Source organism: Struthio camelus, chromosome 3, assembly GCF_040807025.1.
Source record: "Struthio camelus isolate bStrCam1 chromosome 3, bStrCam1.hap1, whole genome shotgun sequence".
Classification (NCBI taxonomy): Eukaryota; Metazoa; Chordata; class Aves; order Struthioniformes; family Struthionidae; genus Struthio; species Struthio camelus.
The window spans coordinates 85443901-85689402 of record NC_090944.1 but is presented as its reverse complement, the minus strand read 5'-3'; the positions used below and the strand labels follow the sequence as shown (position 1 = coordinate 85689402).

The window sequence follows — 245502 nt, the reverse complement described above, 5'->3', positions numbered from 1 at the left end:
CCCCAGACCTCTAGCTCTGTTGTCAGTGTGGAGATAAGGGGTCTTCAGTTTTTTAAAACTTGGGCACTGACATTGTTTGCTACCTTTCATGAAGCCAGCCTCTGCAACGTTGCCTCTGTTTCCGTGCTCATGTCTCTGGAAATACTCCTGGCAGGACAGGGGTAATTAAGGGAAACAGCACTCAGGCATAAAACAAGAGGCAAAACAACCTGATGGCATAAGCAGATGCATGGGTCTATGTTTTCCACTAGCAATGCACATTCTCAAAAATATATACTTAAAATGTTTTTTTTCCTGGAAATATTAAAATTTAACTATGCATTCTGTATTTGCAAACAAGATGATTTTTCACAATGCTATAAAGCAAAAAGAAAAAACATACCTTTTTAATATATAGGTTTGCTTTTGTTAATTGAATTCTCTTTACCTCAAGTCTTCTTCATCTTTCAGATTAAAACAATTAGAAACTTGTTCTTGGTACTGCAATCTGGGCTCCATTTAGTGTATGTTAAATGGATTAAGTACAGGATGTATGCTGAAATATTCAATAATCATTATCTCTGTAATAATTCAACTCTACAGCAACAAAGAAAATCTCTAATATTTAATTCCAGCTGGCAGTGAAATCTGAATACCGAGCAGATTAAGAGGGAAATATGTAATAGCTTGGCTCCCTAAGAACAAAGCCTATCTCAAAGCTTAGCATAAATAATAATTTGGGTGCCATGACTTTGACTAAAGTATCATTTATAAGTCTGCCGTTATCTAGTCTCAAATTGCAATCCAAATAATTTCATTTTAAAACTTAAAGAACAATTCAGTAAATTGAACTTCAGAAAAAACATTATGCCACTATTGGGAACAAAACGTCACGTTTTGAAAGGACACTAGTCAGCAGGGTTTCCTTTTGCATATAAGCAGTAAGGTACCATTAATAGTGCAAAGCAGTATAGTAGCAATGCCTCTTGCTTACATATCTCTTATGCAAACTGAAGTAAAATTTGCATTTGCAGAAGGGAACCTGAGGCACTTACAGGTGAGGGGGCCATATTCCAAGAGCTGCCTCTGCTCTGAAAGATCAGGAGGATTTGGCCCTTTGTGCCAAACTTTCTCACGTTTTGAGGCAACAACAGCAACAACTGGTATTTTCTTCTTGTTTACTGTGCTGCTCAAACCACTTGGCAAATAATCATTGGATGCAGGAAGCTCAATAGCAACACTTGTAGAAAGATGGGAAGGATAAAAGCTACTGTCAGCTATGAAGACTGATTAGCCCCATGCTGACTTAATTTATCATCTGATTCAACATTCGGCTACTATGGTGATGGCAGATCTAGAAAAACCCTACATAGACTCGGAGAGCTGCAGTTTAGCTCTTGAACAACTAGATTTTGTTCCCAGGCGGCAAAATTCTCAGGCTGCCTTCAGTTCTTCCTCATGCAACAGCAAAGCCTAGAAAAACAGCACTGGACCAAGGCTGCCAGAAGAAAGAAACCCCATGTCTAATGGTCCTGATATTCCTTTGGAAACTTTGCCTAGATGCATTTCACAACACAGTATTGACAGCGATTCAGCATAAACAAATGTAGCGACTACCTCACGTTTTATCTGATTTGACTACAGTTTGTAAGGAAATATTTCCATCACTGTTTAGCAAATTTAGAAAAACATACCTATATCTCTTTTTATAACACATTTGTCTGCTTACTCCTATTGTGTTTATTTGTGTATGTGTTTGTCCACGTGCTTCCCTTGTATCATCTACTGACTTCCAACTGTGGATCATCTTCACCTGGATTAGTTGATGCTCTAGCAGTGCGGGACTCAGGGGTCTAGGAAATACTATGGTACACACACTGAATAGACCCTTCTCATTTTCTGAGCAAGTAAGTGCACCCAGAAAAATTTACATTGCCTTTTCTTCCCGCATCCCTTTACCGCAGAGCCCCTTTGGATTCTATTTGCAAACGCCCATTTCTCAGCTATGGGGCCAAGCAGGCGGTTGGCAGGAGGGCTGGGACAGGCTGGTGGGGACTTCTCTTTCTTGGCCTCCCCCTCCACCTTGTAGCATGAAGAGCACAGGAGTCCTTGCCACACTTTCTGTTGGACAATATGCCGTTTAATTTTCCTTCATTATTATTAATAGTGCTTTTTCTTTAGTTTTCAGTTTTTCCTACCATAGTAAACGGAGAAATGGTTCTATGCCAGCAGATAAAATATGCAACAATATATATTATTTTTTGGCTTTATCCCTAGAAAGCTTGAGGAATCCACATAATCCTTGCAGGCAGGCAGAAGATATTTCAACTACAGAACACATTCATGCCCACCCTCTCCATCTCATTTTAGTGCAAACTAAATGCCATGCCAGATTTGTTTCAAAAAGGTTTAGTTTACGCACAACTGAAGCAATACATTGTATACTTATTCTTACTTGGTACATGATTATATTGTCTGCATCATAAACAGTGATCTCTACAGACTGCCAACATTTGCTGTTTACAAAGCCAAAAAAATGACTGGATGAGGACCTCAAGTAATGATGAAAAGAGCATTAAAATGAAAAGCAGCAATCAATAAAATGAAGTAGTATTCAGACACTTCTTATGTTGGGGCTAATATCAAGCTTTTCTTGGAATGGATGCTAAACACTCCTGAACAGGCTCAGCCAACAGCGTATGTTTATGCCTAGAAGTTAAACCTGGAAAACACTGTACTGCTCTTCTCCAAGCTAAAGAGATCATACTATGGTAAAAGAGTTTTGAATTCTTTTTTAACAAATGGCTGAACTTTGTATGTTTCAAAGTTGATAGAGATAACAAAAACAGAAAAAAACAAACCACCCCCATTAGCTACCCTGACAGTTCTTGTGTGTGAAGAGCTGCAACAAATGACAGATTTGTTTTTTTAAAAAATCTGCTTCTCAAAAGCCAAAATGACTGTTTTCTACATTAAAATTAGTCAATTAATGAATCTTAGATCAATTCTGATCTGAGTTTGTAAGTTTTAGCAGTGATCTAACTGAATCTAAGACTATGTCAAAATGTTAATGTCAGGCTTTGGTTAGCAAATACTAAGGAACGTGTACCTGAGTCATAATCACTCAGGTCCTCACTTTATTTCATAGGTACAGAGATCATAGCTATTCCTAATGACTCATTGTGGAGGATTTTACAGATAAAGTAAATACAGGCTTTAAAACAGAGCTAGCAATAAGCTTTTCCATGGTAAAATGTCTTCTCATGTACTACTAATTTCTTCTTACGTGTCATTTACAGTGCACATAGTTAGAGACAACGTGTGACATTTCAGTGTCAGCTCTGATTTTTGTGTAAACTTTGGGATAGAGTTGAATAAATAAAAATATAAAGTCAAGTCTATACAGCAGAAAGTCTACTTTTCTTGCTGGTCCAGTACAGCTACGTGATACCATATACAAGCTTGGTAGACCAGTCTGGTACACAAAATAAGCCATAGAGCAGGAACCTATCTAAGTATTTATTTATGCCATTATATTGCATTGTTTTTAAAGACCTTTGCCAGTCTAGAAAACTCAAAACGCCCTTCCCTCTTCAGGGAGGACCCATTTCAATAAATCTCTACCATGAGTGTAGGCTGGGCCAGTCCAGCTCCTCAGGCATAAACTATACCATCATCTGGGCGAGCCAGGATACAGATTGTGGCTGCTCCTATATTTGGAATTTTATGTTTGTAAGAGCTCAGCTCCCACTCAGGAACCCCAAAAAGGGCCAGGTTGTCAAAGTCCACCATCAGGTACAATTTGGAAAAAAAAAATCTTCCTTTCGTGTTTAAGCAAAGGAAGCACACATACAAAGAAGAGAACATTTGAAACTTTTTCTCTGATTATGGATGCTGTGCAGTTTGGACAATTCTGATCCCGAGGAACTTTAAACCAATTATTGTGCTCTTGGCAGAAAAAAAAAAAAAAGCCCATGAGCCCTTTGTAATGAGTGCATTTCAGAGTCTCCTTTTTGTTAGTCTTCCAGCAAACACTAACATATATTTCATGCTATTTTACTATTTGTGATCATGTATACATATGTGTTAGGTTGCAAAAGGTCTGCTAAAATCTTATATTCGTGATGTATACTTATTATTATACATTACTGCTTGGTCCAAAGAAAAATGGAAGTTTCTTATTGCCTTATAGAACATAGCCATATTGTTGCAAACAGTAATCCTTCACAGATTAGACGATCCTATGAGGTTCCTTTATATATGCCCCCGTAGCATTGTATTCCACGGGCCTTACTTGGCCTACCCCCAAAGAAAATCCAAACTTTAATGTCTATTCAATCAATTATTAACTGCTGGCAGAAAGCAAGAAAGAGATCTAGAAGCTTTTCCTATTAATGCAGTCATTGTCTCAGATCCAACAACTTCCGTTGCTAGACAATGTCATTATCAACAAGTTCTCCCTATCGGGAGGTTTTCCTGATACTTAAAAGCCACCTATTATTTTCCCTTTCATGATATCAAGCTCTTAGGAGTAGAAAGGTCTTGCTAGGTTGTTGAGCGCAGCCTACTATCACAGACACCCTGTTATGTGAGCCTTTCCATCAACTTACAGAGCACTCTCATACGCAATTTTTTTTCTAGCCCCATTAACTGTCATTGCAAGGCCACTCTGGAACCTAGTTCCAGATGCTAATGATGAGAAACCTTTTAGTTCCAGTATATTAATAGCCAGTTCATAACCATTTATTTTTTGTAATTATGGTTTGTAAGCTTAATTTTTTTTTTCCTCTGTGTGTTTGGTACTCCCTTCCCTCCCTGATTGGCCGAAGTAGACAGCCATTATATTTCCACTCCATTTGTTTTACTAGGCTAAACAAGCCAGGTTCAAAATCCGGGCTTGCTATTTCTCTAATCATGCTAGAATCAGTTATTCCATTTTTATCTCTTTCAACAATGAGTGACCAGAGTTTTGCCTACTACTGCATGTCTGGTCTCACTATTGCCTTCTAAGGCATTGATGCCTCCTTGGGAAACACTTGGAAAGTCTTCCAGTCCATGCCAGGATCACAGCACATTTTCCAGAGACACATCACACCAGCAATTCATAATTGTCCTGTGAGGAGCTGCAACACCCAGAGCTTTCCTCATGTTATTTCCAAATGCTGTGCTTCCAATTTATCACAAGTTTCTATAATTTCTTTCTGACTATTTATTTTCTTCATCATCTGTATTTATGCAGTGTTTATAAGTATAATATAAAAATATAAATATAATAACACAATATAAATCTAATGTGTTATATTTTTATGCATATAGTATTTATACAGGCTACCACTGTCTACCTTGGCATACAAGCAAGTTACCGCAGAGTGAACAAGTGTATGAACATGCTTTGGTAATCCTCCTTGTGCATGCATGCATTCTGTTGTAAATGATTCTTCCACATGCTACAGGAGCTTTTTTTTACTACTGTACAGTATTGTAAAACCACTATGTTCAGTGAACCTGGAAGCTTGTAGAGTTTGAATAACTCTGGTCTGGTAACTTATTTAATTGTTTGCCAACCGTGTTTCAGTTCCTTATCATCAGGCTTCACCCATACCGCCGCTGGGAGAGCTCATGTAGACACAGATGAGCTTGCCTTAAACTAGCTGACTCAGGATACATATAAACAGTGTAGCCAGAGCAGAATAAATTAGTGTGGGTCACCCAGCATATCTACACCTCCAGACCAGACTGCGGGAAGGGAGGTTTACAACATGCAGAGCCTCATGGATCTGTAGGTCCACTGCTCACTGTCCTCAGCTACCTCTGATACATCTGCACAGACTGCACCATTAACACTCTGGGCAGGACTTCAGACCTCAGAAAACCTTGTATGATTGCTTCTGTTCCCAGTGGCCAAAATTTTCAGTCCTTGGCCTCTAAAATTGGATCCTTTCAGCCCAGAGTCTGTGCATATAGTTGGTTCTGTTCAAAACAGTACCTTAAGAAGCTCTCTAAAGTCTCAAATCTTCCCTCTTAGCTATCAAAATGAGGTAATCAGTAAAGGAGAAGTGACACAGTCACACAGAACTTGCAACAAGACGCTAACGCTCACCTTGTCTTGCCTAAGGAAGGAATCATTTCTTCTGCTTTAGGGCATCATCTGGAAAGCTGAACTGGGCAAAGAGGTTTCACCAAGGACCACAGCACACAGAGCAGAGCACCAGAAATTGGCCTTTAAAGAAAAAGCAAGAAGGTTCAAAGGATAAAGAATCCTGTTGAATCAAAACGCCTGTGTGTGAACATCTGCAGAAACTGCTTGTCAGGCTTTGAGGGCCCCCCTAACCCTCCTCGTCCCTGCCCCCTACCCAGGCCTCTCCTCTGCCTGTCCCCGGCCCCATCTCAGCCCAGCCTGGGGCCATCAGACACTGCCTCACAGTGCCACAGCAGTGCTGGCTCCAGCCCCACCACAGCTCTGCCCCTTCTGGGACAGGGGACCTGCCAGCCCATGCGACGCCAGACAGTGCTTCTGGCTAATCTACTCATAGCTGGCGGACACAACTGTTCCCTTCACACGCAGTTCCTGGCCTGAAGATCTTACATGAAAGGTAAGGTCGCCACAGCACAATTTTCAGTTGTGTCAGTCTGGCATAAAAGAATGAGGCATGGCTCAGTTTAATCTTCTGGCAACTAATTTTCCCTGTATATACTGAAGAGAGAAAAATAACGTTTGAAAGTGGTTTATGAGATTCCCCAGATTGGAGAAAGCTTATAGATTTTCATGATTTATGATATATGGGAGTTGCATGAAGTTTAGGACAGTTTCTGCTGCGTCACAGTCCCCAAACTGGAGCTGAGCACTCCTCCAGCCGTGTTATCCAGGTGCACCCTACACCACTGGCATACCTACAGTATCTGCTCAGCTCGCAGTGTTAGTAAGAAGACTCTGAATGTTTGAACTGTTGGAAGCCCTTGGAGTAAGAAGTCTTGTTATTTCCATCCACTTTGCTAGATTTATTCTGTAAAGCAATTTTGGGAATCATGTTCTAGCCACAGTGAGGCTGCTCAAACCTATGCAGTTCCTGCAAGAAAGAAGTCTCCTTTTCGTCAAAGCAAATTTGCTGCAGAAGGCCTCCTTCCAGTCACAACACACAGGGGAAGAGCTGGGGGCAGTAGCTGACTGACACAAATGATGTGTTCAGGCTCCTAATACACATCAGCAATGGGGCTATAAATAGCCATAATTTCACGAGCACCAGGACTAATGAAGGCTGGTTTTCAATGGATTTGTGCCTTGCGTTCAACTGCTTTATTAACTGTAGTGTGCAAAGCTGCAGCAGGGTTTCACCCTTCATCAGACAACACGAACCCAATAGGAAGAAGAAACTTCAGGTGTGTCCCAAAACAGACAGCACAGACAACGCCTAAAAGAGAAATCCTGGCTGAGGCATAAACTCTCTGATGCCTAACCATGTACCATTTCCAGTGAAAAGGTACCTGCCCCCCCCCCCCCCAAACTGCTGTCCTTCATAATGGCGCTCTCTCTCTCCCTCACACACCTCATTCTCTTGTCTCCTGCTTTGGCCTCCCTGAGTGCTCTGATGCCTAGTAAGAGTTCAACCATTACGTTTTTTTCTCAATAGCAGTATTAACAGCCTATCTGTACCTGACTGGCAGCCTAGTTTTATAAAACTTTTATAAAATTAATATCTTTGAGACCTTTTCACTTTGGCTAAATTTGGTTGAAATTGGCTAACATCAAAAAACTTCTTTGGGAAGACTGACTGACAACTGCACAGACAGACAGACAGACAGATTCAGACAGCAAGGAAGCTAGGCTAAAACCCAGATAGCTACATTAAATTCTCACCAAGGTCCATCTCCGTTAGACCATAGGAGAAAGAGTTATTGGGGAACATGGTGTAAAGTCAGAGAGACGGCTAACCGGCTTCCCGTCTTATTAAATGATGGCTACACAAACCATTAAGCATTTCCCAGTTCAGTCTTAATTTCTACCTTAAACTAAGATCAGAATTTCCCTATTAAGTGAAGAGAGAATGAATTGCCTAAATTCTTAGGTAGCTAGCTGTGAGACATGGATTAACTTCTTCCTCTCTAAGTGCCAACCAGCCAGACTTGAGAGGAGCAGCACAGAAAGCCTCGAGAACAGGTTTGTTGGATTCCAGCCCAAAAGCCTGCCCTCTGTTATGTTTTCCAGTGTTGTCTCTACCGACTTGTTGGGAGAATGAGGCTGGCATTAATTAAAATACATTAGCAGTGAAAATTACAGGAAAGATCTGATTCATTTTCAAAAAGTGTCCATCTGTCTCTCTGTTGACTACAGATGAAGCTTGGGGCAACCACACTTCTAACTCAGGTACCTCGATTAAATCCCTAACATTGCTGGGATGACCCCAGTTGCAGACAGCTTGTTTTCGGCTACTATTTATAAAGATCACTAGGATGCAGGCATCACAACTCTTGGTGTGCTAGTGAGAACATTCAAGTCACCGCTGACTACAGACAAAATTGTTTCTGTTGCAGTAGTCTAATCATATATGGATTATGGAGTCAGCCTTCTCACTTTATACAGCTCAAAGCATGCAAGACTCGGAAGAGATGAGGGGAGGAAAGACATAAAGGTGACCTCAGTTTTTGGTTTGCTATATGTCAGACTGGTCCCAATTTATCTCCTAGGAGGAAATAGCAGGAGTTTTCCAGAGGGGATTATAACAGCTGTTTATCAGTAAGTGCCAGTGTTTGAAATAATACCAGCTAATCACATCCTTATATTTTCCCATTTAGTTTATCATCTCATGGGGATTTTTTTTAAGTATTTTTTGCTTGGTTTTTTTGAATTCATATAATGTGATGACTGGTAGAATATAAGCTATGTTGGCAGATAATAACTTTAAAAAACAGTAAATGGGACACATTTTTAAAAAGCTATTTACACTCTTTATTGCAGTATCTAAGAAACCTAAAGATAAAATAGGATTTTGTCTTCTCTGTCATGTACGCAGTTTTGAATACTTATCTCAGAAATAGTTTTGTCTTATACTACCTAATAGAGACTAAATAAATTGGGCTCTACAGATGCTGAGTAGAGCATTAAGAAGGTATACTACATAGCAGATATAATTTTTTCTTCTGTATATGCTTTTTTGAACATATAATACTCTATAGCTGGGACATAGTTTTCATTTCTTTCTGTAGGAAGGATTTAAAAAGTCTCTCATTTTTTTCATACGATAAAAATAAAACACTTCACTGTGACAGAAAAAGAAAGAATATTTAATATAAGTTTCAAATACACACATAACATTTTAGCAAACTGCTCAGTGGAAAGCCCAGCAGCAAATGTCAGCACCACTGCGTAAGTGGCCTTAGGGCATCCTACCTGCTGAAAGCAAAGGCTTGTCAGACACCATTTCTCCAAAATCTAATTTAATGTTTCTAGAGACCCTGAGACTTCCATACTCTGAAAGTGAGCATAATAATACTAAACCTTCCCATGTAGCTAGAGGTCCTGTGCAGTTCATTCATGCCCTATCTCAGTAAGAAAGGGAAAAATAAGCTTTTATGTACGACCTTCTCCTTTTCTGTTTCTTAGTTAATAGACATTGTGAATCTTGCACTGCAAACATTGTAAACAGCGGTACCATATGCCTGCTGAATTCTCACAATAAAAGAGCAGCCCTTTGGTCAGGATTAATTCAAAAACAGGTAGCTTTAACATTAACAAGGGAACTTGTTACACACATAAGTATGTCAGCCCGTACAGGAAGTCAGGAACACTGGAAAATACATTAAGTCCTGCCTCTGACTAGTTGTCTGGCCTTGAGCAAAATCCATTAACAAGTATTTGCAGAATTCTTTGGTATTTTTCTCCTGTGACAAATATTTATCCTGTAATAAACCGTTGAGGAGTAACAATTGTTCCAAATAGTATTTAATATTTCTCATTTAATAGCAAAAAAAAAAAAGTATGTGTGGTTTTGTTTGGATTTTAACTCCGTATTATCTTGAACAAACAAATAAAACAAGCATTTTGTAATTTGACCAAGAATTGAGTCTTGGACAGTGAGTAGAGGTAGGAAATTTCTGTTGGAAAGGTGAAAGTTTAGATTCTAGAGTTCTATGTGATTGGAAGGGATGGGCTATAAAGGAAATGTATTAGGCATGCCTTTTACTTTTGCTGTTACTGTCTCTTTCTGTAACTGCTGTTAACAGCAGTATTAGCTACCATATCTAAATGACAACATTTTGACCCTCTACACACAAATGTCCAGTATGCACAGAGGAAATTATTAACATGGATGATGAGACAATTTCATCCTCTTTCCTCTCTTCTGGTTCAGGCTACCTCTGCATACTTCAGTCTCTGCTAGTCAGGAGTTCATTGAATTGTGATTGAAAGGGGCTGCATATGAAGATTTATTTAACTAGAAAATGTACACAAGCTAATGGGAAAACTGCATCTGCAGAACAAAACTGGGATTTAATGGCACATCCCTCTCTTTAGTTGACAATCCAGATTCCGTTTCTCTGAACTTCATTAATATCAAGTTCATTTTTCTGATGAGAACCTGACTCAGCCCTGATGATGAGAATGTCACATTCCCACATACCTTTCTGGTCCAAGGGGGGCATTTAGAAGACGCACAAGTATGTCAGCTGTAAAAGCCCTGAATTTTCTTCTGCAGGGCAGCACTAGGAATCATGAAGGAAGATACTCACCACTCAGAGTAAAGATGGCAGAATGAGACTCATGCCTCTGCCCTCACTTCACAGAGAAGCTGCGAAAGCAGACTTGGATACTGTTACAGTAAGTCCCATAAAAACACCCTGAAGGGTTTAAATGACATGGAATAAATCATAGCTTGTGTTGTTGCCACACATTGAACAATGAAGGAAAAAAAACCTGAAATATTTTGAATAGCTTCTCAGTAAAGGAACCTTGCTTGTTCTGTGTTCTTGCTTGTTTATTGTGGAAAAAGTACTGGATAACCACATAAATTGAAACCTAAGTGACACAGGAGTACTAATAGAGCAGGCACTAAATTTGCACAGGCTGCTTTCACTCCAGCATTTCCATCTCCAAGTGCTTGACTTTGTAACATACCTTTTGCTGTTTATGTATGTGTGTAGCACATAAATCTAAACCGAAACGCTGCATCAAAGCACTTACCAGCTCTGGGAAGTTTGAAATATGCTGTATCCACACTTTGCCAGTCAGACTCATTTCAAGCTCTGTTGCACGTGTATGCACTCTGCTTTCTCCATAGGGGAGCTAACAGTGAGAAAAGGAAGTGAGTCACTTTATCTTCCGTACTTTTCTGCATAGATCTGATTTCAGTGACAACCTTGGCAAATGTCCTCTGATGAATCTTGCTGAAGTGGCTTAGGACACGACCACACCTGTCTGTATGCCCTGCCCTTCTTCTGTTACTTACTTTATTCCAGCAAAGAGTTAGCATTGAACAGTTTGCCCTCGGTGATTTTGTTGAACACATGATGTGCCTTGGAGCAGTTAAGAGACAGGCACACGTTATCTTCCGCTGCCTCTTCTGTGGCATCACTAACCCCAAAGAGACCAATAAGATCTGAAAGTGCCCCTGCAAGATTTGCCAGAGTTTGTCTGCTGAAAAGCCTCTAAGATATGTTGGTAAAGTACGGTTAAAGGGTCACATTCTCCTCCAGTGAAAACCAGATCATCCTGTCATAGAAGTTCACGGAGCCATGCTAGGTTGACGCCAATTATTACCAAGATTTTTCATAGTTCCGAGTTCATGCAACGGCAAACAGTTAGCCAGCAAATTAGCAAGGTCTCCAATCTACACTGACCAGATGTATGTGAGGCCAGGGTATGCCTTCCCCTCCGCAGAGCCGCATGTCCATCCCAACCCCACCGGCCCCCACATTTCCCCTGGAACACAGCTGCCTCAATCTTCCCCAGAGTGATTTATAGTCACTCAGGTAGCGGGCTGAATGCAACATTAAGGAATTCTACTCTTGCCTAATTAAGACGATGCAATCAACTGGTCCACAAATACTTAAGGATCTTCTTAATTACTCTATTTTTATCAGCTCAAGTGCCAGACACAGTAGCGTGAGGTGCTCATTAGTGCTGATATTTGAAGTCAGAGAAGTTTTATCCCACTGTATTTTCCCTTATGAGCTTTTGCTGTCTGCTAACCCACTCCCTCGGCCATTACTGTGCTGGCTCCCATTTGCTGCTAAGATTCAATACAAAATACATTTGCTCTAAATTACTTTAAAAAGTACTGATGGCCATGCTTCCAAAAATACACTGTTAATAACCAGCTCCTAAGCAGAATTCTAGGATATGAGAAACTAAAAGAAAAAGAAGAGCAAGCTAGAATTGCTTTAAATAAAAAAAAAAAGGGGGGGGGGAATAAGGTTTCCAAGAGCTACTTTTTGTGGGAAGATGCATATTATGTATAAGTTTGCATTCATTTCTTAATTCAGAACTGGCTTTTTTGATTCCCAAACTCATTTATAATAAAATACAGCTAATGTAAAATCAAACAACTTGTTTGTTGTCCAAGCCTGTCATTGCCTCCATTTAGCTGTGGAGTATTATGAGTAATATTTTAGCAGAAGACTGAAGAAGACTGTTTATGCCCTTAAGATATCACAAACTGGGTGACTGGTATTTCTTCTCCCCAGCTCCAAATGTAAGCTCTACTGCAGTACCAGAGAAACAGTCTGAGAGCAAGTTACTCCTGGGGACACTCAGATTCCCACAAACTCCTATTTCTTTAGGAGAAGGACCAGAACTTCTCCGGAACCTGTGGCAAAATCCACAAAATCCTGTAAGGGCAGTTGGACCCCGCAAGCTATGACATACAGCAACTCATGCATAAGCCCAGGTACCTACCTCTTCTGGCTGTTGAATAGTGCAAACTTGTTGCCTCACTTGTTGTTGTGATGGAGACTTCTGTAAATGCAGGACATTGCTATTTACAGCTCCATATGTCTGGAAGAGTGAATGTTTAACACTTAGCTATAAGGCCTCTATAAGGACCCTACACTAAACTGAGCAATCAAACTGGCAAATCTTGTCTTCTTAGGAGCTTTACTAATTTCAGGTGGCATTCGGGAAGGTTCCCTTGACACAGCTCAGTGCAGGAGGGAGGATCTATTTAGGACTGCAATAGTGTGATCAGTGCCAACGCATAGGATTTGTTTTCAGAGTTCACTTCTGGCCAAAGTATGGTAATTGCACTAAGAGAGAAAAGGCATTTTTGTACCTTTCCCTCCAGCAAAAGCTTTTTTAATTGGTTGTCATGATGGTATCACATCGGCTGATGCAGGTCTTGTAACAGCGATAGCGTGAGACGGAGATTTTCAGCCATGGGATTTTGGAATGCTGTTATCTGTGTTGGAAAAAACACTGCTTTTTTGTTTGTTTGTGGTTGCTCTTCTTAAGAAAAAGGGCCAGGAAAACAGGAGAACAGGACAGAAGAGATATTTCCAGTCCATAAAAAAACCTCAGACTACTAGGTTACGGATGTCTCAAATGCTATAACTCATTGTGGGCGGCAAGAGAAAGCAATGCTTTTGGGAGTCAGCTGCAGCCATCTGTCTCCAAGGAGCAGCTGGTGATGAGATACTGATACTAATGAAATGGGACTGCTTAGTGCTGTCGATTTACTGCAGTTAGTGTAGCTACTTCTGATTCACGCAGAATGTGGCTACTGTGCCTTGGAGGCGGCAGGCTTTGCTGATAGCTATGATAATACTTAGCACACCAGAGATTCAAAAAAGGTGTTAAAAATAGTAGATTCAGAGTGCTTATGTGGAGTGTTTTGTGATTGAAATGCCAGATAACTGACTGACAGATCCGGGAGCTCTGAGTTTCCTGGACTAGTGGTAAATCTTAATCATCGGGGAGTTGGCGAGTAGGAAATGACATTAGCTATGCTATTCAGATTGAGGAAAAATAGGAAACAGTGAATTTTTCAGGATTAATAACATATTGCTAGCATGGAAGTCACCATATATGAATAAGATTGTCTCAAATCCCTCTGAGAAGGGGTGTGCTGAACCTCTTACTATGCCAACAATTTGAGTCTGAGCTTGCATTTTCTGGTACTGGTAAGGACATATACATATCCTCAACAGCACATATGTCCACAAGAAGCCTTTTGTTAATTTAATGACTTGAGCTCAGGGGCACCTGAACGCTTGTGATAAATGATACAGTTCGTGAGATCACATTGAGGATTCCCTGAACAGTGAGAAGTATCCGCTACCAGAAGTCCACGTCCTTTGGTTTCCCAGTCGGTTTTCAATACATCATGCAAAAAACTCTGATGTGTTGCATTCTGCTTTGGTACTTCTGTAATCCCTACCGTAATTTCTGTAAAACCACATGTTGATGTTTTTAATGAGGTTATTATGTCTTCTAATTCAAACTTATGCTTAATCAAAGTAATTCTGATGCTGGGTTATAGAGTCAGTTTTTTTCTCAGAAAACAGTCCGTTTTGTGTACTGCAAATAACAGTTAGCATGAGGGATTATCTAAATTTGTGGTTGTGACACTCATCTGACTCACGGTCCTGGGTATTCAAGTCCCCTTGAGAAGTTGGCAGTCCCCTGATGAGGCCTAGCCTAGTGACTCTTCTAAGGTAGTGCCTTAGTAGTGGTTTTATTCAAGAGAAAGACCAGGTTTAGACAGCCACCTCTGGGATGTTCACCCCTCCAGGGTGGAGTGGTAGAACTGGCTCTGGCTGAGCCATTTGGGCAGCTGAGTCCTCCCTGCCCCAGTGCATTTTTCTTGTCACTTAGCTTAAACAGTATCCCACTGGACAGGTATTTGGAGCAGGGCCTTTGCCTCAGGACTGAGGAATCTGTTAAACGGTAGCAAGGAACCCAGCAATCTCAGGCAATGCAGTGCCCAAGGAATTTGAAGATTCAGACCTTGGTTTCAGCAGAGTCTGTCAATGGTTTGTAAGAGGTTGCTAATTACTGTCAATTGCAGTGATATTTCCAAAGGAAGTGAATTGCAACTGCAAATTCCCAATTGCAGTTTTGCACAGACCACAAAGGAGTCATTTGACTAAAACAGCCTTTGATTCATAACTGTCCTGTGCTGGATTAGGCCTGCTCCCTGGCTCCCTACGTTGCTGCGATCCTCTTAGCTACCCCCTAGGCCCTGGGCGATTCACAGGATCAAAGAATACAAGGGAAGAATATACACGAGGGTGCTCGTGCCATGAGGCAAAGGTGGAACGGCTGATTTCCACTGTACGTGGCGCTGTGGAGAGTCGGGGCTCTGATAGGCAGCCGCTTAAGGTTGTCCTTAAACTGAAACAGTGCCAGAGGCTGCTTTGGTTTGTGCTGGAGGCCAGGCTTAGCTCAGAGGCAGACAAGAATCCAGACAGTGCATCGGGGCAGCTGTAGGGAGAAGCAATCTGTGATACAAATGGCCTAATCTTTTGTCTTACAATTGCCAGGGAGAGGCTCTGTCAGTGTACTGTGCCCAGCAGTGTCTGGGAAAGGGGCAAGGTGTGATACCACCACTTCATCTGCACATACCCAAAGACCTCTCTGCACGATGTGCCATTCTTGCATCTCTGGCAAATCCTCTGAGCCTTTGCCCCACTCACAGACCACAGGCTAGCAGGACACAGTACAGAATTGGAACCAAACCTGTATAAAATATTAGGGTTAATGATTCAAAGGTAAATAATCAGTAGACGCCAGCAAGGAGCCCAGGAAATCTATTACACTGAGGTGATTTCACTTCAGAGAGCATACCATCACTCTCTCTTTCAGCAATGTTTTCTTTTCATTATGGCCTGTCTTAAGAGCTCTGTGGCATTTTAAATAGTCTAAGCAGTATGAGGCCTGGGTGTCTACGAACTACTCCGCATTTTTCTCACAGTTGTCTCGTCTGCTTTTCATTTCCTATATCTTTTTCTTTTTGAGTGACTATTGTTGAGGGATTGTCAGATGTCTTAATGAGGTTTCCAGTTAAAGCATTCAAACTTTTTAAATTTCCATGCTCACTTAAGAGTTTCATATTCAAAACTGTTTTTCTTTTCTCTGTAACTTAGTATTTTTCTTTATGTAGCTTCCTTATCCAAGAGTCAGTTTAGGAGCTGTGTCCCCATCCACTGAAATCAATGAAATGCCACTGAAAGCAAGATCAGACCAAATCATAAAAAAAAAAAAAAAAGAAGGACCATGGGGTCAAGGCAGGAGACCTGCTGTGACACTGGAAATACGCATGTTTCCATGACGATAACTTAAGAGGGGAAGAAAGCCTAGCTCGGGGAAAATACAGGTAAATTGTGTCCCGTAGGACACAGATTTGCTGTATTTAGCAGGATAAGGCAGTCTAAATGTGTAGAGTACTGTATTTTTTCAAAGGAATCACAGGTATGTGGCAGCCTTAAGCAAAATCAGCATAATCTTTTCCATTTTTTTCTCTCATTGAACATACACTTAAATTTCTTTTGTACCACCTCCCCTAGTCTCTGTTTCCTCTCTTCTGTCTTGCCTGATTTCTCTCGCCCTTTTCTGTAAACTCTGGGCTTCTAATTCTATTTGTCTATGTATTGCCCTTTGCCATTTCTTATGCAATCTCTGTTTCTGCCATTTGGTATCAAAGATTTTGTCCTCGCTTTTTTCATTCCTTAATAGACATTGCGTAATAGACATTTACAAGAACAGTAAGCATCTAGCTTTTACCCAATTAGCTTTTAGCTAATGTCTTTTTATTAAAAAGTCTCTTTCTTCAACTGCTGAGTCATTTTAAGAAAGATACCGACCACATAGAACGTCCGTTATCTCCATTTTTGAGACGCCAGCTTTGCTCGCGCTGAATATTGTGCTCTATAAGGTGTCTCGCTGAGTGTAACCCTCAAGTTTTCAAGAATCATGCGTGTGGAGTCTTTATGAACAATTACTGGGCTCTATTAAAGTATATAGAATAAAATTAGACACAAAGCTTTACATGCATCAGCTCTCACAGAAATAAAAAAACAAAACAAAACAGAAGAACATCTGTCCACGTAAAGTCTGCTGTAGAGGAGATATTTTCTGCCACCTATCCAGGGTTTATCCCACAGTTTACTTTGGGAAAAAGACAGCTAGCTCCTTGATGGTTCCTTCAGTTAAAGCAATCTTTATAAAAGTAGCATGTGAGAGAACATTGGATAGAGACTGCAACAGCTGATCAAGACAAGAGTTGTCTCCTGTCTTCCAGCACGGAAAACATGGTGCAGGGTTGGTGAGAGAGGCTGCAGTGCATAACATGTTCTTAAGCTGTCAACATGTAAGGATGAGAAACTTAGAAGTTTTTTCTTAAATGATCTTTCCACTTCCGTGTAACCGAACTACAAAGAGATAATGGCATGTTGACTTCACTCTAAGTTTGGTACAGGAACCAGAGTTGCCCCTTGTCAATACGAGGAAAAATGCTTTAAGTGTGGCTTAAAGCTGCTGTATTTTATGGGCTGGGTGAGCATGCAGCCATTCACAGGGTGAGGACACTGCTACAGAATTTATTACAAGCTAAATCAAACAGCACAGTTATTACGAGCATTGTCATTTTCTGTAGCTTTGTAAAAGCTCAGAACGGCAGGCTCACGTGGCTTGTCTCGGCACACCGTTGGAACAAAACGCAGCCTTGCCCTCATCATAATGAAATAATTATTCCCTCTTCTAGGTGAGATGCAGAAAGAACGGTTGTGTGGATTTGTTTCTGACTGTCAACGTCTGTGTAACTACATATGCAGATTAGGTGTTGCCCTTGAAGACCTGGAGAGCAGCCAGTCTGCCTCTCCCCTTGTAACCCTGATGCAAAGTTATGTAGAAGCAGCATTTGCTATTACAGGGTCTGCACTACTCCAGCTTCCAAGTCCTCCAGACAAATATATTGTTCTACACCGTTTCTTAGCTCTGCTTCTGAAAAAGTGGTGGTTTCCTGAATACACTACAACCAACGCACTCATCTTTGCAGCTCCAAAGTGATCTTCCCTCTAGGATTTTAGAGGAATTTCACCCCCCACACAACACCCATGATGCCCACGGTAACAGATGTCAATATCACTGTATATCCAGAGAGTTAGAAAAGCCCTCACATTTTTGTCATTCTCTGAACCATGTTTGATTGGAGCTGCAAGATTTCCTCTTACTACAGTTGTTTGCGTGGAGGGGATTCCACTGTCATTTTAAGTTATCATTGTAATGCAGAACTTTTCTTGTAGAGAGAAGATGAGGTTAATTTTAGCAAAACGTCAGGCTTGGCTGTGCTACACCTTGGCAGAGAAAATGGCAACCTCGCATCGCTTGCTTGCGCTTGCACCAAGCGCAGCATGTCGTTTAGCTGGCAGAATCACCATAATGAGTATGTTTTATTTCAGTTCTTATACTAACAGATTTGGGATTTTCAGCCTAAGTTTTAAGTCCAGGTTGCTTAACACTCTTGTGAGTTTTGTAGACTACCTCCGAAAAATTCTGCTCTGTCATTTGCACGTACAGATATCTCTAAAGCCAGTTACCTAAGCCAACAAGTTTTGGACCAAAGTCGTCCACTCAGAAGCCTTCACACTTTCAAATAAGAGGAAAAAATCTGTGATATTTTGTATTAGATACATGTCTAGAGAGAAATAAAGACTCCTCCTCTCCTACAGGTAGGTGCAAATTGGATACTTAAAATAGCCATGGAAATTCTATTTGCACTTGCACAAAGGAGTGTTTATTTTGTGGATGTCAATACATGTGCAAATATAGAGCCTAATTTTGCATAGGGAAATTTGGGAAACTTTTTGTATGTATGACACTTTATATTTATTAGAGGAATAGCATTCTTTAAAAATGATAAATGTTCCGTAATCAATTAGTACCCATGGACTTGTTGCTAAAAACAAAACATGTTGAAAAGAAGAAATACGTTAGAACAATCCTTTTTTCCACAATTATTCCAGTATTTTTCCATATATATTAGACTTCGTAAAGGGTTGAGCTGGACAATCAGGAGTTTACATTCCTGTAATTTGTCCCACACAGCTCTCTTGCTAATGCATACTCAACTATAAGAATGAATCTATTCTAAAATTAACCATGGCCTCAGGATTTAGTTTTAACAAGGTATTTCCTTTTGTGGGTTCTGTGCAACTTCTGTGCAGGAAAGCAAGGTCTTCCATAGGAAGATAGTGGACTCACTATATATCTGAAGTAGAGGAAAAGCTGGCATGTTTTACAGTTGGGGCTAATCCACACTAGAAAACTTTGCCCAATATAGCTAGCTGCAAGGGCTAGGAGCGTGTTTTTCCCCTGCTATTGGAATATTTAAACTAATACAGCCGCATCTCTGTTACGACTTTGATCATTACAACAATGCATTGTATCAACATCTTTCCTTTTTGGCTCAAATATTTAGATAAACTGTTAGCATATGCTACCTACGTACGTGTATTTTCATCTGATTTCCTAGAAGAAAAAGGTCATGCATAGAGCATGATTGCATCAGTCCTTACAATAATTTTTGAACTTGTTAGCTGAATGAAGCCCAAAAAAGAAGCAGAGGTCTCAGATCGAATTTCTTTCCCACAGACTTCATCAAGACAGATAGCCAAGTACAGGAAGGACTTCCTGTTATTGCCTCCACTGAGGGATAGCCTGCAGTGCAGCCTTTATTACACTGAAGTTAACATACACAGAAGGGCAACTTCATGAATGCCTTAAATGCAGAAAAGGTGTCGTTTAAAATCCACACCTTATTAGACCCCAGAGCGTATAGCCATAAGACATGCGGCAATAGGAAATCAGGCTTCTTGAGTCCTGCTGCTCACAGAATTAACCTCTTGATATCAGTATAGTAGCATCAGCACCATGGATCCTGCTTCTTTCGCTAGTTTGGCATAGCTAGAACAGCAGAACTTTCAAGAATAGATGAGCTTTTAGCTGCAATTAACTTTGCATGATGTAATTCATAAAGCACTTGTAAGTTCACGTGATGAGGAGGACTGGGGTCCAGCTGATAGAACCAGAATGTAGTTAATCACACTTCAGCCATGAGAGATACCTGGGTTCCTTGCTGATTTGGGCGCATGCTTTGCCCAGCAAGAGTCTGGCCTTTTTACAGGGAAACTCACTGGAAGTCAACTATTTCATACACAACGACAAACGGCCCTTGGATTGTGGGGAGGAGGCATTGCCTGCTGACTCTTGAGTCTTGCCCAGCGCAAATAAGGTATTTGCATACTCAAAAGCAACAACGAAAGAACCTCACTGAGGTTGGAAACTCAAGCGCTCCGAACAAGGAAATGCTAAAATTAAGACCTGAAGAAACTTAACCTGGCTGCCCTTGGTCATATGGCAGGCTTTTTAATTAAGCTTGCAAATTTTAACATACTCCATTCAGTGCTCTGGAGGGCACAGCTTAAGGAAAGGGACAGTTCATCTGATTCCTTTCTATTCTCCTTGTTCATAGCACCTTAAGACAATGTACACTGAGGACCTGGCAAACCTTGCTCTTAATACATAAGTATTGTTCTTGCTATGGGCTTTTCAGTTGCACTCATTCACCATCATATCTAACACCTTTGTAAAATTAATTAATTTACCTTTAAAAATCTAATTTAAATAAAAGGAGTGTATTATTCCCATTTTCTCAGGGAGACTTTTGAGAAACAGATGTACTGCAACCAAAACTAGTATTTATTTCCCACTGGAGATTTTTCTCTAGTGTAAAGCATCCACAAATCCTGTTATAATGAGCTGCAGCTGTCAGAACTTAACGCTTAAGAAAGCATCCAAAACTTGTATTTATTTCCCACTGGAGATTTTTCTCAGGTGTAAAGCATCCACAAGTTCTGTTATATTCAGCCACAGCTGTGAGAGCTTAACACCTAAGAAAGCAAGAAGCCAGATTCTTCTTATGGCTTTCCAGAAAATTAAAAACATGCAAAAAATAATCAGCTGTGGAGCACTGGGTTTCGGGCCAGATCAGAAAAGAGGTTCAGGCACTACCACAGTCAGCACTGGAGGGCCTGACTTTTGGAGTCTTCTCTCTCAGGATAAAACCTAGACCTTGAGGAAGATGCCTTGCAGTAAGATTCAAAAAAATCTGTATGCTCAGTAGAAAGCTGCCTAAAGTAGCTAATAGGGAATGTTTAAGACACAGCTGTGTTGCAAATCCAGCTTCCAGCTCCAGAATTAATTATCTCTCTTAGGGATTCATAAGGACTCATTCCTGAGTCCTGTTTTAAATGGTAGCCACAGGGCCAGACTTTTAAAGCATGACTAGAGAAATACCCTCTCCCTTCATGGACCTGCTCAGTGGTTAGACCATTGCCTAAGGATATTGGAGTTAGATTCAATTCCTTCGTGACTACAGGAAAAGAGAGTGCCAAATACTGACCCCTTGGTAGTTGTCTCAACTTTGTCTACAGGAATCAACACCTGACTGGTCTGGAGGATAGTTACAGACAGCAGCGAGCTGAGCAAGCAGCCAAACACTTACCCCACCAGCAGGGCCCCTATGCTCCCACTAGGTCTCAATCACCCTGACCAGCTACACCTGGGACCCCCACCCATGGGGGTGCATTTATACTCTGGCTTGGGCTTTCACCTCCTACCTGAGCTGTGTTATAGAGGTATGCGTGCTCAGCTCTGTCTCTGGCCTTGTTTCCTAGCTGGACCTTGGTCCTGTGTTGTAGGTAGCTTCTCTGTGCCTCCTAGATGGACTCATGTTGTAGCCTTGTCTCCAGCTCTGTTTCTGGCCCCCATCTGCTGCTGTTGCTGACTGGGCTCCCTGGGCAGGCTCTGGACCTCGTTCATTGCTTTGCCTTGTCTGGGACTGTCCGCGGACCCCGTTACCAGCACCCTGCTCTGTGTTCAGGAGCTGGGGGACAGCGCTCTGGCGAGGGCTGCGCTCACCCTCAGCACCTGGCTCGTCCTCCCTTGTGGGGAAGCCTTGCTCGGGCTGTTCCCTGGCTTCGCGTCCTTCCTGAGCGCTGTGCGCGCCTCGCGCTCCAGGCGGTGTGCTCCTGTGACTAGTCTAGAAAGCCTTGCTGATGTTCTCCTCCTATCCCAATCAATTGTCATTCATTTAATGCATAGCGCCATTCCTGTGGTTCACAGTGTTTTCTTAAGGCCTCTAAAAATCTACGTTAAGGGTAAACAGTGATGTTATGTAGTTGGTATGGGCCAGTAACGTAGCAGGGCTCCAGGCCAGCCAGCTCATCCCAGCTTTTCCCCCCTCTTCCCCCGGCCTGGTGTGACGGCACAGCCCACAGACCTGATAACGCTGGCCTGAGAATAAGTCATCCGAGGCATTATTGCCTTCCGACGCTTTGGGTATTTAATAGACTCGCTTCTTGCTATTTTCCATTCATGAAAGCTGCTTTTCAGTCCACAAAGCCTGACAGCAAATGTTTGGTTTTTCACAGATGGTGAATATTGTGTATCAGGATGCTCAGGGCTTGGAGGCCTGCCATCTGCCCGTTTTTCTCGTGGTGCCCAGGCTGCCGAGGTCGGTATCCCGCTCTCCAATGTCTCCTCTGAGCGGCAGACGCGCATAAGCACCCTTCACCCCCTGACATCGTGCAGTCTGTCCTCGAGGAGGGCTTGGCGCTCAGGCAGCCAAGTGCCTAGCCTGCCGCCTCCGCCTCCTCCTCCCCCTTCCCCTTCAGGCTTTAACACACCCCTGCCCCCCGTTGAGACGCTGCGCGCTCAGCCCAGCTGCCGGCAGCCCCGGGCCAACCCGCCTCCTCCGCCGAGCAGCGGGGCGGGGAGAAGCGGCGGCGCCGCCGGCGGGCGGGCGCGGAGCCCCGCGGCTCCTGCCGCCTCCTCTGCCGCGGGGCAGCGCAGCGCAGCGCGGGGAGTCGCCGCCGGGTTGGCCCCTTGCCGGCGCCCCGGGAGGAAGTGACATGGCGGCGGGCAGGGGCGCCCTTCTCCGCCAGGAGCCGCCCGGCGGGTGGAGCCTGGCGGCCCCGCCCGTGCCGGCCGCCTCCCGGCGCGTGCAAACTAGTGGCAGTTGGTGAGGCGCGGCGCGGCTCGGCGCGGCACACATGCTCCGGCCCGGCCTGGCGGGCGCCAGGTACGTGCTTCTCCTCTCACTTCCACACAACTTTACAGGCGTAGGGGTGGCGTTCCCGAGCCGGCTCGGCTCGCGGGTTAAAATCAATAGTAACAATAATAAAAATTAGGAAGCCGAAACAACGGACCCCCCGCCCGAAACGCGGCGCAGCAGCGAGCCGCGGAGGGAGGGGTGCGGCGCCTTTGCTGCCGGGCTGGGCGTCCCTCCCGCGGGCGACGCCCCGGCCCCGGCCCCGGCCCCGCCGCCGCGCCCGCCTGGCCCGAGCTGCGGGCGACGAGAACGTTCCTGCTCCGTGCGGGCCGCCTTTGTGCGGCCGGCGCGCTCCGGCTGCCCGCTGCCTCCCTCCCTCCCTCCCTCCCTCCCCCCCGGCCTCGCGTTTCCATGGAAACGGCAGAAGGAGCCGGGCCTTGCCCCACATGCGTGAGGGGCTGGGGCGCGCTGGGCGGCGGGGGTCGCCGGGGCCGGGCCGAGCATGCGGTCGCGGTGCCCCCCTCCCTTCCACTTTCATTTTGGTTTTCCTCCATCACAATAGAGGAGGCCGGTGGTGGTAGGGGGAGGGGGCGGTCGGGGTTGCCTTGGAAACAGACGTTTGTGATGGTCTGTTTGCAGTTTCTTTCTTCTCCTAATGTGCTTCCTATATCAAGAGGGCAGAACGTGCCCAAATAATTGATTCCCCTCACCCCACCCCCCGCAGGAAACGTATGAGCGTTCAGTCACAGGTAGCGTGTTTATTTTTCCATGGTACCTAGAAGTCCATGAGCTGAGACAACATGAGTGCTGACTAGGAGGAGGAGACAGGGAGGCTGCCTCCCTGGTGATCTGCTCACAAGTTGTAGGAGCTTTGCTCTTCTTTCTGTGTCGCTTTATAAAGACGTTTAAGCTGCATTAGATGATAGACGTAAATTAACTTACTGTGTTTTGACTGATATCGTTTAGTGCAGAGAAAACTCTAGGGTATCATTTAACTAAGAAATAATCCTTTATAGAATTTATTTCCACAAGTGAGCATTCACTTTTATGGCTAAAAAGACAACAAAAAGAAGAATCTGTTATTGGTTGGACAATGTCATGTAGGGACTTTTGGTCCTCATCTCTGTCATGCCTTTCTAAGACCTGTAAAGATTTCAGTAGCATGCACATACCTCTAAGAACGGTGTGCCTTATACAGGTGCTTGTATGGGAGAGAGTAGCAGCTGCGTGAAAACTTTCACCTCTTGCGACAGATTTCCAGGATGAGAGAAACTCAAAAAAAGTCCCACAAGCTTATCTTCAAAAACAGCAATGCAGGCAGCCCAGGAAGTTGTACGACACAGTCGTAACCTCAACTTGTATTGATTATCGCCTCAAACTGAGAGTGAGCTACAAAAGATTTAAAAGTTGGTGGAGAAGCTGTGTAGGGAAACTCTAGCAGAACGAGCCTGGCTCAAGTTTGTAGCATGCTAACTGTTCTTCACTAACTTCTGTGAATGATAAAGTTGCTTTCAATACACAGTGAGCCATTTAGAATACGCTACAACTATCTTTGTATAAAGACTGACCGTGTAGTGTAGGTTGCTAGATTAGTTGCTGTGCTGTAAACATTCACTCTCTTTTACTGCCCAGCAGCTTTCTCTAGCTACTTGTATTATCTGGTCTAATGATGTGTTTTTCATAATACTTTCTGCTTTACTTTAGGTGAAAATGCATTTTGAATCATTTTAGGAATTGGCATAAACATTACGCATAGCTGTGCTTTGTCCTGTTAATACTCTGCATAAGGCCTGAATAAGCCTTGTCGAAAGATGAAACTGTAACAATATTTCATGGAAGACAGAGGGCCGAGATTCAGGTGGAAGAATACATCACAAAGCCTGCGATGAACAGAGGTGTCCTAAGCAGCTGGTGGATAAAGGTTACTTATACACAAAGTTTGGCTGTATCATTGGTAAGCACTTACATAGTACATTCTAGTAAGTGCTTCACAAGAAGCTGCAGGGGTTATGTTTAAGACTGGAGAAACTGCACAGAGAGGTTAATGTTTGCCCTGGGTCACACAGCAGAAAACACTGTGCCCGGACAGCACAGTGACTAACTGCATTTCTTGACACTCAGTTTGGTAGGGAGGTTTTTTCTCTCCCAGTGAGTCCTGCTCTGTTCAGCCAAAAACCTGAGACACTAAAGCAGTGTTTCTCTCCTCTCTGGGGAGAGATGCACAACCATCGCTCCAGGGAAGCACATAGTTTACAGTTTAACATTCTCGGTGTGTTAAAAAGGAGAAGAGTTTCTCTGCAGGAGATGGGTTCTGTTGCAGGTGATGGCTGGAATCCCATAGCTGGGTTGTGCCCTGCTGAAAAGAGGTGGTTTATTGCTTTCTGTCATATAACTTGATTTTATTGCTGGAAGATGAGGTCTGAGAAGAATTCTCCTTGAAATCTTTTCAGCCTAGTGAGACTGTCAGTCATGTTTGTGTTGCACGTGTGTTCCTGTGTCCCATATATAACTTGTTACAGTAATTTGATTTTAAATTCTAAAAAGCCATCACTGCTTCATGTGAAAGAACGCCTCCCTAACTAATAGCAATATTATTCCTGCCATTAGTGTATCTCTTTTCCTGATGAGGGACCACAAGGCATTGTGTGATGCGTATGCCTTAGCCAGCAGCAGCTTCTGCAGCTGTGGGCCTTTCTCATTAGAAAGAACTTAATGAGTCAGGGCACCTCTCTCCTCAGGTGTTTGTTTGATTAGGCTTAGCTGTATGCAGTGGGCATAAGGAAACTGTAAGGAAATTGTACAAATGTGACTGGAGGGCAATACAGTGCATTCAGCACTGGTACTCAGCAGCTGGATGTGCTTTTTTTCCAAAGTGCTTAGAGGAGGGGTGGTTTTCCCCAGCGATTTGGTTTCAGGGGCCTGGGGAGGTTTATCCACTCATCTGTCACTTGGTGGTCTTAAGCTCATTTACATCATGCTGTGTGGTTTTGCCGTGATCATCTCTGACTAATGCTCTTGTGCTTCTCAGAAACTGCTGACTCATTTCATTTTCTTACTGCTTTTCCCCCTTCCTCCTACAATGCCTCAAAGTAGAGATGTGGTAGGGTCAAGGTAAGGTCAAGGAAAGAGGATATGAAAATTAATGAAGAGAACTGAGAGTCGTGGCCAGCATGAAGGTTCTGTAGAGACCCCTCTTTGGTAATGCAAGGAAAAGATAGTGGCTGAGGTGGATTTCCTGAAAAGAAACATAAACCATATATTAGAAACTGGGTAGAGCAGTTTAACAAACATAGTAAGACAGCAGTTGGGAGAGGTGGCGGGGTTATGGTCTGCTGTTCATTTTGAACTTGGTCTCTCTACTTCTACACCTCTGCTTTCACCTTCAGCCCCTCTGTCTGTTTTGTTAACTCTGCCGTGAAGAGCTTAACACTGAAATAATTTTCTACTACTTGCATAGTGGGCTGACTTCACTAGAGGTTCCTGCTGTAGCATAAATAACAGGAACAAAGGAAGGCAATTAACCGGTTCTAGGCTGGAAGAAAAAAATCTTTATAGTTGTCGGCTGTAGAGGTTACTGACAGAGGATTTACTTGCCATAAGGTTAGGATCTTCAGGCAGAGACAAGCAAACTGCTCTCCCGTGCATGCATGATTGCTTGTTAACATCTGACAAATTAGGTGACATGCTAAATTTGCTTTTAATCTGATCAAGAAAGTTAAATTTCCATCACACTTCTGCAGCAGCATCCAGATGAATGCAAAGGTCTGCCCATACAGATTCAGCTGGCAGGTTTTGCTGGCTTTTGCATCTGACAGAAAAAAAGGAAAGACTTAAAACCTGTTGTTAAAGAGTAGGAAAGAAAATATGAGGGGAACTCTATGAGCAGAAGTTGCACCTGATATTTATTCCATTTAAAAGGAGAACTACTGTTTGAGAGTCAACCTGTGGCGTGCTTCTCCCACTTTGTCCACATCAACCCTTCCTTCATACATCGTAATTTGCCCTTATTACTGTGTTTTTCAGGACTTTGGAAAACACCATTTTGCAGATGATGCTTTCCACTTCTAGATGGCCTGGATCATTCTGTGTGCAGTGGGCTACGTTTGCATTTGAAACATCTACAAAGTTTTCCCCCTTCAAGTCATGGGTGATTTGTCAAGGATTAACGAGGCATTAGCTAGCTTTAGTTTCTTTTGTGGTTCTGAGGATATGTTTATATAGCGATGAAACTTAGACTTACCAAACACTATTTTTTTCCCTCGATCTGGTATTAAGTGAGAATTACCAAAGAACAACGCAGTAACGTCCATGTGGCCAGTTCTGCAGACAGCGGGCAGCAGGGATATCACTGTCTTCCCACAACAAATGCCCCTTAAATGTATAGGGGATCAAAGTAATAGAAAAAAGACTTTTCTTTCCTGCTTCCCAACAGCGGTGGGAGCACAATAGGTCTATAATTAAGCAGAAAGATAGCTGGGAAGCTGCTCTCCTAAAACAGTGGGCCTTCCGTATGTGACTTTGTCTAGTCTTTGCAGGCCTAGACCTCTGAGAGCGTGCATATTATTGCATTTCCTCAGAGGTGGAAACAGAGGAAAGCTTCACCCTGGATATAAGCCTGGTAAGACTGTCCCAAAAGTTATTGAAGTCGATGGAAAAACGCTCAAAGCCAGACTCTTAAAAGGTGTTAGGCACCTAAAGATGGACAGCTGTTTTAGGAAATCCAGCTAGGTGTTCATGTAACTGATGCTTAATTTCTTTAGTGCAGAGTTTATAAAAAAAATCCTACGGGACTCTTAACAGCATGTTTAGGAACCATAATGTCTTTGTACACCTGCTTTTCAGTAAAGTAAATGCTGTTGGATCAAGCTGTCTCTGAATGATTTTGCTGGAAGATTCAGATGGCTTTGACCTAGCCCTGGCTTTAGATCCTGAGAATAAAAGTGCATTGATTAGTTTCTGTTTTTGAGGGATAATGTTTTCCAAACAGTGAGGGCCATTGAAGCTTGTTGAACGATTTCTTTGGGATTCAAAACTTCCCTTTATTGTTGGCCTGGACGAAACCAGTGCCAGTGATGAAGGCATTTATTCTCTGAAGTTCTCGAATCAGTTTGTTAGGATGGGGCGGGGGGAAATGTTCTGAATTCATGACATAGCATAAGTGTTTTAGAAACACTCGTGCTTTTGAGACAGAAGTGAGTGAAAACTGATGGGGAATATAATAACAGCTGATATGGACTAAGACAGTTGCCACTGTTTATTTGGATTCTTACCTGGCATCTGAATGTCTGATTGTTTTGTGTGTGGGTGCAGCTGAGCCTTTCACTGAAGCAAGGATCTTATTTTTTTGTGACTATGCCAGCCAAATCTCAGCTGTAAGGCATATGCTTTTCTATGTGTTGGATGTCACCTGTCTAAGGCAGAAGTTGGTTTTCTTTGAATAATACATCTGGAAGCTTCCCTGCTGCATTCGTCTTTCAGTTTGGTATTTATTCATTACATTTAAAAAAAATGCTTCTTTCAGTAGAAAATAACTTATTTCCTGTGTATTCCTGTCTTGGTGTGACATCTTGCATGTGCATTGTCACTTTAATTTATTTGTATGTAATTTGCACAGAGGATAAGTTCAGGTACTTCATAGTCGTCAAGGTCATATGCTGGAATACACTCAAATTTTATACTTGGAGGTTAAAAAAAAAAAAACCTCATTCAAATGATCTTTTTTTGTTCAACGTTCATCAGTATTCATAAAGCGTACTAATGAATTCTATTTCATATTAATTAAAAATATGAAAATGGCCTAGTGGAAGGAGGCCCTTCAAGCCTACTGTCTTAAAGGACTGAAAAAATTAACAATTCATTTGGACTTGTAATCAGATGAATGGCACACTTCATTTCAACACTGCTAGTAATGCCTTGTGCTTTGTGCTGGAAGCTTTCCGATCCCCTTACAGAAGAAATGATCCCCTCACAGAAGAGGTTGGTGCCATTCTCTCATTTCCCTGTGACTAGGAGGCGTGTAGGCAGCGGCCTGTCCCTTGCACCCAGTGCGTCCGTGGCAGAACCGTCAGCAGAGCTCAGGTCTGCTGAGGCCAAGAACGCTGTTGTGTCCAGCAGGCTGTACAGCTGCTCTGAGAAAGACACGATATTAAAAGTATCTCTACTGTTTTGGGGACAGTAGATGACTTCTTACAAACACATAATCTGATGGTGGGAGTCCTACTTTTAAACAAATGATACTAGTGCCATAATGTTTTCCTCTCGTCAGTGATTTATGCCCTATCTCTGCTGTTCTCTGGACCCTTTTTAAGACTGAGTTTGCCACCACAAATCCTACTTTGTTCATTAACTGTACGTTCTGGTCTTTCTTAAATGAACAAAGCTACAAAGGTTAGGAATTAGACTTTTATCAAAAGGCCCAAAGAAGCTGCCTAAAATTACTAGAACATAAATCTCAATTCCAGAAAAGTATGGTCATTTTATTGGAGAGTACTGGTGAACAAGACTTTAAGCAAAGAGCTCAAGGGGAGTAAAGCGTTCTCTTCCCAGTGCTGATGGCTTTATCTTCTGATTGTCTTCAGTGAAGCATCTCGCAATGGCTTTTAATTCCCTCCTAAACAGGAGTAATGAAAGAGATGTATGTTTGTGTGCGTGCGCACACACACAACTGTCATTTTGGTACTAAAGCCTTATATCGTAGTATAGACCCATCCAAATGATGGTCAATTGATCCAACTGATGAACGCTCGGTTTTTATTTCTTGAGGAGTGGGGAAAGGAAGGGAAAGTGGAGTTCATTAGATCTGCGCATACAAACTGGTTTGACCTACCTCATGCATTTATAGCTGCTACACCATGTGCCTGCCGCTTTGGATTGTGGGCTGGTGGATGTGCCCTTTCCCTCTCTGTTCTATGTACCTGGCCTCTCAGAAGCTGTTGCAAGGGAAACTTGAGCATTGGCGAGCAAGCAAATAAAGGAGGCTCAAAAGTAACATTTCGTGTTGAAAGCTGTAGCCTAGGGAATTGGCAGGTCTTGGGTCTGGAGTTGGCTCTGCCATTGGTTTACCATGTGACTGTCGCGAGTTACATAACAGCTTTTTTGGGAGTTCCCAGTGAGTAGGGTGGGCATAGCAAGGCAGATCTCGTGCGGCTTACTTTGCTAATGTCTTTTAAGTGGCTGGAGCTTTTCAGATGAAAGAGGATAGATAAATCCTGGAAGAATTAACAAAAATCTATAATGTTTTCTAATCCTATCCATAAAGGGTTTAATCTTGCATGTGAGTGGAGTAGCTCATGGTACTAGTTCTATTTAGTGGATGTGGAGCTCCCTGCCTGGATGAAACTCCTCACATGTGTTAGTGATGCAGAAAGCTGTCTGTTGTTGACCCGGAGTTAGAGCGCGCTAACTCTGTAGTTTAACTTTATAACTAATCTATTATGGGTGAGAATTTAAATATTAAATATTTGAAGTTTTAAACTAATCGTGTGGCCCATGTTTCCTTGGTGCTTCACACCTAAAGGAGATTGGGATGCAGGGAAAGTATTTTGCCCTTTGAGAGTATAGGCAGTTCCCGAGCCTTATGCTGACCCTTTGTTGTTGTGAATTTCATTTAAAGTTCTCTAAAACAAGGTGAGAGCAGTGAGTGTTTAGTAAGCAGGACCATGAGTCTTGACAGGAGAAGCCTCCTTTCCAAATCTCTCTGCTCATCCAGAGAACTTTTGGACTCAGAGCACAATTTAAAAACAAACCCCCCGCAAAAAAACAAAGAAACAAACCCCAAAGAACAGAATTGTGGGGTTTTTTGGGGTTATTTTGTTTGTTTTTTTTTTAATGTGCCAGCTCCTGTATGGTCCTTCATTTGCTCCTCAGCTTCTCCCTCTCCTCTCGCTTTTCCAGCTCTTCTACAAGAAACATTTTTATAAAAAGCACTGGAGAACTCAGTAGCTACTCCTATATTGGATCTACTTCTGAAATGTCTAATGCAAAGGTGTTCAACTGTAGTGATGTGAGCCGTTGATGCTAGGTAAATACCATGAAGCAGGAAGCAGCATCCTGCCTGCTGCCTCCTTAGTTTTTAATTTGTTAATTTCCTGTGCAGGTTAGCAATGTTGTGGATCTTACCAGTGAGATATTTCCCACAGGCCAGGCATTGAGGACCAATGGCATAAGTAAACAGACTCTGATCTCTGTACCTCAAATTTACAATTGCCTTAAACAGGTCTTTGAGTGACCTGTACGCAGCTTCATCTGTCATAAATACAATAACACATATATCATGTATTTGGGAAGTTTTAGTCAGTTGCAGATATGCAGATACTGTTATTTGACAAGCCACCTGTACCTTTGCAGCAAGCCAGATCACCCAATGAAGTACTTTGGTTTTAAAAAGCAGCAACAAAAAACCTATTGAGGGTTCTGTTTTTTATGTGGGCGGGTGCCAAATAATAGTAATACACTGGTTATCTTTGACTAAGCACTTCATGTTGCCTGTGGTGACTTAAGATGAAATATTAAATTGACTGTGAGTGCATGATATAGATACCTCTGCTTGTTTTGGACTGTGTTTGTTGTTGTTTACCCTGTTACTTCTGAGGAACTATTCAGATCAGCTGTATCTGTGTGACAATCTACCCCACATCCTGCTCAGATTCTCAGTCTATTTTTTTCATTTTCCTGTTCAGTCTTGCTCTGCCACTGAATCCCTAAACTTTGGCTTGTGTTTGTTACATTGCCCTTTTTGGCAGCACAAGTAACTTGTTAGTTTGATGGACCCAGAGAAAGCAAAAAAAGAAAGAGGCACACTGTGATTCCCTGAACGGGGACTGAACTCGGAATCCTTCAGGTCTTAAATATCTTAGTGCAGCTCTTTCTTCTGTTTTCCCCAAGCAAATTTCAGTTAGTTGTGCTTTGGAGAAGTATATTTATTTTAATATATTAAAAGGCAGAAACTTAGGCGGGAAATAGCTGAAGAGCAATGCTTGGCTTGCTGGAAAGAAATGACTTGCCTTCCACTGCCATCTTTGTGAATTTCATCTTCTGCACATGACATACCCTCTGTATTTCACCCAGCCACATCTTCTGAGGATCTCTGCAGGAGCTTAGAACAGAAGTGCTCAATTTGAAGGCGTTTATCCTGATCAAATAAGTGCTTCTGTCAGCATCAAGCTCTGCTGGCCCCGCAGTCCCCAAACTCTGCTCCTTCAGGAGTTCTGCGTTGTCTGTGTTTAAGCCTAGCTGCCTAAAGTTTCCTTCTTCAACTCCTTTCTTCCCCCTGCGTATTTCATACTTCTGGAAGAAGGAGCTAGATTGAACCAGTCCTCTCCAGAACTTAGGCAGCAGCTCTCAGTCTTTCCTCTCCTCCTCTGGACTGTGGACATTTGTCCCAGGCTGCCGTCGTTCCCCTTGCCTTGCTTAATGAGTGCTTTCCTTTCTGCATGGTAAAGAGGATGAACACTGAGAGCGTCAGGGCAAAGAGCAGCAACGCTGTACGTTTTACCCGCAGATAGTATGCGTGCTTGGACAGAAAACTGGTGTCCTGGCAGAAATGAAGAGCTTACATAGCTGTCTTATTCTAACATCGGGTCATAACAGGAAGAAAAGACAAAAGGGGGTGAGGAGGAGCATTATTTTACTCTAACCATTTCAAAAACTTTTCTTTGTTCTCTGTTATGCTAATTATCTCTGTGACCAATACAGCATAAATAAAAAATCCAATTTTATAGGAACTCTGTAAATTGGAAATCCTAAAACCTGCTGGTAGATCACATTTGTTCTTCTGTCTTTGCTGAAATAGCCAAACTGATTAATCGCTTCTTTGCGGTTCAGTGTGTTACAAAATACACAGTTCAGTAATGTCTGACTTCTCAGGATAACCCCAAAACATTGCTAAGTTCCCTTAACTTTGGGGAAAAGACTTAAGATATGCTCAAACGCTCCCATCTTTTGACTTTTGTGAGGACGTAATGCCTTCTCGTAATGCCTTCTCGCGTTTGGTACTTGCCTTTGGGTGGAAAGTGATTGAAACCCTAATTAAGCAGAAGGCGAAAGGACAACTAATTCCTCAGACTTTTTTTTTTTCGTGGCACCTACAGGTATGTTCTCCTTAAAGAGGAATATGTACATGCACACAGTCTAACTTGTGCTTTGACACCCACTAACAGGAAGAACAGAGCACAAGGGCTTCCTGTGAATTGCCTTGCATCTATATTCTATATATAGCGGTGTTGTTAAAATGAACTCCCTGATGCGAAATGTGATGCGGTTATCTTTGTTGTTCTGATGGCAACCAGAATTCTTTCAAAGGCAGTGCTGAAACTGCTGTAATCTAGCCTAAGCATGTTATCATTGTCTTGGTTGCCGTAACTCATCCATCCAAGAAAGCTGGTTTGAACAATAAAATACAAGAACGGGCATCATCATATGCTTGGCTATTCTTAACTTTCAGCAGCACATTTAAACATTAGCACTTTGTTAAACAGTAAGCATGAACAAAAACCTTTGCATAAACTTGGAACATACGCTTATGAAAATAACCTGTTATAATATTGTCTTACCTCTAGTTGCAAGTATGGACAATATTAGCCTAGCCCAGATGCTGCCAGACAACATGCTCATTTTGGCGTTCCAAGGACTCTGTTTACTACATAAAGTTTGGACAAGGTGGGCAATAGGTCTGTGTCTCATTCTTATTCTTTCTGTAAAAGTACAACCACTTCTGCTCTTTAGGAGATTCCTAGTTAAGGTCTCAAATCTTGTATGGACTTTGGAGTACTAAGTACTGCTTTAATTGGCAACAGCCTCTGCCGAAAGAGTTGCTTGCTCCTGCACAGCACTAGTGTAATGTTGCATTTTCTGTGTCCTGGTGGTCAGTCCTTCTAAGCAGAAGGAAACCTTTTGGAGTAGTTTTAAGTAGAAAAGATAGCGAATCTTACTGAAGAGTGAAACTTGGGGAAGAAAGAGGATGGAGTGAATAGTCAGGGAGCCTGTTTTTAAACCTGCTCCTGTGCCCTCTTAGTTAGGTGAAAGGGTGCTTGCTGAATTGTTCTCCGGACAGAAGGTTGAAGTTTGGGTCTTTTGTTTTATATCCTGAGGAAAACAGTTATCAAAGTCTGCTTTTGGTGCTCTGGCCATTTTCCCCTAATTCATTTTAAGGGGTGTTTGATAGAAGAGAGCTGCTTGGCTGCTCTCCGATCTTAATAGCTTCTGAGAAAATGCATTGATTGCTCCGTTTGTTTTCAAAAGGTTGCTGTAATTTTCAGTCATTATCTGTAAGGAAATCAGTGTAATTTATTAAGCTGGCATCATGGATTAAGAATTAAAGACCTGATCCTTTTATCACTTAAACCAATGTTATGTTGATATTACCCATGAGGAACTTTAGTAAGACAAACAGCAAGTGGGAAAAGTTCCTATGAGCTCTTAAAAAGCGCGCTTTTATACTGTTTTCATTAGCTTAGAAATGGTTCTTGAAAATAAATTTCTACTTTTCTATAGCCTGTGCCAAGAGTAAGCTGCCTTTTTTGGAGTTTGGAGAGTGAAAACGGTCCAATCACTATCATATTAAAATATATATATATTTTTAGAATGAGCTTATGCTTGAGAACCCACACGCCTAACTAACACACTGTATGCAGTGTTTTGATTGCAAATCTTGCAGGGAAAACAGCTTGCGTTTAATCAAAAGAGAAAGTTAATCTCTCTAGCCTCTATACTTTTCAGAGAAGCAAAATATAAGCAGTTGCCCTTGTTCCTATAAGCAATATTTCATTCCTTTTACGAGCAAATTAAGTCACTAATTAGATGCATTTCAGTAGTACTGCTTAATTAGATCTAATTTGCCTTTGAAACAGGTCATAGGAGCTTTACAGAACTGAAAATCTCATGATTGAGGTATGAAAAGAAGGAAGAAATTGCTTTCAAACATTCCACTGTGCCTTCATCAAATTGTGAATTCAGTAATAATTGCATTATACTTTATCAGGGTTATCTCATCAGTGCTTATTTTGGTCCTGTGAAGTTTCATTTTAGAGATCCAGTGTGTAATAAATGCTGCACATAAGTGTAATATTTTAATTTGTAACTGCTATTACAGTGGGAAAAAATGAATTGGTGGACTAACGTTCGGGTTAGTTCTTCCTCCTCACAAAATCTTTTGGTCAACTGCTTACTAAAGTAGATTTTTGTTAATCATATCCAGTAGTGAATTTTCAGATTTCCACTATAACTAGACTGCTTTCATTTTATTTCATGGGTGTTTTTTGATCCAGTCCCTTACTGATCTCTGGGAATTACAATAGATTAGAGTGATTCTGTGACACGGAATTAAACAAGCTGGCTGGCACAAGAAGCTTTTAATCAGTTTTAACCAAGGACAGTAGGATAAACCTAATCATTAGGCTTTCAGGCACAGTACAGTCTCTTCCATGCACTTACAAGCCTCTGATTGCTTCCAGTCTGTTGTCTGTCCCTTAAATAGGTGATCTGCTCCCTGCTACGTGATGAAGTAAAATAGTCTGAATTAGGGAAGTGAGTGAAATCCTGTATCTTTTACTATAAACTTATCTGAAAGCTTATTTTTGCTTTTTAAAGTGTGGGGTTCTGTCTTGAGAGCGTGAAACGGAGGGCTGTGGTGTGAGTCACTACAATGATTCCTACTAGACAACGTGTCTCGTTCTACTTAGCTTTCAGTGAAAACAAAGTCTTTGGGCAAAGCCCATGCCAATTGTCTGCCACCTTCAGAAATGTGTCTTTAATAGAATGATTGGTTAAAGCTGGAAAAGCTTTGTACAAGTATGACGACAGTAGTTACTACGAGGAACACAGGCCTGTTGTGTGATTCCTCACAGATTGGTGTCTGCTTTGGTACGAAATAGTACAGCAAGATAAAGAGAACAAAGTCTGTGACGCAAAAAGGGCACAATTTATCTGCTAATAATAGGCTTGGGATTGCCAGCAACATAGATTCTCTTTCTTAATATTTTTCATCTTCTTCCTTGTGGTTGAATACCTGGCTGAATAATTTCCAGTCACTATGCAGCAATTCTTGTATGTGCTCTTTGCTGTGGTAAGCACGGGCAGTAGAACAGATACGTGGGGACGCTGGCCTAGGCTCAGTGCCTCATATAACGAGGTCTCGTATCAAGTAGAGGAATAGACATAAAGATATTTTTAATCAGTTAATTCCTTGAGATGCTGACAGCTGCTGTTTTGTTACTACTTTATGATTGGAACTTCCAAAAATGCTATCTCAAGACTTTCTCTGTAGGCAAATTCTCCTACTGCTAGAGAAGAGAAATAGTTTAGGAATGGAATAGCGTAGCACCACCTCCTCTTTACCAAATTCAAAATGTTTTGGTGGTGTTTGCTGAGAGATCTTGCCTTAATGTTTTCTCCTAACAATTGGACTAGCGGTGGTGGGTATGGAGGGGAGTTCAGTATGGTATTTGATAGGCAGTGTCCTCTGGACTGTCGGCTGCTAAGATTGGATTGGTCCTTTCCAAAATTATGCAGACCTTTCTTAAGAAAAACTTGCACGAAAGTTCCTGAGAGGAGTTGTTCTGGAAGACTGCTGGGTCATGAGTTACTGCTGCTATCAGCGTTTCCTTTCTGGGCTTATGGGGTATAGCTGACAGAATTACATGGAGTGGTTGAACAAATTGTGTGCATTGTGCTTAGTCGAGCTTTTATTCTCAAGCCAAAATCAACTGGTGTTTGGATGTAACTAGGGAACGAGCCAATAAAGCTAGATTTGAAGGGCTGCTGCTACCTTTTGGTTTGGGAGCAGAGCTGGAGCAAATCGTAGAGGAAAGCACAAGCTCTGATGTAAAGCTCTAAAGCTTACGTTCACTTTATATAGAGAATGAAGTGAACATACACAAGACTGTGTTTTTACAACCGTTTGAGAATGAAATAACTTGATATTCTCTTATAATGTGGCAGAAAATGTCTGAACTTCTCTTGCTCTAGAGTCTTTCAGATTGCGTGCATATCCTCAAACTTTAAGCATGTTGAGGAATACTATTTAAACTCAATAGAGCTATTCAAATGCCTAAAAACAGTTACTTCTCCGTTTGCTAGAGTGGCTATGTGGCTACATCCTTAGTTAAAGAGCGTTTCTTAAGTGGAGGTGGCATACACTGAGGAAAAGTGACCCCACGAACATAGCTGAATGCGTGGGTTTTTTTCTTAGTTTAAAACCCTGATTGTGTTAAAGAACTTGCTTCAGGATTCTCTGAAGCCAGTGGGTCAAACCAGTATAGTGGATTTTTTTTTTTCATTATGAAGTGAAGGAAGAAAATTTTTTTCGTACCCCTGCTATTCCTGCGCAACTGTAGCTGATCTCGCTAGCTTGCTACTCTGTCCTAAAAAGGTTGAACAGAAATCTGACAATATCAATCACTAGGCAAATGTAACTTAAAAAAATAAATCAGCAAGCAGCATCTTGATCTTTTGTGTGTATAAATAAGCAAAACAAATCATTTGGTAAGGTATCTGTGAGTAAGTAAATTGGTCTTGATTAGAGTAAAAGTTGGAAATGGCTTCTTCAGGGTGTTGCCCAACACAGCTTTGTAAAGTTGTCCAGAATCTCTAACAAGAAGTGGTGTACGGTGGTATGGAAGGTGCTCTGTGGCCCCCAGTTTATGGGAGTTTTATGAGATTTTGAATGGGAGATATGGTTTAGATCTGAAATGTTTAGGTGGCATTGAGGAGAGCAGATTGGGCTGTAATAAGTGTTCCTAAATGGGTGTGATACTTGTCCCTAAAGTTTTGTGGATTCTTTGCATAAGGCTTCATTAATGCTTTCAGAAGAATACTTAGTGAACCTTTGTTAAAACTGTATGCCTGTAAGACTATGAACTTTACAGCTGCTCTCTTAGGATATCAGAGGCTACAGTGTATGTCTTAAGAAGTATGGGACGTTCAACTCAAAATATTAGTGGGTTGTTTTACTTGTATTTTATCAATAAAGACCTGATAGAGGACTGTTGTGGGCATTTTACTCCATTCCATGGATTACGTGTTTTGCTGAATTAGAATTGAAAAGTGAAAACTTGTTTTCAAAGCCAAATGTAAGTTAATTTGGAAATACGGTGTTCTCTTTCCGTGCTTACTCTTGCAAAATATTGGAATAAAACCTTTTCCTTGAAGAGTTAAGTTTCATTCAGCTATTTAAGTGGAAAGCAGCCAGTCTGTATTAACAATCTGTTTTAAAATAAATGCTTTTTGTAACAGCTGATACTGTTTGGTTTTGCAGGTTGTCTTCTGAATTTGGGGTCTGAAGGTACCCTCTTGCTTTCTCAGCAAATCATGGACATCGTTGGCTTTCTGAAGTCTCAGTTCATTTGCCACCTTCTGATCTGCTACATATTTATAGTGTCAGGACTGATCATTAACTTGATTCAACTCTTTACACTTATGCTTTGGCCAATCAACAAGCAACTGTTCAGGAGGATCAACTGCAGGCTGGCTTACTGCATTTCAAGCCGTAAGATTTCTTTTTTTTTTTTTTTTTTTCTTTTTAAGCTGTTTTCATATTTTATGTGGAAGGAGTTGTCAGAAAAGTTCTGAAACAGTTTTGAAATTTATATAAAGATCATTACTACTTCCTACGGCACTTGCATTTGTGTGAAGAGGTATATGTGTTGTTGAAATGTGCTGTTTTGCTGAAATTTTTTACTCTTTCATGCTGGGATACTTGCTTGACGTGGATGATGAAAGAAGACTGCATCTCTTTTGCCTGTCCATCATGTTACATTAAGCCAAATGAGAAATACTGACCAAAGAATTGCTAAACTTGTTGAGATGCAGTATCTGTAAGCTTATAGTGTTAACAAGTCACTTGGAATAATTGTGCTTATGTTTTTATCGTGCATGATTTTGGTTTTTTCTTGGTAAGTATGCCACATCCCAATACTAGTTGGGACTAGGAAATCACAGTAGTAAAAACAGAAAAAAACTGTGATTCAATATGCTACTTTCTCAAGCCAGTTGTAGACAAACTATTACTTCTTTGAGTAGGCATTTCAGACCTTAAACTGCATGTTTATGGAGTATATGCAGTATGAGCACATACATCTATAATATAGAATATATCATGTAGCCTGTAAACATTGCGGGAAGGAGCTTCAATTATTCTGATTTTTGTGGGGGAGAGGGAAGTGTAAGATCAGGATATTACCTGTAGAAAGACCAGATCTTTGTAACTCATGGGAGACGTGGCTATTCATTGATACTTGATGACAGAGATAATTCCAGCGGAATTAATGGGACCTAAATTCTTTCTTCTCAATTAGTAGAAGGTTAGTAGATTCTGAATCTGTCAACAGTAAATTGTCAAAGCATATGTGATTTTCTTGATAATATTAGTCTGCTTATATATTTATATTTGTTTCCAAACCGCTCTGAGTGCGGTTTCAGCACTGATTCATTCTAGCGCAACTTCCGACTTCCACATAATCGCTCTCAACTAACGGCGGAGCGGTATCTCCCCAGTAGCTTTGAAAAAAAGTAACAGTGTACCTGTGATTAGCAGATGGGTGTGTACTGTTAAATGTGTCAGTGTTCCAGACACACTTGGCCTTTCTGAAACTCAACATTTCTGAAAACAAACTTACTGCAAAGTACGTGCCTTTTGAGGCCCGTGAAGGTTACTAGCTAAAGATTATTGATATCTCTGTCAATGTCGAGAGAGTTACACATAGTTTTATGCTGAGGAAAATGGCCCTCCTAAGACAAGACAGTGTTTAAGGACTGTGTGGCAGAAATGCAGCAAAATGATTTCTATCAGGTTTTCTGTTTGCTAATAGGAACCTGAAAAGGGTAAAGCATTGTTTACATTGGTAATGAACTTTTTAAGGAGAAATTGAGAGAGAAATCTACCACACCTCCCAAAATTTAAGACTGTCAGGGATAATTTCTCTCTCATTAATGGCTCTGACTTGTAACTTTTCAAAGACTCTCGTTAACCATGCTTTGATTCAGAGTTCAAAGCGCGCTCAGTTTTTGTGGGACCAAATAAATTGGGGGTTGATGGTTTTAATATTTCTCTATTAAAGGGAAGAGGTTCCTGCTCAAAACTTTGATTTGTGCTGTTTGCGTATATGTCCCTGAAGTAATGAGTTTGCAAGTAGTATTCGTTTGTATGCATGAACAGTGACATAAATATGGCTAGGTCTTTACCTTTTGCCTGGTAGCACAGTATATGTATAAAGCCACTGTATGTGGGAAATGCTTAGCCCATATGGGAATTTTTTGTGAGGTCAGAGGAACACCTATGTATAGGTAAACTGTTATTTATTTATTTATTTATTTTAATGCAGTGCTCCCTGCCCCATTCTTGCTTTTGCTAGTTGGTGCAGAGACATCAACCACGTTAGAGTTTCTAAACATTTTAGGCTGCCCTGAAGCTAGTCTAGTCTATGCCCGGGGCTGGCCAATGCAGTCCCTAGCGTAAGAATGGGTGATACTGCATACTTGCACTTGGCTGGGTAGATAGCTGTTTATTCAGGGTTGTTGATCTAGTCTCTTCAGTGTTGACTCCACTGGAAAAGGTCATGCTGTGAGACTTTTGCCCAGTCACGCTCAGAACAAACTAGCTCTAGGTTAAAAACAGTTTTTTAGATTTACAGCAAAGATCTGCAAGCTAGTGTTTGATATGAGTCATCCTTATATGCTTGATATTTGTAAAGGGGAAAATGATGTTTAATCAAAAAAGGTATTTGGAAGAACTGCTGTAGACCAATTAGTCTACACTGATGTGTTTTTATAAAGTGTACATGTAGGACAGTGCCTCTTTAGGGCATCAGTGTTCTGACTAATAAATAACGTAAGCTGAATCTGTACGTAGGTCTGTTGAAAGTCACAGAAACTCTTCCTACAGCTTGAGACCATGAAGCTTAGCCTTGGAGAATATGAAGAGGTATGTGCTTTGAAATGGTCATAAGCATCATGTTGCTTTGAGCGGCTGTCACAGCATGAATCACTGGACCAGCCAAATAGTGAAATAAAGCAGGCATGGTTTGACTTAAGAGAGAATGAAAGCAGCAGCTGCCTTTAGATCTTGCAAGTTCAGTCAGTTTCATTTTGATGTCAAAGGTGGAGATCAGTGATTTCACAAAACTGGGGGAAAACGTTTTTTCTCTGACTCTATGCTGCTTTGGGAGAGCTTTTTAAATTTCAAATAGCAGTGGTGATTTCTTCTCCTCTCTTTTCTTCCCATCTCTTTTCTGACAGGAATGTAATATTCTCACTTGTCCTTGTGCAATGTCTGCAGTCACAGTGCCTATAGGAAGGCACTGTAATTAATGACTTGCCCTCGCTGCAGTAGTTTAGCTTGAGTTGGGTACGCCTGTCTGTCCATTTGATCAAGGCAGACCTGCTCAAGCAATGGTGTTCGTACCACAAAACAGCCACATGGAATAGCTGTGGTTTAGTAGTTGATGATGTGTAGCTGTGTGAGCTGCTACTCCTCCACTGTGAGTATGGTAAGTGCACCAGAGCTTTGCACCATACCTGCTGACAACGCAGCAGGTTAACGCTATAGACGTTGAACTTCTGCTCATCGACACAAGTTGGAGAAGAGGCAGAAACCTGATTCCCAGTGTGAATTTACAGTGGAAGGGATTGATGAGAGCAGCAGCTTGGCTGTAAGGGAAAATAACAGATGTAATTGCACACATCAAATTACCTTCAGCAGTTGATGACCAGAAGCTGTCGTCATTCTGCAAACCAGTTCTGAATTACGGGTTGGTCAGACAGGGTGAGTTTAGCTTCTGTACTGTACTGCTTCGTTACGTATTAGCGTTGGGGAGAACTTTATCTTGACAGTGTTCCCTGAGGAAGACATAAAAATGGCCAATTTTTTGTCCTGGCTTCTTATGAAATTTGGCTTGGAGAAATGCTCCCTAAATGCAGATCGGAGGCCTAGTTCAGCTTGAGTTTCCTGCTCCCAAGGGAGTGCGTTAACTGTTACAGTTTGGATTATTTCACAGCTCCAAGATACTTTTCATATTTTTCTGCAAATAAACTCTTCCTGTTTGGTATTATCCCATTTTACGAATATCTGCAGGGTTAATTAGGATTAGTTCTAGTCACCTTTACTCTGTATGTCTCAACCTTTGATGCAGATAGTGAGTCGCAGAGAGTAGACATTCAGTTTGAAAAGAACAATAGAGGGAAGCTTATTTGTTGTTTATCTGTGTTGTTCTTGAAAGAGATTAGTAAGGGTTATGTGCCCTCTGACAAACACAGCTTTTATGTTTTAAGTTTTCTTAATGTAAAGGCATTTTTTTTAATTTTCAGGCAATATTTTCTGAGTCAGAGTGCATATTTGCTGACTGGCTTCAACTCTCTGTTAATCTCCCTTTCTTAAAATGACAACCCTGATAAATTCTCCCTAATACTAAACTCCACAGGGTGCGGTTTTAATAAGGAAATTGCACTTTGCAAACCTCAATAACACATGCTAACAATAGCAAGCTTTAAAAATAAATTTGCTTGGAGGGTGGCATTAGAACATAGGTTGGACAAGCAATCAATCTAATTTTTATTTTTAAATAACAGCTTGGGGACACCTTATACTCAATCTTGTCTTTAGGAAGACTGAGACGCCAATGCTTATGCCCAGGAAGGAAGCACTTAGTGTGGAATACCTCAAGGTTCCTGTGGATGCACTCTGTACCTGAACTGGGAGAGGTGAAAATATGGCTTCCTTCTTGTGACCTGGGGACAGGAAAGCGCCACAATGGGCAGCTTTTCTGCACCAGCTTGTAAAGTTGGCCAAACATGTAGAGGGAGAAGGTTATCTTCTCGGGTCTGTTGCTGTTTGCATACAAAGCTTTGTAGCTTGCTGTGGCAGTGGGAAAGTGGTTTGTATTTCCTGAACCAGCTTGTGCTTGAATGCTGGGGAGGCTGGTGCAGTGCTACATCGGGAGTGAGCAGGTTATGCTGGGCACCTGCCGGTTCAGGACACAACTCTACCATGTGCTGAGATATGATAATAGGACATACACATACTAGGGAAATGACTTCTGTAATGGTGCTTCATGTTTTTATGTGGGAGGGCATTTGCCTATGAGTAGTGCAGTGGTTGATAACTTGTCCTCTGACACGTTAGGGGAAATTTAGCTTTTCCTTGTGCTGAGATCCACTCTGGGCTTCTAGGGTGGGTTACAGGCTGGCCTCCCGCTGACACTTGGCACAAGGTGAACTTGGTGCTGCATAAACGAAAGATCTGCCGACAGTGACACAGTTGTGTGGGCAGAAGCACAGGGGTTTTAAAAGCTATTGTTTTAGCTTCTGACCTGCCTTTATAAATAATTTATAGCAGTACTAATACCTATTCTTGTGTTATGAAAGGGGTGCTATTACACCTCTGGGTAAAGTTACACTATGTAAGTTGCAGTTTATAAATATGTCTGAGGGAAAGGGCCTTGTTTGCGTGGAAAGAGGTGTCACTGATGGCTTCTCATTGAATGCAGCAAAATCAAAATGAAAACTGATTCTTTTTATGACTTAGCTTTCTAGAAACAAAACCAGAGGAAATTGAGAACTGCTTCAGATTTGTCATCCTAGCTGGCTGTTATGAGACAGTAAAGGTAATTCCTTCCACATAACACTGTAGGCTTTGCAGTGGGGAGAACAGAGAGTCCAGATAAGGCTGTGTGGTAGCATCAGGGCCATGTTAATCCTCAGGATTCATTTGGATCGCTGCGTGCAGCCCGCTGCGTGCCTGGAGTTCAGAGGAGCCCTTGGCTTTGCTTGCTGTTTGTATTGAGGCAATGCTGTGGCAGAAAGAGGGCCCTTGCCAGGGCGAGCTTTCTTCTTTCTGCACCATCTCCCTCTGCCACCGTCTTACAGTGCAGAGGGAGCAGGCTCTTTGGTCTGCTCACCAGGCAGATACAAGCTCCTGCTTGTTCCGGGGAGATTAAAAAGAATTAACGAAATTAATGAAATTTACCAAGTTGGTGAATTAAGGAATAGGTGTGTATATATATATATAAACAAGCAAAACTTGGCCAACTAGTACCCTTGAAATGACAGCGTGCACGTCAAGATACCTAACTGTAAAGTCTACTGTTATTCAAAGTATACCGCAGTGTCTTTAGTATAATCCTATAGTGTTTTATCCATAATGCAAACTGAGTTATGCTTATGAACGTAAATGCAACAAAGAGCTTTCATGGGACCTTCTTAGCCTGACAGCAAGGCTACTGTGTATGGGATGACTTTCCCTCAAGTGCTGCTACTTGTGCAGGTGAACCTTTGCCGTCTTGTTTCCACACAACACATTTATCCTTATGAGGCTTAGGAAAAACTATGCAAAATTTGCAACAAATAACACGGTAAATTGGAGCCTGGATTTGATAGTCATGCAAAGAGAAAGTATTGATTTGAACCTTCCAAGTGATAGTCTGTTGTTTTAGCCTTCCTTGTTTTCCCTCAAGCCACCCTGTGGGGATGACTGTAGAGATAGTGTGCTGTGTACGTGCAGATGCTCATGTTAGTTTTTAATCTAGATAAATTCTGCTACTGAGGGAAGCACAGTAAGAGTAGCACAGAAGTCTGAATAGGCAGAGTGCTTGAGTACCTACCTAAGCAATAAGGTGTTTTTTGTAGCCTGATCTGAGCTCTGTGATACTGTGGCTATTTTGTCCTTGGCGTTTGGGCTATTTGGGTATTTCTGTATGAACTGTTTTCCTATCTTTTCTCTGTAATGTAGCCTTAGGTTTCCCCTCACGTTTCCTGCAAATCTAAAGTAGAGCTTTATATGTCAGATTTGGGGGTGGGGGAGGGGTATTTTCTGCTTGTAAATTTGGGATATCTGTGTTAATCTTTGAGCTATGTATAAGTGTAGATCATTAGCTTCCTCTAAAAGCTGTTTTTACTAGAATGATGAGTATCTCTGAAATGTTGGGGTTTCTTTTTCTTTCTGAAAATTACATTTTCCAGGCTATATTGTATGTGACAGACTCTTTCATATAAGATACACTTGGAGCAGAGAAGAGCCTGTATATGCCGTCAGATGGTAAGGTCTAATTTTCTAACTTGCTTTGTCTTCCCTTCCTATAAATAATCTAGTAGCATACTTAGCACTGCATCATAAAAATGATCTAGTGACAAATGAGCAAAGTGACAGGGAGTGATCTCACTTCTTATTGCTGGCAAGGACAATAGAATGTGAAAAAGTGTTATCTGATTTAGTGAGGCCATCAGAGTAGGGGCAGCAGGAGGTTTTCTTCTCATTAAAAATAATATGTGACAAGTTATGAACTCTGTAGCAGTGTATTATTAACTCCTACAATTAGATTGCCTTTTACATTAAAAAAAAATAATTCTATTAATGTGACGGAAAACCCCTCACATTAAGGAGCATGTATATATAAATTTTATAACCTTATGGATTTTATTTTTTGTGCTGACTAAAACATGCTAGTCAGCAGTCTTAAAAAGAATTCTCCAGATTGTACATTTTCTGAAAACATGTCTATTGGTAAATAAAATGTGTCAGTATTTGTTTTCAACATGATGCTGAGAGGTCTACAGATTAAATGCTTCAAGCTGTGAAGTACACTGGCTTCAAAATTGGAAGTTTTTTTTCCCAACATCTCACTTGTTTTTGTTCTTCCCTCTCTGTTTTATGCATCTACATCCTGGGTAACTTCATTCATTTTCATTTCCCCTTCACCCAGCTTCTTATTTTACCCTGTACAAGGTGGTAATCTCTCCACTGTGCTTTCAGAAAGTAGCAGAGTTATCAATACTTGAGTGTTGCCATTCATGGTAACCTATGTTCCCTTCCCTCCCTTGTGGTAGGATTAAAAAGAGGGAAACAGTTTGATCTAGCGGAGGGGAATCTCTCTTATTTAGGGAAGTAGGGAAGTCAGGTGTTTGTCAGTGGAAGGAGAGCAAATTCAAATGAGAGAACGGAAAGAAATTAAAGGATTGAGAAGTAATGATCTCAGAGCAGAAGATTAAGACGTAATGTGCCAACTTGCCTGTCAACCCTGTACTGCCTGCTATAATCAGAGCATTATGAGAAGACAGCGTAGTGAGTCACCTGTAGTTGAACATCTCTTTTTGAAAATGCAGTATTTTGTAGCATTTCTTGCACATTTGTAGCCCATATCAGTCTGATGTCAATTAAGTGTTTGCTGCTTTTCCTTGCTTCATTCTGAGGTCTGTGTCTTCTCAGAAAAAAAAAAATAAAGTATGTACACTGTAAAATTGAAAGGAATCTCTTGACTCTTCAAATAGCAGGCCGTATGATGCCATTCATAAAATTAGTCGGGATCAGTTTTAGGTGTAGTGAGGACATCATGCCGTTTTTGTTTGTGGAGGTGATTGGGAAATGTTTTCTTTTTACTGCTGAATGTACTCCTGTCTTAAAAGGGCAAGTGCCCTAGTATTCTACTGTCTGCTAAGGGGTTGTCTGAGTTGTAAACAATGGAAGAAGTTTCGGCCTCCTTTGAACACTCCTGGTATCTGTTCTCTGCCTGCCCTGTGAGCTGAAATTGGAGACCGTTCTGCTATCCTTTACATATAGTAAAAGGTGTATTGGGGAGATAGGGTCCTTGACAGCGTGTCTCGACTTACGGATTTGCCATGCCTTGAGAGAGGAGCGTCTGGTTACTGTCCAGTTACTTTGAGTCGCGCTTAACTGAGACCAGATTAAGCGGAAACGCAAATATAGACGTTGACTCCTGACATCCAGAGTAGTCAACACACACAAATCTGAGCGATAAAAGGACATACATAAAGGAATGGAAAGCAATACAATTTCACCTAAGAAAGATGTCTCACTTAGCTGACTTGGCTGCTGCCTAGTCAGGAGGAACAGCAAGGTCTTCAGTCCTTGTCCTTGCTTCACGTTTCACGTACCGTATGTTGGAGAGAAACTTCTCAGAAACCTCCATCAGAGAACTTGCCCACAAGAAAGTGTCCCTCCCCTATGGCTTTTATGAGTGGATACCTTTTAAGAGCGCTTCTTAGCCCACCTTGAGATTTAGACCTTTGCCCCTTGGTCCTGTGTGTGCATGAGCATGCTCATAGCACACAGTTTCCTCCTGGTAGGTCATATATGCTGTTACGGTTGATCTCCATTTTGAAGTCTTCCAAAGGATCCGGATAGATCTCTAGAAAGCCAAAATATTAATTTGCTTTGCTTTGGTATGTGGGTGTCTTGTTGTTGGAATAGGAATCATCTCCTGTTCTTAACTGACAAATAGACAATTCTTTGCTTATTTGAAAGAATAGGAATATTTCTTATTCTTTGAAATAAGAAATAAAATCTTCCTCTCTTGTTGTGATTTACTGGCATGCCTGCAGTGCCGGACCTTGTGTTCTCTATCATTCTGTATGTTAATAAGTGTGATATGAACACCTCAGTTATATAAATGTAGGTAACATGTTACTGGCTTTGATTAAGGCCAGACATAGTGGTAATTATCAGTAATTCCTCAACACCTTTCTTCTGCCTGCTCCCGGTTTGTACTTTTGGCAGCGATACTGGTTATCTGTACAGTTCCTCGTTGAGACTGAAGCTATTGCTTCTTTACCTTGATTTTAAAAGACTGAAGAAAAACTAATCACTGTCACAGGTTCTCCATTATCCTGCTGGCAGAGCAAGATAATGCATTTGTTCTCTTCATCCATTGCAACTTGAACTATGTCTTTCCTGACTCTGTAAGCTGAATTATATTCATCACCAAGAATGAGTAGTAAAACACTGCAAATGCCTCCCTCTTGTTACTGACAGTAACTTACTGTATCAGATAGTAACATTCTAGTCCCTTTCATTTTTATGCCACTTCCAGCCTTCTGTCATCCATTTATCACAGTGGTTCAGATATTGATAGAGGCTGTTAGTGGATCAACCTAGGCTGTACACTTACAGCAGGTGCTCACTGTTAACACAGCACTGTTCTGTTTATGAAGGTGTGGTTTGATGACATCTGTATGTGATCGTTAGGTGAGTTCCTAATTCAGCCTAGAAGGGGTGTGAGCTGTTTGTATCTGGCATTCTCACATCACAACCTTCCTAGCACCTCTTGTTAAGCTTTAGATCTGGCCAGCAAGCTTCCTAGATTCCTCAGCTGGGGTAAGTCTGGAGTGTTTGTGTGAAAGTTCTTCCACTTGACGTGCTATAACTCAGGAACGTGAGATCTAATGATCCAAGTCACAGCACAGAATACGAAGTCATTACTGTTTGTACAAGTTCGATGCTTATGTGGTTCTCCCGCTGTTTACTCATTAAGGCCTAATTCAGGAGACCAAATTCCTCTCTAAGTGACTTAGCATATCTGTAGAAACCCCCACCCTAGCACTAGGGCTGATGTAAAGAAGCCTCTTGATCCCATGTAACCCTCCCGCAAAGATGCAGAGACTAGGTCATTGATCACTATCTTCACCAGTTACAAGCAAATACAAACTAGCAGTAACCCAACCCTGTCTGCCTGGGGAAGAGCACTATCGCTATAGGCAGGGCTACTGGAAGAATTTCAAATTCCTCCTATGTTTGCTGAGGGAATACATCTTGGAGCTTAAGTTCCAGGTGAGGTGTAATGGGTCTTGTCTCTGCTCTGGGGTTTACTGTAGGTTGGCCATAGAATTGCATCTTGCTCCACTCTGCTCCCTTTTGGGCAGTGTATGGAAGAAGTGTACATGTACATCTAGGTGTTTCTGCCTCTCCCTCTCTCTAAAGCCTGAAAGCGACATTGCAGCAAGTGTTGCGGAGTGGGTTTTCTGAGCTCTTCCTAACAGCAAGGATTTCATCAGCTGGTCTGGTGAAAGTTTATGATGTCTGACCAACTTTTTGCAGAAGATCTCCTAGGAAGCAATGATTTCTTTCAGCTGTTATTTAAGGTCTTTCAGTGTGACCTCTGAGGATGGAAAAGTTAGTGTACATGTGTTGGACTCCTCTATGGCTAGGTGCTTGTTTCTTGTGACTTATTAGCAGCTTTGAGGTTAAGGCTTCATACCTGAGTATTGTGGTGTTTTCCTGCTTTGGAGATTGTTGCAAGGTAGCAAGGTCTTGCTAAATGTATGATGCTGGATTTCCTCTGCATCCATGTTGGAAGGGTTGGTGCTTAAGCATGCTTCTTTCAACCTAGTGGTTAGAATTAGGAATCTTTTAAGCGTAGATAAGAAACCAAATGGAAATGTGTGCCAAACAGTTCTTTAGGCTGCTTGTTTTTTGGGAGGTAGCTACTCTTTGGCCAGACCCCTTTATGTCATTGCTGAAATAACGATCAGAACAAAATAAGGAACCACAAAGGAGTAAAGTTATAAGAGATTACAGTGCGATTGTTGGTGGGCAGGTTGTTTTGCCTTCTGTTAGCCCACTTTAGTTAGTATTTTAAATTTATGTGCTTTTCCTATATACAGGTAAATTGCTTATTGTTAGTCAATAACTAATGTTTCCTTCATGTCATGATGTTAAAGAAGAGGGAGATGCATGTCAGCCTGGTTATTCTTTGTTTTACTTAGCTGTATGTCTAAACTGAATCTCCAGTATATTGCATCTGTGAGCATGGGTGGGTTTTTTTGTTTGTTTTCTTTAAGGTTAAAACATGAGTAAGCTTCTAATACATCAGGGTTTTTTCACTGCACATAAATTTCTCCTAACTGCTCATTGGTACTTAGGTGGCACTATAGTTAAAACCAAAAATCCAGAAATCAATATGCTCTGCTAATGAAAGATTCTGATGGATGAATGTATCTTGTTGTGTTAGGCGAAGAAATGTAGAGTAATTGTACAGACTTAATTTCTGGCAGTCACCCCTAAAGACGTTTCCCCCTTGGTTTTGAGGAAGGCAGGGGGGATCTGCAGCTGTGACATGGTCATGGCTTTTGACATGGTTCATATTAAAATAATTTTCCTGCTGTGGATAGTCTTTTAAACAAACTGGTGACATTCTCTGCCATTTTCTAGGCCTTTTTCTTTACAGTTTTAGGGTCTTCTCCAAGCACTTGCCATGTGCTCCAGTAGCTTGCTGAAGACTTTATACTCGAAAGCAACCTATAGAGAGAAATTAAATGATTTGAGTTTGAAGGGAATAACAGCTCCTTATCTGTAGGGTCTTTTTGACCTTCCATTTTGTAATTCTATTCTTTGTACAAAGGCAAAAGAGAAGGAAATTTTAACCTTTCTTTGTTCAGAAAAGTGCTTTCACTGGCTGGACCAGTTATATTTTCAGAGATTTGAATGCAGTTGATTTTCCTAGTTTAATTTGTATCGATGAGGTGTCCTGCCCTCCAAAATATACTAGTTATAGTTTTATTATTGTTTGAACATCTGTTGCTTTTTATGCTCATAGAGGAGAGTGATGATAATAATGTGATAAATAACTAAAAAGATATGTCAACTGTTCTATTTTCCAGATGCTCTCAGTTTGTCTACAGTTTAAACCTGAGATCACCTTGCACTTTCATTTTTGGTATGATGCTACATTTCCAGTATTCTTCCAAGCATTGAGTTCAGAAAATTTGTGGTTGGAATCAAGTTTCCTCTGGGGTTTTCCTCCTTGTGTCTGCATAGGCTCTGCCTAAGCACTAGTCTGCATTAATTCCTGCCTAAAATTCAAGATTTCCTGGATGGTAATTTAAATTTCCAAAAATACAGTCCTCAGTGGTATGGCAGTAGCTATTCACTTCACATAGGTGCATGTGGTTCCCAGAGGAGAGCTTGAAAGGTTGGAATGACAAATTAATGAGTCCTTGAGAGCTGGACTTTATTATGAAAAGAAGTCCTAGATTGCTAGCCTGTGGAGAACAGGCGACTGCTGATAAATAGCTCATTTGCTTATGCAAGTGCAGGTGAGCAGAAGGCCAAGCAATGTGCTAGGGGCTGTGTGGGTTACACTACTAAGTGACTTAGAGATGATGGGAAAACAGGAACTGACCTCTGCTTCTTGATGTACATGCCACTTGAAAAGTTTTTTGTAGTTGCTGGAAAGATAGAAATTGAGCCTCCATTAAGAGCAGTGGCTTGCTAGGTTCTGCCTCTACGTTATGTAGGATATTGCAGTCCTTTAAGATTGCTACGACACCCCATTTCAAAGGTTTTTCCTTTAAAGAGTGTGAGAAGGTTTAAAAAACTACTGAGCACTTTGGCCCAGGCTAGGTGGAATGATGATGCTCTCTCTGGCCTTCATGTGATGCGTAAGAGTCAGGATGTGGGAGTCTGTCCTTTATTTCCAGCTTGTATTTCAGTGACTTGTATTGCTGTAGGAAAATCCTTTAATCGTAGTCATATATCGAAATAGAAGAGACCAAAAAAGGGGTGGGAAGGCTATCTACTCTCCTATATGGGCAGTGCCTGTTACAGATGGGTACTTTCGTAGTATGACTTTCTTGATATAAGAAAAATGAATGTAAGTAGAAAAGACCTAAGGATTGAACTTTTTCATCTGAAAGGGCACTTTCACTGGGCTCTGGTATTACATTTGGAAAGTCTTTCCCTCTTCTCCCTTTGATTCCTTATTAGTCCTTCAACAAGAAGTTGCATGCTGGCTTTTGGGGACACTTCTGGAGGACGAAGGGCAAGAGGAAACGCGTGCTTGATTGTTATCTGTACTGACTGGTCTTGTTGCCACGTGAAACTATTGGTTTGTTGAAGTGCAGAAGGATTACTAAACTCCTTGGGGGAAAAAGAGTAAGAGGAGCTTTCAAATGTGAGACAAATATATCCTGTGCATGGCTGTTAAATAATTAATTTCCCCAAAGGGTTTGAAGAGCGCGTTTCAAAACAGTGACTGCTGCAGTTCTATATATATGTTAAACCTGTTGTACTTGCGAGGCTGGCTTTGTTCAACATACAGTGTAAGCTGGAGTGAAGAAGCTGCTCATCAGTAGGTTTTGTAGAGATGAAAGACAGAAGAAAACTGTGAAATGAAATTCTTGAAGAGCATGCAACTGTTTTTTCTTAAGGGAGGATTGCTTTTAACTTGCAGCATGGAAATAGTTTAAAGGGAACAGTGGTGAAAGACATGAACAGAGCTTGCTTTCATGTCCCTCCCTCCACTGCTGTAACCCAGGTTGTAGTTGAGAAGGCAGCACTAGTTGAAGCCTCTAGTTTTAAGAATGCATATGCAGGCTGAAATTTCTTCTTCTTCCCCTAAGAGAAGTGGGCTATTTTACGTTTTGTGAGCCATACATTACAAAAAGAGAATCAGTTTGGCCAAACTTGAATAATCAGTGTGCATTTTGAAAGGGAGGGTAGCATGGGAGTGGGGAGTGGGGGAAGCTGGGAAATGAGTTGGTACCTCAGCACCTACTCAGTGACTGGAGGGGTTCTCTGCGAGGCCTGGCTTGTGGCCAAGTCAGATCTGCTAATAGCTCAAGTGGCAGAGGCATGCTTGGATGTCCAAAGCTTTGGTACCATTCTTTACCACAGGTTGTGGTCTCAGTTCTTATGGTAACCCCTATGAGGATCTGAACTACTCTGTAGCCTTCAGGATACTTTGAAAGCTCAGGTGTTTAAAATCTTGTATTAAATCCGATTCTGATTTTTGTTCCCAAAGCAATTATAGCTTGGCTGTTTTACAGGAACACAGGCTTGGCCATATTGAAGTGGCCTTAGTTTATCTAGCTTGGTATGTTCCCTCCAAGAGAACATTATGACACTATCAAAAAGTGCAAAACATTTTCTGTCGTTAAAACAGATAAAGCATTTTTCTTTGTTCTCTAAGAAAATGAAATGGATCATGTTCAGGGACCTGAGGCACAGCTAGCACCAGAACCATAGTTCCGTAACGTCTACCTTCAAAGTTTCTGCCATGTTTCAATAAACTGACATATTTTTCACTTATTACACTAGCCAGTCCATGATTGATTTTATCAAGAGAGGGGAATCGAGTAGTAAGCATTCATGATATCAAAGCTGTTAATAGAGAGGGTTGATAAAAGCTTTCTACACCTATTTTGGGCTCTGTTGTTTTCCAGTTAGTGTTTTTCTCCAGAGGACTCTGACTTCTTGCCACTTTTAGTGGTAGTAGGTCATAAAATATCGAGCTGGATGCCTACCCTAGCATCCTGTAATGCAGCTTGATACGAAATTCACATCACTGCTGTAGTAAAATGTGGATTATAAGGCTGAGGTATTTTGTGGGCTTGTTAGGCACTTGGGTCAAAATGTGTGTGAGAGAGTTTGTTTGGCTGGCTTCCTCCTTGAAATGGGATTTTTCTTCAGCCCATTATTAGCTTTTTTTGAGAAAAGAGCAAGGGTCTGATCTTGTACATGTGTATGTGCAGGTTTTAATTTTGTGACTAAGCAAGCATTGAGGTTAAATTGCCACGAAGATCAAACCACAGATTAGGCTTTAGCTTTGTAATGGGCTTGAACAGGCTGACCCTTACTTTGTGTAAATCAATGTGGTGTAACAGTGAAGATAACTTTTATACCAGTTGAGGATCTGGCCAACTTAAGTAAATGTCGGTATATATTAAAAAAGGGGGAGGGGGGGGAGGACAATCTGTATGCCATCAGTCTTCAGGAACTAATGTTTAATTATGACTAATGCAGAAATCACACTTCAGCTTAAAGTTACATTCAGTTCTTACAGTTTATAGAACCAGCTGTGGGAGGGAGAGGTTTTTTTTTTATTGTTTTGTTTAACTACCTAATACATCATCCTGTCTCCTACCCTGTGATTTTTATCTAGCGGTTAGGCTGATAAACTACTGGGTGTGTTTTTGGGGAGGGGGGGTTATTTTCTATCATTTTAAAATGGTAGTTTGGTTTGTAGTTTGGTATTTCAAACTGCTGGTTCAGGAATTAATTAGAAAAAAGTATCCCTTTTAGCCTATTATTCGTTGGAAGCCATGGGCTACATCTGTGTAGAGCGTGCCTTTGAGCAGTTTTCTGTGAACTCTGCTTTCAGCAGCTTGTGCGTACTCTGTGCTCTTCAAAAGATCGCCATCTCGCATGCTTCCCTGGGGACTCTCTCTGTACCCTGCATGTCCTGCATTTGCTCTCTGGATCTAAAAGGTGAGTAGTGGTATTAAAGGCATGTTGGCTCTGTGGCCTGCACATGCTCTCCCCCTCCCCCCTCCCCCGCCCCCAAGGATGTTAGATGAAACCCTGCTTTCTGTCCATGTTCCTTGTTGAGTCGTGTGGGCTGTTTTTATAAATAGCCAGCTCTGGTTTGAAATTTTAAGTGAGCTTTAAAACACAGGGTTTTGAATCTTCTTTTAAATTCCTTTTTCCTTTGCTATTTGGCTATTTTTGCCTTAGATAAGTGCAGAGAAAGACTTCTTTTTCAAGTTTGTGGCCAGCCCCTTGATCTGGACCCCTCAGTAGGAGAAGGTCTACTCCCTCTTCTATGTTTTCTTCTGCAAGATGCTCTAACCCTTGCACAAAGTTCATAAGAGCAAAATCTTCCTTACTGAACTTAAAGATCTGCTCTTTTGGCCCAGCAGCAGTATGGACCTGTTGCTGCATTGTGTCAAGGAGTGTTCTGAAATGCTGCAGCATCTGGACTTGAAGAACTCTGGAGTGAGCTTTTCCTTGTGGAAACCTTCTTGGAACCTTCATCCTACAGAGCCAGACTGCTGTGGGTCCTCTGCATGCTGTCTGGCTGGCACGTTATCCTCTGCTCCTATGCTGTTTTTTTCACAAGCGCTTCTCAATCGTACCCTGGCAGTCATAAAGAAGAAACTGTAAGGAGTGTTGTTCCCAGCATCCTAAGTCATGAGTGATTTCCGTCCTTCAGATGAACTTGCTGATATTACTTCTTCCACTGATATCAGGCTACCTTGCAACTCCAATCAGTGAGGGATCTGAACTGATAAAAATTACATGCTTTTCAAGTAACAGGCCCATAATGATAGGGGGCTGAAGTACTTCTAGGTACCTCTTGTCCCCTTTTCCTTGGTTCTGGTGTGGTGCAAGCTGTTGCAGAGATACTGAGGCAGCAGTGTCAGTAACTCAGGAGGTTATTCTTCCCTAAGCCTCCAAATAAGGTTAGTAAATTCAGGTGCTAAATATGGTTTATTTGTGTCTGCTTTTGGCTTTCCAGCTCTATAGACAAGACCTCTAGAGAAGATTTAAATGGCCTGCATGGAAGACCTCGAAGTCCTCGGGCAGAGCTCCAGTTGGCAACTTAACAGCTCTGCAGTCTGCCCTTGACGTGTCTGAAACAGTAGCCAGGACTAGGGCCAGGACTAGAAACTGTGCCTCTCCTAGTTTCAAATGGCTGAGGTCCATGAGAGGTCCAGATTACTGTCAATAAGGGTTTCTCTTAAAGACGGTAACTCTTTGAAAGTCAAAGAGGAATGGCGGCATGAATGAGTTAAATCAGGGTGTTTCAATCAGTTGACTCAGTAGTGTGTCTGGCTTAGGGGGTGGGGGGAGAACTTTGTATCACCTTGTGGGTTGAAAAGCACTTCATTAAATGCCACAAGTCACAGTGAGGTCGTGGGTCCTTGCATGTTTTGTATTTTGAGGAGATTGAGGCAACAGAAGTGCTAATGATTGCTCAGAACAGGAATTCTCTGGCTATTTCAAGGAAATCATTGACTCTTGTCATAGGCAGCCTTCATTCTGGGATTTCTGAACGGTTTTGATCAGTTTTTCATGGGAGAAAAAGCAGCAAATTCATATATATCTATATCTGTATATGTGTGTGTATATATGCCCACACACACGCACACACATATGGATTTTTAATTCTGATAGCTGATATACTTTGTGTAACAGTATATTCCTTGCTTAAATCTTGAAGTACTTTTTGTTGCTTTTGTGGTTCTGTTGTACTCAGGCTCCTGTTCTAGAAATACTTATGATAAAGCTGAGGAGAGAAATTTTGAGAGGGTATGTGCATCTCATGTTGTGACACCCCCCTCTCCACCAAACACACACGTGCACATACTCCTCCCCTCCCACCCCAGTGTTAGCATGATGAGTCTGGACTGATTTTGCTACCTCTGTGACAAGTCAAATCATGCCTTTTAAAAGAAGCAATAGCTCTTCCTCCTCAGCCTTCTTGAAATGATATGTCTGACTGCTGCCCTTCATAATTTTTTGCAAAGCATTGAATGGAAAAATGTCTTGGTTAGCAGAGCAAGACAGTATACCTTTTGGTGCTGACAAAGCCTGCTTTTTGGAAACTGAATAGAAAGGGTATAGACTCTGAGCCTAATGATTATGTCGGGTTGGTGTGTGCTACTTCAGCTAAACCTGCATTTGCTCAGAAAGCTGTTCAGTGCAAAAGATGTGAAGAATACAGCACTGTTGCAGCAGTCATGCAAAAGCAAGTGGCTGGTTACCTTCTTGCATGCTGTTTCTGGAACCGTTACACTGAGCCGCTGAGACTACAGAGTGGGAAGCTGGTAATAGGGTTTTGCAGGCACCCGTTTAGTTTGGGCACTAAAAGGTTTGACAAGCTAGTGGAAAACATCTCTGGGAACAAGCTTGACCTGCTTCAGGCTGTCTGAGCGGGTCAGTGTGTGTTGGGTATGCATTCTTTCTCTACCTTTCTTACTGCACTTAAGTTATGAGGAACTATTAATGCAAGCACAATCAAATAAAATGGGATTTTAGAGGTACAGATGTCCTTACCTGTGGTGTAAGATTATTGTATACTTGGTTGGGTGCATGTCGTCTTAATAGACTGTAATATTTCTGATGTGTATTGCATTCTTTGGTAAGAAAGAGTCTAATTTTTGTATGTTTAAATATTTGGATAACTTCAGTTGGAGTGCTTACATAGTATATACGCAGTACAAATAGCACAGCTTTGAATACTTGATAGGTATTTTTGATCTATAGTACTTTCTTTTAATTCATGGAAGCCATTTGCTTGATTCAGTACTTCTGACCTTATTGTCCCTTTAAAGAACGCTTGGTGAAGGTCTCTGTTAAGGATGAAGAAACTAAAATAAGCCCCAGGACATAGTTCTTGTCTCTCAAGACCTCACGTGATGAGATGATGTAAGATTATAGGCAACGAGTCAGGGAATCTAGGGAATACAAGTGAAAAGTGAGTAATGGTTTTGTTCTGAAGTCAGTGTTCTCAAAGTGGTAGAGGTTCAGTGGCTATTCACCATTCACTGAAAGCTAAATTAACTGTGGTGGTATAATAAAGGTACTAAGTCAGCTTTTTGTTGCACGTCCTAAAATTCAAATAGAATATGCTGTGCATGAGAAAACTTAAGTAGACGCTACATCTGCCTTGACTTAACTCCTAAAAATAAATTGTAGCATTTTATTCCTGGTGATAGATGGCTAATTCTTACGTGTGCGCTAGTTGTTTCAAATAGTACAGGCAAATAATATTGGAAAAATGCAAAAACCTTAGCAGCCATTGCGGTTGGCTGCAGTTCTGAGGATATTTTTTCTTCTTTTATGTTTACAATGAAATATAAATCTTAATAACTAGAGGGTTTTTTTTTTTTTAAGAGCACAGACTTGCTTAGAATTTAAATTACCTGTTGCTCAGCTTCCTGATCAGATTCAGTTTTGTCATTGTTTGTACTAGCGATTGCTTTCTATGGCAACTGGTAGTCTTTTTTTATCATCAGTCTTTTTTCTGAGATTAATTCACATCCCTTCTCATCAGTAACTGAAAGTGCAGGTTAAACACGTGGAAGAGAAAGATCATCTGGAGCAATAAAAGTGATGGGATTTTCTCTCTTGATGTGCCATTTTCTTCTGAACTGCATTCTTTCCAAAGTCCAAATTTTTATTTCGTTTGAGAGTAAAAGAGGATTAACTTGCTCTATACAGAAGTTAAGATTTTGTAAGAATAAATACTAGAAGGAGACAAATTAATGTGAATTTAAGTTTTCCCTCTAAATGTGTACATTAAGCATAAAGGATTCACTCAAAAGATTCAAATAGCTTTTCTAATCTTTAAATGATCTATACTTTACGTTTCAGCAATGTAAATTAGGCAAAAACAGTCACATAAACGTGTGCTCTTGTTCTGAGTGAAAGCCTAAGTATGGACAGTACTGATAGCTCAGTATAAAGAAAACACTAATGGGTCATTATGCTCAAGTTGTCAATTGTGCTTGAATAAACACTACAAGTTAAGACCAAGACATTCATTAGCTTAGCTCATGTTTGGTCTTGTGTATGCTTGATTTTTAAGATTGTGGCCCCCTGGATGGTGGATTCTCTGCTGAGACCTCCTTTGGGCCAGGTTGCTGGCTGATGCTGGCCTGCAGTAAGGCAAGCCTTTGCGTGTTGCTTCCGCTTTGTCCCAGGAATGCTTGTTGCAGTCTGTGGTGGGACAGCCCTGCAGTGCCTTTCCCAAGCAGTGGTGGAAGAGAGGAGACGCTCATCTGTAAGACTAGCTGGAAACTCTTGCTTTTTTTCCTAAAGACAGAAAATAAAATTAAAAGGAAGTTCCTGTGTCTCTGAGACAAATTCACATAGTTTCTAACAGCTACATAACTTACTCTCTTTTTAAGAAGGATCTTGTTCAATTTATAAAGGTATTTTTTTTTTGCCCGCTAAAGCTATTTGAAGATGTTTTTTCTGAATATCAGACATCTGTATCTTCTGTCACTTTACATCCAGTTGTTCTTATGTCAGTTATATTTAGCATAAATTGTTCTCCTTCCCCATTGTAAACCTCCCCCAGCCTTAAGCTGTATTTGTGGGGCGCAGTCGGATCCTCTTTCAGGATGTGTTTTGGTAGGCTGTGTGAGCCAGGCTCTTCTAGTCACCCTGGTAGCCTGAGTCTGCACCTGTTTCTTTTCAGCCCTTCTTTCCTGAGTGTGGGTGTCTGGTCCTGATGTGCTGGCCCAGGGATTGGCTCGCTAGCACAGCATGCAGCTGAACTGATGCCATTCCCTTTCGTTCTGGGGGGGGGGAGAAATCTTAATACCATCTTTTTCCTTCTTAGAGCTGCATAGCTTTAGCAGACCAGAAGTTTTCAGTGACTAGTTAATATTCTCAGACATCTCACTCCTCTGTCACTTCCAAATTATGAGGTATTATTTTATTAGTTTTACCAGGCATCATCCAATAGTCCTGTAAAGATTAATCCCATTTCTGTTACCTTACCTCTCAAGATCGTCTCATTCTTAAAGTGTGTTCTGACTGTGTCATCCACAGAATTTCTTAACTTGCATTGAATGCTTTGGTCCTGAGGAAACTTTTCAAGGACATCTTCCTTTATCCAAACTGACCAAAAGATGTCAACAAATGTGCACTTTTGAGCGCAGTTTACCTTCTTTACAACTGTGTGCTAATCTTCAGATCCTCTGTGCTTTAATACCAATATCTGTTATTACCCCCGTATGAATGGCTTATTACAGCTTAGGTACATTAGATTTGATTAAAATGAGAAAGTTATCAGATAGTATCACAAAGACCTGTCTTTGAATTTATAGAGGTTTTTTTTTTCAATTCCAATTTTTGCAGACATCTCTTCCAAATAACTCCTTTTCTTTTAAGCCCCACATAGTGCTGAGTCCTGACTAGTGCTTCTGTAGTTACCCTAATCATTGATCTCTCCACCAGTCTTTAGTTGTTAGTAGTATGCTCTCTTCTCCAGTCTTTATTTTTAAAAACATGGTACTGGTCTCAGTCTGAAACCATTTCTGTTACAAGGCTTCATCTCCCCTCTGATCCAGTATGCTAGAATGGAGACCATCTGGGTTTCTGCCAGCTTGAATGCATCAGATTTTGAATAATGCAGTACACTTATTTTCATACTGCTTCCTTGTCAGCTATCTTCCCTGTGGTGGTGTTTTTTGTTGATGACAGTGGGGCAAAAGTGTTTGCTTTGTTTGTCGAGACACTTTTGGTTATCCAAAGATATTTCTCTCATGCTGGCTAGGAATGACTGAACGACAGCCTTAGTCATTAACTGCGTTTGTTCACCATTTAGCGTCAGAGAGCTCAGTCAGAGAGAATTCTTTGGAGGATATTTCTCTCTAATATGAAAGCAATCCCTTCCATAATCAAATCCAAGATGGAGTTCATCGACAGACTTCCAGATTTATCCCAGTAGAGCTGATTATCCATCCATTCCTCCTCCTCTCCCATTCATTTAAATCCAGACTGACCTGATTTAGCCATACTATCTTTCTTCATATGAAGAAATATTATGACTTCCATTATTCACAAAAAAAGAAACAAAAATGTCTGTTTTGTTTAAAACTTAAATTGCAGTTCTGATTGCTCTTCTACTATCTCTCTCCTAATTTATCTTCTGAACTAGTAGATAAGTTCTTTTTTGACCTGTGCTCCTTACGTGAATGTAGAAATATATCAGTTGTTTCTTTTGGACCTCTCTCTAAAATCCTGGTCAAAAATGGTAAAATTCTTTAACCAGCTGTGCTCATCTATTGGTTTCTCTTTTTGACAATACTTGTATTTTATTCCTCCTTGCTATCTATTTTTTTTAAATCTATGCTTGCATCTTCTTTTATTTACTTTTCTTTCCCTTGTTTGTATATGCTGTAAGCCCTGTGATCTCTTTTTTTTTTTTTTTGAAAGTTTGTGAAGTAATGCCAGATTCTCAAATTTTATTCAGAGCAAGTCTGTTTCTAGCCCTTTTGGCTTCAGCAAAAGCTTAAAATCAAACTGCAGAGATTCAAACACCAGGTGGCAAGTACTTGTCCACGCATTTGATATTTTAGAAAAGTTTGGAAGCAGGTTAGTAACCATTCTATGAGACTTATTATCTTTACTTTCTCCTTATTCTCTTCCTTATTCTTAGTATAGTTCACCCTACTCTCATTTAAGAGCTTCTCTTTTGGGGCTTAGATGTTAATATGCCTCTCTAACCAGCAAATAAGAACTTGAGTAATGTGTGTAGTACGGAGCCAAGTCATGACTGCTGCAACAACGCTATTAGTGGGATACAGAGGTTAGTCCTTGCATGCTCCCCCGGGTAAGACATGCAGGGCAATGGTAGGTTGGGGCATGCCAGGAACGACGATGTCCCTGGCCAGGTAGTAGTGCTTTGCTGAGTTCCATGTTGTATCTGTGTGTCAAGGCAGGAACGTGGGAAGTGTGGTTTGCTCTTTAGAAAGTGGATGCTCTGTATGCCTTGGCTAGACTTTCTGATGAGAGCTACCAAATGCTGTATTACTGATTGCTGCACAACATTTAACACCTTCTTTTGGGTTGTTTCTCATCTACTGATCATCATGTTTCTTCTCCCAGCACTCATATCTTATGCCTGCCGGTGCTCATATAGATCAGCCTATTGGACTTTTCTGGTCTGTGCACGTCGATACTGAATAACCTAATAAAAAAAATAACCTAATATTCAGTGAAGGCTTGCCGCAGCTACTGCTCTCAGTGATAAGATGCTTCATTCCAGTAAGCACAGAGGAAAACTATTTCTGATGCACCTTAGGTACCCTGCTCTTTCAGGAAAGCTGCTTCACAATGCAAATCTTGCATAGCAGCCAAGGCAGAGCTGTCCTCCTGAGCACACTTCTACTGCATCCCTTCTGCATGAGGTCCTTGCTGCCTCTTCAGAACATGTTACTGAATTGCACTCCGAAAAGCTGTCGTAAACATCAGGAAGGTGATGTGTAGAGTATAAATCCTTCACTTTGAAATTCAAGTTTACTTTAGAAATAGTTGCATGCACATAGTAGTTTAGGGAAAGAGGGTGATGTGCTGATCACTTAAGATACTCAGAGTTTTTGCCAGCCGGAAAAGTAGGTTAGTGCTGTTAAATTGGTGCTGATATCTTGGAACCTAGCCTGCTTTTCTTAGGTGCGTGCATACCTGTGTGAAGTGCTCTTTGTTAGATATTATCACAGAAGTGCTGTAACAGGCAATGCCTTGAAAAGGATCCTTTGTACCACTTTGCCACAGGACTGAGGGCCGCTGTACCTGAGCTGGAGTAGAAATGGAGTGGGATAGATCTTGAAGCTTGACGCTAATTAGAAAGTATCAGTTCTTTTGATAGCACTATACAAAGGGAAGTAGTTTCTTTGGGGAACGTATTAGAGACATACCAGGGTTTAGCGCGGCCCCAGATAAGAGTTATGATAAAGAACAGATTTAGCTGTTAGCAAACGGAACATGTTCGCAAAGAACTTGGTGGTCGAAGCTGGTCCTTGGGGATTTAACACGACTGAACTGTGAAATGCTGTTTCCTTACTTGGTGACAGTTAGCTTTTGTTGCAGAGGTGCTAAGGGAATGCTCAAAGAGATTGGAGGTGCTTGAATGTCCTGCCTTTGCACAGATAACAACTGTTTGTAGTATATTTGGCTTTTACTGTTTGGGAAGGTGATGTCTGTGGGACAGCAACTGAATGGTTGAAGACAGGTGGGATAGAGGTAAGAAAAATGTATAATACCAAGTGGTACAAGACTGGTAGCTACAAGTAATGTCTCTTATTAGACATTATACTGAGAAAACTGGAAATGATTTACATGCGGAAGCTGTTCTTCAAGTTTAAAATAGAAATTGCAATCTTCACATTAAATTCAGGTTGAGAACACTTGATCTTAGATTAATTTTGCTATTCATCCATTAGACTGTGGAGAGGGGCTTGGTATCTGGGGTACATAGGGATGAAGGACAGAGAAAGATGGAATTGTCTGTGGGGCGCTGTGGGGTTAGATGGAGGTAGTAGGCAACAGAAATCATAATATCATAATGATGGTCTTTCCAGCTATGCTCTGAATGTTTTTTAATATACTAGAGAGTAGGCTTTCTTGGAGGGGAAGCAGTGACCCTCTGTGCAACTCTGTACGGCACTGTGCGGCTTTAATTCCAACTGGAGCTTCTAGGTATTAGTCTCTGATACATTTAGAGATCAGATTGGGAGCTTTGCCTTTTTATGAAGCATTCAAGATGACTTTCCTAGTAGCTCTTATACAAGCAGCAGGCAAGTTCTTGTGGAGTCTGCATAGAAAACTAGTATAAAAACAGCAAGAAGGAGTTACCTAGGTTTTAGACTTCTTTTCAGATTTCAGTGACCATCAGCAGCAGATCTGTGGGTCAAGATCTATATATGGTGCCTGGCTTTCTGTTCAGACATCATGTTCACTTTTGTATCCCTCAGCACCTTTGCCATAGTTAATTCATATGTCCCTCTTGTGCATCCTCCAATGTGAAAAGCATGCATATGCACTCAGGACAGGTGGACGTTGTTTCCTCTCCTCGAGTAGCCTTCTCCTGTAAGAGCATCAGTAAGTTCTCCCCCAGTAATTTCTTGGGGATTACTTGCTAGCTGGAGTTGGTAGCTTTTTGGCTTTGTTTTGGGCTCTCACCTCCCTCCTGCTAGTAACTAATTGCCATGAAGAAACGAGAGTTGAGGTCTTTATAATAGAAGTAATGGTCATAATGTACCATTATTAACAACGGAAATGTTTATTCAAAGCAGCTAAGCGGAGACAGTGTTTCTTAAATGAAAGATGTGCAGGCTTAGAAATAACAAAACCTAAAAGTAGGCCAAGGATGCATGAATTAAGAATTATTTTTCAGCATGTGTGGAAATGAGACTATCAGTGTTCCTTTTGCATGATGTCTTGCAGTGGATGCTTTGTAAACATGTTTCTTCATGAAGCAGTTCCTCTGTGGTGCTGCTCCTGTGCACAGTAGAAGAAAGCCAGTGGTGTTTTGGGCGATAAGAAACCACATCCGCAAGAGACGGAATTGCCAGGTTTCATGCCTGTACAAAGCAAATGTTGGTTTCTTGGGAACCTGCCAAGTAGCATGTCACCTTTCACTGTTCCTTGGTACTAACTTCTTTTTTGATCAGCGCATACTATACTGACTTCAGTCCTTCGTGGCAAAAGCAACACGTTGGCTTTGTTGGAATACAAGATTGGTGAAGAGAACAACATTAAAAGACCTTCCTGCATGCAAATGCTGAAATAAAGGGTTCTCTCTGCCTGAATACATGAAGGGCATGGATGTGTTTATCTTTTCCTTTGAAAGCACAGCCAGTAATTTATTGTGGTGGATGAGGAATTAAGAGCCATCGTTCCTGCCTTTCCCATGTGTTGGTGATTTCTGGCTCTCAGAGCACAGCCATGCAAGTCACTGAAGTGTTATTCAAGGCAGTTGCTGACAGGATTGCTCATGGGGACTGGGGCAGAAATCTCCAAAAACAGATTTGTAGCCAGTAGAGAAAGGTGCTTGGTAGGGGTTTCTTTCTGGAGGGCTTTTGGGGTTTTTCTGTTTATTTTGTTTTGTTTTTTGTATGTGTGCACGTGATTCCCCAGCATCACCCTCCCCTCTTTTGACTGCAGAACAATTTTAAGGAGGAAAAAAAACAAGTCCAAAGGTGAAAGCACTTATATCCCTAGCTTGGGTAAATTACTGGGGGGGAGAGGGGGAGGGGTCGGGGAGGGAGAACAAGGCAGGAGAAGGGTGAATTTTGTTTTTGTCTTCTCGTTGAGCTAGTTGACTTGTGCATTTTCTTACCAGCTGAGAACCAGGATCTCCACTGAGGAGCGGATTCTCCATTACACCTCATCGCGAGTGTTGCTTGGGCAGACTAACGAAGGGAACGTGCATGTGGTTGGAAGGCTGGCCCCTTGCCTGTTTGGGCTCCTTCAACAACCTTCTCCCCATTTTGGGAAAAGGAGGAAGAGATTGTGTGGCTTCGCTGCTGCAGACCTTTTCTTGAAAAGAATTTAACTTTCTGTTCCCCTCACCAAAAATACATACTTCTTTATAACAAAGATAAATTATTTTAAAAAAATTCGTCTTGTAGACATGGAATAAAGTTCCAGCTCTGAGCTCCAGTTGTTTCATGTACCTCATCAGGACAAGCCTATAGCAGAATAACTCCTGTCTTCAGCTCTTCGTCATGCTTACATGTAGCGGCTGCGGAGATGAAGGGAGTAGAGATCAGAAATAAATGAGTAGTAAGAAGAGATGGGATAGTGAAGCCCTGGAAGAGACATGTTGGGAGGCTGCCGAGCCCTCTCTCTGTACTGGAAATGTTTTGAAAAACCTGTCAAGCAGCTTTGGAGTTGATATAGTAGGTACCGTCCAGGGTTTTAACCCTGTGGTCCCTGACCCCTGTGTGGTGCATAGAAGGCTTTTGAGTGGTCCACAGAAGATAATAGGCTTACTTTTCTTAGTTATCTGTAGATTTAATTTGCTATATGGAAAGTGTTTAGGAGGTGCCCCTAATAGCTGTAGTCTAAAAATCCAGAAAAGTAGAAAGTCACTATTTTAAGTCCATGGGCGGACATGGTCTAAAATAGCTGTCAGACTGTCTTTAGCCTTATTTTTCCTTATTTTTCTGGAAATGCTTTCCCCTGTCTTCTGTGCAGTATACTCATGACCCAGCCATTTATCTCACCCGGTCTTTGAAAACAGGAATGGTGGTCACACTTTTCCCACCTTGTCATGCTTTTTATTTTTAATGGAGAGTTTACTGTGCTTTTACCACATATTGCTGTAAGGATAAAGGAGTGCAGTTGTAAGTGCTCTTTCTTGGTGCTGCCCTGATACGTAGGTTAAAGTAAATGAACAATGTCATAAAGGGAAACAATTTTGTTGTTCCTTAAAACAGGTTATGTAATTACTTGAGATCTTTGAATTACTGCACTTTTGAGTCAATATAATCAGCTCTGCTTTTAGTTGCGTTTTAAAGTTAGCTTTTTGTTGTTAACCTAGCATGCCAGTGTTTCTGTGGCTTATCAAGAACAGTTAATTGATCTGAAGAAATTCATTAACAAACAGTTCATTAAATATACAAGAAAAGTGTTAGCTATTTTAATAACTCACCCTTGCAAAATTTACTTTGTGATGGAAGCTGACAAGTGTCAGCACTGTGTGTGTCCCTTCTCCCTCAAACATTTTTTGCGTAACTAGCTATGGTTGAAGTCAGCCATGGAGATGTTCTCTTTGTTTGTTCTGTTTAAGTGCCAGCATTGAGGCAGTTCAGATTGATGCACTGAATGCATCAATACAGGTACCATTATGTGTAACAAAGTGGGGTTTTTTTGGGTGTTGTTTTTGTTTTCCCTCATCCAGGAGGGCAGAGAAACTAGTAACACTCAGGTAGACAAAGAATCAGTATCAAGCATTTAAAGACCGTGGTCCTGTCAGCCTCTCTTAAAGCTGATCCTAACTCCCTGCAAGGACTCCCTTCTGAACAGGGACAAGATATTTCATATTCTTTTCTTTCCTTCCTTTGCATTAATTGTGCAGAGGTGTCAGAGGAGGACCTGGTTTGTAAGCTAGGAACCCCCATGACATGGATAAATGTGAATTTGCCGGTTCAGCTGTGATGCTCAAACCAGATGAGGGAAGGAGAGGGTAGGAGGAGGAAAGCAAGGGAATTTTGTGCAGGTTACTTGAATCAGCTAAGGCTGTTAGTGCTGTTGGGCTAGAAATGCGAAGTAACAATAACGTTTTGAGCTACGTAAAGTAAGTATTTAAAGATAATTTAATATTACTTGAATCCAAGCAAATTCTCAGCTGATCAAGGTTCTTTAAAGCTGGGAAAAGGCTTGAGTTAATGAAACATCAACTATATAATTTGTTCAGTTCTGTAACACCTACCTGCACAGTTCAGTCCATTTGAATGGTATGTTGGCTAATACAGTAAAATGAAAAAATCATATACCCCTGCACTACTGAACTATGGATTTAGTGTTATGTTTATCTCATCTTTTCCTAAAAGGTGTATTGCTTAAGCAAGATTGCAAGAGCTGAGGAAGGTAAATATTTCACGATTTAGCTCTGGACAAAGTAACATAGGTTGGTTCATCTTTATAGTTTTGTGTGAGGACTGGCTAAACTCAGTGAGGATGACTCAAACAGTGTATATTGTTATGCAGAATCAAAGGCTGGATTTTGAAGTCCAGTAGGATTTGAGTGAAAGGCTGATTAACTTCTGTTTATAGAACCAGAATTACAGAACTTCTGCAGAAGTACTGTACCCTTTCTATATGGTATACAGGTTTGGTTCTCTGTTATCCTCCTGCACGTTTTCTTTTAGGTTATCTAAACATACCATGAAATACATTGAGTCTACTGATTTATATTAGTGCATCTAGTTCAAGGAAACAAACTGGGAAATGTAAAAGGGCAGGTAAATAATGAAGACTTAAGAATGTAAAATCTGTCTTTACTCATATATATATACTGAAATACCGTGGAAAACAGTACTTAAGAGGGGAAACTGTCTGAAAGTAATTTGTGATCATATTGATTCAATTAGTAAAGCTGAAGATAAAATGTATTGACTCATCGTACTGCCTGACACGTTGTCCAGGTTCTGGAAAGCGGGTCAGCATTTTCCCCAAGTCAGTCATAGTGATGCTGTTGTGCTCACATTGCACAAACGATGGGAAGAAGATATGGAACAGTCCCAGGGCCTCCAAGCCAGTGGTTTTGCCTTGGGCCCTGTCTGGACGATGGCCTGGCCAAGGAATTGTTTTTCCTCTGAGCTGGTTCCATGCTGCATGCCAGTTTATGAACCAGAAAGATGCCGTGTCTCATAGATATTTATAAACGTATTCCCTTCGCTGCACCCCTGCAGTGTTTTGGTAACTTAACTGAGCAAGTATTTAGTAAATGTTTTCTTTCAGTAGGACTCAAAGTAAAAAGATGAAAGGTTTGAAATATCTAATTGTGTCTTTTGTAGGTACGATTTCTTAGATTGTATACTGTGCAGTTGCAAAGTCTTATCCCTTGATGATGGGAAGCCACATGTCATAGGGAATGCAATTAGAATGAGACTACGTCTGTCCTGTAGTTTGCTTTATTGAGGCTTTGATTTATCAGGAGTGGGGTTTTGGGGGAGGTGACAGAGAATGGAGCTAACAGTCCTATGAAAGAGAAAACTTATTGCAAATAAAGTCTTTTTGAAACTCCAAAGCCTCATTAGAAAAAAATAAAAGGAGGTGGGAAAGCCTTAAGCTAGAAAAATTGACTCAGCTCTGGTTAGGAGCGAGAGAGAGAGATTTCCCTCCTTCCCCACCACGAGATGATATCTAGTTTACAGTCTGACTGATATACGAAGAGAAGGGGTCATCCATGCGCTGGTCATCCATGGTGTGTAGGAGGCAAGTAGAGCGTGTAGGAATGACCTTGTGCTGTTAAGCTACCACAGCAAGTTTCTGGGTAATAAATTTCTGTGGCAGGCTGTGGGAGTAAGCTGGTAGCATGATGCTACTAATCATTGCTTGAGAACCAGAAAGAGAAGGGAGACTGGGAAGGTGGCGGGGGGGGGGAGAAAGAGTGGGAAGGTTAGGAAAGAAAAGTGTTAAAAATGTAAAGGCTGGAGGATAGTATTTATTGTATATTTAGTACAGGACCATTCAGTGCCTGCTTTGTGTTTGTGCAGCAGCTGCATGAGCATGTCAATGACAAATAAGCATGAGAGGTGAGGGAAAGGGACCTACTTCTGCAGTAGTTATTCAAAAAAAAAAAAAAATCCACTCATGTGAAGCCTGCAGAATCAAACTGCATATAGAAATATTTTTATGTGTTTATTTGGAATGTATTTGAGAATGAAAATATGTAATTGAAGAGCTCTGTGCATGTAGTATACCTGTATAGTGAGATTCCCGATGTATTATTCATTTATTCAAATCAAATTCCTTAGGGAAAGACAGGACAAAAGAGCACTCAAAATGAGTGGAGTGACCTTAATGAAGTTGCTTTTCCTAGGTGAAGGTGGCTTTTGCTTTTAAGAGGGACTTACAAATATCACCACTATATCTTTATTTTAAGCAGTAGGTTTAACAGCAGTAGAGGTTAAAAGGGAAAATCCTGTCTGGCAATCATTCTGTTTCTCAGTTGGATTCCTAGCTAAGCAAATATCGAACCAGAGAAGTCCATCGCAAACTTCCTTCCTTTTCTGTGATTGTGTTCTGGCCCAGGGTGTAATCATCGATTCTGTAAAGGTCTACAAGTTACAGGTTTTTTTAGATTTAATTCTCCCGTGTTTTAGGGAGTGAAGGGCTTTTATTTAAAATAATCTGATAGAAAGCTGCACACTCACAAAGATGTAGATTTGCTGATGTTTTTCACAAGGCACTTCTTAGTAGATGAAGTGTGTAAGCTTAGCCATGGGTTTGTTTTCTCAGTTGTGTGTCTCCACAGCTTCCTCCAAAATGTGAATGTTTTTGGCTTTTGTGAGGAAATCAGTTTCCAACCAGTGACACTCATTGTTTTATTAACATATTGTAGGTTAGTTCTTACTCTGTGTCTCTACATGTTGTTTCAATGCGTATAATAACATGCGCTGGTTAATAACCTCTACTGTGGCAGAAGGAGTGCATATCTGCTCTAGTTAGGAATAAGCAGGGAGACATTGGAAGTCAGTCATTTAGCCACAGCTCTGTACCTTGAACATGGTTTCATCATGTTAAGGTAATGTTGTTCGAATAGAGATTGGCTACTAGACTGAATGTAATGTTGTTAGATAAAGCTTGTTCAGGTCATTAATGCCTGTTCTCCAGGGTACAGCATAATGTCATCCAAAAGCTTCAGGCAATTAACTTAGCTAATGATGACTGAAAATGTAGAAGATTTGTTCCTGACTGTTGTCAGTTTTTCATGAGTTGGGGCCAGTAGGGGACCTAGTTGAAAGGATTTCAAAAGTATTTCAGAAGCTGGCCTGGTTTTGATCTTCCCTGAGGTGAATGAGGATGTGCGCGATGCTCTGGGTCTTGCTTGAAGCCAGGGAGCATCTCCGATGTCTCATCCTTTCAGCAGAAACTCTCATGTGGCAGATGTGCACCCTGCAAAGAGGTTTTTTCACTTAGCAAAAACCAGCTGCTTGCATTAGACCTTTGCTTTGGTGCAGAAATTATGAGATAGGACGTGCTTGCTTTCTACCAGAGCTGTAACTCCTTTTCTCCTTTTCCATCTTGACAGACAGCTCTCCTTAGCCACGTGTTTGCCCCAGCTCCTGCCAGGACACTGATTCCTCCAGGAGAGCCTCTTCTTTTAGATATCCCGCCTCCCTGGAGATGGCTCTCCAAGGTTGTTGGTTTACTGACTAGCCTCAACTTCCCGTGCCCAAAACCAGGGAAACTTGGTCAAGTAAAGACTTAATTCACAGCTCCTGTGATCAGGCTTCTAGCTGCAACGAAAACAAATAAAAAGCCTAATTCTTGTCTGTATTTGATAATGGTGTAAGCAAATAGGAAGGTAAAAGCTGTATGATAGTTGCTAGGGGGCTACTGAGAACCATCCCACTTGTAAATAGAGCTCTGTTTTGAACAGCTCTCATCTGTCCTACCAACCCACATATGCATTTCTTAGAATTCGTGTTTGGGAACAAATCTGAATGTTGATCCGGAGTATTGTTGGGTACTTAACAGTGATTTCCTCCCACCCACCCCTGACTTCAATTCATCAGTTAAGAGGTGTACAGACATACTTACTATTAATCCCTCCTCTTGGATCTGGACTCTTAGCCAGCCACTTGTTGTCTTTGGTCTGTAGGTGGCAGTTCTTCACCCTGTCTAAACTATTGGCTTTGCTCTGCATGGTTGACCCACTCCCATCAAGTGTACAGGGCATCAATTGTAGCAGGATGTATGACACTTACTTCTAGCAAGTTTGCAGAAGTTAGCACATGCAACAAACCTGATTCCTTATGTCCTGTCCAGACTGCTTCCAGCTCTATGTTGTGTCAAGTTTTTCGAAGTTTCTGTGTCTGTGATTTTCATTTAATTAGTTCACAAATTGCTTTCTTCTCACCTACCTCCCACTTCTTTTCTGTTCTGGGTCTCTTTGGGTGGTGGGGGGAGCACCTGAGTAAGTAGTAGTGTAACTCTTACCAGAAAATCTTAAATATTGCCATCTAATGTAGTTCAATCTCCGTTTCTTTGGAGAGTGTCAGCAGTGCAGGAGTACAAAAACAGGAGAAGGTGCATGATAAAAGATCCTTGTACTGGACAGTCCCAGCTGGCAGAAACATATCAGTAGAGAAGGCGTGAGTAAATGTAAGAGACTTTTATGAAAGGGAAAGAAAACTTCAAATTGAATCTCTCAGTATTTAACTTTAGACTGTGACCCCATTTGTCTGACCCCATTTCTCAAAACCTGTTTCTTAGGCCTCGGATAGACCTTTCCAAAATGCTCAGGTCTCATCTTCAAACTGTTTTGGACACTTAAAAGGTGATTGGACAGTGGTGAGATCTGGGCATCTACATCACCATGGGCAAGGTTAAAATTGTATTATGCAGAGTATCTTAACAGTGTACGTAAAGCAGGAAGATGAACAGTCCAGAGGTGACCATACTGAAGACTTACATAGACAAATGCATTTAACTTTCAAAACTTGCTGATAGTAAGGTTCGTTTTTTTTTGGTTTTTTTTTTTTTTTTGGAAAGTGAAAGCCTCTTTTGTTTGTAGTTAGGTGTTTCCAGAACACTAGCAACCCGTGGCTGAACAGAGAACAGAGAAACTAAACAAAAGTGCAATGCTGAGTCTGTGTTTCATTACCCAAGCGGCAGCTGTCCTTCCAAGTCCCTTTGGTTGGCCCCAGGGCTAGAGGGAAGCAGCTCTGCCTACCACTGACTGTGTGCTGGCACAAATGTTTGTGTGGCAAACAAGATGGAGAGGAGCGCAGTGAGCTGGATTAAATGTAATTCCTTCTGCCTAAACTTTAATCTATTCCTAGATCTGACTCCCTGTGTGGCTTGAAGAAGGCATGTGCTGGCTGAGGAGGTGGTGTGGTTGCTGTTTGGTCAAAATCTGTTTATGTCAATTTCCTGTCAGCTTTGAGTGTTTTAAAGAAACTTAAAAAGTAACTCAAGCAGGGAAGGGAAAATAACATAGTAACACCATTGAGTAAAAGAAGATGACTGTTTAATGACAATGTATAACCTTCCATCGAGGAAATTCCACTAATGTAGATGCTTACAGATACATTTCACTGATGCTATCCCATGTTATGGGTTCCACCCATCAAATTCAAATACGACCATTTCATCTGCTGCAGGAATATTTGGATCAGGGCCACAGCCTTGAACATCCTGAATGGGACAGGGGCTTCAGAGGGTTCAGTTTAAAGTTGCAGAAAACACAGCTGCAGCCAAGGCTGGCAGCAGAGTGTTTTCTCCAAGTTGCATGAAATGGGCACGTTGCTGTGGAAGGAACTTTTCCAGGCAGCAGCAGTTCTGCTGGGTAAAATGCTTGACTGTTGTACAGCTTCTCCTGCAGTAAACTAACCCCTTGCTCTGCCAAAGAGCAGCTGTAGGAGCGCCTCTTTCCAGCAAGCCTAGGAAGAGCTGCCTCCAGAGGTTGAGCAGATGTTGAGATCCACTGCGTGTGCATGGTGCCTCAGTTGGCAGTCCTCACTGGAGTGGATGAGCTTTACCTGGATGAGTGTGAGGACTCTAAAGGGGAGAAACGCTGTGGGCTTGCTGACCTCTCTGGCTCTTCACTCATCGTTGTCGTTAGACCACTTGCATGAGTGGTCAGACTGTGAACAGAAGTCCCTGGATATACTTATTACCTATTGAAAGCAGTGTTATTTACATCATCATCTTTAGTTATGTTATGTGCCGATCCTTTCCCTGCCAGGAATTAAAGAAGGAAGGGTGCTGTGAGTAGTCGCTTGGCACATCCCTGTACAATCTGTAATGACTGGCTGTGCTGTCACTCACATTGCATGCTAGGCTTACTGACAGCCTGTCCAACCAGGAGCCAAATTATCATGCCAGTGAGCTGGGATCAGGGCCTCTTTGCTGTCTGCGTGTCATAAATTTTTAGCCTTCAGAGCTCTTGAGGAATAGGAGGAGCTATGTGTGGTGAAAATGGGCCTGTTTCTTTCTTCCACAAGCCTGTTTTGTTCTTCGTGTTCTCTTTTACTACTTGCATGCAAATATTACGAAGTGTGGATGCTAATTTTACATGTATTCAGATAATATTTTTAATATTTAAATTGCAATTTTTAAATGAAACTGCTTTTTCTCAGTATCACTGTGGAAAATTTTTGCTCCCTCCTTCCATGCCATCTCATTTCCCTTCTCCCCCTTCCCCTCGCCCCCACTATACCAAGATATGTGGCTATGTGGTTTATGTTCAGCATTTCAGCTTAATTGCAGCCCTTTCTTTGCCAAGTGCTGTTGGGGCAACTGATGCTTCTCAGCACACTAGTGATTTGTGAGTTTGCATATACTGTGTATACTCATGTGTGTGTTGTTGTTTATTCCAGAGATGGTGATGTTGCTGGAATGGTGGTCAGGCACCAGCTGCACCCTCTACACTGACCCAGAGAGTTACCACAAGTACGGGAAAGAGAATGCCATCGTAATCCTTAATCACAACTTTGAAATCGACTTTCTCTGTGGTTGGAACTTTTGTGAAAGATTTGGGGTCTTGGGGGTGAGTTCTGTTTAGCGTTTAAAACAAATTTCCTCTTCAATGATGCAGAAGAAACCCCCAAAAATTCTTTATGTTTTTGTAAGTTAACAGAGCTTTGTTCAGATTTCAGCTGCTGTTTAGACTCTGAGAGATGAACTTAAAGCAATGCAGTGGAAGTATATAAAACACTGAGACAGAAGTGCTTGAGCATCACAGAAATTTTTAAAGCATTGCAGTTAAAATTGATAAAGGAGATATTTTTAACCTGCAGAGCTTATTACAATTGTGTGTGCTTGCTAGGTACTTATTATGGTTCTTTGTGCTGCAGAAAGATGAGCTGTTCCGTGATTCTTTCCCAGTAATTTGTAGAATTTGTCTGCCTTCTCCGGTGTCATCTTACAAATCCTCCAGTATGTCTAGGACAGCTAGCGCTTGAATGATGCAGTCTCTGTTACCTCTCAGAGTGAAAGAGCTGCCAGCTCCAGTGAAAGCAGTAACCAGGTTAGACTGAAAGGGCGGGGGTGGTAGAGATAGTGAGATTACCTATAATTGAATATGTTATTACATTAGGCTAGCAGTACATGTGTGCTTGTTTTCAGGGTGTTTTTTGTTTCCCCTGTCAACTTGTGGGGATGATTCAAGCTCCCCTCTTAAGCCAGCTTGACTTAATTCTGTGGTGGTGATGACATTTTCTGTCTCCAGGGAATTTAGAAAACAGTTTCTCCCTCCTATGAACGCAGACTAGTAACTCATTTTGACAGGCTTCTATAGCATCCTCTTCTAACTTTGCTACTGGCCACGGTCAAAGCCATGGTGTTGGATTGTATGAAGCTGTGACTGGTTATGGCCTTTCATTTGGGCCCTTTGAATTTCCTGGATATTTAGGCGTGACTTCAGTGCCTTTCATATTACAATACAATTACAAAGTGCAAGCGTTATAGGCTCAGCATATTACTGAAACGGCTGTTGGCTCCCAATTACTCGGGAACGATTTGCCCGTAACGTTTAGGACTTGAGCACTGAGTTGGAGGGTATCATCAAAAACAGCAGTGTATGTAGGGAAACCTGCTCGTGGCAGAGAAAATGTACGTGCCGAGAGCATTCTGCCTTCTATGTGTTCATTGTACCACAGTACGTTAGTGTAGCCTTTCTAACTTTTTAAGCCTGATGGCCACAGTTCTTAAATAAAGCTGTCTTTTAGAGGATCATGAATTAAGTTCCTCAGTAAGCAACACTGTAAAAGAAATGAAATAATTATTTCTGTATAAGCAAGTAAGGGCCTACAGGTTCAAAAATCTCTCGTTTTACGTTGGTGCTGCATGGTTGGATTGAATCTCATTAGTTTTAATGACTTTTTTTTTAATAGTTTCCCAAGATAACCAAAATTATGTTTTTTTTTTTTATATTCTTCCCTACTCATAAGAAAACCACTGCGTAGAAGCATGAGTGTTGGACAGTTGTGTACTCTGCTGCACTAAGTGGAAATAATTCTTCCTGTATTTGTATACTTCGAGTTAATACTCAGTTTGTGTTTCTGTTAATCTTTTATACATATAAACTATTTCAGTCTTTTCAGTGATGCACTGTGGGTTTAACTTCCCAAAACTGTAATCTGTAAAACGTGCAGAACCCCCTCAGTTATCACTTTTTGATGGGAACTGAAGGTGCTTGGAAGGAGACTGATCTCTAGGCCTGAGTTTTACAAAGCTTTAAACTGGTGCTGCTCACGGAAGATGTGATACTGCCCTGACCATACCTTCCCATGCACTCTCATTAGCGTATATGCCTTTACACTGCAAAGCAGTGTATTTCCCTGACGGGGGAATCAGTCCAGGTTCGTCTTAAGCCAGGCTTAAAACGAAACAAAACACCACAGAACAAACCCCACCCCTGCAAATCCTATCCTGGATTAGATTCCTGATTGGACTGACTGTGCTAGCACACTGGTACTTGTGCTGGTGCAGTGCAGGAGTGGATGGGTGTGTAGGGTTGGGGGGTATAAGCTGGTTTGCCTTTGTGCTGCCTTAAACCAATGTGCATTGCACAAAACTGCAGGGTTTGGTGTGGCAGCATGATTAAGAATACAAGAACTGTTATGTAGAGGGATGGTCCTACCCTATCTTGATCAGAGACCCAAAGCAGATGTTTGGGAAAGGAGTTTCAAGACCAAGGCAAACATACAGACAGACTTCCCCTAAGTGCTGTCCCAGCCTCCAGCAGTTTGTGGCTCAGGGACTCTGTGGGCCAAAGATGGGGTTTTATGTTCAGTGTTGTTCAGGGGCTTTCTCCGCCATGAAGTTTGCATGGAAACTTTTAGCATCTACAGCATATCAGTAAGCTGAGCTCATGTCTACTGCTGTTGAAAGGGGAAGTCTTGCACATCTCATCCCATCTCATCCAGCTGTTCTTGTGCTTGTCTGCCCTGTGGTGCCATGTTTCAGGAGGCCCTTCTCTCCCTCCCACCATAACTAGTCCAATGAGAAAAGCAGGGCTGACTGAGGAGGGAGAAGGTGAAGGCAACTCATGGCTGAAGGAGTGGGACTACCATGTTTGGCTGCAGCGAACAGGCAGAATGGCTTTGGTGAGAGTGACATCCAGCTGTACCCTGCAGCCTTGGCAAACAATGGCTGTGTTCTTAACGATGTTGCAAATACGTACTCAAAATCTCTGTATTTTACAGCTTGAACTTTTGTTAAGCAAAACCAATACGTCCTGTATTTTTTTGGTGGTTTTTGTCTGTTTAAAAAAAAAATTAAAATGTACTTGCCCATCTCGTCCCCAAAAGAGGAGTCCTTCCCTTTTTCTTAGCTTTCTTCAACAGGATATAAAAGCTGTTCCTCCTGGTTTTGGTTGCAACAGACATTCAATCTGTTCATTGTTGTGCTCGCTCTTTTGTTTTTCTTTGCCAGGACTGGCTTTCTCCCTTCACCTTATAGCCAAATTGCCTTAATCCCAAAAGATGTCTTTTTGATTTTTTTTTTTTAGAAATATTATATTTTTGGAACACCCGTTCACAGTCCTAGGAGGTACTGGGTTGGCAGGGCTGAGTGAGAGACAAACCTATTCAGCTGTAGTGAAGGAAGAGAAAACCACCACATAAAGCAGCAATTGTGTCTGCACTTGCTTTCAGGCTTACAAGTTATTTTAGTCACCCAGGTTGTCTCACGGATTGCAGTTGGGCTGTGTGCAGCTGAAGTTACTGATGTGTAAGTGTTTGCAACACCAGCCACAGGAGATCTTTACTCAGTCCAAACTTATAAATGACTTGCATCTATGTTCTACTTCTGGTTCTGTGAAGGGCTCTTCCTATTTGGTTGTTTTCAGCCTTTGACAACCATCAATCACATTTATCTGTCTTCTTGCCCTGCCACGTCTGAGTGACGTGTGAAGGGACGGGGAGCCAAAATGAGACTACGGGGGGGCTGGATGCTCGATGCTAAGTCCGCCTCATGCTTCGGTGAGCAATGCAGACTGCTGGGGAAGGCCCAAGTTTTGACTCTGGCCAGCATAGATGCAACTGCAGCAAGCAGTGAAGGAAGGAGCAGCGGTGCCAGCTTGGGTTTCTGTAGAGTTGGAAGCAGCATAGCCACAACAGGGAAGAGCTGTGCTCACGCCAGTATTTTCTAATGAAAGGCTGGGCTGTTGCTGCAGCCCTGAGCCAGAATGACCATGGATGTTGTGTTGTGGGTGCCCTGCTTTTTCACACTGTGCCAGTACACTGTCTAGGGGAAATGCTGACTTCTGTGGCTATGCGTTGCTTTGTTGCATGAATGCAGCCATGGTCCTAGTCGCTGGTCCCTGCACTGTGCTGTGCCCTTCAGTTTTCTTGCCTTGTGACATTCATTGGAGTCCTGGTACTTTTCGTCCTCTTCGGTGGTGGACAGCTGAGCTACTGTATCAGCATTTAAACACATTTACAGCATTTAGCTTTGAGGTGTGTGCTAAGGGACTCCAGTATCCAGACCCCTTGGAAAAGGGGCCCGCTGGCTACCAAACCTCTAAATCAACACACAGGCATGTTCTGAGGAGGTAGATGTTACTCGGGACTTGCACCAAAAACACATTAATACACTACCTGCCAGGATTCACTGTGTTAGCTGTAACCTGGTTCATTGCTTGATACATCCAAGCAGTGATAAAATAGCTTTTTTAGTAACCTTTTTCCTGAGGTGAGGATTTTCTTAAAGTGAAGGCTATTTTTGGTAATCTGCTGGTTCACCTGTTCCTCTTCCAATGTCTTGATTTTTCACGTTATTTGTGATGGTCTTTCTACCTCAGCATAACATAACATAAACGTTACTCTAAATGACTCATACTGACATCAAAATAGGTGCCTTTCAAAAAGAGGCCACAGTTGTCAGCGTAGCTTTATTTCTTAGCAGGGGGCAAGTGCAGAAAAGAGCTATGAAGAGCTGCAAAATTGTAAAATAACTTATTTTAACTTTCTCCTCAAAAATTGCTGAGCATATATGATCATTTTTAACCCTAATTAAACCACTAGACCAGGAAAATCTGATTTTTTAAATGCAAATTGTTCTTGTTGAAGCTTGCTGTGGGGAAAAACTGAGCATGGCCATAAACATGGGTGTGAGAAGAGATTTTTTTGCTAGATCACTATATGGAACTGATACTGGGCTTGATAGGTCTGTGAACTTCAATTATTTTTAAGACTACTTCCTATATGCATTTTAATTACTACATTATTAAAAGCTATCATGGTTGTTCATGTAGGCAGGCAGCTACATATTATTTGGATTTAACGTCCTATCTTAGGATATGTTTGGACACATATCCTCTAAAATATTACTTCCACTTGCTTTTTGGATTAGAATTCTGGTATTTTAAAGTCTGAGAGGGAGAACCACTCAACTGTTTTTTCTGACTGTATTCTGGAGGTCTTGTACAGCATCTGCAGAGCACATTTACATTTGTTTATGGGCTTATGATACGGAGCACTTATTGTAAATAAACTTTTAGAGAGTGTTTCTTTTCTCTCTTTTGTTTGGGTGATGGAGTTGCTGTTTAACTCATTCTGCGATGGCTTTGGTTAGGATGCCAGCAGCAGTTGCTGGCTAATGGCTTCCCTGGTTGTGACTAAGGTGGGTAGTGGTCCTGTAAGGCTGAGGTTCACCAGAGGTTTTGGCCTTACACCCCTCAGCTAGAAACATTTTAGATCTATTGGGGTTTCTTTGGTGCAAAGCATTGGCCCAGCTGTCTTTCTCAGACTTTCACAGGAGAGAGAAATGGAAAAGCATATGAACTGGTGTGTGTATGTTTTGAATGGAAATTGCATGGTACATGGTCTATAATAAAAAACACTCTTTGAAGGCTTTTAAAAGTATATGCTAGAATAATTTAGGTATATTTTGGAAATAAGAAAAGGACCTGTAGCGAGAGAGACTGAGAAGAGGAAAAGCAGTGCTCTGGAAAAGAATCTGAGAGCTAAGGAAAGTGATGGGAAAAGAGCCTGTATCTCTGTAGCCAGTTCAGAGAGCTGGAAGGGGAGGTTGGGCTCAGCATTGCTGCTGCCATGCAGTAGGGGCTGACATCCGAGATGCCTTAAATGACTGAATTCGCAAAAAGCGTGCTTCAGCTCTGGCTGCCGAATTTTCCTGCTGCTCCGTGTGGGAGAACAGAGTTTGGAGTTCTGACCTGGGCCCACTGCTGAAATTCTCCAAATATTTGAGGGAGAGAGAGAGAGCGCTATGTTACAATGTGTTAAATCCTTTGACAGAATTAATCCCTGCACTCAGGGGAATAGAATTGGCTCATATCTTTTTCCTGCTCTGTTTCTGTGTAAGTTACTAGCGAAGCTATGTGATGTGCACTTACCTTCAAGTCTCAGGAGCTTTTAGATAGCTTAAATATTTAAGGTATTTTCCTTCTCAAGGAAGGAGAGAAGATGAGAGAAACGAGCTGAGATAAAGAATTAGGTCAAGTCCCTTTTCCCTAGTAATCAAATGAACAACAATGGCCAAAAAATGAAAGCAAATGGGTTTCTTAGGGTGATAATTGCTTAAATAATTGCTGCTAGTGAAATGTCATGTCCTGGAACCTGTCTGAGGAGCGCTGGGATGGAACGGCTTATAATCATATACCAAATCACAGAATCACAGAATCGTTTAGGTTGGAAGGGACCTCTGGAGATCATCTAGTCCAACCTCCCTGCTCAAGCAGGGTCACCTAGAGCATATTGCCCAGGATCACATCCAGACGGGTTTTGAGTATCTCCAGGGAAGGAGACTCCACTACCTCTCTGGGCAACCTGGTCCAATGCTCTGTCACCCTCACAGTGAAGAAGTTTTTTCTCAGGTTCAGATGGAACTTCCTGTGGTTCAGTTTCTGCCCATTGCCTCTTGTCCTGTTGCTGGGCACCACGGAGAAGAGGCTGGCCTCATCCTCTTGACACTCCCCCTTCAGATACTTGTACACGTTGATGAGATCGCCTCTCAATCTTCTCTTCTCCAGGCTGAACAGGCCCAGCTCTTGCAGTCTTTCTTCATAGGAGAGGTGCTCCAGCCCTCTAATCATCTTCGTAGCCCTCCGCTGGACTCTCTCCAGGAGTGCCGTGTCTCTCTTGTACTGGGGAGCCCACAACTGGACACAGTACTCCAGGTGAGGCCTCCCCAGGGCTGAGTAGAGGGGCAGGATCACCTCCCTTCACCTGCTGGCAACACTCTGCCTAATGCACCCCAGGAGACCATTGGCCTTCTTGGCCACAAGGGTACACTGCTGGCTCATGCTTAACTTGTTGTCCACCAGGACTCCCAGCTCCTTCTCTGCAGAGCTACTTTCCAGCAGGTCAGTCCCCAGCCTGTCCTGCTGCATGGGATTATTCCTCCCCAGGTGCAGGACCCTGCACTTGCCTTTGTTGAACTTCAGGAGGTTCCTCTCCGCCCAGCTCTCCAGCCTGTCCAGGTCCCTCTGAATGGCAGCACAGTCTTCTGGTGGGTCAGCCTTTCCCCCCAGTTTCGTATCATCAGCAAACTTGCTGAGGGTGCACTCTGTGCCTTCCTCCAGGTCATTGATGAATATATTGAACAAGACTGGACCCGGGACTGACCCCTGGGGGACACCACTAGCCACAGGCCTCCAACTTGACTCTGCGCCATTCACCACAGCCCTCTGAGCTCTGCCATCCAGCCAGTTCTCAAGCCACCTCACTGTCCACTCGTCTAGCCCACACTTCCTGAGTTTACCTATGAGGATGTGATGGGAGACAGTGTCCAAAGCCTTTCTGAAGTCCAGGGAGACAACATCCACTGCTCTGCCCTCATCTACCCAGCCAGTCATTCCGTCATAGAAGGCTATCAGATTGGTCAAGCATGATTTCCCTGTGGTGAATCCATGCTGACTACTCCTGACCACCTTCTTGTCCTCCACATGCTTAGAGATGACCTCCAGGATGAGCTGTTCCATCACCTTTCCTGGGATGGAGGTGAGGCTGAGAGGCCTGTAGTTTCCTGGCTCCTCCTTCTTGCCCTTTTTGAAGACTGGGGTGACACTGGCTTTCTTCCAGGCCTCAGGCACCTCTCCTGATCTCCAGGACCTTTCAAAGATGATGGAGAGTGGCCTAGCGATAACCTTCGCCAGCTCCCTCAGCACTCGTGGGTGCATCCCGTCGGGGCCCATGGATTTGTGGATGTCCAGTTTGGACAAAAGATCTCTAACCTGATCCTCCTCCACCAAGGCAGAGTCTTCCTTTCTCCAGCCTTCTTCTCTTGTCCCTAGGGTCTGGAATTCCTGAGGACTGGCCTTAGCAGTGAAGACTGAAGCAATGAAGGTGTTCAGCAACTCTGCCTTCTCTATATCCTTCATTACCAGGGCACCCACCCCATTCAGCAGCAGGCCCACATTTTCCCTAGTCTTCCTTTTGCTATTGATGTATTTGAAGAACCCCTTCTTGTTGTCCTTGACATCCCTTGCCAGATTTAATTCCAACTGGGCCTTAGCCTTCCTTATCGCATCCCTGCACACTCTGACAATGTCCCTATGTTCCTCCCAAGTGGCCTGTCCCCTTTTCCACATTCTGTAGACTTCCTTCTTCTGTTGGAGTTTTGCCAGGAGTTCCTTGCTCATCCAGGCAGGTCTCCTGCCCGCTTTGCTCGACTTCTTCCTCAGAGGGATGCACTGCTCTTGAGCCTGGAGGAAGCGAGGCTTGAATATTAACCAGCTTTCTTGGACCCCTCTTCCCTCCAGGGCCCTACCCCATGAGATTCCCCTAAGTAGGTCCCTGAAGAGGCCAAAGTTAGCTCTCCTGCAGTCCAGCGTTGCAATCCTACTCATTGCCCTGCTCCCTCCTCGCAGGATCCTGAACTCCACCATCTCATGGTCACTGCAGCCAAGGCTGCCCCCAACCTTCACCTCTCCAACTAGACCTTCTTTGTTTGTTAGTACAAGGTCTAGCATTGCACCTCTCCTCGTTGGCTTCTCCACCACCTGAGTCAAGAAATTATCATCAGTCCTCTGCAGGAACCTCTTTGACTGTTTGTGCCTAGCTGTGCTGTCTTGCCAACAGATGTGAGGGTGGTTGAAGTCTCCCATGAGAACCAGGGCCTGTGATCGTGAGGCTACTTCCAGCTGTCGGTAGAAGGCCTCATCGATGACTTCCTCCTGATCAGGTGGCCTGTAGTAAACCCCCACAACAGTGTCACCCATGTAACCCTGCCCTTTAATCCTTACCCATAGGCTCTCAACTAGACAGTTGCAATGCAAACTAGATGCATTGCAATCTAGTTGCAAATGCAAACTAGACCATCATTGTTCCATCTATCTCTAGAAAATGTCACTGTTTTTCAGCAAGTGCTGAAGCAACGTTTTTTACACACACACACACACACGTACCATTTTGGTCATTAAATAACAAAGTCAGTCAGTAAATAATGAGGTAAAGTGTAAGAGAGCTCACCGAAGTGGACTGCTTTGGAAGACAGGAAATGAGTAGGTAGAATCAATTCTTCATCTCAGTGGGATGTCACTTGCAAATAAGCATGGAATTAAGTTCTGGATTAGGATTTGAAACTTGGTGAGTGTTTGATATGCTGTAGGCTTCTGGGGGAGAGTGTAGACAAATCACTTCAGTGTCTGCCTCTCACCTGTGAGACAGGACGTGTACTTTTTTTACTCCAGAATCATACTCTGAAGAGAAATTCACTAGTGTAAGAGTACCCTACCCCTTCCACAAGATATATCTAAACACTAATAAAGTGTTTTTACTGCTTTTGTAGCTTTGATAAAGCGTGTGTGATACAGGTGTATGCAGCAGTATGCTATTGTGTGGCAGTGGCTCTGTGAATCAGGTTCAGAATAACTTTCTCATCACGGTGAGGTGCCTCAGCTTTGGGAAGAAGCATAGCTGCAAGATATCGTAAAGAGACTCGAGTTGCCGCTGCCCAGGGTCTGCTTGAAGGGAGAACTTTGCTTTATGTGGTGGTTCATTGGGTCTTTTGCATTAAATCCTCCATGTTTGAAGGAAGTTGGCTTGTGTTTTTGATTTCAGGGTTTGGCTGGGGTAATTTTTTGTTATTGTTGTTTTAATTCTGGAAGTCGTCTTTTTTGCAGATATCTGGGATCAGATTCTACTGTTCTGGCATACGAGGAAATCTTTTCTTGGTTTGCTTTTGCATTGGTGTTAAAACTGGGACTGCTCCACAGGAATCAACTGTGCATGTGTTAGATGTTCACACAGCACTGGGTAAACAGTCTGATTTTGTTTTATTTCTTCTGGTCTGTCTTGCAGAGTTCTAAAGTGCTCGCAAAGAAGGAGCTCTCCTACATGCCTGTCATTGGCTGGATGTGGTATTTCCTGGAGATAGTCTTTTGCAAGCGTAAATGGGAAGAAGATCGGAAAATGGTCATGCAGAAGTTGCTGAATCTCCGGGACTACCCTGAAAACTTTTGGGTGAGCGATGACTAATGAGTGGAGTAGGAGGTGCTGCCGTGCCTAGAGGACCTAGGTTATATGTGAAAATCACCAGATTGTTCCTGAGAACTTTGATTTGTGAGCTTTCCCGCAGTATCAGGAGAGTGTTCTCTGAGAATTTGAATTTCTTATGCAATTGCCTTATCTGTTTTCTTTCTTTGTAGTATGGAGCCTTACAGATGTTGTTCTAAAAGTGTTGTCACTGTGGTCAATTCAGTGGACTTTGCATCTCTCTAAATTTAGGAGTTGGAGAGGGATAGATGCAGGGGTTCATGTGTGTCTGTGTGACAAACACGTGTATATGACAATATTGTGTTGCAACATATTAGATGGTCTCTTTTCCTGAGCTCCTTTCTCACCTTTCTTAGCTCACTGAGGAGTTTGTGCTAGTATTTTCTCTTTCTGGTTCCCTGTGATTCTGCCATTCCCATGGAGGTGCTCTATCAGACTTGGCCCAGTAGAATTGAAAGCCACAGAGTAGTGTCTGGTAGTGCCACAGAGAAGTGGCGCCTTTGGCTGTGTTAGACAGAGGGTCGGTGTCCGTTTTCTACTACCACCATCTTTTAGTATCAGTCTGCTTGGCACTTCTTAGTCTGGGAATGGAAAACCTTTGACTTTTTTCTGTTCTCGGTAATCAGAAAAATCCTAGTTCTCGTGAGCTGGTGATGGCGAGAGATAGATTCAGTTAGGGAAATGGTGTCTTAAGCAGCCTCACAATGGCCTACAAAAATTGATTGCTTATGAGGTGGTTTCCTAGTGAAGATGTACATGCCTCGTTATCTGAAATGAAACTTCTTTCTTGATTGCTGTTGATTTCATTCAGCCCTGAGCAATCAAAACTGAGCTCTGTGTTTGGATACTGTTTAAATGATTTCCAGACAGGAGGCTATCTAGGAGAGGAAACCGCCTTTTGTTTCTAGTTCCCTTCTCCCTGGTATGGATTTGCCTGTGCTCTGTGACTTTTAAAAGGGGTCTGACGCCTTTTGTTAACCTACAGAGTTCAGCACTAATTTGTGAGCGCAGATCACCGCCTTCCTTTATGTATTGCCCTAGAGGGTTTACTAAGAAGGTGTTATACCTGATAGTAACAGAGATAAAACTGTTGGTGTACAGCTGAGATTAATTCAGTGTGGGGTTTTAACTTGCATTTCTGTGTGGTGACCTCGTGTCAAAAGAGATAGCAATAGCACCTTGTGTGTAGAAAGGCAGAGCGTGCCAGGGGAGCCAGAAGGATTTTCTTACCAGTTTCTGTATGTTTCATCAAGCTGTTTAACAGTATGCGATACACCAGTAAAAGCATTCTGAGATGGGCTGGAACTGAAGCTGGCTGCCTGGCTAGCTTTCTTCCATCTCTCTCAGTTTTTGTGGGCTAAATTGGAGCTGTGGGTTGTTGGGACTTTGCTTGTGCTACTCCACAGTGTTCCCCGTTAGTCTGTGTTCAGGCTTAGCAGAAAGCAACCAAGCAAGTGGTAAATTGCCAAAGATCTGTCTGTTCTCCCATGCCTTGCCAGTGGCAAAACTGTAATTGCTCATGTCTGAGCAGTTCTGCTATATAATTCATATGGGGAGGGAGCTATTTCAGTTGTCCTGCGTCTCCTGGCCTGCATCTGTTATCAGCTCAGTCACTGGCATCCGAGACACTGTCTGCTGTTGTCTGTGGTCCCTGTGCCGACATGAGAGAGAGGTGGTTAGAGTTGGGGGTGGGGGGGGGGAAGCGAGGTGGGCACTGAAGCATTTGCTAGAAGTGTTTGTCTCAGACACTAACCAAGCTTTAGTTACAGTGCCACTGGAGGACCTTGCCATCTTGCCATCATTAAAAGATTTTGGTGGGGGAGGGGGGCAGTGCAGCTTGTTTGTTTGCTTTTAGCTCCAGGCAATTAAATTACTCAGATGCACATCAGGCTGCACCTTTCCCTACTAGCAATGCTCATTTGTGCTGTGTTGGTGTGAGTTAGGGAAGGCTCTGGTCAAGGGTCTGCATCTTGATCTATTTTCTAACGGTAGTCCTCTCTGGCTTTCAGTTCCTGATTCACTGCGAGGGTACAAGGTTCACAGAACAGAAGCACCAGATTAGCATGCAGGTAGCTGAAGCCAAAGGCCTGCCCAAGCTCAAGTATCACCTACTGCCACGAACAAAAGGATTTGCTGTCACCGTGCAGTGTTTGAGAAATGTAGGTAAGGAAAGTCACAAGGAACAAACATTAAATGGTTATTTCGGTTAACAGCCATCACTTTGCCCTGCTCTTCTTTTCCTTGTAGCATGTGTCCTAGCAAAAAAAGGCCCTGGAGCTCTTTTGATCTTTCTTCCAGTAGTTTGCCAAAACTAAAAGATTGTGTTTGGCTAGCAAAATCTCGGGACAATTTGGTTAAATTTTTTTTGCTTTGTTTTCTGTTACTGTGAATCTGTATTGAGGGATCCTAAACTGGAGCTTCCATCCATACCTACTGATTCAGCTAGAGGAATGAGACTCCCAAAGGCTAGTATTTACTGTACGACTGAGAAATCCTATTCCAAGTTAAATAAAATGCATCGCTTCAGAGAAACTAAGACCGTCTGTCTTAAATATTTTCTTCAGGTAAATACTTGTATCCAGTAATGCCACATTTGTGTCAAAAGATGTTCTGCTTTAAATTTCTTTAAAAATGTTAACACTTTAGAATTTCTTAGTAACCTTTGTGGACCTGGGAGGAGGGAGACAGACCTCTCCTGAATGTATACATAGGAGAGGTTTGTCGGTAAACTTTTTTCCATGTTGCAGAACCTGAGTAACTTTTGATTAATGTTAATGTTTTTCTCTTTTCCCCGTCTCTCCCTTCTCCCCATCTCCCCCCAGTTACTTCAGTTGAATTTACCATTTTTAGAATATGATCAGTAAGAATATGGTGCACACATTTCCCCTTGCCTTTAAAGTGTGTTTCTTTATAACTAATACAATCCAGCAGAGTCTTCCACTGTGTCTTCTTTCCTTTTCTGGACAAAGGAAAGACAGATAGTGCTAAGTAGCCGTAGTCCTACAGTAGATAGTGCTAAGTAGCTGTAGTCCTACAGTAGATAGTGCTAAGTAGCTGTAGTCCTACAGTACTTATTGGGTTTGGTGGATTTGTGTACTATTAGAAGGCTGATATGTAAGGAAGATAAAGAAGAAGGTGTTCTAGCTCCACTGAAGTTGATGTCAAAACTCCTTTTACCTTTGAAGGTATATTTTCGTCTGGCATATCTGGGATAACTGCAGTACAAAAAAGTTCTGCAGCCAGCTGCCTTGCTGTCTGTCATGCCTCTCTAATTCTCCATATCCTCTTGCAAGTCAGGTAGATGATATCAACGTTGTACCTTGTCAGGCATTGACAAATTGCCTCCCCTAAAATGGATAGCATAGCTTGGATCTCTTCTGTTATATGAAGAGGGAAGTTATGTGCAACATCCAGCAGCTCCCTCAAAGGCACAATTGAACCTTCCCGTTTTGAAAAAGCGGGACTGTTTTGCCGAGGAGGAGGGGAGACTGACCTGAGGCACTGAGAAAGAGCTGAGTCAGAGCGCTCTGACCTCCAGTGCCCTGAGCTGAGAGTTTGGGGCTGGTGGTGGTTTTGCTGATCGTGGTTTTGCTTTTGCTGTTATTCTGTGTAAAGCAAACAGAACATAGTATGATTGTGGACAAGTAATTAATTTGTGAGGAAATGCTTCAAAAGGAAATGAACAATTTGGGGGATTCCAAGCTCCATTTATGAACAATTTTTGCATTCATGAGCTTCACTACAGCAGCGCTTTTTAGGATCCTGAATATCTGAATCACTTTCAGAAAAAGAAGGCTTAGCTTCCTAAATTGCTTATGTACTTAGGAAAGAATGTGTTACTACCTCAATCCAGAAGCAGTTACTTGCTAGATCAAACAAGGTAAGGCTATGAGAACGTAATATTTCCATGCTAGGGTTCAATGACAAGCACAGAAGGTCATAGCTTTTCATAGATACTTGCTGGGAACTGAATAGCTTAAAAATCCAGCCAACAAACCTCTGAGGAAAACTGTCTTGTTTGACAGATGATCACAGATAGGTGTCAGCTGCAAATTCCTGTGGATGCGTTGCTCTACATGCCTTGCCACTTTTTGCAATAGGAAAAAGTATAAAAAGTTACTGTCTTGAGTTACTATTCGAATCTCTCCTCTGGAGAGAAGGGGTATGAGTAAAACGAGCGTTTGAAAGGCCTTTGTAGTGACAAGAAAGCCCATGTTTTCATTAAAAAAAAAAAAAAAAAGCCCATGTTTTCAAAAAAACATGAAATGTTTTTTTTAATAGAGAATATGATGGAAGCCTGCTTTGACAGAACCCGTAAAAAATGTCAATTCTTTCTAGAAATTATTCCCTTTTTACGTGAGTGCCAATAGGATTTGACCACTTCTCTCTCTTAACCTGCACTAATAATTGGTGCCCAAATTATAAGCAATGACATGTTGCATATATGCAGAGGGGTCTATTTGGTAGTAATTTGGGAATTTTTTTTTGTTTTCTTTTAAATATTCATACTAGTAAATACATATGATTTGGCTTGTTCACTGTATATGCCCTGAGTCTCACCATTATGCTGCACTTCCTAATGTGGCCCAGCAATTGACTGTATCCCTTATTTATATTGACGTGTCAAATTACTTAATCCAAAGAGCATCAGTGTGGCTGCTGCTGTACTTCTGCAGAAAAAGCAATGGTGATGTGTGGATGTTCAGAGCTTCAGTTTAGTGACTGCTTCTCTTAATGATCTACAAGAATGACTCTTGTAGGCTTACCTGTCTCTCTTGCAGTACAATTCACCTCCATTTCAGTGAGCAGGAAATAGGTAGTAGGGGATTCCTGCACACCTCTAAAAGCCATGGCACTGAGCTACCTGAGCCCATTTTGGGGCCTACCACTTAGGCTAATACACTTTCTGCTTTTTTGCAAGGGGCAGTTGGCCTGGCTGGAGTGCCTTGCTAATGGAGCTAGCTACAGCATGACATAGCAGTGAAGGCAAGCCAAATGTTTGGATCCAGTTCCAAGCTGGATGTGGCCGAGGTCAGCGTTTCCTTTTCCTCTCTTCTTCCTTCCTCCTTTCTGACAGCAGTGTGCTTCCAGCTGTCTGGGGCTCCGCTCTGTAGGATGGATGGATGCTAGTTCTGGTGGCAGTAGAGGCAGTTCACTCACAAGCAGATCTGCTGCTCTGTGACAGTAGCAATGATGGTAGCAAGGTGGTCCTTTCTGAAGCTTTATCTCAACTCCCAGTACTAACCAGTGCGGTAGTTCTGTGTTTGTTGGAGACGGGCATAGGTGAAACGAGTCTCGCAGATTCCACTGTCTTGAAAAAATGGCTTCAAATGCAGTTTATTTAATGTGGTAGGAAGATGCGTGCATGCAGAACTATCTCCATACCCAGTGGTATCATATCTGTGGGTATAAGCAGATATATTTGGACAGATAGGTCTTTCACACAAATAACAAATAAAGAAACGTTTCTCTTAACTCTATTTCCTTTCCCCTCTTCCCAGTTAAATGCAGATAGGTTTATAGATCTGATTATGAGTGAACACAGTTTTACTCTGTGGTAGTCTATCATTAGACTGCCAAAACCTCTGATGCGTGTGTTTTTTGTTTTTTTTTCTTCCATTCAACTCTAAGAAAGCGCAATGTTTTTTATAACCCCAAGGATATCTCCACAAGTGGTGCCTCTGTAGAGGTTCCATAGTCTGAAGAGGTCGGCACTACCCTGGCTGCAAGTATGATTCAAAAAATCTTGTCCTAATGATCCATCAGAGAGGAACTCTGCCCCTAAAATATCCTCCGTGATTTCATTTAGTCTGCTGCCTTCATAAATGAAAATGGTGTTTTTTTCCATGAAATGGTTGGTTTTTTTCTTAATGACTTCCTGTCACAAATCCAGAACTTTTCATGCACATTCTGCTTCTTATAGGAGTGTTTTTAGTATTTTTTGAACTTGTCCTGATATTTGTGTCAGTGGCCATCTCTCCTAGTCCGGAAGTACAGGGAATTTCATTTCTAGAAGTCATGGGCTGTCTTAGTAAATTACTCTTGGGTTGTGTTGGAGACCTTGCTACCTGTACTGTTCTTCATAGAAGCGAATGAAAATACAGATTATTATTTTTTCCCTAAAACACTTAATCCATTACTTAGAGTGAAAAATAAATGCCATAAATATTGTAAAGGATTTATGTAAGTTACTTTTGCTGCCTGTCTATGCATCAGGCAGTTCCTTTCAGTTGTTTAGTTAAGATTGTATTTAAAGATGTGCCTCATGACTCATTGCAGATAGTTCCAAGTTGTCACCTTCTTCCAATTGTGTATACTGGGAACTACTGTACTAGAGGCAAAACATAAGAATAAATTCCAGGGTGATGTTCTCATGGAGTTCAATATGACAGTGTTTGAGGGGTTTTCAGCGACTTTCTTATTTTCATGAGCTGCCCTTTGCTTGCGAATTTCTTCAGTGCTTACTAGGAGTTCCTGATCCTCTCTGCGCAAGCTTCCAAGGTTGAGTGGATGAATATTTCTGACCAGGATGACTTTGCCTTTATGGGAGCAAGGAAATGTTAAACAAGTCAAAGGATTGTGGCTGAGATGGCTGTCATACCAGCAGTGCAGTGAATTCCACCTTCTCCGCTTGTTCCTTCCCTGTGTCTTCACTTCAGATCACTATGCTAATGGGAAGCTGCGTGTTGCCATTCTCACTGCTTTTAGGTTAATTTGTCATTCATTCTGGCATTACCCACCATATCCATAAAAATAATGTGTGAAATTCAAGCGACCAGTTAAAAATGTAAGAAAAATACTTTCTAAATATATAGTCCAAAGATTTCTTAAGTCTACTAGAGTGTGTAGTTCTCTGCTGTAATGCTGTAAAGGGATGCAAAAGCTAAAGATATAAAAGGGAGATGCTCAGAGATTTGAAAATAAGACAGAAAACCTAACCACTTTTGTCAGAAAATAGCAGTTCAGCTGAAGAAATTTGTTTTGAGTTGTGGTCTGCTTTGAGCCTCTGAAAAGGCTTGAAATTGTTGAATTGGCTTTATTTTTTAATGAAAAAGATTATGTTTTAAGATAATTTCTTTGAGGAAATGTATGTCATTTCAGAATTAAAGCAAAACTTCTGAAACATTGCCTAAACTAGTCTGAAGATAAGACAGTTGGAATGTTTTCAAGATGCTTTCTTTTTTTTTAATTTAATTTTATTTTATTTTTTGCTTGATTTAGAATGAGAGATTTCTGGACTCCTAAGCTCTTGGATGAGAAATCTGCTTCTTGTACTGTTCTAAATATGCAATTTTAAGGTATTAATTTAGTGAAAAACAGTATCAGTGTGTAACAGAGCATACTAGTGCTGCTTTGGTTGTGGAAACTTTCTGGCAAATTTTAATCCTGTGCAGTCTGTCTTGATTCTTCTACAGGTGTTCTTTTTCTGCACTTTCAAAATGGAAAAACTGTAAAAAGCCGTCAGTTACTTTATTTCCAGGTATGATAGAAGTCTCTTTACTCCTGCATACATGATCATTGTCTTAGATTTGGCATTGCTTTGCAACTAGAAGATTTCAGTGCGATATTAAAAAGAATTCCTGCAGGACTGAATATCAAACTGATTTATCAACTGATCAGTTATGACCTGGAATGGAGGATTTTTTTTTTTTTTTCCTCTGTAGTGAAAGAAAAATATTGTGTGTATGACCTGTCAGCATATAGAGATGTTCCGAACACGCCAACACTACAGAATTTTTTTCAGAACGAGAGAACTGTATTCTAATGCATATGAACAAGAACCCAGTCCATATCAAAACTCAAATACAGGCCTCTGCTAAAGGAAGAAAAGGGTGAATGTAATTTAAATCATACTTTGCTTTACGGTTTCCGTGTTGTTGTTAGAGTAGTCTCGTGTTACTAACAAAAAATCTAATAAGCTCCCCTTGAGCAAACAGAGTTGAGCTCTTGCCTTCTTAAAGTTACACTACCTGGATTAGTAAAATCCTTTTGCACTAAGAAATTTTAAGGCAGAGGTAGATAATATATAAAACAAAAAAGTAATTTTCTACTTCTATTGTACAGTGACAGAAGTACTGTGCTTGAGGTAGATTTTGGCTTCTGTTCTGTAGTTCACGAGTTTGGGCTAAAAGTCTGCTGCTGAGGAGAGTTGAGAAGCAGACTTAATGTTGAGGGATACAGTCATTCAAAGTAGGTAGTCTGTACGTAGGGACATGGTTTTGGTCTCTGTTTTCAAGACTTCCTTGCAGCGCCAAAGCTGGGCTATTCTGTTTTGTGCTATGAATTCTGTTTTGCAATAACAAACCTTGTGGTGAATTTCTGCTGGGCTGACTGTTGTGACTAAGCTATATTTATCTCACAAAGCTAGAGAGACTTCAAAAATAAAACTAAATCTATCCGACATAATAGAAGGCTTTCCTAGGTGGGTCAAGAGCTTTTACAATAAAAAGTTCCCCACAATGTTTGTTGTTGCAAAACTCGAAGCAAGAAACTAAAGTACAGCAAGCTACAGATGAAGCGCATTCAGTCACTTCTGTTGTTGCTGTCATTGATGCTAGAATTCGTACCATGGTGCACACGCAGTCAGTGCCAGTGCCAGGAAAATTGATCTCTGCTAGTTTTGTGACACATCAGGAAAACGATGCCTCTAAGGCTATGTTGGTAATAAAGAAGATAACATGTAAGCTTGTTCAGAGTCTACATTCAAAGAATGTTTATTTTGAAGCGCTTTGGTTAAAACAGTGAGTATTTTTCTCTAGAAACTGTATTTTGGTGCTGTCTGAAGTAAACGAAGAATGACTTTTGCATATGCTTTTACTGTTACCACACAGTCCAGAACTGCAGAAACAGCATTCTCCCAAGGCTGAAAGTTTGAGTACGCTTTAGTTTGGTGGTACACAGGTGGTAGTTACACTCACTGTGGTTGGGTATCTTCATAGCAGTAGCCATCTTGCACAGGTCACGGTCTGTTATCCTGTTTCTCTTTGCCCTGTAGCAACTGCATCAGTTATCCAATAACATGCATAGAGGGGGTTGAACCTCAGCAATTCATAGTTGCATTAAACCCTCTTGCTGTAGGATGTAGCTCACAAACTTTACCCGTCCCTAATCAAACTGTAAGTATTGTTCATTGTTTTTGTAAGTGTTTCTCTGCCTGCTTATTTGCTCGTTTCTTCTGGGGGCTTTGGCCTTTGTCCCATCACAGTGAGTTGAGCAAGCTAATAGTTTTTCAGTCATTCACCTTCCAGGGTATTCTCTGGATTGTCACTTAACTGGCAGTCACTTCAACTATGTATTCCCTACCGCCAGCATCCTGCACCTGATGGGGGAAGGAGAAAAAGATGGAGAACAAACTTTTTAATTCTGCTGGTGTAGTCCCTGAAAGGGTCACTGGATATTTGGCTTCTTGCAGCCTGCTTGTTGAATGTCCCATTGTCATCCCTACCGTGGTGACAGCTGAAAGTATGGCGCTATTGCTGATGAATTCATATTTAAATATGCTCCTTGTCTGAGAGAGACAGACTTACTTTCCATTCTATTCCTTTGGTGTTTTAGCAAAGACTCATTTTACTTTTAGTTGCATTCACCGAAAGGACCGTAATAATGTTAAAATACTGCTTTTAGAATGGTAATCACATATCCCGTTTTTCTTCTTGCAGTTTCGGCAGTCTATGATTCGACCCTCAATTTTAGAAATAATGAGAATCCAACATTACTGGGAGTTCTAAATGGAAAGAAATACCATGCAGATTTATATGTAAGGTAAGTAATCTGTGTTTAGTTCCTTTTCGGCATATCGGATTGTGTACTTGCAGTCACGCTTGCACAAGTAAGGAAACGTTTTCAAGCAGGTCCTGGGTGACAAACCTGCACCAGCTTGGCTTCACAGCAGTCCAGATAAAAATTCCTTTGGGGTGGGGAGGGTTTTCTGTGAAGGGTAAGATTCTGTAACTATAAATAGTACATGGGAACGCCACAGAACTCTACAAGCTCTTTTGTTTGTTAATTTTCATTGATTTATATTTTTGTCTGTCAGCTCAGCAGCAACAGTGGGGCCTCTTTTCACTCACTTGGCTTCTGCGGCCAAAATCCTACTACTAAAGTGTTCAGACAGGTTCCTTGATTCCTGTCTCTGGTATAATGGTTCTCACCCAAGCAGAAGCCAGGCTTGAGAATATTCCCGTCTCTTGTTACACTGGAAGAAACCACATTCAGTCTGGTGCAGCTGTTGTATTCGACTGCCCTTCCCTACCCCCTCCATAGGAGGGGCTGTTTAATGAAAAAGTAATTTAATGAAAAAAACAGTTGCCTAGATTCGGTATCACTGATGTCTCTATACGACATCATGGGATGATGAACATCCCAATGGCTTCCCATCATCTTAGGATAGGCAGACTTTGAGGGCTGCACTCCCAGGGCAGGTTCTAGGAGCAGCACTGGGCTGTGGGTACTTGAGGTATGTGATAGTTTAGAGTTGAAGCATGGGAGCCTCAGTGTGACCCTAGAAGTGATCCAGGAAGGCATCGCAACCCACTAAAGTGGCAGTTTGCTGGTCCAATTGCTTTCTCATGGATACCAGTGTGAAATGGAGCAGGGTGACCTTTTCTTCTCACCTCCCCCTTTCTGCCTGTTTTAAAAAATATTTTCTTCCGTACATTTTTTGCCCAAGTATAATAGGAGAGTTTGTCTCTTGATTCCACCTAGATGCTATCCAAGTTTGCCTACCCACTCGGCTGTTGCGGGCAGTGTAGTCTAGCGGCGTTGTGTTTGGTGGCTGTGTGGCCTGGCCAGTTAGTGTTGTTGCGGGACCAGCTGGCCCTACCTACTTGTGTGGGCCACTCTTCCAATAGTGTAGACGTATGCATCTTTCTTTTTCTCTTTTTAACCCTCGTGGTCTGCTCCAAGTCAATCTAGCTGAGCAGGAAAGTTGCTTTTCAGGGCTCTGCGTAACTGTTGTCCCTTCTGTCCTTTTGAGCTTGCTGTGAAGCTCTTCCAGTCCAAGTAAACTTTTGGGCAAAACTTGTTTTGGGCATTGATTTAGGGCCAACACAGATGTTCATCAAAATCTTCCATGTTTGCTTACAGTGCTGTAGGTGTTGTGCATGACAGAAGCTTGTAAAATTTGGATGGCCTTGTTTATCTCTGCTTAAATTGCCTTGATTTGCAATGTTTCTCTTCTTACGACTGTCTTGAGCAAAGGAACAAGACAATAGTGTCACACCAGTTTTATTACAGTGTAAACAGGCATGTCCTCATTGCTTAAAAAAAAAAAAAAAAAATGCTATCCCCTTTGAAGGAAGTTAATTCAATGCTGCTATCAGTGGATATTAGTTAAAATATAATTTATATTAAAAGATGCAAAAAATTATTAGACATTGTTGTTGGCATTCCTAAATGAAGAGGGCAAGGAGAATCTTCTATGTCACGTGGCTCTTTACCCAAATGGGAATTTGATGAAAATCAGTGTTTTCAAAACTGTTTTTTTTCCCCAAAGCCTTTTTTTCTAGAAATTATCCAACCGAGCCTGTATATAAGCAAACGTAAAGAATTAGAAATGATATTCAAGAAATACTAAACATGCTTTACCCTAATTATAAGGAGAAAAATTTGCTTGCTTTTTCTCTAAAAGGCCTAACAGATTAAACACAACCTTGAGCTCTGTTGGTGAGGTAGGAAATGCATTGCTTTGTTTAGAAAACAGAGAATTGCAGACCTTTAACTAGAAAGTGGCTCTAGTAGGCTCAGATAAAGTGCATGTCTACTTTCAGATACATCTGAAAACTGAAGGTGGCTCTATAAACTGAAACTCTACTTTGCTGGTCTGGGATTTACCACAAAAAAAGTGGAAAAATGTAATTAGTCTCCTGTGTAATAATCAATGTATAAAATATAAGTGGTGTTCAGCATAATTGAACGATTTAATATTCTTCAATTTAATATTCTTGTTGACCATTTGCAGGCGGATTCCATTAGAGGAAGTCCCACAAGATGAGCAGGAATGTTCTAACTGGCTCCACAAGCTATATCAAGAAAAGGTTGGTTTCTTTGTCTAGAAATCACTGATGAGCCACCAGTGTTCTGTCATCTCTACTGGTAGTGGATCTGAGCAGTATGCATCGTGTGTGGTAGTGCTTTGGAGGTTTTGGGGGTGTCTTTTGTATGTGCTTAGGATAGGTGCTCTGTTTCTCTAGAAGCAAAGTAACAGAAAGAGAACTTAACTCAGCCTCAGTGAGAGAATAGTTTTTCCCTTTTTAGAGAGTTGCATAGTGATATAAAAAATGCAACTACCTCCTGATTGGTAGAAAGATTTCTTTTCCTTTAAAGGTAGATCCTAAATCAAGGAGTAAGTCTTGGGCTAAATGAGGTATATTTAGCCTTAATGTATTAGAACTGATTTGTCTCTCATTTTAACTGGTTGAGTTTTATTTATTTATTTTTATTACCAAGGCAAGTAACTAATATTAACTGGACAGTCTGATAATTTGCTTACGTGTTGTGTGCACAGAGGGTGTGCATTTAAGATCCCTAATTGCATAGGATAAGGACAGAATAATAATGACTGTGTGCTTTTTCGGTTTTTTCTTCTTTTTCTCATGTCATGTGCATCCTTCATATTATCAGAATGTGTTTCCTGAGTTTCTTGTATTTATGAACATGGGAGATAGTGACTGGGGGATGTGCTCTTTAAATATGCACAACACTCCTATTTCATTCAGTGGGAGTTACAGTGTGCAAGGCACAAGGGCCGGGCTGCTTGATTTGCTGGGATAAACTGGTCCAAGTTATCTATTCGGATTGGAATATGGTGCTGCTGATGGTTTAAAAATGGTACGCTGTAGCTAAGCTCTGTTTTCCTCTTGCTATGGCAGTGAAATTTTGCTGTGATTTGTTGTACTCAATCTGGAACACCACGTTAACATTTCTGAATTGACTGTTTTCTAGTCTCTTACTCAGCTTCGGATCATGACTGTTTTTTTGTGTAATTCCTGGCCTCTGTAAGCAGCTTGCGGGTAGGAATGTGCAAAATAAATACGTTTTGAGACTTCAGTTGCAGATCAACTGGCTTGCAGTCGAGTCTCCCTTTTTTCTAAGTTGTGCCGCTAACATCTAATTCAGACGCTACATCTAGCACGTTTTTGCAGAAAGACGTTATGTTACGTACTGGCCTTTGCTTTCTCTTCAGGAATATAAATGCAAATGGTCCTTTAGTTGAACACTACAACAGTCCACTTCCTACTACTATGACTTTGTTTCCAACCCTGTTTCGTGTTCCTAAGATAACATTTAGACGTTTGCAAGACAAGAACATAAACTGAATGAGTGTGATGATGGTTTTCCTGAATCTCCCATTGCATCCTTTGCATTATTTCACTTCAAGTTTTCTGTTTTTTATTTGGCAATCGCTCAGTTATTTCCAGTACAAGCAGTGTGTACATCCATCCTACTTTCCTCTTCATAACAACTTAGTTTGCTGGTTGGTTAAGTCTGTAGCTTCCCTTTTAAATATAGCAGAAAGGAATGTGTGTTCAGTTTTCCTTTCCTTTAAAAGCTTTTTGTTTTGTTTTGTTTTTTGAATATGGCATGTTCCTCTTCCTTCAGCTGTTTTAAATCAGTGAATCTCTGTTATTTCACTGCAGTTATTCCTTATTTACACAAGCCCATGTCTCTGTAAAATCAGACTGTTTAGGAGAATACAGATTGTTTGCTTATACTGGGGAACAAGGGACAACTTGTTAAGAGCTATGAGATAAAGCCCACAGGAGAAGAAAAACACAATTCATTTTCACCTTTTTGACATGCTTCTTTAAAAAGGTCTTTGGCTTTTAGATGGGATAACAAGCAGCACCGCCACCCGAGTGCTGCTTCCAAAAATGAATTCTGTTTCAGATTAATGTCTTCAGAGTTGGTAAATATTTATATGATAAAATGTAAAAAATCTGTTTTCAAAGAGCAGTAATTCATTGCAATATATGCACTCATCCTCGGCTTTGCCTAATTTGATTGTAGCACTCTTTCTGCTTTAATATTAGACAAGGAAGGTATGCAGGCTACTGAAAAGCAGGTTCCCTGTTGTATCCTGCATCATGGTTGTATGTGCTGTTGCTTATTCTCAGTGGTTTTTATAACATCTTCTTGAGCGTTACAGCACGCAGCAACTGTTAGTTAATTCAGGGTGGTTTGAGCTTTTCCCTGCTGTGCCCTGGCTGCCAGCTCTGGGATGCCTTCGTGGAGGAAGTCTGTGCTCTTTGCAGAGTTGCATGGCAGAGCTTGGCCCCACAAACCTCCTCTCTGCATGCAGGTGCACTCAGAGGCACTGCTCAGCTGGGAGGCTCCAAGAGCTATCACTAATCCCTGCTCTGTCTGTTTTTCACAAGTCCCAGTGCAAGGCTGTGGTAGAAAAGGAGTTAGGAAGAAGCAGCGTTATTCTGCAAGCTGTCAGTCAAACTGCTCTGGCTTAAACGTGAAAGATTCAGTCCGTAAGGGTGCTACGATCCTTTGGCCCTGCTCTCCTCAAAGCATGGCAGTCTCTGTTTTGCTTCTAGCATTTCAGTGGGGGAGTGTGTGAAACATATTAAGTTAATAGTAAAGCCCCTCCATCCTTCCCTTATCCACTGGGCAGTGCCGAATTATGCTTTAATAGCATAATTTAGTAGTAGGTGCCTGCTACAGGTGTAGAGATCCAGGCTGGAGTGCTGTGCAGTCATGGTGATCAGGGACAAAAAACTACTTGAATGATTGATGCAATCAGTTGTTAGTAAGCATCAAGGGATGTGACCTTTTCTGTTGTTAATAAGGAGGTCAGAGGCTTTGAGAAAAGTTTTTACTGTCTCGTTACCTCATTGCCAGGTCTCAGTTATATTCCTCAAAATGAGATACTGCTTTCTGGGAATCAATCTGGCACGTTTACGTTCTTGCTCCTTACCGCTGCATTTCCTGGTTTACCCACTGCTAGAAACATAATGAGCGAGGCCTTTCCAGAGGAGCAATGGCACTGTGCTCTTAGAAACCAAACGCTTCTCCTTCTTGACCCCAGCTCGCATTAAGCATCATGTCCTTACACTTCTTTCTCACGTGGGGTGAATTTTGTCTTCCTGCAAATAGCCAGTACTATATTGGTTAAGGCCAGATGATGGCAGAGGTGTAACCTGGAGTGCCCTTTTTTTTTTTTTTCTCTTGCCGTTTCTTGAAAGACTCTCCTTGACCTTAGCAGGGACTTTAATACACTAGTGCCCAGTCTGAAGGGTTATTGCATAACAGTCACAACTCTGCCAGCCCTTGCATAGATTTTTTTTTTTTTTTTCACCTCCTTACAGCCTCAGCTCCTGGAATAGAAGTGCTGCTTGAGAATCTTAATTTCCATTAAAAAGAAAAGTAAGTTTCTAACTCTTCTCACTTGCGAGAGAAGCATGGAAAACACAGCATGAAAATGTATGGCAAATTGCCCTAGGGAATTGGCAAAGCACAGCTGAAAAGGGAAAGTCTACAGAACTTTAGTGTCTGGGAACAGGGAAGGTATTTTTGGATACTCCTTCTGTGTGAACTTCTTCATGAAAGGGCAGTAGTCAGACCTCCCTGGTGGAGCAAAGATGAAGAATCGAGTTAGCCTCTCGCAAGATGACAAGCATCCCCTGGTTTCTCCCCATCTCTTCACTACCCCGCTGTCTGAAGTAAAACAAATTTAGTAGAAGCGCTGGGGGAAAGCATGTTCCCAAGTCTGAAAATAATACTTAGGTGGGTGAGATTTATTGCAAGCTGAAAAGAAGCTCTGTGTGCAGCAGGAACGAAAGGGAATTTGGGGACAGGGATGGGGGGGCAGTTATTGAGGTGCATCATGGGTTCAGATGCTAACTTGAGCTATTCTTGGGTACCACAGGCACCCTCACAAAAGCACAGAGGGCAGATCAACCCATAAACCTCTTCTGTGGGGAATATGAGCACTTTTAAGGGCAAGGAATTGAAGTGAATTGAGGAGCCATTCCCTGCTGTGGTGTAAAACTTGGGGTGGAGGTGAAGACAGCTATATCCTTCTGTCCACTGTATAGTTCTTTTGTCTGTCTCAGACCTCTTGCTGAGACCTTTCCTACAGTTTTGCTGCCCCTAATGCTGAGGAAAACCAACAGAAGGGAATACGTGCTTGCTTTAAGCATGTCTTGCTAACCTGTAGTGATAGGCCCTGTAATGGTGATAGCAATAATAGTCAGAAACCCTTAATTTTATCTGGGTATTACTGATATTTATAAACCTAGTCCTGTATAGTAGAGTTCAATTTACTAATGACTAGTAGCTCTATGTTAGACCCAGTCCTAAACCAGACTCTTCCAGGCACTGTAAAGAAAAATACATGCGCTGTGTAATTTGTCAAAGACAGCTAATTAATTGGCCCTAATGATCCCAGTACAGTCTAGTCCACGAGCGCAAGACAGTCATAATTTTTCTAATCTCAATAAAGAGTGGAACACTCTAATTACCGTGTAATCTCTTAAAAGCTAAATGTTCCCTTTGAATTGGATAAAATGGTAGCAGGCTGTAATTGCTCAAATTGCCATTAAATAATTAAAGAATTGTCTGTGTCAGCTGGAGTGTAAGTAAATATCAAATCCTAGCATAGTAAAAATAATCTTGTGGTTGCTTAGGACAACCCTGGCTTTGGCAGATTTTGGAGACTCTCATGAAGCATCCTCTTCAAGAGAGAAATTTAGCACTTCATTCTGACTAAACTGAGGTTTCTTTTCATGCCAGGCTAATTCTGACTTCATTAATTAACCAGTTTTATTTATGTGATTAATACAAATCTTTAGTTTTTTGAACCATAAGGAATAGTTGTTTTTTCCACCAACTTTATCGTGAGCTGATCACATTGGTAAAGGCCATGCCATTCACCCATATAGGCTTTAGAGGAAGGTACTAAATGCTAAGCCTTCTAAGCCTTAAAAAAAACAAAAAACAAAAAAAAAACCCCACAATCTCATCCCACTACTCTCCTCTTGTATTAAAACAGAGAATTCTTTAGTCAAAAGCACTGAGACACTCTTTAAACTGTTTGCATGCTCAACTGTCTGTAGAGAGGTTAAACACCCAAAACTTTCTTTCAAAGGGTACATAGGAGCAAGATGAACAAAACTACATCTATGGGACAAAGAAAAGGAAGAGGAGGGAACAGTGTTCTTTTGAGTATGGGGCATGATAGTGTCTGCTTCCCTTTTCTGTCCCGACTGCGGATGTTTAGAGCAATAACCATTGGAGAAAATATTAGGGAGGAGAGGATTTAGTGCTGAAGATGTAGCCCCAACACTTTTCTGGCCTACCAGCACTATTTGTTCAGCAGTTGTGGCTCTTGCAGGAGGTGCAGGAGCATGTTCTCTTCCCCATTCTTTTTGTTTTAGTGAGCTAGTTACGCTTTCTAGGCCTGCCATTTTCAGGCTCCTGTATGTAGGAGAAAGACAGGATGGGCGCATCCGTGTAAGTTCTTTCCTGAGTACGGGCTCGTTAACTTAAAAGTACAAGATTTTCAGCCATGACTTGGTCTTTGATCTTCCCCCAGGGTTATAAGTGTGTGGCCAGAGAGACATCAAACTCAGGAATGACTAGCTGTATTGGCAGATGGAGATTTAATTGTTGCTCTCCTTTGTCCTACCAGGATGCGTTCCAGGAAGAGTACTACAGAACAGGAACCTACCCTGCAGTCCCTATAGTTCCTCCCCGACGACCATGGACGCTTTTGAACTGGCTTTTCTGGGCCTTATTGCTGCTATACCCTTTATTCAAGCTGCTCATCAACATGGTCAACAGTGGGTCATCACTAACACTGGCTAGTTTTGTATTTGTCATCGTAATGGGTAAGTTGTTCTCAGATGGAAAGATTACTTGCAGGGGTTACTGTCAGACCTGATTTAGAGGCCTACTAAGAAGCTTTCTGTTCTTGTGTAGGGCACAACCTTGTGCTGTGTTGCGCTCTGAATGCCTAGAAGAGATGCTCGCGGCTAATTTATTCTGTTGAGAATTCTTTCATCTAACCGTAGTCTGGCGTGTCACCCATTGGAAATCCATAAACTTAGGATTTAAGGCCAGGACAGCCTGTTGTGGCCATGTAGGCTGACTCTCTATGTAGCGTAGGACAAAGACTGCCACTGGTGGTTTCTGCAGTTCCTGTGGTAGTTCTGAACTGTCGTGGTGTGTGGTTAAAACAGAATGTTATTTAAGAGGAGGAAGACAAACAAAAAAAGGAGCCAGGCCACGAAAAAGGAGGGAAAATCTCATTCAGTCTCCTTCGTGGAAGGAGGAGCCAGGTCAGTTTGGCAGACTAGACACTAGTGTACACAATGTGTACACTTTTTGGTGTATTGAGTGTTGTTTGCAGAGTAAGTTCCCTTTCGCAATAAACCATACCTTAACAGAATAAGTATTTGATATGGCTGCACTGCCACAAATGTTGATGGCCCCATTACCTTAACATCTGAGTATATTACAAACATCCTTTAGAAAAGAAGAAGAAACAAAACTTCACAATCCTGGTTTTGAGGGAATTTAGATGCAGCAATATTTGAGATAGGTTAAGTCCCATGTTCAAAATAGCAGTCAGGAAAACACTGAGCTATTTTTGCCTCCAAACTGCCTCTAAGAGTTTCTTTATTCTCTGCCTAGGAAATTGTTCCTAACATTTTACTTCTGTGCATTCTCAAAAAGCCTGACTCTTGATCAGGTGCCATCCTAATCTGATCATGATGAATCAACTAATGACTGTTTGCCCCTCTGTGATGAGGGGTTAGGCACACAATACTCTTTCAAAAGGTACCCACCAAATCAAGCTCTGTTTAGCCTACTGGGGAAGCTTCTTACAAAGATAATCAGAAGAGGTAGAAGAGTTTGAATTTTTTTTCATGCAAGTGATCTGCTTCACGATGCTTTGGGCCAGAGAAGGAGAGTACAAGCAAGGGTAACTTTTTAAGATCACAGCTGGTGCATTCACGTAAGCAGACTAGGGAGCAGAAGGAAGGGTAGATCCTGTACTCTTGTCCCCACCTGGAAAAAGTGCTGATACTTTTTACCTGGAAGTGTTTCAGGTAAAATGTGTAAGAAGTTCTTGGAGCAGTGACTACAGCTTAGAAGCCTCTCTTTCTATCTGGGTGCTGGGAGTCATGAGAAGTGTCCCTTCTCTTCTCTGGCCTGACACTAGGGGGATGTGGAGTAGAGTAAGCATCATGGTTAGGGTGCCATCCTCAAGGATGGGGGGATCTTGGATTCAAATCCTCTTAGGCTGCAGAAAAAGGCCAAGCTGGGCCCGTCCTGTGCTGAGGATGCTCTAGCCCAAAAGTGGTATACAGTAGTGGAAGGGATGAGGTATGATAAAAGCATGGTAAATGCTACCTTCTGGGCTATCACACTTGAGAGGGTATTTATTCTGCCTTTGGAAGAAACATGAGAGCAATCACATTTGGGACTGGTCTCTGGACCCAGGGTCTAATGGGGCACTGAATCTCAGCTGTGGCAAAATCTTGAGATTCTTCATCCTTCAGCATTTCCCTCCTAATTTCAGCTTCCTCACTCAGTGGCCTGGTTGTTTGATGCCGTACTGAGTTGCCTCATGCTCTGTGTACCTTCTGCAGGGACCCTCATTGCATAATTCAGGGTTCTGGATTTTACCCTTAGGGCCAGATGTTTTAATGCTTGGCATTGTGGCATATGTGATGGTTCTCGATTTAGCCCTTGTTAATTTAGTGTAGTGATCCCCAAGACCCATACTATCTTACTGTTAAGAGGCCTTTACCACTATTGTCATGTCTTCTCTCTAATAGGAAGGGAGAGAAAGAACTAGTAAAAAAAATTATGATGCTACTAAGAATGGAGAGCAAAAAGCCTTTTGCTTTCTTGCTCTCTTATTCCTTGCTTAGATTTTTTTCTGCTTCCACTCACAAGGCCAAATTAATAAGCAGACTGATGCGAGTCCTCTTTTGAAAGCAGTGATAGTCCAAAGGACAACTTCTTAGGTTATTTGTAGTGCTGGAGCTAACAACAACCTACAGCAGCAGTCTGCTGCCAGAGTGAACGCATGAGCTCCCAGGCTGCAAGAGCACAGCTGAGGAGTGCATTAGGAATGGGGAGATTAACAGCCCGCTGTGTGAGGCACATTGCTGCCCTGTACCTATCAGCCGCTTTTGTGGGATGCTGCAGGATGCAATCCCCTGCAGGGATTTGAAAGCCCCGTGCTTGGCAACAGCTCTGTGTTTCCTCTGAGTACCAGGCGTGACTGAACGCAAAGTGCTTGTAAGTGCTGGGATTTGCAGGGTGGCAGAAGGTACTGCGTTGCCTGTAGCAGTGGATATCGCCTGATTAGGCTCAGCTGGCCCCCTCTTGCTGATGACCTGGCAAAAAAGAAAGATGCTGTTGTTGATTATCATCAGACAGCAGCCTCTGCGAGGCTGTGGAGGGTAGAGAATCCATCAGAGCGGAAGGCAGCTCAGCCTTCAGTAAAAACAAAGAGAGAGCAGAGCTGGTTCATCCTGGTCAGTTAAAAGTGGATGTGTCATTGCACGCTGAAAGGGCGATGGTTTCCTTAGTACATTCTAGTCGTTATCTGTTTTACTATTTCCCTTTAAAGGTAATTTTGTTCCTAGTTGGGAATATTTGGTCGGGCTCTGTGGAAGCCTTGAAACATCAGCCCAAGCTGTCGCGTGGACTTTTGTAGCCAAGAGCCCAGTTTCTGTAGCAGGGTAGTTCTCCCCAAACTGTGCCCTTTACCTGGAGGGGTCTCGCTGTCGTAAGTGTCCTGAATGTGATGCAGCTGTCTCCTGACAGAGGAACAACCAGTACTACTGCACAGTTCTATTTCTGGCTTTAGGCATGGTCTCAGAAAGGACTTCCTGTGGCTAAGAGGTGATAGTAGAGGAACACAAATGTACTTTGAGACTCATGACTCTTGGTGTCAACTGGAACTGTCTGCTTGGCTGATCCGGTGTGTAGCAAAGCAGCCAGGACTACATTTGCCATCTTTTCCAGTGTCAGCTGTGATCTGGAACCGGCTGAGTTAACAATGTAAAAGGAAGCTTTTTATATAAGCCAGACTAAGTGATTTACCATTGTGATCTGAAGATGAAACCATCTTTTCACATTGGTCCTAGGAGACTTTTCTTCTGTTTATTAACTGAAGAAGCAGAGGTAGCCTTTGGGACACTTTTTTTTATATATCGCGGTTGGACTGCTCACTTGATACCCCAAAACTGGGAAGCTTACTGCTTTCCATAACAGCCCATTTTAGGTTGACTTCATTGTTCGAAGGGCAGACTTCAGTGCCTGGTGCTGCGTTAGTGTAGGTGCAGAGAGAGCACAAGATGAGCATAAGCATTCTGTGATAGGAAAGAGTGATGGGCCCGAGAAGTCCGTTCACCCGATACCCTGGTTTGTCTTCAGAATGTAGTTTCTCTTCTGGACAGTCTCTGCTAATTGTGCTCTCTAGTAAGGCCATTACTGGCATCTGAGTAACTGGCTCAGATGGAAAGAACCGTACGAGAAAGGCCCCATCGTAGTCAAAATGGAGCGAAAGTGCTGTAGTACCTCAGAACCCAACTTTTCAGATCCAAGGAATGAATAAGTGGCATATATTTAGCTCTGCTGGTTCAGCTCAAACACTTTCAGATCTAAATAAAGGAGGATGTCTCCTCTTTATACTGAGAATGCTGAGCCATCCCCTCTTGCTTTGTTGTGCAGCAATTTGGCTATTTGTACTCATAATAATCATTGCATTGTCCTAATATCTGACTCCTGGTCTGGGACCAGGAGCCCTTTGTGATAGTGTTTGAACCGCAAGGCAGTCCCTGCTCCAGAGGATAAATACTCAAGGAATTGGGGGACAAAAGCCCCTTTTGAAAATTGGCTTTAGTTTCATAGGACAAATGGCAAGAAATTTGTGTGCTTCACTCACAATTGCTCTTTAGAAGTTGGAGCTGATATTTCTGTGTTAAAGCCCTGAGTGAGTCTGTCAAATGTCAGTAGTTGTATTTGACAGCAGCTTTTTTTCCTTCCACTCCTACTTCGCTAATCTGGTTTGGCTCCAAAGAATCCAGCGTTAGGTTGCCTTTCATGTTTTGGTAACTTGTGTTGAAGAGGGCAACCTTCATGCACTTGAAGTACTTTATTACAGAGCTGTCAACAGCAATTTAAAGGGGAACTTTGGCTCCATACGCAAAAGATTAAAGGGTTTCTCTTTGCTTTCAAATGGGGAAATAGCTCTTACATGTCTAATGCTAAAAGCATAATGCACTGGGGTCTTATGGCATGGGTCCAGCATAGTAGGTGAAATACCTCTCTTGCCTGCAAATGACATTTGAAACAAGCATGAGTAATAATGAACTAGCTTTGAATCTGCAGGAGCTGTTGTTGTATGTCCGCTATACAGTATGCGGACAGTGCCCTTAGGAAACCCGTTTTCTCCTCATCAGTTACGAACAGGGCTGAGTTTTTGGTGACTTGACAATATCCAAGTGCAGAATGTGGACCAAAGGGTTAGAGCGTGATGTGCTCTGGGCAGTGAGGCTGTTGGTGCGTGTAGGATGAGATGAGGGGAAGGTGAGGAGAGCATGAGCTAGCAGTGTTGCCGTAAGTTTACGACAGCAAGAGGACATAAATCGTGCAGATTTCTGCCTGCATTGATAGTGGTGGAGCTGCCAGACAATCTGTGCTTTTTTTTTTTCTTGTTGTTTTTGTTATTGTTGCTTGCTTCTTCTCCTATATAGTAGTTAAGATAAGAGCTAAATGGAAATCCATGCTATTAGTATAAGCCATAGTTGTACAAATGTTTCCTTTCCATGTATAACCTACAAAAACTTAGGTGTACTGCAGACTATATATGGGAAATTTCAATACCTCTGACTTCTGTGCTGCTTGTAGCAATTGCTGTGTGGTACAAACCCCAGGAAATGGATGAGAGCAAATCCTGAGATGTGAGAGAAGAGATTGAAATCTTCTGCTCTGAACTAAGGTTTATACCGAGGGATGTGTGTGTGGTGGTCGTCTTGGAGCTAAAAAGGTTAAAGAAACAGAGTCCATTATTGGCTCTGTCAATTTGTGTTAGCTTTCAAATTGTTAAGAATAACAACCTTCCTTCAACCCCCAGCAGTCCGGCGGGCAGAGCAGTCCTTAGCAATCTCATATGTTTGCTGGCTGTTGGTAATGAGGGACAGAGGGCTGGCGGAGCTCAGTTACCTTCTGTCATTGGGCATGGAGCAGTGTGGGGACCCCTCAGTTGACAGCTGCTCTCTTCCACTGTTCTGAGGGGGGCCTAAATTCCCCCAGCCCATCCAGTTAGAAAGCTACAATTCCTTCCCGATTTCTCTTTCTCCCCATCCTTGTAGTGACACAATGAGTTCTTACTACTGCAGTTGTATTTTAAACAAACCCTTAAGCAGGACTGCATCAGTGGGGAATGCACCAGGGAATGAACTGTTTGCAGGCGTGTGGCACTGTAATGACATGCCATTTTTACCCCCTCCTCCTCCCTCCGAATGTAGCACAACAGTAAGAAAGCAATCTTCAGCGTTGCCTGTTCAAAGAGAACCAAACAGAAACTGACTCCCTTTCAGTCTTTCCCTTTGGTTGCGATTTTGATTTGGCTGAAGAGCCTTTTTGGCGTGTCTCCGTGCATGCTGTAACAACAAACTCTTGTATGGGGAGTGTAGCACTGATAGTTGCCATGCTACAGAAGAGGTTTTTCCCTAATTGTTCTGGGATTTTTCTGTTCTCAATCTCTGGTGCTCTTTCTAGTTCCAAAACCATTTTGGAGCTATTGTAGCTGCTTGGTTTGGCATATGTTGTCTACAGCATTCCCTCTGCAAGGAGTAATTTAACACAAATGTGAGATCATCCTGCAATGTTGGAAAGGATATTAAAAAAAAAAAAAAATTGCAGAAAAGCCTTTGTTTCCAAACTTGGACTTGCACAACAACATTCATCGTGTGGAATGGCCAGGCTTTGTGTACTCAGAGCCCTTTGAGAATGTTATCTTCACATTTTTGGGGTGAAAAATATAGAAGTTGCAGAGGGAGCAAAGAGGTGGCCATTTTAGATAAAATTGGCAGGAGCTCTGGTCTCCTATCCCTTTAGTCAGGGAGGTGGGGCTAAACAGGGTATGGAAATCAGGCCCTTTTGGGATTGAAGGGGAAGTCCTAGCACGCAACCAGCCTGTGTATGAAGAGCAGTTCCTTGCCTGCTCTTTCTTGTATCTCAGGTAGCTCAGTGGTGCTCATCTCTATAACCTGGTGCTTGGAATTGGGTATTCCTGAGCCACAGCTGTGCTTTTAGTCTCTTCCTGAAGTGTGATCCTTTCCCCCAGCTTTGGGCCCATCACTCTGAGTTTCTCCATAATTAGGTAAGCAGCTCTCAAGTTAGACTGGGGATGTATTCATGGGGGAGGGCACTGAAATGTTCCCAGGAAGCTGCTGAGAATTAAGGAGAGAGTTGGGAGGGAGTTCAGCTCCAGGGGAGATGTTGAGAGGACACAGAGAAGAGAAGGCAGACAGTGCAGGGGGAAGCTGCTGAGGCAGCCCAGCACTTATCCCTGCTCTGCTTTCACGAGCTCTGCAAAAATGCAGGGTCCCTTCTCCTCACATCCTGCCTTCCCCCAGGGTACGGAGGACTGCGGGGCAAAATGAGGGAGGAGGAGAGTGGGCGGTTCTGGCAGAGAGTGGAGGAGGAAAAGAAGGAAAAAAGCTGAACTGTTGAACTAGGTATTTTTTGGTGTCCAGGCAGCTGCATTCCTGGCACTGCACGAAGGCCCTAATGTGCTGTGTGGTGGCTGTAACAGTTGCTCTGATTTATGCCCTGTGTCCATCTCCAGATGCTATTTCTATCCCTTTGGTTAAAGACTTAATGATTTCATGCTTGCTATTAGTGTCATGATCCCAGACTGCAAGCTACATGTTGGATTCTCCCCTTGTCTTCCCTAGCTCATGGCCATTTAAATGCTAGAGATGTTTTCTGTTTTTCGTTCGCCTGAGTGAAAATCCTTCCCTTGTCCCGGTTTTGTGCGCGTTTCCGTTCGGGGGACTAGCTGTGGTTTGTAAGCTACGATGAACGTTCCGGGAGGCATCTCTGTTTCTGTGCTGTATGTGCTGTACAGATATTTGGCAGCGAGAGGGCCGTGTTTTCCTAGCGTGTGAGCAGCCAGGAAGCCCATGGGCAGCCCCAGTCCACCATCACACCGCTGTCTGTTCAGTCATCGTTGTGTGCCATTTGTGCAACCTGTCTCTGATACCCAATTACCACTCGTACTTCTAAAAAGTCACCTAGTTCACCTAGTTCAGTGTCATACTAGAAAACACAAGTCTAGTTGATTGGTTTGTTTTCAAGTGATGATATTTTGAAAGAATAAAGTGCTTGGTGCCTTTCATCCAAGGAAAGCAGAACATTTTCCATACCGATGTTTTGAACCCGCTAGGCATCAGCCAGGTAAATGTTAACTGTTCACAGGCTTGCAGTGGGAGGAGTAATAGGCAAATGCTGAGCTCATTCCTCACCTTTTGGCAAGGGGAACTTGGTTAGCAGCTGAGTTGGACACCATCGTGGGATACAACTTGGGAATTGCAACTGCTGTTCCTGCTCGTGTCACAGCATCCTCTTGCTTTACCTTTAAACAAATCAGGTAAATTTTACAATGTAATTAACCAAAGTAGGTAACTTTGACTTTCTGTCCTCATCCCTATTTGATGTATCTGTGGCATATGGAATTTTTTTTTTTAATATGCAACACTTCTTTTTCTTGTTAATAAGGTTAGTTATAAAAGCCTATAGCTTGTTTTTCCCATTTATTCCGTGAGTGCTTATCTAACAGTGGCTCACAAGTGGTTTCCCAACATTTTCTCCATCCTTTTGTTTTAAATATTTAGGATTTGGCCAAAATAGCTTCGTCTGGCTTTTCTCCGAAGCCTGTCTTGGTATTGAAATAATATATTTAGCTCTTTCACATTTTGTCACTTGCAGTTGTACAACTTACTCCATAGTCTCTGCTCCACTTCAGAACAGGCTGCTTGAGGCACAAGAGAGGAGTAGCTTTTTTAAAAAGCGGTGTTTTTGCATGGCTGATGTCCAGCTGTAACCTGACTTGCATTATCACAAGTAAGCACGTGGTAAGAGCCCAGGGAAGTGCTGGTTGCCAGCTGACAGCCCTCTTCTCTTTCCTCTGCTAGCTAGTCCTGATATTTGCTCCTGTCAGCCCTGCTGTTTGCAGATGATGTCCGATAGGGGAGAGCAGCCTTGAGATTTTATTGTTGATCTGAGGCTTGGACTGCTGCCATAAATAGCGGGGCCTTTGGCTGGTGAGGGGGGTGTTCAGGGCTGGCTTGTGGCAGTAAATACTGATGGGAATGCAAGGTTGAGAGCACCTCGCAGCACCCTGATTTTGTGAAAATGGAACACGATAATCTAATGTGCAGGTTACCGCATGCTAATTGTTTTCACCTTCAGCCAGCAAATAACCAGAATTTTGGGAGGGTTTTTTTGTTGGTGCAGGGTGTGGGGGTGGGTGGTGGGTTTTTTGTTTTTTGGGGGTGTTTTTTTTTTTGTTTTTTTTTTTTTTTTTAAGGAGAATTCTGACCATAGGGAGGTGTTTGTGAATCCCATGTGGGTGTAGGCCTGAAAGAAGGGTAGCAGTTCTGGACATGTACAGTAGCTGAGGAGAGGTTTGGGGAATGATAGTCTTTGGGCAGCTGAGCCCCTTTAAAGAAAAGGAGGGGCTTAGGTTAAGTTGCATTTAACTTAAACCTGTGCTCCTCAGTCAGTCACTCCAGGCACTGGAAATAAATAACAAAATAATCCTCTTGCATAGTGAACCATTACTCGTGTTAAATCAGCTATAAAAATCTTTTAAATTAATTTGGCCCTTTATAATTGCTTGTGTGAGCTATAGTTAAGAAATGCTACAACTTACATTTTTGTTGATCAAGATATGAAGTTGCCCTTGCACTTGCTGGTACTCTTCCAGGCACTTCAGTTGCTGAAATTAGGCAGAATTTCATTCACCTGTCACACACTGCAAGTGAAGGTATTAGTACATTTTGTCACTTTAGCTCCTCAGAGGCCAGAAAAACCAGCCAGTGAAAGCATCCACGTTTCAAAGCCACCTTTGCCTAAGATTCAACAGGGCCTCTCCGTGCAACCCTGCACCCTGCTGATGGGAGAGGGTGTATCTAGACGGGAGAGGGTGTATCTAGACTTGAGGCCACATAGACAGGTTCTTCCTTCATGAAATACTGTGGGTAATTTATTTGATAGTTGAGGAGGGTACCTTTTACCAAAGGGAAAGTACAATGCTATACTATTATAAGGTAAGGAATGCTGTCAGTGTCTCTTTCAAAAATGCTGTATTTGTGCGGACCTTCAATCTCTCTAGCTGCAAGCAGGCTTTCAACTTTACTTTTTAAATTATTTTGCAGCTTCTGTTGGCGTCAGATGGATGATAGGCGTTACAGAAATTAACAAGGGCTCCACCTATGGCAACAGTGACAACAAACAGAAACAAAAGTAGTATCTTCAGAGACTGCTTCAACCCAAAGGGAAGAAATGCAACTTCTGAAAACTCTTAAGTGCATATCACGGTCCTTCAAGTGAGATCAGAGGAAGGGTAGGATGAGCAACTGCCAGGCATATCTGAATTTGTGCTCCTGTTATTTTTCTCTTGGGGTTGGGCTGGATTCCACACTTGAAAGAGGCACACTCCTTCATATACTCTTCACAACAGGTTTGCATTTGTTTGGTTGGTTTGTTTTCGTATAAAGTATCTTATGTTTTGAAGAAGAAGAAAAATCCAGTGCACTTATATGATGAGAGACCCCCACCTGGAAACTAACCAGTGGTTGCTGAGGTGCAGGCTTTATCTTAATGTGCTCTAAGGAAAGGATAAATGTCAGAAGAATGTTACAAGAAGACTAAAATTGATATTTGTCTAGATCATGCATTAACAGTTTAACCACCATAATCTGTCAATGTTTAAATACAGTAAAATGCTCTGCTTCATTATACCAGTGTTGGACTGAAGCAACTCTACTGAAGTAGCAGGATTACAGTAGAGTTTTTCTGCACACAGAATTTATTCCCACAGTATGCACCACAGTGGCCCTTTTTAAAACTTCAGTCAGACTCTGGATAAGGGCCTTGTTGTGTTAGATCAGAACCTTGCAGTAGCAAAACCTGGAGTGTAATTTGGCTTTGAGGCCCGAACAGAGCTCAAGTTAGCCACTGCCACATCTTTCCCCAGGCGATACACCAGTGGGATACCTGAAACCTGTAATTCTTCTAAGAATAAACTGTTTAGAGTTTGGAAAAACTGAGGTAATAACCACTTTCAACTTCAAACACTAGGCCTTTCTAACAACGGTGGAAACAAAAAACAAGTGGGTATGCTGTAACAAAGTAAATGCAAAGTAATGCAAAGTCTGCATTAAAAGTTATTTCCCTCCACTTTACACTGTTGTAATCCCAATTAATCTGCTTTCCTCTCTTTTCTGATAAATTGGTTTTACATGGAGCCTCATAACATTTGATTTGAGGTAATACTTAACTAATTTCTTGTTTTTATTTTGGAGAAAAGAGGGGAATTGGGAGAGAAACCTAGGGCAGTGTGGTATCACTTGGGTTTTTTTTTTTTCTTAACGATTCTCTGCATTTGACACCCTTCTGTAGTAAGTAAAAATAGTTATCAGGTCCCTTGGAAAAACTTTACTTTGTTGATGTCGCATTCCTAGTATTGATTCCTGGGCATTCTCCTCTGTTGATAAGCTTCTAATGTCAAGGATATGTAAGAAAGTTAGTGCAAAGAGCTTGTTTTTTTTTTTTTTTAAAAAAAAAAATGGATAAAGGTGGGTGAGGGGGAGACTCCAACTATGAACAGTAATGGAAATCTAAACTTTTTTTTATCTAAAGATAGTGATACTGAGCAGTGAGTGGGGCATTTTTCTTAACGCTTCCACTGATGTTACATTTTCATTGCACCATGATAGCCTAGGGATGCACAGCTTATGTTGCTTTAGAAAAGAAAGCAAGCAGTCTGAATTTTAGCAGCTAGGGTAAAGACCATTTCTCTTTTGCTCTAGTAAAACTGAAGCAAGAAGAAAGAAGGCTCATACAACAAAATAAATCATAACATGAAATATGCATTTGCTGTTCAGTATATCAGATCATTTTAATACATAGCACCTAAAAAGCAGGTAAAGTAATGCTTTCAGCATGGGGCAGGCGGTAAAGCTTTTTGACAGTGGAAGCAGTTGGTAAAATGTACAGTATGAAGGAAGGAACTAGGCCTTAGGGATTTCAAGGGACTAGTTTTTTGTTTTGTTTTTGTGTACACATGCATTCCCTATGATGTGAAACTTTCTGGAACAGGTTATACAATGTCACGAACATAAAGACAGGCTTCAGTCTACATTTCATATGTTGGAAAATTGAGACTGAAGGATACTGTCATGCTTATTAAGCTATGCTGTTAATAAAGTGCACACCCTTCTGTGCTGAAGGGCAACCATGCACCTCTGTAGGCTAAAACAATCTAACAGAAAACAGAGTATACAAACATGTAGTAGCATCTGAAGGGCTAGGTAATACAGTAAGTATGCTAATGAGCCAGATATGACGACAGTGAAAAGGGTTGCAGCAGGGGAAAGATCTCTTCAAGCTAGCATTTTACTCAGCAGCTTTTGTCATGGTGATGGAATGAACTCTGCGTGCAGGTGAGAGTAGTTCTGAACAGCAAATACATACTCTTGTCATGACAGAGTTCAGCTTATTGCCTTTCTAAAGAACCACCGATTTAACATGCTGCTAGGAAGACGTTGAACATTCTTTGTGAATCATCTTGGTCATTTCCGCTCTAGCTGCGTGCAGTACCACCTCTCCAAGACAAAAGTACCAAACATGTAAATACTTTTTGAATGAGCGTATAGAATATTTTGTATTTGTTTCCCTGGGACCAACCCTTAGAACAGGCCTAAGGCTAGACATGCCAGGCCTGGATCCTTCCTCTTAGACACTTCTAGAAGGCCCAGTGCACAAGGACTGTACCACTGGGCCCTTCCAGCAATCACTGGGAAAAAGCAGCTTAACGGTACTTGCCAAAGTTAAACTAGTCCAGTTCACTGTATTAAAAGAATGACAACTACATCATTAGGCATCAGTGTTTGCCCCTTTCCACCACCACAAGCAACTGTATGTTCTACAACTGCCTTAACAAAAGTAGTCTTATGTTGGTTTATAAGAAAATAAAAATATAAGAAGTTGAAGTGCAGTGAGCAAGTTTTCTTTTGGTCAGCAGCAATGAACTAGTAACATTTCAATCCTTACCTTTCTTCTGATAACTCCTAAAAGCTGTATTCAGTTCCTTTTTGCCTATATGGACACAATCCATTTTAGACAGGGAAACCTAAAGATAACGAGGAGACAAAAAGCTCAGATATTCCTGATGCACCAAGAAGTGAAGACTAGAACAGGCCACAGAGCCTTTTACCTCAGGCACTTTGAGTAGAGGGTTGCTTAGGGTGACAAACCCTCCCATCGTTACTGAAAGTAGGGAACAGAGGGGATTTCTTTTTTTAAAGTCAGCATAATATTTTTGAAAGCCCAGACGCATGAAGTTAATGAACTGCACAGTGAGGCTTGTCCATTTCTAGATTTAAATGCCAGATTTCATGATACCTTCTCGAGTGCTACTAAGCTGCCAAAAGCTACCCCTTAGCAGTAACAAACTAAAGAAAGATTTGTGGATTAAAAGGAGACAAAACTTTAGAATAAAGCCAAATATTAAAAGTAAGTTTTCTGCTTTATAAGTTATCAATCAATGTTAAGGTCTGAAATGATGGTAATAGGAATATATAAACTTGCACTCCTAATGCTTATAAAAAGTTATTACCTGTTTATAGTAAGGAGAGACAAACAAAATGAATATACCTAAACAGATCAAACACTGCAGACTTTCTTATAACTGTCTCCTTCCCACTTCTACCCTCTCTCCCATTTTTAAGAGGATGAAACGACATCATTGAACAATCAAAGTTCAGGATCAGACAGTGGTTTTATAAAAGTTTATAAACAAGTAAGTAAGTTTGTGGGGTTTTTTGCGCCCAGCAGAACACAAGAATAGGCTTCACTGATTCTGTTCTCAACCATTCCTGGTTGTAGTAATCTAGTCTAGGAAGAAAGTTATTTCAGACCTTAATGCTATCCCTTATAGAATAAGCAGGATAAGGAATTGCACATGACCTTATTTCCTCAGGGTGGGGTGGGGAGAGAACCTGAATTCTGTTAGTGCCTGTGCAGTGTAGACTTTTCTTACACATCATCTTGCTGAACCTGACAAAATATTCACAACTGCAGTACAAAAGAAGCTTCATTCTAGATTGCTTACCCTTAAACAAAAGACAGAGGTGAAAAAAAGTAGTTTAAAATGTGACAGGACCCCATATCCCATACAGTTACACATTCATTTTCAGGAGAAAAAAAAAAAGCCTTACAAACAACTCCTAAAATAAACCATTTATTGAGAAAAAAAAAAAAAAAAAACCTTTTTAAAATTTCATTAATCAGCCTTGTGCATAACAAATCTGAAGCTCGCCAAAAAACAAATAAACAAAAAAACAGTAAAAGTTCACAGTCAGTGCACTCAACAGATTAAAAAACAAGGTCCATAACGCCCGATAACACTACAGCATTTTTTTTGAACCTAGAGAGTTCAAAAATACTACATATTAACATTACAGTTCTCAATCAAATGAGAAACAGGAGAAAGAACAAAAAAAGGTATGGTCCATATACAGTAGTAATGGCACTTTCACTGTAACATGCAGCTTCTTTCAACTTGCGGACACTGTCACATGAGCAACATGTGCCAAGTAAAACATACAGGAGCAGCAGAAAAAAAAATGACGCTTGTCACTTGTGCAGTCTTCGTAAGTTTAACTTTTATACTGTTTCTCAGCACAGTCTTTATGTAAATATTACATACAGTAGTGATTAAAAGATACTTTGCTAGAATAAAAAAGGCCAGAGACTGAGTAACTTCATTCTTCATCTGTGCAAACCTGGGAAGGGGACAAAAGACAGTGAGTCCAATTGCCATCGTCTTGCTGCAGTCAAAGGCAATAGATCAATTTCTTCAGCACCTTCCTTGAACAGAAGGTTAACAAACATCACTGAAGTTTTCTTCTTTCTTCTCCCTTGTTATAATGTTAATACGTTATAACTGTTTTTAAATGAATACTGATATTTCCGCTGTCACCCTGCAATTCTTAGGCATATAAGGCAGCATTCTGCCTATGTGATAGATAGAATTTGGCCGGGGTTGCATTTATAAGATGGATGGGGGTGATGATCCCAAATACACTGTTACTTGAACCACAATACTGAAGTGAACAACTTGATGCTGGAAAATGTCACAGAATCATGTAACCTACTGTGCTTCTACCTCTTCCAAAAAAAGTTACATCCAAATTTGTAGATGAAAATATTCTTAGGCAAATAATGAAACCAAATTTCATTCAAATTTCATTCTCGAGCATGTGCTTGTTCCCTTTTTCATGGAGGGAACCCTTCTCTCTACATTACTGAAGTCTGTGCATACATACTCACTAAAATTGTAGGTGCACAGCCCTTCAGATCCAATTACTACCACTGAGCCTACTCTAAAGTTTGACAAGTTCCTCTAATATAAAAGAAAAAAGCATCTTGAAATAGCAGTGAAAACTTATTGTATGGTACACATCAGCTTCTTAGTCAAGTGCTTGCTAGCAACATCATATATGCCTCTCACAAGTTGCCAAACCTTGCCTTCTGGATAGCATCAACTTAGTATCAGCCTACCACCAGGATACAAAGCCCCGTGGCATACGTGTAAATAACAAGCCCAACTAACAAGCAGCCTTGTCTGATTCACATCTACAGTCTTTGCAGCCAAAGCCATGAGACAAACCTTGACAAAAGGATGGTCGAGGAGCTGGCTAGCTGTCCACCTCATCTTTGGGTCACTTTCCAGGCAGTGGCAAAGGAAGTCTTTCCCTTCTGGGCTCACCTTGTCAGGAATAGGAGGTTTATGACCCATCCCCACTCTATACATGATCTGGAAGTTGTGCTCGTATTCATGCCAAGGCCTCTGCAACAGATAACAAAACTGCTAAGTGCAAGCTTTAGTGAGTAATTTGTTAGCCAGACCTATTGCTAGAGCAATATTTCTGGAATTCAGGAATTTAAAAAAGACCCCAGTGCTCATGGGCTTTGTGATAAATTGCTATGAGGGGACCAAGAACCTTCAGAGCAACTGCTATGAGCAGTTTCCTTTCATGCAGTTTCCTTTCATTCAGTATGTGAAATATCCTTACCTTACCAGTGACCATCTCTATTACAACACAGCCCAGGCTCCAGATGTCCGCTGCGCGCCCGTGCCCTTCTCCTTTAGCTCTAGTAATGACTTCTGGAGCCATGTACGCTTTGAAACAATACATATGGTGTCATCAGTTCATACAGCAGAAGGAACAGTATGTACTTAAGCGATTAACTGAGCAAACCAAATACTTGCTAACACATCTGCAATGAATTACCACAAGCTACAGCTTTTCTTGCTAAGCTGTATCATTTGCAGGCTTCTTGTTCTCTGACACCTTTGCAGCATAAACCTCTCAATTTGAAAAATAACAGTGAAAATGCTGGATGCTTTCAGTTATTTGCATTTCTTTTTTTTTAAAGTAGATTAAGCAGCTGTTCCAGTAAGGACACTACTGTTTCAATAAGGCTGCAGAGAAAGGTACAGCCCCAGAAAAAGCACACTCCAGAACATTTACAGTTACCAGACAAATACAGTATTGTCTTTTCAGTTCTGTTGTTCTGGCTTCTGGATGTAAAGCACATCTCACTAGCGAAGGTCAAACTAAGCTTCCCTAAAAATGTATCAGTTTACTCCAAGCCAGACTTCTGATTGAGGCATCTAGTCATCACAAAAGATGACAAGTATCTGCCTAGTAAATATTTCCTCACCTGCAGTCCCCAAAGTACTGTTCACTTCTCCAGGCATTGTCTGGGTGTTGTTCTTCAATTTCACTGAGCAGCCAAAGTCTCCCAATTTAATCAGTCCAGATGAGGTAAGAAAGATGTTGGCTCCTAGGAAGCACGAAGAAAAATGTTAACACTTGTTAAATCAGTGCTGAATTGAGGAATGAGGACTTCTTGGCATGATACGCTATTGGAAGTTACATAGTAGGTAACAGCTGAATTTGCACTTAGATCTTTACCTGTGGATTAAGTGTGAAAAATGTTAGCATTAAAGATGCTGTTCCCCACAGGGTACACGCTCACTTAGCCAACTGGATTTTTGGTCAGTTTCTGTTAACGCTAAAATGTACTGGAAGACGACGATAAGAAGTGTTCGAAACACCAGAGCAGTACAGCAGGCAAAGTCCATCAGCTTTCCTGATGAAAAATTACTCCAGGAATTCATGAATTCCAGTACTTAGCCTTTGTGAGCACTGCACTACAAAAACCACCCCAAAAGTCAGTCTTCACAGGCTGTCCTTAAGGATTTTCCTCGCAGAGGCCACTGTTGCCTACCTACCAGTATCACCTTCTGAGTCAAAACAGATGATACCATACAGCTGTATCATCACAGCAGACTCACAAAATGAAGTCTATGGCATTGGCTTATTACATATAACACCAAATGCCCTATTCTGTTTTGTTGTGCTTCTAGTACAATTTCTGGAGGACGATTATCTATTAGTAGATAGCCACACTGCCAACATACACTAGCAAAAATTACCCTTGCATAGCTGAAATTCTCCATGGGGATTCAGCAGTTGGCTTCAAGTCACTTGCACTACACAACACTGCCATATATACCAAGTGGTTTTGATAATCAGTGGTTTTCATTACTTCAGTATCCTGCCAAGACACATGTTGAGAGCCAACAGAGAACAGGCAGAGCAGAATGCTCAGTATGCAGGTCAGGCCAAATTTTGGATTCTGCAAGCAGGGTCCAAATGAGTCATCTGGCAGAAATACAGCCTGAGCTGTTTTTTCTTGTGGAAAGATGAACAACAGTACGCCCAGAACAAAATTACCTGCCTACTCTAGGATAACCCAAATGTCGGGGGCTTCATTGCACATAGCCTTTTCCCATGTCACTCAGAAGTACCTTGCATAAATGGCTCATCTGAATATGACCTTTCAAAGTTTCTCACTTTTGTTCCACCTTGAACATGGGACAGTGCAGGAATTCTTGTCTGCTCCTCCTTTCTATTATGCTCTCTTAGTTAATGAGTTTTTCCAGTTAGCTTGGCTGGGAATTCACAGAAAAGAAAAAAAGTCCTCAAAAAGCTCAAGTCAAAAAAAAGGCAGTGCAGGCCAACGATGCCAAAACTCTGCCCATTTCTCAGAGGGCTTCTCCTGCAGTTATGAGAATACTTGATAACTAAAGCAAGATTTACGTAGTTCAAGAGGTGTCACACATAACTGCATTAAAAGGAGGAAAAAAATCATTAAGAGAAATAAATTCCAAACTTTGATTCCTGTAAACTTTTAACAACATGTGAAAGAAGAATCATCTTTCAGTAAATACAGGCAGCGTGTCTGTATGTTTTCCACTCCTGCCATTCAGGTGCCTGCATGTATTCAAGATAAAATTCTTTGGCTGGAAGTTTGCCACAGGAGGTGCACATGCATCCAGAGTCAATCTGGACCCTGCACTCATGGGCACGTGTAATGGATGGGGGTGAACCATCATCCCTCGGCACCTTCAAGAAAAACAGAATCCAGTAAGACACCCAAGCAGTACAGACAGCAGATGGATGAGACACTAAGTATGGGCAATGCATTAGAATGACAGTTACTATGTCATTAACTTTCTCCTTTGAACTACTGTCCACAGCTTTTCTTCTGATGGTGATTTTCAAGCAATTGCCATATAGAAGATGGACACACTTAGCCCATACAAAGAGCTTGGGAAAAACGGCCACCACTAACAAATATGTTCACAAGGATGTTTTGTAAACCTATGTTCTGGTTCCCCAAGAAAGCATCATACAGAGTTCACGGATGGCGAGCTGTAAAGTGGTTTCTGGCTACTAAAGTGAGCTGACCCGAAGTCAAACGATCTCTCTTTTGACTAAATCCTAAGCTATTCTGATAGCTCACTTTGTTAAATTTAACCAATTTTACTGTGAAAGCTCCTATGAGCCCTCCTACGTTCCTGAAAACATCTGGAACTGTCAAATGTGATGAAGCAATGAACCAAGGTTTCACCAGGGAAGATAGAGAGACAGAACTTAAAGACATTTGCTGTCAGCTGAACAAGGCTTCCATTTAGCATTGTCTGCTAGAACCACTGTTTTTTTTAAGGTCTGCACTGGAGACTCAGACCAAGCTGTAGGAGTCTTTAAAAAGGGTCTCCTTTGTTAGATGAAGCCTGCACAGAATCAACCAGGACTTCGGTAAGAGAACAGGAGATTTAAGAGCAGTACTTCAAGGATGCATGACCCTCTTTCCCTTTGACAGTTAACGTGAATGGGAACACAACAAAATTTCTATCATATGTGCTGGGGTAATAAGCAAAATAAAACTGGAGGCCATGGCTAAAACAACAAAAGAGTACAATACTCATTTGTTCCTTTCTTTCCTCCTACATATATGTTACCAAAAGCAGATCAAAGTTTATAGGATATCCTTGGATTTCCCCCATTGATATCACAAGACATTCCGGACAGGCTGCAAACAAGAGCAGATGTCCAGTGGTACTCTTGCTACAGCAAATAACAGTTATGATCCAAAGCATTTAAACTGAAGTTTAGTGCCCTGTACCTCTCTGCCAAGTCAGTCCCCTAAGGAGGGCAGTGAAAAATCATGATACTAGCATGATATTCCAAGGATACTGATGTCAATCCTGAGAGACCAAGAGGAAATACCAAGAGCCCCACTGACGACTGTGGCATAATTACACAAACGGAGGCAGCTCATATCCATTCCTCAGCCAGCACTGAAGCAGTGCAGCAGCCAAGTTCATTCGAGAAATAAGAACTTGATTCAGGCCAAATGCTACCTTTCAATGACAATAACAGCTCTAAGCCTCCTCTTTTATTCCATCTCTTAGAAAAGGGGACGTGCCCATAGTCTCCTGTTGAATGACTTTCCTTCCCTTGTACTAACCATGAAAACATGAAAGCGGGAATAGCAGAAATTTTGGAAGAGATAACAAAAATGTTAATGAGACTGTAATAGTACTGCAATGAAGACCTCCTGGCCTGGAGGATCTCGTTCACAGGTTTCTAATTTACTGAAGTTTCAGATACAGTCCCTTCTGTCTTTGCATTCCTTCATTCTAAAAATAGTCTGAGCACTCTGCAGGAATATGCTTTCTCTTCAAGAGAGAAGGCACCGGGCACGACCTTCGTGATTAATTCCTCTTGATTTAGCACTTGTGAGACGCCACTTGGAGTGCTGTGTCCTAGTTTTGGACTCCCCAGTACAAGAGAGGCATCGACATACTTGAGTAAGTTAAGTGGAGGGTCATGAAGATGGTCAGGGGGCTGCTGAAGATGTAAGGAGAGGCCGAGAGATGGATTTGTTTCGCCTGGAGAAGGCCAGGGGGAAAATGTATTACTGTTTTCCGCTGTACACGGGGAGGGTATAGAGAAGATGGAAGCAGACTTTTTCCTCAAAGGCACACAGTGAAAGGATAGGGGGCAATGGACGCAAACTGTCACCTCTGCAAATTCCAGCGAGGTATTAGGAAAAAGTTCTTCCACAGCAAGGGTGGTCAATCACTGCGACAGCAGTCCAGAGAAGTGGAGGAATCTCTGTTCCTAGAGATGCTCATAACTCAACTAGACAACTAGGCCCTGGAGCCATCTAACTTTGACACTGGATCTGACACTGAGGGTGGCGCTGCTGAGAGTGCAGAGTGAGAGAGAGAGAGGGCTGAGCAAGAGATCTCCAGAGGTTCCTTTCTCAGCATCAAATATTCTATGATTCTCTATCCTTCAGCAGTACAGCTTCCTTGCAAAAAAGTGAAGTCATTGAACTGAGGAATCTGGGTTTAGTCACAGGGCTTAAAGTCCAACACTCAGGATAGAGGTTAAAAAGTATCTGAGAAAACTTACTTAATCACCTTCTACATTCTAACACCAACTATTATATACAGTGATATAAAACAACACAAAGCAGTGCAATCAAGAATAAAAACAAGCAACGCTGCTCTCAGTTTTCTCTCACAACCACAGGTTGAAAAAGGATTCAAGGCAGCTGTGTCTTGCTCCATCCTTTGCATTCATAGGATGGGATGCCATAATACCATCTGAAAGATAGCTGTGGCCCAGTGGACACTACTAAACAAAAGAGTCTATTTTTGAGCCCAAGGAACTTGCAGACACCAACTGTGGGATACATTTAAACAATCAATCTAAGAATTGGGTATTTGTTGCTGAGAGAAAGAGATCCACAATGACATTAGACAAATCAGTCACCAAAGATCTAGTGTGACCTGACAGCCAGTTTTCCAGAGAAGAGCAGTTTTAACTCAGTCTGAATGACATATGATCACTCTCCCCCACATTAAAAAAGTACCTGACAGTTCAAGAATAAATCTGCTGGCATTTTGGTAAAAGTAAAAACAGAGCTTTCTTTACTGCTGTTAGCTTGAAAATTTGGGGAGGCAATATTAGCATAAAAGCAGACAGAGAGAAAATTTAAATGCAACATCAAGCACCCTTTATCAAAATATCCTCTCTGCAGTCTCAGTCTTCATATTTCGTCCTTAAGTTTAGAGCTCTATGCATACAAGTGTCTGTAGTAACTGTTTGTAGCCATAATTATTCTCAAGGAACACCTCAACATTTGGTATTAGGAACTCTTGTTCTTACTTAAGTGCCCTCAGATAATATAGCATTACGGTTTTGTTAAATAGCTATTCTCACTTCAGTGCTTTTCTCTGATGAGAAGAACTGTTCCTCCTCATCTGGAAACATATCCAGAAATCAGCAATGACACAGAGCAGTGATAGGGAAATCCCTATCACTAGGCACAGGCTCTGGAGCCAGCCCTGGATTTTGATCACAAGGAGCTTCCATAAGAGAGCCATCCAGCTAGGCAGAACCTGGATATGTAATGACCAGTGAAGGCAAGGCACTGTGAAAAGCATGGAGGGAAATCTGCACTTGGAGAGAAACCTTCAGTCAGGAAAAAGAACCAGAAAAGGCAAGACTGCTGGGGAATGGGAGTGAGGGAAGGTGTTTCCTGGTAAAAAAAAACCCCAAAACTGACTCAAGAGTGGCCTACCTGGGTGGGAGGCCTCTGGATCGTAGATAGTTCTTTTCCCAAATGAGAAGCACGAGGCCAAAGGACCAAGAGCAACTGGGAACCTCCTACACTGCTGCGATGATTCAAAACCCTGTGAGTAAGAGGGACATAGAAACCCAGCATCGTTGGGTTGCACTGCCTTGTCATAAAACGAGCATTTGCAGGGCACATTGTGCTCATTGTTTCCCCTACTTTCAGTTAGGTTTCTGCCACAGGTGAGCAAAACGTGTCAGACCAATAAAAGCAAGGTAACTAGACATGGAAGATGTTCTTGGAAGGAGCAGGAAAAGAAAAATGAATGTGAAATGTGGAGTGAGACCGGCTGCCTTAAGGCCAAAACCCACCCCCGCATCGGTTACTGAAGTTCCAATTTGTTGATTTTGTATCAACAAGGGCTGAGAGGCAAGCACGAGCAGATTAATATGTATGGTGAAAAAAATACTAGGTAAGAAAATTTAAGTCAATTTCTACCATATTCCTTTAACTTGTTCTAACAAGGCTTTTATCACTATGTTTAGCCAACCATTCCTTTGAAATCCTACAAACTCTTCTGGAAAATGAGAATCGCAAGGAAAAGTTCTGATGAACAACCAGAGCGTTATACTACTTGTCAGCTCTCAGAAAACACCAGTATTTCTTGCATAGATGAGAATAAAAATAGCATTACATAACTCCATACATTAGTGCTAGAAAGAAAAGGACCAAAATTTGAGTTTGGATGAATCCCCAAAGATCTTAATGACCTCAACATAAATTTTTTAGAAGTCAGTCATGGGCAGAATTTGTTCATGGTTTTGTAATGCCATCTGCAAAGATTTTTTTATGTTCTGCACTTAAAAAGGAGCACAAAACTAGCCAATAACTTGTAAACTACTGAAGAATGTGTGGAAGATTTTATACTCAATTGCTGTACTAGTATAGACAATTTGTCCTAAATCTGCAAAAAAAAAAAAAGTTCTCTCCTCCCCACCCACCCTCATCTACAACACTGACACAGTAACATTACCTTTTTTGGTTACCATTACCTTTAATGTCTCGATGAACAATACCATGTTCATGCAGTACATTGATAGCAATCGTGATTTGCTTTGAGTAGAGCCTAATAACATGTTCCTGAAGGCCCAGTTTTGATACCTCCTCCAGGGTGCCCTCATCACAGTACTCCATGAAGATGTACATTTCTTCCTGTTGTGGGAACCAAACAGGATTTCATTGGTCTTATTTTACATCTTTTTTTTTTTTTTTTAAACACTGAACTAGGATCAAGTTCTCCTTCCATCCTTTGCTGTAGAGTAAGCTTTAATGGAAGTACCTCTTAACTGGGAATATCTAATATGTCATCTATTCAGAACAACTCTATGCTCTCGGGCACTCCTTAACATAATATTCTATTGCACAGCTATCTCTGCGCAGTCTGCTACATGTTGATCTGTATCCACACAGTTTATATGTGATTGGTATTATCTGGTAGTACCTGTTTCCCTGTATGTCCCAAACAGTACTTTGGGAATCTTGTAGGTACGCTAAGCAGAAATACAACATGCTACTTTGTATATTTTACAAGAAGTTAAAAAAAAAAAAAAAATCACTATCCCTCTACCAATTTCTGCAATAGCGTATTTTGATTGCTTGGGGAGGGCAAGTTTTTTTTCTGTTGCCTGCGCCTTAAACAATGTTGCACACTATCTCTGACTCACTTTAAGGAAACATTAGGTTCTTTCTCTGTCCATTGCTCCCACTATTTTGGAAATTTCATCCAATTTTAGCTAGATTTAATACAAAAAGATGTCAAAGATGTGAACTAAAACTAGCCTGAGAAACCAATGACCCAGTGGCACGGACACGAACAATTAGTGTCCTCAAGTAAAGAAACGCAGACCAAAAGCAGCCTTTGTTCTCTTCCAAAACAGCAGTGGGCCAGCAAATCAACATATTCATATTGAGCAAGTCGGTCGAAAGCATATATAGCTTTCCATTCGGACACTAGGCCTCCTGTTCCCTGTCCGCCCCACTGGGTACGAGCATACAGGCAGGACCTGAGACTTGGCAGGGGCAGCTGGGAAGGGCATATAGGAAGGAGAGATTAAGAGGAGGGAAGGTGCCTCAGTGCTGCAGACAACTGCAGAATCCAAGTCTGTAAGAAAATCAGGCCTTATTAGTTCTGCTGCTAGTGAAAGAAAATTTGTTTTTCCAACTGAAGAGACGTTAGCTCCCTTCCAAAAGGTTTGCTTTCTTAAGCATATTTAGCTGGCATCAAGAGTTAAATGCCAGCACAAAATTTTTCCAGAAGTCAAGATACTGGTACAACCTTCAAGGCTAACAGTGAAGACTTTCAGGCTGTCTAATCAGTATCTACACACAAAAGTTATCATACAGCACACAGCATAGCTCACATTTAGAGCAGCCAAATAGAATAGCAGCGTGGAATAGCTCCAGCATTACTCACTCTGTTCCCTCACTGTGCGCTAACTTCTCCGTTTGTATACTAGTTCCACAAATTTCTGCAAACTACATTTCACAGAGACCGCAACATTCAGAGGGAAGAAAAAAAAAAAAAAAGGAAAAAAAGATACACTGCAATTCATAGAGATATCCACACAATTCAGTTAAACTGGAATGTTCTGGAGTAAAACCTTCAATGGTCAGGAACTTCTGTAAATTTTATCTCAACCATATATAAACTCCCATTAATTACTGTTTTCTTACCCTATGGAGCTCGACACCAAAATAACGAACAAGATTAGGGTGCTTGATGCCTTCAAAAATCTTCAGTTCATCTGCTGTTTCTTTGATGGTTTTGTGATCATTGGGTTGAAATCTTATCTGCAAGAAAACATTTTTCATTATTTTGCTGCAATTATGTTTAAAATTACTAATGAATAAAGAAATAAGAAAACAGTTAAAAAGCCAATCATTAAATACTTTTTCTTGAGATACACCATCATCATGCAAAGAGGTCCAAAGCACCTCCTTCCCCCTCAAAATGCCCCAAACTAAACAAAAAAGAACCCCAGACTGTTTCTGGAAAAGTACGTCATGATTTACAAACTTTTACAAGAGCAAACGGCTGTCACTTTTTACATATACGTATGTATATATACATACACATATGTGCATATATACACATATATGCATATACATAAATATATATACAAACGTATTTATGTACACATGCACACACACACACGCGCGCGCATATACATCTTGCTGGAGCTTGCCCTTTAACTTAAATATGGTAGATAGACACAGCGCAAGAGCATCTGAAAACAACATCAATGACATCAAAAGATATTCTAAGGGATTTTTGTGGTGAATTGAGAATGAGGCAGCTGCAAAGAAAAGGTATGGCATGGAACAATCATCATCATAAATGCGTGTTTAAATGAGTAATTTTCATTAGTTCTTCTACAATATGCTGTGATGGATTTTTCTTGGAAGAAAAAATGAGCAAGTCTTCTGAAGAACTGATTTAAGCCTTCTCCTATTCATACGAAGACAGGCAAAACACACAGCACAAGTTATGGGAGATGCTATTTTTACTATCTTGTTAGAGATAGTTTTGTTAGAGCTTGTTTTACTATCTTGTCTACAGTTTTTATTAACTGAGTACTTGGCAACTACTAGAAAAATAAATGCACACATTTTACCTTCGGTTGCTAGGGTATTATGACTGTTTTGTTCTGTACAACAATTCCAGTATATGATTTGTACTCGAATAGTGTTAAAATTAAATACACAGAGGTTAGAAAAGTGACAATTGACATTCAAGTATTTTATGTATTTTCTAACACTTCTCTTCAAAGCTGTCACACTGGCTATGTGTAGTCAAGTATATTCATTGTCATTGAGAGATATTTTAAGTACACTGTACTCAAGACAGTAAAGTCTGAAGAAATATTTTTGGAAAAAAACACTATGTTTTCAACTAGTTTAAAAAAAATAAAAAAATAAAAATCTTCTCCCAAGGCATTCTTAAGGAAATTCAGAAGAGCTTTTTATTTGGAAAAATGCAAACACGCTATGTGTTTAAGCTCATAGTGAAAATCAACGCTTCTTGTTGGTCGTGTACTTCTAGCAGTTAGAAAATACTACAAGAAAAAGCAGTGTGCTAAGTATTTAGCCTACCAATGAAGTGTCTGTCAAGCATGGTCCATTTGCATTTATTTTTAACATCTGCTAAAAGTCCCCCACGGAGAATATATACATGCTAATCTGTAAAAAGCACCTGCATCTAGAAAACATATTTGAATTCCAGAAACAGAGAGTGCTCCTAATGGGGGGGGGGAGGAGGGGGGGGGAAGGGTGGAGGGAATGGCATTCCTTTCAGCAGCATCAGGGAAAAACTTTCAAGTGTTGGTATTAATTAGTCAATGGATGAGTAATGGTTCAAGAACTTAAGCACAGGACCAGTCCTGCTTTATCATACCTTTGAGAGATCACATACGTGTATCATGCATGTTGTATTTTATGACCCAGTTCCTTAAGTGCTCTAGCATCAAATGGTTGGCATGGTAACTGTTGTGAACAGTGATGCTCACAGTTGTTTGAAAATGTGGAAACGCAATAGAACTCAACTATACAGATATTTTAACAAATAAGGTGTTTTGGGGAAAAAGGATCTCTACACCTACACAGCTTTACTCACGTCTATACTGAAAATTAAGTTTTCTGTACCCACCAGGTTAGTCAACAGTTTTGTGACTCAGCCTAGCTCACTTAAACTACAGGAGAAGCTGAAAAACATCTGATGTGACAGTTCCTATCTTTTTCTCTAAGGAATGAAGAAGAAAGGAATAAAACGTGAGATCAGATATCGTAAATTAAGATACATGTTTCTGTACAGTCTTCAGCAACAAGAAAACTCTTCCCAAAATAATTTAAGATTTCTTCATGGGAATTCACATATATTAAGCAAGTATTCATTAAGTTCACACATCCCTGTGAGATTAGTAAAAACCATTACCCAATTTACACACATTTAGAATGAAAGTTGTAAATCAAAAGAAAATGCTTGAGCATTCAAGGAGGAACAGTGGATAATCAGAAGAGGTGGATATACGATGTAGCAATTTGTCCTTCCATCCTTTTCCAACTAGTTAACATCAGGGTTTAGAAAATCTGAATGCCCACTTGCTCATATACATTTGATTGAGAGAAAGAAGTAAAGGCAGTAGTGATTCTTGTATATAGAGTACTCACTTCCTTCATAGCCATCAGTTCACCAGTGTCAACACTGATACAGGTATAGACTTTCCCATACTGGCCTTCACCTGCAGAATTACAATAAGAATAAGAAAAGTTAACTACACTACATTCAATATCCAACATATACGTCAACTGCAATAAGAAAACACTTGACTGAAAACTTCTCAGCTCGCCAAGGCTTCTTATCTTTATTCTCTTTTTAAATTTCAAGTAAATTTGAACCTGTAACATCTAATACCACATTCATAACGCTGAATTCAAGATCGTTAAAAGTAAAAACATTACATTAACAGGCTGACCTGGAAAAAATACTCATGACTATGAGGATCTTCCCACAAACAGCAAAGAGGTGAGAAAACAATGCTCATGTGTGGGGAAAAAAACAACAATATCGGTGAATAAAACAAATCCCTTAAAGTTTATGTTCATTTACATTCAAATTTGTGGTTCTTCCAAAAGCAGAACTCATCACAACTTTTATAGGGCTGAATGTGTGCAGGAATTGCAGGAATATATAGAAGTAATTGTACTCAAAAAATAATTTTCCATCTTCGTTTCTTGTTACTTGACCAGTGAAGATTTCACTGAAGTTCTACATAAAGCAAATACTAGCTGCAATAATATTTTGTATTTGACATTCTGATTTCACTACAGCTGATATTACTTATGCAGAGATGCAAGATTTTAAAAGATTGTCTTAGATATCCTTTTAGAATTCAGCTTGATATTTTAACCTGATAAATGCATGTATAACAAACTTACCAATTTTGTTTCCCCTCTGCCACTTGAAAGTCACTTTCCTCAAACCTACATGCATGACATTATCGTAAGATTTTGGGGTGTCACAAACTTGTCCAATGATGTTCTTCCTCCTCATCTCTCTGTATCTCCTTTCTTCAAACAATTGAACAGACTTTTGAACAGCTTCGATTGGTGCTTGCTTGGAAGCAGTGTCTAAAAGAAAAGTGATGAACAGTTTCCTCGATTCAGAAGTATTCACCCTTTGTATATTCGTTTGCCACATTTTGATATCATGTGAAGCGCCGTGACTTAAAAGATAACTATTCTGAGAGCCTAATTTATTTTTCTAATTATCGCTTACTTCTCAAGGAAATTAAATGTATCAAATATAATGCACTTATTTGCATTTGGCCTGAAATTAATCACAGATAAATAGTGGAAATATGTTAAAGTTAACTTAACTATGTTAAGTTTTTACTCCATTAAAAAATGAGTTGGCTTCCTGGAACTCCTAGCATCTCTTATCTCAGAGATCTAGAGGTATTATATAACCCGAGCTTTTAAGTCTTACCAGGAAATAAAATCGTAGAAAGTGAGGCTGGAAGAAATCTCAAGCAGTAATTAATTCCTTCCCTTCTTATAAAGCAGAAAAACTATACATCTACCATTGTTGGCAGACACTTGTCTAAACTGTTTCTAACAACCTCCAAAGATGGAATTACTAAAACACTCTCAAATGATTTCTTCCACAGCCAACCTACAATCCATATCACTTCACCTACATTGTCTCCCTCATTGCAGTTTTGAACCAAAATTACTGTCTTATCCACAGTGGATAGGAAGATCAGTTCCCTCTGCAGCAGCTTTTTCCTTCATTCTTTTTTTCTTCCTAGATTAAATAAACCCAACTCCTTCAGAGTTTGTTCTGAACAGAAAATATGTCTTCTAGATTTCAGAAAAAAACCCTGCAGTTTTCCTGTATTCTCTCCAGCTAAGCCACATCCTTCTTGAAACCTAGAGACCAAAATCAGAGATGGGGTGCCAATGAAACCTTACTTTTGCTGAACACAGTAAAAGGATAGCTTCATGTCATAAATGTACCCTTTTCCAGATGTTTCGGTAAGAGATTAGCTCTTTATGTTACAGGAAACTTTTTTTTTTTCTAATGCTTCATGTGGTTCTAGTCTGCCAGAACGTATGAAAGCAAGCTATAGGCACCTCAAAGTATATACCCTGTGATTTTGTTAGCAGTCTCCTTACCTAAAAATTAGGGAGTTTTTTTGCTTCCTATATACAAAGCCGCTAAAACCTTTTCACAATCAGCATTAAGATTTAGTTTTTTAATACAGTGCTAGTTAAGAAATATTGAATTAGTGACTCCTGGACTCCTACCTTTGGTTTGGTTGATTAAAGTTCTGAGCTCCCAACTCCGCCGGGATGATCCACTTGAATCTCCTTTTGGATAGGATGGTTCTGAAGAAATAATACCGTGAGCATGAAAGTGGCTTGTTCTCATATTACTTTTAAGGATTATGCCACCACACTCAACAGAAGCTGAGATCTTGCATATTAGGATAAATATAACTTTCGGGTATATGAGGCAACCACACAGCAATATATGCTCTTGAATTCAAGGACAACTTACTATCTTTAAAAAACAAATTACAAACGATATTCTGAAACACGATTTCATTCTCCTTCCTCAACTGAGGGAAGTACTTCAAATCGGGACTTTCAGAATCAAATGTGGGTTACAAGTCTGTAGGAAAGCAAGCTTCTAAAGTTCTTTCCATCCTTACACATATTAAAAAAACAAGCATGAAGCAAACAAAACATTTTCAATGTTTCCTTCCTAACAACAAACTCTTAGTATCTATTTTTCAAGACATTTGTTTCTTAACTATCTGCTTCATCTTGTAAGATGATGACAATATCAAATCTGTTTCATTTAAGATTTAATATTTCATTTTATTTTGTACAGAACACACTATCTTAATAATCAATGTTTCAAGGTATTTATTGTAATAAATATTACATACATAGGGGCTGGGTAAACCTGAAGGGAGAGCAGTGACCAGGAGATCAAGTCACTCATCCTGTCATTTCCTTTTGGATTCAATTAACAGCACTACAAGTATCTGTAACATGACTACTGTGGTAGTAGTTACAGATGGGGATAGAAAACTTTCTTCTCCTGAAGGGTCCAAATCATACCTTGTTAACAGAAAGTACAAGAACAAATTTACTATCTAATGGGATAGATAATTCAGCAACCGTGTTATCCATTTCACTATGAATAGTGTAACTTAGCAAGATACCAAGAAAATCCTCCAGGTACAATTTAGAAACAATGCAGAAGGCAAGAGAGCAGCAGATATGTCTGAAGATAGAAGAACTTAATCTGAAAACATAAGCTAAAAGTTAAAAAACTACAAGTGAAAAGCCTTGCTTGAATGATAGGTGAAAGAATTTTGGAAAGGGTAAGAACTGGTAACAGAGAGAAATGTGTTAATCAGATAAATTATCTACAGATCCAGGTCACAACCTATTATTGAGACAATCACCTTCTCGCTCTTCAGTGGGACTGGAGTGACGACTAAGGGATCTGAACTGCAACTCAGCTGCTATCGAAGCCAGTCGATCATTTTCAGGGACACTGGAACCCCTGTTAAAAAGAGCCATTGTACTAGTTAACCTAGCACGGCACTAAATAATTATTAATGATAATTTAACTGCAGTTTCAAAGAGAAAGAATCTCTGAAGCCTAGGACATGAGCCATGAAAGGGATATGAAAGAAAAACTGAGAAGTAAACTGAGAGCCCCTTATACACTATTTTTTTCCAAATGAAGGCTTTTTATATTACTTTCAGCAGTACCACTAGTTATGAAAAGATCTAAGCTTTTAAAGCATTCATTACTTGAAATTGCTACTCGTCTACAACAATAGAATCCATACTGCTGATTTTTAACGTAGTAATAAGGACAGCTGCTGCACCACACTGCTTGTGCCAGGTGTGGATATGCAATCAGAAGTAAATTGACCATATTTTATCCAATAATAATTAAAAAAATACATACAGAAACTCCTCAAAACACAAGCCAAAACCCAAGATGTTCCATTCCCACATAAAAGTTCTCAATAGGATGTTTCTTTTGCGCTCCCTACTACCGCCAATTAGGACTTTAAGGTTGAGAAGGGCCAGAAACTTGAACTAGTGAAAATCAACAGGACTCTTCAGGATGGTCAGTTTTAACAGCAAGAAGGCTAAGGCTTTTCTGAGCAGATGAAGAACAACAATTGTGGACGTGCAAGAAGCTTAAAGACAAGAAAAGCTAAAACACCTGCTGAAAATAGGTAATGTTAGAATGAAGTAGCAGCTGAGCATAGGAGATTCAGTATCGTAACTTTGAACGTAGGTGCGTAAAATCCACTTCATTTTTTATCACTTGTGTCCACAACAATTGTGTGCATGTTGTTAGATAAAGAAATAGAGTGAAAGAGAAGGAGACTCACTAAATTTCTGCTCCTGCCCTAGATAAATATAAAATGATCAATAATAACCCCAGCTAGCTCAGAAAGTCAACATTTAGATGTTATTAGTATGGATATGGTGTAAATTTATAAAAAAAATTCAGAAAGTTAAGCGTTAACAACCGAGTATTACTGTTTTGGAATTTACTATCCAGTTATATTAGAGAGTTATTTACTGCTCGAGTTGTTCTGAAAATGAATAAATCAGATCTATGGTGGCATTTGTGCACCACGCGCTGCCTAGTGCAACTGATTTACTAAGTTCCGATATTCAACCTTTTATAGACATCTAATGTCTATATCATGTCATAAATACCTAGTAAGTGTTTGGAAAGCGTAAAAAGTTTTTGTTTCTGTGCTATTCCAGCAGTTAAATGCCATGCTTCTTGCACACAAAAATAAAATAGAAAAAAGCAACCCTTTCTTGACCAAATAGATTCAATTTTTCATTCTGAGCACAAATAAATGAAAGTTGTAATTAGGACGGCAATTAGGACTTAATATAGTCAAAATAAAGTCGCAGACTTTAACAACTGCAGAAGTTTGCAATAAAGGCATTATGATGTCTTTATTGTAATATTTTGTCCTCCCCATTCCACCCCAAAAAAGACTTCCAAAACCTCACATCTCTGCTTTAATAAATTTATTCTTAAAATACTTCCTAGACAGTGCAGGGAATTAAATAGACTAATACCGGAAAATATCTAGGCTGCACATATAAAAATTCACAGGAAACTTTAATTACAACTCTCATAAGAGGGAAAATAGCTCTAAGAAAAATACAAGCCTTTGAAAAACAGATCTAGGCAACTAGACTAAAATACTGCATTCACTCCAACTTTCATATTACCATCCATGAAAATATTTTGCATTGGGCTGCAACTAAGTAGAACTCCCCTTTCTTTCTTCCAATAGCTATCTTTTAGAAACTGTCAAAATGCCAGCCTTCTCACTTTGATCAAATTTCTATAGGCGAGACATACAGAAACCATTAAAATAATATATCACTGTATTCAGGTGTGCCAAATAAGAAACCTGACAGTTGCATTCAGTGATGTAAAATCACAACAAACCCTACAAATACAACAAACCCTCCTATCTCCCTGTTGAAGAAATAACGTCCAAGATATTCTTTGTCTCTGTAAGTATTCTACATACTCAGCAAAAATCTGCTTTACACTGTATGAAAAAAAAAAAAAAGAATAATGATCAAATAAACAAGTTCTGTGTTTGGCTTCTCTGAATCATAAATACTAATCAATTGTTACCCTGCCATTGTATGAAGCTGCCAGAACCTCTCAGTGAAAATAATTATCTAGAATGGTATTCACTTGAAAAGGACTCTTCAAGCGCGTAGCGGTGTAGGCTACTTGCTGCCTATTTTGACTTCTTCAAAAGGAGGCTTAGAATGGAAGCATAAAAAAAATACGTAACAAAGACAAAGTCTGAATGAAAAAAACGCAGGATACGTTTTTAACAAAGAGCCTGTACTGACAACTTGTACGTCTAGAGGCTATGCTAGGGGGCAAGTCACGTCTTACCACAAAAATAAAGTAAACAGACTTGGGGAATAAAAAATGGCAGAAAGGATCTTACATAAAAGAAGTTGCAACCTACTTCCCTCTTAACACCTAAACACATGCTTCTGCTGTACATTTTGTATCAAATCTACAAAACGTGATAGTTTGAGGGCCGACAACTGAATATTATTTATTAAAAAATAAATAATTCAGAATAATCAAGTCATATCCAAGTATACTTTGGTCACCATCAGTCTGTTGCCCCTTCACCGTTTGTTCTTTCTTTTCTTTATAGCAGCGTGATACAGTCGTATCATACCTCTTCATTCATAAGAAACTCTTTTGTATAAAGAGAGCTTTTGGCACTTTGCAGTAGAAATAAGGATCCAAAAGCTATAACAACACTATGCGACTCACAGGATTTTCACAGTCAGGGGTGCAGAAGAAAAAGTAAATTTAGAAAACGTGGGAGATTCGTGATCTGTCAATGGACTGACTGTGGTGTGGGAAGACGGAATGACAACAGTGTAAAGTGTAACAGCAAAATCCCGACCGGCCAAAAAGCAAGAAATATACTAATATTGGTTTGCCAAAAATTCATTCATGACTTCTAAAAACAGGACTACCCCGATATAGGAATGATTTCCTTGGTCATAAGTTTAATTTGCCCAAACCTAAAAAGCCAAAGGCATAACAAGAGGGGGAAAAAAAACAATAAACAAACAAAAATCAAAAAAACCACACTCTTCAAATTTTACTTATCTAATTCTGCGTTTACCACTATACAGCTTTTTAAAATTTTTTGCTTGACAGTAACAACTCCGAAACTGTTGGCTAGTTTAAAAAACAAAAAAAGGAAAAAAAAGAAACTTGGGCTAATTTGCAAATTACAGTCGTCTTAATGCAGAGCGCTAACAATAATTATGTAGTAAAGTTATACGAAGGAACTGATCAGCACATGTTAATTTGCATACTGAGCAAATTTGTAATCTCCTGACCAAAACATCAGAACATGCTCAAGTCACAACACTGTTTGGATGTTTTCAACGAGTGCAGTCTTATCACCTACTTCTACAACATATGATTTTGCTCAAGTCAAACATGAATGGAGGAGCCAGCAGGACACATGATGGGACGGAAACACACAGTGCAAATGATCTACTGGAATGCAAGTAGGTGGACACAGTTACACGGGTGATGTAAGTTGAATACGACCGCTGCATCAGGGAGTGGAGCTACCTGGTCTCATTTGCACTGCTGACAGGTTTGGGTTGAGCTGAGTCGCTACCGATGGGAGTGGGGCGACTGACAGCAGCGCTGCAATGGTTCCGTGCATCACAAGGGACACTCCGCGTGCTGTGGCAAGAAGAAAAACTTCAGGAAACAGTTGAAAAAAGTGAATGAAGCTGAAAGTTCAGTTTAAAAATAAAATTTTGCAATGTGCTTAACGAGGCCTGATTTTAAAGGCTTTTCAAGTAGACAAAAACCTTCCTGTGAAATAATCTAGGGGCTCAGAAGTTTCAGGAGCTGTCCAAGCTGTACAATAAAAATAATCTTTAAAACACCCCCCAAAACTTTAGAGTAGCACCACAGCTAAGCAACTTTCAAAAATGTCAGTGCATATTCTGACCCTGTACTGCTCTTCCTGAAAAAGCACGGCCCTTTAATCTGCTTGTGTAAAAAAGATGCACAGAAAGATTAATTTTGAAATTAAAAACATATATATTTTAGCATTCTCCATCAGCTCTTTTAAGGGGAAGCAAACCATCCACTGTTTTTAAGTTTCTTCACAGCAGATTGTTGATGATGCAAAAATGCCACCATATTCCAGAATGCTACATTTTTAAGTCTTTTCTAAGCTAAACTACAAAAACCACTATCACACGCAAGCGCACAGACTTTCACAGGCAAGTGCAAGGAAGGAAATAAAGGCTTGTTAATGAGCAGTTTTCACTGAATTAAAGCTTGTTACATTGCAACAGTGTTTTCAGGAAAAACAAAGGGAACAGGAATCACTTCAAAGCTGGAAAGTATGCACCAATAAAACCTGTAAAAGTAAGTAAGAAATAAAACAGGGTGGGGGTGGAAAGAAACTTTATTATCCTTAAAAGCACACCTATAAAAATCACTAGATTTCTAACACACCTTTTTTTCCCCCCGCTTCCTCCAAGCTGATTTGCCAAAAACGGGAAATAAACAGCGTCCTACTCACGCGGAGTCAGCATTGCCAAAAGAGGATAAAACTAGAGTTTAGAATTCTGGACTAACGCTAAATACCTGAAACCTTCAGGAGTGGGGATGATAAGATGAGGATTTGGTGGATCACTATGGCATCGAGGTACCTTTACAGGACGGGGACTGTTTCGATGAATAGCTGCAAGTATTACAAAAAAAAAAAAAAAAAAAAGTGGTACATTTATTCAGATGTTAGAAAAAGCCTGTTTAGGACCATTTCAAAATATAAGCTTGCAAGTCAACAAAATTAAAACGAACTGCTATTTTCCAGAGTTACTTATAAATAGGTATATATTTTCTTATTCATTAAGAAAGGTCCCTAATTATTCTCATTTTAAATAAATTTTGACTGTACAGAATAATGTTATTCATACTACTACATCATGTAATTCACTTCTATAAAAGAACTAAGATTGTCAAGAGAATGAAAAACTAGCAGTAAGATGTACATTTACTTCACTAAAACTGCATGTTCATTGTTTCAACTTTGCAGATAAAGGGTAATTTGTTATCTTATTGCAAAGTAAATATTAATGAACTAAACAAGTTAACAAGTGAAGAGCAGCATTATGCTTCTTCCGCATCAAAATGAGTTTCCTCAGACAACGAAGGAAAGCAAAATGGGCTGGGAAAAAATGCATAAGAAATTTTTACCCATACTCATGACCCCCTGAAGGTCATGGGTGACTTGTCTGGCTCAAGGAAGGGGCACAAAAGGACAGGATAATACCCAAATAAGTCATCACTGTCCTTATGCCAAGCTCACTCAGTGCCCATAGAAGTAGTCAGCAGTGTGTTTCCCCTTTCCCCAATCTCTCCTTAATCAGCCTAAAAAAAGATAGTGGCAATCATCATACAAGACAGCTGGTTGCCCATAAAAGGAGGGGTCACAAGTTGTCTTTCTGGAAGGCAAGGTTAAGTCACAGTGAGCTGGGTTTATGCCATGCAGCACCTGGAAAAGTAAAAAATGCCAGGGCAGACTGCTGGTCCAACTTTGTTACAGCTCCCAAGGGTACTAGTAGATGGCAGGGTTTAATCCACTTATCTGGACATAAGCTGTCTCTCAAAGGAAAAGGATTTAAAAAGGTAGCTAGACCCTGAGCCTTAGCCAAGTACCTACATGCAACAGCTTCAACTGGATCCTCAGCTTTGGGAAAGCGGGTAAAGATGCAGTGGTTTAAAGTCTCTCAATATGGCATCCAAGTGGAACTTGGAATTTTGATCTTTCTCCTGATTATGAGATAGAAAGAGGTATCTGCAATACCTGCAGCCAGGATGAAGTTTATACTCAGTTACGCTTATTTCATACGTACTAAAGTTTCAGCCTGCTGTTCTAGTCTGTGCCGCCTGTTCATGTCAGCCCCATCTGTGCCTCTGAGCCAAAGCTGTCAATGAATTCAGCTTGTGTGATCAACTGTGACCGTAATGGCATTTATAACAGTCTCAATATTTTGGATCATCGTATTAGTGATTCACTTAAAATTGGCCCTCCTCTGAACAGCAGTATCAAAACTGAATGTACAGCTTTTACATCACAGTACAGAATCTGGCTGAAATTTACTTTAGGTAATGCTCCTTTTAATAGGATTGGCCTGTATTTCACTGGGAAAGGTCTCAGCTATAGGTCTCTCATCAAAATCATATCAAAACTGAAAAACATCAAAAAATTTTCTGACATACTGAAAAGATTCCTCTTGGCCAAGTCAAATTACCTTCCCTTCATCTGTTTTGCCATCAACCCTACCCTGGAAGGGGACGTCAGGAGAAAGATAGGAAGAAGATACAGTATTCTGAATGTTAAATCAGTCAGTGGAGTTGGTAGGAGGAAGAGAAAACAGCGTTGAGAGACATGGGAAAGGGAAACAGCTGAGAAAACATCATTTTCTCAAGATATACAATTAAAGATGTTGACTTCACCCTAGTGCCAAATAAAGACTTTTCACATTAAGATAAATTTTACAGCATTAGAAAACTATTTCCCACAGCTGTATCTTCAAGCCATCAGGTTTAATTCTTCTGTACCTTAATAGTTACGCAAATTCTGTCACAACTGAGTATCTGAAGTGTCACAATGAAATGCTAGGAGAAGCTGTGACTGTCGTCTTAAAGTTATAACCACCTCTTTACCCCATCTTTAAAAACACAGAAGATCTTTTCAGAAGATCTGAAAGATCTGTCAGACTTCACAGGGATTCAAGAACAAGAATCAGACAAAAGCATATCTAAAGCTTTCAAATTTCTCATGCAAAACCACCATGTATTTACACTTCCTCAGACGACAATGGCTTCATATCTACAATCATGAAAAGCAATAAAACCATTTTTATTGCTATTTTCAGCATTTTAAATGACTTTACAATTAAAATTCTGTAACTATGGTAGCAAAGCTCCAGAAATATCAGTAACTTCTGCCTTACCAAGGTACAAACCTGTAACAGGACTATGAGGTTTTCCAATAACATGGCCAATGCATTCATTCATCAGAGCTTGTAAACTCTAAAAAAAGACAAAAAAGAAAAGCTGTGATGTCTTATGTTACAAAAGAGTTCATCATCATATGATAAAGGGCACAACAACAAAATGACATGACTTAAAAATGTAATCTTTCAAATACGCTCCCCTGCAATCTACATTAAACTTTTAGATCTACGTTAGGTTTTGCTTTTGCTGATTTTTGTAAACTACAAAGTCCTAGCTAGTAACAGCCTTGCCAAAATAAGTATCCATGAGAATTGAACAATGATAAGAAAGTGATATTATAAGAAAACATTTCATATTATAAAGTTAATGAAAGTTTTAAAAAAATCCATTCTCAATAAAATTAAAAATCATGCTTGCTGAAAACTATCAAAAAGCTGTAACCATCCCCTCCGCCACCACCCCCCCCCCCCCAAAAAAAGAAAAAACACACAAAGAAAGTGCGTGAGAGTATAATGCTCTGGATCACATGATAAAAATCTGTAAAATAACAACATGGAGCACCGTATCTTAAAAGAAATTCTCTTTTCTTACTTATCCACGAACTTAGCAAAACTTCCAGGAAAGGATGTTCAATAGCTAAATCACTGAACTGGGGCTCAAGCAATCTGAGTTTGATTACTAGCTGTACTTTTTACTGTGAATGTAACCGTGGGCAAGTTATTAAATCTCGCTCTGGTTCAATTTACTCATCGGAATATAAGGGATAAAATGTATCCTCACAATAATGAATTAAAATTTTTATGTTCTTAGGTACAGTTGCTATGAAGGCCATGTCTATATACTGGTCATTCAGTCCAGCCGAAACTTCCTCCAGAAATTCAAAAACTTAACGAAGAGCTGGAACCCGAAGCTAGACTAACTGAAAAGCAATGTAATATATAAAGAAGTATTTCAGTCTATGATTGAAATAGCTCATGCAAAGATGCGCTGGATACTTCAGCACTTCAAATCTAGGCTGATGTCTTTCCACGACATCAGGTATTGTTTAAATAGAAGATTAGGATTGACACTGGCTTTTCTAGGGCAAATACTACGACCTGTCTTATACAGGAGTCAGCTTTAATTATCACAGTGGCTTCAAACGATGCTCTCCAAAACTGCAACTCAGTTTAAAAAAAGCAACAGTTCAGAAATGCAGTTAAGATTTTGGTTCCTCTGCTTTCTCTCCCACCTGTACAAGATCTTACTTTATTCAAGCTTAAATAACGCTGCTCTGAATTCTCCTCTTGGTACATGTGAAACCTCTATCATAAAAAGGCACCATCTGAAGAACTGTCATGGTATCTGTGATAACTATCAGTCAAAAGAATCTCTAGCTCATGCATGATTGCTTGTTACTGCTCCCTCCAGGTCATAACAAGGCATCAATGCCATTTATGGAGAAAGTGCCCAGTCTACAACCTCAGAGGCCACATAAGTTTTTTGACCTTCTTTTTCTCCTTAGAAGCTTCCCTCTAAACACTGAGGAGAGACCTCTAAAAAGACTGTATCATAAAATAAACCTGTATTACTCCTTGACATACTACCTGCTTCAGGAACTGTGCCAAAGCCAAGCGCGCTAGCCAGAAAGCTGAGGGGCTACTTCCAAAAGCTAAAATCTTTAGACAGACAACCCTTTCACAGCAACACATACATGGGACAAAAAGATAACTTACTTGAGTGCTCTTGATAGGAATATATGTAATGAAAAGACTAAACTATATAGTTCTGGTATTAAACAACATTAATGGGTTACTTCATAGTGCATCTGGAATTGTACTCTCAGTTCAAAAGTGATTCCAGTAGCAAGGTCCTGTCAGTAAGGATGAATGCTGCTGTGCTTCATGAGATAGCAAAATTAAAAATTTGGCAGAAGTTATCACTGAAGCAACTTTCTGTTAACTGTTCACTTAAAATCATATCATGTTTCCTTAAATATCTATGGTCACACAAGCAGGAAACAGGAAACTAAGCAGAGAAAACATCAAGATTGCAAAGTCTAACAATGCATTTTAATACTATCTTTAAATAAAAAAAAAAATCATTTTGGACATCTGAAATAAAAATCAAGTGGTGCTGAGACCCTGCTTATATTCTCCTGCTTTGCGGTAACTACTTTCACTCCTCTGCACTACTTTGCTGAATCAAGATCAGAGAAATAAACTCAGGAGTCTATTTCCACAGGAAAAGCAGGAAAGCAGAGCACAGAACAAAACTCAGTTATAGTCTACTAATTTTTTTCACAGTAAAAACAGAGAGATGCTTTAAAGCCTGTCTCACGCTGGCATGATTTTAAGAAATACTTCTAAACAATTCTGATTTTGTACTCACACCACCAATGAACTTTGGGTGCTAAAATAAGCCTCAGAAGTTTATATTCAGAAGTTTACTATGACTTCCACGAATTGTAACTGCAGAAACACTGCTGTCAGAATTCCCAAGAGACAGAGATATCGAACGTATCAAGACAATAGTAACATGCAAAGCGTATCAAGACAACACCAGCAAACTACCAACAATTCGAAAATTCTGCATACCCTATGCAGAATCTTACAGGCCGAGAGTTAACATCATCAGTTATATAAAAGACCAAGTGTGTCAAAACAGCATCTGTAATCACACACAGCTTTATAGAAAACATCCCTGATAACAGACACTGATAGCTTCACATATATTTAGAAATAAATAGTAGTTCAGAAAAACTTATTCCGTACCAAGAAGTCATCTTCTGGGAGAGCTGAAATAAATGCTGGCTCAATGGCTTGAAGAAAATCAAAACCTTGAGTTGCCCACCTATCTCAAAGAAAAATAAAATAGAGAAAAAGAATTTTCTTTGGCTAAAACTATCGTAAGATTTTCAATAACATCCAACAACAGTAAACAGCTCCTTATTTTTCCTCTGGAAAATATGAAAAAATCTTTATAAGAAAATGGATTAATATATAAAAGGTAATATATTTAATATATGTTGATCTTTGACCATTTATATTCAGATAAAGCCTGGTTTTAGTCAGGACACTGCCAAATAAACTGAGCAGACCATGCTATGTATCTCAACCCACTGAGGTCTGATGTAGGTGCTGCCTTCAGGAATGAAATCATTTCACTCAGTACAAGTTAGAGCAACAAGTCAAACCAGCGTCCCCTGTCCAAACCCTCCTTTTTGAAATAAGGAGAAAGGAGAAAAGTAAAATTAAGATTTCATGAGAATCTGATCACCACAACAACTGGGCATTGGTGGTTTTAGAGCCTAGACTGGTACAGTAAAGCAACTAAGGAACTTGCTAGAGCGAGCTCTGCCTTCAGCCACTTGCTCTCTCCATACTGCCTTTTTTTTTTTTTTTTTAACCCTACTGAAATTAGCAGCAGCAATCTAGAAAATGTAAGTAGATTAGCATTCAAGGCTAGCTAGCCTATCAGCACATACTTCAACCTACTCACTCTTTCATCCTCTTCTCCTTCAAACAAAACAAACCACCCCCAGGCCAGACTGACCAGCCTTACTTTAAGGAAACAAGGTTATCGCTGACACTAGCAAGAATCAGTAAGAAACCTACTTTAATGCAAGACAATTGTATACAAGTTCTGACACATCAGCTGCAAAATACTGCAAAGACACCAAAATAAAACGATGTTAGCAATCTGCTTGGGTCAGTTTCCTAGTTCCTCTGTTGGTCTAGTGAACCCCAAAATGATGCAAGTCATCTTTTTTTCCATTAGGGCCCAGCAGCAGAATTTCACCGCACTGACTCTATGAGAGCAATCTGAGAGATGCTCGGGCACAACGGTACTGTCAGCAGATTGAAGAAACTTGCATTCCGGTGCTTAGACTGCAGTTCTAGCTACAAAGCTAGCTACAGTTTCATCCCAGTCAAAGCAGAAAATTTGCTGTTCAACCCCTCCATCTCCTGTAATTACATTATGGATTTGGGAAAAAAAAATTGCTCCAAGTTAAACCTGGGAAAAAGAACCATTTTCAAGTAGAAGAAAGTACTTTGGACTACAACAAAAACCATCCTCAAAGACTTCTTCACCTCAAAACAAAGTAGTCCTAACACCATTTTGCTTTCCGTGCAAAGGCCAAAATCTATTATTTATACATAAAACGGAAGAACACTACTTCCTCATCTGTGGATGATACTTCAGACACTTTCAGGAGGCACTAACAGAAAGGAAGCCTACAGGAGGATAAAGCTACTATATCTACATTTCTGCAGCTGACATATAACTATGTCAGCTTCTGTGTAAACTTTCTCTGTAGAATACCCAAAGAATGACTGTTCCATATACAGCAGTTTTTACTGGACCTGCTCAAATAGTACTTTTGTTCCAAGCTAATGCCCTTACCATAAGCCTTTGAATTGTTCGAGTCCGGTGATCTCCACTTTCTCCTCTCATTTTGTCTCAGCTAACGTTGAGGCAAGACGCTGGGCAAAATCTTTTGCTAAGCAGCTGGGGTGTTCATTTGCCTTTATGTATCTGCTACTCAAATTACCTCCAAAACTCAAAAGCCAGAAGCCTCAATAGTTCAAATGAACTAGTTTAAAACAATTAAGCACCATTTTCAGCATGAGAAGTCCTGCATGGTATTTAAAAGTAACACAAACTACCATGACATTAACAAGTTAGCTGTTACCTGGGTCGAGTGCCTCGGCCACTCTCACATTTTGTTAGCACATAATTCATCCATTTTCTGGCAAAGCTGATATATTTATCTCCAATTTTCTGCCTGAATTCTCCAGACATCAGGCGAACAACTTCTTTATGGTACTGTAAGAAATTAAAAAGTTATCCTTCATGTATCAATAATAAAAACAAAAATACCACTTGCAAAATCCACTGGAGTATTTGCAAGCTATTAAAAGACTACAGTATGGTACAGTCACATCCTATTCTTAGATGAAATGATTTTGTGCAAGTAGTTGCATAATTATAAAAAAAAAAATCATTTAAAAAGGACATGATAAAAGCCATATTGCCTACTTGTGTATACAGGCACGTGCCAATGTTTAACAGTGTACATAGCATTTAAGAAACATCCTACATAAACGCTCAGCTCTGTAATAACAGATTGAACCTCCAAGTAGAGTTTATTTTTAGTTATATTGCACTTGATTGGGGGGGGGGGGGGAGCGGAAATGAGGCATGCATGTACACTGAAAAAAGTCAACAGAAATACCAGCTGTTTCTTACAAAACTATCCTTAAAGTATGTTAGTGTAGTATAAAATCTCATAAAAATTTACAAAAAATTTTACTTTTGTAATAACAGGAATCAAATAACAAAATATTAAAATAACTTGTCTGAAAATGATATTTCCTGGTCATCACTGTAAGGGATGCATTCAAAAGCTGTACTCACTGCATATAAGGACTCTGTTAAACTTTGAAAGAAAGGTTCAAATTAAACACAAATATTATACTACTCCAGGCTCAAAACACAGTGAGAAGACAAGTTATGTGGATGATACTCAATACCAAAGAATACCAAAGAATACTTCTGATTTCACCTAAAATGCTACCCAGTAGCAGAGCCTACAAGACTACGCTTAAATTCAGACTCTAATCGGCAATGTTAAGAACTCTAAAAATCTTTAGGAACTTGCTAAATTCAATAGATCTATCCACTCCTTTCCCATATTTTTCAATACCAGGATCCTCCAGCAACAAGTATTTTTATAACGCTCTTATAAAACTCTTTGTATTTCCTCACTTATAGTCATCTTATTTGCCCCAATATAACGACAAGAACTTAATCAGCTCCTACCAAACTGTGCAAAAAAAAAAATCATTTTGTTGTTAAGCTTTTGTTTCCTTACCTCAAATCCAAAATTATAACCCTGAATCATGGCTTCCCGGTAGTATTGCTGTAAAGTGGCAGATTCAGATTCATCAACTTCAGCATCAAACTCAGATGTGAACATGCGATCAACTCTATCAATGGCACTGCTTATCTTATTGCATAGCTGTAATGCATCACTCTAAGCAATAACAAAAAAAAGGGGAGGAGAGGAGGCATCAAATTATTAGTATCTATGTTCTACAGTTGAGTAGATTAAGACAACCACGACTATGACAGTTACATTATTTTAAACTGAAATGTATTTTAATGTCATCACAATTCATTTAGCGGTGGAAAAACTTTCCTTGTACTTGCACCACGTTCTAAGCAAGTCTTATAACTAACTGAAGTACTATAATTCGGCTTGTTTGTCTGCTTTTAGAGTTAATCTGCTCACTCAAAGAAAGATTAAAAAGAAAGTAAAATGTATAACATGACCAAGTCTTTGATATTTTCACCCTGATATGTGGACACAGCTTGTATTGAAGTTGAGGAGAAATGTAGGACCGTGAGATTGCAACTTCAACATAATAAATCTTTGCTTTTGTGGGTCCTTCTAAAAAAATAAAAACAACAACAACAGCAAACCACATACACACAGAGGCAGAGAAGGGGCACCTACCCATTTTCAGGTTATGAAGAAGCCATGCTCTCCAGTTGGGGGGGGGGAGGGGGGGCAGACATTAGCCTTTTCTTACAGACCACAGATATTGACAGAACTTATTTTTATGAAACCGAACACTTTCTTTCCATTCCATAACCCTTTCATACAAAGATACATTTATTCTATTTTTATTAACATTTCTACTGTGCGATAAACTTGTTTCCCACTTAGCTTGGACAAACATGATTATAACCGATATTGCTCAAAAACACATTCACAAATCACTTGCAAAGAGAGAATGAAAATTGTACTGAAAATACAGTCCACAGAGGTTGCATACGTAGCTCTGCAATCATGTTTTTACTTATGAGTGAGCAAAGCAAGAAACAATTTTGACAGAAATCATCTGGAAGGCTGCTTACCTTTAGCTGTTGCAGAGCTTTGGCAATGACTGGTTGGCTGGACGTCTGTTCATGGTGCAAAGATATGAGCCCTTCAATAGACTGTTGGAAAGCTTTTCTCTGACTCACAAGATGGGCAGACTGAACGACTACGAGGAGGAGGTTATCAACCTACGAATAAAAGATATCACTAGTTCTTATCAACAAAACTCTATATAATAAAGACTTGTCCCGTCAGCAAATCTCAACTGGTTATTTTTGGAATCCTACCAAACCTTGATGGTCTCCCTCTTCGCTCTTCATGAGAGCTCTTAACCACATGAGAAAGCTTCACACTGGCAAATGAGCTTGAGAAATGCTCATCTTATGGGCAGAAGTCTACTAGAGCAAATGCCACATAGCTGGTATCTATTTCAGCTGAAATAGATAGTACTATCTGTTTCCTGAAAGCGGATCATCTTTCTGAAGCTTGATAAACACTGTATTAAAAATTATCTTGAAAATAGTTACACATAGAAATGTAATATCTAAGATCAATAATTATACTGTTTCAAAGTAGATGCAGGTAACTACCATCATAAATAAGCAGGTTTTACCCAGGTAATGTAATACATTTGAGGGCAAAAAGCTATAGATTTTATTACACAGTGTTTGCTCAAAAGTTGAAAATTGTTAAAGTGCAAGAACGTTTTGAAAATGAGAACTCTCACATTGCAGAACTCTACAAAAATACACAGAGTAACAGATGGTGTTGCCTTTGCTGTGGCACTATGATTCACATACTAAGCTCCGTCAGTTCTGAACTATAAAAAATGCTGCTGTAAGAAGTTACTGCAAAACAAGATCACTTCATCCAGATTTTCAATACTCCCCTCATAACAATATTTTCACACTAAAAATTCTTTAAATGTTGATGGGATATTTCTATTTTTAAAGTATTTTGAAAATAACACCTTAAATTTTTTAGTTTGCAGTTAAAATACATTTTTAATTAAAAATTCTTTTGGGGGACGGGTAAAGTACAGGACGTACACATAACCTTTCTGAAGAACTGTTTACTTCCCTAATTTTCAAGATATGATTTTAAAAAGACATTCAAACAATGCTACACATACACAGAGTGTTCCATGCACAGTAATACATACCAGATGGAATACTATTTTCAAACCAAATTCCATTTCTCGCTGTTGTCATTTTCTGAAGGAAATGCTAACTTTTACCAAAGTCCAATGAAATTCTAAAAGTCTAATCAAGGGCTACTTATCTACTTACTGTTCAGTCCGGACATCAGTCAAACGGGGAGTAGCATGCTTGCAACTCACAAACGCAGCGGCACGCACAGAAGTGATTTTTATGACCGCCTGAAATGGTTAGGGCCCTCATGGAACATAAGAGGCCAGGCACAGTGACTTGGAAAGCAACTCTATTCGTGGATATTAGAGCCCATTTATGGTAGAGACCCAAGGAACTACACGACATACCAAAAGGAAGATTCCCTTAGCTTAACATAGGAGAATATGAGAGCAGGAGGGGCAGGGAGCTGCAGCTACTGCAACACAGCAGAACTACTGGCAGGGAATCCCAGTTGGGCTGGGATAAAGAAAGTGTGAGTGGAGAGATTTCTTCCTACAGAACTGCTGAAAATCTAGTAGCTTCCACTGAAATTGAAGTTTAAATGCCGCAATTCATCCAAAATCAAAGGTGACTGGTTTCACGCCTCAGCATGTGTAAAGCACATAGCAGCCAGACGTTCTTGGACACCAGTGGCTGTTAAGTTTCACTCGTGCTTCTGACACTGAGCAGCAAGTAAACATTTTTGATATCTCTTTATTACAGAAATCCTTCCCTGAAAAACGTACATTGCAAGAATAATCCTTTTAAGGAATGCTGAAATTCCATGAATTTAGTACTTGTACTAACACAACTAAGAATTATCGTTATGCTCGAATTCATCTTTTTATTACCAGTAAAAGGAAAGATACCTCAGTTAAATACCTGTGGTTAATCTGGAACAACAAGCATTCACAGAAAGTATGGAGATCACATAAAGAGGGGAAAAAACCCACCTGCATGCTTCGCAGTGTATCAGCAGTTTCTACCTGTGGCACTACTTTGACTGGCTGACCCTCCCACGTGCTCCAAATGTCATTTAATTCATGGTCTTTGTCACTGTGTTTGGTCATTAGTAAATAGGCCTCATATGCAACCTCATCTGAATCTTTTGAACAATCTTTCCCCGCAGCTGCATTTAGGAGCTGCAAAATCACAGATTTTTCCCCTGCAATACTATTTGGGACAAATACTTGTAAGTTCTCGAGTCCAGGGATTTGCACCTGCAGAAGAAAAAAAATAAAATAAAATAAAAGGATGAATGAATTTCAGTTTCTCCTAAGATATACAAAATGGAGATGTGTCATCTCCTTCAAACAGCAGCAGGAGTTCACATTTTAAGTAGCTGTAGCAATATATATACTAAATCAATATATATAGCCATTTTTGCATGAAAAAAACAATCAAGATCCATGACAAAAATATATGTCCTGGAATCCAAAACACATGCTGGACAATCAATATCCACATATACTTTAAAGAAAAAGTAAACTAGTCAAGACTGCTAAGACTTTAAATTGAGAAACACCAATTTTTAAGACTGGAACATTAAAATATACATCCTGGGTCAAGAAAAATTCACATGGGATCTCTAAATAGCCACAAAACATTAAGCAAAGATAAGGCTAAAAAAAAATCAATTATTCCTGACTATTAATGTAAGAGAGGTTAATTGTAAAGTTCAAGAAAAGCTTTTTCTTTTAGTAACACACTATTTTAAAAATGTCTTGTGTTATATCTGTCATAGTGGAAACAATACTTTAACCCAGTTAGGAAGCAGAATCAGACTGAAAGCAGTAAAAGAGATGATACATATGATTTATAATGAGGTAACTGACTAACTTAACTCTCTCTTCTCTTTCTCAATCAACAGAATTTTGACTGTAACAGTTCTTGGGGGGGGGGGGGGGCCTGCTCCCCCACCTCACTTATTATTTCAGTGATAATGCCATTACAAAATGTAACATTAGCTGCTACTTATATCTGTTTCTGAAGTTAAATGTCTGGTCACGAACAATCACAAAGCCTAGTACTTCCTCTTCCTAGCTTCAGAATTGACTTTGTCCACTGTCTTTCCTCTATTTTCATCTTGATTCTGTCAGAATATAGGACATTCATGTTCAACATTTCTGGGCCTTATTCTTTTTTTAAACCCTTTTGGCCCATCACCGTAGGCAGCATTGTTCTGGCGGAAGACAACTCTGTGCAAACCATTGTGCCTCATCTGTACTAGTCTCACTGCAAAACAGTTACTACAAACAGCTCCTATAAACACAGCTGCTTTGGCTGGCGAATGATGAGACATTAACAGAACTAATGGCGTATATTTGGACACTTACAAAGTTATGTCCTAAGTGTACACTCAGCCACAACTGCAGTTGCACAGGCAATTTTCAAAACCTGTATTTTCTTCAGTCTCATGGTTGAAAAACTGAATGCAGAAGGAAGACTCAATACATTAACATAATTCAATTGTTTAGAAGAGCAACTGGGGAGCAAACGTGCAACCCAGCGTTTTGCAGGTTCTTCTGTTTGCGCAGCCTCCTTCCCAGGCCTTTCCCTTTCCCTTTTGAAATCTACGCTTCCTGCTGCAGTTAGCCAGGGTGCAGTTCAGCGTCAGCACACGGCTTGAGCGTCTCAAAGCCAGCTTATGTCCTTGCTTCTCTCCAGAACGGGCCCGCCTCCCATTCCAAGAGATACTTCTCTAATGCCAACTTGCTATGCAAAGCGGGATATCATTAAGCTAAGACAAAACATCACATGCAACAGTTTTACCATGAAGCAACTGTTATCTTATCATTAAGCCCATTGCTATCCAGAGGTCAAAGTAAAACCTATTGAGCGGTTACTGAAATCTAAAGTTAAAGTTTTTTCAAACTAATTAGCATCTGACTGAGAATGCTGTCAAAAATGTAAACTCCCTATGTGATGTGAGAAGGCCATATTAAATGCCAAAATACATGCTGTTCTGAGAGGTGGAAAACAGGGGAGAGTTTATGCATAAAGAGAGGATAAAGTTTTAGATGTGACAGTAGATTACATAACCCCCATGCACACACATATTTTTCAAATTAAAGATTCAATTTTTCTTCAGAACATGTGCATGAGAACAGCTATAGCGTCTTCTACTAAAAGGTCTACAAAGTCCAGAACTGTGTCTCAGAGTGGCAGAGCGGATGCCAAAGGAAAAACATATATAAAAACGTTTAACATACCCTGCCAATTTCCTTGAATACTCTCCTACTCAAACAATTCACGGGCCAGGGTCTCTGAGACAGATGTTTTACGTAGGTATTGAACAACCCTTGAGGGTTTTCTCTTTTATGAACTTGTGCAGTCTCCCCTGGAACCACTGCCAACTTTTAGCAGCTACTTATATAAACGTAATAAAAATTTACTTATACAGAAGTTAGTATTTATTTCCCAATTGGGAACGATTTATTTCAAACGTACGCAAGGACAAAAAGAGCAACAGACTCAAATAAATTTAACCTGTTGATGAAACTGACGTAATTCAACGCAAACTACAATAAAGACACGTCAATGTGGGAATATTTAAGGAATAAAGCACAAAATCATAAATGTAAGAATTTGTTAGTATTGGATACCAGTGGTTTTTTGCTGCTGAGTTTAATCTTTTGCTGTGCAAAACTGCTATCCAGCGACATTATTCTGGAATGAAACACACGTCCCTGCTCAGAAAAAACACAACACCTCACCCTGCATTTCTCACATCCTTAGCACTCTCATGGAAGCAAGCTAGAGCAGAGCTCTACTACAATATTGTTGCTTTAGAAAAGCCCAATAAAAGCGTTTAGTGTACAGTCTGAGATTATCTACTTAAAATTCTCCATTTCCTGAGGTATCCATGTGCCTCAAACTTTAATGTATTTATTTTCATAAGATTCTCTAATAAGTGTTCTTATTCCTACCTCACAAATGAGGAAGTGCTATTGAAACAAAAGTGGCTTTTGCTAAGTCACAAAGACAATCTGTGGAAATGTAAGAAATCAGATCGTGATTTCCCAAGACACAGGCTAGCATTTGCACTCACATAAACACAAGTAAAGAAAAAAATCTGACTGCAATAATTCATTATTAAATACACAACATCTTAAATGTTGAGATATACATGCCACATTAAAGCATTTGTGCCTCTAAACTCAATTTACCTTCACATATTCTTTTGTTTTCAGAGCATTCAGAAACTCTCGCACAGGGGCTGACAGTGCAAACTCTGCTGCTATTTCAAGATCCTAACAATAAAAAAAAAAATTTTTTTTAAACTAAATTCATTTAAAGGATATAAAAAAGTGAACATCAGTATGAATTAGATTAAATTAGATCAGACTCCACTGTTAACTTACCTTCCTCAACATTTTAGCAAAACCAAGAGCTTTGGATGCTCTTTCTCTAGCTTCATGAAAGAGTTCTTTGAGTGCTCGGCTGGTTTCTATAACAGACCTCCTGAGACATTGACAAGAATGAGGTGACAATATTTCAGTAAATCATATTACAGCCATATAGTTATTAAAAGATTAAAAAATGATACATATCTCATTAGAAATTATATAGAAAAGAAATGTCTACAAGCAGCTAAAAGGTAAATTTAACTTCTATAGGCACGTTTTTGATATGTATATAAAAACAAAATTTAAAGAGCATCGCCATATGCAATCTCTCCTACCCTCAACTAAGAAGGTTATTAGGCTTCAAACACACAAAACAATGATTAGTTATTACTACATACAGAAATATCATCAAGACAACCTATAGAGTTTTGCCTTTATGTAAGTTTTCATTCTGAGTTTTAAAATGCAGTATGTTTTTGCTAGGGGTAAAGAAACATGAGTAAAAGCGCAAATGTGAAGGGCTTAATACCTGATTTCATCTGATGCAGTACTGTCATCAGCACTGGCCCAAAATTCATCACAACTGTCTTGTAGTCCAGAATCTAAAAATATTCCTGTAGATTTCAGCAGCATTCCTGCAATATCACTGAAACAACAGAAACGGTGGAACTTCATTCCTACTCAGGTAGCACAGCACCTTACACTTCCTACTCTGTCCCACGAAGAGCTGTGTTGGTACATCTGCTGGCAGAAGAACCCCCAGGCATCCCAAAGATCTTGGGGGCCCTCTATCTCTCTACACACACAAGGCTAGCAGGAACAGTAGTCCTGCTACGTTTCCACAAACGTAGTCGTTCCTGTTACAGCTGCAGTAAGAGCACCTGCAATTGTTAGATCCTGTAACTACAGTCATTGCAAAAGTATGTAGCAAAATTTCTATCTCATTAGGGATCATACCAAGAGCAGAATAATCTATCAAGTGTGGCAAGCAGGGGAACAAAGTCAGGCATTAAGCAGAGGAGATACTTACTCTGACATCAAAACTGACATCTCTAAGGCAATATTTTGTATCAGCCACAATAGAACTAGAAAACTGGACAATGCAGTCCCATTTGAAGGAATTAAAAACATTTTATTATTCCAGCTCATTTATTCAAGCTTCTGAACACAAACTGTAACCACAGTATTTTTGGAGAAGATTAGCAAGCCTTAATGTCTTTCCCCCATTAGAAAGCATCTGACTAAAATTAAAATATCCTATTCGCACAATATATACAGAAAAAAAACAGTCCAGAAAACTTTTATGAGAACTCAGAAAACAGATTTTCCCATTAAGTTAAATGAGTATTCTGATCAGGTGATAAAAAACAATAATGTGGCAATTTACTGAATGGACTAGTTTTTGACCAGTTGGGTGATGAATCATAGCCAATGTTGTCAATAGGTCAATTAAGGTCAAATATTTTTGATAATTATTTTCTGGTTGTTTCTTACACTGAAAGCCAGAAGCTTTAGATAATTATCATAATTTTAAACTTTGTTATAAATTACAAATTAACTTACTGTTATTTCCTAAATATATAAAACACACACTTCTGATTAAATGGGTTGCTATGGTGCAAGTTTTCCGTTTAGCTAACTGAGTATATTTAAGCTAAATTGATTACACCCATATCATCAAATTTTACCTAAAAACAATCTAGACACAATGTAACTCCACAGAAAGACGATCAATTGCTTATCAGGGCCTCAAAAAGCCCAGTGTGGGAATCCCGAACAAAGGTACTTGAAAGAAAGAACAGAATCTCTGAAATAACCAGTGCGAATCTGAATGAAATAAATAACTGGTATAAACCAACACCATCAGCACAGCAATTTTATAAATCCTACCAGAATAGTTTTCCAGCTTGAGCTTCACCTCCTCTGATATAAGGAGTTATTTCTTTGGTGAAATTCCACTCTTCTTCTAAGAGATTTTTCAGACTATGAGATGCTTGAGGTAACTGCTGTAGCATTTGGATCCAGCTTCGCATATAATCAAAGTAAACCTGCACATGGAACAGGACACTTTGAATAGAAGTTATTACATGACCTGTAGCTAAAATCAAAGTTTTCTCTTAATATTATAACAGTGGTAGAAAACATTTACAGAATATTTTTGTTTTGCTGAACCAAACCAGAAAAAGTTCTACATGATTCCATAAAAAAAAAAGGTACAACAGATGGTTCTGGAAACAGAAGGCACTGAAGTATTACATACTACGTGCTCTCCACAACAGTTTTCTAAAAATACTGACAGCATTACCACTTCATTTGCTGTGCTGCTACCATCATGGTACTGATGGTGAATGCTCTAACACTACCCACAGTGACCACAGTTATTTAAAGCTGAATTACCCTTCAAAAAATATTTAACTCGATGTTTATATTGGTTTAAAAATAAATAAATAAATAAATAAAGGAGAGAGACAAAAGACTTGTAATAAAGGCACACAATTCCTCTTCAAGAATTTGCCCTCAGGGATCATACTGAAGACAAATAATTAGCAGTAATTTTACCATGTTTTACTTAGATAATCCATAATGTCAATAAATGCCGTCCTTGTTAGTAACTTTAGGTTATAAAGGGCTGTGTTCTGATAGCTCCAGGCTGTATACCCATTCCCGACTTTATTTAATTATTTCGCTCTCAGCCCAATTTCTTTCCCAGTTTTATTCCTGGTTTCCTTGCCGACCTATACAGGGAGCCCAAAGGAAGAGGCTAAGGGCAAGTCTGACCCCTCTCCCTCCCCACCACAGAACCTATCTTACCTTCCGCATTTCCTGCAAGTTTTCCTATCCCTATTTTCAGTTCAGATCTTCTCCGCAGCCCTTCTTGCCCAGCCATCCCAATCCTCTATGACAACCCTAACCTTTTATCCAACCTTTCTTCCCAGCAGTTGGTGCTACCGTAACCTGGGACTCCGAGTAGGCACCAGCTGCAGTTCTTCAAAGTCGGATGAAGTTATTCCTATTTAAACTGTCCTGTCATCACCCCTTGCAGGACTTGCAAAAAGCAGAATCCTTATGCAGTCACATCTGCTGCCAGAGTTCAAGCTCTCGCCTCAAAGCACAAAAACATTAGAGCTACCTAATAAAACAGGTACAAGAACTTCTTTTAGCTGGCCAGGTCACTTTCTAGAAACTTCAGATGGAGGCAGACATATAGCATAAGGAATTTTACGTGAAACGGTACATTTTCACTACTACAGGCAAAAACAACAACAACAGCAACTTATACCAGGAAAAGGCAGGCATCCTCAACCATAGATGGTACCAGCAGCTTTGCTTAGGAACAGTACCAATCAGGTGTTGAGCCTTGAGGTTTTTTTCTGAATAATGAGGACAAAACCCAAACAACTCACAGGACAAAAATGAATCAGTCTCATCAAGGGAATAAGATTTTAAATTAAAACCACAAAAGAAGAATAACTTATTTAGTATCTACTAGAGGCCAAGAGCTTGTCTTTAAAATATCTCTTTATGATTAGCTTATTACAATAATGAATACTTATTAAAAACAAGGCACCATTCATGGAATAATGCAATATCAAGGTATTAAAACATGTTATTAATCAAACTGTATTTTTTTAATTTAATAATAAACAGTTAAATTAAACCATTTAAATCTATCCAATTTACAATTATTTATGAACTGTTTTCTTACAAATAAGGGCAATTTGTAAGTATATCGTACCACAATCCAGTACATAAAAACTGATATTGTCTTTATATGCTAATTTGTTCTTTGTTTAAAATGACAAAGGCCTTACAAAGGTCATCAAAAGAATAAAATGAGGGCAATATAACACCATGAAAAACATTATCAAGGCCCATGTCTGACAGGGACAACAGATTTCTACCAGTAATACTATGAATGATAAACTTACCCGAATTCCAAACATATTCTCTTTTTGAAGCTTACCATTAACATTTTATGCAGGTCCTCTTCGAAAGAATCAATGTTGCAGTCAATCTTTTGCAAGTCATCTAACACCTCACGTAACATAAACTGGTAATATTGCTTCATTAACAGGCCACCCTTCAGGACCTCTTTACACTCTCTTACTAGCTGCAAGAGAAAAAACCCACAAACTGCAATCAGTAAAAACATAAACTTTCAATTCCCAGAGAAAATTTAAAAGTTAATTTGTCTAGATATGTCACTCTGTCACTACCTAATTTCTACAGCTTTTAGAGATGAATATAGTCACTCTACATGCCTCCAGGAAAGATCTGCACTAGCTTTCCAGGGTTATTTAATTGTCATCATGCCACTTGCCACCTAACTGTAACCAGAGTTGGAGGCAGCTGTTTTAAGATTTTGCCCCCTACACACAGCCACAGCAAGCAACTTACTGGGTAGTTTACAAGTTTAGAATTGGGCAAGAGGCCTCACAATCATCAGTGCATTTTAAATAGCTTGAAGATCTATGAGAAGTACCTTACCACGGGAATTTCAGTCTCAATTTATTGGGAAGGTGTCCACAACTCTAAAACCTGTACCAGATCTGAAAATAGGTGGGAGTTTCTTTCACTGCTTCACTGGAAAAGGCTAGAACTAGACAAGCTATCTTTTAATCAATAAAAGCAATCACTTCTGGTCAAATAGCTGTCTTCTCTACCTGCAAGCTTACAGCTTTTATTTTATTTGAAGAAACATGCACAACCACAACCACAAACAGTACCACAGGTTACAAACCTACACTAGCAAATCTCTTTAAGAAGTCCTTCCAGTGCTAAGCTTTTATTCTTCTGAAATTATCATCAGTCTCCAGGTCTGACAAACCCTGATCTTTTCTGAGCAACAACTTCATTAAATCAAGAGTCTGAGAGAATGAGGGGGGAGACAGGCTCATTTGGAGGGGCACAAGGAACAGAATTGTTGGTTAATCCCTGCTTTTTTAAACTCTTTTGTAACGACTGTCCTTGCAAATAAATTACCAATATAGTGTACTCTATGCAGGAGAAAATATAATGATATGAAAGCAAAAAACATAAAAGAAATAACATTATTAAAGGGTCAAGAGGTCTACTGAATTTGTTGCAGGCCAAAATGCATTATGCTGTGCACCATAAACATACAGAGGTGGGGGGAGGTAATTGTATAAACTCTGTAGTTTAAAACTGATCAGTAGGTAACTGAAAAAAGGAAGAAAGTTAGCGTATTTTATTTTAAGATGGAAATCCAAAAATTAGCTATTTACATACCTAGCAAGACACATATTTAAAAACAAACGTGTATTCTTCACTCTCCACTCAACCACATACACTGTGCCAACCTATTGTCTTGTTTTGCCCTTGGATTCACAAAGCAAAACGTAATTTGTCCAAAGAAGTCAAAATTTAGAATTAATTAGCTATTATTCACAGAAATAGATGGGACTTTGCAATATCACTTGTCCATAAAACTTTGCTATGCAGTATGGTATACTTTACAGATACATGCAAAGTCCACTTTGCAAAGAGTAAGATTTGCCTATTCCAGCACAGCATACTACTGAAATATCACTATATATTTTTTCTTTTTTCTTCTAAAAATACTGCCATATGCAAATACACAGTGTTACTGAATAACACAATATAGGATTTCCAAGAAAACCTGTAACAATGCCAGGTATTTTAAGTGACTACTTGATGGAACTGAAACTAACATGGCAATAGGCAACCCCCCCCCCACCCCACCCCAAATAGTCTGTAATGGACACGCTAAGAACCTGCGGTTTGCTTCAGTTGAAAACATTATCACTAGTCTTGGTTTGTTTGATGGGTTTCTTTTTGTTTAGGAATTCTGTATAAGAATTTCTTTTCTGCAAACCAGGGTGATGCAGGTCACACAGCTTCCAGGGTACTGTAATTTATAGCAAGCAAGTTTATAATAAGGATTTTCATTGATTCAAATATTTATTTGACCTATAAATTAAGCACTTGTCACCAAACATTCAAATTTTTCTGTTCCAGTAGTTTTCAAAATTTACACCAATGCCCACTCTAAGTGATCTATAACCGATGCACAAAACCTTATTAAGCAGAATGCACCAACCAGTCAGTACTTTGTGGCTATGCTCCAAGTGATATCAGTCAGAAACCAAAAAGAAGCCAGGTAACTGTGACTTTTTAACTACTTTTCAACGAGGTCAGACTACCCTGGACTAGCATGACCCACAATACAATAATGTTCCTTAAATAGTCTGCACAAAATGTTTACAGCTGACATTAAGGAGTGTTAACTCAAAAATGTTTAAGAATCAACACATGCTGCTAAGACTATCAAGACAAGAGTGCCTATTGTCAGATCCTGCTTTCCCCATCCTAATATATATCCTTTAATTGGCAGCTTCTTTAATCATTAAAACACATTCGAATACTGCCTGGCTAACAAACGTGTGGACAACAGAATTAGTAATTAAGAAATCAGCACCAGGATCAATTTACAATCTACTACAGTGCTTCTAGTTATAGACTAATTGGGTGTGGAGCAAGTAAGAAATTACTTACTCGTAAACTGCATTTCTCGGTGTCCTATACAGTGTCCTATAATCTGGAATTAAAAATCTTTTAGTAGTACTGTCCGCTGATTTCCTTGCTGATTTTTATAAGGATGAAATCTCTACAATACAACAGCAAGATCGACTACCTCTTGGAGGTGCAAACTGCTATGCAAGATCAAGAGAGGTAGCTGAAAGCTATTCTGCAGAATGTATGGCACTGTAGGACACAACACACGCAAGACAAAAAAAATCACTTGCCAGTTTAAATAGACAAAGAAAGTGGGAATCTAGCCACCCAAACAAAAAGGAATACAGATTTTAAAATGAAGCACACACATGCGCGCACACATACACCCTTCACTTTTTAGCAACAAATGCAGAACTGGCAAGAACCACCTTGAACTGTTCCAGGAACTACACCGTCGCTACACAACGTTAAACTGCTATTAAAAGAGAACAGCTCTTCAATACGCAGAATAATCAGAATCACAGCAGGTATTGCTAGAAGTGAAACATGGAGGAGACCCCTCAAAAGGGAGAAGTTTGTGAGAAAGGATGAAGAAAGAAAGTACATTTCAGGAAGTATGATAATCTGTATCTTTTTTTTATTATTATTATTTTTAAGAATCACCTTGGAGAAGCTGACAATTAAGACTGGCATGCATAATATATTCAAACAATGCTGCTCTATATTTCAAATGCAACAGATGTTTAAGGACTCAGTGCCCCAAACGGATGGTCCGTTAAGATCATCACTACGGAAAGAGAATTGGACTGTACTATGTGAATACGAAGAAAGATTGAAGGGATTGGGTTTGTTCAATGTAGAGAAGAAAAGGCTCAATGGGGATCTAATCATAGTCTTTCAATACCTAAAAGGCAGTTATAGAGAAGACGGAGGTACTTTCTTCACAAGGACAAGAGGCAACAGGCACAAGTGGCTTCAGGGGAAATTCTCTCTGGATGTGAGAAAAAAATTCTTCATCATGAAAACAATTAAATATTGAAACAGGTTGCCCAGAGAACTAGTGGAGTCTCTTCCACTGCAAATACTCAAGACCTGGTTTCACATGGATACCCTAATCTAAGGCCCAACTTCAACAAAAGGTTGGACCAGATGGTCTCCAGAGGTCCCTTCCGACCTAGACTTTTCCATAATTCTGAAATATTGCGTGAACTTGAAGAACAAAACAGATCCCTAGACTCTGCTTTGAAACTGCTCAGGACTTTAGGAATCATAATTTCTTCAGGAAGCAAAACAATCTATTTGTGAAATATCCTCCACAGCTCCTTCTGATGTTCAGGAATATTGTCTGAGGTAGCAAGAATTTGCTGAGTTGAATTAATTTGTTCAATGTAATTAGTGAGACAGTATATACACCAAACTGGTCTGCAACATGTATATTGTTTTCACAGCAAGAAGTTATCACCTTTACTTAACTCTGAAAGTCCACAAAGAAGCTAAGAGACAGAAAGGTAAAAACGATCAACAGTCTCTGGAAAACAAGCATACTGTGCAGTCATACTTCATTATAACGTGACTCCTAAGATTGCAATTGTAGGTCCCGTACTTTTGGATACAAGTGGATTCAAAATCCTAGAATAATCCCAAGGAAAGAAGTGGAGGGGGAAACAAAAATAAGGACTGTCACAGAAACAGCTGTCACAAAGTTAAACTAGTGGATATTTGGGACTATAAAGTAACTTAGCAATTGCTTTTGGAATGCTGGGTAACTAATGGGAAATCATAAATCAGCCTGAGAGCGTATTTAAATGTTGACCCTGAAAGACCACCTGATGCAGCTTTTATTTGCACATGTTTGTCAGGGGACTAAGAGATGACTTTAGATCAATACCTTTGTTTAAAATTCTGTTCAGGTCATTCTAAAAAAACTGTCTGAACAGCCCTCCTTAGATCAAATAACTATCAGAAAATAAATCCTCATACAACATTCTCAGCTAGTGATAGGACTGGAAATGTCACTACCCTCAGAAAACATCAAACATTTTATATCCAAAAAATATTTCAGGAAATGAGATCATTTTGGGGTTGCTTCCTCCTCCCTCACCCACCCCACCTCTTAATCAACCTACACTATGTGCCCTCTGAATTTTGGCAGAGGTGTTACATTCACAAAGCAAAAAGGATCAAATCAAAGAAAAATCAAATACACAGGCCCTTAAATCTGTTTTTTTTAAAACTAGTCACTCTGTCTAGAGAAGCCAAATAGAGAAAAACTGTGTGCGTTCAGACTGTTGAATGAGGCAACACAGAATAAAGAATCAAATTTACAGTGGACAAGGAAATCAACAGTTATACCTCCACTTAATGTCAAATATTTAAATCATTTTGCGGATAAGGTTATATAGCTTACAATGCAAATGGAACGCTATTTTCCTTTACTGGCTGCTAATTCTTTAATCAACAGTTTTGACTCCTGAAAGTCTAAATCAGAGAGGTACATGTGACCAGTTGTATACCTTGTAAGAATCAGGTCTCCATAGGAAATACAAGACTCTTTATAAATTATTACAAAATTACGTACTGCCATTTCTTAAGCAAATCTTCCTTAAACAGATCACCTTACCACAACAAAAAGACAAAGTCATTTCAAGCAATAAAAATAAAGAACAGTTGAGGCAAACCTGCTTAATACTCAAAAGAGACGGTTCCCCAGCAGGTCTTTGTTCCAACCTTAGCTTGAGACATTCATGGATAACATTGAGCAGGACTCGGCAAAGGACCAAGAATGCAGGTTCAAAAGATGGTAAATCCATAGATTTCAGCTCTTCCCATGATACAGTGCTGCATTTTTTCTCACAGGAAGGTGGGGAATTTAATAACTGCACATAATCTGAACACAACATGGGATCTGGAAATTCTGAAAACTGTAACAAGAAATAGGTATCGTGAAGAGGATCCTTAAATTCTCTAAGATTTAGGGTTTGTTTTAAGCAGCATGCACAAAAGATTATCTTTAAGAGGTTTTTATTTCAGCTACCTTTTAATTAACTGACAAATCAGCCACAGTAGGTTTTTTGGGTTTGTTTAGGTTTTTTTTTAAGCTAACATTCTACTTTTTTTAGAGGATCACCAAGCTGAGGAAAACAATCATGGACCCTTGAGAGTGAACAAAATCTCCTACTTTGTGTTTTGCTTAAGATGATTAAAGCATCTACCAAAGCAGAAGAGCCTTTGCTGTATAGGAAGAAATTGCTATTTGAAGTTATCATGAATATATAAAAGTTAAGCCTAATATATAGGAACATATATTCAGGTCATTTTAAGATGTAACACCTGAGAATTTCACAGAAGATATATTTAAAAAAAAAAAAACAAACAAAACACCATACAAACAAAATCAACCAGCCTTACACCAATGACTATATCTGGAAAAACAAGTTTGCACTGGGCTATGTCAAGTGAGTAACCTTGCTTTTTAAGTATGTACTGCATCAGCAAGTTTTTATCTTCCAGCTATTCTATTTAAAAATTTACATTGCAAAATAATGCAATGCTCAAGAGTCACTAGCTAAATTCACCAAAACAACTGAAAAAATAGCTTACAAACTCTGGTATATGTAAGGAATTGAATCTGTAATTACAAAAGGAAAACAAAATGAAAAGAGATCTACTTGATATCTTTTCAAATTAATAAAAATAAACTTAGCTTTCATTTAAAGATACTTTCTAATTAGAGAAAATAACTATATATTGTAGATACCTAAACTATACATTGTGTTATGAACTATACATTGTGTATCTTCTAATCAAAGATGTACACGTAGGCACTGTGGCTTTTAATTAAATTTTACTTTAATTTCAATTTTCAGGAAATTTGGACTTTAAAATGTGGGCAGTTTGCAATAAAGAAAACTGCACGCCCTACATCACCTAAGGAAAAATGTGCCTGCAAGGTTTGGGCTCTTTTCCTCTGATTTAATTTGTTTTATTCCAATTCTTAATTCATACCTGCTAACTATAACACCTGAATATACTTCACTGACATACTAATAGACATAATCAGCGTTTGTTACCTTTTTTTCGGTGCCAAATCTAACTAGCATAACCTCGAAGGAAAGGAAATGAAAACAGAATAACAGAAATTAGATCATACGAAAAAGTGCTGCCTAGAAAGCTAAAAACTTTCACACATACTCACCATGTTTAACCTCGTTATCTAGCAGAAAATAAAAGGAAATTATTCTTTTACACCTACATACACATTTTTGACATTTTGTGCCTACAGTATCAAACAAGCTCTGCTTTCTCAAAAGAGCCACACAAAATTACAGTTCCTGACAAAGTCAGTTTTCTAAGTATTTTTATTTTTTAATATTGTGATGTTTGACTCAGTCGCAGAGGATGGGATAGCATAATCATTTTATCTAATGTTGGCACAAAATTTATTACAAGCTACAGATTCTTAAGTGGTTTATAAAACCACTAGCTCACTAGCAGAGACAGCAAATACGCATGAGTAGGGATTTCCGCTAGAGCTGGTTTAGTTGAATTTTAATCATTGATTGATCTGCAGCACAGGAACTTATCCTCTTGTAAGATATATTAATGTGCCTCCTTTTTAATCTGACTCCATTAAAAAAATTAAAAAAAACTTTCTGCAGAATATCATCAGTGCTAAAGGCTTTTAAATGAGAGATTTTAATTAGTAATAGATCATGAAAATACTACACTTCCTACTAAAGTACAACAAAATATTTGAAAAAGAAAATTCTCACTGTAATGCAAGTGTGGTTTTAGAAGATAAGTTCTGATAAAAACATTAAAGAGCTAGTCCAGCAGCAAAAATAGCCCAACAAAATTGAATGAGTTATTTCATTTTCTAACATTACAGAAAATAGCACAAGACTTTGAAACATAAGGGCTTAGTTTTAGGCCCATGACCTTCTATCATTCAACTTGACTAATCTTAACTCTCAGCAGGACCAATTTTAAACAATTTAAGGGTCTATAAAACACCTCTATAAAAACCCAAGAAAACAAAAATCTAGCAATTCATTCAGATCCTATGCAAAAATGTAAAGTAAAAAGCATAATTAGTTAAACAAATTAAAAAGTAGGGTGCAAGCACTTTAGATATTATTCTACTAAATTAGCTACACATCTGATTTTGTACTTTAAAATAAGAAATATTAGCCATTTTCTTAAGATTCAAATCATACAACTTCTACACAGAAGACTCTTGCTTGCATAAGCCATGTTAAAGTATTAGAGCCTAATTATGATGAATGATGCTTGTATTTAACAATTTTCTAAAAACCTAGCTGTATAAACATTTACATATTTTTAAAAAGAAATTAGCACTAATATAGATTTTTTTTTAAATACAGTGGGAGAATTCAGAAAGAGCATTTTAGATGAAAACTAACAGTTAAGTAATAATAGAAGTGAAAATATGTACACATTTTTAAAAACATATGTACACACATAAGCATACAGTCAATATAAAACAATAACTTACTAGAAGTAACAAAAATTAACAAAACAGCAGTAGCTCTGACTTAATACAATTATTAGCCTGAACCGCACGGAAAAAAACCAAGACTCTACATTCAAAGTACTGTCAGATGCAAATACCAAGCAATTCAAAACTGTGCCTTCTCCTATTTTGGTTTGATGTTATCTGTTGCTATAGTAGGTATCACACTTACGACAAATAGCTTTTTCTATTTTTGGCAGCACTCTTTCAATTTTAGGGCAGATATAAAAGTTTACAATCCCTTTTTCATAACATTCATCTTTAGTCATGGTACCATTTCTTAAAAGAGGACAACAGTCCAAAGAAAACTGAATAATTCCTGAAAGTGAACATGCTAAGAAGTCACAGAGGTAGAGAAGGAGGGAGTCATTATCATTAAATCTCATACGAGTCACCCACTGCTCAATTTCCAAAAGGTTTAGCTCCGTGAATCTTCAGCAAGGCCTTTAGTTACTGCTGTTTCACTAACTAGTTTTAACAACCCTTACTGATGTCCACATATTTAAGGTATTTAGCAATTTCAAAAACGTATACAAAATTATTTGCAGTCCCCTCAAATTGTGTTTTATTTCCTTTCATTTTTAAAGGTATTTCTACCTACGTATTGAGCTAAACTTTTAAACAAATGATTTTTTTTCCTTTTTTCGGTTACCGTAACAGATACCTGCAAGTTTTGTTTATGTACATGGCTATCTAGAAATACACAAACATTTTTTTATGCAAAACTTTCTGGAACAAGTTGAAACCAACTGGAGAATAAACGAAAATTCAACTAATGGCTTCATTGTTTTTTTTACAATAATCTCTCCATCAGCAACGGTGCTAATAAAAACCTTTTCAAAAAAAAATCAAACAGCTTCCTAAAAATGAATGTATTCATCCTAAAAATCACCTCCAAAGGAGGTAAGCTTTCTCTCTCCTTTTGCAAGTAAGAAGTTGACACAAAAAGATCAGCAATGAGTCGAAGACCACAAAAGGCATTCGTATAAGAACTGGCATAACATCGTAGGAAATCTCTGCATCTAGACTCCATGGTTAGGCCCCACGCAATGCAACTTTATCAAAGAGGGTAAGTAATCCTGACTACCAATTCTTCCTAATATAAAATTGCCTGCAAGTTAGCTAACAGTTTATATTAAGAAAATATATTCAGCCTTGAAAGGGTTAGTGACCACAGATCACCATATGAAACTTCAGCTACTGTCCTTGGTTTACAGCTTACTTCTTAATTTTGTTTTTATTAACTTGGTTATTCTTAATTAAGCATGTAATATCACCTAAAGGAAAAAAAAAATAATCAAACTAAGAGCTAGCTGAAGAAAATATTCTTATTGTGCCACCACAGTATTCTACTCATTTAGGAAAAAGACCAATAGCAATGTTTTGCTTAAAGGATATCTTCCAGAGAGATAGCCAGTCTTGAAAACAAGAAAAGGAAAACGTACCGTTTCCCTAGCTAATCTGTTCTCATGATTACACTTTTGTGCCTAATTTTCCATTTCAATTTGTCTGACTTGAATCTTCTAATGCCTAAAGCTGTAATGAGCAAAGATGTTATCATAAAAACGTCATTTAAACTACAAACATGAGCAGGGAGCTAGTTTGTGCTTCATGCCAATTCTAATTCAGGTCCAATGACAGATTTACTTCAGCAGTAGTAGGATAATGCTCTTAAGCATAACATACGTACATTCTTTCTTTCAAAACCCAACAAAGCAACTGATAATTTCACAAGATCCCAATTCCTCTAGTTTCAATTAGAAACAATACCGCAGGTGGAGGTACTCCTGTTACCCATTTACTCCAGTAAGGACCTACCTCCAGCTGGTGATCACTCCTTACCAACGCCATACGGGCCCTTTGCAATGAACCATGCATTAGCTTGTGCAGTCTTAAAATTAGCTTCCTCAACCCCATTTGCTTCAGTGCTTTATCTACAAATGGCCTGTAAATAGAGGTCAAACAGTGTTTGCTGCAGCCTGCCTCAGCACTGCATTCTGGAATAACCCAAGAGGCAGAGTCATCCTCAGATTCAAGCCTATCAAGCTTCCTTGAAAAATGGTCCTGAAAGTCAAAATTTGGCTTATTAGTAAAATTGTTCTTGATGGCTTGTCTAAGTTCCTCAACGTTTTCCTCAGAGATTTGTTCTTCACCATCACTCTCCTCTGTGCACGTTCCTGAAGATTCTTTTACTTCTGTTTCCCTATCAACTTCCTCATACTCTGGATCATTGTCCTTAGATGGTCCAGGAGAAGGAATTTCAAACACTGGCCAGCCAATGTCAGAAAGATTTTTGATGCCCAAAACAGTTCCCATAATCCTTAGTTTTTGATTTAAGTCTTTTGTAATGTTTAACCACAGACAGAGTGCCTGCACTCTGTCTTGGAAGTCCTTTGCAGCATACTTTTCATAGTCCTTTTGAAGAGCCTGCAGAGATGGATAAAGTGCTTCTATATACTCTAGCAGCTCCATTATCCGCTTTACTTGCTCAAATGAGACCCGCTGGCGCTGGAGGTGTTCGTGGTAACTTGAGTAACCCAAAGCACTAGTTCCACGTGTAGCTTTGCAAACTCCTTCTCCTGCAGTACCATTGAGACTGGCTCCATTTTTTACACAGGAGAAGCTTCCATAGTTCACTTTGAAGGTGAGGATTTCATTGATAATATCAGGGATAGCTTGACGGGCCGCATAGAGATAGAGGTCTTGGTCATTAATGCTCCGGCCAGCATGCCAAGCTTGCAGCTCCAGCCAGATCAGTTCATTGGATCGGTTCAGCCAGACAGAAGAGGTGTTTTCCTGTCCTCTTTGCTCCCTGTCCTTTTTCTTTGAGACTGAGGTAAGTTTTAACAAGAGCCGCAGGGTTTCAAAGAATTTTAAGCGGTCTGCCGGGCAATCAGTCCTAGAAGTCTGGCGTGCAGTTCTGGCTATTGGCATGGGCACAGAGACTGGAAGCTTAGCATTGCTACAGCCAAGGCTGAGGTAAGGCTTATTGAGATCAACATCTGGAATTGGTTTTTTTGGCAAAGACCCACCAACTGAGTCTAACATAAATGAGCATTGGACATTTTTCTTGTGATCTCGTTCTGTTGTCCTTAGGGTGGCTCGGTTCTTTTTCCCTTGCTTATAGCTGTGCTCTTCCACAGTCTCAACGGTCTTCCCATTGTCTTTATGGGCAGACTGAGTTGGTAAACCCATCTTTTCTGTAAGAGAAAAAAAAAAAGCAACTGCAGCAACAAGAAAAAACAGTAACAACAAACCACTGATTCAATCAGCTCCAAATCACATTTCATAAGGCGTGCATATAATGTTTCCTAATGCCAATAACACAGAATTTGCACGTGTAAAACGTAGTCACAGAAATCATCATGAGCCTAGCTGAATCGATATAGCAAAGGACAATTTTTCCTCCTTGTGCTTTACCGCTTAGGTAGAAATGACCTCCGAGAACTTTCATGATTTTGAGTTTGTCACCAATACAGAATTCTGGATGACCAAAAGGAATAGAATGGTTTCCAAGGTCATTTTTTATATATTTATATTATTTATATATTTATATTACTTTTTATGACCTCCCAAATAAAAACTTAAAATGCAGAAGAACATCACTAAGGGTTCTAAGTTAAACACTTAGAATTAAAGAAATCTCATGCTTAAAGTGCACATGCAGCATGTATGGGTTCTGAAACTAGTTAGTTTGGATGATTCAACCCTGGCACCTGTGGGGGCTTAATCTTAGTTCTGGGACGCACCCTGTTGTCCACCAAATACACAACCTGAACACCAGCAGCCTACTTCCCGGTTCTCCCCTCAAGCAGCCACTGCCTTCTCCCTAACCACGTAACAGCAGCCTTTTTCTGCCTAATACTGCAAACAACCTCCTCTTCTCTTCCTGTGCTTTCCTCAGGAGCAGCAGACATTCATTTTATCGCTCTTCCATGGCGCTAACAAAAACACATATCAGGTCAGGAGGTAATAGTTGGGCGGTGTTCAGTGGTTCCCACTCTCTTAAGGAAGTGGTGACAGGCTAGAGAAGGATCTGTAGACTAGTTGCAGTCCAGTGGTCACCAGCTGGAACACAATAAGCTTATGGTCACATTTCTGCCCTGCCCTCCCACAGGGCTCCTGCTTAATGGAAGAACAGAAGAGAGAAAAAAAAAAAAACACCCTACAGGATAATTGCTGAATACTTTGTGTTCTTTTCACTGTTCACTGTGCAATTCCAATAATTATCTGCTGCACATACCTCATTATCTGCTGCACATACCTCACTTCCCACTCTTCTATAGGAAGAGGTAATAATTTCCATAGGGTCTTCGCTACTGTGCTCCTCACTGTATTATCCATCAGTCAAGTCACCACACTTATGGGTGCCAAAATGGTAGGAGTTATTGCTCCACATTTCAGAATATTTAATGCTGTGTTCAAAGCTTCTTGACTTCAAATGTACCTTGAACCTGCAACACTTTTGCAGACTAAACCCCAGAATCTCTAGGTTGGTTCTGGGAAAATATGAAATATTGTAAATTGTTAATGATCACACATGAAGAGTTTCACTTGTGTTATTTGTCTAGCGTCATGTAAATTCTGATGACAGAATCCTGTTATCAGATGATGCACTTCACTATCTTATCAACTATCAGATCACCCTTTATTCTTGTTTCAGTCACTACATCTCTTCCAATACCTGCAGTATCTTGCAAGTCATATAGAAATCAGTTTCCTTCATTACAAAATTCCATTCAATCTCTAATCAGATAAGACAGCAGTTCTCGGGAAAAGAATTAGTGTGATAATGTAACTCAAAGACTATCTAAACGTATGCACGCAAAGGAGTTAGGTTTGCAGAGTGGAGAGGCACGTGAATACAACACTTTCCTCCCAAAATCTATAGCATTCCTGTCAAATGTGTTCTATGTGATTTGCAGAAGATGCTAACAGTGAGGGGAAAGAGGGGAAAAAAAAAGATTTAGAAAGCGTACGTACACCTACCATGAATAATTTCTAGATTGTTACAAAAGTCTTTAAAGTACCGTAATAGTTCAGAAAATGTTATGGATGAATGGTATAGTCATTTACATTCACAGGCACATTGAAGAATGTGGAGAAAGAAATATTCTGAACTGAAAAGAGAAAGCGCCTCAAGAATCTGTATGTCAGATCTCAGTGCCTTTTGACAACAGAAGCGAGAGATGGGAACCACTTGAGCTGCATCTGGACTCAATTGGAAAGAGAAAAAAGAGGAAATGTGTAAAGAAATCTAAGTCACTACAACTTCATTAGCCTTAGGAAAGAAGAATAACATTTTAGTAAAAGACAGCGGAAAGTATAGGTCCAGATCATCCGTCCTCCAAGCCCATTTTACTGAAAGAAAAGCATCCCACACAGTCAATGACCAAGAACACAGGTCTCCAGCTTTGCAGCTGGGCTATAGGAAAGGAACAACAGCTGGGAAAACAATGAAAAGAGCCCTCCAGCTAAGTGCAGTTTAGAATGCTGTTCTAGGCTTTATCTAATCTTTCTAATCTCATTTTTAGTCTTCAGTTTAAACACCAGAAAGCAAGTCCTGCCGAAATAAAGCTTTCAGTTTCACTTTGGCTGGCCTCAGAGGCTAGACCAGGTAAAGCAAACAAGTCTGCCTGTAGGTAAACACTCCCATGAAACTTGCGTTTTCCCCCTCTTTCTCCAAAGCGCATTGGGAACCTCAGAACAACATCCCCTCCCAGCTTCCAAGCAAGGCCTGCCTGCAGCCTGTGCTGCCAGGGGCTGTGTGCCACGGGGCACACAACAATCCTCCAGGTAAGAGCAGCAAGGCCACTTGAACTCTGGCACTTTCTAACATCTCTGGAGGTTTATACAGATCCACCAACAATTCCATGTTAAAGCACAACCCCCCCCCCCCAGGTTAAAGGAAAAAATCCTGGGGGGGGGGAGGGGGGGGAATCAGATATTCCACCACGCAATCATACTCAAGACAAGGTTTGCAGGTAAAGGTAGCATCTTTTATTAGATCAACAGATGTAACTGGGAAATCCAGACAAAGTTTTTGGGCGTACTAATCCTTCCTGAGGTCTGAAATAAAAGCAGGAGACTTCAAAGCTAAATAAAAGTTGAAAACAATTGGAACATTATAGGCTTTTTCCAATATATCAAATATTTCACCCTTCTTTCTGCTCCCTTAAGCTATTACAGCTACAGTAACCTCACCACTATGGCATCATATTGACAAAAATCAGGGATCTCCAACAAATACAGAACTTACAAAATATACTATGCCACTCTTAATCTGGTTTGATTCTCTTTACTTAGCTTCCCCTCCAGCTTCTGTTCTCCACCCAACTTCCCAACCCCCAGCAACTCCTACACTGTCTTCCCATCTCCTGCCACACCGCACCCCATTCAAATTTGCCCCACTTGCCATTAACAGCACCCAGTCCTGCTCTCCAGGTTTCTCATTCTTCACAGAGCTCAAGCTCTCATTTCCTCCACAAATTATTCTGATACTTTCTTTTTCCAAATCACATAATCCCAACAGTTTAACAGCACTAAAACACTTCTCAGCTTTCAAGTTCTGGGCCTGAAGAACAAAGCCCAGAAGGTTGCAGAGAACGAAAGATTTCCAGAACATCTGGAAAGCTTTTGCTCAAAAACTGAAGTTTGCTCAAGTCTGGAAAACTCCCAGGGCAAACTTGAATTAATTATTTTAGTATCACAAATCTGTATGAGTTGGTACATATTACAACTATCCTATTGCTTAGAAAAAGCACTTATGTAGACCTTTTCTTTAGAAAGACTAGCTCATTAAGATAACTGGGGAAGGAATGCTGACAAACCTTAATCTTAATCTTAACCTTAAAATCTTAATCTTAAAATCTTAATTACAAACCCTGCTTGCAGCTGTTAAAGAGCAAAAAGCAACTTAACGGTCTGACCTCGCACACTGCCTTTTTCCACTTCCCATATCCAAAAAAATATAATTTAATTCTTTCCATAAGTTGTGAAGGACTGGGGTAAGCTATGCTGTGTACATTGGCATTTAGCTCTGAAAAAGAGGAAAATATTTTCTGAAGAATATAAGAAGGAAAAAAGAATCACCGAGTCATAGAAGAAAGGAAGTGGAAAGATCCTGGTTCTCAGTGAACAGCTAAAGAAAGAAAATAATTAAGGAAGGCTGCATGGTGAACAGGGCTGTTACTTGCGTTTTAGAAGCACTGCACATTGCTGTATAAAGTTTGGTAAAGAGAAAGCACCCAAATGCAATTACTGCCCGTTCAAAGGCTCAGATCCTCTCTCTTCTACTTAGCTTCCGACTACAACATCCACTGCAGGGGCTACTGCGGTTCTAGTGTTTCATGCGCTACCAAACAAACACAAAACAGCGCCATTCAAAGATGAGCAACTGCATCACTCCCTCAAAATGTTAATCCCTTAATCTATCTCAATTAAAACACTCCTTTACTTATAATTTTCATAATCTTCTTTTACTATACTTGTTTCTTTCATCATCAGCCTTTTCTCTGTAGTTCTGCACCACCATGGTTTTCAGATCATTCCCTACTGCATTTTGGGCCTTTGGTATGGCCTTCTTGCATATCTCAATTTCATAAATTGTCTAGTTCATATCAAAGTTGAACGGGAATATTTCCCTATTCCCCATCCTTGACTCCAACTGAATTTCTGTGACTGATATTTAGTAGCCAGTGTGCTTTCTTACTATGCTTTGAGGATGGTGGTTTAGGTCAGATGCTTTAAAACTGAAAAAACTACATTTCTCTCCCTGAAGAAAACTCTGTTATTTTATAGACTGATAAAGTATCTGGTAACTGAAGCAACTCTACTTATTTAATCAACAAAATCTTTTGTTTTATTTTCCTGGAAAATTTTGACTTCTCTGGAATGAATGTCATTACTGATGCATAAAATTTCCTCATTCTGTTTTGCATCTGCCCTCCCCTCTTTCCCTATTCCCAACCTCTTTTACATGAGCAGGAAGAGCAAGGCTGAGTCCTGTTAAAAATTCTTCTGTGTACAAACTAGCCTATTCTTTGGAAACAGCAGGAAGATGCAGTATGTTCTGTTCATTTGTAAGAAATTATTTGCATTCAAACAAGCTGATGCTAACTGTACCGGCTCTAACCATTTCTTTCCTTGGACAAGTGCACAAAATTCTGAAATGGGCCGAAGAAAGATATTCTTGGGCTCTTTTTTCATTAAGAACTCTTTCTTAATTTTTGAGTTGATAAACTTTGGTGTTTCATAAAACGCATACCTAATCAGTTTTATTGTTTCTGCTGTACAGTAGGTCAATTTTATTTTTTTCCAAGGGTCTAACTGGAGGAAAGAAAAGCATTTAAAGCCACAGATATAAAGCCACAAAAGGACAGAGTAACCCATGCTTATGTTTAAGATTAGTATAAGGATTTCACGGAGCTAGGAGTTCAAAGGACTTTTTTGCCCTATAATAAAGGGAAGGTGCTGGTGGGAGATAGAGAGCCCGTGTTTTAAAAATGTTATCATTTAAATCTCAGAATTCAAGCCTCAATTCCCATTCACTAGATTTTCATACTTAAAATATATATTATTTGCCTAGATATGGTTTCTTGAAGGCTGAGTTAGGTCAATAATGTTGCAGAAAATTTGTTTATGCATGTACTGGTTCTCTGGAAATGCCAAACTTAGATTTACAGAATATTGTGAATTGTAGAGCAGTTCAAAAATAGGAGACTGAAAATGCAGGACATACAATTCCTTTAGTGTCTGCAATTTGGCGGTCAGTAAGTCCCATTACCCAGCCAAATGGCATGTGTGGAAGAACAGCTTCATAGGATTTCATGTCTACCTGACTAAGGCAGCTTCTCAGTTCCCGATCCTCCTCCTCCTCCTCAAAGACAGCACCAGATTAATTCTGCTTCTATTTCAAGCACCACTGTTCATTAAGGGTCTCCCACTCCAAACGACAACCTCTTATAAGCCTTTCTCAGCAACGTCCAGAAAGAATACTTTCCGGATCACTTCCTGTAAAGACCCTCAAAATAACAGTTTAATAAATATGCATATTAGCTGTGAGATCATTTATATGAAATAGATTATATTTTATCCAATCTTGTATTATTCTATGACATCTGGCCGCTAAGTTAAACCACAAGATTTTGTAAAAATCTTGAGATCCAGGAACCATTACACAGCAAACAAGATAACATGAATGTTTTTTAGAACTGGCCATGATCCTAAAAGCTGTATAAGGACACTGCAGTTTTAGGGAAGCACAAGCTGCCCAGTAAAAAGTACTAAGAATTATCAGTGCAGACTAAAAGTTCATCTACTAGCATTTTCAAGAATTCTCAGTGAGAATACTCATGCGTTTTACCAGAAGTGCTACTCTTCTGGGCTCCGAGGGTAGGAAATGATCACAAGCAGGGACCCTGGCGACAGAGGACACAGAGAAGGTCAACAAAGGCAAGTGCAGGGTCCTGCACCTAGGGAGGAATAATCCCATGCACCAAGACAGGCTGGAAAGCAGCTCTGCGCAGAAGGACCTGGGAGTCCTGGTGGACAACAAGTTGACCATGAGCCAGCAATGTGCCCTTGCGGCCAAGAAGGCCAATGGTCTCCTGGGTTGCATTAGGCAGAGTGTTGCCAGCAGGTGGAGGGAGGTGATGCTGCCCCTCTCCTCAGCCCTGGGGAGGCCTCACCTGGAGTACTGTGTCACCATTCTGTGATCCTGTGACAATGAGGAACTTTAAGGAGTCTAAACTGCAATTTCTACATTTGTTAGGCGTTTCTGAATGGCTTTTCCAGGACAGTAATAAAGACCTCCAACAAAAGATATTTACACATGGCAAGATCTGAGTAGTGTTTACCACTTTCCTTTGTGCGAGTTCAAATAAGTCTGTTTAAATCTGCTGCTTCTCTGTGATTTCAGCTATCACGATTCAAAGCTTAGAATTCTCATTTACGGACAAGAAAGAGGGAAAAGAAAAGAGAAGCATTACACCTCATAGGAAGGGACACAGGTATAAAACACCATCTTATCTTTATGTTGGCTTAGGAGCGTAGTACCAAAAGGCAAGTATCTTTCACCTGGCATGCCATTTTGAGTTGCAGCTGTCAATGATTTAATGAGCCAGAGAGTACCCTAGATCCATACAATTAAAAAAAAAAAAAAAAAGTCTTCTGATACAGAGGAGAATCCTAAAGATTGAATTATTTGGCAAGGAATTCACCAGTCTACCAAAAAAGCTTACAGAGCTCTCCACCCATGGTAAATAATAAACTTGTGATCCAAAAAGCAATAATTGAGATCCTAAAAAAAAATAATAATAATTAAAAAAAGACCCAAGACTCTTGTTTTGACTGAGTGAGGACTTACAGTTTGGGAACAACTATGAAAGAGCTTCCCTTTGTAGCTCACACTATTTCTCTAGCCTTTAACTCCCTCAATGTTGTTTAACTTGCTATGAAAGGAGAAAATAAGTGGAAAGAAGGAACTTGATAACGTGTAAGAAAGTGGAGGAGGGAGGCCGCACTTCAAGTACGAAGTTCCAAAACCTTCATTTACTAATTATCCAAAAAAGTGACTCCCATCGGTCTTGGACTACAGCAGGAAATTCTGAAACTAGTTTCAGACTGCATTGTGTTAGTGTGACAGAAATTAAATTAAAAAAAAAAAGTTTCTAATAGGCATTAATAATCACAAAACAAAAAAACCCACAGAAGGCACAAGGAAGCATGTCTGATGACCAAAACTCCCCAGCTGTCTAAATAAAGGAAAAATACCAAATTAAGTTTGTTATATGCAAACATTCAGAAAGTTATTTCAAGTTTACTTTTAAAATAGATTAGTTCAGTCATATTAACCCCTGAATTGATTCTGTTACTGAAGTAAAACCAGTTCAATCTGAATATCTGCACACACACATTAAGGTCAATTATCAAGTCCATTTTAAAAAGTCTCTTTTGTTTGTTTAATATAGAATAAAACAAAGTTAAATAAAATGAACTACATTCTTTCTAGAAAAGATATTTAATACTACACAACACTAGCCAACCTCTGCCCAACTATAAAAGATTATGCTTATTTTTCCCCAGAAATAAAGTAACTAGACCGACAAGACAGTCATTCCTGTCCCAGAATCTAATCCACAGCTATATATTCAAAAATAAAAATACATCCATATACTTAAGATACACTCACAGCAACTAAAAACAGATTTTTATTGCTCCAAAAGCATTAACCACTCCTCTCACAAGTAGAAAGACCGTGCTCAAAGAACTTAAAATCTGTAAGTAGGGTAAAAGACAGCTTCTTCTTTCCCATGAAGGTATCAATCCTTAACATGTGCTCAGCACCAGAGACCAAAGAAATACTATGAATTATAGCTCTTATTAATATCACTATATTTTCTTAGTGTAGACACTTTTGTTTTCCAACCACGGAGTTAAAAGAAAATCATGGAAAGCAAGAAGAGTCATTAAATAACTACCATATACAGAATTAAACAAGGCCAAGGTTCCATTAGAAGAGCTTAACTTAGCCAAAAGGCACAATTAGAAGCCAGTAAAAAGGAGCTCAAGGATTCCAAGGAGAACACAGCTCACTGGCAAGTACAATGACAATTCTCAATTTAGTCTAAGGAGAAGGTATTTTGGGGAAGGCTGTTGAAACCAGTGACTTTTTTTCAGAAGCTTCCTTTCCATTTCAGGCAACAAGAGCTTTGTAAGATATCTGCATGAGACTTTCATTTATTATGAACATGCACTAGACAACTCTATTCACTAAAAAATAGACTGTATTCCTTTTTTAATGCTAAATCATTTACTTTCTTCTCCCTTACGCTCTACCTTGAGAAAGTAATCCTTTCAATTAAATGCACTCTGTGATAGTATTTCATGTATTATACGAAGCAATTACAAAAATCGCTTCCAAAACATCAACTGGTAACAGTCATGCTGCCATAAAAACTTTGGCAACCAACCTTGTCTGTCTGATATACTTGTGTTAAAAATTATATTCTATATGAAAATACTGAACAATGTTAAAAAATGGCTTTGGCAAATTTTGCACCCATCATAAACTCAGCAAAACAAGTAAAAGTGCAGGTTTTTGTGGGAGGGCTGCTTTAAAAAAAAGTAACTACAGCATGTTTTTTTAAATTATTCTGTCAATAAGCAATTAACATATTCTACATCTCAGCAAAGTTAAAGTGCTTTAAATTTATATTTCAACCTGAAAATGTTTAATAATAAATATCATTACCTAGTAACATTAGGAAACAGCATATATAAATTATCTTTTGGTTTTTTTTAAGGTTATAGCTTTTATTAAACTGAAAGTAAACTACACGTAGAATATCTTTTATTGCTAACAGTAAAAATCCCTTTTCAACTGTTTCACTAAAAGTAACATGCAGTGGAAACTACGGTGTAACATTAGAGAGCAAAAATTAATCACTGAATTTTTCTATAAAACAGATTGTGAAATGCTTCAGAAAATAAAACTGGAGAAGAGAAGCAACAGGAGCATTACTAGAGACCAGAGAATCACAGGAACATTTGATTGGAGGGTACACCTTTAGAGATCATGTAATCCCAGCCTCCTGCTTAAAGCAGGGCTTAGTTCAAAGCTAGTTTAACCTGCTCATGGCCTTACCCAGTTGTGTTTTGGAAACTTCCAAGAATGGAGATTCAATAACCTCCCCGGCAACCTGTCACTGTTTTGTCACTCTCACATACCCAATTGGAATTTCCCTTGTTGCACCCTGTGTCCATTGTCTCCTGTCCTTTCATTGTGCTCTGCAGAGTCTGGCTCCATCTTCCGTGTATCTCCTTCTTCTGGTAAGGCAGAACTATTACTACGACGTTATGGTCTTTTAAGCCATAAAAAAGACACATTTACCTTTCAAAGTGGCGCGGCTTGCTGGTCTCCCAACGCTATTTTTCTGATGCTTTGTTGACATACGTTTCATCTGTCGGGGCGTACTAGGAGGAGACGTTCCATAGAAAGCGTCAGCACTTGCTTCATCTGATAATTCCTCAGGTTCAGATTCAGAGACCTTGCAAGTAGCATCTTCTGATTTGCACTCTGTCCTGAAGAGAACAGAATTAAACCATGATGTTAAAAATACAGATTTTTTTGCTTGCATTATCTGTTTAGAAAGCCAGTCGATACACTCCAATCACACTGAACTTTCTGTACTTTCCTGCCGCACCCACGTACATTATCCCAAGCTTTTAATCACACACATTCAGGCAATTTGCCAACAAAGTAGAGAGTACCCAACATACAATAAAGAGTACGTATAGCCAGAGCATCATTAGGAAAACAGCATAAACAACAGCTTACATTTAACATATTTGTTTGTTGAAAAAACTTGTGACAAATCTGAAACAAGAGATACATGAAACAAATCAAGGATCAAAAATATAAATATAATGCAAGAGAGTCAATTTAATTAGAGGCAGAGATAGCAGCAGCAGTCTTCCTTTCCATCCTCCACCCCTTAACTTGTACAAGCTATGCTGGCAACTTCTAACTTCACTGCAAAGGCACTCCACCCTTTCCAAAACTTAAAACAAGCACAGCAGAGCAGATTGTATTTTTCCACTGATTTTAATATTAAGTAGGTTTAGTCTCAGAACTTTTCTCTTGTAGCAAGAAAATAACAGGGTTTCATAGCACCTTTTTAATTAGCCCTAGTTACCTTGGCCCTTGGGAAAAACGCAGACCAACATTTAAAAAGAATTTAGGGGTTATGCATACACAAAACTAAAGACAGTGCATATATGTTCTTCAGAGCAGAAGTTTTCTTTTTAATAGCACTGATCTTGCAAAAATTAATACAGGTTAACCACTGGGAGCTATATGATTGGTTTCAACAGAAGGCATATCTTTTTGCAGGATAAGTGCCTGTGTCTGTACAGAGTCCAGCACAATGGCTTCCCAACCCCAAATGAGACCTTTCTTTGCTATTACATCTACTAGTATTGGCAGAGACCACAGAGCAGCATTACATGTAGTGCTACAGGACATATTCTACTATTTTTTAAATGCTGTCTTATCTTTGTACTGTTCCAAAATTCTAAATTATTTTGATTCAAATTACTCAAAGATAAAACTACAGAATAACTTTTTTTTAAGTGAGGAAAAGGCCTGAAGGAAAAAAAAATTGCATATTATGACATAGTTAAAGCTGGCATTGGTACAATTCCATGGCAGAACAAGACAATCTAAGTCCAGACTTATTGTGACTTTCAGCTCCCCTTCAACTCAACTACAATTTCCTAGCCTTTCTTTGAGTCAGTTCTGGCACTTACACAATTGCCTAAGCCAATGCCAGGAGCTGATCCATATGCAAACTAACATGGCAAAAAAATGCCATTAGTTTTCCAACGGAAACTCTGAGCAAGCTCAAAGCACAATTTCCAGCACCAGCTCAAAGGAAAGGACAAGGCAGAGGAAGAGGGTCCTAAATTTGGATCAGTTCACATTGCTCAGAAACTGATATCTCCTGGAAAACAAAAACAAAACAAAACAAAACTTTTGCTTGTTTTATGTCATTTCTGTTGCTTACCTACTACTGTTTTGTATCACTGTCTGGCTTTTTGGCCAACTTTTTCCTCGGGACCATAAAAGTAGCTATGTTTTCTACCTCCGCAGCAATAAATACAAAGGATTCCACGTTACAGTTAGTGCTGCGTTACAGTGCTGCCATAACCATTAAAAGCTCATGCGTACATTCTATATAAACAAAATCAGAGCGATTATCTCAGCATCACCTCAGTAATGTTAACTTCTAAATTTAACGCTAACTGTACAGCTAGAAAACAGAAAGTTAAATATTTTCACATAATAAGCAGATGCAATATTAGCTTCAATGTAAAGTAAAAGACAAAGATGAGGGAGTTGTTTGTAAAAAAAAAAAAAAAGGCAGTGATTTCACAGCAGTATTCAAAGAACTTAAAATAACTTTAGCTGAGTTTGAATTCTGATGTAAGATCATATCTAATTTCCCCAATTTAGCTTTTTAACATTTAAAAAAAAAAGCAAGCTACATAAGCTATACTTCAGAATTTGATTACTTGCAGAAACAAGGTTATATACTGTCAAGGCTACTATGGAAAAAAAGTTAGCATTAATATTTCTGAAATTGTTATTGTTTCTTAAATTTCAAGCTGTATTTACCCAGAAAAAGCAAACAATAATATTAAATAAGGCATCCACAACTGTATCGTCAACCAGACATCCTCTCCTGCCTGAACCTTGCCAATGACACTTGAACTCGCTGACCAATTGCAATCAATTGACAGAAATGGTAATATCTCAGACGTCAAACATTCTTACAATTTTTTTTTTTTTTTTTTTGTTAAGAAATATGTTGGTGCAGCAAAGTGAGACCATCGAGGAGAGACAGGCAGAAATCATCTACTGCATATACAAGTTGTCAACATCTAATTACCCATATATGCAACTCTGGATTAACTGTATCATGTGCTCTTACTCGGCATTAATTTTATACAGCAGTAATACTCAAATGTTTTTTTGGATCAAGCCTTCCCTCCTCCTTTTCTATAACAGACTGGACAGATAGTCAACTATCAAACTTTTAGATTTTACATTTAGATTTAGATCAAGCTTTTAGATTTAAACATCCTATCTCAAAATAGCGTTCACATTTATACAACTAGTCTTCACAAAAAACATTAAAATCTGGCTTAAAATCTGCTAGCATTGCACCCAGACACCGATACTATTACTACTCTAACAAATCTGCTGCATTTGGACTACATAATATCTTAGACTTAATTTATAAACAAATGGTCCAACTAAAAGGCAAATCCACAGAATACTACGCGTTCTGCTTTACACAATTACTAGTTAATGGCAACATTAAAACAGTGATTTGAGTATCATATATAAAGTCTACCTGTGCTAAAGCAACAAAAATAAATTTTTTCCTTGGACAGCCCTAAATCAAAATATACGACAGTATACTCATCATAATTTTCAGCAGATTACCTACAATCATACTTCCATGACCAATCAAAAAATATTTGAATATAGTGAACGACCATTAACCAATGTCAATTGAAAGTAATACTTTTGAAAAATTCCTTATCAGTTTCTAACATTAACATGGGTGATACAAAACACATTTGAATAATAAAACTATTACCAAAACCAGGATATTTTATTATGTTGTCGCTCATCTACCAGCACGATAAACACACAAACACACACACATTCTCTACTTCTGTGGCCAGGAAAAAAAAGAACAGAAAGAAAAGAAAGAGCTAGCAAGTAACTCTGAAAACAGGTTTTCAGTTTTACTTCAGCTATGAACAAACACAAGTTATCAAGAACAGTATGAAAATGGTGCTATAAGAAAATAGAAAAATATCATTTACTTAGAGTTATAATATGATAAAAAACCCTCTGGCTTAACTCTTGGAGTACTTGGTATAATTCATCAAGTATTAACTAATGCATTTATTTCGGTTTTCATATGAACGTCCAATCAGATACAGTGGAAATAGATAAGAGAACACTTTAAAAGAAGGCTGCTTTACGTATGTAAGCAGAGACGACTTAGTTTTCTTACTCTTTCTCTGGCCAGTGAGGAAAAATGAAATCTTCCTCTCACAAGAGGAGGTCAGATGTAAAACATCCACAACTGGGCATACGTGTCGTCTCATATTAGGACTTGATTTAAACATAAAACATGACAAATAAATCAGCAACCATGGCAGGTATGCTTTCATTCCTCTTGGGCAACACTTGCTCTGTCCCACTGAGAAAAATTACTTCAGTAAAGCGGCAGTTGGGCACGATACCTCTACGAGCCGGAACTCTTCTGAGCGGTCAAGTGACGTACAGCAGCAGCATTACTCTCAGAGAACAGCAACACGAACAACTGAACTTCAGAACATTTTATGCTGCTCACTGATATAATACATTATAAGTTGATCAAATTCATTCACGGAAACAAGCAATTTTAAGATAGTCTGAACTGACTCATTGCTCCATCTGTAACATATCATTTGAATTCTTTATAATGCTTGTACTAAAAAGGCACTGCAATCTAATGAAATCTTTGGGACAATTGAGGCTTCAGGGGAACATGAATGGAATCACAGTAGGCTTTTAGCCTCTCTCACTATCCCCTGCTACCACTATTCACCCAGCTGATCTTGATCTTACCAGGACAAATGCAGAGAAGGGGGAAAAGGGGAAGGAGGAGAAGAGGACGACTCCAGGGCCAAGTCAAGTCCCTAACTGATTTAATTCCACGGATAGGCTGCAGCTCAAAGTGACATCAGGACCTCTGCCTTCTCCCAGGTTAGGGGACCCACTACCACAGCACAGCCCTCTCTCCTCACCACCACTACCTACTGGTGCTGCATATGCAACTATTTTGCTTTAATATACGTCTGGGAGAAGAATAAGCACCACTACAGCTCAGAAGGGTAAGAAATATGGTCTGCCTCCATCCCTTCACATATGTCACTCTTGGAGCAGGCATGCAAGTGACACCATCTTGACCCTGAGGAGAGCCATGCAGGCAAAAAAACATTGGACCTAGATCATACCAAGCAAGGCTGACATCAGTACCTGATAACTTCAGCATCACTTGAATCACAAATGACATCTTACTTGCTATCATTTTTGAGCCAGACAAGGAACGCTGCTCACGCTCTGATGGACTGATTGTGAATGTCTGGAGGAAAAAAAAAGGGCCAGCCAGCCAACTAGCAGCAAGATTAAGAAAAATCAGATACTGCACTGTTACTTTGCCTTTAGCGGTAAGCTGAAATAAATACCTTCAAGGTTCAGGATAGTTTTGTTCTTCCAATGCAGTACTGCAAAGCCCTGCATACATTCTGTGTATAAAATTTCTCTTCTTACACTACAGCTTTGGGATGCAGGCAAGTTCATTAACTATTCGTAGACAAGCTTCAGAGGTTACCTAAGAAAAACAACTCAGGTGGTACCTTAGCACCACCTATAGTCTAAGGCGAGCCCTACAGTGAATTTGGCCAAAGAACAACCACACAGCATCACCACTATTTTTAGCCTAGTTCCCTAGTCTTGTGAAATCATGCTGTTTGTGTGCCTTCTAATTTAATTAGTCACTATCAGGCAAATGTAATAAAGAGGTAGTTTTCGGATGTAATTTGTTTCTACAAATTTAAGTGGATGAATGAGCAGAAAAGGATCTTGCAAATGCTGAACTGGGAAAATGGAACACAAGCTTCCATCCACTTGGACACTAGAAAAAAAATTATTTCAAAGACCTCTTGCAAACTGCCTTACTGCAGGAAAAACTTCAGGCAGAGCACTCCCCTCTGATTTTGCCAAAGACAAATCAACCACAAGAGACTAAACCACATGAAACAAGAAGTCATTAGTTCCAATGCTTACGGAACTATTTTTTCAGTGATCTCACTGGCCTGGCGAGGCAGAGGGTGGGGTAGCAGTGCTCTTGTGGGACTGGCAGAACAGATCCTGAGGCACTTGCACTAGGTCTATATATATAGCTACCTTGCTATAATAGACCAGTGAAAACACTGTTTTCCTTTTGTTTTAAAATAAGTAACATCTAAGAGTATAACAATAATATTTCTTCACCAAGCTGGCTGAATTTACTGCTATCTTCAAAGACCGCAAGCTAGTTCTTTTTTCAACAGTCACTGTGTTGCCTGCTTCTTGGTACGTTTGATGAGAGGACATGGAGTCAATATACTATTGAAAACACCCTCCAATCTCACACCTTAAGTATGCGCATAGTTATACAGTGGGATCCACTCTGACACACCTAAAATTCAGATTTTTTTTTTCTGGATAACTTAGTAAGCTGTTCTTTAATTTGTTATCACAAAACATACAGCACTAAAAGACACATGACAAAACAGCAATCACACTCTACAGAACCCCTACGTTAGCAGCTGACAAGATGTGCTAACTTGCTTTGGTCAGCCTGTTCGGAAGGAGGAGGGCACAGGGTGCAAATCAAGTTCACAAATTCCAAATACTCAGTTTAGGGTTGGTGTGCACAGAGATTATGTAAATAAAGGTTATTTCTCAAGTCAGAGTGCAAGTCAATAGCAATGAACACAAAGACTCAGTTTCACCAAAGAAAGCCGCCTTATGCAACAGTGCACTACACACATTGGGTCTGAACTAAAGCAACTACAACAGCTTAGTAACACTGCTATAAATTTTTAATCACACAGACAGAAACAATAGCTTTCAGACATATATGGTCATCAGCAGCAATCTTTTCATGGTAAAAGCATAGTTATCACTCCAACAGATTACTGACATAGTGCATAAAAGTAAGTAGCACACTTAACATTACAAGCACTAACCAAGGAGTAACAAAATCTACAAACCCATAAAATGGGTCTGGCAAACCTAAATCAAATGATAATAGCATTGATTATCATACAGAATTGTTGGTTCCTAAATATAGTTACAACTAGAAAAGTTTGAGAAACACTATAACAGTTAGTTTGTTGTTTGCTACCAAAAACTTCAGGTTCTGCCCCACAGCCACTGAAAATCGGCCTACTTTTGATCAGGTTTACACTCGAAAAAACAGAAGTTCAAAGGATGACAATGTAAGTTAAAATTAGTGAAATACACCAAGGAAAGTTTAAAACTTGACACTTTTGAGGAAGACAGGAAGTGCATAGTTTTCACATCAGTTCATTTACAGGCTTCTCTGAGCTTTAACAAACAACCCTCCTCAGTTTTTCCCTGGTATATATGAGAGACTGTAGTCAGGGCACTTAAATCAGGAATGTCGGGAAAGCTGTAGGAGCAGTTTGAGGAAAAAAAATCTCAACAGCTTTGAAATGTAACAAAAATAAACAAACAAAAACCACAAGAATCTTTGCAACAAGTAACTACTGTATATTACAAGATGATACATCTCAGCCAGAATCAGAAAGACAGAACACAGAATTTTTTCAGCTTGGGCATGTAACCGATGAAAGATCATTTCTTTTAACTAAGTCAAAAAGTTGGCAAAAAAATCTATGATTCCAACACAAACATGAAAACTGAAGTAAATCTTCCAGATTTTCAAAGGTCTGCACCAAAAAAGGGGGAGAGGGGGAGAACTAAGATATGAAATTTCAAACAGCGGGCAGGGAGGAAAAAAAAAAAATGTGGGAACTGTTGCTGATGATTCAGTAACTAGGGAACCACCAGTCATACAGCACTTCATTTCCACTGCTTTACGGGCAGACACGCAGACTCCCCATATCCTCTATATTTTAAAAACAAAATTTGAGCTCAGAGGAGATGCCATTCACTTCAGAGATTAAAAAGTAATAATAATAATGGCTATGAGCCTTTGGAAAAATATAATCATTTATCATTAAGAGTAAATTACCAAATGAAACACTACCAAGAAGTAAAACAGGGAAATGTTAAAATTAGGTGGGCTAAAGTCACAGTGATTATGATTTATAACTGGTATAAACTTTTTAGCCTTCACTGAAGCATTATGAAAACTTTCAGAGTTTGTATCATCTGATAATAAGAGGTCATGCTGAAAACTGATGGCTGTGAGGATAACATTTTTGTAATTTTCCCTTTATACCAGCTACCCTTCAGCCTCATAAACAGGAGTCTGAATAGGTTAGCCCCTTACAGATACTGGTTCAGGTTCCGGACAGCCATTGCTTAGAACATCATACACAGCTTAAATGTGTAGTGGGAATCACAGCTGTAGAGGGCAACTGATTACACTACAGGCACACAGCAATAAATTTGAGTTAGGCAATTATAACGCAGTTGCCAGAATAATCACCCACCACAACAGTTACTAAGCTGTGCGTTGCACAGACTGCTGCTGTAAACAGCTTCCTTAAGTTTCAGAGATATTACACCATCCACACATCAGTAGGGCTCTTTCTCAACACTTCCTACGGCACGCTGCCATTTCCATACAGAAAATCGCAAGAGCTGTACAAGGTCCACTGCTGAATTACCAAGTACTTGGTCTTGACACTAAATGCCTTAAAGACAAAGTGCCTATTTTTCAAATATACGTTCTTTAACTAGATTTAACTTGATAAATAAAATATGGAGGAAGGAAAAAGTTCGTTAGTTTTTTTTTTTAGCAATGCACATTTTCAACTAGCTACGGTAAAGGAAAATATGATCAGTACACATTGCCAATCATACTTTTTTTAAAACTTAATTAGCTATCTCTAAATACAGTTGTAAAAATAAAGATAACCAATATTCTCACAAGAAGAGAAATGCAAATCTTCATCCTGCTGCTGCTGCTAATACAAAAGCAAACATGATTTTCAAGTAACCATTTCTGCATTTCTAAAAACTGAAAAACAAAACAGTATCAAGTTAGAGCTGCTAAATACAATATAAATCGCAGCTCTGTAATCAGCCACTCTTAAGGTCTTTGGGGCAGTAGCAATTTTCATTTCATCTGCATCCTCTGCAAGTGGATGCAACAGTACGTAGTCCTGGACCAAACAGCACAAATAAGAAACTTCATTAATCAATCAGTAGCACTTTCGGAAACTAAGACTGAAGATTAGACAACCTAATCAGGAAAACAAGTTAAGATGAAATGAAGTAAAGACTTGCTAAAAATATAGGAATGCTATCTAGTATAACCTAGTGTTCCATTGTAACATTATGAAAGCATCATACACTCCTATTTCTTAATCATCTTTTAAAACTCTCTGTTTTGGGCAAAAATTTTGCCTAGTATTTTTTCTTAAAAATCTACCTCAGTTGTGACTATTAAAAGAAAGGGCTTGCAGCTATTGCACACAAAGCAGACACTAGAAATGGGTATAAAGGCAGCTATAGAATAGTCACAGAAAAACCTTTACAGGAAGACTAAACACAACTCCAAGGAAGCTTTCAGTAAAAAAATAAGAAATAAATCTTCATTTAATAGTGGAAGATTACAAAGTGCTGTACAATTGCTCACAATTAGGACAAATAAAACTATTTTTTTGCTAAATAGATCTTGTGCAAATCTGGCAAAGAGCATGTGTATAGAAAAAACAAAAAACTAGCCTTGTGAGTAAGATATGAAAATTCTGCGGCCAGCATGAACATTTAAGTAGGGTACCTGTCATATAAGTCTACCGTGACGATACATGTAGAGATAGTAAAAAAAGATTGTTCATACTAAAGCCCAATACTGACTAACAGCAATAAAGATACTTGATTTTGTGTTCACATTTGGATCTCGCATGTCTGAATTCAGCATTTCTAGGCAATCCACATTGCATCTTGGTCACCAGTAACTTGTGATAGCTGCCAACTTATTAATATGGCTTACTGCTGCACACTTAGCAACACAGAAAAAAATTGAAGAGTATCATTGAATTCATCCCAAAACTGAGCACATGCCTGGCTTTTTAGTTTTTATCCTTAAGATAATTTGGGTAAGCTACAGGAGACTAGTATTTTTTTGAAATGAGAACCACTACCACTAAAATAAACAGCCAATATGGTCCTCCTTACATTTTCTTACACTAGAAGAACTTTAAGAACAGAAAAGTCTCCAAAGTAAGGACAGTGGAAGTGATCAGACTTGTATGAAGTACTGTGCCTCCATTAAGGCCTGGATTATCATCTTCCAGTGAAAAATTTTTACTGCTTTTAGAAATCATCACCCTTAGGAAATAAATACCCATGTTTTTGAGTAAGGAACTCAAAAGTATACATTACCTGCTGCCTTCCCAAATGCTAGTGAGAACAAGAGCACACAGAAACCTGTGCCACTTCCCACCGTTAGAACGAGAAGCACTGAAAGCAAAATTGAGTTGGAGGGGAAAGCAGCAGCAAGACTTTGGGTGTTCCAAGTTTCTAGCTCACAAGGATCTTGTAACCAAGAACTTACTCCAGAAAAGAGACATCTGGATAACTAAACTCAGTAATAAAGCCTGGTAGAAAAACAACTCACAGAAAACTCACAGTGCAAGAGGAGAACTTTACAGTATCATCTCTTCTGGCATGAGCAGTGTGTATACATATATGTGTGTATATATGTGGATATATATAAAATTAAAAAGAAAAAAAAAGGGGGAAAAAAAAGGGGGAGGAAGCAGGAGGAAAAAAACATTGCTCTCTAAAGCACTGTTTGCCCTAATAGTAATCTTGTTTTCCACTCACCAACTGAAAGAAGAATCAACTCCCTTCACTTCACAGGACCCATTTTTCGAGCACCTTTCTCCAATTCAATGTGTATGTCTGTAAGATCACCTTTACATCCCCGCTATTTTTCCTTTCTAGAGGATCCAGCTAATGGCATCCAGGTAAATGCATTTATTTTCTACCTCTTCTAAAAGCTAAGAGGAATTTTAAGGGGGTCACATTCAGGCTTTTATTGATTTCTCTAACCATAAAGGTGGATGTTAGGCAAGGCATACCAACATTAAAGCTAGTATGAATGGAAAAAATAACCTTGAAACTTTTCTTAAAAAAGAGATGATAAGCTGCTTTTGCCAATCAGCACTTTTAAAACAATTTTCCATACCTTCTACAACCATATCTAATAATTTATGTCTGAAGTGTTTAAGTTTCACATACGTAAGTTTAATTTACTGTTCACATTGTGGCATTTTTATATATTTCTTATGCACATCACAGCTTTGCTAATTGTTACAAACAGCAGTTAGACTTCTGCACAGAAATTTAGTACTACACAACCAACTGAGGTTGTATCACTTCGTATCTCGCACACACCCATTATAACTAGTGGAAAAAGAGAGTTTAGTAGCTAAAGTTTACCTTTTTAAATATTAAATGCTTCTAAAAATTTGAGTATTTTTAGATCATTAGTTCCAGGTTAAAGATTAACGATTTTTAAAGCTACTCAATTAAGTGACCCAAGTTACTAAAAACAAGTACTAACACAATGTGAGTATTGATAAAATTTTCCTTTAACAGATGGAATCTTTCAGTGCTTTAGGCATGACTTTCAGGAGTAAGTATGCTGCTTGCTTCATTCTACTAGCAGAGACACAACTGCACGTACAAGCCACTCAGTCCCTTCTGACCAAGAACAATCTTGACAGCTATGATTTATAAAGTTCCAGTGCAGTGTGTGAAGGCAGGGCTCAAGGCACACACTTCTTCACAAACCCTGGCCAGTGATAATCTTCCACAAAATGCAAACGCTATTTTTTGGTTACATTTTCAAATTCACTAGTCAGAAAAAGTTCATTTTCCAAGGGCATGGACAAGATCAGAAGGTTACATGAAAGAATGTAGCACAAAACTGGAAGCAAGAGAAGAAGAAAAAAGTCATTCTAGGAATGAAGGAACTAATGAAGGTTAGTACCCAAAAGATGCATTATAATCAACTGAACAACAGGAACGCAGTGGAAAATTTAACTTCATAAAAATCTTTCTCCTGTCTGGATTTCCTGAGTAGCCCAAACGTGAGAGAAGTTTCAGTAAGAACCCCGACAGGGGGGTAGATATAGTAGCGTAAGCATCAAGCACTATTCAAGCTCATCTCTTTCCTCTATCAGGCTGGCTCTATTCCTGGGGAAAAAAAAAAATGTTGGAACTCAGTATGTTTAAGACCTCTACCTGTCTCTCATAAACCTTAACTTTCCTTCAATATTCAAAATGAATATCTCCCTCTTGGGGAGAGACTACAGGGAAGAAAAGGCAGCCTCCTGTTCAAACACATTAACTGCAATGTAAAACCAAACCCTCACCCATGCTCGCCTTGCTGCAACTGAAACATTTTAGATTACTGTCCCTATCTGGTTTCCACTGACATTTTGCCAGGAGTCACCAGTCCCCGAGATCCACTGGTATAACTGAAAGTATTGACCCTAGTTCTATACTGGTTTTGCTAAACAATTCAGGTTAGACGAAACATCAATCATTTTGAATTTGATTGGGCAACCAAATGCACACGATGCTATGCTAGCAAATTTCAGAGGGCAGAAACCCCAAGTTAAGAGGGGGGAAGAGGGGGAAATAAGGGGGAAAGTATAATGACTTGTAGTTTGTGTCTGCTGGAGAACTAATGTAACTTTTTACTTTCAGCAATACTAAAGGCAAAGTATTAGGCAGGAGGGTGCTCCAGGTAATACCTCTACCACTACTAAGAACTGATTGAATTACGGTAATTCCAACATCCCATTTATAAATTAACTTATGAACAACGGCTCCTCAACATAGCAATAACTACAGAAGCTAAAATTTCATTGGTAAACAGTCAGAATGTAACACCAGCACAGCTGCAACAATGCAAACCCCCAAAGCTGCAATGAAGCCCTGACCTACATCCTGCCACCTACTTGCAAACTAAAGGTTTAGGCCATGCTAAAAGTTAAGCATCAAGGACAGTAAAACCCAGCTCAGCTAAAACCCAGCCTGAGAAGCATGAAGCAAGTACATCTGCTGCAAGACCAACACTGGTTTATAACGAGATTTCACGATAACAGAAAAATACAAGTTAAATCTTTTGCTTCTCAATATCTGCAAACTACCACAGTTTTTTTTTGTGAACTACTAATACTTTGACACTTTTCCTGAACTTTTACACTCTTAGGCAGAAGCTCCCAAGTGCTTGAATATTACTATCCAGAATAGAAAGGCATACAGTCACAAAGCAAAGCAACATCTATCGAAGCTGCAGAGAGGTGTTGAAACATCTTTTGACTGATGATAAAAACCTGATAAGTTTCAAGAAACCAGAGAGAGAATCAGGCAAGTTAAAAATACACTAAGCAAAATGCAAAGTAGTGTTCAGCACATCTTTTTATTGCAAGCAGGTATAAGAACTATTGAGGCCTATTTAAATGCTATAAGAAAGTATTCTGCAAGTTGCATCAACTAGAAATAAGTACAAAAAATAAAAAACTTTTTAACATTTTTGCCAGTTCTTCATGTTCTCATCTCAGAAAAAATAATAATCACAACTTCCTGTTCTTTTTAACTATTAAAATTGGAAACAGAGAAAGCTTAACTAATATTTCCATGCTAGATTATTTTAATTTCTCATACAAACTTAAATTATGACATAGTAGCAATTGCAGAATATACACAAACATTCCAATCTGCGCTTTTTCCCCTCCCCATACACAAAGACATTATTTAATTAAAGCTATACCAAAGGTTATTTCAAAGAGAAAGCGTATCAGACCCATTTCTACTCCATTTTAATTCTTCTGACATTTCTCTGCAGTACGTGAAGAAAGTGTGAAAATGTCGATTGGTTTGCCAGGTTTCCAGACCCACATTTAAACCTTTGAGGTGAGGTGCTACAAACGGATCAAAGGCTAGACATGTAGAAACAGGGGCTAAGAGAGCCTCACACAGCCCACCTAGTATCAGCTCTCTTCTCTTCTGTGCCTCAGAATGACTAATGTCAAAATATTTACTGGTTTCAGTCACCATGCTTCATCCTTTGGCTCATAGATTTGTCCCGATTTTCAATCCCAACTTTATCCTATCTCATCTCTGAGAAAAACATTATTTAAAACTGATTTGTCCACAAACAGCACTTCTTTATGGCAAGTTCCAAAATTCTTAGGCTTTCGTCATGAAAGTAAAAAAGGTTGAGCATTACATAGCTCATTATAAATCCAAAGGATAACTGTGGTGATGAAGTTCTTGGCATTTGCACAAATCGAATCCCAAGGTCTCGAGCTACGTACACCAAAAATAAGGGATATTTAATTAAAAACCACTTATGAAAAATCTGATTCTGCACATCTGGATTAATTTTCAGGAAAACTTCTGCCGTACCAGGAAGTTATAAACTACTGGGAAGAGAAATACTATGCTAGAAAATGGCAGGCTGCTAGGCTCAACTATATATCATAATACATCATACGCATCAGGGATAGATCAGGAAAGACACGGATTTACACTAAAAGGAGGAGGTAGCAAGTTCTGTAACAGCCATTAATTTTCATTCCATGGCCTTTGGCTCCTCCTCTCCTCTTCCCCTAAACTCGCCCATGCACAAGCTTTACTCTTATTGTAGAAAGTTCCATTCCTAGAGAAGAAAAGCTACCAACCGACCTTGATCCCAAAGAAGCCAAAGCCTACAAGCACCCTGAAGGTGAAGCATTAGAAGTTAAATACATTTTTAGTGAAAGCTGGTACCTCAGCACTTTGTGAATCTGGACTCTGTACTACCAGTCCATGACCTTGCAATGCAGCTGCAGTATTCTGTACTGTTTGGAGCATCCCAAGCACTGAAGGCACTGAACGCTTCTACAGTGCAGCCAACAAGTAACACAGATGCGCATAACTGTGGTTCAGTTACCACTTACCAGATGGATGTTTTATAGCTAAAATGGTAAAAACAAAAAAAAAAAAAAAATCACACACTTTATAAATAAACTAAATAGAATAAAGTAAACCAGCAGCACATCTAAGCTATGGGCTGAATAAATCATATATGTATACCAGATTAGAAAGCAGCACGTGACAGCTACCACTATTACACGGTAAAGGGATGCAGAAGGAACAGAATTAATTTCTTCCTTCTGCCCAGTGACAGCAGGAGATATTCGTCAGGGCAATAAAGTTATATTCCATCTTGTCTGGAATCCATAATAAAACAGGCAAAGATTCATGGCAAGCCGATTCTATTCTACATACAGAGTGCCTGGATTAGACATGAGCTAACATTTTCACATCTGACAACTCAATAACATTCAAACTTGGATGTTAAGGGCAAGTGCTCCAGTTTGGCTCTTTACGTTTGCAGTGGGGCAAGGATGATCCTGGGACAATTTTAATTTTTTTTTTTTTTAATGAATAAGCTTTTAAGATTTTTTTTAAATTAAAAAATATTTCATTATCAGCTTTTGTGTCAGATGTAGCATCGATGCCAAACACTTAAGAGATAAGAAAAAATAAAGGAAATTAATAGCCCTGCAAACAAATAGCATATACGCGCACATTCAACAGTAAGTCCAACTACACAGCTGAAAAGCAAAAGCTGAGATACCTGCACCTTTCCATGCTGACCCAGGTTAACACACTGTTTGACTAGCAGTGGGCAGTATAAGAGACTTCTAAATATATTTTCGATCAAGTTTAATAGAATGGTTTGTATATAATTTAAGGAATGCTCTTATAAAGGTTTTGCATCCGTGACAAGCCTTTAATACTTCCAATTTGTTCCCTGAAATAAAAATCACTGCGTGTCCCTCATCCTTTCTTTTAAATTCAGTAGCTCTGTTTTTCTTCTCTGCATGGTTGCATTCCACAAGGGCCAATATCACTAGCTTACATAATAATAAAGCCAACCTTGACACAGACAGCACTAATTAACAGACATAAAAACAACTCAAGCAGCCACACAACACAGACTAATTCTTGCTGCTGCAAATGCCAAAGACATCTCAACCAGCATTTCATGTGTGTTTGTGCGTAGGTGGAGCAATCAGTCATTCATCTCAATCTTGCACGTGTAAACAAGAAAATGTAAAACATGAAAAACAGAGATTACATCTTACCTCATTTAAATACACAAAAATAAAATTCACAAAAAAAAAAAAAAAGATGATAAAGCTCTACACAGTCTAATATTCCAATTGAAGCTATGATCCCGGGAGAGTAAAATAATTTTAAATTGTTTCACCGCTGATACACTATCAGTCATACAGATACAGTTTAGCAAGAAGAAAAATATATTAAGCATAATTCATGACATGACCTCAGGCTTCCCCTAAATAACACATGCTACAGACTGACAGTCCAGTTCATTGTCATCATGCAGTCAACAAATCTGATAGACAGACTACTGAAAGATTCTCCAGCACAGAGGGAGCCTCCACATTATTCAGAATTCTGTCCTTCTTTATTCATAGTCCTGCTCCTTCCTTCACCCCTTGCACTGGATGTATGCCAGGAGAAAAGAAGGCTACAAGCAATTAAGTACAAATGTAGCCCTATGGCTCTTGCCTTTGCAGTGGCACCAAAACTGGCATCCCCACAAAGGAAATGCTTAAGGCTTCATTTTTCTCTATAGCGGATTTTGGGCCAGAAAGTTTTTGGGAATGCGTAAGATTGGGATCAGAAGATTTAAAGCCTATAAGCCGTAATTAAGAAATGCCAAACACGTATCTGCTTTAACTAGTGTTCTAAATTATGTAAGTGGAAATATTTTATCTTGAATACTTTTTGTTTGCTTGGTTAATAAGAAGAGATGACATTTAAATGTGATTTCCTTCCCAAAACTTTTTAGCAGCATCAGTTCACTCACTCATAACCATGGCAGCCGGCCCAGCGTCTAAGTGCAATCCTCTCTCAAATTCAGCATCCCCTCTTAGATTCCCCAGTTATTTTTTGGCTTGGAACTCCTGCACCTCTCTCCCCACCCCAAAGTGTATGTTTCAGGAAAGAAAGGAAGATCCAGAAGAAACTCTTTGCTTTTGGAGAGAGATTCTCAGTTAAATGGTTTTGAACATCTTGGGCTAAGAATTGTGCAATTCAAACAAAGCCATGGACAAATCGTATGCTTACCTCAGTTTTACAAAATGTACCATTGCATTTATACTCTAACAAGGTAGAGAACGCTTACAGGAAGATCAAGGCATTACTAACACACAAGGTAGTCTCACAACAATAAAGCAATCAACTTTCTTTTTTCAACAGATGCAGGTGTATTGCTAACGCGCACGACGGTGTTAATCCTCAACAGAATAAAATGTTAGAAAGAATGCATTATGCCACTGTGCTTCAGTGATAGCCAGAAGAAAACTTTATTGTAAGAACACATTCATATTCCACAAACAGGATTGAAAGCCATCAGCCTGTTCCATGTCACCAAATGGATTTCAAGCCTGTATATAGTCTAATTGATTTCAACAAGATTCTGACTTTACATCTGCAAGACTGAATACCCGACGATAACGCCAACATTTAAATCATCTTTAATTACCTTGAAAAAGCTTTAGATATGCTTAAAAGTAATACGAAATAGAGAACTACTGCATAAAGCCACAGGAATAACTCTGTTCTAAAGCAGATGTGAAGTTGGCACATAAAGTACGTATTGAAATGAATCACAGTGGAGTACACACGCCACCCTACACAAATTAAGGCTACCTAATTGTTTTGAGACATCATCTTCCCACCCACCAGCTCACTCTGAAATAACTAATTCAATTTTCATTTGCTGGGTAAAGTTGCCATCACACTATCCACACCCACATCCGACTCATATAAACTGTCTTTTAATAAGCAGAATCCAGAAGAGGTCAGAAATGGCCCTAGACAGGAAATGCCTGGGTGTATTCCATTTATGTACTGCAGATTACTCTTCTGTATGTAGACAGCCCAGGTCTGGGGTCACACTGTTGTACATATTTAATTTTAAATCATTCTCTGCTTAACCTGAACTACTATTCTTCAAAGCTATTATAAAAAGGAACAAGAAAACTTATAAATTCACTTGCCCTACTGGCATTCACATCTCAGAATATTTCTGTTAAATCTAATTAAACTGTTATATACCTTCTATTTTTGATATTCTCACGAAATTAAAAATAAATCATTAAAATACATTAATGGAAACTTAAAATGGTTACTCTTCAACTCCACAGCCCCAATCCAAACTTCACCACTACTTTTTTACTATATCAGCATGAAATAGTAGCTTGCAATATGCAAGACGGTTCTCAGGAATATGACAGCACAAAGTTCTTCTGTACAGTGCACCTGGAACGCAATGTGCCTGACTATTCCCTTACAGTACTAATTGATCACACAAGTGTTTTAAAAAACGTTTCCTGAATGCCTCCTAGTGAGAAGTGAAATGCATCAACAGGATGTTATTTTAAAAGCAGAAATAATTGCTAGGGAATTAATAACTCAGACTTATGCAACACTTCTACAGCCAGTTGGAAACATTAAACCATGAAGTAATTTGCATCCTCATCTCTCAGCAGGGCACAAATGGAGACTTGCAAAAAGCCAATCTGCAGGTCAGCACATTCAGGAGGTAACAGCAGTTGCAAAAAGCTCCAGGCATCATAACACTAGCCTTTGTGGAACGGTTTGTTGGGTTTTTTTTAACTGCATCTTCTGACAAATATCAGTTGCAGTACTGCCAGGAGCAACACTTCAGAAGAGGTGCTTCCTCCAAGATCCTCCTGTTCAATCCATGTGCTAGAGAAACTGTTTTTAATCACGGCTGCTATGAAAGGGGGATGCCCTTCTAAAAGGCAGTATTTCTGTCACTACAGTTCACAAGTCAAGAAGCACGAGTCACGCTGCCAGCTCCGCGGGGGAACTAGAACAGCTATCACCCTCCCCTCTGCACACTTCTGAACGACCAGCTCCGGCCCTGCCTGCTGGTAAAAGCTTTCCTGAGAACTGGCCTAGTGAGATCCCCAGAAACGCTTGTTTGCGCCTAGTGCTCAACGTGGGGGTGGGGCGCAGGGGAGGGGGGCGAGGAAAGGAATTGCTTATAAATGCAAAGTGCCCACGAAGCATCGCCTCACCCCCCGCAGCCACTGGGGACTGCTCATCGGAACACTTTCTCATTCGGGGCCCTTTCGAAAAGCGCGGAAGCAGCAGCAGCAGCAGCCGCCGGGGCTTGTGCACCGCGAAGGGACCGGGGGGAGGAGGGGAGGGGAGGGGAGAGGAGGGCGCCGCCGGACAGGCAGCGCCGCTGCACGAGGGGCGGCGGCGGCGGCGGCACCGACCCCCACCCCGGCGGGGGGAGGGGCGCACCCCGCCCCCCCCCCCCAAGATTTGGCAGCGGGCGGCCTGCGCCCTTCTCCGCGCGCAACTCGCTATTTAGCAGGGCCGGGTACCGACCTCCCCGGCGGCGGCGGCGGCTCCTCCATGGCGGCGGCAGCAGCAGCAGAGACCAGCGCGGCGGCGACGTCTCTCATGCATGTAGCGAAGCCGGCATGGCGGCGGATCCCAGTGTGCGGCCCGGCGCGGCCCGCTGCGGCGTTGGGGATGGAGCGGAGGAGGAAGGGGGAAGGAGGGGAGGTCTCTACCCAGCTGCGGGAATCCGGCCGCGAAGAGCCGCCCGCGCGGCCGCCATCTTGAAAACAGCCTCAGAGGGCAGGGAAGCCGGGAGCATCGCTACGGTGAGCGAGGAGGGACCAGCCAAGCCACAGGCGCTCACCCCCGCCGCCGCAACGGAGCGGGGAGGCTGGCGGCGGTGGCGGCGCGGCGCGGGGGGCGCCCGCCGCCTGCCAGCCGTGCGGAGCAGCCCGCAGGTGTGGGGCGCCTTTCCGCCCGCTGCCGCTTGTCGTGGGGGGCTGCCTCCCTCTCACGCGGCAGGGAGGTGGCGGCAGCAGCGATGAAAACGGGGCGCGCTGTGAAAATAAAGCATTTCCCGCTCAGGAACGGCCGCCAGCTAGGTGTGACCGGGGGGGGGGGGGGTGTATTTCCCCTTCGTCCTCGGGGTGGCTCCGGCTCCCAGCACGGAAAGGCAGTGCCGCAGGCCGCCCAAAATACACGGGGAGCGGGAGTGAAGAAGGAGGCGTGTTTACTGCAGCGGCAGCTGGCTCCGCAGCCGGTTTATATGAGGAGCTCTGCACACCCGAGGCGGACGAGGCTGAGGTACAGCGCGCTGCCGCCGCCCTCCGGGCTGCTCCAACGGCCGCGGGTAACGGCTCCCGCCGCCCCGGGGCGGGGGGGAGGGCAGAGGGGGCTGCCGCCCGCACAGCCCGGGCTCCTAAATTCACGGCCCGCCTGAAGGCCGGCCGTGGTGTCCCCAGCGGCAGCCGGCGGTCCATGGACAGGTGTGTGGGTTTTCCTTGTTTTGTTTTTTTTTTTTGTTTTCCTCTCTTCCCTCACAGAGGATGACTGGAAGTGGGCTAAGCGAATGCGCTACCCAAAGACAAATTGTCCAGCTTGTCACGGTGATCCCTGCTCCCCCAAGGAGCCCTTCTCAAGTCTGGACAGGTGTGTGAAACAGTTCTCTGAGACCCTGCGAGTAAGGACACCTGCACAGAACCGCAGGGAGGAAGAAAGAACAGCGTAGTATGATAAAAATACTGTAATCGGTTAATTTGCTCGTCCTTATCTGCCAGCGTTCTTACCAGGAACTTGTGGGAATACAGCTCTGCCTCACACTGCAAAATTTTGCATTTTGTTTCTTTATGTTTCCTGAGGAAGCGATGCTGATCAGATTGTGCTCACTTGCTCCCTCTCCATCAGTACCCTCACTCCTCAGGTAATTTACAAACCTGTTAGCTAATGTCAACCCTGATTCACTGTTGGTGTCGGGGTCTCAAAGATTAAGTTCCCACAAGCTCCATGAACGTTAGCAGCTGGAGATAGGAGAAAAATCTAAATTAGTGATTAATGAGACAAAGGCTGCATTATTCATCTGAACAGTTATTGGCTCTGCTTGGCCTACTTGCATGTTGATCAACCCAGTGTGTACTCCAAATACTTCAAAGATATAGCAGGTTAGAGCTGCTTTAAGGAGGGACGTGGAAGAACGAGCAGGGGCAGGAATGAATAGTTGTAGGACACAACTTTATGGAGAGGAGGAAAAAAGAAAGCAGGCTTCATTTATTCTGCTGTTCATTGTACAGCTTGTTTCGTTTTAGAAATCCAGTCATTTTAAAGCCTAGAGCAGTGTTGTCTGTCAGCTCAGAACAAGAACTGAAGCCACATTATCCACTTTGAAACACAGGGAGGAAAAATGTAATTTCCTAAACTATAACTTGGCTGGAATACCAAAGTTAACACCCTTAGAATGTTTTAAAAAAAATGCCATCACTTATTTAATTGTTATGGGTGGTGTGAGCTTAATTTTCTACATTTAAAAGAACTCTAAGTACAATGACAAATCCTGGTGTCAGTAGTGTGCTGTGCAAATGGTATATATGATGTTATTTCTGAAGAGTGAAATTTTAAACTAAGAAAGTATTGGAATCAGTGCCAGATTCTGCTTTATTCTCAGTTGCTTCATTAAATGAACTGTACAAGAAATTTACACAGATTTCTAGGCTGATTAAGTTCAGTCGTAACGTCTCTGTTCATGATATAAAATTATCTGTTTATTCATCCAAGTTTAAGAAAAGCAGTTCCTAATAATTGATTTTAGCAGGCCCTTTGAAGTAATAGATTTAAAAAAAAAAAAAAAAAAAAGCTGAAATGGAGAAAATACTGCTATTATGCAGTTATCGTCCCTATTAAATAGCATACACTAACATCTGGGACCAGATGATTAGCATTATGCAGAAAGCTAGTTCCCTGCTCTCTACAAGTCTAGAAAAAAGTTAACTGAATCATCATGATCCTGATGCAGAATCTTTACTTAAGATTACATCATATAGTGGAATAAAGCGGTGCTCAGCATGTTAACCATTTTGTGGTCAAATACAGTAGCCTGAAAACAAAAACTAGGCAAATGCACACAATACATTCCTACTGATCTGTCATCATGAACAAAACCTAGAAACCATAGATCAAGGAAGTCAGCGTTAGAAATTCTAAAGTGCCAACCTAATAAGCACATTTTTATTATCTCCATAAAAACATAAATTCTCTACATAGAAGCAAAGCTGTTTATTTCACAGTATGCACAGGTTTTTTTCAGTATGATTAAAATAATAAAGGCTCAATGTCACTGAAAAAAGCCATTGATATGCACTTATTTCAGCATTCTTTTCAGCTATGTTATGGATCGTCATCTGATACCATCTCTTCAGCTATTTGCTGGGCAGAAAAGTCTTTGTTTAGCAATCACTGTGAAATTTTTCAATTTCTTTGCTGCTTCACTCAAAATAATCACTGTAATGGTACATTAGAAGCACAAAGTTTTCATTATCTAGCAAAGCACTTCAGGTATTGTCTTTTGCCATGGACGTGAGGGCATGATAGTGTGGATGCCCAGACGTTCCAGGCATCCACGACAAAAGTTGAAATGGGGACTCTGCCACCACTTTTCATGTGAAGATGATTTATTGAGGCAAATTGGAGTCCACTGCAACCTCTCAGACAAGAGGTACAGAACAAACTGCCCTGCATTCCTCTTCCCCTTTTTCTTTAGGGCAGTCCAGCATGTTGCTTCACATTCTTGTGGTATACCACAGAGAATATGCTAATGCTACAGATAACTGGCCAAGCAAAGCAAGTTCGTAGGTTTGATACAATGACATTTCTCTGTCTGCAGTAGGCCACAGTGAGGAACTGAGCTCCTGACATGAGGGAGAAGACTGTAACAGGAGAGATTTATGGATCACCTGTAGGGAACTTGGAAGGAAAGGGAAAAAAATGAAGGAATGTATGGAGCTGATAATACGGAAAACAGCAGATGATACAGGACTGTCAGAGCCTATATAGAGGCAATATTTAGCAAATGCATCATTTAAAGAAGTACAGATATCTTACAGAAATTGACATGTATAGAATTCTTCTAATGGTTTTGTCTTCATTTAAGGAACGTCTTTTTAATTCAAAGAATCCCTGCCTGCCAGTTTGAGAGTTTGAACATATCAACAGTGCACTGGTGCATGGAAATTGGTAAATGAAATTGTCCACTCTGGCTTCACTGCTGGAACAGAGGAAAGCACAAAATGAAAACATCACAATAAATGTCTTAATCTATCTGAAAATTCAGTTATGATATTATTAATATTAATGGATTTTAGATGCCTGAGGTAGCAATTAATCATGACCCTAAAATTCGGGGTTGGGAAAAAAAAAAAAAAACAGGCAGACTTTTTTTCTATTTACTTTCTGGTTTCTGAACTTTTAGGTTGAATTTGCTTCATGTTTTCAGTTTTTTTTTCTGCAACCACATGGGATTATTTGTTCTTAGCAGATACTGAGATTGCTTAAGCATTGCTTTTTATTCCAGGAGCATGCCTTTTATTACATCAACGGTTCTAGAATTTGCAATAGAAGCATAGAGGATAGCAATAACATCTTAAAAACAAACAAAAACAATTCTTTCAAGTTGCTTTTAAAATTTCTGTTGAAACTGGACTTTAAATTTCTTTCTATTCATGGGGCATAGATTTTGTTACTCCTATATCTCCATTCCATCATGATGACTGGACAGGACTGTACATGCAACTGTGTTTTTGTCATTTGTAAAGCCTACAGCCCTTTTCTATATATACAAAAAAACTAATGAGGGAAAATAAAATTGTGCCTATGTAGGTTAATAAATATAAGTTATAAGAATATCTTTCAAATTATTTCTCCTAGTAACTGTTACAAGGCCAAACTTTTGCTTCACTTTATGAATGTGTTATCCAAAAAAAGGTTTAACTTAACTTTAATAAAGGTATTGAACACAGTTAATGAAACCAAGTAATCAAATGGTTCTGCACTGTGTACCACATTCAGAAATGTCATTCAGGACAAACTTTTTTGTAGATTTAGTTTTTCCTTCCAATAAATTATTTATTGCAATTCCACTAATAGTTGTTTAAAAGTAAAATAGTAAATTAAACACAGTCCTACCTTCAGCAGTAGACACTGGGAAGCAGTCTAGTTAAGTGTACTTGGTCTAGATTTAATTAAGAGTGCTGATGACAGAATTTTCATTTTTTCTTGGTCATAGATTAGTAATGCTCTTCTGCAATGCCACGAAGTAGTAAAACTTGAACAATACCTAAATTTAAGATCTAGAAGACTTAATCTGACAGCATGTCTTTCTTATTCCAGGGTCGAAATGAAATACCAAAACATGTTTCTACCTGGAAATATGCAGATCCTTCCATCTGTTGTTATGTTGCTTTCACAGAAGATCAAGGTTGATTTTTTTTTTTTTTTAGAAGGAAATGGAACTCAGTTTGCAGTGTGATATAACTTGAGTTTTGCCGCAATTGGTTTGAGGTGTGAACCTCTGAAAGACATTAAGGAATCACATTGTATATACCCCTGTTCAATCATCTGTTATGACAGTGATTCATCCACTTCAGGAGTTCGCATGATAGCTGCCAAAGCTTATTCAACAGCATGGTTTAACCGCCATGCTATAATAGGGAGCCACTTAGTTTGACGGAGGTAGAGTATTTCTGTCTGAACACTGTCAACTCACATGTTGCATGTCAGATCACACAAGGCTTGGTGTCATTAACTCATCGCTATTATAGGAGTATTCTTAAGTAATAGTAATATGTGGTCAGAAACATTCCTGGGGTTGCTGTCTTATCTCTTCAACTGGGTGGGTTTTTTTTTGTTGTTGTTTTTTTTACTTCCTGTCCTAAAAAGCAAACTGTGTGTAGTACTGCCTCTGCCATTATTAAAACGGCATGACCCACATATGAGAAGGGTGAACTTTGGTAGTGCCTGAAGCAGCATGATTTTACTATGTAAAAGCCTGGCCTTAGGGTTGATGCTTGTATGGATGGACATAGCTAAAATCACTGCCAAGAATTCAAAGGTACTTAGACACTGGACACAGAAGTGACTGTTCTGGAATACGCAGAGAGGGAAACTGTTTCTGAATGGATGCAGATACTGCAACAGTCAGCTACAGTAGCTCATGTCTGCCCAGGAACTTACTTTGGAACTGGGGGAAAAAAAGCCTGAACTGGATTTAGCGCTACTTGAACTTAGTTACCAACACCAGAGTTGGTTGTTTAAAGCTAGCTTGGCTCCTGTTAAATCATGCTATAATTCTTTCTCAGATTTTATCATAGACATATTCAGTGACCAGACATAAGACATCTATGAATAGGACCAAGTTCACTGCAGTGCTTGTCTATATGCTAAGACTTTTGTGTTCAGTCTAGTAATAGCCCATTTTCAAAGAGGCTCCATCAAAAAATTGTAGCCCATCCCCTGAAACCATATCTTTTGTAGACCGAATGCATATCCAGCTGTTCTCTGGCTGTGCCTGACAGTGCAATTTAGTGCATTACTCCAGGCAGCACTCCATGCTTTCATTCATCTTGCAAGTTTGAACACATGCTCATATCTGAAGTTTTAAACAAATGCTATTTATTTTCATCAGCCAAAAAGTTCTCGAGTGTTTCTTTTAAAATACCTGGTTGTGTATTTGAGGTTCTTTCTGTATCTGCCTTACACCAGCTGCATTATCCCAGTACAAAACAGCTGTGAGATCTGTATCAAACTTCCCTGCCTGGGGATATCTTCTACGGCTCCTGTCCATCTCTCCTCCTTCCAATAGACCTGGTTTTTCCTGCAGCTGAGCTGCTATGTTTGTGTGCCCCAGCATTTTGGAGCTGTCGCAACAGATGTGTGCGGCTGTAAGCAGCCATGAGAAAATGTTATTTTTCCATTTTATTGTTAGTTGTCATCCTTGCAAACATTTAAATACACATCACTTCATTTATAAGATAGGTATGCTGAAATGAATGGGGCAACCCTGGGAGAATAGTTACCCGTATATATAAATGTTTATAGGTTCCATTTCATGCTTCTGTTTTGAATCACCTGGAATAATTTATCACCCAATGCTTCACAACTTGAGTCCGTCTTTCTTGATTTAATCCTGTTGCTGGCTCAGTTCTGGTGAACAGCAATAAGAACTGAGGTATTCCCCATTTGTCTCTACGTCCCCTAACTAGAGGATAACAAATTAGTAACTCATTCTACAACTGTCAGTTGTCTCAAATTCTGCAGTGTTTCAGGTTTTATCTTACATTTTCATCTCTACCCACTCTTTACCCAAAAAAAGCTGTTACCTCGTTACAAACAGAGCTATTTTCATCCTTCTGAATGCTTACAGAGTTTATACAATATGAAACAGTCTAAAGAGATGAATTACCTGTCATTGTAGCTTATGTAAATGTATTGAGAGCTTTTTATCCTCTTCATTCAAGTCTTACTGGCTTCTGTCATTATGTCTGTAACCGTTTTGTATGTCCTCATGTACTCTTCCTCATAGGTACTGGTGCTTATTTTAAGGTGCTTCCATGCTAGGAAACATAACACAGCACTTAAAATAACAATTGAATGTTGTGAGCTAATCTGCCTTCCTCGCAGCAGTACTCTCTCCATTTTCGCCAGCTGAGGAATCTGGTTTATGACCCTTGTATTAGGGAGCTGAGAGGTTTGTGACTTTTTGCTGAACAGCTAGAGGAGACATAGCCTTCATGCAGTTAGCGCTTCCATAAGCCAATTCAGAAGGTGTCATGGATGTTAGTTATGAAGGACACTACTTCTGAAACCTTTCTAGCAAAAAAGAATAGAGAACCGTAAGGGTCAGTGCTCTGAAAGAGCTATGAAAACCAAGCTTAAGCTCCAAGCTTAACAGCTCCTTCACCCATTTCTTCACCCCTTCACCCTTTTTTCTCTTCCCTCCCCAAGCAAAATGCATATATCCTATATGATTTTGGAGAGTCTCTTTTCCCTATCCATTTTGCATCATGGAGTCCATACATCCTTTTACAAAGAATGACGAGCACCACAGATCTGCAGGTATCACACAGCATTTGGCTGGCCTATTTGGTACCTCTCACTGAGATTAGAGATTCTCAGGATCTCTGTGTACATTATAAATACATACTGCTTGTTGACCAAGTGATAAATTGTGAGACGATGTGTTAAGCCTACCCATTTGCTTGACTGACACCTACTCTGTCCTGCTACCTGTCTCCTCCAGGACAGATTTCTGAATTTTGAAGCTCAAAACAACTTTTAAGAAGCTCCTACTTATTTCAAACAAAAACTTGTTTGCCAAGTTTTGGGAGGTTGTCCTTCTTTCCCTGAAAGTGGAATTTCTTCTGACTGCAAATGAGTCATTGACTCAAGGCCTGAAATAGGCACCATAAACTCTATTCCAGCAAAAACCCAAGACCACTATCTGATGATTGCACAGAGCTAGGAACAGCAAATGTATGCTATGTGACAGGGAAGTTCCCCAGAATTCCAGTGGGACATTCCGCAATTATTTCTTGATATGAGGTTCCCAAAATATCTCACTTTAAACTTGTGGCACTCCTGAATAAGAAATAACCTATCTTTTTGTCACTCTAATCTCAGGTGCTAACTTAATTTACATATCAGTTTGATATATAGTTCTGTCTCTGAACCCTAGTCTCTCATTTCACTTCTCTTTTTTTCTTAGAATTGAAATAACAAAACTGTAAGGCTTGTTTTCTCAGAATAAGGTAAGTACTTTCTCTACTAGATGAGAGGCATAGGTATCTAAGCCCTTTTCTTCCTTGCCCGCTTAAGCAGCTCTTTGCTCATCTGGGCTTCAAGAATGTTAGTCATGAGACCCTCCGAGGTTGTTTTGGGAGGCTTGTGTCTGTTTGGGGCTGAGGGGACTACTAAGTAGCATGTTAACTGAATGAGCTAACCATTCCTATGATCCCAGAAGCATAGAGGGTTGCATTAAAACAAAGAAAAAAAATAGTCCCCGTGATCTAAACTGTTGTGTGCAAGATCCGTAACATATATGGACTCTCTGTGGCAGTTTCAAAGTTTAGTGGAATTTATTCAGTACAACCTTCATACACCTGTGAGTAATACAATGATGCTTTATCAACCCTATTCATGCTCATAGCCTGTCTGGAACCCACCTTCAGCTAGTCTACATTTTGACTTTTCATAAGGATAGAAATAGCTTGAATTAGCATGGGTTAGAACAGGGAGCAATACCAAGCTGGATATCTAAAACATGACCAAAATTACTGAAACGTCATGTGAATTCTAACTTCAGATTTCCCATCTTTTCATCATTGAATTCACAGCTATAATATTTCAGCATTGACATGTATATCTTTCATCTTGCTATTTTGAATTCAACCGCACATTAGCCAAGATAAAAAACTCCATCTATTTAACCAGTGACTCTGTCAAGATGGAGTATTAATATTTACAGTAAAATTCAAGGGATAAAATTATACCTGAACAAATGTTTTTGTCACATCCGCTTTTCTTCTGGGGCTGCAGAAGCTTCTTATGGAGCTTTGGGGAAGTTTGTAGTTAGTTGCAATGAGCACAAATTCTACCCCAGCCACACCTTCTTCTGCCATCCTACTTTCTCTCTCCCCACTTGCTTGAATAACGCTACATGTGTCTACAAAAGTTGCAGGGGCTACACAGAACCAGCCAAACTACTTCTGTACATGACTTGAAAAGTTTTACCTTTTGAGGGTGTAGAGTTTTAGATCTTCCTCATAATCCTACTATCGCATATATGGCATATCAGTTCTTTATTTTTAAGTTGTTGACTGGAAAATGTATCGTAGAAAAATTAAATAAAACCTACTTTGACTATACTGACTATCACAAACATGCGAATTAGATTTCAAAAGCATCATGGTTACAAGGGTAAAAGGAAGAGAAATTTTGGACAAATTTGAAAATTACTAGTAGATTTTATTTTAATATAACTGTCTTTTACTACTATAGCAATGGGTTTAGAGAAAGTGTTCTGGTTACTGTTATGAGAGGGTGCATCACTTTTTCCTAGGTTCATAATTTTCCAAAACACTTCACAATGAACCAATACTTTCCAGGTTCGAGCCCCATCCAAAAAAGGGTTTTGTCAGAATTTGGACAAAATGCATTTAACGGTTCGGAATCTCAGGCATGTCCTTTCATTGCTGAGGAAAAAAATTACAGATTGTTTTTCTTTTTTCCTACAAAGAAAGATATGAAAAACCTCAGTGACGTGACACTCAAATATTTCAGGTGAAGAAGATCTTCATAATGAAATCTTAAAAAAATTGTTTGCAGATATGTATATGTAATTCACGTGAAAATTCACCTCAGTGGAAGGCCGCTGCAGTTACTGCTTTGCAGTCGCTGGCACGCTAATGCTCAGTGAAGAGCAGAGTATCGGAGAAATAATTATTTCTTGTGCATCTGCAAAAGGAAAGTTGAATAACATAATCTGAGACAGAAGTGTCAGCTAACAAATATTCAATGTTTATACTGTTCTGGTTTAAAAGATGAAGATAAGTTTACTATTATCTTTATGGTTCTCCAGTTAGTCTCATCTCTATATGACAATCGTATCACTGATTGACTATGTTTTGCTTGAGATAAAAAAACAGAGAAGGTTTTTAAAGTAGCGTCACTGATCTTCAACCAATTTTTATGTTAAAATACTATGTAACCCAAAGATAATTTCTGTAATTTTATTGTTTTTCTTAGCACAGTGAATGCTTTTGAAAAACAATGAGGTTTTTTTTGGAGATGGATGATATCAGCACCTTTGGGTGGTGGATTTTGCTCTGACTGTGAGGATACAATGCACTTTGTTTTTTTAATTAAAAAGTAGCTGTTTTAAGTATAGATTGCACTTTGAAGTCCTTCTGTTCCACAGTTCTAATGGAACATTGTTCTCAGCTCTAGTGATAAGGTCGATAGTCAGAAATACAGACAGAGACAACAAAATTTTGTTTGTTCTTGTTTATAACCAGGGAAAATAATATGAAATACTGCATTGTGGTACAGTGGGATGACCTTATTGAAGGTGAGAATCTGTCATTGCCCAGTTCCTACTCTCCCACAGGCTGCATGCTGTGGCATATTCAAACCCTATTTCTGTTGCATATCAGTAGGTATTGCGTAGTCTAGGAGAGAAATTTTCTTCACCCTTAACCCCAGCAGAGACACTTGCCAGTCAGCCCTACTACTTGGACTAGACATTGAGACACTAACATAAAACATACTGAAATCAGTTAAAAGACTACAGCTTTTTAATGATACATGCATGTCGCAGTACACAGGAAAAGCACACTCATTCTTTCGGTAGTGCTGGAGAAGGACTGCTGACTCGAGCTGGCGCCTTGACCTCTTAGAGGCGTTCAGTATGGTCAGTTACAAAACTTTACTACACGTGTTACGTAACTGTAACCTGCCTGCATGAGATCATGGAGTTATTTATCTTCTAACTCACTCTTTAGATGGACGCTAGCATATGAACCCATCTGTCTGAGGCTGTCACTCTTGTTTTTGCTTAGGCGTATATGAATGCTCAGAATTCTATAAGCTGTGAAAGGTGACTTTAATACATATTATATATCTAAAGGATCAGTTATGGTTAGTATAAGAATAGGAATGTTAATCCTTTATCTCTAGTTTTAAAATTTCAAGATTAATACTTGAATTAATATTTTTGCATTAAAAATATACCATTTGCACATTTATAAAACACCTCAAAATGACGGTCCAGTTCTGGGCTCCATAGTACAATAAAGATGCGGACATAACTGGAGTGAGTCCAGTGAAGGACCACAAAAACAATTAAGGGCTTGGAGCATCTGTCGTATGAGGAAGGGCTGAGAGAGCTGGAACTGTTCAGTCTGGAGAAGAGAAGGCCCAGGGGGATCTGATCAACGTGTATAAATATCTGATAGTGAGGAAGTAGGGAAGACAGAGCCAGAGTCTTCTCAGTGAAAGGACAGGAGGCAGTGGGCATCTAACACAGGAAATTCCATTTAAACATAAGAAAAAGCTTTTTTACTGTGAGGGTGATCCAATGCTAGAACAGGTTGCCCAGAGAGGCTGAGAACTCACCATCCTTGGAGATACTCGAACCCAACTGGACACAGCCTGAGCAGCCTGCTCTGATTGACCCTGCTTTGTGCAGGGGGGTTGGACTAGATTATTTCCAGAGGTCCCTTACAACCTCAGCGATTACGTGACTAATTTTAAAACATACTTTGGAATTAAAAGCAAACTCTTAATACAGAAAGATTACTGGGAAATACAACTGTTTAAAAGCACACAACAACACAAAAGTCATATAATTATTTTCCATTTTGTCACAAATTGTGTTTTTTTAATTAATTTATGAATAGATAATAACTACAAGTAAGAATTAAATTATTCTGAAGTATATCATTCATGCTGCTGTTCAGTAGCCACTTCTTTTCCATATTCAATTGGTAAGAAGCTGCACCAAAACTGTTTATAGGGATCTAAGGACAGCTTTGTGAGAAAATCCTTTCCCCCTCCTCTGCAAAGCTATGTCATTTCTTACTGATGAAGTTTTGCAGTCAGGCTAACCATACTGACATTTTTTTATATTTTATTTTTGGGCTGTAGGCTAAGTGTTTTAAGAAAGTTTTAAAGAATAATTAACATTAGCAGTGTATTTTGCCTTTCTATTTTGCCTTTGCACTTGAATTGATTCAAAATACTGATATTCAAATTCTATAAATTATAAACCATTGCATTTTACATGGCAAATAAATCAAGCCTGCCATTATATGGACGTGATCTCCTTTAGTGCTAGGCATAAAGTGCACGTGACACCCTTATTCCTTTGTACGTAGCCAAATTCTGAAAATTTTAGACTCCTCTGATTTTAACAGTTCTTTTCCCTGTTTGAGTTTTGCCCAGCAAAGAAATGAATTGGCTATGTGCTATTCCCTTTTCATGGCACTGCACCTCAGCTGAGCTTTCTGATAAATTTTTAGTAACCCACTGCCAGGACTGGAAATCAGTCCGTAAGTACATTGCGGGGAAATTATCTAAAATCTATTTATATTGTCAGTGTTTTTCAATGTTACATTTCATGCTACACTTATTATAGCTATTCCAAATCTTCTTATCTTATCCACCACAGTCTGCCAACAAGAGAGGTTGCAGAAGAGGATTTTACTGTATATGGATCTCTCTTCTTGGAGTAACTAGCTCACATGGACTTCAGAAACGGAAGTTTTGCCTTCCTCATCACTTGTCTAAAAAGGGTAAGGGCGAGCTATCAAAATTACTCTCTGATGCAATCCAATGAGTATGAGTCTCCTAGAAAGCTGGAAGCTGTAGATGTCACAATCACAGCTTGTAGATTTAGCATGACAGACTCCAGTTTTTTTCTGAGCTCTAAGGACAAATGATCCTCATTTGAATAGAAAAGATTCAGAAAGAAATAACAAGCACCAAGCCTTTTAAATATGCCATTGAGTCCTATTTGGTTATTGGTATTTTGATCTACAGCTCAGTAACTGTCAGTGTACTGACAAGTTTTCTTCACAGAACACTATTTGAAAGTTTCAGTGCAAATCAGAAATTATAATCTGATTACTAGCTAGAGATCCACAGAGCCTTCTATGCATGCATAAATAAGAGGAGTCGACATGAAACAGTTGCACTCATATTGGTGGCCAGAGTTCTGGCAGCTAATTTTGAAAATGTGGCCCTTTACATATAACGGTAATCAGAAAGATACTCTTTAAGTGTACAATGTCTGTATTCAGAGCCACATAAAGAATCAGCTGGGTTACCTGTTGGGCACAGTGTTACAAAGCAGGTCTGCTAGGTTTCTTAATCTGCCTCTTTTGAACATATTTGATACCTAGCTTCTTTATTTTAATTTAGCAATATAAGACTACTGTTGTATAATATGGATGGGGGGAAATTAAGAAATATCGTTAAATAAATACAAAAACAGTCACAACAGGGCACATGCAGGTGTGATATTAAATGGTGGGTCATGTTAGTAAACACGGTTACATGCAGAAGAGTTAGAATGGACGGAACAGCCAAAACGAGGGTATTGTAGGTGCTGCTTTTATAGTTTAACTTGAGCCTTATTCTAACCTGGTCTATGTGTTGATTTAACAATGTGTTGATTGGATAGAATTTATCCACCGTTGTTTCAAAGTGATGAAGTTTACCTCAAAAATAACTAATTGAGATTAATTTTCTTTTATTTATTATGATGTGTATTTGAACAATATCTCACCTCTGAACAATGTTTGATTTTTCTGCTTCTACGTTCTTGGATTGCGTGGTACTTTGTTCCAAAGCTTTCTCACTCAGAGCGATCTTCATCTCTGTAGGAGCTGCCTTAAAAAAGTTTTCTCGGTGTATCAAATTGGATGTAAACTGGCAGAACTATAAGTACAGCTCCAGCAGTGCTTATGAGTATAATCAAATCTCTTCCTAATGCGGCATAAAACTGTAATTAGGTGTGCATATTTTACCAGCATAACCAAACTGATAATGGAACTGCTACTGGCATAATAGCGGACACTCATCATTAGCTTACTGCAAAATTTTCATTTGTTTGACATACAAGTAGGAGAAAAGTTTATTCTGATCAATAAAAAAGATCAGTTTAGGGGCTTGAAATTTGCATTTTTTGCCAAGTGCAAGGCACTTTCTGTTGAATAGCCTGCACAGTTTAGTTGTTGAATGCTCATCCAGCTGTGTGCTTCATCTGCCAAATATATTATCAGAGCAGTACACAGATTCCTTGGATATAAACAAAAACCTGGATGTTCTCCTCCCCACCACTAAAAACCCTTACTACTCAAGGTTCATATCTCTTTGAAGTGCTAGATAAGGAAATAAGTTTTTCTAAACCCCTGGCCTCTGTCGAGGTGAGAAAGATTATTAATGCTAAGATTTTTCAGTCTAGTTCAAGATCTCTAAACCAAGCTGGCTTGTTTTGCCTTGTTCATGTGAAATGCGAAGGCACAGAGGGAACTGTGGTGCTCAGTGTCTCTGAACATCTTTGCAAGAGTATGTAGGTATGCATTTAATCTTGCATTTGATAGGGCTCAACGTTAAAGGAAAACACTGACAAAATCAAAGAACTGCAAGTTTAGCAGTGACCTGGCAAGAAATCCCTGTGGCTTTGCAGCAGGATGAGGTCATAGCAGATGGCCAGCCATATCCTCGGCCAGCTCATTTTTGCGGCAGGCCTCCTTGATCCCAATCTGCAGAGTCCTGACCTGTCACGTGCCTGAAAGGGAATTGCACTTCAGAGTTTCTGCTTTTCTCTTGCCTGAGTGCTCTGTCCCCTTACATCCATGTGTGGTAGCACAGTGCATGGCACATACTGACTTGATTTTGAAATTATTGTGAAGCGGGGCATAACCATACTACATGCTGTTGGTATCTGCAAGGGTAAAGGGAATAGACAACGTGGCCAGGGAGGTGCTTTGCCTCTGGGTTAGACTTCACCATTCAGCTACGGGAAGATAATTGTCCCCTAGAAGAAATTCTTTAGGGACTCAGGTTCTTTCCCCCCAGCTCTCCAGTACAGTTGAAAGAGTTTTCAAGTTACACCTGTTTAGGGAAGGTGTAACCTCTGACTTGGGCTGCCTGGCTGGCTCAACAAGCAGGAACGGGTCAGGGTGATGCAAGCCCTGCCCATGCCCTTCCCTGTGAGACAATTTGTTCCCTCGTAAGCGCCAAGCAAACTGCAGTATTTAGGGGTGGGGGTGGTGGGGGAAGAATATAAAAGAGGCACACAGTCGTCTTTGTGAGCTTCAAAAGTGACCTGGCATCATTACAGCATTTTTACAAAAATATATTTTGTTAATTTATGCGGGCCAGAGGATACCTGTATAAGGCAACACAGGAAATTCAAGAGAGCAAGTAGAAGATATAATAGGTATTCAGTGAATGACTACTGAACTGATAATCAAATATTATGGTGCTAGAATAAGTTTGTTAATTTTAAGGAAAGAACAATTGAGAGTGTTGCAATAGAAAAGGACACTGAAAGTATTTTACAGCAGGGGAGGCTTCCTAATCTGTAATATTGAAAAGGGCAATATGTTCCCCTTGTATTGAATAAGTTTTTGAGCTGTTTCCAGGGAAAATATAACAGTGAATAAAATGCACTTCACCCACAAAAATATATTCTTAGGTATTCTTAGAAATGAAACAGTCACCAACTCTTATATGAAAATGATTGCTTAGAAATGGACCCTTTCGAGGGAAAGAGGACAATAAGCCGTTCTTGCAGGAGGTATCAGTTGCGAGCAATACTGGCCAAGTTTAAAATTTATTGGAGAACAGGAGCTGAGGATGTACGATATCATATTAGGCTTAAGGTTACAACTGGACAAGCAATAAATTATTTTCATTTCACTGGACAAAGTTAACTCCTTGTCCTGTTTATGAGCTGCCCATTAACAGCTTTTAAAATTGCAAGACAAGACACTCTCCCAAATGCATCACGAATCAGAATGACTTATACAAAACATTCCTCAAACAAGTTTAAGCTAATGCCTATTGCAAGTTTTCCCTGGAGTATTTGACATATGTGCTATGATATTTATGTTCTACGTGACATTCCCGATACGTTTATGCATGAGCAAACACCTCACTCGGAAGATATTGCTGCTGTTCTGCAGTGGGATGACTCATGTCAGCCCTGTATAGTGAGGCAGTGTGCTCCTATTACATCAAAGTTCTGAAACCATGGGAAGATGGGAGGTGAGTGGTGTCTCAGGTGTGTGCTGCTCTCTCTATTTACTGGTGACATTCCCTTTTTTGACAGAAGGAGGTTTCAGTTAACAGTTTGTTATATACTTTTGGCAGATAAGCAAAGAAAGACCGTTCTTGAAGAGAGTACAAATGTATGCAAGAATTCTATTTTACACTATTTCCAAGATTACCACCAATTTCAGGGCATTAGGAAAAATTATTTAAGTCCCAGCTCCTGGAGCCATGTGAAATAAAAGCAAATATAAATTCAGATTAAATTTCTGTCTTCAATTTTAAAGTAAGAGGCTTGAAGACAGGATCCAAAAGTATTCGAAAGGTTCAGTAAGTAAAACAAATAGTCAGCAAATAGAAAGTATCCACGTACTTAGGCCAGCCTCCTAATTCTGGGGGCCTGAATCATGACTTCTGAATGCTAGGGTTAGCAATTCTGTTTTTAGCAGTGACCAAAACGTCCAAAAATAGCTTCTAACTATTTGAGCAGCTATATTTATGCTTGGTAAAAGCCATGCTAAGCTGTTAAAAAAAGAAACCCAAACCTTGGCAGTCAGCAGAGCATGTCCACAAAGATCAATATGCATCATTGCCTCCTGAATTTGAAGTTCTCTACTATTGCCTTTCCACAGTGATAGAGATTGACAGGAGCTGCTCTGAAGAACTTTACTTGTTCTGTCAGTCTTCTTTTAGATCTGATGCATAAAACCACAGCAGACAAATTGATTGAACCTCCAAAAGAGTAGGTTCAGTAGGCATAACATTTATTTGCTTTTAGAGTGAAAATATGCGATCTGATAAGTTACATTAGTGGAAAACTGAGCAAAGTGTTCCTGATAAAATACAGACAAGCCTTATCCAGTTATCTGCATTTCCTACTCATTTGCCCCTGCTCTGATTTATTTGTTGATCTTATCCACCTACATATGTTTTATCTTTTAGACAGTTGGTTCTATGGGACAGAAACCATCACTTTCCATATTTTTTAAAATACGTCAGTGAATAACCTGGCTGGCCCTTTTGACTTGCTATATTTTAAGTGTTAAATAAATAATAATTTTGGTCAATTCCTAGTCAGAATGTTATGTGCACAGCTATAATAGGAAGTACACAAAGTAGTAAAAATCAGTCCTTTCAGGCCTCTATCTAGGAGAGTTTCTCATTCCAGAATGCAGGGTTTGAAAGCTGATATCTAGAGTAGTGCAAGTAGGTTTTATTTTATACCATCTGTGCTTTCTGACACCTAAATGTATTTTAGATGCAAATTTAGATACTTCTGCAAGGAAAATTAAGGCTATTATGTTTAAAATGTTTCCTTGTTCTGTGTTGGCAGACTCAGAGCTGTAGAAACTCCTTAAAGCTCCAAATGTCCAAATGCTAGATGTAGGTACTTTAATTAACTGTCCAGAATCAGAGCCTAGCTGATCTTTACTCAGAGAAGGAACCAGCTTTTTCACATCTTAATTTGGTCTGCACAACTGCCGGTCACAGCCGCAGTTCCTTAGAGCACCAGCAGTTCCCTATGTGCTAGTCAAGAAGAGCAGGACATACCACAGGTATGTCTTTCTTTGTATTGGCCAGTACAAAAAACAAAAAAAAAAAACAAAATAAAACCCTGAAAGCAAAAAAGAAAACCATGAGAAGAGAATGTATGTAATGCTAACCAAAACTGGGAGCTTCTGTGATAGAGGGTATTTCTCATAAATAAAACAGAGCAATACTGCAATACACTAACCTTTATGCAAGCCTGTACTTGAATGATTGCCTTGAAGATACCGTGAGGGAAATTTTTCTGTATCTCCTATTGATTTTCAAGTAAGTTATTCTGCCTATAATTTCTGTATGTCCTTCCTTTCTAAAACTTGTCTCATATTGTCATTGTGGTGCAAAATCACACATTGTGTTATTTGAGCTATTTACTGCTAGCTGTACATTTCTTTTCTTGAGATAATTATAAGAAGTTAAGATAATTATATCTTAACCTGTAAGAATATAAGTTACATACACCTTTGTCAGGTATGTTTGTCAAATATACTAGCATATGCATTCCTGGTAATGAATCTAAAGTTTAGAGGAGTTAAAACTATGCCAAAGGTTTTTTGGATGACTGTACACTTTGCCAAATATAGCCAGCTGTGTGATAAGATGCGTTGATAGCATCTGCATGTCAGATTCTCTCACATTATTCAACAGAGGTTAACTTAACTTTAATTTAAAACATCTGATTTTCACCTAATGTCCTTAAGGAGTCAGCTGCTGTTCTCCTAGGTTGTATGGGAGATTTGATCGTATAATCACTCCATTTTTCACCATTTGCATATCAGTGAGAGAAGAGTTAGGACACAATGCTCAGTAATTTAACCAGTTACTGTCAGAAATCACAAATTCTGTGTAAGATGTTATCAGAAATATGCAGGGTAGATGCTGCATGTAACAATGCAATATGATCTGCCACAGCACTAGTTGTTCTACATCAGTTCCTCTGAAGATTGTCTGTCACCTGAGAAGCAGCACTTTCTATGCACCTTCTATACCTTCCCTGTGGGACAGCAAGCTGTCTCAGCAACAAGACATTGAAAAGCAAACAGGCCTAAGGCCCACAAGAAACAGAAGAGCAGTACAACCCTATATATATCTATATAGAGAGATTCTAACTATAAATCCTAACTGTAGTCGACATTCACACCATCTGCCTGGGGAACCACCCTTTCAAGACTACCCACATAATTAATGGTAATAACTTTCCAGTTGAGTTCTTTATGTCTTTGCAGAAATCACTGAGTTCTTTCGTAGCCCTGTCTGATAGTGTCCCAAGTTATCTCTCCAGAGATGATCAAGATCATCTGAGCCTAATTTCTCAGATGCAAGGCTGAGCAGGATTTTCCAAAATGGCCAACAAATATGTGACAGAGAGCTAACTGATGTCATATAAATGAGAGACTCAAGACAGGTCCGGAGTATTGTGGAAGCAGATGTAGCACTCCAGATGTGGTTTGTTTTTTTTTTTTTGCAAAATACCTAGCTGTCTTTTTTGTATTTTCTGTACCTTTGTCAGTTTATAGAAGAAAAAAAAAAAACTTTTATTAATGGTAACAGTAAAAATGCTACTCGCTTGCCTCATGAAATGCTTTAGTGAAATGCAAAACCCACAAGCTCTTCCAGAGGATTTAAAAAATGTGATTATAATAACACACAGTCTGTTTGCCAGTCTAGCTTCCAACCCTGTACCAAGCAGGAAAAGTCACAGTAGACGTAAGCATGGAAAAAAATACGTAAAAGGTCCTTGCTAGTATTACATTTGTGCATATGTAGGGACAAGGATGACAATTAGTCAAATGCCCTGAACACTCAATTTCTCCATTGAGAGAAAGTATGTTCACAGTTTTTTTCTCTACAAAGACGCCTCTTAGCTTGGATTCTTTCCTATGATGGTGAATGCCAACTTGTTCTGGAAAGAACAGGAAGGAATTTAAAAGGACGTGAAACTGAAAGGACTTCTGGACAGATGGGCGTTTATAACAAAAGAAAGTTTGCATTATGTAGAGAAGCTGAGCTTCTTACTTCAATACAGTATGTATGCAAGATCCGTAAATACATTTTTGTTAAATATTTTCCTTTACTTGTAATGCCCTTCTCATGTCTTAAGTGACTCCTACCTGTGAAAGTAAAATAGCTAATAGAATGGCAAGAGGACGCCCTCATAGAAACTATGATGTGGCTTTTTTTCTGCACTAAGACCATATGACATGCAGAGGCCAACTGAAAGTGTAAAAGACTCCTTTGCAGATCTTGATATTAGGCAAGTGGTTTGCACCATTTGTTTTTATTGACTGACTGTTAGGCCTCTTGATTCCCTGCCTCGTTGTTCTTTACCATTTAGCCCTGCAGAGGAATGTCCTGAGGCAGAATCTGTACAAGGGGCACATACAAAACAAAAGGATATCCTTGCCTGTACGTGAAACAGATGGGCTTATTGGTTCATTTATTCCACTGAACTTCTTCTGAGCTGTCTGGCAGGCTCTGAGAGCTGAAGCTGTAGGCTCAGGCCAAGAGAAGTTACGCCTTTTTCCATTTCTATCCAAACCCATTTCATGGCAAAGCCAAGCCATTTCCTCAGACTGTTATCTTGATCCAAATAAAAGCCAGGCTTGCTGTATCTTTGCTGAATACACCACTGGAAGTGATTTACTGCTTGACTCCTTTACACTCAGCTGTCTTTTTGGGTAGAGGGTGCCAGCCGCGGCACTCCAGCCAGCTCGGCGCCCTCTTAGGTGGCTCAGTCTGAGTGGCTCAGCCTGGCATTCACAGGACATGATGGGGTAGAAGCTCAGGGACTGGCAGCAGCAGGGAAACCAAGTAGAGACGATTTACAGAGAGACTGGAGACTGCTCCTTCCCAGACTGGTCTGCAGGCAGAGGCAAGACTGAACAGAGGTGACTCACTGAGGTGACTCACAGGTGATCTGTGACTCCTCTGAGGCAGCTCACCTCTAGATGCTCTTCTGGCCAGAGTTATTACAGATGACAAGCTGAGTAAAACAGCCAGTGTGGGGCATTACACAGTGTTGGTGAGAGCAGAGCTATGGTGTTTTGTTTGGAGTTGCAGAGACTTCACCTCCCTTGCCCTTTGGCAGTGTGGAGCGGGTTGCTTATTGCCCCAGGAGCTTGGTAGCACAAGCCACCCTGCCATCTTCTAGAGGGCACTTCTGGCAGCAAGTCATCCTGGTTAAACTGTACATGCAGCCTGAGCCAAGCCCTCAGATTTTGTATTTGAGGAAATGAGCAGTGCTCACGAATCAGTTTTGGTGCCACTGCTATGCAGTGAGAGGTGTTGGAACTAACTAGTAACATCTTTAGCCATCAGTGGATGGCTTCATCCATATCACTCTGTTATTCACATAGCCAGGAACTGCAGGCACTGACTGTAACTTTAGTCATGTCTGTTGCCACAGCAAACCACATCATTTTGTCACTTCTGTTGCCGTAGCCATTTCAATCTGCTTTGTAAAGAGAAGTCTGGTGAACTGTTATGATGAGCTAGATTAAAAGATTATCATCCCCACTGTTTGCTACTGCAGCACAGCTCTAGTGCTTTTACTGTTCACCTGGCCTGTTCTTTAACGTGATTTGGAGGAGAGAACAAGTAAACCTGATAATGGTAGAATGTGGAGGGATGGGGAAACAGTATAGAAAGAGTGGGGTGATAATGTGGGCTCAGGGACAGCTGAAACAGTTTATCTAAATCAGACTAGAGACACCTATTTTCTTTGGAAACAGCAGTAAGGGTTTTAAATGTTACCATTTCCTAGCTATCCCATCCCTTACAGCACCTATCTTGTACAGTGTCTTTCTGTTGGAGATTTCTGCCCATCTAACTGAACTTCATTAACAGATTAATTGCCTGAATGCAAGGCTGTGAGGTTAGACTCAGCCACAGCAGATGAGGGCTTTTAAACTGAGTGAAGCAACTTTGCACAGAGGCTGGTGTGTAGTGCTCATATGGTACTCTGCTTTTTTAGGGTCATGACAGAGCAGAGGACTGGAGGCAACTGGTCAAATATAGGCAATAATATCTTCAACATTCAAAGCTGTTTGTTCTGTGAACATCGAGACCTCCTGTTTGTCACTTTAAATTCCAGATGATCTGAACTTTTCTATGTACTTGTAAAAAGAATACTTTAGTATATAATCACAGTAGTTTTCTAGAGGCAAAATGTGTTTTAAATGTTTTTGTGGATATAGAATGATTTTGTGTATTTTGCTCATATGTCTCTGAATTTTCAAATTTGCACATATTAGATGCAAAACCCAGAAAAGCTGCAGTAAACAATCACATTGGACTTATTTGGTTGTTCTTGCAAGCGTGCTGCTCTTAAAATACAGAAAATATTAAGTTCTTACTGCATTGTAATATGCTTGGTCTATTAGCTTTGTGTTAGTACCTGTACATTAGGTAGGAATTCAGTTTTTAGGCACTTAAACCAATTTCTCTGAGATACAGAGGATACAGTGAAATTTTCAGATGGTCCAGTCTAATTGCTTATTCTCACCTGTAGGATAACAAATATAGTGCCCAAATACCAGGGCACAAAAAAAGAGAGAAGCAAAAGTGTAGCCTAATTTCCCCTAAGAAACAAGTCCTAGCCTATTCTAGCCTAAAACACCTCCTCAAATGCACCACACCATTGGGGCTTCATAGATTAGGAAGTCATGAACAACTAGAAAATCACATTTCTTGACCAGAAGAGGAGAGCTCACATTCTACTGACAACACAGAGATTCTGTTATTTTTAGATAAATTAAACTCAGTCCTACAGTAACCTGGATAATATTATGCAAGCTAGGTATTTAAGATACCACCCTCCCACCCCAGTTGTCAAAGGCATAGTTTCTTCAAACTAGGAAAATTACTCAGCTCCATGTGCACCAATAGGTACAACCTGTATTACAATCCCTTGGCTGGGGTAAGGATTTTAGGGCAGTTTTCCATTAGGTAACAGCTGACTTTTCTGAACCAAAAGCTTTCAGTAGTAATATGTCTTGAGGCTTGTTCATAACTTACTTACATAACCGTAACATTTAGCATGTAAGGAATGCTTTTCATTTTTAAAGCTGTTAACAAGCACAGACTCAAGCCCAGACTCACTACCAGCAACATGAGGAAGGAGACAGGCATGTGTTGTCACCCTCATTTTACTCACAGGGAACTTGAGCGCTGCTATACCCAAAGTGGGTCATACACTTTGATTAAGTGTTCAGGATTTAGGATGCCATTCCCCAGCCTGTGGCCGCTGTCTCCTGCAGGCTCTCAGTTTGGGGGTGCCTGCAGAGGGCAGCAGCTGCTTTCTTCCTCCTCCTGTCTGCAGAGATCTCCTTTCTCCTTCCAACTGAAGTGGAAAGGGAGGCAGCATGGAGGTTGCGTGGTCATCTGTATGGCACTAAGCCTTGGGTCCAGATCGTAGCTGGGAGATCTCATAGTAATGCTAATCATGATGAAAGTTAATGAGAGAGAACTGTTTTGAATGTGGCATCTTGTATGACAAAACAAAAAAAGAGCTATCAAAATAAAAAAGAGCTATCAAAATAAATCATTGAAAAACCTAGGCAAGAGTAAAATCTAAAGAAAGCAAAATGCAAAAGTTTAAAGAAAGCTTTTCTACTTTCTCTAAATGTAATGGCTTCTGTGCCGTTGCGCTGTGCTGAATGTATGCTGGGGTCCACTGGCTTGGGTAGAATGGCAAGGAGTAAGAAACAGTGCAGTAATAGCAGAAACAGAATCAATGTTAGCAAATGCATTCGCTTTGGAAAACAACTGAATACTGCGATACTGCGAACGCTGTACCTACTGTCTATTACATCACTCCCCGAGACTGTTATCCTACTCCTTTTTCACAGTCATTGCAGTATTTTTCTCAGTAGAGAACTGTGAAACATCAGGTATCAGAGGAAAAAAATGCAAAGTAGCAAAGGGAGTAACCTGTGTATGTGTATATGATGGAATTGTGATGTGTAGTTACTCATATTTCATGGCTAACATGACCTGCTAGTGGCTACCTAACAAATCAGCCCAAGAACATCTACAGTTGCGTACTGAAATCAGTTTTCCTCCCCTAATAAACCAAGTTTAAAATGGAAGCTGTGTGTCTAATTTTCCATTTACTTGCCTATCATTTCCTTTGGTGTTTCCTACACTCCTTTTCCTTCAAGATTCTGTAACTCAATTCTAAAATAAACACACTAAATAATGAAAGGCCTGACTGGAAGTCTGCTGAGGCTATTGGAAGTAGTTTCTTGCTGCTGGCTTCAGGTCTATGGTCTTTGGATAAACAGAGTGCAGAAACTACCTATAGTCAGACTATTCTGATTAATCTCTTAGGTGGTCTCCTTAACAATGCATAGAAGAGTTAGGTTATGTAACAAAAGGCTCATCCCTACCAACACAAAGGAGCACAGAGACACAATGGCAGGTGGGGAATCCCAGTAACCTAGGCAGAGGAAAGGAGCCCCTGCCCTGGCTCCTCCTGGGGACTCTCCCAGGAGAGCCATCAGTCCCACAGTTATTAGAGATCTCTGCACCTAATCAGTGCAGTCTGGCCTGCCTTCTCATTAAACTCAATTTCTCACTATTTTCCTGCATGAGGGCCTCTCTATTCTATGTACAGGTGTGTATACAGAGATCTACATGCAAACAACTGCAGCTCGGCTGTGGGGCATAAGAGCCCATGTGTCTGGGGTGCCAGCAATTGGAGAGACCAGAGGGCATGCATATTGTGTGTGGGTGTGTGATTGCTAGCACATATCAAGCTGGTCAGTCAATGTGACTGACCAATAAACCCCTACACTGGAAGAAGACTCAGAGGAGATGGGCAAGAGCGAGGTGCCCATGAAGCTCAGGAATAATGTAGGGTGTGAGTCATTAACCACAGCTGTGGCACAGAAAATTGACTTTATCTCAACATAAAGGGGACTGGAGAGTGGCCTTTGTTTTAAATAAACAGCTATGTCGTTTGAGCAGATCAAATGACTACACCCTTGGGATTTGTTGCCCAGATGCCATCAGCTGGCAAGACCTGGGGATCGAAGGGCTACTTTCTGGGTAGACTGAGTATCTAGGGTTAGTTACTGAGGGATGCAAATTTTGCGTGTGTGTGTGTGTGTGTGTGTGTGTGTGTGTGTGTGTGTGTGTATGTATATATGTGCGTAAATGTATATGTACATTTTCCACTGATGGGCTTCCATCCTGATCAGCCAGAGAGGCAAGCAGGATGAGGCCAATAGCGTTGTTTATGTTTGCACGAGTGCTGTGTTTACTGTCTGTGTTGATCTGTGTGGCCAGCCGTATATATACATACCTACATACATATTATACATGTGTATATATATGCATATATATATGCATGTATGTATTGTATGTATGCAGATAGGTAGGTAGGTGGGTATTTAGGGGAGGGCACCTATTGGGAATACATGTTCAGTGTCATTACTGGCTGGATCTGGGAATATGGAACTACAGCAGCTTCACCTCTATCAGGCTACCGAATTTGGCAACGCCTAACAAAAAGCATATACATGTGTGTTCAAAGTTAGTAAAACAAAACTGAATAATTTCTTCTACTGATAAACTTTTTTGAATCTACCTCTTTCTCTGTTATATGCCTGATTATATGCTTCATGTTTTCAATTTGCTATTATTGTTGGGATCTTTATAGAGTCAGATTTTTTCAGACAGTTTTAAGAATTGATAAAATTAGTTTGAGACCCTCAAATACATGTCATTTAATTAAAATCCTTTTTTTCCTAAAATGTGTTTGCATATTAAATAAAATTCTAATGCACCTTTTCTCTTTGGTGGGAACTTGGCCTAGGTACCGGCACCTTCTGGTTCAAACTTGCGTGAAAGTTTTATTTTTGGCCTGACTTTTTCATAGTACTTTATAGCATTTTCATAGCATAGGTCAAAGTTTTGCACCTTCCAGGTGAGGATGGATTTAATACAAAGCTGTTCTGAGCATTTCTCATTTTAACAATCCATTATTTTCCTAGGGAGAGAAAGAGTGTCAGTGATTTAGTTATATGGCTTCCAAACTGCAAGATACAAGTCCTTGAATTTTCTGCACTTTATCTTTCTTGCTATTGCCATTTAGTTTATTGTTGAAGGCTAGCTTGGATTAGCAGGACACTATTAGTTTTATGTGAGTAGTCCAGCTCTGGAAATGATGGTTACAGTTCTCTGCAGCATTTCTGAGACTCTGTAAATGAAAATAGCTGTGTCTGAAAGTCTCTCTCAGGGCTTCATATGTAACTTCTCCATGGCACATCTCTCTTCTCTTTCCATCAACACTGACATTTCAATCTTGAATCATTTTTCCTTTTCCTCTCTCATCCTTCTCATTATTTCTAGAAGGGAGAAAGAAGTAGAGGAAAAAGAGGAGGGCCTGGAATCAAGTTTCCATATATATTAGCTCAGTGGAATGGGCAAGGAAATAGCAAAGTAGTTGTAAATTAACTCAGTTAATAAGCAAATACCTCCTGCCTGTGTGCAACAGTGTAGTTGTTAGCATCTTTATTGTTCTGAATCTTATGTTGTTATATCTTATTTCCAAGTAAAATATCATAAGCAGCGCTGTCAGTCATGCTCAGAATAGCACATAGTTTTTTAGAAAACTTAAACAGAAATGTAGTAAGATCAAAGGATGGGTTGGATCAGCAAAAATTCAGTCTCCATGCTTTCCATGCCTGCTTTATCCTCCATCCTTCTGACTGATCTGAAGACCAAATGAAATTCAGTGGCAAGAAATGCTTCTGTACTGTCTTGTGCCAGAATTGATATATGATTTCAGATCACATCTTTACTTACACTTCATGTCTTTTTGCTGCCTAAGAACAGAAAACTGGCTCACATGTTTGTTATATAATGCTCAGTTAATTGCAACCACGGTATAATATTATAAATTGTAGGCACACCAATTGGAAGGCACATTGAAAGTGTATGTACTTTATTCTCATTTTTGCTTTCACCTCCAGGAAATGAAAGTAGTTTGTGGAGAAGGAAGAGATTTACACTGCTGTTACACATTCTTAAACTGTACTTCAGTGATCAGCAACAGATACATTGAGCTTGATATTGAAGTGCTGTAAGTAAGAAAAGGGTATGACTGTTGAAATTAAAGAGTATCAATGGAAGTGAGTGGTATCTGTGCTAATGCAGTACTTGTGCAACCTTAAATAGTGAGATCTCCTGTTTCTTTGAAAGAAGATGTTCTCACCCCATATAGACTTCCCATGCTGCTTGCTATGGAAAAGACATGAACATGTCCGTGTGTGTATGCTTCCACTGGAAAAAAATGTACCTTGGATTTTATCTTTTCGTCCTCTGGCTTCATTATTGAAAGAGGTGTTGTGAGGATTTCATACAGATGTATGTCATTTCTCAGTTTAGCATGTACCTTTTACCTAGAGTAAAAGAATAGATAAAAAGAACAGCTGAGATAGGTGTCCTATACATGACTATCTGGCTCAAGACATCTTGAAACATAGATAAACTGAATTTGTCCACCTCAGAGATGAGGATAAAATGAATTGCTGTGTATAAGTAAACTTAGTCTTGCAGCGGCAATGATCCTTCAGAATGCCATGGTACCCAAACAATAGCTCCAGTTCCTGGCAGCAATGGTTTATTGGCTGTGTTGACCTTGTCGCAGCTGAGCACATGTGTCTGGCCACTCTGGAGCAGCGTAATCTGGTAAGCTGGGGGAAAAGGAGGAGAGAGAGAGGCAGAAATCATGATCATGGCTCACTTGCTTACAGGCAATCTTGGGGCCCAGAGCTCCCTAGGGAACATGTTATCTTGGAAGAATTCCTCCGGGACTAGCCATGGCTGAGTGAGTCTCTCTCCTTTCTCTTGTGGGTTCGAGGCCATGACTTTGTGACACCTGCTGTCCAAAGCAGTTGCCTACTCTGTGGCTAAAACTGGTTGTTTAATGACCTTGTACGTAGCAAAAGGTTATTAGCAAGCTCACTTGATGAAAACCTGAGGGAAGAAGGGAGTGTGGGAGCCCCAGCGTTTGGAAAATTTTGACGTCCATGGGACATAGCTGTGGATTCAGTGGAAAAAAAATTAACACTCTAACTTTTGATGATAAATCCTGCCAAAATTTGGAAGGAGAGACTTGTTATCTGGGAATGACAGGTGAAACTGCTGGCTGACAAAATGTAGGTCATACTGAACCATCTGCCTCTCATAGCCAAGAACAAATCTGTCCATCTTAATTCTGGGAAATGGGAAATTTGTACTTCTCTTTCTGGATTTCCTTGCACTTCTCTCAGCTCACAAAAGCTGTGTTGGACTCCCCAAGATAAATTATTTAAATAAAATTTTTTAAAAAGCTATACAATGATGCAGTGCTTCAGGCGCTGGCGTTCATAAAACTCTCCTGCGCGTGCTTCTAGGATATCTGCTGAAGAAATGTATCTCAGAAGCATTAGGGGAGGAGGCAAATGCAACATGTAACCAGTAATGATAAATAGTTAGCTGGGTTATTGAAGCTCCTGGAATTTGCTTATTAAAGATTCATACGAGGTTAATTATGGAGTCCCAGCTCATTATAATATCTTGACAGTGGGAAAGACACCTGCGCTAGAATAAGATGCTGATGCCTCTTGAAGGCACCTAGAGGAAACATCTGAGAGAGCAATGCTGAGAAGAGAAACTGAGATACTGCAGGGGACCTGGGTCTTCTAGCTGCAGAGAAGGAAGGTAGGTAAATGTGAAGCAGATTATAAAGCTTGCACACAGTCATGCAGCCTCGTAAAATCTGAAGTCATAGGAGTAATTTAAAAATGCTGACTACATTTGTATCAGTCAGTTTTCAGTTATTTTTGCAAATCAACTGTTCAAATTCCAACCTTACTACTTAAGATCAAAAAAAGGAATTCTTTATCAGTAATGCACTAGCAGTTTTAATAACAGCATACATATTCTTAATAACAGCAGCATGCACTATGCTTCTCTTTTAGAAAACACATGATGGATGGTAATGACTGAGAGATCCCAGTGGACTAACTTACATTTTACAAGTGTGCATGTGTTTAGACTTAGGTGCCATGCCTCAAGTAGCAGATATTTTCTTGAGAAAGTGCAATCTTTATGTTAAGCGACACATAATAATGGTTTAGTAAAAGTGTAAAAACAGTTACATTACTGTGAATTGAGAATTTTGAGATTGTATTGCAAATATACCAGGTATTGTTCTGTTTCTTTCCTTGACGCATGTACATTTTAAAGTCCGCTCAGCTACTAGTACCGTCTTGCTGAGGATTAAATTCTAACTTCACTGAAGCCTGTGACAACTCCCCTTGACTAAGGCCCTTGAGTAGGGCCTTGATGATCTCACTGGTGTACGCAGAGAGTAAAATGTAGTAGTCGTTTGTGTGTCTGCCCTTCTAGCATGTTTATTTTGTTTTTGCGGTGGAAAGATAGTCTAACCAGTTAATGATATGACAATATTAACTAAATAATAAAAAGAATAAAGTTCTCAGTGATAAACTTAAAACATGGATGTATAAGTAATATGGAAGATGGGGAAGTATTGTCAATGTGTATATGACAGCCACCAGCATGGAAAATTGCATACATGCTTGCTATATCAATTGTACTTCCTGTGTAAGAAGTCTGTGTAACAAAGCTTCTTAGATGTGGCAATCATCATAACTAATAGCAGGCACCACAATCCCACAAAGTTCGTCACAAAAAGCATCACGGACATGCACAGTCCTATTTAAATAAAATATCAAAATGCCGAAGCTTTAGGAGAACCTATAGATTGCTGGAGGTTTTCCTAGGCATTTGAATGACTCCTGCCTAGAATGCAAAATCTCTCTGCACTATTGTAGAAAACTGTTCCTCAGAGTTTCTTCCTTTTCCAGGGAAGGGAAGGTACTTTGCTTTTTGTTCTCTCAGCTAAATTCTGCCACCAGGTTGTCAGTATTCATCCCCTCATATCTTAATGGAGTGGCTGAAGGGTTAGGCTGCTTAGCAATGAGAGAGAAGAAAGGCCAATAAAGATAGAAAGACAGCCCACAGAAGAGTCTACGGTCATATATAAAAGCTTGCACTGTGGCAGAAGAGGCTGCTTGACTACTGTGTCCAAAGAGGTGTGTGGTCACAGCCCCCTGACTACAAGCATATGTGGAACTTGATGACAGATCATTTATTCCTTGTGGTCTCTCAGCAGCAAAAAATGGTAAATAAAAAGGCCCGAATGTTCTTTGTTTTTCCCATTTGTTTTCACCATTAATGGTGAGCATGTCCGCATGGAAAGAGCACTTGCTCAGCACATTCTTGAGAGCAGATGGAAGTGAAGTAAGCACTTTCTCCATGTAACTGTGTACACTGTAGGTGGATTTATCTGATTAAATGCAGAGATCTACAGTATAGATGTCTAGTGCTACATTCATTGCACTAAGTTCCTTTTGTAGTCAATGAGAGAAATGACAGTTCCCAGGATGTGACTCATCCTGGAGTAGACATATATATTTAGTCAGATGAACTGTTTCCAAAATACGTATCTCTCCGTTGATTGGAAAGGGAATCTGAGGGGTGACTAATTAGTCATAGACTAGTTAGACATCAGCATTTGCCTTGTATCTTACCTTTATCTTAAGTTAACTAAGTTGAATTCCATTCTGCAATTCTTTTCCCGTAGGAACAAGACACCATAAGGTTTTCCTGTGTCTTCCCCAAGAATGGTGCTGCCATTTGACCTGCTTCTAAGCTGGGGTACTGAGTTTCAGTATAAATTTCCCTTTCAGGAAGTCCTTGCTGGACTATACACCCCTTCCTTCCAAATTCTTCCCAGTATCCTATTATTCTTTGGTAACATTTTTGCAGAACATGAGAGAGATTTTTACCTCAGTAATCTACTTTGTGAGGCATTATTGGTTGTTTTCCGCTGTACTGTGTCTGAAGGATTCTTCTTCCTTCTGTAGGTAGAAGCTCCTACTCAGCCAAGAGCATCTGAGTCTTTTGAGGCAAAACTCAAAATTTGGACTGTTGAAAGCTTTTAGGTATTTTCCTTTCAGCAACCCTAAATTTCTGTGTTTTAAACAGCTCTCTCATTCCAGATTCCATCTTCTGATTTTCAGTTCGAAAATACAATTTAAATGCTTACCAGTGGAATCTTCTCCTACACTTTTGGTAAGATATCTGCATACTTATTAGTTTATTATATTAATTCAAGGCTATTCTCTAGTTTACAGTTACAGGAAATAAAATTCCTATCGCTATCCTTAAAAAGCTTACGAATTCTCCACATTCTGTTCCATCTCAGCTACAGAAAACAAGCCAGCATCCTCCTCTGCATGTTTGCATTGCTTTTTCCATGTACTAACCCCCGGATTTACTGTTTCAACTCAGTAAAAAAATCTTATTATTAAAAAATCTTATTTTACTTGCAGGAAAAAAAATCTCATTTTGTCTGACCTTTTTCCAAAGCTGAAGTCCACAGGATGTACCTTATATTTATGCTCATTTAATTTACCCGATATCCAGTAAAGCTGTAAATGTTTGAATAGCTAAAGTATTTGAGAACGCTTGGTATATTCTCAGTGCAAAAGAGGCAAAACATTTTAAAATGACAAAATTCGTTTGTAGAATAAAATATTCATATTATCAGAGAGTTTTAAATTATTGAACTGTGCTTCTTGAAACTTGTTCAGGAAGGTTCTTCAGAGGTTCAAACTTTGAAATTTAAACTTCAGACTGGAACAGGAAAAGAGACATGGAGAAGTGACCCAAGACACAGGGATATCTGTTTCGGAGCTAGTGGTGGAGTCTGCCCCACCCTTGTTCCAAGTACTGGGTGACACAACTTCCTGGACTGTTGGGAGTACAAAGAGCTCAGATCCAAGGTACTAGAGCATTTCAGAGAAAAATAGGATTGTCTGTTCTATCCCTCTGCCCTACATCAGAGCAACTGTAGCTACATAAGTCCTATGAGCCCAGCTTTGAGTCGATTTTAATTATTCCGTCATACAACTTGTCAGTGGACAGTGTAAGTGCTAGAGAGTCCGATTGATAAAGAAATTTAACATCAAGAGGTCAAATGCCAGGGCTGTTGTGCAGTTTACAGTGCTTTCAGCCCTTCTTTCTTGAAATTGCAGTGCATCAGGCACAATTGCACAACAGCTATACACTGTCAGCCAAAGGACAACTGAATCCTTATGTACTGCTTTCTAGCCCTCTATTTAGCTGTTTTTTTCCAGCTGTGTTGAGTATAACCGCTTCTCTCTTCAGTTGACGACCACTTCCTTGGGCTTAAGCATTTCATTTCTGTCTGTAGAGCTAAGAATTTCCACAAATGAAAGTCTTGTTTTAAAAGGGCACTGGGACTCCAAGCAGCGTCTGCCTCTAGTGAGACTTTGTGCACTACTAGGCTTTGCCAGATATTTTGAAATAGTTTTTGATTCAAAAACCAACCAACCAAGCAGAAAGTCAAACAAACCTACTGTTAGGAGATCCTACTAGAGAAATTTATGTCAGACAGAATTCACTCTAAATTATGTGAGATTTCACAGTCTCGCAAATGATAGTTTATCCGACTCCTTCCCAATTTACACCAGTCCTTGCTCTTGCATATTTGCACTTTCATGCCTCTTTACCACAATGTTAGAGCAATGAGGATGAAGAACATCCTTCCTGTAGGAGTAATGTGTAGGGGATGAGCAAACAACATAATTTTTGTGTGTGAGGGTAAAGTGCAGATCTCCAATTGCAGGGAACTAGATCGAAGGTCCTTTATAATCCTGCGTTTCTTATATTGTATATAACCCTTTCTCTTGTAGACTCCAGAGAGTAAGCCTTGCCTGTTTAAATCTATTATTCCTTGATTATGATCCTCTGTTTCTTAACCTGACTGAGAACACTGCTGCAAATACATTTTTTTCCAAAGGAAGGGGTGTCTGAGTAAGGCAAATTGAATTGCTGTTAAAATCAGGCTGCAACATGGGCGAAGAGGTCTGGCTTTATGATTAGGTAATTGCATGTGTAAGATTCAAGGACATTTGGCCTTTACAGCTTGTATGCAACTGCCTCATACCAGGAATATTCAAGTAGGTTGAGTTCAGCTAGTTTGCAAGACTGTAATCAGCAGCTTAAGAGATCAGCCTACATTTCTATCTTCTCCCCTTTTTCCTCTACTGTTTGCTAGCATACCTTTTGACATATTAAAGGTTCATCTTAATTTGAGGCTCTGACAGAGACATTTCTAAGAATGCTATGTGTAAGGCTCAACCTTTGGAAGAGTGGGAGTAACCTGAAATAACTAGATGGAACCAACCAAAGTCTCACAAGCCTTTTTGTCCAAGCCAACAGTAACAAAACCCAGCTCAAGAGCTCATTGAGGGAATAAGTGAGAAAAGGGTTTCTTCTTTCACAGAAACTCTACAATGGTTGGAGGCAGCTAATGTTATCTGTGCTAATTTCAGCCTCTGCCTGCAGTGATGTAAATCAGGAAAGATGTCTTCTTAATCCGTGCGGCAATGTGACTGAAGTTAGCATGGACTATTGGAGTTAAACATGCAGAGACTGGGATTCCGTTCGGAGATGTTGTCCGTGATTTTCACCAATATTGTCCTTAGTTAAATAAAATGAGGCGTAACCATGTCAGAGTAACAGGTGTTTAGTAAAACGAGAGTGCCTTCACCTTTCCCAGCAGCCAGTACCAACATGTGAGTATTATTTTGTAACCTCTTACATTCATGGTAACGTTTGGAGATTTAAAAAGGAGATTGAAACTGAGGAAATGATAAACTGCTTTCACCACATTTGCTGGTTGATGCATAATTCCAGCGGGAATTGATAAAATTTTGTGCACGAACACACACAACTTCCGGCACGAGCCTGCTGGGCCAAAATGGAGATTAGCAAAGCCATCTTTCTCTCCCTCGCATTTCTGTGCTATGGTAAGATTTTTTTGCCTTGCATTTGAATTAATGAAGTTAACGCCATTAACACATGCAGAGGATGCTTTTTTGAAAGAGATGAACTTTTTAGATTCTTTCTGGCCATATGTTTCTCTATACATCGGTTTAATTCAAGGCAGCAATAACTTGCTACAGTTTCTGAAGCATTTTATAACGGGCAATCGTTTTCAAAAAGGTTGAAAACCTAACATCAGGGAGAAGTAGTACTTTTTTTTTTTTTAGGGGATACAACCAGAAAGGATCATAGAAGTCTCTGCTTTTTGATCCCACCCTTTCTTTTCAGGCCAGGAGAAGACAAAGAACTTGAGTAGCTCTTCTGCAGTTGGGGAAGAGGTCTCAGAATGGGTCCAAAGTTTCTGAAGAAATATTCAGAACACATATTTGCCTTTTACAAATTGCTTATACCTTTTGTTCGCTCCTTGGTATCTGCTTTGTCCAATACTACCTGTTTAGGCAAAGTCACTTGGGCCTTGTGCCATGTATATAAATATCTTAAAACAACGGAAGAATGAATGAGTGCTTGGGTGTAGGAAATGAGATGAAGAGCATACGTTTCAGAGAGGGTATGCTATCTTAAAAAAAATGCTTCAAGAATCAGATTAGTTCTGCAGTGTGGGAGGATTTCCCACCTGTGCATTCATCCATATGTATTGAACAAGATATTCTTAGTCTCCTTTTAAAAAAGCAACCATAGACGTTATACAGTGTTTATAACTTTGTCCAGACAAGGCAAAAAGTTGAGCTTAAGCCAGGCTCAATTAACATGATCTAGCCAACGTTGATATAAATATAAAGGCTTCTCATAACAAAATACCCAAGGAAAACATTACTTTAGATTCTGCAGGTAATCTAGTCTAGTCAGTACATAGTCTAGGCAAGAAACAACATTTTCCAAGACAGAAGAAAGTTTGGAAATGATATAAAGATGCTATTTAGCGGTAAATTTGGGTCTGGATTTACAGTGCATAATAACTTCCTGGTAACTTCTCATGTCCTTAATGCAAATTACATGCATGTTTTCCTCTTGTCACTTTCTAATTTAGATAGAAGGATTACACTACTTAATTCTGACTACATGTCCGAAAAAAATTGTTTCTAATGGAGGTGATTAAACAATCAAACAGGTTACCAGGGAATCTATGGAGTCTCTGTCCCTGGAGATACTCAGAATTCAACTGGATATGGTCTTGAGCAACCTCATCTGGCTTAGCAGTCAGCCCTGTTTTGACCAGGAGCTGGACTGAAACCTCTGTAAGTACCTCTAAATATTATGATTGATTTTTTCTAAACTATCCATAAATAGTATACTTTAAGCAGTTTTACACCATAGATTGTCAGACAGATACTGCTGAGTTTAATTTGTAATGAATAATTTCCTCCTTATATCTATCACTCTCAGTTTTAGATCTTACCAAAAAAAAAAAAGACAGATATGCTTTTAAGACAGTGTGTAACTTGTCTCACTGTGATTCCAGTGTTATTATATGCTACCAATTTTTGTGGTCCTTGTTCAAGGAATACACTCACTTGGAAAAACTAACGTGAATGACAATTTCATCCTTAACTTAAAAGGGGCCAGGATTTCCTTTTATAGGTAAGAGATAGTAGGTGAAAAATGAAACGGAAATAGTATCATTCTATCCATGAGTCTATCTCCTAACAATATTTTAATATTGCTATATGAGAAGCATGCAAGAAGATCACCAGGTAGATTCACACAGCATGACATTCATGTTGCTGAAAACTCTCTGTTCCTTAGTCAGTGTCCTCTTGCTGTATCTTCCAAAGAAAATATCACAGTTCTTATGTGCACTATTAATCTTACACACCTTGTAGGTTAGAAATAATAGATATGACAATTAAAGTCAAACACATCTGCTGCATAAAAGTATTGATGAGCACTGTAGTCCTTTGAGACTATCACATTTCCTGTAAGCTGTGGACATGAGACTGTTGGTTCTTCAGTGGCATCCCAGTAGCTATGGAGAGATTTCTAATGATAGCTTATAGAATAATATGCCAACTTCAGTTCCACAGGAGGAGTATCCATTTTCTTGGCTTTTAGGTTGCGTGCCCTGAGTCCAAAACATTTTAAAAACAAGAAAATGTCACCTTTTTTGTTATGGCATGTATCCTTCAATTACAGCTTTACACCTGAAAATTTCCCGCATGCAGGGTTAGAAGAAAACTACTGCAGGAATCCTGATCGAAATGAAAATGGACCATGGTGTTTCACAACAGATCCTGCTACCAGATTAGATTACTGTAGCATTCCAGAATGTGAAGGTCAGAGTATATATGTTTCTTCCTTACGTTCTCCCCATTATATTCTCTGCAATGATTTTGATATTCTTTTGTACTATATATTTAAGCATGTGAGAATATTCAGAATCTTCTATATTTGTTTTATTTTGAATTGGGGATTTTCTCCAATTGTAAATTTAAATAAAGCCTGAAGTGAAAATTTTCATCATAGAGACTGTTTCCTGGATTATGTTAAAATTGTGAAATGATTTTTTAGATACCAAGGAACTGCAACTGAAAGGTCATAATTTTTTTGAAAAAGGCAACTTGAGTGTATCACACATAGCACTTTAATTGATAAAACCAAAGTTGCTGATGCAGACATAGAGCAAAACTCAGCCATTAAAGTGTTGTTGTTTGATAAAGTTTGATTAAGATAAGGAGGATGAGGTTACAATGTGGATAAATTTTGGGTATCCAGTATTCATGCATAGAGGAATGAGTTTTGGTTTGGCTTCTCCTTAGGGCAGGGCTCCTCCTTCTTTTGCTTTGCTATATTTTGTCCTGGCACTATTAAAAAATAGAGATGCAACTCTTGAGTTATGTTCAAGGAGAGAAAAAAGTAATCGAGAGAGTTGGGATCATCAAGGTCACACTGATGAATGTGATGAAAGCGTGTTAGTGATTTATGGATTCCATGGTTCCCATGGAAAATCTTGCTGTTCTTTAGAAGAAGCTATTCTGAAGAGGAAGCATCTCTAGTAGGTTAGTGATCCCTAAGAACTCCTTAGAAATCCCCTTTGATATATACTAAAGAAAAATTTGTAGAATTCCAATATTATTATTTTTAAAATATGTATTTTAGAAAAGCAAATGTTATGTAATTGATTAACAACAGTCACCTGATAGGAAAAAAAATTGTTTTATTTTTACAATGTTTTTCCCTTTTCTTTAGTTTTGCAATTTGAAGGGATGTTTCTGCTAATAGCCAGGTAAGTGTGAGAGTTCATGGGCCAGCTCTATACTGAGTTTCTGCCTCTCATGTTTTCATTCTGCCTTGGCCCTACAGTGGAGTGCATGCAGTGTAATGGTGAAGACTACCACGGAAAAGTTTCCAGAACAGAGTCTGGGATTGAGTGCCAGCACTGGGATGCTCAAGAGCCTCATATGCATGGATATACCTTGGAAAAGTGAGTCACAGGCAGTGCTGAATTGTCCCACTCATTCCCACAGTGCCTGGGAGACCCTGCCTGCAGACAGCCTGATTGCTACAGCCAACCATAGCTGACTCACAAGCTTAACTTACATTCTCATGTTCAGTTTTCCAGAGAAGGAAAGATGAAGATGAATTCTGAAGATGAATTATTGCCGTAACCCTGATGGCGAACTTCAGCCTTGGTGTTTCACTACCAGCCCCACTAAGCGCTGGGAATATTGTGACATTCCTCACTGCAGTGAGTCTGACTTCTAGCAATTGCTCTACTGGGGCAAGCTGTCGCTCCATGCAGTTGCTGGGCTCCCATCAAAAGGATGTGGAGTGGAAAGAAGAGAAGCATGTGTGAGAAAATATTGGTGGGAAAACATTAGTGAGAAAAACATTAGCAAGAAAAATCACTCACTAAGTTTCTGTTAAGTTAAGTTGTGTTAGTTCAGTGAGGGCAAAGTTGTCACACAAGTGTTACAAAGTATAGCATTGTCAGAGAAGTCATGAAGACCCGAATTTTTCTTCAACAGCCTTATTTTTTGGTACACCTGAGGAGGGCGTCAGTCAGCTTAAATCTCAGGAGCACCAAGTTTTAGTTTCCACCTAACCTGCTAACTCAAGGGACATCCATGAAATACCCTGGCCTCATGGTGATTTTTTGCCTAGTGTTAGCCAACATGGGATAAATTCTTGCCTTTTTCTTAGTGAAGATGGATCCTGAAAGACAAACTCAGGCCTTGAAGAACTAAGAATATTGTCTTTAAAATGGGTGTTTATATTGAAGGACAAACTAATGCTTAGATCCTCAGTCATATCCTCATATATCCTAGTGATGCTTCTTTTCTGCCTTTAAGAAGAAACATGCTAACTAATGGAGATCACTACTTATAGGCTTCTCTAAAGTAAGAAATTGAATTCAAGAAACTGTTACCTTGCTGATTTTAAAAATTTAACAAGACTTTTGGTACAAATTAAATTTTTAGAACCACATTTTTCCCAAAGTGAAATCATAAGTGCAAGAAAAATATGCATTCATTTTCATCCTCAGGGAAAATAAATAAATAACTGCAGACTTTCACTCTTTTCATACCTCTTGTCTGTTCGGTATCTTTCTAATGCATCTAGCTCTCTGGCTTCCCTAGAAGTAGTCTTGAAGTTTGGATCATAGATAGCAACTGCATATCCCTGTGTAAGCACTTCAGTCTTTTTGATTTCTTCCTTCCTTCTTTCCTTCTTGCTATTAGGCTGTTTCACTTGTATTGAAAGCCTTTCACTCCTTGTTCTGAGTATCCTCCTCATCTTTCTCTTCTTTTCCCTCTCTTTTCCCTGCAGTGCCTCTCCTCATATCTTATCTTTGGGCCTTACCCTTGCTCTTTCCAGCTGTCTGTAACTTTGCTCTTCCACCTGACTTTTGTCTTTCCAGTAATGCCACTTTCCCACTTTCCAACTCTACTCCAGTAATGCCACTTTTTCACTTTCCAACTCTACTTTTGAGACTGGTGCAGTGGAGTCGGGTTCAGAGTGGTCATGTTGCTGCCTGATAGCTGTAAAGAGGAAGTACAGAACACGCTTCAGGAAGTCTAATGTTTACCTTGTTGTCGCTCCCTCTCTCCTCCCCTCCACAAAGCTAAAAAGGATGTGTTCTCTATGTTTTTGTCTTGCCATAGCTTTCCAGCAATATCACTTCTGTATAAAAAAAAAAAGAGTGTGTTCTGCATGATACAAAGCTTAACCATATATCCTGAGGCATCCATATATATATCCATATACCTGAGGCATTGTTTCTATTTTGTTCTTTTTCCTGGCACAGCTACACCCTCATTGACTTTGGGACTGGGCCACCAGTGTCTTTCAGGGAATGGAAAAGACTATCGCGACAGGATAGCCATCACTGAATCAGGCAATACCTGTCAGCGCTGGAGCACTCAGTTTCCTCACAAACATAGGCAACCTCCCGAGAACTATCCCTGCAAGTAAAAGAAACACCTTCCGTAGTTATAGGCTGTACCATTACCGAGAAAGACTTATCCTAAAATGATCCTCGTAAAAATATTTGTGAATGTGATGCCAGGTCTCTTCCTCCCTACTCTGCTTATTACTCCTGTTTAGCTCTTTCCTTTGATACTGCTCTTTCTTTCTTCTAGATTATTCTTTTTGTCTGGACAGCTTATTATTAGGTACTTAAGCCTTTCTCAGTGACATTCACCGTTTTCCTGCTCCTCCTTTCTCCGTTCCAGCCTATCCTGTTTCCTTCCTGGCTAACTAGTGTTCAAAGTGGTCCTATGGTTGGTCTGGGTGTTCCAGGAACAGTAGTGGTCAATTCAGACCTTCTGATTACCCCCTATTTTTGGATCATATAGGTATACTTGCCACGCAGCTTTAAAAGAGGCAGCACTGATTTTAAAATGCTCTAAATTGAGTTTGGTTAGGGTTTTTTGCTCGCAATACCATTGAGCAACAAGCCATTGGTTAAGGCGGTGTGTGTGTGGGAACACAGGGAAAGAACTGACTGGGGCTGGCAGCTGGTTACCTTAACTCTGTGGGCAATGGATCTAACCAAGTAAATCTCCCCAGAGGCACTGGAAATTTCTTCTGTTTCTGGTCCAGAAGGAAAGTGAAGGGAAAGGGCAGTATGTGCCTGGAATCATCTATTCAAAGTAGCAGGGGCTGGTGGGACTGGCAAGTGACACTGGAGCTGTCACGCACATCTGTGTGACATACATAGAGTCACTGAGAGACTAAAGGTCTCAGGGATCAGGAGAGAAGGACAACAGCTTGGAGTTTGAATTGGAAGCTCTGAGCTGCACCCAATGGTCTAGACCTGTTCAAAGATGCAGAGGTTGAGAAAATATAAGAGAATGGCACACCAGATTGCACCAGTTTCATCTAGACCAGTATCCTATTTAGCTACAAGAACAGATCATATATTGAGTACTTTGCTAGCCTTCTGTGATAAACTGGTGTTTCATTGTCTTTGGTATATCCATTTCTCTCTCCTTGCAGTGCTATCTCACTTTAGCCAATATTATTCTAATAAGCAATATGCTTTGAGACATAAGAGAGGGGAGAGAAGGAGACAGTTCTCTTAACTTCTAGAATGGGATGCTCTGCGGCTTCTTTTCCTGTCTGCTAAGGGCTTATACACTCTCCAAATCAGAGTATGTTCCCACATATAGGAATCTACATATAGGTCCAGCACAAAAGCCATTTGAGACTGGTCAGAATTTTGAATATGAGCCAATCTTACTGGACTGCTCAGCTGCCAGTATACAGACCTTACAGTAGGAATGTTTTAATGCATGCCTTTATGGAGCTGTTCCTGGTCTGAGAGCACAAAAGAGAAAACTTCAAACATGAAAAGCTCATCATATAGCCTTCAGCCATGGAACCTTTATTGCTGGATTGGTTGACCACTTCCAAAAAAGTAGTATATTGAAATAAAAGGACATGTAACATAGGATAATGTTTTACCTATGGTGATGACTGTCCAGTAAATGAAACATGAAACAGGTCAGGAAGATAGTTTACTGCTTTCTACTGCTTTGTGTAAGATTTCCGGAATGCTGTTGTTTTCAGTCAATGTTTCCATTTCAGGGGTTTAGATAAAAATTACTGTAGGAACCCAGATGGTAAGAAGAGGCCCTGGTGCTATACCACTGACAACACAACACGATGGCAGTATTGTAGCATTCCTCCATGTCCACAGATAGCATCACAAATCACTGGTAAGAAGGCGGGATAACCTGTGCTACAGAAACTGAAAATATAGTGGAAGATGATCATTTGTGTTGTAAAAATCTCAAAAAAAAATATTGCTCAGCAATATGGTTTGTTTATTGATCTTGTGGGCATGCTGCAAAGCTTACTCAGTCATGGGTAGCAAGTAGGACCTTTTGGTCTCACGGGAACTGACAGTAAAGGTTTTAAGTCTGCTGATTGACAAATCAGAGAGTTCTAGTCTTCCTTTTACATATAAGTAAAAACAAGAAGATATTAAAAATAAAAATGATCGAAGATTTCTGGTGAAAAATGTCTGTCTCTATCTCAGTGCATTTATTGGGGAGGTGGAATGAAAATGGGAATGAAAGGAGAAAAAAGCAACAAAAGAGTAATGAACCATTTTTTAAATCCTGAACATTAAAACATTTAAATCCTAAATCTAACTTATGAAAAATTAAATCTGAAGAAATTTTAGATCTATATGTGTACCTTTTGATTTCCTATTCCAAACAAATGTGGTATGCAGAAGCGAAATTTAAATGCAAGTGCCCTTGTTAAGTACCATCTGGTGCATGAAGGCTTTCCAGACACCCTTACAGATGCCTTCTAGTCTTTATTCTCAAACATTCCTGCGACTGCTTACTATTCTATCTAATTTTTCTGACTTTTACCTCTGTCATGAAGGTTTTTTTTTTTTAATTTAAGCACATAAACAAAATTAAGGGACAGATTTCTGTTGTTCATTATAAATGGCGATATGCCAAGGCAGTCTTCAAGTCCAGAGCAGTGCTTTCGAGACAGAGGCCTGGATTACCGTGGAACAACTTCTTTTATTATCACAGGAAAGAAATGCCAAGCTTGGAACTCAGTGCTGCCGCATCGTCACAACAGAACGGCAAACAATTTCCCAAAAGCGTATGTTTATTTTGCATTTTTGTCTTGTATTAGCCAGTTGTTCTCACTTTACGCACAGTTGTCTTACAGTACTTAAAAGTAGAAGGGAATGTCCTTGTTAAGAAAATGACGCTTTTCATTATTATTTTTCTCAATCAGAATCTTTATTATTTGTCCAAGCTTTAAAAATGACCTTTTGATCTTTTTTTCCACATCATTTAAATTGTGGACTAAATGCAAATAAAAAAAATCCCTTGAAATTGCCCTTAAAGAATTTAAGAGTTGCCGTTACTCTTCAAGAACATATGTAAGAATAGTCATTAAGGCATGTGGCAAAATATCTGCCTGCTTTACAAAGCTGTCTCTTTATTACTATTTGAGGGAGCTGCAATAGCCTTTAAAGCTGCTTCAGTGAGTAACTGGGGAAAGAATTCAACAGCCTAGATATTTATCTGTGGAATGGACCATTTTTATATGGCAAAGCCATCACATTGGCTAACAAGCCCACCCTTAGTTGTGCACTGGAATGAAAATGGTGAAACTAATAATAGTATCTCCTTTCCAGGCTCTGTAATGCTGACTCCTGTCCTTTTCAGTCTATCCACAATATATCAGTTTCAGTAATCCTGCTGGAGTCCTCTCATCTGTCATTTTCTTCACAAATTCTTGTATTGTATCTTTACTGCTTCCCACATAAATCTCTATTCACATTCTGTCTCTATTCACACAGCTCATGTCTTCTTTCTATCCCATCCCAAATCGTACTGTTCTGATCAACTCTATTATTATTTTTGTGAAAAGTTTCTTTTTATAAAACTCCTGGAGATTTTGTTGCTTTTCTGATTCAGGATGGAGAAATTATCTTAACTCTTTAAGATTCTCAGGTAGAGGAAGACCATTTCCCTTACTATCCCATCTAACCTTCACTTTGCACTTACATGAGGAAATGCTCACTGAATTCAGTAGAACTATTCCTAGATAGCAATCCCCACTCAAATTCACATGCATATGTGTTCACCGGTCCTAAAAGTTAGGAGGGACAATTCTGTTGTTTTCTCAATTTCTGACACTAAAAAAAACTTTCTTGTTAATCCTTACGGTAAGGTCCCAGGCCTAACAGATACAAACATTATTAGCTTTTATCAAAAATGAAACGGACAGCTATGTTGTTGTACAATATACACCTTGCTCTTTATACCACATCAATAATTACTTATTTCTTTCTACTTGATAGTGATCCGAGTTCTGTGATATGCAACAAAGAAACAAATTTGTACCATTTCTGTATTTTGCACACATCACCCATTCTGTGAAATATTCCCATGCATTTTTGTCGGGTTATATATGAATCAAAATGCATTGCATTTATATTTCTAGGGATCTGAGAGAGAACTATTGTCGAAACCCGGATAATGATATAGCCCCTTGGTATTACACTACTGTTCCTACTGTGAGATGGGAATATTGTAACCTGCAAAAGTGTGACTGTGGAGGACACCTTGCTTCACCTGAACCACCTTATTCAACATTAGACCCAGGCACTAATATGACTGGTTCAAACATAACAGGTAACCACTTAACTACAACTTTGACTCCTCTAGAATTTAAAGAGGGCGAAATTAAGAGGTACCTACTGAAATCAATCTAAATGACAGTAGAGTTTGGTAAACAGTGGTACCTTTCCTCTAGTTTACAAACAATTTCTTAGAATTAAGTGGCCAGGATTGTGCATTCAAATGTGTATGTTAACAGAGGAGATACAGAAGAAATTAAATGGGAGGTTTTGAGACTGTATCATCACAGTATTGAAAGAGCTACTAGTTATGACAGCACATATAGGTGTGATGTTAATAGTTGGCTTGAAGATTTTGTTTCCAGACCACTTAAACAAAGAGGCTGTCTTAGTAATTGGAGATATCCTTTGTACAGAAGACTTTAACCTGTATGCTCGGTGAAAGTAGACCTTCCCTCAAATCTCTCAAGTCTGTTCATATGTTCAGAAAACAGGTATGTGAGGTGTAGGTTGAACACTAGGTGCTGTATCTCAGGAGTCTACTTTCAAACTAAGGGCCTGGGTAGGGCCATACCTCTACGTTGTCTTTTATAAGTTCTGTTCTCTGCTCAGGTGCAGCTAACATTCTGCATTCATCGGCAGCAAATTATTAGTGTCTCTGCTGGGGATTTTATTTCCCTTATACTTGGCTTGTTTTTCTATTTAAAAACCTTACTGACAGAAGCTATGGTTTACATGTAATAGAACATTGCAATGGGCGGTTGTGTTTTGAAGAAAAGAGGTAGAACAAGACTAAATATTTAGCCAGCAAGGTACTAAGTACTCTGTGCAACACCTTGTAGGAGCAATCTTTGGGCTTGTAACATAGCTGCTAATAGGCACACATCCAGAGCCCTGCCTCTTGCAGTAGTGAGAACTATCTGAATTTAAACTTTGCTTTAAAAAATGATTTATAATTCTTGTGGCTGAAGAGAAAAGCTTCAAAATGTGACTCAGTTGCAAAAAAAAAAAAATCTACTGGTGATAGCAAAGAATCTGGAGCAATATCTGTGAGAAGCAGAAACTTCTTACATTTTAAATTTGGAGTGGGTCAGTAATAGTAACTGCATTAGAAACATTATGATGGAGTCTTTTATTTGCAGTGTATGTGACAGCTGATAACATTCATCTGCAGCAAAGTCTGTGAACTGATATTTTGTACACGTTCTTCAGTATATTATTTTTCTCAGAATATCACGGGTCAAAAAAACTTCTTTATGTAAGAAGAAGGGAATTAAATAGTTCCATCTGTTTATTTCCATTTATATTGGAATTTTACTCAATGTTTTACAGCAAAGCATTGTTTCTTTTTCTCTCCCTGTTCAGAATGCATTATTGGCAATGGTAAAGATTATCGTGGTGCAGTCACAAAAACTAGAAGCAACAGGACTTGTCAAGGGTGGAGTTCTCAGGAGCCTCATCACCACAGTTATCTCACTCCGGAGTGAGTCTTTTTTAGGTCTTCCTCATACTTGACAATCAGCTCTAGACAGGATTTTCCCAGAGTCTTAAATACAAATGGTGGAAGGGGAAAATACTTTTTTCTTCTTTTTGTGTATGGTAAATTTGCAACTGTTACTGAGTCTCAAATCTGGAGCGCACATGCTGCAGTAAAATACTAAATGGCCAGCTTAAAAACTTTTTCGCAGGGCAGGCTGATGCAAGTCTTCTGAGCTCTTCACTGCTGTTGCTGAAAATATAGTGCAAAGAAAAAATAACATAAGTTCCTTAGTACCCACCTTGCTTCAGTGTAAACATTACGGGTAGAAGTGGGTTTACCTGCATAATATTATCAGTCAAAACGTTGCTGCCTTTTATCTAATTATTTCTATTATCCACTATCCTCAATGATTCCTTTTGCTGCCTCAGAAAAGCTGAGGAAATTTTGGATCCAATAATCCAGTTATTTCCTACACTGAAAAGAAAGAACTTGCAGGATATCCAGCTGATCACAGTCACTTCTATTAGAGGGAAAGGAGAGGGAAACAATATGGGAAATTGTTTCCCTCAGATGAGACTGAACAAGATTCCCCTTAAAGGGAGGCCTAGCTTATGACAGAAAAATAAATGACAACATAATACCTGAAAGTGGTAGGAAGGTATGGAGGGCTAAAGCAAACATAGAGCTAAGACAGTCCAGACATTATGCTTGTAAAACATTGACCTATGTTGTAGCTTGCTCTGTATGCATAAGCTTGCTTCTTATGTATAGTTTTGCTATTTACTTTAAACTCAATAAAACATGTATTAATAAATGTAATAGAAGATTCTTATCTCTGCTTAATGAAATATCTAAGCAAAACATGTAAGTTCTTCCAAAGCGTTGTAAAAAGTGATTGCAACAATAATCTCTTTGGCAGTCCATCTTCCAGCCCTGCACTGTGCAGGAAATGTCACAGTGGATGTAAGCATGGAAAAAATCATGTAAAAGGTCTTTAGTAGTGCTACATTTGTGCATCTGCAGGGGGAAGGACGACAGACGGTCAAGCGTCATGAGCATTACATTTCTCCATTGAAAGAAACTGCTTTTGCAGATTTTTCTCTACAAAGATGCCTGTTACCCTGGATTCTTTCCTGTAGTCCTGAAGGCCAGCTCGGGTGACTTATTCCCACAAAGATTGCGTGATGAATTGCTTCTCTACAAATTATTCCATCAAAACAAAGCCTCTGAAATGGGGCTTTGACTGCAAACTAAAGGAGATTTTTAAAGAACGCAGAAATATCAGATGAACCATAGATTTGTTCAGGGCCTACTGGCATGTTACCTTGTATATAAGGACCTGGTAGTCCTGGTGGACAACAAGTTAGCCATGAGCCAGCAACATGCCCTTGTAGCCAAGAAGGCCAATGGTATTCTGGGTTGCATCAAGAAGAGTTGTCACGGATGAGTGAGGAGTGATGCACTTCACTGGTAAGAGAGAAGCAGTAATATATTTTATTGAGGTAAGATAGTGATTTAACAAAGTTCAACTGTAAGTAAGACAGTGATTTAACAAGGGTTGATGGCAAGGTTCACTCAGTTATTTACTGTGTGGAGGACAGGGTCAGATAAAAGTGTCAAGGAGACCCTTCTGTTGAGTCATGAGATTCACACTGCTTTCCAAACTCCTTCTCAGAGGAGTCTGGGTGCAGCTGGATCCAATCTTAGTCCCAGACTCGGTCTATGGTTTATGTCTAAGTATTGCATTGATGTGCACAATCAGAGATATAACTTAGCAAAGTTTGCAAAGTTTCAGTGCGCTATTAGTCACCTTACCTCATGGGTAAGGAATCTCTCGATCTCAAGAAGTAACCTTGAGAGGTGTCCCTGCTCAAGGGGAGATTCTGCTGTGCAGCCCACTGCTGTGCAGGAGAGCTCAATGGGCTCTGGGCTGCCCCCTATTTATGGGGTAAGATGATTGACTCATAGTCATATTTGCATACTAGACGTATTTTAGTTGGCACATGCTCAATTAGCGCCTGCCTATGTGCTGTTTATGGAGAGGTCAGGTTGGGGCGGGGGAGAGAGTACATCAGTGGGGGAGGAGCACACTGTCACAACAACACTGCCAGCAGGTCGAGGGAGGTGATCCTGCCCCTCTGTTCAGCCCTGGAGAGGCCACACCTGGAGTACTGTGTCCAGTTCTGGGCTCCCCAGTACAAGAGAGACATGGACATACTGGAGTGAGTCCAGTGAAGGGCTACTAAGATGATTAAGTGACTGGGGCATCTCTCATACGAGGAAAGGCTGAGAGAGCTGGGACTGTTGAGCCTGGAGAAGAGAAGGTTGAGGGGGGATCTTATCAATGGGTATATGTGTCCGAAGGGGGGGTTGTCCAGAGGACGGGGCCAGACTTTTCTCAGCAGTGCCCAGTGATAGGACAAGAGGCAACGGGCACAAACTGAAACATGGGCAGTTTCATCTGAACCTGAGGAAAAACTGCTCTACTGTGAGGGTAACTAAGCACTGGCACGGGTTACCCAGAGATATTGTGGAGTCTCCATGCTTGGAGACATCCAATGTTCAAAAGCCATCTGGACAGGGTTCTTGGCACCTGGGCTCTAGGTGACCCTGCTTGAGCAGGGGAGTTAGACTAGATGATCTCCAGAGGTTCCTTCCAACCTCAACCATTCTATGATTCTGTGCAAAGAACAGGAAGGAATTTTAAGGCATATGAAACTGAAAGGGCTTCTTCTGGACAGGCAGACATTTATAACTAAAGAAACTTTGCTTTATGTAGAGAAGAGGTACTTCTTACTCAGTTATGACATGTGCCAGACAGGGAACTGAACTTTTTATGTCCCTGGTTTGTAGCTTGTGACTTAAATGGTCACCTTCACCTATAAAATCAAGTACATACTGGCACAACATGAAGGTATTCAGATCAAACCATTGCCCCTGAACATATTTCCTCTTTGGAGTAACAATACTATATGAGTGGAGTAGCCTATTGAAAGCAGAAAGACTTTCTTTGTTGTTCTTGCCATGACAAACTCCATAGCAAGAATACCTTCCCAGCCCTGCATGAGCTTGTTTCACAGCAGGAGCAAGTTAGACCCTCTCATGTGAAGACATCCTGAGGCAGGCTTCTTCCTGAGAGAAAGATCTGAAATAGTACTCTTAGCCCAAGTTTTAGTCTACCAAGAGGATATTTATTACTTGACAGACAGATGCAGACGACCAGCGGGTCTAGCTTTGGCACAGCTACAGGGAAGCCACTCTAGGACGACCTATAGGAGAAGAAACGTGCAACTTTGGAAGCAACAGGGATGTAGCCTGTCTTGCCTTGCCTGTGTCTAAAAGTTGCTCTGATAAGACGCAGCCTGGCTAGCAAGCACACTGCTGGAAAAGTGAAGTCTGGCACCACATGGCATGGAAGTGGCTGTACGACTCCGTAGAGCACTATGAGAGATGTTGGTCATATCAGCAACGTCAGCATAGACATTCGCTTGCAAACATCTGAAGCAGGTTGAGACATTACTGTCATATTGCTACTTGCTTTAGCAATACTGAGATTTATCATGAATATCTGGTATGCATTAATTATACATATTAGGCCTGAGGTATTTTGCATGTAGTTCAAATCTCATGTTAAGTGTTGTCTGAATGCATTTCTAACAACTCGGTCATTATATTAGTTATGTAAAAATAATCTATTCGCACAGAGGATATTCTACTAGGTTTTTACTATCTTGGGTTATTTTTATAACTCTGTTATTCTGCTTGGTGGTTTTTTAATTTTTCATGTACTCTAAGAAGGGAAATAATTAAATTACAACAAACAACTTTAGGTTAGACATCAGGAAAACCTTCACTGTAAGGATACTTTACTGTAAGTTAGCTATTTTCCTGAGGACTGTGTGGAATCTCCATCCCAGGAGGTTTTTATGGCTAGTTGTTCAAGCAGCAGTCAGGAAGGACATGGTGCAGTTGATTCTGTTTGAGGGAATGGAGATGGACCAGGTGGTTTCTGGGGACCCTTTTCCAGCCCTTCTACTGTTATAATAAAGAGCACAAATTCACACTTTGGGTGTACGCAGTGCATTTCAAATTAAAACTTCAGCTGTTTATAGCCACCTACAGGAGAAAAAAACATGGGGCCAAGCAATGGCGGAAAGGAAGGGACTCGAGGCCCATGTCTCAGAACTTCCTCTCAGACAGCAAGCCATAGAAACCTTCCATCGTGGGAGCAGGCCTGGACAACCAACTATTTTTGAGTATTAATGGGGGCATCATTACTCTGAGTATGCTCCATCAGAGCTCTCTGTTCTTTAGACTGGTTTCAATCGTATATCAGTATGAGGAGGGTGATAAAGGCTATGTTATGTTTTAAAAGGACTATCAATCTCTTCTTTTGCAAGGTTACCTAGGTCAAAATATTTTTCTGAAGCTTTTTATCATCTGATAATTCAGCATCTGACTATTCCAAATAAAGAGTTTTCAGCAAGAGCAGCGCTGGAAGCCTGCTTTATAACTGCTGTGATGGTCACACTGAGAGGCTGGCTAGATTCAAGCCTGAAGCAGGAGAACAGCAGCTGAATTGGAACCAGAGCCCCAGTTCGGCAGGGCCTGGGAGGGCAGAAATTCTCCCTCAGCAGCTGTGGGAGAACTGGCAGAGGCCAGGGGATCAGGCCTAAACAAGTCTGACTTGCATGTACTTCTTGTCACAGCTGAGGGGCGCGCCTGCTAAAAACAACTGAACTGTCAAAGTGAGGCAACTGTAGCAGTTACAATTATGTTGTGAAAAGCAGGGGCAAGCCAACAGCGCTCAGTGTGCCCAGGGCAAGAGGAACCGTCACTTGAGTGAAATGGTGTGACTTGTAGGCTCGTGCTGGAGAAGTTCTGAGAAAGGAGATTTCTTAGTGGTTCCAGGGTGGTTTGGAAAATAAAGGATTTTTTCTTTCTTTAAAGAGTATTTTTCTGCTTGAGTAGACCTCCTGTGGCAAGGATACTGTGTGTTATTGTGTTCTTCCCAAAGAAGACTAAAATGCTTAAGGGATGACCTACAGCACTGAACTGCAGCCCACCAACAGAGCAGAGCATGTGGAAATAACCAAGATGGTTAGTGTGGACTGCGGTAGCAGCAATCACAGTACGTAAAGCTGGGAAATGCTGTGGAGTCCTGGAAATGCAGTGTCCTCTTTTCAAGTCAACAAGTTGTGAGAGTGGATAAGTGGAGAAGGAAGGCGCTGAGGAGGCGCAAAAGCAATTCTACAGAGAAAAGAGGGGAACTGCTGGTCAGGATTACTGCCAGCGGTCTGTGGAGAGCAGCAGTACAGGTGTTTTGGGGGAGATTTTAGGTTTCCTCAGTGTAATTCACAGAATTAGAGGAAAATGAAAACAAGCGTGGTTATCTAGTTCAGCCCTCTGAGCTAGATATAGATATATATCTGTATAGACACACAGATATATACATATACAGATATAAAATGTCTGTTATATATTTATCAGACCTGTTCCTGCAACTTCCAGTGATGAAGATCCCACAACCTCCCCAGGAGAAAATTCAAGTGCTTCGTACTCCTTAGTGTGAGAGAGATCTTTTTTCTAATTTTGAACTTAAACCTCTTTTGTACTACTTAAATCCATACTGTTGTGTTTTCTGCCATATTTATGGTGAATAGGTTATCTTCTCCTCTTTGTAGTAACCATCATAAATATATATATAAAATAGACATACACCTATATGTAATGACTGTATTTGAAGATTTTTCTCATGTATTTCCCTAGTAATATCATCTCCAGCTAAAATAATGTGTTCTTTTTTATTCTGTCTCCCTTTCTCTGCCTACCTCACACAGCTTCCCAGCAAGTTCTCTCTGATTTGCTCAGTTGTTTAACCTGGGAGAAAGAAGGTATTGCTCTGTCAGACAGCCTCCTTTGATTTTCCAGGCATGTGAGGAGACCCTGAGCCAGTATTGCTTATAAGCTTTAAATAAATACCTATAGAGTTTGAACCATACCAGTGTCGCATCCTGGCTAAAGGGTTACTTGGCTAAAGGGTTACCCTTGGACACTATGAAGTCTTTGCCTTTTGTTTCCGGAGTAAAGCTGAACTTACTATCCTCACAGCAGAAAGGCAGTGAAGTATTTGTTGCCTCTATTTTATAGGTAGGAAGCCTGTTGCGCTGTTCTGTCCAGCAGACATTATCAAAGGGGCAGGAGTGAGCATGTAGGAGCCTCCTTCACAGTCCCAAGCTCCTGGTGCACATCAAGCAGGCCCGTTTCTCCAGGGTGCCTGAGGAAGGCATTTGCTTCTTGCCTTTTTCTCAACAACTTTCTCACAGCCACTCCCTCTATTAGCTAGAAATGCAAGCAACAGGCCGTATGAAGCCAAATGCTTGCGTG

At 40.1% G+C, this 245502-nt stretch overlaps 4 protein-coding genes across 19 annotated transcripts; 3 read left to right on the top strand and 1 right to left on the bottom strand.

Annotated features, from left to right (window-relative positions):
* The first annotated feature begins 22805 nt into the window (after positions 1–22805).
* Positions 22806–113428, top strand: AGPAT4 (1-acylglycerol-3-phosphate O-acyltransferase 4). 6 transcript variants are annotated; one of them, XM_068938907.1, is made up of 10 exons: positions 22926–23048; positions 33575–33685; positions 38269–38499; positions 73089–73258; positions 82977–83138; positions 85181–85334; positions 92831–92933; positions 95131–95206; positions 100810–101008; positions 110591–113428. In XM_068938907.1, exons 2-10 carry the CDS (start codon positions 33583–33585, stop codon positions 110680–110682), a joined length of 1290 nt encoding a protein of 429 aa, XP_068795008.1. In that variant the 5' UTR covers positions 22926–23048; positions 33575–33582; the 3' UTR covers positions 110683–113428. The 6 variants fall into 6 exon arrangements, with proteins under 6 accessions (XP_068795007.1, XP_068795003.1, XP_068795008.1 ...); XM_068938903.1 differs by having other exon boundaries at positions 22931–23048; positions 33575–33674; XM_068938904.1 differs by lacking the exon at positions 33575–33685 and adding an exon at positions 24723–24972 and having other exon boundaries at positions 22931–23048.
* A 1322-nt stretch (positions 113429–114750) lies between these two features.
* MAP3K4 (mitogen-activated protein kinase kinase kinase 4) lies at positions 114751–194557 on the bottom strand. Of its 9 annotated transcripts, none has more exons than XM_068938894.1 (27): positions 194306–194557; positions 175400–175590; positions 164326–165707; positions 159653–159895; positions 154441–154587; positions 152367–152524; positions 151006–151122; positions 150492–150591; positions 150297–150380; positions 147081–147347; positions 145036–145185; positions 143987–144148; positions 142805–142938; positions 140883–140961; positions 138126–138204; positions 135751–135847; positions 134713–134829; positions 130985–131085; positions 129813–129893; positions 128442–128633; positions 127674–127744; positions 125181–125297; positions 123500–123659; positions 117168–117290; positions 116516–116622; positions 116110–116289; positions 114751–115222 (listed from the first exon to the last, which is right to left on the bottom strand). In XM_068938894.1, exons 1-27 carry the CDS (start codon positions 194380–194382, stop codon positions 115202–115204), a joined length of 4737 nt encoding a protein of 1578 aa, XP_068794995.1. In that variant the 5' UTR covers positions 194383–194557; the 3' UTR covers positions 114751–115201. The 9 variants fall into 9 exon arrangements, 6 of the variants coding, with proteins under 6 accessions (XP_068794995.1, XP_068794996.1, XP_068794997.1 ...); XM_068938895.1 differs by having other exon boundaries at positions 138138–138204; XM_068938896.1 differs by lacking the exon at positions 134713–134829.
* On the top strand, positions 194401–221442 carry LOC138066781 (uncharacterized). Of its 3 annotated transcripts, XM_068938908.1 has the most exons (5): positions 194401–194586; positions 194846–195110; positions 195304–195409; positions 197901–197983; positions 198321–198597. In XM_068938908.1, the coding sequence occupies exons 1-5, from the start codon at positions 194401–194403 to the stop codon at positions 198350–198352; spliced, it is 672 nt and encodes a 223-aa protein (XP_068795009.1). In that variant the 3' UTR covers positions 198353–198597. The 3 variants fall into 3 exon arrangements, 1 of the variants encoding a protein (XP_068795009.1); XR_011140277.1 differs by lacking the exons at positions 194401–194586; positions 197901–197983; positions 198321–198597 and adding exons at positions 206970–207093; positions 221104–221442 and having other exon boundaries at positions 194751–195409; XR_011140278.1 differs by lacking the exons at positions 194401–194586; positions 197901–197983; positions 198321–198597 and adding exons at positions 206970–207093; positions 216099–218226 and having other exon boundaries at positions 194751–195409.
* Positions 221443–228568: 7126 nt separating this feature from the next.
* Positions 228569–239919, top strand: LOC104152820 (plasminogen-like). The gene is made up of 8 exons (XM_068936505.1): positions 228569–228623; positions 229576–229654; positions 230207–230346; positions 231260–231296; positions 235103–235233; positions 236071–236143; positions 237500–237690; positions 239001–239919. The coding sequence occupies exons 1-8, from the start codon at positions 228569–228571 to the stop codon at positions 239120–239122; spliced, it is 828 nt and encodes a 275-aa protein (XP_068792606.1). The 3' UTR covers positions 239123–239919.
* Positions 239920–245502: the final 5583 nt, after the last annotated feature.

Coding starts and splice junctions, on each gene's coding strand:
- AGPAT4 (XM_068938907.1), top strand. CDS start 33,583: ATGGACAATATTAGCCTAGCCCAGATGCTGCCAGACAACATGCTCATT. Junction 92,934..95,130: donor CATGCAGATTTATATGTAAG/GTAAGTAATCTG, acceptor GACCATTTGCAG/GCGGATTCCATTAGAGGAAG. Junction 101,009..110,590: donor TGTATTTGTCATCGTAATGG/GTAAGTTGTTCT, acceptor ATTATTTTGCAG/CTTCTGTTGGCGTCAGATGG.
- MAP3K4 (XM_068938894.1), bottom strand. CDS start 194,382: ATGAGAGACGTCGCCGCCGCGCTGGTCTCTGCTGCTGCTGCCGCCGCC. Junction 150,592..151,005: donor ACTGCATCAGATGAAATCAG/GTATTAAGCCCT, acceptor TCAATGTCTCAG/GAGGTCTGTTATAGAAACCA. Junction 116,623..117,167: donor CAGTACTTTGGGGACTGCAG/GTGAGGAAATAT, acceptor ATTGTTTCAAAG/CGTACATGGCTCCAGAAGTC.
- LOC138066781 (XM_068938908.1), top strand. CDS start 194,401: ATGGCGGCGGATCCCAGTGTGCGGCCCGGCGCGGCCCGCTGCGGCGTT. Junction 194,587..194,845: donor AAGCCGGGAGCATCGCTACG/GTGAGCGAGGAG, acceptor TTTCCCGCTCAG/GAACGGCCGCCAGCTAGGTG. Junction 195,410..197,900: donor CCCTTCTCAAGTCTGGACAG/GTGTGTGAAACA, acceptor TCTTCATTTAAG/GAACGTCTTTTTAATTCAAA.
- LOC104152820 (XM_068936505.1), top strand. CDS start 228,569: ATGAATGAGTGCTTGGGTGTAGGAAATGAGATGAAGAGCATACGTTTC. Junction 229,655..230,206: donor GCCAGGATTTCCTTTTATAG/GTAAGAGATAGT, acceptor CTTCAATTACAG/CTTTACACCTGAAAATTTCC. Junction 231,297..235,102: donor ATGTTTCTGCTAATAGCCAG/GTAAGTGTGAGA, acceptor TTTCCATTTCAG/GGGTTTAGATAAAAATTACT.